We start from the raw sequence: 287252 nt of genomic DNA on the forward strand, positions 1-287252 counted from the left end.
GTTTACATTTACAAGGTAGTAATAACCTAACAAAGAAATTTAATTGCGTTATTTTAGAATATAAATAAATACTTCATAATACAATATATGGGTTTATCATTATCTAATACATTCATCTTAATGTATACCTCGTCTAATGCTTCTAAACAATGTTTATAACAAAAAAAAGTGAATAATTGTTATTTTTTATATACAAATTAAAACCTAAATAAATAAATAAAACAAAAAACAAAGCAAAAGTATACCTTGAGCCACTTCCATCTTTCATCAATACGATATTTTAGTATTAACTTGGGTTTCCATTTATTTAAATGATATCATATAAATGGGGTAAGGAACTCTCTATTTTCATAGTTTGCATTTAGAAGATAGTAATAACCTGAAAAAGAAATTTAAATGCATTGTTTTATCATATAAATAAATACTTCATAGTATGATATATGAGTTTATCGATATTTGGTACATTCATTCTAATGTATCCAAAAAAATTAATCTTTGTGCTGCACATACTCAAACACATCAACCAAGCCCTTGCAATCTATACTCAACTCATAAGAAATGGTCATTCTCAAGATCCCTTCATAGCCTTTAAGCTCCTTCACTCTTATTACTATCATATGTAAATTAAAATTTATAATTTTCATATTTATGTTATTTAATTATATATGATTCTATCTTAATTTTTATTATTATTTAATTTTTCAAGTATCAAAAATCACATTCTCCACTTTTGTTCTATTATCATATATTAAATAAATTGAGTGGTCTTACATAGAAAAGAACTTGAGTTAAATGAGGAGGAAAATTTTAGGGAGAATTATGTTTTGGGCCTAGTTGGGCCCAAAAATTAACATTTGATCCATATATCATACATATTTAAGCCCAAGACCCAAATAAAGTATGAAAATTAAGATGAATGATATTATCTTTCATTAATACCTAAAATACCCTTAACCCTTATATAGACACAAGTGAGTATGAATTTCAATTTTTTTGTGTTTTTTTTTTCCCTTTTCTATTCCTTATTAAGTATTACTCATTCCTAACTTTTTTTTTTCTTCCAATCTATATTTCTATTTTATGTCAAATAAAAAGTAATAATATTTTTTTGTTTTTCATTTTTAAAGATATTGAATCTTTTTGCTCTTATTATAAGCAATGATAAAAATTTTGAGATTTTTCATCCAAATATTTTTTATCTTTTTATATTTATCTTTTAGTTTAATTTTTTATTTTTTATTTTAAATTTATATTACCCTTTCATTTATATTTTTCTCATATTTTTAATTATTTTTTATATTTTCTACATTAACCATATTTAAAAAAATTTTAAAATTGACTGTCACTTCACTCTATTTTATATATATATATATATATTGAATCTTTTTGCTCTTATTATAAGTAATGATAAAAATTTTGGGATTTTTCATCCAAATAATTTTTATCTTTTAGTTTAATTTTTTTATTTTTTATTTTAAATTTATATTACCATTTCATTTATATTTTTCTCTTATTTTTAATTATTTTTTATATTTTCTACATTAACCATATTTAAAAAAAAATTAAAATTGACTATCACTTCACTCTATTATATATATATATATATATATATATATATTGAATCTTTTTACTCTTATTATAAGCAATGATAAAAATTTTGGGATTTTTCATCCAAATAATTTTTATCTTTTAGTTTAATTTTTTTATTTTTTATTTTAAATTTATATTACCATTTCATTTATATTTTTCTCTTATTTTTAATTATTTTTTATATTTTCTACATTAACCATATTAAAAAAAAATTTAAATTGACTATCACTTCACTCTATTATATATATATATATATATATATATATATATATATATATATATATATATCCTTTTAGCTTTTTAATTTTTAATTTTTTAATTTTATAATTTTTAAAAAGATAAATTTATTGAAAAAAAATAACTAAGATATGAAGTTCTAATATTATATTAATAATTTTTTTTATCTAGACTAATGCAAAGTATTTTGATTTACAACAAGAAAATTGTCAATACAATTTTTTAGTAAAACTTTAGAAATTAAATTTCAAATAAAATTTATTATATAAAATTTTATCTAAAAATTATTAAAAGTGATATTTAATTTTTTTTTATTGACTTTCAAACTTATCTAATTTTTTACTTGAAAGGTAATAGAACATGTTTACAAAAAAAAAAAATAGTTTTTCATTTTTTAAATAAATGAGTATAAATATATTTAAAAAATTAAAGATAATCTTAGTAAAAAACTTGATAAATATGATTATAATTTTAAATATAGATTCATTTGGATAAAATTTCACAAAAAAAAAAAAAAAATAGTGGAAAGAAAGAACGTTGCTAAAACTACAAAAACAAAATATGTAATTACAAAAATTTGATAATGAAATTTGAAAATAAAATTCGAAACAATTCTTGAGTGAGATAATTTGAGTGGAGAAAAAAATATTTGAGTGGAAAAAATGGGAAAGTTTTTCAAAATCACTTGAAATCCTTAACAAAAAGTAGTCTTGTACACCTTTGTATAATTAGTAAATTTGTCTTGTACAGTTAGTGTAATACCTTTGTACAATAACTCAAATTTCATATATCATCTCATGAATATTTGACAATAGGTCAGTTAATCATATTTGCATTGGTTTGGTTTTAAAAAAGAAGAAAAATTGTTGTATAATTTTATTTTATAATCATCATAAGTGAGCTACCTATTAAAATGACCATATACAAGTTAGATAAAGTGTATGAGATGAATATATGCTTAACCAATGTGTGTAAGGAATGTCATTTATCATCGGTTAGGGGAAATAAACAAACAAGTTTTTCAGAATAACTTAAAACCCTTTACAAATAATAGTCTTGTACACCCTTGTACAGTTAGTATATTTGTCATGTACACTTAGTGTAAATACCTTGTACAGTGACTCAAATAAAACGTTATTTTATTTTATTTTCAATGCAAAATGTAATTAAAAATAAGACAAATAAATTACTTAAAAACTATTATTTAAGCCAATTTTATTTATTTATTTCCTTTTATTTTTGGAAATAAAGAAAAAAGAATAAAAAATTTATTTAACCATAAGAAATATGAATATAAAATCAATTAGAAAATTCCAAATTTATTTATTTATTTCATTTTATTTTTGGAATTAAAGAAATAAAAAATAAAAAATTTATTTAATCATAAAAAATATTGATATAAGATATGTTAAAAAATAGAAATAACCCCAAATTTATTTACTTATTTCATTTTATTTATTTAAATTAGAAAGTAATTTATTTTAATAGATTAAAATGTGCACAATTGATTGATTATTTTGTTAATTATGGATATATTAAAATTTTCTATTAGACAAAAAATAAATAAATAAAATTAAATTAAAAAGAGTAATAAATATATATAATTTAGTTATTTAATTATTTTTCATGTAAAAGATAATCCCACAAAAAACACATAATTGATCAATTTCTTTGTTTAATCGTAAACATACTATATTTTTTATTATTATTAAAATAACTAATGGAAAAAAATAAAAATAGATAATCAATTAATGAAATTTAATTCTTTTTATTATTTTCATATAAATAATAGTACTAAACAAGGTTTTCAATTTTTATTTTTAAAAATAGTTTCAATTTTTAATTAAATTTTTTTTCAAAAAGAAAATATAAAAAATATAAATCATATTACTATTTTTTAGAAAGTATTTTTTAAAATAGTTTTTTAACATAATTTTTTTTTATTTATAATTTAAAATAGAAAATAATATTGATTTTCAATTATTTTTAAAAAAAATTAAAAATAATGAAAAATCCAAATTGTTAAAATAGAATTATTATTGTTTCATTAATAGTGGTGTAATAAAGACAAAAAAAAAACTTATGTAAAATGTCATTGGGTATTTTAGTTCATCACTATTTTATATCCTTAAAAGGTAATGGATAGAAATTTGAAGGATATATTGGTCTTTTAACATCTCATATCATTTTCATCAATTATGGAAGTAATATGGACCAAATGTTAATTTTTGGACCCAGTTGAGCCCAAAACACAATTCTCCCAAAATTTTATTGTAATCTTAATTTTTTTTTTAAATTTAGAGAATAATGATTGATGCTTAGGTCGTAAAATTAAATATTTTTTAACAATTTGATTATAAGTTATGTTTGGTTTTCGAAAAATTTGAGGAAAAATACTGGGAAAATAAAATATAAAAGAAAAGTGAAAGGAAATAAAAAATGAATAAAAAATAAAAAATAGGTTAAAAGTCGATAAATTATTTTTATTTACAATTTCAAACTTATTTTTATTATTTTAGTTTATTGATATAAATATTAAATAATTTTAAAATATATAAATATTTAATTAATTTTAATTATATTTGATTTTATCTGTATCCTTATAAGGCCTTTTCTCATTAATATAACCTTTTGATTTATTATTAGTCTCTTATATTTTTATTAAGACAGGAATACGGGTATATTAATAACTTTTCCTTTACGAATCCTAATTTGAAAGCATGTGGCTCCCAATCGGCTTTAAGGGAGGGGAAAGAGATCCACAGCCGGGCCGGCCTATGAAGCTGGGCTCCTGCTCAAACCGTTTGGTGAAGTTGAGGATGATGGAGTTTTACGGAAAATGAGGGGAACCGGGGGATGCACGTTGGATGTTTGATGAAATGCCTGAAGATGTTATCGCGTCCACCGTGCTGATCTCCTCTTTATAGTGATCAGGGACTCTGGTTGAGGGAGCTGGTACTGTTTTTGGTCTGGTCGGGAGTAAGGATACGGCTTGTTGGACAGCAATGATTGATGGGTGTTTATGAGAAACGGAGAGATGAATAGAGCTTTGGAGGCCTTTACGGGAATGCAAGGGGAGAATGGGAGGCTTAACGAAGTCACCATTGTTTGCGTGTTATCAATCAATTTGATATGAATCTGTTCTCCAGGAGGAATATTACAGTCATATATAAATTTGAAAGACACAAAACAACTGAAAAATTACATCATCATCAGATCTGGCCATCACCATGGCATAAGGTCCTCCTTGCGCCCAGATCGAAAGCAATCTACAGATACTCCTTGTATATACGCTCAGGCACCTTACGAAATGTAGCCTTCATAAGATCAATAAATAATGGAAAGTGCTTGAGAACAAAGTATGCCATTACCAAGCCGGTGAGTGCATATACCGGAATTGCAGCATATTTTAATTGATGCTTAAGCATCAAGAAGTTCCCAGAGCAGAAACAGGTCAACATGGCCGCTATGGATATGAAGAGAGAGGTTAAACCAAGCAAAAATTTCCTCGGCAAGTTTCTAGTAAAATCTTGGTTTTGGTCCTTGGAGACGAAAATGGCGAGGAATATTAGCAAGGAGATCATTGAACAGCTAAGAGCAAGTAGGGATGACATTGCAAAAATACTGAAAGCCAGATGGTGTAGAAGAATTGGTACCCCTGTGTCTTGGTTTATTCCACCAGGCACAGAGGCTGATGAGGCAAAGGCAACAGTTGCTATGAGTGCTGCAATGAAAGAACAGGAATTGGATGTGCTATCTATCCATCGTTTGCTTTCATCTTCAAGATTTGCATGGTTTTTTTGGAAGATCTCATCTGGAGTACATTCATCCCGGTTTTTTCTAATATCAAATCGCACGGAATTCTGCACGTACTGCATTGAACCAAGTGCATAATTTAAGTTATTATTCATCAGTTGACAGTAATTTCTCAAAAGCTAATTTAAAGCTTGGCTTGAGTTTTGCATACCTGGTACCACTTGACTTCCCACTGCATTTGCAACATGCTGGTGGGGATATGCTGGCGGTGGTGGTAACCTGCTAGCTTTCCAGCTAGATGTAATGCAGTATTTCTGCGGTAATCAACAGCATGAAATGCAATTTCTCTATCAAGAAGATGTTTTCTGTTGAGTAAGAAGTCATATATATGTGATTGCCTATTCTCTACTGCCATCAGCACTGTGTTCTTCCAATTTTCTTTGTGGGTGTCATAAATGGCCATGGGAAACAGTTCCAGGATTTTCGTTACCATTTCCATGATGCCATTCTTTGATGCAACTAGTATCGGCGTCTCCAAAGCTGCAAAGAAAACAAAATTCATTCTTCTACTACAAGAGAAAGCCCAATTGACCGACAGACTGATAGCAACGGTCAAAATCTGAAGAATTTGAATTGTGATTACTCTGCACCAGATCTGCCTCTCCTCAATATCGGTTAAAGATATTGGAGAGGGTGGTCAGTTACCTTGTCTCCGCATCTTTCTATATATATATATATATACCAAGAAGTTTATTTGTAATGAACAGGGTTGACATAGAGGCTACCTCCTCCCCTTCGGAAGTATCCATACTCTGAAATACAACAATCATAATGACGTTGGCTTGGCTCATCATGTTTGGGATTCATTTCATATGTATGCCTCGCAGCATGTTCAAGTAGTTTGTTCATGATCCGAAGAGACCACACATGCATCTCCTTTTTCTCTTTTAGCTTCCTTATCTGACTTGAACCTAAACATGTATCCACAAAGAAACAAGAACATACTTTGAACCTATATTGTTTTGGAAATTAATACAAGAGAAATTTGGGATGGTAATATGGTGTTATACCTGGCAGCACGGAGATGATAACCAGCAGTACTTGGGATACAAGAAGCTTGATGAACCTCAGGCATCTGCCATATTTTGAGGGGAATGTTTTGTGTCCTTGAGCTCCAATATTGCTTGAATTATGACCTATACAAAGTTGTAGGAATCAGTGTTTCCTTGAAGTTGCTTTTAAGATTGCTTTAGCCTAAATCAAGTAGATCCAACACTCACCATGAAGTTCAATTCCTTGCCCTTCTTCAGGATTCTCTTGATCCAAGTGCTTTTTAGATTTTCCTGCATTTTTTTCCACTAGTTACTTGGGGTTTAGATTGGTCACAGCACACATGAGCAAGAATGTACTGAAAGAGGGATCGATTGACATCTCTTATGCTGAATTATGACCATATTTGTTACTGTCTCATACTAATTAACTACCATGACAATGAATTATGGTTGCAGCATCAAGAAAGTGATCAGGAAGCCACAAAAAGAAAAAAAAATTCTTCTAAATGATTCAGTCCCACCTGGTAATTTAATCATCTTTTGCAGTTGTTGAAAGATGTTATTCTTTGCTTTGGGAGCCCCTGGGACGAGCTCTTCAACAAAAATACCTTCCAATTTGATTAACAAAGGGAACTGTCAGAAATTTATGGCCTCGATGGAGATATCAGATACAAGATAACAAATGATGCACGCGCTGGATTCAATTCAGCCCCAAGTTTTTTGATTGGTAGGGAGAATCTTACAATGATACATGATTTTGTTGAGCAAGCTGAGATGAATTCCGCTTCTGAATGCAGTAGGCTTCTCAGCTAGGACATGCAGAGGGGAGATTCCTTCACGGTCAAAAGAGTCCATGAGATCTTCCTCCTTATGAATAATTTGAAACGCCAAATCTGTCCGTCCACCACAGACCATGATTTAGCCTAATATTATAATTAAGAAATAAAACATGTAGACTGAAGAACAGCACCCTAATATTGCTTACCCATGTGTCCTCCTTCAATGGCAAGATGGAGAACGTTTTTACCATCGTCGTTCTTACAGTAGCCAGTGGCTGTGTTGCCTTCACACATACTATACAACCAGAGGAAAGCCTCTTTCTTGCCATAGCGAACTGCCCTTAAAAGGGGCGTATCACCCTCTCGGTTGCGGCGACCCAACAGTTCTTTACACTCATCAGTGATGCATTTGCACATGGAAATGCTTCCCAGTGAGGCTGCCAAATGGAGAGGATTGTTCCCATCTGCATTCTCTATAGATAGAACATCCAATAGATGCCCATTCTTAGCAATCGATTTCACTAGCTGTTCTACTGTGTCTTCTTGCTCACATGAAACTGCTATATGCAATGCTGTGTTCCCCGATTGGCTGATCCTGATCTTGTGAGCTCTTGGTTCTCGCTCGTATATCTTTACAACTTCTTCCCAACTGCTGGCCAGGCTCTTCGCTAACTCTATCCTAAGACTAAGCTCCAGATCAGAAACCATTGTTTCTTAATTAAATATAGATATTAAACCTGCAGGATCCAACTACATCTCTATGATTATAAACTAGTTCCAATTTATTTCACCTCTTGACAAATTGAAATTACAGGTCAACAGGAAGGCATAATTGAATAACACTCACCTACAAGGCTAAAGCAGCCCCGTCCCTTATCTGCAGTTGCCGCTCAGCACCACCCACCACCGTGGCCGTAAAACTCCAAATCCTCAAGAGTCAACCCCTTCTGCTTCCTGGTCTTCCACCATCTCCTATCTTTTAAGCCATCACTAATAATGATTGTACCGTCTATCGACGCGGTAATAATGATTGTATCGACTATCAACGCGGTTAGGAGGAAAAGTCACGAACAAAGGCGAAAAATAAAATATATTTTTTTTTATTGATAGATTATTTGTAGAAAAATTGAGTGAAAAAAAAAATTAAATTAATAATGATGTAGTTCTTGTTTTTTATGATTAGAATTAGAAAATATTTATTACTTATAGATAATATATAAATTTTTATTGGCATAAATTAGAAAAAATAAAGTTTATCACTTCAATTTTTTTCTCATACTACATGTATTTTTATTATTATTTTTCCTCTCACTTTATAAATTTAGGCCCTTTGTGGGCAGCTTCCTTTTGCCACCTGGAGGGGGCACTTTTCTGCAGACTAGTAGTGGGCTACAAGGGGACAGCTAGCTTTAGTGAGCAGTTTTTTGGCTGTTAGAAAGGAAATAGAGAGAGTGGAGAAGCTGCTGCAGAGAACTGGTCTTAGAGAGACCGGAGAAGAAGAAAAAAAATGAAAAAAAACACACGGAGAGAGCTGTGGGCTGTAGAGGTTGGTTAGAGTGCAGTGAGGTAGGAAGTATGGGGATCCTTCTGGTTGAGAAGGTTTTCGAACAGTGTGAGGCAGAGGGCGGGAGGATTCGAGGTTTTAGGGAGAGGCTTGCATAGGAAGAAAAGTTCATGGAGAGAGGATTTTTGGAGTGAGGTTTTGTTTTAGGGAAGAGGGATTCTCTGGCTGGGCAAGAACTGTGAAGGAGCTTTCAGGGGATTTTCATTTTCTTGCTGGTTTTCCCATAAAAGAGGAGCATTGAGAAGTCAGCAATCTTTGCTTTAGAGGAGCTCTCAGGCAAGTTTACTGTGTATCTCTTGTTCATCTTCACTACCACTGTTCTTTCATCTTCTCCTCTTGCTGTTTGGGGTTTTGTTTGCTTGTTTGGTTATGGACAACAGAAGCTACACATGAGTTTTGTTGATTTCTGGCTTGTTCATATGTTCATTGTTATTGTTTCATTCACTGTTCTTTTTAGTATTATTTGAACTCAGTGAAGCTCTGTTTCATTTTGCCTTATTTGAAGATATTGGTTGCTTTTTTCTTGTTTGAATCTACTATTCCCACCAGTCCAAGCCCATTGAAAGAGCATCAGAAGTGGCTTTTCTTGGTTCATATATTGTTTGTTTGCTTTTTCTGGTTCTCCTCTGTTCTGGTCTCTGTTCTTTCTCTTTAGTTTTTTGATGCACTTGATCTGGGGAAGTGGATTGATTAATTAATCAGTCAGAGGGATGGTCTTGGGCTTGTTCTTGGGGAATGCACTGGCAGATATGTATGCACAGTGTGGAAAATGTGAGGCTGTTAACACTTCATCCATTTTCTTTTCCAGGGACATAAATGTTGGTCGAGTAGCTGAGAGATTAGGACGAGTCCCTCTCCAACCACTACTAGAGCTGCTTCAGTTGTATCTCCTGGAACTGTGCCCTATGCTGGAGTCCATCCAAAAGTGCCTTTGGCCAAGGCTGTGCTAGCTGAATCAGTGACACTATATGAGCTATGTTATCAGTTGATTGCATTTGGAAAGATTCTCAAGGATGACACAACATTGGATGCAGCTGACATTGACAACAGTGGAACAATAGACTATGGGGAATTCCTTGCTGCTATTGAACACTTGAATAGGCTAGTGGAGGAGTTGATTCAGTGAGCTTGACTGCTGAGACTACTAATGGTGCTACCAAGAAATTCATTTGTGATGGAAATTCTGACATAATGCCCAACGATTGCCTGGATGGTGATTTTTGTAGAAAATGATTCTGTTTCAAGAGAGGACTTGGAAACCAATCGAGTGGATCCCTTTGGACAGCATCTCTGGATCTGAGTGCAAAAACGCTTACGGGTTCAATTCAAAAGTCTATATCATAGTTGAAATTAACTGATAATCTGGTACTATCTTATAACTGTTTCCCCTGGTCTAATTCTTGAAGAGATCTGCGCTGGATTTCAAAAGGACAAGAAGCTTACTGGTGGCATCATGAGATTTCAAATGCGGTGATCTTGTCCTTGGCAATGGGGCTCTGCTTACTTTGCTAGCACAGTTGAACTAGCGTGCAAAGCTGTATATGCTCAGGAATGCTACTTGTGCACTTTCAAATTTCTACAAGGGCAAGCTACAACTTCCTTTTGATCAGACAAAGCCTGCTTTTTTCTGGAATAGATCAGTGAGCAATCATCATACATGGTTTCATCTAACCATTCTTGCTTAGATGACAAGTCAAATATCAGTGGAAGTGGTGCATGATCCCTCCAGTAAATCAGTTCATATAACTTCTGGTGTGGGAAGATTTGTTGGCAGGAATCACAGTCCTAGACAGCTGGTTATTGCATCTCCAGGAACCCCACTGCTTGAAATTCTTGTGGTCAAAGATTCTGATGAGAACCGCCGTGAGAACTTTTCCAAAAACTTTCATGAAAGCCGCACCTGTTTCATTAAATATGCAGAAACTGATTATTTGAGGAGTGTTACAGAAAATCTCAGGTTGGTCAGTAGGCATCTATTGATATGAGAGATTGTGCCCTGTATCTATATGATAAGATGCTTCGGCTTGCTTTAAGTCACCACTTTCATCAGATATGGAGAAGGAATTCAGAATTATTCATACTAGTTGAGATCGTCCTCATATGGTCTGCACAAATGGAAGTTGATGCCAGGGAATGTTCATCTACAGCTTTGTTGTGTCAAGCTTGAGTTCTTCCTCCAGAGCCCATTCCCTTCATGGGAAACATACAGAACCCCATCAATTAGAGAAGAAGTTCTCCGGGAAGGTTGTTGAAGTAGACAAAGAAGTATCTCTTTCAGAAAGCAGCAGCACAGGGAATTCAATCTAGAACTAGGCTTGATCATGCCACTTTCATTGCAGTGTTAGCAGCTTGTGCCCATCCCTGGATGGCCAACAGAGCTTCGAAGGTATTTAGTGAGATGTTTCTAAAATATGGCATTGAGCTCTCTGTTGAACATTATGTTTGCATGGTAGAAGTTGTAAGCTGAGTTGGAATGCTCTCAGAAGCAACAGAATTCATTTCTAATATGTCAGTTGAACCAAATGCCAAAATCTAGGGTGCACTGCTCAATGGGGTTTCAGTTTCTGGTGATGTCGAACTTGGGAAGTTTGTTTCTGATCATTTGTTCGAGATGGAGCCTGAAAACACAGGTAATAGTGTCATTATGGCAAATTTATACTCACGACCTGATTATGGAAGAATTGTGGAGATTCTGCACAGTAGATGGTTGAGATTTGATAAGAAGAATTGGAGGGCCTCTTACAATTCCCTGAACCTGCTTAGAGCACCTGATGACTCATGGACCAGAGAGTGTTGCAAACGAGTTTCGGAGCGAGAAAAATGTAAAGGAGAAAATGTGGAAGACATTCATGTGATCATTACTCGCGTCCAAGTTACTGATGAATCAGTTGAGTACCTTAAAAGTGGTTCTGCAGTTTTCAGTGTTTTAAGGAACCTTGGTAAGTCAGAGGAAAGAGTGTGTTGTTAGGGATATTTGTGAAACCAACAATCAGATTCGAATTCAAGGTGCTGATGGATCAGAAGAATATTTTCAAAGTTCCTCTGTTAGCAATAGTTTTGGAACAGAGCAGGACCCACTAGCAGAAAAGCCACTTTGAAGATAGGATTGAACATTAGTGATGGTATCATGCAAAGAGAGCGACAACAGGGAAATACCTCAGAAGTTCTTGGCCTTGGTGACAAAGTGTCTGATACGCAAATAGAACAGACACTTTTCCCATTGAAATCGGCCTACACGGATCAGGAATCAGTAGGAAGCTTCTTGGAGCCATTTCAAAGGCCAAATCTGAAAGCTTTCATAACTGGTGGTGGTTTGATCCTTCCTTAGCAGATAACTAGGCAACACAAGGGCAGCAGTCACAACTGCCATCACAGCAGTAATTGATGAAACTTCAGCCCGAATACAGAACTCATTGCTGATGTTGTTTAGAAAGAGAGGCCGAAATGGATATTCCTAACTTCTCCTAACAATCTAGATGGATCTCCATTCTATTGGTTCTGATGCTCTTGATGACGCACTCCAGTATGCTTTGGCAGAGGCAGAAAAGATTAAGAACATGGCTAACTGGGAGGATGCTGTTCAAGTGGTTTGTTTTCATGCAAAATCTGGTGCAAACTGTTTTTGAAGGAGCTGGTGACTGTAGTTCGTGGGTAGCTGCTATGTTGGAACTTGCTCGGGATATTTCTTAAGGGGCTCATGGATTCAAGAATGCTGTTATATTTTTATTTAGTACTGGTGAAGAGGTTCCCCAAAAGGTTTCAAGCTGCTTTCAAAACTTGAAATGCTTGACTTGCATGGGAGTATGCTCAATGTTCATGTGGATAAAGAATTCTTGCAATTTTCAAGTGCCATTCATGTTAACTTTAGTGGGAATATGCTAGTGAATTCTGGTTGGTAGAAACAAATTATTATTTTTTTTTATCCAGTATTTCTCCAACTATTACGCATATAAATCTCTGTCATAACTAATTTATGGGATCACTTGTACTTGCTCACCCAGTTGCCCGCGCAAGTACCTCTTCGACCAGGGGAGTTTTCCGAAGCTTCACCTACTGTAGGTGATTTTAGTGATCAATCATTGTTAGAATCCAGTAGTTCTATTGTTGTTCATGGAGTATATTCTTTGGGAGGACTTTCAAGCTAGCAAATCTGGGCATCTAGATGGCGTGGTGCTACAATGAAAACATTGAGTTCATTAATCGGGTTCCTTGTTTCTCTGCATATGGTTGGCCAGGAAGATGTTCCTGGGACTGTTGCTTCATCTCTGGAGAGCAGTTTAGACTCACCTAATCTCCATCACATCATCAAAAAACTAAAAAGGCCTCACAGACACATACAGATGGTGCAATTTCATTAGTAAGCCCAGGTGATAACACTTGGCATGCTGACTTGATGCCAAGTGTTATGTATTTTTTAGTCGGGTCAGATATGTACTTTTGGACAGCAATAATTGATGGGTATATGAGACATGGAGGGATGAATAGAGCTTTGGAGGAGTTTAGGGGAATGCAGGGGCGAATGGGGAGTTTACAGCCAAAGTAGTATTTCTTTGGAAAAAAAAACCCAAACTAATCCAGTTTTCAAACTATTTGCCAAAATACTCTTTTGAATCCACATCAGCACTCCACGTCAACAAGTCATCTTCGTCAAACTTGTTTTTTTTACTTTGGAGACCCAATTTTTTCCCGAAATCAACCATCCAGAAAATATTCTCTTCTCTGCAGCTCCACCATCTACGGCTCCATTTTTTCTCCTCACCGGCTGCAGCTCCCACCAGCAGCTCCACCAGCAGCTAGGTAAATTTCTTTCGGGTTCATGAGTTTTTTCCCACTCATTTTCCTTAGCTTTCTCACCAACCAAACAGAGGAAAACAAGTTGTTTTGAAAATTTTAAAAATCTCAAGTTGTTTTCAATTTCATAGCTATCCAAAAAAACTTGAAAAACCCTTTCCTCCACCTTGTATTCCTCTTATCCTGGAACCCGAAAAACCCTAACCTTTGCCTCATTTTCCTCTCATCTCGGAATCCTAATAACTGTCGATCTGCCCATGATTCATCTTCATCGTGATCCAAAATATGGATTTCGGATTGGATGAAGGTGGGGGAGAGAGAGAGACTTGGAGAGGTTAAGGTTTATACCTTAGCCACAGATCCATTCAAGGGAAGTTCGTTATTGTTGTCTATTTTACCAGAATTATTGCTCAAATTAAAATTACAGTGATCAAGATTTGATAATAGGTTGCTGTCCAACGGGTCTTCAGAAACATAATGACATGTCTCATGGTTGTCAATAGAAAGATCATTTTCTAGGTCAACCATGAAGTGGCTATCACTTGTATCTGAGCCCAACAAACTGTGTTCACCCACATTCTTTCCAGAAGCATCTCCTGATATAATAAAGTTAGCAAGAGTCTTTTGTGTCGGATCAAATAGATGACCATCCTTGTCCTCATTGAAATGAGACATGCGCAGGCCTACAAAAGACAGCAGAATTGGGGTTTCAAAAGGGAGAAAAAAAAATTCTTTTTACTATAAAAATGGAGTTAATATGTTGGAAATTAACATAGTTACAATGCATCAAGTGGCTATTAATTTTAGAAAAGAATATGTTTTAGTGAGTTCCTCAAAATTGGGACAAATGGTCTATTGCTATCTGGCTTTGATTATACCTGGAATAACGATGATGTGTTACAGGACAGGGCCACCCCTGATGAATTTGTGACTACAATATCATTTGGTTTATTATTTTCTGTTATCCCTGCACATGAAGTGTAAATTTTTCTTTTTAGCCAATTCCAATTACAAATTGGATGATGATAACTGTTGATGATGTTTTTTCCTTTTAACTTTTCTTGGATAAGTATGTGAAAGATGTTATTATGCCTTGGTTATTAAAATGAGAGTTTACTGACTGAAAGTTGAAGGGTTTGAAATTAAATATGGCCTTTAGCAGGGTGCTTAGGGGAAACCTATGAAATCCCAATATGGAATGGAAATACACTCCTGCTTAATGTAGAGCTTAATGTACTGATCTTTGCTTTACACTGATCAAAGCACGCTCTTCACATTAGTGCTAATTTTTCATATTTTTTTGTGGCATATTTTACATGTTCAACTTTCTCAACCATTACTACTGGTAAAATTTCAACAGCCTTACAATTACTCGCTCCTGGATAGAAGCTTCAATTCCTCACAAACATGGGTCTGCTATTGCTGGTTATGAGGCAGTAGCTTGCTTGATCTTATCCATCAACTATTTCTAAAAGTACCTTAGTGGCTGTAAGCATGTTTGTTAGAAAACTTACAATACAATGATATAATTCATTTTCCTGATGTAAATCTTATTTATTGCTTGGTTGTATCTCATCTGAAGTGTATTTTATGGTACAAATATAATGCACAATACAATGATACACGTACAACAATACATATGAACAACAAATATTAATATTTGCCTAGTGAGAATCTGGAACTAAAATTTATAGCCAAAAATTCAAAAAGCTTTGTTTTGTGGATTTTGTAAAACGCCTATGCATTAAAGTAAAAAATTGGGAAAAATGACTCATTATTTTTTGTAAGAATCTGCTTTTTCCAGGTTTAATACATATTTATGGGAATCTTCTTGACATAAGACATATGGAAGCAACTTCAAAAAGTTACAGAAAAAGAAAAGTGAAAGCCTCTACACTTCCTAATAAATATTTTATCTTCTTATTTATTATAATTACTACATTTATCGAGAAACCATCATTACAAATGCTTAAGTTTTTCAAATTATTTTTAAATTTGTTTTCATAATTTATTAACTTTATAAAATTGGAAGTGATTATTAAATTTATTTTTGTTTCTTTTTCTCCTCTAAAAAAATATATACTTTTTATTATATATATATATTTTTAAAAAAAATTTATTAGGATGAAGGAGATTTGAGTGTGTCATTTTTCAATCATCATTTTTATAAAGATAACACTATTGCGCATATAACAATCTCTTCCCCATTATAGGGCTCCTAGAACTCGAATCATTTAATGGCATGTGGAACATTTAATAACACTTATACAAATGCTAACAACTTTATAAAACTGTAAAAAGACATGTAGAACCTAGGCTGGATCTCCAAACTATGAAAATTGCTTGTAATTATTGGTTAGCTTTTGAATTGTATCATATATTAGAAAATGTATCAAATTCTCAATTATTATAAATTCCTTTTGGTAAAGAATATTGTATAAAGTATTTTCTAAGTTAATTTATTATTGTGATATCATATTTCCTCATAGAATAAGGAAAGTTATTTAGAATATTTTTATAAATATTTTAGGCCATAGAGGGAAAAATCTATAAGATCGAGATAGACTCCTAAAGATTATAAAATATTTGAAGAACTCAATAGTTATAAATAAATAAAAAACACTAAAACCAAATTTAATATATAGAAAATATTAGTTTTTACTTCAAATTTAACTTATTAAATTATAAATTGTAGAAATTTAATTAAATTAAAAAAATTTAAAAATTAACCAGACATAAGCAAAAGTGTATTAACTATTCCGCTTTCTCTTTTTTAATTATTTAAATGGAAAATATTAAAACATTTATAGTCGTAACTATTAATTATGTTGAATATGTACACATTACATCCATTCTTGAACAAATTTAAAAAAATTTCCCACTTAATTTGGGTAGCTTAAACAAAGACATTTTAATTGTTAATGGAAAAATAACAACCTTTTATTCAATTTTAATGGTAATAAATAATAAGAAAATATTCTTAATAAAAAACATTGAATTATTTGGATATTAAGGTGTTATTTGTTATTTGATTATTGTTAATAACATACCCTATTATTGTTATTTGTTATTTCATTACAAATTGATGTTATTAGTAATGTTTTATATTGTGTAATTTTGTGGTTAAAAATGAAATTGATTTGATTTTTTTGGCTTCTTCTATAGGTAAACTATGTCTAATTTGTCGGTGGCAATAGTTTGTTTTTGTAATGGGAAAATGGTGAGAACACAGACCGATGTTGATTATGTTGGGGATAGAGTTGTGGTTGAACCTATTGATGTGCCTCTTGGGACAACATATGAACAAATGTTGGAAATGATATACTCGGTCACTGACATCAATAAAGAACATTTTCTATTAATACTTAGTTGTAAGTATCTTATGAAAAAAGGGAATAAATTCCAACCTTGCCCAGTAAAAAATGATAGTGGTTTAGCTCGAATGTTAGAAATGCATAACAGATTTGGGATGGATGAAGTTGAGTTATTTGTTGAACAAGTACCTATTGACTTACAAATGAATTCACCACTTGGTAATTGCATGCCTTTGTTACTTGGTGAAAATGATGGTACTAGTAATGTTCAAAATCCATTTACTTTTGAGCACTTTTGAGCATAGATCAGAGGAGGATGAGGAAGACGAAGAAGGAACACAATGTGATGATGATAGTGTAGGAGCTGAGGATGTTCATAATGATGATAATCAAGATAAGGAAGGTAGCTCGCCTTTTTTAACTGTTCGTGAGGCAATTGAAAGAGAACAAATGAGATATGTGGCTGTGGATGGGGAAGGATGTAACTTGTCAAACAATTCAGATACAGAGGATTTAGATGACCCAATTGAATTATCTCCAATGCAATATCATTTGGCACCATCACCACAGTTTGAAAATGTTGAAAACATTGGTCATGTTGTGTCAAGTGAATGGACCCCATGGGGAAACACTCTTATGGGACATCCAACTGGAGAGTTCATAGTTGGACGAATCTTTAATTCCAAAGGAGATTTGCAACATGCTGTAAAGATGTACTCTATTAATTCGCACCAAGAGTATATCGTTTTGTCATCCACAAAGAAATTGTTGGTCCTAAGATGCAAGAAAGCTGAACAGTCTCAATGTCCTTGGAGACTAAGTGCTACAGTTGTTAAAGTGACATCTTTATTTGAGATCAACAAATATAGTGGCCCACACACATGTGTCAATCCTTGCATGAACCAAGATCATCATCAGTTAGACTCAAACCTGATAGCCGCCCATATAGAGGGAATGATTAAGACACAATTCACACTTTCAGTGGCTGCCATTCAAGCAAGTGTTGTAGAAAGATTCGGGTACCATATCTCATACACTAAGGCTTTGAAAGGCAAGCGTAAAGCATTAACTAATTTGTTTGGTGATTTCTATAAATCATACGCTAAACTGCCACATTTTTTTGGTGCCTTAGAGCAAGCCAATCCAGGATGTGTTGTAATTTCTAAAACATTCCCAGGAAATATGCGAAATGAAGAGGTATTTCAACGAGTCTTTTGGGCATTTCATCCTTCCATAGAGGGCTTCAAGCATTGTCGTCCTGTGTTAACTATTGATGGTACACACTTGTATGGGAAGTATAAGGGCACTGTAATGATTGCCATGGGCTGTGATGGAAATAATCAATTGTTTCCTCTTGCTTTTGCATTAACAGAGGATGAAAATGTTGATAGTTGGGGATGGTTTTTGGCATGTATTAGAAATCGAGTAACTCAAAGGAGGGGTCTTTGTGTTATCTCTAATCGTCATCCGGGCATTATGGCTGCATTTGCTGATGTTTATCTTGGTTGGTCTGAGCCAAATGCATATCATCGAATTTGTATGCGCCATCTTGCTAGCAACTTTATGACTCACTTTAAGGACAAATGCTTGAAACAACTTTTATGCAGAGCCGCCTTAAAAACTAAGGTAGAAAAATTCAACATGCATGTAGAGACAATTGGGAGAATCAATCAAGACGCACTCAGTTGGTTGGAGGCTATTCCCTTTGAGAAATGGGCACTATCACATGATGGAGGTCGACGATATGGCATAATGACTACAAACATGTCAGAAGTGTTCAATAGTGTGCTTAAAGGGGCACGAAATTTCCCTATCACCGCTTTTGTTTAATTTGACATTCTATCGAGTTAATAGTTACTTTGCTGTAAGAAGAGAACATGGTGCTAGTCGACTTGCTTCAGGTGAACAATACACTCCTTATGTTGATGCTAAGATTAATGCAAATGTTGTTAAGGCAGGTTCTCATGAGGTTGTTTTGTATGATCACTTCCAAGGACTGTTTCATGTGAAGGCCAGTAGGGGTAGTAAAAAAACATCATCTGGTGGAAGAACACATCGTGTTAACCTACGTGAGCATGTATGCACATGTGGCAAAACACTCATATATGGATTCCCATGTAGTCATATTCTAGCGGCATGTCATTTTCGTTCAATTGATTTTAGATCATTTGTTCAACATTTTTACACTATACAATCGTACTTTAGCACTTGGGCACCACTGTTTAACCCTATACACAATGAGTACGAGTGGCCACCATATGTTGGTCCAGTTATTGTGCCTGCAGATTCAATGAAACGTGTGTCAGGTGGACGACCTAAATCTACTCGTTTGCACAATGAAATGGATGTTAGAGAAGGTAAAACCTCAGTTACATGTGGTTTGTGCAAACAAAGTGGTCACAATCGTCGTTCTTGTCCAAATAAGAACATGGGTGTTGGGCCTTCATGATGGGTGCGAGGCTTTGGATGTTGATATTATGTTATTTGTATTTTGGACAATACTTATGTTATAAGAGAGACTTTGTTGTTAATTTCAAAATTGTAATATGAATATTTTGATGAATCAGGTTGTTTGTATGTTGGAGAATACCCTATTTATAGGGGAGACTCTATTGAAATTTTTAATATTTGGATGCGAACATCATATTATTACATTTTTTTTTTCATTATTGTACTTGGATATTGATATTGGTTGTAGATGAATATTTTGATTAATCAGGTTTTTTTTATTTTGGAAAATACCCTATTTATAGGGGATACTCTGCCGAAATTTTTAATATTTGGATGTGAACTTTAGTGTTTGATAATTTTTTTTAAATTATTGTACTTGGATATTGATATTGGTTGCAAATAAATATTTTGATTAATCAGGTTATTTGTATTTTGGAGAATACCCTATTTATAGGGGATACTCTGCCGAAATTTTTAATATTTGAATGTGAACTTTAGTGTTTGATAATTTTTTTAAAATTATTGTACTTGGATATTGATATTGCTTGCAAATAAATATTTTGATTAATCAGGTTATTTGTATTTTGGAGAATACCCTATTTATAGGGGATACTCTGCCGAAATTTATAATATTTGGATGTGAACTTTAGTGTTTGATAATTTTTTTAAATTATTGTACTTGGATATTGATATTGGTTGCAAATAAATATTTTGATTAATCAGGTTGTTTGTATTTTGGAGAATGCCCTATTTATAGGGGATACTCTACCGAAATTTATAATATTTGGATGTGAACTTTAGTGTTTGATAATTTTTTTTAAATTATTGTACTTGGATATTGATATTGGTTGCAAATAAATATTTTGATTAATCAGGTTGTTTGTATTTTAGAGAATGCCCTATTTATAGGGGATACTGTGCCGAAATTTTTAAAATTTGGATGTGAACATTAGTGTTTGACAATTTTTTTTTAAATTATTGTACTTGGATATTGATATTGGTTGCAAATAAATAGTTTAAATTATAATATTAACATTATTTTATTATGACAGTATAGTAATGGAGCATAGAGAGGGCAGATTCGATCCAGATCCATTAGATCGCTCTATTTTAGCGCTATAGGACAGACATAGGTCTCAATTAGTGGATTCTGGTTAGGTATATATGTATATATAAATATAGATGTATAGAAAAACATAATCATAAACCTTAATTAAGTTCTTATTTAATCGAAATGGTATCTTTTGTAGCTTAATCAGGTATTGACATGTCGACAACGTTTATGGACATTCATGCGAGAGTAGGAGATGGACCCTCGTATTCAGCGATATGTGATGCAATCTGGATTTTATGGTGTATATCGTGTCGGACACATTTCACTAGATTGGCCATTGATCACGAGTCTTGTTGAGCGATGGCGGCCCGAGACACACATTTCATTTACCTATTGGAGAGATGACTGTTACTTTACAGGATGTAGCCATGATTCTTGGATTACGTATTCATGGGCCTCCTATCACTGGCACATGTGACATAGATTGGTCACTACTATGTTCTGAGCTTTTAGGTGTCGTCCCACCTCCATCTCAGATTAGAGGGTCATCTATATCAGCACGATGGTTGCGTGAGCAGTTCTCATATCCACCAGCAGGGGTCGATGAAGTTATTTTACAGCGTTATGCGCGTGCTTTCATATTAGCACTATTGGGTGGAGCATTGTTCGTAGACAAGACTGGCACACATGTACAGTTATGTTACCTTCCACTATTGAGAGACTTCACTGAGATTTCTCACTATAGTTGGGGCAGGGCAGTGTTGGCATACCTATATAGAGAGCTATGTCGTGCGAGTTTAGATAGTGCCACAGAGATTTCTGGACCTATCACACTATTACAGGTATTTCGACATAACTATCTATTATAATTAATTGACTCACATTATTGTTGTAAGTTGTCTAATTTTGATAATGTTATCTGATTTTGTAGTTGTGGTCATGGGAGAGACTTCATGTGGGTCGACCTGATTTCGGTCGTCCTCCAGTGCCTATAGTAGTCCCACATGTACATGATGATATAGTTGATGGTTTACATGATCATCTATTGCCAGATGAGGCACTCCCAATCGATCCATTGGGCTACAGGTGGAGAGTACCCCTGTCTTGGTCTCATAACCCATCACCACATGTGTTGACATTCTATCGAGATCAATTGGATGCCCAGACACAGGATCAGGTAAAGTGTAGATGCGTAAGATTACCTTTGCAATATTTTCCACCAATGTGACTAATTATTTTTTTAAAAAAATTACAGGTATTATGGGAACCATATACAACAGATTTGATTACACATCTTCCGGCTATATGTCAGGTTGATGAAGAAATTTGGCGAACTATGTCACCTCTAATTTGCTTTGATATTATCGAGTGGCATAGACCAGAGCGAGTTTTATGCCAGTTTTGTATGTAACAAGGGATACCTCCACCTTGTTTGATAGATATGGAGCTACATTTAATGGATAGGCGAGGACGACATCAGTACGATTGGGTCACATTCCATGCTCAGTATATTTCTCTTTGGGCTACTCGTTCTGAGCATATTGCGACAGCACCACTTGCGATTACTACCATGTCTTTTTATGATCCATATATGCAGTGGTATCGACGTATCACGCGACGCCTGATCGCACCTGTTTTGCATAGAAATCATATGAGGTTCCATAGTACAGCTTCTGCCACTGAGTTATTGGTGAGAGCATTTGAGATACAAAACCATTTTTTAATGAATGTTAAACTTAAATTATGTGCAAATGCCTCATGTTTTATTTTCTTATACAGATCACCGCCGTATCGCAGATGGCTATTTCAAATGATTTGGAGGAAACTCACCGAATTTCTATTGATGTTTTACGTGCTATAGGAGAGGACCATCGCGTTCACTCAACATATGAGCCATCCACATCTTCAGGGTCATCCATGAGACCACCATCATTGATTACGCCTGTTAGGGTACCACCCATTAGAGGTCAGGGGAGAGGTGGCCGTCAAGCTGGTCACCGACATGTACCTTTGGCATCTACTTTGGTACAACCCTCACATCCACCAGTCACATCTACCTTTCCTTTATTTCAGCCATCTGCATCATTAGAGTCGCCACTTTCTCCCCCTGATGTATCCATACCGGCCTATTCACCTCGACCCGAGACTACCATACCATCTACCCTTACCCCTGTTCAGCCATCTATATCATTGGATGCACCCCCACCTATTGCAGAGTCTATTGCACCCCCACCTGTTATAGAGTCTATTGCACCTCCACTTGTTACAGAGTCCATTGCACCTCTAACTTTTCTTCAAGGGATAGCTCATGCTGCAAGATTACATGTACGGGTACCTAGAGGACATCGAGCTCCACGTGTACGTCGAGTTCTACCTCCATCAGTTCCATCTATCTCGACAGCTCATGTAGATGACGTGTCACAGTCTATAGAGATGGAGACTTTTCAGATAGCACAGATGGATACAACAAATATGGCCATCTACCGTAGATGTTCACAATGAAAGAGAAAGATTCCATCATGTGGGACACATTGAGATCTTTTTCATGTTTGTAGAACTATTATACTTTGGTTTATACATTTAAGGTTATATAAAGTGTTAATTCAAATTAGTGATGTTATGTTATTCACATGTTTCCTTGATAATTTAAACAAATAAAACTCAAATGCACCCTAAAGTCTAAATGAAAGAAATTCTAACTAAATAAATTATTACAACCATTACCTATTTTTCTTTCATATAATTAAAAAATTATACATTTTAACCAAGACATAAGTTCAAATCATACTTAATAATAATAACCTAAAATCATAATCATTGGCATTAATTTTCATATGAAAATATAAAATTTTAAAATAATATAAACAATTTCTTTAGTTATTTTAAAATTTAAAAATAATATGAATAAATAATTTTCTTTAGTTCATATGTGAAAATATTTGTAAAACAAATAAATATTTTATTTACTATAAATATATAAATTTTTATGGGAATGCATGTAGACCAAATTATTTTCTCAAATTTTCAAGGAAAATATGAAAAAATAAGGATAATATATATATATATATATATATATATATATATATATATATATATATATATATATATATATATATATTAAAACAGTCGTAACAAAAAAATTTGTGAAAAGCAAAGTTCTAAAATCCCATACTTTTTTATACATGAGTCCCCTTAAAAATATTTGTGAAAATTACAACATAATTGTAATTTTGATAAAAAAAAATTATTTTAAAAATAATATTAAAATTACAACACCATTAAAATAGATGCGGATTGAAAATAATTGTAAAACCATAATTACTAACTATGGTTTTATGGTTATTTTGATAAAAATTATTTTAAAAATAATGTTAAAATTACAACACCATTAGTAAAACCACAGTTAGTAACTGTGGTTTTATGGTTGTTTTGATAAAAAAATATTTTAAAAATAATATTAAAATTATAACACCATTAAAATGGGGACGGATTAAAAATAATTGTAAAACCATAGTTACTAACTGTGGTTTTAAGGGAAATTGTAAAACCACAGTTTGTAACTGTGGTTTTAAGGATACTTCTTTAAAACCATAGTTATAGTAACTATGGTTTTATGGGTATTTTGATAAAAAAATATTTTAAAAATAATATTAAAATTATAACACCATTAAAATGGGGACGGATTAAAAATAATTGTAAAACCACAGTTAGTAACTATGGTTTTAAGGGAAATTGTAAAACCACAGTTTGTAATTGTAGTTTTAAGGAAACTTCTTTTAAAACCGCAGTTAGTAACTGTGGTTCTAAGACAAATTGTAAAACCACAGTTTGTAACTATGGTTTTAAGGAAATTTTTGTAAGTTTTAAGACCACAATCACCAACGGTGGTTTTTTACACTTAAAATCCATGTGGATGCTTACGTGAATAAAGAAGACTACTTTGACAAATATTTTCAAATGGATACTATTCTTATCATTTTTTTTTACAAATATATTATTTTGGTCTTAAACTCGCGAATGGGAGGCATAATGAGGTCACCATTGTTTGTGTTATCAATCAATTTGATAAGAATCTGTACTCCAGGAGGAAGATTACAGTCATATATATATATATATATATATATATATATATATATATATATTTGAAAGACACAAAACAACTGAAATATTACATCATCATCAGATCTGGCCATCATCACCATGGCATAAGGTCCTCCTTGAGCCCAGACCAAAGCAATCTACAGATACTCCTTGTATATACGCTCAGGCACCTTACGAAATGTAGCCTTCATAAGATCAATAAATAATGGAAAGTGCTTCAGAACAAAGTACGCCATTAGCAGGCCGGTGAGTGCATATACCAGAATTGCAGCATATTTTAGTTGACCATTAAGCATCAAGAAGTTTCCCGAGCAGAAACAGGTCAACATGGCTGCCATGGATATAAAGAGAGATGTTAAACCAAATAAAAAATTCCTTGGCAAGTTCGTAGTAAAATCTTTGTCTTGGTCCTTGGAGATGAAAATGGCGAGGAATATTAGCAAGGAGATCACTGAACAGCAAAGAGCAACTAGCGATGCCATTGCAAAAATACTGAAAGCCAGATGGTTTTCAAAAACTGGTTCCCCAGTGTCTTGCTTTACCCCTCCAGGTACAGAGGCTGATGAGGCAAAGGCAACAGTTGCGATAAGTGCTGCAATGAAAGAGCAGGAATTGGAGGTGCTATTTAGCCATTGTTTGCTTGCGTCTTCAAGTTCTTGATGTTCTATTTGGAAGATCTCATCTGGGGTATCTCCTCTGTCATTTTTTTGAACAACAAAATGTGGTGGCAAGGAATTCTGCACATACTGCATTGAACCAAGTGCATACTTTTTAAGTTATTATTCATCGGTTTGAGTCATTTCTCATAAGCTAATTTAAATCTTAGCTTGAGTTTTGCATACCTGGTACCACTTGACTTCCCACTGCATTTGCAACATGCTGGTGGGGATACGCTGGAGGTAGCGGTAACCTGCAAGCTTTCCAGCTAGATGCAATGCATTGTTCCCCTCACAATCAACAGCGTGAAATGCACCTTCTTTATCAATAAGATGACTACTGTTGAGTAAGAAGTCATATATATGTGATTGCCTATTCTCTACTGCCGTCAGCACTATGTTCTGATTAAAGCCGTTGGTGTCATGAATGGCCATAGGAAACAGTTGCAGGATTTTCTCTACCATTTCCACGATACCATTCCTTGATGCAAGTAGTATTGGTGTCATCCCCCGATCTACAAAGATAAGAAAACTCATTCTTCAACTACAAGAGAAAGCCCAATGGACCAATCATCTAATAACAGTGGTTAAAATTTCAAGAATTTGAGTTGTGATTGCTCTGCACCAGATCTGCCTCTCCTTAATATCAGTTAAAGATATTGGAGAAAGTGGTTGGTTACCTTGTCTCCACATCTTTCTATATATATATATATATATATACACCAAGAAGTTTATTTGTAATGAAAACAGGGTTGACATAGAGGTTACCTCTTTCCCTCATGTGGTATTCATTTTTGGGATTCATTTCATATGTACACCTTGCACCACGTTCAAGTAGTTTGTTCAGGATCTGAAGAGACCACATGTGCATCTCTTTTTTCTCTTTTAGCTTCCTTATCTGGCTTGAACCTAAACATGTATCCACAATGAAACAAGAACGTACATTGAACCTCTATTGTTTTGGAAATTAATACTAGAGAAACTTGGGATGGTGATTAATATGGTGTTATACCTGGCATCACTGAGATGATAACTAGCAGTGCTTGGGATACAAAAAGCTTGATGAACCTCAGGCATCTGCCATATTTTGAGTGGAATGGTTTGTGTCCTTGAGCTCCAATATTCGTTGAATTATGACCTATACAAAGGTAAAGAAATCGGTACTGTTTACTTGAAGTTGCTTTTAAGAGTGCTTTAGCTTAAATCAAGTAGATCCCACACTCACCATGATGTTCAATTCCTTGCCCTTCTTCAGGATTCTCTGGATCCAAGTGCTTTTTAGATTTTCCTGCATTTTTTTTTCCACTAGTTACTTGAGGTATAAGCTTGGTCACAGCACACATGAGCAAGAATATATTAAAAGAGGGATTGAGATCTCCTATGCTGAAATGCTTCTATTCCTTTTGCAAGTGAACCATATTAATTTGTTACTGTCTCATACTGATTAACTACCATAACAACAAATTATGGTTGCAACATCAAGAAAGCGGTCAGTGGCTACAAGAATGTTTTCTTCCAAATCAGCTTCCGATCCCTGCTCCCACCTGGTAATTTAATCAGCTTCCGTAGCTCTTGAAAGAAGCTCTTCTTTGCTTTGGAAGTCCCTGCAGGGATGAGCTCTTCAACAGAAATACCTTCCAATTTGATTAACAAGGGGAACTGTCAGAAATTTATGGCCTTGATGGAGATCTAAGATACAAGATAACAAATGATGCATGCACTAGATTCAATTCAGCCCCATGCATCAATCTCTGTTTGATACTTGCAAACATTTTGGTTTGGTTTGGAGAATCTTACAGTGATAAATGATTTTGTTGAACCAGCCGAGATGAATTCCACTTCTGAATGCAGTAGGCTTCTCAGCGAGGACATGCAGAGGGGAGATTTGATGCCAGTCAACAGAATCCATGAGATCTTCCTGCTTACAAATAATTTGAAACGCCAAATCTGTCCACCACAACCATGAATCAACCAAATTTATTGTCTTCTTTGGAGGCACCCAACCAAAGAGGCGTACGCACCTAATAGAGGTTCATTACAACTGACTACTTTCATGCCTATGATTTATATTACTATTAAGAAATAGAACATGTAAACTGAAGAACAGCACTCTAATATTGCTTACCCATGTGTCCTCCTTCAATGGCAAGATGGAGAACGTTTTTACCATCGTCGTTCTTACAGTAGCCAGCGGCTGCGTTGCCTTCGCACATATCATACAACCAGAGGAAAACATCTTTTTTGCCATAGCGAGCTGCCCTTAAAAGGGGCGTATCTCTCTCTCGGTTGCGGTAACCCAACAGTTCTTTACACTCATCAGTGATGCATCTGCACATGGAAATGCTTCCCAGTGAGGCCCCCAAATGAAGAGGATTGTTCCCATCTCTATTCCTTATAGATAGAACATCCACGGGGTTACCATTCTTCGCAATCGACTTCACTAGTCGTTCTACTATGCCTTCTCGCCCACTTGAAACTGCTATATGCAATGCTGTGTTCCTTGATGGGCCGATCTCGATCTTGTGAGCTCTTGGATCTTGCTCGTATATCTGTACAACTTCTTCCCAACTGCTGGCCAAGCTCTTCATCAACTTTCGCCTAATGCTCTCCAGATCAGATGCATCCGCATCACTTGTAGAAGCCATTGTCCCCTCCATTAGAAGTATAGGATGCAACGCTCTATATTTGATCAGAAACTAGCTCCAATATATTCCAACTCATGACAAATTGAAGTTACAACTCAACAGGAAGACATAATTGAATAACAACACTCACCTACAACGCCAAAGCAGCCCCCGTCGTTTATCTGCACTTGGGCTCAGTACCCCCACCACCGGTGGCCGGAAACTCCAAATCCTCAAGAGTGAATCCCTTCCTCTTCATTCGCTTCCACCATTTCCTATATTGAAGGTAGCATTTGTGACACCCCGAACCTTAAGGCCAGGGGTATGTCCTTCATTTCACATTTCAAATCCCAAAGTCCAACATACAAATGACCTTTAAGTAACAAATCCAAAACTAAAAAAAATCTCAAACGCTTCGATGCATATTCTAGAAATCATAATTGAAATTTAGTCTTAAGTAAATAATCAAATTTAAAACAGTTTTTAATAAAAGCACACTTCCTATCTTGATCTCTCATCACACATTCACTTGTACCTGAAAAGGGGAATAATAGAGAAGAGTGAGTTCCACAACTTAATAAGGAAAAATGATTCAATAAAAAGGATTGAGCATGGTACAAAATTAAATCTTAGGAGATATAATTTTTTTTTATGGAAATTAATTAACAAGTAAACTCATTTAATTCGATAACTAAATTCAATTTCTTCCAAAAATTCAACACTTTCAATTTTAAAGATAAAACAACATAATATATTTAGTGTAATCAATTCATATTTAAAAGAATTTCACAAACAAACATTTTACTTTAAGTCACTCATAATAACACTATGCTTAAATAATGGAACTTGCATTAAGTAGTTAGTCTCAAATTATTCATCTGGTGGATGGAATAGAATGGTATACCAAAGGCTAATAACATCTTTACCGGATAGATTACATTATATCACTACTCCACCAAAAATAATGAAGGTCAACAACTTATATCTATTGATCAGTCCTACTAATAACCTAAATTTCCAAAATCACTTTAATTAATTGAAAATGTAAAATTCACTTGCATAACAATCAAATAAGTTACATAGTATTTCCAATTTATTTTATAAACAAATGAACAAATCAGAGCATATTTTAGAAAAATATTACTTGATCCTTTTTACGGAATTTAAACATTTTGATATTTTAATAAATAAATGAAAACAAATAAAGGAATTTAAATATCAAATGAAAATAAATAAAGAGGTATAAACACTTCCTACATTATTAACCTTTACATCATAGAAGTTACTCAAATTCTTGAAACAAGTAATGTACACCTTTAAATTGTAAAACCAAACAAGTACTAAAACTCTCTTCTTTCTTACCTTTCGAATCAAAGCTCTATAGAGACCTTTTTTTTTCTTTTTTTCGTTTTTCCTTTTTATTTTGTCTTTTCAATTGTTTATGATACGGTGAAACCACAAGAAGATAAATATAATTGGTGGTTAAAGGGACTAAAAATATCTTACTTTTTTTCTTTCTTTTAAAAATTTTTAAAATACATAAATATCTCTAAATTCAATGTATTTATTTTAAAATTTTCAAAATACACAATATCCCTAAATTCATGTTACAGATAGTATTACTGTTTATGATGATAACTAGTAACAACTAACAATAGGCTGAGGAGGAAAAGATAGGAACAAAGGCTTTGTATTTGAGGTCGCTGTTTGTGTCATTCATGATGTGATGGCTCTTTTATTCATTTATTTTTTTATAGTTCTCTTTTAGGTAATATTTGAATGTCTAAAGTTAGTTAGAAAGAAGATAATGTGGGGAAAGTAGGATGAAAGCACAACCTTTAATTTTTATTTTTTTTATTATTAGATTAAAAAATTAAATTATAAATAGTCCTCTTTTGTTATTTGGGAGAATTACCCTTAAGGGTAGGCTGGAGAAAAAAATGACTGAAAAGGGTGGGTAAGTTTGATAATTCATTTGAAGGCCTTATATTTTTATTAGACTAATTTACCCTTGATTTGACCATTGAACCAACCATTGTCAGACGATTGCTCCATTTGGATCTGCCTCGATTTTTCCCTTCATTTCTTCCATTCTTTCCCAAACTTACACCCCCCCTTCTTTCCAAATCCTCAATTCGAAACAAACCCTAAATTCCTCGAAACAAGCATAGAAACACATAAAACCCAAAACACACAAAATTTCACCTCGAATCGACGGCCTCCGACTGCACAGTCTTCTCCACTTCATCCATAGCCGAATCAGCCCCTGCCTGATTTCTCCTCAACCACTGCTGCTGATTCTGCTGCTGAAACTGCTGGTAACTCTGCCCTACATTCCTTTGAACGTACTGTTGCTGGTTAGGGTTCCGATACTGAAAATTAGGATTGGGGCTGCTAGGGTTTCCGGTCCCCATTCCGTACTGTTGCTGGGAGGTTTTCTGTAAATTTTTTGGTGTTTTAATGTTCGTGTTTTTGCAAATTTGATGGGTTTGATGTGTCATTGTTTAACGTGAAATCATTATGTAATTATTTTTGGTTTTTTTAATGGTTGGAATTTTGGGGTTTGGCGTAGGTTTTCGATTATGCTGGGATTTTGAGATGGCATTTTCATGTTTGGGCTGAGATTAATTTTGGTTTTTGAAGTTATCAAATAGTGAGGTTTTGCTCAATATCCACTAGGGTGTTTTGATTTGAACACTTTTGGGCATGTGCATAATGGCTTAGAAAATGTTGGATTGAAACATCAGTCACTGAGTTTAATTTATTTCCTTTGATCTTTGGAGGAATATGTTTGTATTCCATAGATCTGGGAAACTTGTATTTTTGGATTTAATATATTAGAGAATTTTGAGGTGGTGTTGGTGCTTTTCTTGAAAATGGCATTGTAACCATCTACCCAATCTGAATAGAGTAGGACTAATTTTTGGTTTCACTGCGGTTACTTTGATTTTTTTCATGGGCTGTTTGGGCATGTGTTTCTTGGTTTCAAAAGCTCAGTTTGAACTGAAGATGTGATAGGTATCAAACATTGGGAATTTGATGTTGACAATTTCAGTTGGTCCAAGGAATATGCTTTTGTTGAATAGATTGGTGGAATTGAGCTGATGTTGATTCTCTTGTTGAAAATGATGTTGACAATTTCAATGGCTTTGTGTGTTTTTAGTAGCATGTATGTAACTGTATTTGGGATCACTAATAGTAGTTAAACCAAAATAAATAATGGTACAATACAAATGCCCTACATTTACAATACAAGTGCACTAGAAGTACAATATATTACAACATTACTTGATTCATTATACATTTAATTATGACAATTGATTATTTGATATAAATTCCATAGTGCAGTGTGGAGTATAATACATGGATAAAAGGAAAAAAACAATACAATACAACCAGGTTTGAACATTATTTTAATTAGTATTCTTTTATTTTGACTATATTAATGTTTGACATTGTTGTTTAATTTGACCGTTTTAATTTTAATTTTATATTATCATTTATTTACTTTTACAGGAGATCAAAATAAATAGTCGATGCTCCAGCAAAAAACTTAGACATCTACTTGATGAGCTAAGTGATGAAAAGAAGAGTATAATTCAACATATTGGCTTTGGTGGATTACTTCAGCTCTCTTCCACAGAGATAAGGCATAGCTTATGTAGATGGATAATAACTCATTTCAATATAGCCCACTGTAGGTTAGACATAGGACAAGAAAGGCAATTTCCAATAACTTGTTCTGATGTAGGTGAAATTCTGGGTATTCCATATATTGGTAGGAGGCTCCTACTTTCACCTACCAATAGGAATAATAGGATGGAAAACCTATCAGATCTTAGAGAGAGGCTGATTTTAATGGAAGACATGGCCGAGTTCAAAAAATTGTTTATCTTCTTCTCATGTGCTACATTACTTGCTCCAACATCAAAGTTGGATGGTAGTCATGAGTTGTGGTGTACTTTGATGGCTGGAGACTTTGACATCAATGTTAATTGGGGTCAATTTGTACTTGACACACTGGTTGCTGGAATTAGACATTTTCGATTGGGTAAAGGCTCATGGTTTACAGGTTGCCTTATTTTTTTACAGGTAGATACCTTTTTTTATTAAATGCTGAAGGTTTCCATATCATTTTCTATGTTTTAACAAGTTTTTTCTAAATAACGTATTGATGTGTGGAATATTTGTGTTTCAGCTTTTTTATGTAAATAAATTTTACATTCCAACCATGTTGGTGCCACGTACCATCCCAATATGTGCAGCGTGGACTGATGACTTGATGAAGAAAAGGGTGCATGCCGAATTGCATGATTATGGTGATTATGGACTAGCTGATGTAAGAGACAATTTTCTTTCAACATTTTCGTTTATTTTCATATTTGAAAATTAAATTTATAAAAATTATATATTCTTCTTTTTATTATTGTAGGTTCAAGAAGATGAAAGGGAGGAAGATGCACATGAAGACCCTGGTAATCCAGTAAATGAAGTTGAAGAAGAGACTACTGATGTGAGAACCTTCTACATCTATTCTTTTATTTAAAGAGAAAACCAAACATGTTTTGCATAATAATATAAATCTTTGACACTTTGTACCATTTTGTAGGAAATTATAGCAGAATATAATGCAGCGGAGAGACAAATTCACCAATTGCTGTGAACAATGAGAGGAGCAATTGATAAACTAGCAAAGCGGCAGAATACAAATAAAACCCCATCATCTTCTCATCGAAGTAGAAGTCATAATCAACCTGATATCAATGATTCTTTCCCATCACCACCACATGATAGTACGATTTTTATAGCACTCGTCATTATAATTTTGTATAACTTTTAATTTAATTGCAAATGTTGTATATTTTTTTTTTTGGGAAAATTAATTTTGGTTATTATGCATTCTGAAATTAGCTTATGGATCGCCACTGAATGATCGTTTGATGGTGAAGATAATGTAGGCCCATCAACCTCACAGCCAGTAGCGCAGCATAGCAGTATACTTTCTGCTTCTTTATGGTTTAATATCAAAATAATAATGAGTATATAATAATGGATAGTATTTCCTGTGCGTGTTATTTTCATTAATGAATTTTATTTTCCTTTATTTTCTATACATATAGTTGAGGATGAAGTTCAGATGAATGCTATTATTCCTTACGAGACTGGACATCCTCCAATACGTTCATATCGGCTACATCGACATGCTACTGCCCTTCAATCACCATACGTGGTACAACCGTCAATCAAATTTTCAGCTTCTTCATCTGTAGCAAAGCAAGTTTTGGCATATGCATTGGACGATACACGTGATGAAAGGTAAGGTTGAACTTAATTTAGTATAAACAAATACAATTAAGATAGGCAATTGAAATAATTAGTTTTAATTTCTAACATCATAATTATTTATGTGTAGCCAAATATTATGTTCCATGCACAATTTCTTCTTGACAAGGTTTGACTTGAAATGCTTGGGACCCGACAAATTGGTTGACAATAAGGTATTCATATTTAGTTATGTAAAGTTAGGATAAAATTACTCTAAAATTATATATCTAATTTTCATTAATTTACATGAAGGTTGTAACCATGCATTGTCGAATTTTGAATGGTATGGATAAAGAAAATAGGAAGCATTTCTTATCTCCAAACTTTGTGGTGAGATATGTTGTAAGAATTATAGATTGGTTTTCTTGTTTTACGTAGATTGTTTTAATCTAATGTATGGTTTATAATTTTTTTATTACAGTCTGATGTGGAAAAGAAGAGGGGTTCCTTATCTCCAAAATACATATGTGACAATTTATGGAAATATTTCAAAAATACTCGGTTGTGCACATATGAACAGGTTTTATTTAGTTTAATAAAAGTACTTTATAGTTGGATATTTTTAAGTATTGTGCAGAAAATACATGAACACAACTAATTTGATAAAATCATTGTTTTTTTTTTTTTTTTGTTCCTTGTAGTTGTTCATACCAATATGCAGGAAAAATCATTGGTATTTAATAATTTTGAATATTCATGCGAAAAGAATTGAGTTATTGGATTCATTAATTGACGGAAGGAAAAAACGGATGGATGCCTTCATAGAGAAACTGGTAAATATAGTTATAGTCCAATTACTTATGTGAATCGTTGTCATTATTTTTTAAAGATGTCCATATTTATAATTGTATATTGTGTTAAGGTGAACGTTTTGTCAACTGTCATTGGGATTCAAGAAAGAAGACCATCAGTGGACATGACTGAATTTGAATTTGTTGTTCCAGAAGTTGTCCAACAATTGAATCCGTAAGTTGCAAGATTTGTATTCCTCTTTAACTATGGAAAGCAAATCAGGTTATAAATTTACTAATTTGATACCCAATTGACTTATAATTTCCTTAATTACTATTTGCAGAACGGATTGTGGCATATTTGTAATGAAGTTTATGCAATTATGGAGTAACGGTGGAATTTCTCGTGCAATTGCAAATGTATTATATTGTGGTGAATAATATATATATATATATATATATATCTTATCGTTAATTTTTCTTAATATTATATTATATACTATTTTGTACAGGACAAGGTCATCAAGTACAGGGAAAAACTCCTAACACAACTGATAATGTCTCCAGAAAATGAAGTCAGGGAAAATGTCTACCAGGCTATGGATCAGTGATGTTGTAATTTTTTTGGTTTATAGTTGTTGATATTTTTTTATAGTCTGATGGAGTTCCATTTCCAAATTTACTGGCAATAAAGGGTTCTTGGTCCTCACCAACTGACAATGAAAGGCCTTACAGTACCCCTGATTCTGTAGTCTCTCAACTTAGGCCACTGCTTGTTGAGGAGAGTGGTCATGTAACATAGTGAACTGTGGTACACCTTATCCTTGTAAAATCTAGGAGATATGATTAGGTTATTTTGGGGTAGAGAATGTTTCAGAATAACTTTTACAATTACCTTCCCTGTTAGATTAGCTATGATATCACTAATATTTAAATTATATTCCAGTTTGGGCATGTAATCTGTGAAACCCTTTTTGGGTTGACTAATGGAAACTATGGAGTACGTTCTTGCAGGTTATACAGGGCTAAGAAATTCCCTGTTATCTTGATAACACTGCATGGCAAGTGGAGAAGCCCCACTGCCAGTAATTATTATATGGTATATGTGCTGCTGCAGTTTTAATCTGTATATAGAGTTACTAGAGGATGAACATAAGATGTTTTGTTATATGATCCAGCTTAAATAGATCCATTGTGTACTGACTGCCCTCATGAGATGGACAATATTCTTGTCAATATTATCTACATGCAAATGCATATTCTTATGTAGTTGATTTTTGCCTCAATTATTTCAATTTGTGAACAATATACTTTATTGTTTTATGAACAACTGATAATGTCTCCAGAAAATTTCCCTGAATTGTTGTAGGCATCATTCATCAACGCCATCACTCACTTACTCACTTGTTTTGATGGGTCTTTTAATTATCTTAGTAGAGGAAAAATAATTTAAGCTCAGTTTGGTTAATATTTTTTAAACTAATTTTTATTCTCTTGAAAATACATATATCTGAAATTAAGATAATAGGAAAAAAATTAAAAGGAAAAAATAAAGTATTTTTAAAATTTATTTTTTAATTAATTTTTACTTACTCTTGTCATAATTGTTTTAAAAAATAATTATACAAATATAAAAGAAATCAAAAATAAAACATAACATATACAAATTATTTTTAAAATACATTCAAAAACAAAGAAACAAACAAATATTTGTTTTATAAAATAATAGATAATAGTTTTCAAAAAATTATTATAAAAAATTGTTTTTAAAAATTATTTTCAAAAATAAATATCAAATAAGGTCTTAAACTTTGTTTGATAACTATTTTAAAAAATAATTTTATGTTTTTTAAAAATATATTTCAAATAACTAAAAAAAGGTTTTTTTTTTTTGTTCTTAAAAAGGAAAAATATATATTCTTGAAAAATAATGGTATAAATATAAAGAATAATTAAAAGTAAATCATTATATATAAAAGTTATTTTTAAAATCCATTTAAAAATATAGAAAATAAGTTTAAAATATTTTAAGTTTCAAAGTGATTTTTATTTTATAAAACATAATGATTTTTCAAAAATTACTTTTAAAAAGTGTTTTATAAAATCAAAACAAAATCTTATCCCTTTTTTCGGAGATCTCTATCTTTTCTTTCCCCAGCAGTCCCAAAATTATACCTATGCACCTGCATTTTTATACTATGCTTGTTCCCAAAAATTAAGCCCATAAATTTGTTCTAGCTATACCCATCAATGAACTGACAAATCAACAATAAAAATGGCTCCACGAGAGCCGGACAAAGTGGTGTTCACAGCAATACATTGATAACTGTAGGCATTGCACTGTCAACTAATCATTTGCCAAACTAATTTAAGGTTACAAAAAAAAAAAAAAATTAAAATTATTGAACCATTATATATAAGAAATTGGTAATCAACCCAAGAAATTGGACTTTATTTAGTCAAAATATTGCATTGTTAGTTTATGTTGTAATTTATCATATAGTTAGTGTTTTTTTATCGTAATGTTAGTGAATTTATGTTGTAAATGTAATTAAAAATGTAGGCAAAGCTGTTAACTATTATAATTAAAAATCTAATACAAGTCCACATAATGGAGATAAATAACCTATTATAAATAACTCCAAATACAAATACATCAAAGTACATTACAATTAAGCATTACATATATAATCCAAAACTTAATAGACATGAAGTAAGTGTATGATTAAGCAATTTTCAAACATAGAACAAAAAATAAAAGTAGTCCTACTACAATTACTTTCTGCATGAACTCAATTCTTGTTAAAATATGTTTAAAATCTTCATCCACGCCATACATTCTTCTTTGAACAACCTCTTCTGGTTCTTGGTAGGTGTTGCCATCACCATTTCCTTCCGGGAATGCCCATTTAAAGAAATGACAGTCATCTCTAGTATTTGCATATTGACAACAATAATATAACCTATTTGGGTTATCCTTTGATTCAGAGATTCTAACAGCCGCCCTCTGTCTGGGTGAACATTTACACATACAATTATGATAAAGTAGATATTCACCATTTCTAGTATTACCTCTTATATTTCTAAATGAAGCACTTGAAGATGCCATGATGTAACCTGTATTTCAATGGAAAACAAGTTAAACAAATGTAATGAACATGTACAAAGTCAATAATGATCTTCAAAATAACATTAAAAACATGGTTACAAACCACCCTAAATAATGATAAGATCATAAGTCTAAAATAGTGGCATATGTAATACAAACATCTTTGTCATGACAATCAAGTAAATAAGTAAGTTCCAAAACAAATTCTTACAGATTCTAATTTCATAAACCACACATATCATCACAATCAAAATAAGATAAAAAGTAGCATGTCACTAAACAAGCATAACATTAGAATCATGGAGCGGGTAATGGATTTTTTCATGAAGCTCGATTATGGCCTGCAACTTGACATCGTGAACAGAAGATAAGCCTTTTTGAACTAAATTGAGACTCTATTCGACGGTGTCGAGGCCTTCCAAGTGGTCGTTTTGAGCATGGAGGTTTAAGTGAAGGATATAAGCAACCTTGAGCATCACGAACACATCCATCAGCATCAACTATAGGCATGTTGTGATTTGGAATTGAATTGAAGTGTCCAGAATATATCAACTGTTGCATTGGAAGCTTGAAATATGAGTCAACATATTCATAAACATCTTGTTTCATCTGGCGTATTGCTGCACATGCATGCTCACAAGGTATTCCGGCCATTTGCCAAGCCTTACAAGTACATGTACGCTCTCTCAAATTCACGTCTACATATACTTTCATATTGAATACCTTAAACACACCACCAACATAGGGATATACAGGCAATGACCCACTCTTTATAATGTTTTCCAACAACTTTTCCTCGGTCTTTGGGCCAACTGCAGCTTTCCAATTTTCTGTAGAACCCATATGAGCACATGCTAGATGAGCAAACTTATCCATATGTGTCATTACTAAGTTGAAAATTGTGTAATGACGTTCCTCCTTCAGCCAAGCATTGAATGATTCAGCAAGATTAGTTGTCATCTTATCCCATCGTTTTTTGGCAAACTTTGACATTGCCCAATGTTGTGGACTGTTCTCTTCAACCCACTTCGCTAGGTCACTGTTATATGTCTTTAATTTTTCCATGGCTACAACATAATCATTATCCAACCTAGCATACGCAACATTATCAAGTAGCAACAATGCATCCATTTTACATTTTTTTCCCTTCATACTATGTTTCGTCACATAGCTACTAAAATTCTCTTTCACATGACGATAACAATATGCATGATTTTCTACTCCAAAAAGTTGAGAAACACTACGAAGGATTGCTTGATGCCTATCTGATATTATGACTACCTCTTTATCTTGAAGTATGCCCTTCAATTTCTGCAAAAACCATAGCCAATCCTCATAGTTTTCTGAACTTACCACACCAAATGCAATTGGGAACATGCCATCATCAGCATCATAAGCTGTTGCAGAAAATAAAGAGCCCCTATACGGTCCACTCAAATGAGTTGAGTCAATTGCAATAACAGGTCGACAACTCATTAAAAACCCTTGAATTGAAAAAGAATGTGCAATGAACAATTGCCAAAAATGCCCATCTTGTCTGCTATATTCAGCAATCGTCCCTGGATTAATGTCTACCAATCTCTGACATAACCATGGCAACAACATATATGAGTTTTCTGGAAAACCATATATTCTCTCTTTTGCCATTTCTTTGTATGTCCAAGCTTGCTTATAACTCAATGAAACACCATACCGACTCCTAAAGTCTTTGCAAATTTGACGGGGCAAATACTCAGGGGTTGCCCTTATTACTTGCTCTATGATACGAGCACCTCTCCTTCCCCGCATTGAAGGTTGGCTTGAACACTCAACATCTGCACAATGATTGTGTACATCAATGAAGATGTTAACCTTCAAAATTTTGGTTGTGCCTACTGAATTAGCAGTTATTCTCCAAGGGCACCCATCCACTAAACAGCACACAGATATTCGCTTTGGAGAGTTCTTTTTGAATTTGTATTGAAATCTACCAACTAATGACATCGTATATAATGCATTTCTAAATTCATCTGCATTAGGAAAACTATGCCCACTCCCAATAATAGGTTGAGGACAAAGACTTAAATCATGTGGCATAACTTCAGTTTCTGCACATCTGGACATGAAGCCTTGAGAAAGTCTTAAATTAGACTCATTGTTTGCTTGACATGATGCAACTGAATTGTGTGTTTCCTCCGTACTATTGTGACTGCATATTATAGCACACTCAGTTAATTAATATTAAAACCACTTTGCATCATGGAATTAATGACAACTAATACAAGATATATCACTTACCAATAATCATTTTGCACATTGACTATACCTCCTTCAACTTCTACTCTTCGAGTCCGTTTTAATACATAAATACGAGCATAATCATAACTATGGGATAACATCATATGCATGTCCTCATCATCATCCAACTGTTGAAGTGCAGATGGATCAAACTCAAGGGTGTAATGAAATGTATATCCATTTGAATTAATATCCAACCGTTCACATGCCTTTGAAACAAATTCAGCATATGACATCCTTTGTCCAATGTACATGCCTTTTTGTTGTCCACCCTTGTATTGTATTTGTTTATCCTCCTTAGGTACAATCTCCTCTCCTTCATGAAGGTAGCCATAAATGGAATTTTCCAAGTCCATTTACCAATTCAGAAGTACGTCTTCTTTCACCGACAATCAAATCAATCTATTTCACAATATTACAATCAATGAAAATTGAACAACGAATACAAAATAAACAAATGAAAATTATAATCAATTGAGAGACATATTTTATATAATAAATAACAATATTTGTTGTATATTATACATGTTAGGGATATGCCAAAGAACCCATAATTGCCCAGTTTCATAAGAAATTTGACATTTTCAAAATTTTACCTTATCGTAATGTATCGTAATGTTATTGTATTTGTATTGTAATTGTACTGTATTTTTATTATACCTCTATATTTTTATATAAAAAAATTAATTTTATAGATTTTTTTTTTATCCATCATTGGATTATCATCAACAACTATTTCACAATATTACAATCAATGAAAATTGAACAACGAATACAAAATAAACAAATGAAAATTATAATCAATTGAGAGACATATTTTATATAATAAATAACAATATTTGTTGTATATTATACATGTTAGGGATATGCCAAAGAACCCATAATTGCCCAGTTTCATAAGAAATTTGACATTTTCAAAATTTTACCTTATCGTAATGTATCGTAATGTTATTGTATTTGTATTGTAATTGTACTGTATTTTTATTATACCTCTATATTTTTATATAAAAAAATTAATTTTATAGATTTTTTTTTTATCCATCATTGGATTATCATCAACAACTATTTCACAATATTACAATCAATGAAAATTGAACAACGAATACAAAATAAACAAATGAAAATTATAATCAATTGAGAGACATATTTTATATAATAAATAACAATATTTGTTGTATATTATACATGTTAGGGATATGCCAAAGAACCCATAATTGCCCAGTTTCATAAGAAATTTGACATTTTCAAAATTTTACCTTATCGTAATGTATCGTAATGTTATTGTATTTGTATTGTAATTGTACTGTATTTTTATTATACCTCTATATTTTTATATAAAAAAAATTAATTTTATAGATTTTTTTTATCCATCATTGGATTATCATCAACAACTTCATGTATTGAAATTACAATAGTGTATTTTTGTTGTTGTTTTTTTTTATAATTTTGGCTTGCAAGGATGCTTTATGATAGGAATACAACATGATAGCCTAGAAATGCCAAATCAGTAAAAAATAATTCAATATTTTGTCATTTTGGTATATTGTAATGTATCATAATGTTAATATTTTTTTCATGGTAACTATATTGCATTTGTATTGTACTTATACTTTATAACTGAAATAATGGTTCTTTTACACAACCTTCAAACTACTAGGCATTCGACTCATCATACCAAAATAATACTTATACAAAAAGGTAACAAATTTATAACAAAAATATAGTGATCTTAATTCTTTAACAAATTCATAATAAAAGACAAAGTGGTCTCGTACAAAGGGGATTTCGGTTTTCAATGACAATCCAAATATGTTTATAAATACACAAACAAAGTGGTCCCAAACAAGCATGAAACAACTGAGAACATTTTTTCTTCAATCATGTCAAAAAGTCTTAACAACAAAACTAAAGTGCAAACCTTTTCAATGGAAATCAATAATAATCATATCAAACAACCCACCCAGCAAATAAATTAAAAATAAAAACACATCTTCAATATGACCTAAATAATATAAAAAAATTCAAAATAATAAATTTAAATAACATTTAAAAAAAATGTAATTTCTTTCTGAAAACCTCATTCAATATTTCAGATCTAATATCTTACAGCTACATTGTTAAAATTATTAACTTTTCCTTCATTCAATCCGATTTTTAAATTATTTATTTATTTTTCCATAAACTGACATTTTTTTTTTGTATTAAAAAAAAAAAAACTGACCTTTAATGGATTTCTTGCTAGATTCACAAAAAAAAAAAAACAAGTTTTGTGTATCGGTTGCAAAGAATGACCTGAAGTGCGCACCTTTTTCCTTTCCCCTTTTTCTTCTACAACTCGGCTCCAGATAGGTTAAAGAAAGGGAGAATAAACTCTTTTCCAGATAGGTTAAAGAAATGGAGAATAAACACTTTTTCACTTTCCGTTGCTTTTCACTTTCCTTGCTTTTCACTTATTAAGGGTAGTATTGGCATTTAAATAAAATAAGTCCTTTGGAGGAATTATCATCATTTTACCTTACCCTTTACAAGACTTATCAAAGTTACCTACCCTCATTGGTCATTTATTCCCCCAGCCTACCCTTAAGGGTAATTCCCCCTTGTTATTTTCAATGTACAATTGCTTTTTCTCAATAATAAAGGAGCCCACTTTCAGTGGGTATGAGTTCCGGTCATAATAATAAGTGCAAGCATGATATAGAGGCACCCATGCTTTATTAAAAGCAATCCAATAACTTAAGCTTTTTTTGGTAATTATTTTTTAAAACAACCTTTTATTGTACAAAACAAAAAAAATTATTACTAGATATAAAAAAAAATATATACTAGATGTGTTCTATCTCAACATGTGCTTCTATCAAAAAATACATTTTTTTTTTACAAATTTTATTACTAAATTATTGTATATAATAAAACATTTTTCACTTTTGATTATGTTATTGAATAAATAATTAATGGCTAATAGGCATGGATGGCCAGATTTTTTTTAATAAAAATATACATATTTTAAGAGATTATTTCTAAAATACAATACTTTTCAAAATAATTCCAAATTTATGACAATTTCAAAATATGCATATGCACTTTGTAGACCCCAAAATTTGTCTCATTGTTATTTTACATTGATTTTGAGTTCAATTTTGTTCATAGATTTTAAATCTCGATTACATGTGTTTTTTGACCCACTTACCATTTATTTTTTAGTTTTTATTATTTTATATATTATTATTATTATTATTATATTTTACTTTTTCTTTTATGTTATTTATTATTACTATTATTATTATTATATTTGACCGGCCCCCATGAAATTTATTTTCCTCTTTTCTTTTTTTTTTGACCGGCCCCCATGAAATTTATTTTCCTCTTTCTTTTTCTTTTTGACCGGCCCCCCATTCATGGGCTCTTTCTTTTTGAATTTTTTTTTAACATCTCCCCATTCCCAAGGCAAAAATGGTCGGCCCCCATTCCCCTCTTCCTTGGCTCTTTTTCTGCTACTCCCAAGAGACCCATTGGCCGGATCCCCCATTTTTGGCCGGATTTTTTCTTCTTTGGTTTTTTTGCTCCACACTCCACTAACGGCCGGAGCTCTCCAACTCCCCTTTATTTTCTCTCATCTTTTCCCATTTATTCCCCAACAGCTGCCGACCCCCCTCCATTTTCTCCTCTGGTTTTTCCCTTCTTTCCCTTCCATTTTTCTTTCTCTTAACAGCCCTTCCTCCACTACACCTCACCGGCCGAACACCCCTTCATTTCCTTCCCATCTTTTTCCTTTCATTCTCCATTTTTTTTCCTTATTTTCTTTATTATTATTATTATTATTTTCAAAAAAACTCAACCCCTCACCGTCGTCGGGACACCGACCAGTCGCCACCAGCGAGCCATTGCCGGTTGGCGACCTCCTTCCCATCTCATCCGTTTCCCATTATTATTATTATTATTATACTATTATTATTATTATATTATTATTATTATTGTTCATTTTGCTCAATTTGACTATAATAATAATTGTTGTTTGTGATATTTAAATTGTTAAATTAATACGAAACTTGGTTATCCCCTTATGCTATTTTTTGTTTTTGCATGGGTTCGTTCGACGAACCTATTGGCTGAGCATAAATTTATGACATGTGAAGTACAGAATTTTATGGAACAAAGTGAGACTCGAAAAGCTGTAAATGGAGCATTGAACTTGTTGTAAGCCTATTGGGGTATATATTTGATTTCTCATTTATATTTAGTTTTATTTTTATTGATTTCTTTAAATATTTATCTATGTATATTTACTTGTGTGTATAAAATTGAACATCGAACAAACTAGAATTGTTTAAATGAGAGGAAGAATTCAATAAATGTGTTTTGATGAAACAATAATTTTAAAATATTATTAATTTTTTAATAAAAGAAAGTTTTTTTTTATTATTTATAAAAATTCAAAAAAATGCATTTAGAAAAATCCAAAAAATTGTTTTTAATAGAATTCGAAAAATTGTTTTTAATGATATTGTCCAAAAATTTTCTTTATTTAATAAAAATTGTCCAAAAATTGTTTTGTAAATAAAGTTGTCCCAAAAATTAATTTTTAATAAAATTGTCTAAAAATATTTTTTCAAATGAATTCTTTTTCCTTAATTAAAATGGGATTAAAAGTGTTTTTCAGAAATAGAGGATTTAAATATTTGTTTTTCTTTTTAATTAAAATTTCTTTTGCAAATAAGGTTATGTCATTTTAAATAATTTGTAAAAATCACTCTTTTAAATGAAAATGAATCTAAATACTTTTGTAAATAAAATTGTAAAAATTCATTATTTTCTAGTAAAAGCAAGTAAAAATAATTTTTGTACCCAAATTGAAATTTGGTAATAAATTCTTTTGACACTAAGTGTAAATAACTTTTTTGAAAATTGAATACAAATGAAGTTGAGAAAATAAATTGTTTCTTTTTTTGTAAGTAAATAAATTGAAATCATTAATTCAAAATCATTTTTAATAAAATCCTTTGAAATTTCTTTAAAACTTTTTTTTAATATCTTTTATTTATTTAATTCAATAAATCATTCTGCATAATTCTCTTATTATTTATTTTGTGTATTTCATAATTAGATTTCATCATTATTTGTGTATATTGCTTTTCACTATGACTTGTACATGCTCATTTGCTTGATTATTAATTTTGGTATCCATGATTAATTAGTTAATTGCCACCATTGCTTCATTTTATTAGTAGAGACCCGACTTTAGGGACTTAGAGGGGTGCTACGGTCTTTACCGTACCTTCTTGATAAGTAACCTGACTCCCGAACCCAATCCGATTTTTCACATACCACCTTTTCCAAAATAAGGAGTCACACTTAGTGTTTTTCTTTCTTATTTTGTTTACCCTTTAAAAATAAAACAAAAATAAGTGGCGACTCCAAGTCATTTTTCCTAATCAATAAAATCATTTTTCAAATAAAAAACGAGTTTCGCCATCGAGTGGGAACGCATGAGCCGAAAATGCGGGATCCATAACTCCTATGTGGAAAAAAATCAACCCCAAACAATGTACTCTTTTCCAATATTATATACCAGAATTTCTTTAGAATACACTTTGTTATCTTAAAAATGTACCTAAAATTATAAAGGTTCTACCTATCAATTAACATTAGTAGTCATCGAACATGTGTGACTAAGTAACGAAAAATGGATAATTGGCATCAAAAGAGAGTTGTCAACCATAGTGGTGAAGTGTAGCAGACATAAAAAAGTATTTGCCACTTGTACTCTTATTCAAAAATTTCAAGTAAAATGATCAATGTATTCAAATGGTTGAAATAAGCGTTTCATTAGACATGCTTTCATAGGTGCCACTTCTTTCTGTCATCTATTAACAAAATTATAGATATTTCATAGAAAATGTACAAAATAATATTGAATTTTATCAACAAGGAGATATGACCTACCCAGATTCTTTATTACTTTTAGTCTTCTGGAATCAAGTCTCATACGTCCAGTCATTTGATGGCTTCTTAAAGTTACCATTCAATGAGCTATAATAATATATTTTTTGCATTTTTGTGTTAGCATATCTTATAGAATCACTCATTTTAATGGCAAAATTAAAAGAAAAAAAAATTATCATGAAGTTTTGATGATATAAATTTTTATTTATGTGTCAATAATCTTAGCTCCTTTTTTTAGTTATTTACTCAATAACATAATTAAAACAGACAATGTTTTTATTAAAAACATATTTTATAAATGAATTAGTAATAAAAATTTGAAAAAAAATGTATTTTTTGAGATAAATATATTTTAATAGAACCCTTAAAGACATGACATGTATATTATTTGATAAGAAACAATTATTTTCAAAATTGGTTACTAAAGAGAGACTAAGATTTTGATTTGATTGGTTTTTATAAAACATGGGTGCCTATCATGCTTATGATTGTTATTATGATTGTGGAACCCATACCCACTAAGGGGGAGGGGGGAGCTTTATTAATAAGAGAGCAATTGTACCATTGAAAAAAAACAAAGAAAAAATAAGGGAAATAAAAATAATGTGAGTTGTGAATGGCATATAAGTGGCTAATAAGCATCGGTGGCTATATTTTTTTATAAAAGTATTGATATTTTTAGAAGATTATTTCTAAAATATAGTACTCTTCAAAACAATTCCAAATATTCAATAGATTCCAAATATTCTATATGAAAAAAATATCTACTTTTAATCCCGAACAGTGTACCTCCTTTCCAATATAATGTACCAAAATTTATAGAAGATGTACTTTATTATCTTAAAAAATATATTAGTTCAAAAGTCATTTATCAAACTTTTAAATTCTATAATTTTATTCAACTCATAAACAAATAGAATTAAGAAAGCATGATATACATATTGAACTCAAATATTATAAATTGAAGCTTTTAGAAAAATTGGTATTTCAACATAACATCAAAATTTGGTTTGCCAGAAAGTTATGCGTTCTAACCACCTCTATACAATTTGCATTTGTTTAATAAAAGACATTCCAAGTATTCGAACTAGTTCCAATATTATAAAATTCACTTTCAAATAAATTTCCCATTTTATGGAAAAAGAGGCCAATTGAAATAAGTTTAAATTATTTTTTTAAAAGCATCCAGAGTGCTTCCAATATTATAAAATTCACTTTGAAATAATTTTTCATTTTATGGAAAAAGAAATCCAGGGCAAATAAGCATTGAAATAAATTTAAATTTAAATATTCTTTTTAATAATATTTATGCTTTGAAGATAAGGTGTGGTCCAGGCGGGAGTTTGGTGTAATTTGGAGCCACTCATTCAAAGCCTTGGTTTTCAGCAGCAACAACACAAGACGAATTGAGTAATAAAATTTGTTTTATTATTTATTTATTCAATAATAAAGTTCTTATCTCTGATTTTAACTATTTATTCAATAACATAAGAGAAAAATGTTTATCAAAAAACACACTTGATAAAAATAATTGAGTAATAAAATTTGTAAAGGAAAAAGAGAGTATTTTTTTAAGCACATGTTAGGATATAATGATTAAAAAGCATAATATCTACTTGTAAGTTTATTTTGGTACATATTTTATTTTTCACTTTCATTTGGTTTTATTTTTATTAGTTCTTGTAAATATTCATTCGTATATATTTATTGAGTGTGTGTAGAATTGAATATCGAACAAACTGAAAATTTTGTTTAAATGAAAGGAATAATTTAGTAAATATGTTTTAATAAAATAATAATTTTAAAATATTCTTTTTAATAAAAGAATTTTTATTTATTTATTATTTATTTATAAAAATTCAGAAATATGCATTTAGAAAAATCCAAAAGAATTGTTTTTGATAGAATTTAAAAAAATTATTTTTAATAAAATTGTCCAAAAATTTATTCCTTTAATAAAAATCGTCCGAAAATTGTTTTGTAAATAAAGTTGTCCCAAAAATTAATTTTTAATAAAATTGTCCAAAAAAATGTTTTTATTTTATTTTATGAAAATGAATCAAAATACTTTTATAAATAAAATTGTAAAAATTCATTATTTTATAGTAAAAGCAAGTAAAAATAATTTTTGGGCCCAAATTGAAATTTTGTAATAAATTCTTTTTATACAATAAGTGTAAATAGTTTTTTTTAAAACAAATTGAATACAAATAAAATTGAGAAAATAAACTGATTCTTTTTTGTAAGTAAATAAAACTTTTTTTAATATCTTTTATTTATTTAATTCAATAAATCATTTTACATAATTCTCTTATTATTTATTTTGTGTATTTTTGTAATTAGATTTCATCATTGTTTTTTGTGTATATTGATTTCCATCATGATTTGTATATTGATTATTTTTCTTGGTATCCATAATTAATTAATTAATTGTCATAATTCCCTTAATTCGTTTAGTAGAGACCGTATGTATACAAACTTAGAGGGGTGCTACAGCTCACCGCCGTACCTTCCCAATAAGTAACCTGACCCCGTACCCAAACTTGGTTTTTCATAGACTTGTTTTTTTCCTTCAGGAGTCACACTTAGGGTTTTCTTTCTTATTTTGTTTTTCCCTTAAAAAAAAATAAAACAAAAAAAAGTGATGACTCCAAGTCTTTTTCTAAAAATCAAATATTTATCAAATAAAATAAAAAACAAGTTTCGTCATTCAGCAAAATGCGGGGTCTACACTACTATATTATTTGATATCTAGTAATAATTTTTTTTTAAAAAAATCTGAATAATAGAAATTTATTTTCAAAAATAAATCCTAAAAAAAGGCTTAAGATTTTGATTTGGTTGGTTTTTATATAGCATATTGTGGACCCCGCATTTTGCTCGATGTGTTCCCACTTGATGGCGAAACTCATTTTTTATTTTATTTGATGAAAATTTGATTTTTAGAAAAAGACTTAGAGTCGCCACTTATTTTTGTTTTATTTTTTTAAGGGGAAAAACCAAATAAGAAAGAAAACCCTAAGTGTGACTCCTGAAGAAAAAAAAAACGAGTCTATGAAAAACCAAGTCTGGGTCCGAGGGTCAGGTTACTTATTAGAAAGGTACGGTAATGAGCCGTAGCACCCCTTTAAGCCCGCATACGTATGGTCTCTACTAAACGAATTAAGAGAATTGTGACAATTAATTAATTAATTATGGATACCAAGAAAAACAATCAATGTAGAAGTCATGGTGAAAATTAATATACACAAAAATAATGACGAAATCTAATTATAAGAATATACAAAATAAATGACAAAAGAATTATGCAAAATGATTTATTGAACTAAATAAATAAATAGTAAAAAAAAATAGTTTTCAAGAAATTTCAAAGGATTTTATTAAAAATGATTTTGAAAGAGTGATTTCAATTTATTTATTTACAAGATATTTTCTTTAAGTGATTTGATTCAATTTCATTTGTATTTAATTTTCAAAAAAAAATGTTATTTACACTTATTGTGTCAAAAAAACTTATTACAAAATTTCAATTTGGACACAAAAATTATTTTTATTTGTTTAAAAAAAATGAATTTTTACAATTTTATTTACGAAAATATTTCAATTTGATTTTATTTAAGAAAAGTGATTTATATAAATTATCTAAAAAGACATAACTTTATTTGCAAAAGAATTTTTAATTAAAAGGAAAAAAAATAAAAATAAAAATAAATAAATAAATCATCTATTTCTAAAAATGACTTTTAATCCAATTTTAATTAAGTAAAAAGAATTTATTTTAAAAAAAAAATTTGGACAATTTTATTAAAAAATAATTTTTGGGACATCTTTATTTACAAAACAATACTTAGACAATTTTTGTTAAACAAAGAAATTTTTGGACAAATATTAGTTAAAAACAAATTTTCAAATTCCATTAAAAACATTTCTTTTGGAATTTTTCTAAATGCATTTTTCTGAATGTTTATAAATAAATAAAAACTTTCTTTTATTAAAAATAATATTTCAAAATTGTTGTTTTATTAGAACATATTTATTGACTTTTTCCTCTCATTTAAACAAAATTTCTAGTTTGTTCAATGTTTAATTCTGTACACACTCAATAAATACATACGAACGAATATTTACACAAACTAATAAAAATAAAACCAAATAAAAGTGGGAAATAAAATATGTACCCAAATAAACTTATAACAAGCTCCACGTATCATCAATTTGTACTTAGCCAACAAGATTGCGGAGTGGATCCATGCAAAAACAAGAATAACATAGATGTAAATATCTAAAAATGTATAAAATTCACAATGGATATTCAGGCCCAAATTCAAATTTCAAATTAGTCTTATAAATTTCGTCAATTAAAATGAGCCCAAATTACTTTTGGTCTAACCCAAAACATCCAAATTAATAACCAAAAATACAAACACAATCAACCAAACCTAAAATTGGATAAATTAAAATAAATTCTACTAATAATAATAACAATAATAATAATAACAACGGAAACGGATGAGATGGGAAGGGGGTTGCCGACCGGAAATGGATCGTCGGCGGCCCTACCGGCGACAATGAGGGTGGACGGGTTTTCAGGAAGCAAAATAAAGTAAAATAAAATGGGAGGAAAAAAATGGGGATGGAGGGAGGAAGAAGATGGAGAAGGAAAGAAAGAAAGAAAAAGAAAAAGAAAAAAAAAAGAAAAGGAAGATCCCCGAGTGGGGTGCCGATCGTGTGAAAGGAAGAAGAAAAATTAATAAGTACAAAAAAAAAAAAAAAAATAATAATAATAATAATAATAATAATAATAATAATTTACAAAATAATGAAAACTAAAAATTAAAAGATGAGTGGGCCTAAAATAACACATGTAATCGAGATTTAAAATTGGGCTCAAAATTAATGTAAAGATAAAATTAAGACAAATTTTGAGGTCTACAAATATGCCCCTCTTCGGTAGAGTTCACAAGTGAGTGTATACACGAACGAAACGAAGTGAACTTTGCCGAAGAACAAGAAAGACCGCCAAATTTGTCCTAGTATGACATGGGCTCTCTTGAATGATAAGACTGGGGAAAAATGACTCTGAACGCCAAAAGGAGGAAAGATGGTGACTCTAGGTGCCTGAATGAGTATGCACGATAACTCTGAACGTCAAAGTTAAAGGAAGAAGATGGCATTGAATGCCAAGCTGGACAATGGCTCTGAATGCCAAAATGAAGACACGGCTCTGAATGCCTAAAACTGATAAAATAAAGGAAAAAAAAAGTTTTAATTAGCTGAAAGGGCATTTTCGAGCATAGTGGGGAGGACATTGTTGTTGTGCATGAAGGGGGGATTTGAATGCATCAGACTATACTTTCCTTGAAATGGCTAATTTTGGGTTTTGTTTTCTTCTTTTATTTCATGATGCAACACATTTACATAATTCTCTCTCTCTCTCTCTCTCTCTCTCTCTCTCTCCCCCCCCCCCCCAAAAAAAAAGGACCTCTATAAGTCTCAAGTCTCAACCACCCTAATAAACAAATCCACCATATTTTCTTTAACAAGACAACTTTGTTATGAATTCAATGTTGGGTATTTTAGTAATTGTAAGTCTACATATTAACATTGTACATTAAGCTATGATCAATTAAGTTAATGATGGGTCTTTAAAGCATCTTTATATATATATATATATATATAATTGTATGGGTTTTGCAATGTGTAGAGACAAATTTTATTTTATTTATTAATGATAGGCCAATAAATAAAATAAAATAATAAGGGATATAAATAAGGTTATGGTCCACAGTCTAAACGAGGAAATAAAAAAATGATTATTGTTCACATCCCATTAGTGAGTGATTTGAGGTTACAATACTCGTTTCAGACGTGGAAGACAAGACTTAAGTACACAATCTCAATTGATTTAGGCATGTCTTCCGATATTGTTATCCTATTGATTTAGCATGAAATTCTAGTGTATTTATTATCTAGATGATGATTAGTTTCTATAATTATTTTGTATGATTTATGATTCTCCAACACTAATTTCCAATGAAGGATAAAAAAGTTGAAGTCGAGTTTGTTATCTAGCTCTTACAAAGAAGGCATAATTAACTTTATGTTGGACTAGATTTATCATCTAACAAGTAAATTCCCCTCTATCTTAGGAAGGTTAGGTTAGATTTGTGCATTGACCTTGTATTACAACCAATGTTTTCAAAATCGGACAAGTCGGCGAACTGAAAAAGTTACCGGTTCACGGTTTAGTGGTCAAACCGGTGGTTGAACCGCGATCTAACCGGTAACGTCATAAATATATAATTTATATTTTATTAAAATTAAAAATAATTTTAAAAAAATATAAATATAGATAAAATTAAAAATCAATAATATTTATTTTTTCATCTTTTATATAAATATATTAATATTTTAAAGTTTATTAAATAAAACATATATAATATTACATATGGAAAATGAAAGAGTTTAAAAAAAATATTAGATATTTGAGATGCTTTTATTATTTTTTTTTAAATCTTTGGCACAAACCAATTAGCAGCAGGTTGTTGCAACAATGCTTACCTTGAACCCTTGGTCCAAGGTTCAAGCTCCAGGGGCGTAAACGCACATATATATAAAAATGCTAGCCATTTTTCAATTAGAATTTTCCTGTCCCACATCGGCTTGTATTATGATTAATGTTGGAGAGTGGGTCGTGAATGTAATTGAAGTAGCCATGCTAGTTTGGGTTGTGAATGGGTGTGTAGCCCATTGGTAATCAAAGCCTGTTTTGGCCCAAAAACCCAAATTCGTAGTTGAACCGAACTATTCGGTTCCATCCGGTTTGGCGGTTCAACCACCAGTTTGTCCGGTTCAACCACCGATTCAATGTCGGTCCGAAGCCCTTTCCGGCTCAAAAGTTGAACCGAACCGGATAAGGGTCCGGTCGACAGTTCGATCGATTGAACCGGCCAATCCGGTCCGGTTTTTAAATCATTGCTCACAAGCTTAAGTTGGTCTGTCCCAAGTAGTTTTCCCAACCTGATCCAACTAGAAAGCCTAGACCTCTCTAACAATAATTTAAGTGGAGAAATTCCTTCACGGTTGATATGTACTTTTTGGCAGTTTTCACTATGACTCACAATAACTTGTCAAGTAGAGTTCCATAGAAAGCACAATTCTCTACATTTGATAAGAAGAGCTACGATGGGAATCCTTTTCTTTGTGGGTCATTGTTAAAGAGAAAATGTAACCTTGTTGCAATGTTGCCACATTCGCCATTAACACCATCAGGTGAAAGTGAAATAACATGGTATGATGTGGATCTTGTCATTTTTTATGCTAGTTTTGTTGCAGTCTACGTAATAATCCTATTGGGATTTGGTACTGTTATATACATTAACCCTTATTGTTGTCAAAAGATGGTTCAATACATGCTACCATTTTGCTAATGATATCGTCCACAAGGTATCAACTTGTTTGAGTAGCAAATGTGTTGCTTGGCCAATGAGTTCTATCTTTATGACCACTAGATAATGAACTGAAATTTGAGTCATGGAGTTTCCTTCTAATCACCAGTTTTATTATTAATATTATTATTATTGTTAGTTCTATTTATGTTTCATGGTATTCTAACCTTTTTTTTTTGTCACTAAGCTAATAGAAATGAAGGTTACTTTGTATTATGACATTCAAAATTAGATAAAAACATTAGTGATCATTATTGATATAGAAGTGATTGTGCCTCAAAACTTTGACGTCCTTTGTTCTTGTTTGATGCTTAAGAAAAAAAAAGTATATATCTATCTCTAATTTTCATTTTAGTTTGAACCTTAGGGTATGTTTACTAGCTTTATTGAATTGAAATCATAGGAAAGGGAACCAAAGAAGGGAAGGAAGAGAAATTAATCAAAATCATGAATCCTATTGAAATGTTTACCTACGATATGGGAAGCAAAATCAAAATAAAATTCGTTATCTTTGAAGTGTTTCCTAATCATGGAGGAAATGAAATGAAATATGCACTTTTACCATTTCACCCTCTTTATTTGTATAAATGGAGCAAGAAAATTCTCACTATTTGTATAGTTTGCATTTACAAGGTAGTAATAACCTAACAAAGAAATTTAACTGCGCTATTTTAGAATATAAATAAATACTTCATAATACAATATATGGATTTATCGTTATCTAATACATTCATCTTAATGTATACCTCATCTAATGCTCTTAAACAGTGTTTATAACAAAAAAAAAAGGTGAATAATTGTTATTTTTTATAAACAAATTAAAACCTAAATAAATAAATAAAACAAAAAACAAAGCAAAAGTATACCTTGAGCCACTTCCATCTTTCATCAATGCGATATTTTAGTATTAACTTGGGTTTCCATTTATTTAAATGATATCCTATAAATGGAGTAAGGAACTCCTCTCTATTTTCATAGTTTGTATTTATAAGATAGTAATAACCTAAAAAAGAAATTTAAATGCATTGTTTTATAATAAAATAAATACTTCATAGTATGATATATGAGTTTATCGGTATTTGGTACATTCATTCTAACGTATTCAAAAAAAAATTAATCTTTGTGTTGCACATACTCAAACACATCAACTGAGCCCTTGCAATCTATACTCAACTCATAAGAAATGGTCATTCTCAAGATCCCTTCATAGCCTTTAAGCTCCTTCACTCTTATTACTATTATATGTAAATTAAAATTTATAATTTTCATGTTTATGTTATTTAATTATATATGATTCTATCTTACTTTTCATTATTATTTAATTTTTCAGGTATCAGAAATTATGTTCTCCACTTTTGTTCTATTATCATGTATTATATAAATTGAGTAGTTTTACATAGAAAAGAACTCTTGAGTTAAATCAGGAGGAAAATTTTATTGTAATCTTCATTTTTTTTTTTAGAGGATAATGATTGATACTTAGGTCGTAAAATTAAATATTTTTTAACAATTTGACTATAAGTTATGTTTGGTTTACGAAAAATTTGAGGAAAAATGCTGAGAAAATAAAATATAAAAAAAAAGTGAAAGGAAATAAAAAGTGAAGGAAAATAAAAAATGGGTTAAAAGTCGATAAATTATTTTTATTTGTTATTTCAAACTTATTTTTATTATTTTAATTTATTGATATAAATATTAAATAATTTAAAAATATATACATTTTTAACTAATTTTAATTATATTTGATTTTTTAATATTTTTTATAGAACAAGTAAATATAAGAAAATTATTTTTTTTTTTATTTTTTTCTTTTTATAGTATTTTTTGAGAACCAAACACAACTTAAAAAGAAAAGAACGCTAATCAATTTTATGGAGAAGAAGGCGTATTTTCTTTTTAGAGAGTGTATCCTTCTGACTTGATAAAGCTTTTTCTCATCCTTATCTTTTTCTCGTTAATATAACCTTTTGATTTATTATTAGTCTCTCATATTTTTATTAAGATAGGAATACGGGTATATATTAATAACTTTTCCTTTACGAATCCTAATTTGAAAGCATGTGGCTCCCAATCGGCTTTAAGGGAGGGGAAAGAGATCCACAGCCGGGCCGGCCTATGAAGCTGGGCTCCTGCTCAAACCGTTTGGTGAAGTTGAGGATGATGGAGTTTTACGGAAAATGAGGGGAACCGGGGGATGCACGTTGGATGTTTGATGAAATGCCTGAAGATGTTATCGCGTCCACCGTGCTGATCTCCTCTTTATAGTGATCAGGGACTCTGGTTGAGGGAGCTGGTACTGTTTTTGGTCTGGTCGGGAGTAAGGATACGGCTTGTTGGACAGCAATGATTGATGGGTGTTTATGAGAAACGGAGAGATGAATAGAGCTTTGGAGGCCTTTACGGGAATGCAAGGGGAGAATGGGAGGCTTAACGAAGTCACCATTGTTTGCGTGTTATCAATCAATTTGATAAGAATCTGTACTCCAGGAGGAATATTACAGTCATATATAAATTTGAAAGACACAAAACAACTGAAAAATTACATCATCATCAGATCTGGCCATCACCATGGCATAAGGTCCTCCTTGCGCCCAGATCGAAAGCAATCTACAGATACTCCTTGTATATACGCTCAGGCACCTTACGAAATGTAGCCTTCATAAGATCAATAAATAATGGAAAGTGCTTCAGAACAAAGTATGCCATTACCAAGCCGGTGAGTGCATATACCGGAATTGCAGCATATTTTAATTGATGCTTAAGCATCAAGAAGTTCCCAGAGCAGAAACAGGTCAACATGGCCGCTATGGATATGAAGAGAGAGGTTAAACCAAGCAAAAATTTCCTCGGCAAGTTTCTAGTAAAATCTTGGTTTTGGTCCTTGGAGACGAAAATGGCGAGGAATATTAGCAAGGAGATCATTGAACAGCTAAGAGCAAGTAGGGATGACATTGCAAAAATACTGAAAGCCAGATGGTGTAGAAGAATTGGTACCCCTGTCTCTTGGTTTACTCCACCAGGCACAGAGGCTGATGAGGCAAAGGCAACAGTTGCTATGAGTGCTGCAATGAAAGAACAGGAATTGGATGTGCTATCTATCCATCGTTTGCTTTCATCTTCAAGATTTGCATGGTTTTTTTGGAAGATCTCATCTGGAGTACATTCATCCCGGTTTTTTCTAATATCAAATCGCACGGAATTCTGCACGTACTGCATTGAACCAAGTGCATAATTTAAGTTATTATTCATCAGTTGACAGTAATTTCTCAAAAGCTAATTTAAAGCTTGGCTTGAGTTTTGCATACCTGGTACCACTTGACTTCCCACTGCATTTGCAACATGCTGGTGGGGATATGCTGGCGGTGGTGGTAACCTGCTAGCTTTCCAGCTAGATGTAATGCAGTATTTCTGCGGTAATCAACAGCACGAAATGCAATTTCTCTATCAAGAAGATGTTTTCTGTTGAGTAAGAAGTCATATATATGTGATTGCCTATTCTCTACTGCCATCAGCACTGTGTTCTTCCAATTTTCTTTGTGGGTGTCATTAATGGCCATGGGAAACAGTTCCAGGATTTTCGTTACCATTTCCATGATGCCATTCTTTGATGCAACTAGTATCGGCGTCTCCAAAGCTGCAAAGAAAACAAAATTCATTCTTCTACTACAAGAGAAAGCCCAATTGACCGACAGACTGATAGCAATGGTCAAAATCTGAAGAATTTGAATTGTGATTACTCTGCACCGGATCTGCCTCTCCTCAATATCGGTTAAAGATATTGGAGAGGGTGGTCAGTTACCTTGTCTCCGCATCTTTCTATATATATATATATATATACCAAGAAGTTTATTTGTAATGAACAGGGTTGACATAGAGGCTACCTCCTCCCCTTCGGAAGTATCCATACTCTGAAGAACAACAATCATGATGACGTCGGCTTGGCTCATCATATTTGGGATTCATTTTATATGTATGCCTCTCAGCATGTTCAAGTAGTTTGTTCATGATCTGAAGAGACCACACATGCATCTCCTTTTTCTCTTTTAGCTTCTTTATCTGACTTGAACCTAAACATGTATCCACAAAGAAACAAGAACGTACTTTGAACCTATATTGTTTTGGAAATTAATACAAGAGAAATTTGGGATGGTGATTAATATGGTGTTATACCTGGCAGCACGGAGATGATAACCAGCAGTACTTGGGATACAAGAAGCTTGATGAACCTCAGGCATCTGCCATATTTTGAGGGGAATGGTATGTGTCCTTGAGCTCCAATATTGCTTGAATTATGACCTATACAAAGTTGTAGGAATCAGTGTTTCCTTGAAGTTGCTTTTAAGATTGCTTTAGCCTAAATCAAGTAGATCCAACACTCACCATGAAGTTCAATACCTTGCCCTTCTTCAGGATTCTCTTGATCCAAGTGCTTTTTAGATTTTCCTGCATTTTTTTCCACTAGTTACTTGGGGTACAGATTGGTCACAGCACACATGAGCAAGAAAGCACTGAAAGAGGGATCGATTGACATCTCTTATGCTGAATTATGACCATATTTGTTACTGTCTCATAGTAATTAACTACCTTGACAATGAATTATGACCATATTTGTTACTGTCTCATACTAATTAACTACCTTGACAATGAATTATGGTTGCAGCATTAAGAAAGTGAACAGGAAGCCACAAAAAGAAAAAAATTCTTCTAAATGATTCAGTCCCACCTGGTAATTTAATCATCTTCTGTAGTTCTTGAAAGATGTTCTTCTTTGCTTTGGGAGCCCCTGGGACGAGCTCTTCAACAAAAATACCTTCCAATTTGATTAACAAGGGCAACTGTCAGAACTTTATGGCCTTGATGGAGATATAAGATACAAGATAACAAATGATGCACGCGCTGGATTCAATTCAGCCCCAAGTTTTTCGATTGGTAGGGAGAATCTTACAATGATACATGATTTTGTTGAGCAAGCTGAAATAAATTCCGCTTCTGAATGCAGTAGGCTTCTCAGCTATTCCTTCACGGTCAAAAGAGTCCATGAGATCTTCCTCCTTTTGAATAATTTGAAACGCCAAATCTGTCCGTCCACCACAGACCATGATTTAACCTAATATTATAATTAAGAAATAAAACATGTAGACTGAAGAACAGCACCCTAATATTGCTTACCCATGTGTCCTCCTTCAATGGCAAGATGGAGAACGTTTTTACCATCGTCGTTCTTACAGTAGCCAGTGGCTGTGTTGCCTTCACACATACCGTACAACCAGAGGAAAGCCTCTTTCTTGCCATAGCGAACTGCCCTTAAAAGGGGCGTATCACCCTCTCGGTTGCGGCGACCCAACAGTTCTTTACACTCATCAGTGATGCATTTGCACATGGAAATGCTTCCCAGTGAGGCTGCCAAATGGAGAGGATTGTTCCCATCTCCATTCTCTATAGATAGAACATCCCATAGATGCCCATTCTTAGCAATCGATTTCACTAGTTGTTCTACTGTGTCTTCTTGCTCACATGAAACTGCTATATGCAATGCTGTGTTCCCCGATTGGCTGATCTTGATCTTGTGAGCTCTTTGTTCTCGCTCGTATATCTTTACAACTTCTTCCCAACTGCTGGCCAGGCTCTTCGCTAACTCAATCTTAAGACTAGCCTCCAGATCAGAAACCATTGTTTCTTAATTAAATATAGATATTAAACCTGCAGGATCCAACTATATCTCTATGATTATAAACTAGTTCCAATATATTTCACCTCTTGACAAATTGAAATTACAGGTCAACAGGAAGGCATAATTGAATAACAACACTGACCTACAAGGCTAAAGCAGCCCCGTCCCTTATCTGCAGTTGCCGCTCAGCACCACCCACCACCGTGGCCGTAAAACTCCAAATCCTCAAGAGTCAACCCCTTCTGCTTCCTGGTCTTCCACCGTCTCCTATCTTTGAGTCATCACTAATAATGACTGTACCGACTATCAACGCGGTTAGGAGGAAAAGTCAAGAACAAAAGGCCAAGATAAAAGATGAAAAGTAGGATAAACGGAAAAGTTAGGAACAATAAAATATATATATTTTTTTATTAGTAGATTATTTGTAGAAAAATTGAGTGAAAAATAAATAAATTAATAATGATGTAGTTCTTGTTTTTTATGGTTAGAATTAGAAAATATTTATAACTTATATATAGTATATATAAATTTTTATTGGCATAAATATTTATATCCCTTTAATTTTTTCCTCATAATACATGTATTTTTATTATTATTTTTCCTCTCACTTTATACCTATTTGGCTCATTATTGATTTTTGAATTACAATTTGGAGATCATTACAAGATTATTTCGGTCCCAATACAATTATTAAAGGTCCTTTAAGATTAGATTTTTAGAGTTCATTTTCAAGGATTTTAGGACTTTTGATAGTGTGAGTTAGGACGAGGACATGTAACCTCATCCTATTCTTCCTTTTTATATTTTAAAGCTATTTTCGGGCCCTTTGTGAGCAGCTTCCTTTTGCCACCTGGAGAGGGCACTTTTCTACAGACTAGTAGTAGGCTACAGGGGGATAACCAGCTTTAGTGAGTAGTTTTTTGGCTGTTATAATGGAAATAGAGAGTGGAGAAGCTGTTGTAGAGAACTAGTCTTAGAGGGACCGGAGAACAAGAAGAAAAAAAAAAAAAAAACACGCGAAGAGAGTTGTGGGTTGTAGAGGTTGGTTAGAGTGCAGTGAGGTAGGAAGTATGGGGATCCTTCTAGGTTAAGAAGGCTTTAGAACAGTGTGAGGCAGAGGGTGGGAGGATTCGAGGTTTTAGGGAGAGGCTTACATAGGAAGAAAAGTTCACGGAGAAAGGATTTTTAAAGTAAGGTTTTGTTTTAGGGAAGAGGGATTCTCTGGCTGGGCAAGAACTGTGAAGTTGCTTTAAGGGGATTTTCATTTTTTTGATGGTTTTCCCTGAAAAGAGGAGCATTGAGAAGTTGAGCAATCTTTGCTTTAAAGGAACTCGCAGGTAAGTTTACTGTGTATCTCTTGTTCATTTTCACTACCACTATTCTTTCATCTTCTCCTCTTGTTGTTTGGGGTTTTGTTTGCTTATTTGGTTATGGATAACAGAAGCTACACATGAGTTTTGTTGATTTCTGGCTTGTTCATATACTCATTGTTATTGTTTCATTCACTATTCTTTTTAGTATTATTTAAACTCAATGAAGCTCTGTTTCATTTTAACTTATTTAAAGATATTGATTGTCTTTTTCTTATTTGAATCTGCTAGTACTCTTCCCACCAGTCCAAACCCATTGAAAGAGCATCAGACGTGGCTTTTCTTGGTTCATATATTGTTTGTTTGCTTTTTCTGGTTCTCCTCTGTTTTGGTCTTTGTTATTTATCTTTAGTTTTTATATGCACTTGATCTAGGGAAGTGGATTGATGAATTAATCAGTCAAAGGTGTTGACACGAGGTCAACTGAGGTCAGATCCTCCTTGTGTTGTGCCTCTCAAAGCTTCTACCCAGCAATGGGGAACTGGGTAAGCTTCTTCCCTGCACAAAGGATGCTCGGACAGGTGGTCCGGGCACGCCCCTTCGAAGGTTAAGTTAGACACAGGTATGTCAAACCCTTTCAAGGAGAGAATAAATAGGCCAGCTTAAGCTTGCGTACTTGGGTTATGCTTCATGAGGGTTTTTTATAGTGCTCAAGAGAAAGCCACTGTAGTGATGAATAGGTACTTTGACATTCTCTATAATGATGGTTGCTCTGCAAGGGGCAAGACAATCATTACAATTTTAGGCAGCTAGCAAGTGCCATCAAAAATTGTATCATGATGTAGTTGACCGTCATTTCAACTTGCTGGAGGTATGAGGCAATGTGTGATAATCCATTTATATGGAAGTAAGGATTGGGGAAGATCCCATCAGCCACTTCCATGTCAAATGGAAATGATTACACATAGCAAGAAGGACTTGAAGGCTGGCTGGAAGACGTTGCCCGCTTAAGGAGTCTGGTGTCATTTGCCACGTGCCTATGTGATCCAGCTGGAAGGTTTTGAATACTGTGGCAATTATCCGGGCAGTATTGAAGGGAATGACACATGGACTGACATGTGGACTAACACGTGGAGGGGGGGTCCCCACAATGCCTCCTTTAACCCGTGTACCTAAGTTCGAACAGAGGTGGACGGGTCATATGTCTCTTCAAATCACCCCACCATTTATGGGACACATGTCGTTTGGGGGATTCAATGAGGGTCTCTTTCATCGAGGTCACTGTCAGGCAATGCGTCACTTTGAGGTGCGCTTCCAGGCGGTTTGCCTTTTAGGATCCCTAGGGTTTTGGTCTCCTATAAATAGGAGACTCCAAGCCTTCTAGGTTACCTTTTTTGGATATTTCTTGCTTTGGAGCTCTTTTTCTTCCTCCAATCATCTGCATTTTCGCTGTCGCAACTCCGATCTCCACTCACCCCTTCTTGCGGTCTTATTGTTTTTCCCAATCCTGCTTCAGGCGAGCCTCGTTTCTACTAGTTGACACCTTTTCTAGATAGTGGTAAGCCCACTCTTCTTTTGTATTGGTTTCTTTTTTCTCACTGTTCATTTGTTTGTTGTTTGGGGTTGTTTTCGGAGTTTGTGATTTGTTTAAGTGCAAAATGGGCGTTGTGAGGTCCAGAGTGTAGGGTTTTAGTGTTTTTCTTGGAGAATGTCGTTGTCATTGGGGGGAAAGATCGATAACACTTGCTAGAGTTAGGGTTTTTTTGTGTTTTTCTCTTTCTACTTTTTTTTAGTGGTCCCTCAAAGGGTACACATAAGCATTTTGTTCTGCAATTGTTGTTGTGGTATGATCGGGGGGAATCTTTGGTTAGGGCTTGCTTTGCAGGCTGGGCTAGGTAACTTGGTTAAATGTGGGCTTTAGACCTGCGTAGGCTAATTGTTGTATATCTTAGGCACTGCCTATTAGCAAAGGGGTCGAGTGACTGTTTCTAATGATCGGCATTGTGCCATGCAGGTCTCACGCAGCCCCGTGCTTTAGTATGTCAGTAAGAGGGGACATTGCTTCTACTAGCACGATTGGTAGAGGCTAGAAAGGTGGTCGAAAATGTGTTGGTGTTGGACGTACCAGGACGGAGCGCCCAACCGAACTTTTGTTTGAACAAGAGTTCTGGGAGAGCTTTCGCATTCCGAACGACGTTTTCATACTTTTGGTAGACGATGATCCTACACTTATTGAGAAGCAGTCTCACAATGCCATCTACTTCACCAAAGAACAGTTTAATGTCGGGCTTCGCTTCTCCCTGCCTTAATCTTCAAGTAGTTTCTTCACTATACCAAGATTCCTCCAACCTTCATTCATCCGAACGTTGTTAGGGTGCTGATGGGGTGCAACATCTTAGACATGTTATTTCATCTGGATCTCTCCCTGTTAGAGGTTCTTTTTGTTTACACAATCAAGAGAGCCGAAAATGAATATTCATCATGTCCGCTCACATCCCATCTCTCCAGTTGGTGACGGGGCTTTCAGATTCCAACAAAGGTGGGGCCAGGGGGCACATTCTCGTTTTGGGTCCTTGGGTTGGCTTACTCGAGAGTCCGAACCGAGAATTTCACCCGCACCGCTCATTGCAAATTCCTGGTAGAATAGGTTGTAGTTTCCTCTGCTTGTTGCTTATAGCTTACTGACTATAGACTTGTCATTGACATTTTTGTTTTGCATGGTGTAGGCAAGAAAAGAAGAGGTTGGCTTGTAAAATAGGTAGAGAAGGCTTCCTATGATCGTCTCAATAAGTTGTTCGTGATATCTGCAAATGAGCGAAACTATCAGACCCTTTTGACAGATCGGAATCTGCTAACAGTGGTCCGAGAGTCTTGGTTGTACATCCTCCCTATCCTTCCTCATTCGCTCCCGAAGGTCCTAGTGCCTGGCGAGCATGACTTGCTGAAAGACCTCCCTTTTTATGAGGTCGCACATGTTGTAGACCCAAAGGCACGCCAAGACCGGCTAGACCAAAGAGAGAAAAAACGTGAGGATGGGATGCTAAGGCAAGTTCCATGCGGAAATCGTCCGACCACCCGTTCCACTGTCTGCCCCACGACCAAGAAGAAGAAACCGACTACTCAACCCACTAAGCAGGTGTCGGCTCTGCCACTAGCATCTCTACTTGCCTCAGCTCCTTCTGCATCTTCTTCTATGACCATCACTAAGCAGGATTCAGCGGCTAACACGCCTTCCATGGGAATGAAGCTAGAGACGAAGATTGAACCTATGATGCCCCGCATCATCTATGAGGTAGAGAAAGAGGAAGACATGGCGGCAAACCTAAGAGCAAGCTTTAAAGAAAGGCAACACAAGCGCCTCTCTGAGTCTATCACAGTCGCTCCTCCTTCCGCCAAGAAATCTTGCACGGAGGTACCCCGCTCGGAGCCCATTCTGAACATTCAACAGATGCTAAAGCCTTAGGCTGATGCTACAAGGACCAATCGTGTGCTAGCCGCGAGGCCTCCTATTGGAAAAAATGTCAGTTCAAAGCAAGGCATGGCCTCTATTGGTCCGGCTCCACTCAAGTGACGACCCTATTGAGTACGGGACCTCTATTCCTCCACGTGCTCAGGCGGCTCACACTTTCAACTGGGAGGAGATGACTGAACTACTGAAGCAGGTCCCCTACTTTACTGAGACTAAGGCTCTTGTGACCCACATGGGAGACTTTTTCGACTACTAAATGGGTCACAATGGATCTAGACGGCGATCCCCCCATTTCCTTTGCAGCCCGACTTTCATTCGGCACCCCAGAATCCGTCGTCTCCGTATTCGGCCTATGCAGGATTATACAACTCCTGAGATGGTGGAAATGGTAAGTCTTGCCCCTCTTTAGTTTATGGTTTCTTAGCCTCTGATCACTTGACACCTTTCTTACTGTTGTTTCAAGTAGTAGTCGACGCCCGCAATCTGGTGCAGCAGCTTGCTCTACTCTTCAAGTAATTGGAGGTTGCTGAGGCTATGAGAGCGATCATTACCCAACAAATGGACGATAGTGAAGAACTCCGCTCCAAACTGAAACTGGCAGAAAGCAAGCTTGTTGCTGCTCGAAAGGCTTTTGACGAGGTAGTCGAGTCACTGAGGATGACAGAAGGGGAGAGAAAAGCGACCAATGCTAAGGCACGTCAATTGAGAGAGAAAGGGAAGACAGTTGAGGCCAAGTGCAAGGAAACCAAACAGGAGGATGAGCGACTGAGAAATGAGGTGGAAGAATTTCGGGCAGGGTTTGCTACTCAAAAGGAGAAACTGGAGGGCGAGTACCAGAAGCAAGTAGATAACATGTTTTTCTTCGGCTACCAATGCTGCATGAAGAAACATGGCATCACTTAGGATACCCTCAACTATCCTTCAGATGATGAGGAGACAACAGTCGGCGGTCCTACTTGGGAAGGCGGAGACACAACTGCAATCAGTCCTTCTAGTGGGCAGACATGATATATTTGTACTCTTCCTTTAGTTGTCCTGGCAAAAGATGGTCATGTACTAAACAATTTAATTTTTAATACATACTTGTTTTTTTCTATTCTTCCTGTATATTTCACTTTTCACAAGCCGAACTTACTGATAGTATTGTTTCAAGTTGGATATATTCCAGAGGTGAAACAAGGACACTACATCTAGTGTTTGTAGATGGTATGCCCTTGAGTCCCCAACCTTAGTCACTACATAGGGTCCTTCCCAGTTTGCCTAGAGTTTCTCGACCCTTCTTTCAGCCGTGTTCTCAAATACTCTTCTAAGGACTAAGGTTTTGGTTCTGAAAACGCATGGTTGGGCCTTTTTATTGTAATGGGTAATAGCTCTTTGTTAATAAGATGTCATCTGGATGGTCGCGTTCCCTTTCACCTCGTCTGCCCAATCTAAGTGTTTTTCAAGATCTTGATTTTCTTTCATTTGGCATTGGATGACTATTTTGGTTATGGGCATGCCTATCTCAGTTGGAATGATTGCTTCCATCCCATGGGCAATGGCAAAATGAGTGGTTTTAGTAGGCCAGCCGGGGGTTGTTCGGTATGCCCATAGAACCCCTGGTAGCTCGTCTACCCACTTTCCTTTGGCCTCTTCCAACCTTTTCTTTAGTGTAGTGAGTAGGGTTTTGTTTGTTGCTTATGCTTGTTCATTACTTTGGGGATAGCGGGACGTGGAATATAGATTCTTGATCTTTACCTTTGAACAGAAGGTGCTCAAGGCAATGCTATCAAATTGTGGCCCATTATCTACTACAATTGATAGTGGGATCCCAAACTGGCAAACAATGCTTTTCCATAGGAATTTGGAGACGCCTTTATCTTTGATGCTCACATAGGCTTTTGCTTCTACCCACTTGCTGAAGTAGTCAGTGACTACGAGCATAAATTTCTTCTATGTGACTGCAACAGGTAAGGAGCCGACTATATCCATCTCTCATAATGAGAACGACCAAGGACTCATGATTACTACCAAAAAGTGCTATTTTGTAGACCTAATTATAATGGTTTTAAGCACCTTTGAGTAGTAATCATATTCATTTAACCCAATTAATTCATTAAGGTCCTTAGTAATTGGTTTTAACCATTTTGTGGCAAGTTTACATGTTTTTATCAGCTTATGAATCAATTCAAGCATGCCAAATGATGGAGAAGTTTCTTGGACAAGTTAAAGCAAGCTTTTAGCTACACCAAAGCAAGCCAACAAAAGGAGAGAAGCAAAGAGAAGCAAAGGGAAGCAAAGAGGAAAACAGAGGACAGCAGCTGCAGTCTTCTTTCTCACTTTTGGAGTACTTCCCGAAGTCCATTTTCTACATGCTATATACCATTTCAAAGCTCATGAAGTCAAGAATCCAACGCTTCAAACCGTGTACGATTTGGAGCTGAAATGAGGAAGATATGGCCTTCGGAAGACAACTGCTCTAGGCTTGTGCGAAAATTTCGCACAACACCTTCCAAATTCACACAGCCCATGCGTGGTGCGAATTTTCCCCTGTTTCTGCCGACTCCACACGAGATCTTTTCTTTTGGATATTTTTGTATAAATTTCCATTCTTCTCCTTGTAATCCACCAATCATAAGATTTATTAGCTAGGAAGGTTGGAAAAACTTCTCTATTTATATCCTCTTGCATCCGTTGTAACAAAGTGTGATATATAGATATAGAACATGCGTGTTACGTTTTACACTGAGTGATATAGAGAGCTCTCTCGTTTCTCTTTTCTCTTTACTATTTTATTTTCTTGGAAGCCAAACAGCCTCTGAGGGCTTTTCCTCAGAGGATGATTGGCTAAAACTTTTAGTTTCTCAAAGTATGGATGTTATGTGATGACTTGGATGCAATCCCATGGAAATTTCTCGCACCTAGAAGGTAAGGTAGTCGTTTTTCATTAAAGGTTCATTAATGCAAAGTTTGGTTTTTATTTCCTTTGAACAACTTCCAACGGCCAATACTTGATAAGTTTTTGGATTTCTATCCATTAGTTATCTCCTACGAGCTATTGGAAGGTGAGGTTTTCAATTCCAAGTTTTGCATTAATCCGTTAGAACCAATTTCAATGGCCATTGAAAGGTGAGTTTATCACCTGGAATGACTTTGAGTTGCCAATATTTGGTAAGCTTTTGGCTTTAGACCATTAGTTATCTCTTACGAGCCATTCAAAGGAAGTCTAAGGTGAATAACCATTGATGAAATTCACTACCATCTGTTTTGCCATTTTAAAGGATTAAAACTTGATTTGCTAAATCCATACCGGTTCGGGAAGCAAGCATCACCATAGTTGCAACCCCAACGCGAGGAGCCTATCCTGAGATTTCCAATTTGCATAAGAGCCAGAGCATAGATATCCTATCTTTGAGAAACTTGTTTTTACACCCTTTCATTTTAGTCTTTAATGTTAGCTTAGATTAGTTTGAATCTTTCTAAAAACATTTACATCTTCTTTTAAAGCTAACATCCATAAGAAAATCACCTATTTTCCTAATTTGAATATCACTTGTGTTTGCGAAAACCCTTCCCAGTGAACGGTCCTAGAACCACTATGCTATAGTAGCTTGGCTACTTTAGTAATAGTATTCAAGGTATAAATTTTGTTGATACACCTTTAAAGCTAAGCTACCATGAGTCGAATCAAATGGCGTCGTTGCCGGGGAAGGTGCCACAAGCACAGTGAAGCAACCATTAAGGGTAACTTGTGATCTTCATCACAAGTTTGGTGAGTTTTCTTATAATTTTTTTAGTTTAGTTTTTATTTAGTTAAATTTTTTATTCTCTTTTCTTTTATTTTTGTTTTAATTTCAATTTGTGCATTCCTTGTTGGATTCGAGACCAAGAGGGAACCCTGGTACAAGTTGAAGAAAAGAGCCTTAGTTGAATATCATTTTTTTTGAAATGGAAATTCCACATGAAGATCAAAGCTCTCATTATGATCATGAGAAGGACAAATTCGCATACCTATCCATGAGGGATCGGATTGAATTAGGGAAAAGGCAAGTTCAACAAAGCCAATGGGGTAGTAAGTATGCTTTGAATGGAGATGATTCATATGAGCATACGGTAGGGGAGTGCCCTACCATTCCAACTATGAGATACATGTACGGTTACCAAAGCTCCTACACCTCAAGTTGGAATAATCATCCCAACCTTACAACCCAACCTCAACCTCAACCATCAATGAGTACATCTTCATTGGAGCAAGCCATTTTGAAGATAAGCAAAGTCATGGAGGACTTTGTAGGTGAGCAACAAAAGATCAACTCTCATCTTAATGAAAAGATTGATAATATGGAGAGTTCAATAAATGTAAGAATGGAGGGGGTTTATAATGATCTATCACTAAGGATAGAAAAAGTTCAAGACTCCATTGAGAAGCTCACCAATCTCGACATAGCAAGGGGGGAAAGGAAGCTTCCTCCTCAACCCCACCATAACCTTCAAGGAACCAATGCAAAAAGATCAAGAAAAGTGTTGAAGATCGACACTTTGGTGGGTGATTACTACCAAAAAGTGCTATTTTGTAGACCTAATTATAATGGTTTTAAGCACCTTTGTGTAGTAATCATATTCATTTAACCCAATTAATTCATTAAGGTCCTTAGTAATTGGTTTTTACCATTTTGTGGCAAGTTTACATGTTTATATCAGCTTATGAATCAATTCAAGCATGCCAAATGATGGAGGAGCTACTTGGACAAGTTAAAGCAAGCTTTTAGCTACACCAAAGCAAGCCAACAAAAGGAGAAAAGCAAAGAGAAGCAAAAAGAAGCAAAGAGGAAAACAGAGGACAGCAGCTGCAGTCTTCTTTCGCACTTTTGGCGCACTTCCCAAAGTCCATTTTCTACATGCTATATACCATTTCAAAGCTCAGGAAGTCAAGAATCTAACGCTTCAAACCGTGTACGATTTGGAGCTGAAATGAGGAAGATATGGCCTTCGGAAGACAACTGCTCTAGGCTTGTGCGAAAATTTCGCACAACACCTTCCAAATTCGCACACCCCCTTGCGTGGTGCGAATTTTCCCCTGTTTCTGCTGACTCCACACGAGATCTTTTCTTTTGGATATTTTTGTATAAATTTCCATTCTTCTCCTTGTAATCGACCAATCATAAGATTTATTAGCTAGGAAGGTTGGAAAAACTTCTCTATTTATATCCCCTTGCATCCGTTGTAACAAATATTGATATATAGATATAGAATACATATTACGTTTGACACTTAGAATATCTACAGAGCTCTCCCGTTTCTATTTTCTTAGTAGCCCAACAGCCTCTGAGGGTTTTTCCTCAAAGGATGATTGGCTAAAACTTTTAGTTTCTCAAAGTATGGATGTTATGTGATGACTTGGATGCAATCCCATGGAAATTTCTCGCCGAATCAACTCATGACCGGATTGAGGACTTCAGATGGTATTCAAGGAATGGGAGCGTACTTCTGGCACTAGTCACACCTTCTAACATAGTTTTCAGCGTCTTGCCTCATAGTAGGCCAATAGTACCTCTGCATGTGAGAGCGATGTGTTAAGGTACGTCCGCTTGCATGATTGTCGCATACGCCCTCGTGGAGCTCGACTAGGATGTATTGTGTTTTTGGATCGCTCAAACACTTTGAGGTACGACCCCTCAAAAGATCGCTTATAGAGGTTGTCTCCAATTAAAGTGAAGCGGGAGGCCTACACCCAGATCTTGTGCGCCTGTTTTTCATCTTCGACTAGTTCCCCTATCCGAAGGTATTTCCCAATTTTGTGTGTCCAATCAGTGTTCGTCTCAACAATACTATATACGGATGCTGTCACAATTAAGGATGTGGCCTAGAGGTAGATGGACAGTAGCACTACCGCCTTTATAGGGAGAGTTGCGACCATTTCGACCAGCGCGTCAGCCTTTGAGTTCTCTATCTGGGGTACTCTCTCCACTGCCCATTCGCCTAGTTTTGCTAAGTTATCTTGTACTAGCTCGAGATAGCGAGCCATGCGCTCTTCTTTGGCTTCATATTCTTTCCGAATTTGTTGGATGACTAGTTGAGAATCACTGCATATTTTCAATTTAACTGTTGCCAAAGTAAGGGCAAGGTCCAATCTGGCCAAGATTGCCTCATACTCAACTTCATTGTTGGAGGCAAGAAAGCCAAGTCGAATAGCTTGTTCTAGCAATTCCTCGGTTGGTGACTGTAAAATTAGCCTACCCCTGAACTGGAGACTCTGGATGTTCCATTCACGTGAAGTACCCACCACTCTTTCTCAAAGGAGTCTGTTAGGAGGGATAGTTTTTTAGAAAGTTCAACTATATAGTCAGCCATGACTTGTCCCTTCAATGTCAGTCTAGGCTAATATTTGATTTCGTATTCACTCAACTCTATGGCCCACCTTAGCATTCTCCCTGATAGATCTGGTTTATATAAAATGCTTCTGAGCGATTGAATCGTGAGTACAGTCACTTAATGGGCTTGAAAGCATAGGCGGGGCTTATGGGCGGCACTTTTCAAGGCCAAGGTCGTCTACACCATTTTGGAGTACTAGGTTTTTGCATCGACCATTGCTTTACTTACGTCGTAGACGAGCCTTTGTTCTTTTTTTTTTTTTATGTGACAAAACATAACAACACTGACCACATAGTCAGACACAGCTAAATACATGTAGACTTGTTCACCAGGTTGATGGCTACTCAGAATGGGTGGCTGGGCAAGATAGCATTTGACTTCGTCAAATGCTCATTCACATTCATCCGTCCAACCGGTCACGTTTGGCCCCTTTAGTGTGAGGAAGAAAGACCTTAACTTATCTGTGAAATGGGCTATGAAACGTCCTAGTGCAACTAGGCGACCCGTGAGGCGTTGCAACTCTTTCTTGCTACCCAGAGCAGGTGTCTTAAGGATGACTTTTATTTGATCCAGATTGACTTTAATTCCCCTTTGTATTACCATAAACCTTGGAAATTTACCTGTGTTGACACCAAATGCGCACTTAGCCGAGTTAAGCTTCATGTTGTACGCCCTCATCAAGAGGAATGTTTCTACTAAGTGTTGGGCGTGTTCGCTCTGGGTTTTGCTTTTTACCACAATATCATCGATATAGACTTCTACGGTTCGACCGATCAGAGGTTTGAAGATATTTGTCATCAGCCTTTGATAAGTGGCTCCAGCATTCTTGAGCTCAAATGGCATGACCTTCTAGCAGTAAAGTCTGCACGATGTTACGAAGGTTGTCTTCTCTTCGTCGGGTTGGAACATGGGGATTTAGTGATATTCGGAGAATGCATCTATGAAAGAGAGCATTTCTTGTCCGACAATGGAGTCAACTATTTAATTTAGTTGGAGCAACAGAAAGCTATTCTTTAGGCAAGCGTCATTTAGGTTGGTGTAATCAACACAGACTTGCCACTTTCCTCATTTCTTTGGAACAACCACCACGTTCGCCAACCCATCCGGATACTCGATTTCCCTGATAAACCCAATTTTCAGCAATTTGTCCACCTTGGACTAGATGATCCTTTACCTGTCTGGGTGGAAACGTCGAACTTTCTGGCAGAGGAGTCGTGAGGAAGGTATGATGTTGAGCCGATGTGAGACTATAGACGAATGGACTTCGGGCATGTTAGAATGAGTCCATGCGAAAACGTCTTTATAATGTTGAAGCATGCTTTCGAGTACATTTAACTCATCTGGTGCAAGGAAGAAGCTGGCATAAGTAACACGATCACTACTATCTGAAAAATGCAAATGTTGGAATGGGTCAGTTGTAGGAGGATTTTTTTCTACTAGGTTCTATAATTTCTATTGTTCATCAATATTCGATGGTTCCGGGGGTGGCCTACTACTGCTTGGAAGTCCGGGCTCAAGTGCCACTTGATAACACTAGCATACGACCAGAATATTGCCAAAAAGGTCGATTTATCCGTCCTCGGTGAGGTAGCTCACCATCTGATGATACATAGAGGGAATGACTTTCATGTTGTGAAGTCATACGCATCCCATGATGGCGTTGAAATGGGATAAATCTTCTACTACAAAGAATCACCTGTTCTAGGTGACTAGACCAGCCTATATGGCCAATACGACATCTCCTAGGGAAGTTGTCGAGGCTCCATTGAATCTAGATAGTATCCACCTAAGGTTCTCCAGGGCAGACGATAGGAGTCCTATTTGTCTGTAAGCCAACATCTGCAAGAGATCAACTGAATTGCACGGATCGATCAAAACTCTTCTTATATCAAACCCACTTATCCCTAGTGTTAGGATTATGGCGTCTTTGTGTGGTTGTAGGACCTGGTTAGGGTTTATTGGAGAGAAAGTGATTATCTCGTCCACTGGGCGTGCACCCCACCCAACAAGCTATGTTGGATGGAGCTGACCTGCTTCCTAACGGAGGCCACTCGGAGCAATCTTTGTCTTTTATGTTTGGAATTGTATTTCTCATCAACGGGGCCTCCGTGAATGTAGTTGATGACATCTCTGGGAGTTTTTGAAGTTGTGGGGGCTTGGGTGGCCAAATCCCAGGTCATTTCTCTTTGTCCTTCGAATGTGCGCACATATTGTTTCAGGTGCCCAACCCTAATTAGCCTTTCTACTAAGTAATAGAGACTTCTACATTGTTCCATGGTGTGGCCATGATCTTTGTGATAAACACACTTTCGACTCCTGTCCCGTTTCGCCAAATCTGTCTTAATTGGCTCCAGCCATCTAAAATCGGACAAATCACGAATCATGGGGAGGAGTTTGTCGTATGAGATATTGAGGAGGGTTAGGTCAACTTGGCTTGGTTGCTGCAGGTTGTCCCGCCCCTTTCTGGCTTGCCTCAGTTGGTTTGAGGGCTTAGAACTTCCGACATGGTCGTTTCAAGTGGGTCAATTGGTGACCAGGACCTGTTGTGTAGTCTCGCAGACGCCGTCTTCAAGCATGGAGTACTTGTTTGCTCGTTTGAATAGATCATACATTGTTACTGACGACTTCTTAGCAAGAGACTTGAAGAATGGTGTACCCGGATATATGTTTCTTTTAAAGATTTATAGGATGACATCCATGCTATAAGACTCCACTTGGAGCACGGCCTGTCTGAACCATTTCATGAACTCTCTCTAGGATTCATTTTCCTGCATTTTAATCTTTTGTAGAGTACTTATGTTCTGCTTGTGGCATGCTAAGCATAGGTAGTGTCCCACAAAGGCTTCCAACAGATCCTGAAAATTGTTCACGGAGTTCTTTGAGAGGCAGTGGAACCACAAGAGAGCTTGGTCGTGTAGGCTGGCTGGAAAGACTTTGCATAACAACGCGTCATTCCCTATGTCAAGGGTCATGAGCTGCCTGTAGTGCATGATATGGTCGAACGGATCACTTGTTCCATCGTATGTCATGAATTTCAGCACCATAAACCCCCTTGAGGGCTTGTAGTTGATGATGTGAGGGCTAAAAGGCGTGAAGAGTGTGTTGTCCAGCGTGTTGTTCAGCCTTTGGTTGATAAAGCCGGGTGGACCTCTATCTACTAGAACTCTTATTTGTTGTCGTACTAGGAGATGGGAAGGCCACTTTGGCATGATAGCTGCAGTTAAAGGACCAGGATAGAACTCTTGGGCTGCTGCTACATGTGGTATTTCCTTTATACTAGGTGCCTGGGGTCCCAGCCGGGCCCACATCGCTTCAAAGAGTTGTGACCTCCTGTCGCACTTCCTTTTTGTTGACACACGGGTAGAGTTAGAACTTTCGTCTAACACGCTTGACAAGTTGGTGGAAACTTTTCATTAGATCGTGTCTCTTGACTGCCAGATGGGAACTTTACTTTCCTATGGAAAGACGCCTTGTCATTTTGTTTGGAATTTGTTCATTAGCTTTTAGGTTGCCAGTTGTGAGAGGGCCCTGATGATGATACTTAGGTGTGCAACACATGATTATCTTCTTTAAGTCTCCTTGTTTCGCTAAGCAGAGATTGCACTTGTGACTCATTCTCTTGTTAGTGTCTTTCCATGTTTTCATGCCAGTTGAAGTAACCTTCATTACCCATGGCTGATGATCAGCTCCTTGAGGGCATTGACATCCTTAAACGTTCCCATAGACGACGCCCATGTTAATGCGAGGTCAACTAAGTTCAGATCCGCCTTGTGTTGTGCCTCTCAAAGCTTCTACCCAACAACAAGGAACTGGGTAAGCTTCTTCCCTACACAAAGGATGTCCGAATAGGTGGTCTAAGCACGCCCCTTCAAAGGTTAAGTTAGACACAAGTAAGTCAAACCTTTTCAATGAGAGAATGAATAGGTCAGCTTAAGCATGCGTACCTGGGTTATACTTCAGGAAGACTTTTTATAATACTCAAGAGAAAGCCACTATAGTGTTGAATCGGCACTTGGACCTTCTTTATAATGATGGTTGCCCTGCAGGGAGCAGGGAAATCATTATAATTTTAGGCGACTAGCAGGTGCCATAAAAAATTGTATCATGATGTAGTTACTCGTCATTTCAACTTGCTAGAGGTATGGGGCAGTGTGTGATAATCCATTTACATGGACGTAAGAATTGAGAAAGATCTCATCAACCACTTCCATGTCAAATGGAAATGATTACACGTAGCAAGAGGGACTTGAAGGCTGGCTGAAAGACATTGCCCGCTTAGGGAGCCTAGTGCCATTTGTCACATGCCTGTGTGGTCCAGCTGGAAGGCTCTGGACACTATGACAATTATCCAAGCAATATTGAAGGGAATGACATGTGGATTGACACGTGGAGGGGAGTTCCCACAAGAAGGATGGTATTGGGCTTGTTCTTGGGGAATGCACTAGCAGATATGTATGCACAATGTGGAAAATGTGAGGTTGTTAACACTTCATCCATTTGCTTTCCTGGGAACACAAATGTTGGTCCAGTAGCTGAGATATTAGGATAAGTCTCTCCCTGACCACTATTAAAGTTGCTTCAATTGTATCTCCTGGAACTGTGTCCTATGCTGGAATCCATTCAAAAGTGCCTTTGGCTAAAGTTGTGCAAGCTGGATCAGTGGACACTGTACGAGCTATGTTATCAGTTGATTGCATTTTGAAAGATTCTCAAGGATGACACAACATTGGATGCAGCTAACATTGACAAAGGTGGAACATTATATTATGAGGAATTCCTTGCTGCTATTGGGCACTTGAATAAGCTAGTGAAGGAGTTGATTCAGTGAGCTTGACTACTGAGACTACTAATGGTGCTACCAAGAAATTCATTTGTGATGGAAATTCTGACATAATGCCCAACAATTGCCTGGATGGTGATTTTTGTAGAAAATGATTATGTTTCAAGATAGGACTTGGAAACCAATCAACTGGAGAGATCCCTTTGGACCTTTTCAATTGCAAGAAGACATTATCTCTGGATCTAAGCACAAACACGCTTATGGGTTCAATTCCAATATCTATATCACAGTTGAAATTAACTGATAATCTAGTACTATCCTATAACTGTTTCCCCTGGTCTAATTCTTAAAGAGATCTGCTCTAGATTTCAAAAAGACAACAAGCTTACTAGTGGCATCATGAGATTTCAAATGTGGTGATCTTATCCTTGGCTATGGGGCTCCGCTTACTATGCTAGCACAGTTGAACTAGCGTGCAAAGCTATATATGCTCAGGAATGCTACTTGTGCACTTTCAAATTTCTACAAGGGCAAGCTTCAACTTCCTTTTGATCAGACAAAGCCTGCTTTTTCTGGAATAGATCAGTGAGCAATCATCATACATGGTTTCATGTAACCATTATTGCTTAGATGACAAGTCAAATATCAGTGGAAGTGGTGCATGATCCCTCCAACAGATCAGTTCATACAATTTCTAGTGTGGGAAGATTTGTTGGCAGGAATCATAGTCCTAGACAGCTGTTATTGCATCTCCAAGAACCCCACTGCTTGAAATTCTTGTGGCCAAAGATTCCGATGAAAAGCGCCACGAGAACTTTTCCAAAAACCTTCATGAAAGTTGCACTTGTTTCATTGAATATGCAGAAATTGATTATTTGAGGGGTCTTACAGAAAATCTCAGGTTGGTCAGTAGGCATCTATTGGTATGGGAGATTATGCCCTGTATCTATATGATAAGATGCTTTAGCTTGCTTTAAGTCATCAATTTTCATCAGATATGGAGAAGGAATTCAAAATTATTCATACTAGTTCAGATCCTCCTCATAGGGGTTTGCACAAATGAAAGTTGATGCTAGGGAATGTTCATCTATAGCTTTGTTGTGCCAAGTTTGAGTTCTTTGTCCACAGCCCATTCCCTTAATTGGAAATATACAGAACCCCATCAACTAGAGAAGAAATTCTCCGGGAAGGTTGTTGAAGTAGACAAAGAAGTATCTCTTTCAGAAAGCAGCAGCACAGGGAATTCAATCTGGAACTATGCCTAATCATGCCACTTTCACTGCAGCGTTAGCGGCTTGTGCCCATCCCTGGATGGTCAACATAGCTAGGAATGTATTTAATGAGATGTTTCTAAAATAAGGCATTCAACTCTCTCGTGAACTTTATGTTTGCATGGTAGGAGTTCTAAGCTGAGTTGGAATGCTCTCTGAAGCAACAGAATTCATTTCTAAAATGTCAATTGAACCAAATGCCAAAATCTAGGGTGCACTGCTCAATGGGGTTTCAGTTTCTGGTGATGTCGAACTTGGGAAGTTTGTTTGTAATCATTTGTTCAAGATGGAGCCTGAAAACACAAGTAATAATGTCATTATGGCAAATTTATACTAACGACCTGATTATGGAAGAATTATGGAGATTCTGCACAACATATTGTTGAGATTTGATAAAAAGAATTGGAAGGCCTCTTATAATTCCTTGAACCTGCTTAGAGTATTTGTTGACTCATGGACCAGAAAGTTGCAAAAGAGTTTCGGAGTGAGAAAGATGTAAAGGAGAAAATATGGAAGACAATCATGTGATCATTAATCGCATCCAAGTTATTGATGAATCTTGGTAAGTTAGAGGAAAGAGAAGTTGTTTGGGATATTTGTGAAACCAATAATCAGATTCGAATTCAAGGTGTTGATGGATCGAAAGAATATTTTCAAAGTTCCTCTATTAGCAATATTTTTGGAACAGAGTAGGACCCACTAGCAAAAAAGACACTTTGAAGATAGGATTGAACATTAGTGATGGTATCATGCAAAGAGAGCGGCAACAGGGAAATACCTCAGAAGTTCTTGGCCTTGGAGACTGTTGAAATTTGGCATTCAAAGTTAGGGTTTTAATTTAGGAAAGTATTTTAGGAATAAAAAAGGAGAGATCATTTAGGATATTTCCTTAGGATTCAGTTTCCTAATTTTAGGAGAGAATCAAGCTAGATTGATATTTTCTTATTCAGTCATTTTGTGTATATATATGTGTATGGTGTGTACCGAATATGAATCAATAAAAAGGAATTCAGAAATTCTTCATGGTATCAGAGCCAGTTTTCTGAAACCTTAATCCCTTCTGGCCGCCTCTTATTCAGGCCATCATTCATTCCGGCCAAGTCTCTCTGGCCATCTCTCAATCCGACCATCTCTCTCTCTGGCCATCTCTCATTCCGGCCATCAGTCCCTATTCTCAGAGCCAAGAAAGAAAACGTTTTTCGGTCGAACGAATCGTCGTCAGAAAACATTCACCGTCGGCGACTTTTCCAGTGAACTTTTCCGGCGACGTCTTTTTCCCACACCACAAGAAGCGCCTGGAGGAGATCTCCAATTTTTCCCAAAGCACCGGAGCCAGAAAACCACCCACGCGCCGGCCATGCGCGTTTTTCTGGCCGGCGACTGCATCTCACGCGCCGGCGTGTGAGGGCGCGTGAGCCACTTTTCGGTGACGCGCTTCCTCCTTCAGCCTCGCCTAACGCCGACTAGCCACCCTTCATACCTGTTCTGCCATCCGAGCCCTGCACGTGCCTCTTTTGGGGTTCTTTTGCCTCTGCGGGCCCTCCGAACAGTTTTTCGGTGTCCTCCGGCTATTTTTTTTCTCAACCCCAATCCCTGCACGTGCCTTGGGAAGTGTTCTTCTACCTTTCCGGTGGTGCCACGGTTGTTTTTCTTTTCCATTTGGCCAGTATCTCTGATTTTCTCTCTCTAACCATATTCGGCTGTCTCCCTCATCTCCATGACAAAATACGGAATGGCATCATCACAAGTATCCAGCGTCATGGCACCAGAATCAAGGGGCAGTTCTGAAATTCCAAACCTTGGTGGCAGTGATTCCTCTTCTATTCTCATCATAGGACACAAATTAAATGGCCATAACTATTTACAGTGGTTACAATCTGTGTTGATGTTCATTTGCGGTAAAGGAAAGGATGAGTACTTCACTGGAGAAGCAGCCATGCCAGAAACTACAGAACTGGGTTTCAGGAAGTGGAAGATTGAAAATAGCATGATCATGTCATGGCTTATCAATTCCATGAACAATGACATAGGTGAAAATTTTTTGCTGTTTAGGACTGCAAAGGACATCTGGGATGCAGCCAAAGAAACTTACTCAAGTTCTGAAAATACTTCAGAACTTTTTCAAGTTGAATCAGCCTTACATGACTTCCGCCAAGGAGAGCAGTCAGTTACTCAGTATTACAACACACTCACAAGGAATTGGCAGCAACTTGACTTATTCGAGACTCACTCATGGAAATGTTCGAATGATGCAGCAACATACAGGAAAATTGTGGAACAAAAGAGACTGTTCAAGTTTTTCCTAGGACTAAACAGGGAATTAGATGATGTTAGAGGCCGAATCATGGACATTAAACCCCTGCCAAGTCTCAGGGAGGCTTTTTCAGAGGTTAGGCGTGAAAAAAGTAGAAAGAAAGTGATGATGGGATCCAAAGAGCAACCTGCCCCAACATTGGATGCCTTTGCCCTTGCTGCTCGGTCATTTAATATTAGTGGTGGAGATCGTCAGAAATGGGATAGGCCTTGGTGTGATTATTGTAAGAAACCAGGGCATTATAAGGAGGCTTGCTGGAAGCTTCATGGCAAACCGACTGATTGGAAACCAAAGCCACGGTCTGATAGAGATGGCAGAGCACACGTGGCTGCCAACTCTGAGAGCACATCTGTTCTCGAGCCGAGTCCATTCAACAAAGAGTAGATGGAGATGTTACATAAACTATTAAGCCAAGTTGGCAGTGGCAGTACTACCGGGATAGTCTTCACTGCTAATCGAGGAGGAATGAAGCCGTGGATAGTGGACACAGGTGCTTCTGATCACATGATAGGAGATGCTGTCATTTTTCAAAATTACAAGCCAAGTAATGGTCATTCATCCGTCCATATTGCTGATGGTTCAAAGTCAAAAATTGCCGGGACAGGTTCCATAAAACTTACTAAAGACTTGTATCTTGACTCTGTCCTTCATGTTCCAAACTTGGATTGTAATCTTTTGTCCATTAGCAAATTGGCCCGTGATCTCCAATGTGTTACTAAATTTTATCCAAACTCGTGTGTTTTTCAGGACTTGAAATCGGGGAAGATGATTGGCAGTGCTGAACTGTGTTCCGAGCTCTACCTCCTCCCATGTGGCCAATTCTCAAACCAAGTCTCTCAAGCAAGTTGCGTACAGTCTCAAAGTATGTTAGAGTCTTTCAATTCTGTGTCAAATTCTAAGGTCAATAAAGATAGTAAGATTATAATGTTACACTATCGCCTTGGTCATCCTAGCTTTGTTTACCTTGCAAAATTGTTTCCCAAATTATTTATCAATAAAAATCCAGCATCTTATCACTGTGAAATTTGTCAGTTTGCAAAGCATACTCAAACAGTATATCCTCAAATATCATACAAACCTTCGACTGTTTTCTCTTTAGTACATAGTGATGTGTGGGGTCCCTCACGGATAAAAAATATTTTTGGCACTCAATGGTTTGTGACATTCGTTGATGATCATACACGGGTAACATGGGTTTTCCTTATGAAAGAAAAGTCAGAGGTCGGGCACATTTTTCAAACCTTCAATCTTATGGTTCAAAATCAATTCAATTCCAAAATTCAAGTCCTCAATTCAGATAATGCAAAGGAATATTTTACTAGTAGTCTCAGTACTTATCTTCAAAATCACGGCATTATCCACATAAGTTCTTGCGTTGACACCCCACAACAAAATGGGGTGGCTGAATGCAAGAATAGACATCTCTTGGAGGTTGCCCGGTGCCTTATGTTTTCCTCTAATGTTCCAAACTATTTCTAGGGGGAAGCCATTCTCACAGCTACCTATTTGATTAACCGTATGCCATCCAGAGTGCTTACCTTTCAATCCCCACGTCAACTTCTCTTAAAAAAATTCTCTCACACCCGTGCAGCCTCTTCTGATTTACCACTCAAAGTATTTGGTTGCACGACATTCGTTCATGTGTATCCTCAAAATCGTAGCAAATTTGCTCCTCGAGCAAATAAGTGCATTTTCCTAGGGTATTCTCCAACCCAAAAAGGGTACAAATGCTATTCTCCGACCAACAAAAGATTTTACACCACCATGGACATCTCTTTCTTTAAACATGTCTTCTTCTATCCCAAATCTCATGTTCAGGGGTAGAGCATGAATGAACATCAAGTTTGGGAGTCTCTTCTTAAGGCTGTACCTTTTTTTCACTCAGAGTCACCAAATCCTTTCTAATTCGCGCCCACTGAGTTGTCCACACCCATGCTGTCATCAGTCCAACCAGCCTAGCCCATAAATGTTCCTTCTCCCGTGACCATCCAGTCTCCCATGCCTATTCAACCTATAGCCCCACAACTTGCTAATGAGAACTTACAAGTTTACATCAGGAGGAGGAAAAGACAAGAATTAGAGCACGGATCACAGCCAACATGTGGCCAATATATTGACTCCATTTCAAGTCTACTGGAAGAGAACATAGGTGAGAATAGGGCTGGAGAGGTGTTAATTCCCAGCATTGATGATTCTACTCTGCCGATTGCATTGAGGAAGGGTGTTAGGAGATGTACAGATCATCCAATTGGGAATTATGTTACGTATGAAGGGCTATCACCATCTTACAGAGCATTTGCTACTTCTCTTAATGATACTAAGGTTCCCAACACAATACAAGAGGCATTCAAAATTTCAGAATGGAAGAAGGCAGTACAAGATGAGATTGATGCACTTGAGAAGAATGGGACATGGACTATCACATATTTGCCAGTTGGGAAGAGGCCCATAGGGTGCAAGTGGATTTTCACCATAAAATACAAAGCAGATGGATCAGTCGAGAGATTCAAGGCTCGTTTGGTAGCTAGAGGGTTTACACAATCCTATGGGATAGACTATCAGGAGACTTTTGCTCCTGTTGCAAAACTGAACACTATCAGGATTCTTCTCTCATTGGCTGTCAATCAAGATTGGTGCTTGCAACAACTGGACATAAAAAATGTGTTTCTAAATGGTGACCTAGAAGAGGAAGTCTACATGGAAATACCACCTGGTTTCGAAGGAAGTATGGCAAAGAATCAGGTTTGCAAACTCCAAAAATCCTTGTACGGCCTTAAACAATCTCCCCAAGCCTGGTTTGATAGATTCACAAAGGCAGTCTTAAAGCTGGGCTACAAACAAGGTCAGGCTGATCATACTCTATTTGTCAAGAAGTCTCATGCCGGGAAAATGGTCATATTGATAGTCTATGTCGATGATATTATTCTATCTGGGAATGATATGGAGGAATTACAGAATTTGAAGAAGTATTTGTCAGAAGAGTTTGAAGTTAAAGACCTTGGAAATTTGAAATATTTCCTTGGTATGGAAGTGGCTAGATCAAGAAAGGGAATTGTAGTCTCTCAAAGAAAATACATACTCGATCTTCTTAAGGAGACCGGTATGCTTGGATGCAAACCAATTGATACTCCTATGGGTAGTCAAAAGAAACTTGGTATCGAGAAAGAGAGTACACCGATAGATAGGGGGAGATATCAATGACTCGTCGGGCGCTTGATTTATCTCTCACACACTCAGCCAGATATTGGCTTTGTAGTGAGTGTTGTAAGTCAATTCATGCACAGCCCCACTGAGGAACACATGGAAGCAATCTACAGGATTCTTAGATATTTAAAAATGACACCAGGGAAAGGTCTATTCTTCAGAAAAACAGAGAATCGTGACACTGAAGTATACTCAGATGCGGATTGGGCAGGAAACATCATTGACAGGCGGTCCACTTTTGGATACTGTTCTTTTTTCTGGGGAAATCTTGTTACCTGGAGGAGTAAAAAGCAATCAGTTGTAGCCAGAAGTAGTGCAGAAGCTGAGTACAGAGCACTAGCACAGGGAATCTGTGAAGGGAGTTGGATAAAAAGGGTTCTTAGTGAACTGGGACAAACGAGTTCATCTCCGATTCTAATGATGTGTGATAATCAGGCAGCCATAAGCATAGCAAAGAACCCCGTGCATCATGACAGGACCAAGCACGTTGAAATTGACAGACACTTCATTACAGAGAAGGTGACTAGTGAGACGGTTAAATTGAACTACGTTCCTACCAAGCACCAACCCGCAGACATCCTCACCAAAGCTTTACCTAGGCCTAACTTCGAAGACTTAACTTGCAAGTTGGGATTATATGATATATATTCTCCAACTTGAGGGAGAGTGTTGAAATTTGGCATTCAAAGTTAGGGTTTTAATTTAGGAAAGTATTTTAGGAATAAAAAAGGAGAGATCATTTAGGATATTTCCTTAGGATTCAGTTTCCTAATTTTAGGAGAGAATCAAGCTAGATTGATATTTTCTTATTCAGTCATTTTGTGTATATATATGTGTATGGTGTGTACTGAATATGAATCAATAAAAAGGAATTCAGAAATTCTTCAGTGAGAAAGTGTCTGATACGCAAATAGAACACACTCTTATCCCATTGAAATTGGCCTACACGGATCAGGAATCAATACGAATCTTCTTGGAGCTGTTTCAAAGGCCAAATCTGAAAGCTTTCATAACTGGTGGTGGTTTGATCCTTCCTTAGTAGATAAGCAACACAAGCACAGTAGTCACAACTGCCATCATAACATTAATTGATGAAACTTCAGCCGAATGGAGAACTCATTGTTGATGTTGTTCAGAAAGAGAGGCCGAAATGGATATTCGTAACTCATTGTTGATCTCCACTCTATTAGTTCTGATGCTCTTGATGACGCACTCAAGTATGTTTTAGCAGAGGCAGAAAAGATTAAGAACATGGCTAGTTGTGAGGATGGTGTTCAAGTGGATTGTTTTAATGCAAAATCTGGTGCAAACTGTTAGAATGAGCTGGTGACTGCAGTTTATGCATAGCTGCTATGTTGGAACTTGCTCGGGAGATTTCTTAAGGGGCTCATGGATTCAAGAATGTTGTTATATTTTTATTTAGTACTGGTGAAGAGGTTCCCCAAAAGGTTTCAAGTTGCTTTCAAAACTTGAAATGCTTGACTTGCATGGGAGTATGCTCAATGTTCATGTGGATGAAGAATTCTTGCAATTTTCAAGTGCCATTCATGTTAACTTTAATGGGAATATGCTAGTGAATTCTGGTAGGTGGAAACAATTTTTTTTTTTTTTATCCAGTATTTCTCCAACTATTACACATATAAATCTTAGTCATAACCGGTTTATGGGATCACTTGTACTTGCTCTCCCAGTTGCCATCGCAAGTACCTTTTTTACCAGGGGAGTTTTTCGAAGCTTCACCTACTGTAGGTGATTTTAGTGATCAATCATTGTTAGAATCCAGTAGTTCTATTGTTGTTCATGGAGTAGATTCTTTGGGGCACTTTCAAGCTAGCAAATCTGGGCATCTAGATGGCGTGGTGCCTTCATTACGGTGAAAACAGTGAGTTCATTAATCGAGTTCCTTGTTTTTCTACATATGGTTGGCCAGGAAGATGTTCCTGGTATTGATGCTTCATCTTTGGAGAGCAGTTTAAACTCACCTCATCTCCATCACATCATCAGAAAACTAAAAAGGCCTCATAAACACATACAGATGATGCAATCTCATTAGTGAGCCCAGGTGATAACACTTGGCATGCTGACTTGATTCAGTAGAATAATGACTTATTCTTGCATGACGAAGGGCCAGTCTTTATGAGAGATTATTTCATAGAATATGACGACTCCTTGATATTTAAATGTGATGGAAATTGGCATATCACAGTGCAAGCTTTTAATTGAAGTTCATGAGAGAAAAAAGCTACATCTCATGCTAAATGCAGCCAAGTCCCAGGAAATCAACCCATGTCTTCAAGGAGAAGCAAGCCTACTGGCATACAGTCAGAACCAACAGTAAGTTCCTAGTATAGAAAGCCCACGACTGAGAATTGATTCTGCACAATTTCCATAATAGAACTATGATGAACTCTGATATGTATCCCAAAATCACTCGGAATAAATCATTGAGAATGGTGGAATTAATAGTTAGTTTAGAATTGGGATATGGCCTAATTAGCCAGAAGTCTTCTTCAATTCCGAAAAAACTCGATGTTTATGACCGCTAAGTTGCTTGTGAAGAGAGTTACAACTCCGAAAACCTTGAAGAATTTGAATTCTCATTATCAAAATAAAATATGGAATTTGGTTCGACTTCCAAGAAGACTGACACGGATGACACTACTAAGTGTTCCTTTTCTAATGTATTGGGTGGCAATCATAGAAGAAATGAGTCCGGAAGAGATCCAAAGATGCCACAAGTATACCAGTGGTTCATGCTAATGACACTGAAATCCTTGCTATTCACAATGGGAAGAATGAAGAATTAAAACCATAGAAGTCATTGGAGGTTGGGACAACTTCAACATCAATGCCTAAGCACCTTATTACTTCCACGTGTACTCTTCTGCATGGCCATGCATGGCCATCTTAATATGGTCTGGTCTGGGGTCTTGATTGTGAGGCCACTTGTGTTATATTTATATAAATAAATAAATATATATATATATATATATATATATATATATATATATATATATATATATATATTGTTGGTTAAAAATAAAGTGTAAGAAGAGTTACACTTTTGAAAAATAACTTTTGAAAATAAAGTGTAAGAAGGATTACACTTTTAATGTGTGAATTAAACACATGATTAAGTTTTGAAATGTTACAAAACTTGAAAGGTTAAGGAAGACAATGAGTCTTCTCATCTTTGTAACTTTATAAAACTTAAGAGGTTAAGTGTAAGAGAGTTACACATTTGAGATTAAATCATGTTTAATGTGTGAATTAAACATATGATTTAATTTTTGAATGTTACAAAGATGAAGAGATTGAGGAAGACAATGGGTTTTTCTCATCCTTGTAACCTTCTTTCAACCCTAAGAGTGCTATATATGACTTTTCTTCTTTTTGAAATCTTATGCAGAAAAGTGAAAAGGCTTGATCAATCCCAAGACTATTTCCATTTAGTTCCCAAAAGATTTCTAGAGGTGGGAGGAAATAAAGTCTTTGGAAAAAGTTCCAAGAACTTGTTTGAGTCTTTCTTATGTTCTTTTTCTTGTTCTTATTTTGTAACTTTGAGAGTTTTATTGTATCAAAGTGAGTGTTTGAGAGTGTTTCCTTTCTCCATTGTATCCAAATTTTCTCAACAATCAAAGACTCTATTCTCAATGGAAAGAGAGACTATCAAGATTATGAACCAAGACCTTGTGAGGTTGGATCGTTTTGATGGTTCCAACTTCACTAGGTGGCAAGACAAAGTGAGATTCCTTCTCACAACACTCAAGATTTTCTACATCCTTGATCCTACCTTGGCACCATTATCGGAACCAAAGGAAAATGACACACCTCAAGTGGTGGCGGCAAAGAAGAAGAGAGAGGAGGATGAGCTCATATGTAGGGGTCATATTTTGAACGCCTTATCCGATAGGCTATATGATCTCTACACCAACACCAATTCCACGAGGGAGATTTGGGAGGCTCTTGAAAACAAGTACAAAGCCGAGGAAGAAGGTACCAAAAAGTTTCTTATTTCTCAATACATAGATTTCAAATTTTTTGATGAAAAGCCTCTCTTACCACAAATTCATGAGTTGCAAGTAATTGTAAATAAGTTGAAAGTTCTCAAAATTGAACTTCCGGAGGCTTTCCAAGTTGGTGCTATTGTGGCTAAATTACCATCAAGTTGGAAAGGTTACCGGAAGAGGATTCTCCACAAGAGTGAAGATTACTCCTTGGAAGAGATTCAAAAACATCTTCGCATTGAGGAAGAATCGAGATCAAGAGACAAAATGGTGGAAGAGTCCAATGGTGGGACTAACAAAGCCAATGCGGTTTCAAAGGCCAATCATCCTAGAGGTAAAAATAACAACGACAAAAGGAATTCCGGAAATTATATGAGCCCCAAGAAAAATCAAGAGCAATTTAAGGGCAAGAAAGGTCCTTGTTTTGTGTGTGGAAAACCCGAGCATTATGCTAGGGAGTGTAGGTACCGAAATGACCTAAAAGGGGCTGTGGTGAATGCAATTGATGAGGAGATCATTGCAACACTAAGCGATGTGTGCGTTGTCCAAGGAAAGGTGCAAGGATGGTGGTATGATACTTGTGCCACAGTTCATGTTACCTATGACAAATCTCTTTTCAAGACCTTTGAAGATGCAAAGGGATATCAAGAGGTTCAAATGGGCAATGAAGGAAGATCCAAGGTGCTTGGCAAGGGCACTATTGAAGTTGTTTTTACCTCCGGCAAAAAGGTTACCCTTATAAATGTATTGTATGTCCCCGATATGAAAAAAAATTTGGTTAATGGGGATTTGCTTGGCAAACCGGGTATCAAAGCGGTGTTTGAATCCGGTAAGCTAATTTTATCCAAATCGGGGAACTTTGTGGGAAAGGGGTATTCTTGTGATGGGATGATCAAACTTTGTACCAATGACAATATCAATAAAATGGCATCTACTTCCGCTTATATGTGTGATTCAAATTCTTTATTTTTGTGGCATAATAGGCTTGCACATGTTGGTTTAAGCACTATTAAAAGGATTGTGAAATGTGGTTTGATTGCTTGTGATACCAAGAAATTTGAAAAATGTGAAATATGCGTTAAATCAAAGATGATTAAAAAGCCTTTTCATAGTGTTGAGAGATCATCTAATTTGCTTGATTTAATACATAGTGATCTTTGTGAACTTAATGGCATGTTAACAAGAGGTGGAAATAGGTATTTTCTTACATTCATAGATGATTGTTCTAGATTTACCTATGTGTTTTTATTGAAAAACAAAAGTGAAACTTTCAATGCCTTTAAAGTTTACAAAGCCGAAGTTGAAAATCAACTAGAAAAAAATATTAAAGTGCTTAGAAGTGATAGAGGTGGTGAATATTTCTCTAGTGAATTCAATTCTTTTTGTGAAGAATATGGCATAATACATGAGTGCACCGCACCCTATACACCTCAACACAATGGCATAGCGGAGAGAAAGAATAGAACATTCTTGGAAATGGTGAATGTTATGTTATTGCATGCTAAATTGAATTTCAATTTGTGGGGTGAAGCTTTGTTGACTGCTTGCCATATTTTGAATAGAATTCCTATGAAGAAAAATGAGATATCTCCATATGAGTTATGGAAAGGAAGGAAGCCTAATATAGGTTACTTCAAAGTGTGGGGGTGTCTTGCTTATTGCAAGAAAACGGATCCACATAAAACAAAATTGGGTCCAAGAGCCATTAAGTGTGCATTTGTAGGCTATGCCTCAAATAGCAAAGCTTATAGGCTATTAGACTTGGAGTCTAATGTGATAATTGAATCAAGAGAGGTAGAGTTCTTTGAGAATTTGTTGAGTGATAGCAATTCTCAAGTACCTACTAGTGTTGGAGAGTCTCTAGAGGAGACACCTTCAAAGGTTGTTGAACAACCCATTGTGCCTCGGAAAAGCCAAAGAGCTAGAAAAGAGAAAGTGTTGGGATCGGATGAGATTGACTCTCAAAGAATTTCCTTTTACTTAGTAGAAGGAAATAGAGAAGATATTATAAGAAAATTTCCTATAGTACTTCAAATAAAAGAGGATCCCAAAACATACAAAGAAGCTATGGCTTCTAGAGATGTTGCTTTTTGGAAAGAGGCTATCAATGATGAAATGGATTCAATTATGTCCAACCAAACATGGGAATTGGTAGACCTTCCACCAGGATCTAAACCAATAGGGTGCAAGTGGGTATTTCGAAGGAAATATCACACCGATGGCATGATTCAAACCTTTAAGGCTAGATTAGTAGCTAAGAGGTTTAAACAAAGAGAAGGTATTGATTATTTTGATTCCTATGCGCCAGTGGCTAGAACAACATCGATTAGGATATTGTTTGCTTTGGCATCAATTCATAATCTATTTGTTCATCAAATGGATGTCAAAACGGCATTCTTGAATGGGGATCTCAATGAGGAGGTCTACATGGAACAATCGGAAGGTTTTGTTCTACTGGGAATGAAAACAAAGTGTGTAAGCTTGTCAAATCATTATATGGTTTAAAACAAGCTCCCAAACAATGGCACGAAAAATTTGATCATGTTATTCTTTCGAATGGATTTAGACACAACAATGTAGACAAGTGCTTATATTCTAAGACTTGTGATGACTATATGGTCATAGTGTGTCTATATGTGGATGACATGTTAATCTTGAGTGATGACATGAAAGGAATAATAGAAACGAAAAGGTTTCTATCCTCAACCTTCAAGATGAAAGATCTTGGAGAAGTTGATACTATATTAGGTAGCAAAGTGAAAAGAAGTAGTGGGGGTTATGCTTTGAACCAAACCCACTATATTGAGAAAGTAATTAGCAAATTTAGTCATCTCAAGATTAAAGATGCTAATACTCCATTTGATTCAAGTATAAAACTTGAAAAGAATGATGGTAGATCGGTGGCTCAACTTGAGTATGCAAGTGCAATTGGAAGTCTTATGTATGCTGCTCAGTGTATTAGGGCTGACATTTCATTTACAGTTAGTAAACTAAGTAGGTTTATTAGCAATCCAAGCGTGGAACATTGGAAAGCTATTGGTAGAGTTCTTGGTTACCTAAAGAATACCAAAGAACTAAGCCTCCAATATTCAAAGTTTCCTGCTATACTTGAAGGGTATTCAGATGCAAGCTGGATATCGAGTGTGGGAGATAATTTATCTACCACAGGTTGGGTGTTTACACTTGGTGGTGGGACTGTCTCTTGGGGATCCAAGAAACAGACTTGTTTATCACACTCAACCATGGAGGCAGAGTTTATAGCTCTAGCTGCAACTGGAAAAGAAGCTGAGTGGCTTAGGGATCTCATGATGGACATCCCTTTTACTGCAAATAATGTGTCAACAGTGTCGATACATTGTGACAATCAAGCCACTCTAGCTCGTGTGTACAGTGGAGTGTACAATGGGAAGTCTAGACATATAAGCATTAGACATGAGTATGTGAGACAATTAATTCAATATGGAATCATCTCAATCTCATTTGTGAGGTCAAGTGGAAACTTGGCTGATCCTTTTACTAACCTCTTACAAGAGATTTAGTAAGGATAACATCTAGAGGGATGGGACTAAAACTCCTTAAATAAAATTCACCAATGATGGTAACCCAACTTAATACTGCGAAATGACTAGTCTTAAGTTCAATAGGTAAAAACAAGTCATTGATAAGTGGGTTGTGGCAGCATTAGAACATGTGAGTTCCATCTGTGATGATTAATGCTGGTTGTTACCGTTGGAGGGTTAAGCTTAAAGCTTTTAATGAAATTCAGTCTATGTGTGACAAGCATCTTAAAGGTAACAAGGATGCTGGAAGAATTTCACCTATGTGAACTTAGGGGTGGTGCCGCCTCTCATGAGAGTTGGAGTTTCTTTCAAGAAAGTTCATGAATGGATTGAGCACATGGCCATAAAAGTGCTAAGCAAGAAAATAATGGGCACTCGTGTGGTTAGTGGAAGTGTGTGTGTTGTTACCGGTTTCGTTACAAGGAATAATTGGTTCAATGCTACAAGCAACTTGGGATTTCAACGGAGCTTTGTGACTATTACACTAAGGTAAAATTCAAATCGAAAGATATTTTATTTTATGCATTTTCACTGTTGAGGTTATAAGGGTTGATGTTTATTTTTAACCAAGTGGGGGATTGTTATATTTATATATATATATATATATATATATATATATATATATATATATATATATATATATATATTGTTGGTTAAAAATAAAGTGTAAGAAGAGTTACACTTTTGAAAATAAAGTGTAAGAAGGGTTACACTTTTAATGTGTGAATTAAACACATGATTAAGTTTTGAAATGTTACAAAACTTGAAAGGTTAAGGAAGACAATGAGTCTTCTCATCTTTGTAACTTTATAAAACTTAAGAGGTTAAGTGTAAGAGAGTTACACATTTGAGATTAAATCATGTTTAATGTGTGAATTAAACATATGATTTAATTTTTGAATGTTACAAATATGAAGAGATTGAGGAAGACAATGGGTTTTTCTCATCCTTGTAACCTTTTTTCAACCCTAAGAGTGCTATATATGACTTTTCTTCTTTTTGAAATCTTATGCAGAAAAGTGAAAAGGCTTGATCAATCCCAAGACTATTTCCATTTAGTTCCCAAAAGATTTCTAGAGGTGGGAGGAAATAGAGTCTTTGGACAAAGTTCCAAGAACTTGTTTGAGCCTTTCTTGTGTTCTTCTTCTTGTTCTTATTTTGTAACTTTGAGAGTTTTATTGTATCAAAGTGAGTGTTTGAGAGTGTTTCCTTTCTCCATTGTATCCAAATTTTCTCAACAACTTGTTCTTCTACAATTGATTCCTGGAATTTTGAGTTGAGGAAAACCCACAGATTTTCTCGAAGCCTGAGGAGGATTGTTGTTCCTGTGGACTGTGGACTTGGTTTCTTTTCATGGAGTTGGCAGCTTATTTCTTGACACAATTGGTAGTGCTTTCAGTCAAAAGTACAATTAATTCAGCTTTGGGAAAAAAAGTCCCAGACTTGAATGTTCCAGTTGATAGGTGTTCTGGTCAGGAACTTGAGAAGGGGCCAAGTTTTTGAAAGATGATGATGCTGAATTTGTAAAGATGATTCTCATCAAACCCACAGTAGTAGAGACTTTCTCCAAATATCCTCCATTTGGGTGTTTTATCGTTCGGAACATGCATTAAATTGTTGTTGTTAGTGACATCAAGAGTGTCGAGAAGAAAAGTGTTGTAGTCCAGATGGAGAAGACAACTTCTCTCTCAGTAGGCATGATGCAGAAGAAGTCTAGAGGCTTGATGAGAGGCATGTTTCTGAATTGGGTGATGGATTTTGATGATCGTTGTCAGAAGCTTATCGATGGTGGTCGCAGTGAGTTGGAAACTAAAAGTGTAGGAGAAGTAGAAGATGAAGATGAAAAAGGACATGAATATGGGTATAAGGTTGTTGAGTGGACAGAGGATGATCAGAAGAATCTCACAGATCTTGGGACTTCTGAGATAGAAAGGAACAAGGCAACCACTTCGAAATAGGAAATCAGCAAGAGATTCAAAGAGGTTAAGGATCGTGTTGATATAAAGGAGAAGATTGAGGCATTAAAAGTTCAAATTAATAATTCTGAGATGCCTACCATTAGGAATTTGGTCGATGCATTGAAGGAGAAAACTAGTGAAAAATGAGATTAAGTTTGAAATGGCTGAGGTTCTCAACTCCATGGGTTTGGATGTTCAAGTGAGGAATCAAAAGCAAAAAAGACCTCCTTCAAGAGACTCCCGTCCCAGGCTTCCAATTGAAGGTGGAGGAGTTGAATGAAGAAATTAACGAGAGAATTGAAGATGTGATCAAATTATCAGATTTGAAGAGCAAGGTTGAGTTGCTAAAGTTGGAGAAAGAGCTCTAAGATATGAAAAGAAAAAGATATGAAGAGCACCTATTTGAAAGAAAACCGGGCAGATGAAAACTAAAATTGAGCAACACACTGCACCATTGATAAGTGCTTTGTCCCTTATATACAAAAATTCAGAGATTAGTTACAAATGACTAACAACTTTCTAATTAGTTACAAACAACAAATAGCCTGTTAACTACTTAAACAACTCTACTTGACATCCCCCCTCAAGCACATAGGGAGAAAAATAACTATGAGCTTGCTCCGGAGATGGAGGAAACGTTGAGCGGAGAGAGCTTTAGTCAAGATATTAGCAACTTGGTCTTCAAATGGAAGAAATCGAACATTAACAGTTTCCTGCAAGACTTGTTCACGAATAAAATGATAATCAATTTCCACATGTTTAGCCCAAGAATGAAGAACAGGATTTGCAGCTGATTACTACCAAAAAGTGCTATTTTGTAGACCTAATTATAATGGTTTTAAGTACCTTTGAGTAGTAATCATATTCATTTAACCCAATTAATTCATTAAGGTCCTTAGTAATTGGTTTTAACCATTTTGTGGCAAGTTTACATGTTTTTATCAGCTTATGAATCAATTCAAGCATGCCAAATGATGGAGGAGCTACTTGGACAAGTTATGGCAAAGCTTTTGGAAGCTCAAATTCATGAAGAACCAAGCTTTGGAGCTCCATAGCCCTTTGCCAAAGTCGTTCAAAGTATGCAAGGAGAGAAGCAAAAAGAAGCAAAGAGAAGCAAAGTGAAGAGAAGCAAAGAGGACAGCAGCTGTATTCTTCTTTCGCACTTTTGGAGCACTTCCCGAAGTCCATTTTTTACATGCTATATACCATTTCAAAGCTCTGGAAGTCAAGAATCCAACGCTTCAAACCATGCACGATTTGGAGCTGAAATGAGGAAGATATGGCCTTCGGAAGCCAACTGCTCCAGGTTATGCGAAATTCGCATAACACCTTCAAAATTCGCATAACCCATGCGTGGTGCGAATTTTCCTCTGCTTTTGCCGACTCCACTTTAGATATTTTCCTATGTATTTTGTGATGTAATTTCCTTTCTTATCCTTGTAACTAACCAATCACAAGCTTTTGCTTTTGTAAAGACTATATAAGGGGTGGAAATCACCTCTTGGATCATATAGAACATAGGTTACGTTTTACACTTAGAATATATACAGAGCTCTCTCGTCTCTCTTTTCTCTTTACTATTTTATTTTCTTGGAAGCCAAACATCCTCTGAGGGCTTTTCCTCAGAGGATGATTGGCTAAAACTTTTAGTTTCTCAAAGTATGGATGTTATGTGATGGCTTGGATGCAATCCCATGGAAATTTCTCGCACCCGAAAGGTAAGGTAGACGTTTTTCATTAAAGGTTCATTAATGCAAAGTTTGGTTTTTTATTTCCTTTGGACAACTTCCAACGGCCAATACTTGATAAGCTTTTGGATTTCTATCCATTAGTTATCTCCTACGAGCTATTGGAAGGTGAGGTTTTCAATTCCAAGTTTTGCATTAATCCGTTAGAACCAATTTCAATGGCCATTGAAAGGTGATTTTATCACCTGGAATGACTTTGAGTTGCCAATATTTGGTAAGCTTTTGGCTTTAGACCATTAGTTATCTCTTACGAGCCATTCAAAGGAAGTCTAAGGTGAATAACCATTGATGAAATTCACTACCATCTGTTTTGTCATTTTAAAGGATTAAAACTTGATTTGCTAAATCCATACCGGTTCGGGAAGCAAGCATCACCATAGTTGCAACCCCAACGCGAGGAGCCTATCCTGAGATTTCCAATTTGCATAAGAGCCAGAGCATAACTATCCTATCTTTGAGAAACTTGTTTTTACACCCTTTCATTTTAGTCTTTAATGTTAGCTTAGATTAGTTTAAATCTTTCTAAAACATTTACATCTTCTTCTAAAGCTAACATCCATAAGAAAATCACTTATTTTCCTAATTTGAATATCACTAGTGTTTGCGAACCCTTCCCAGTGAACGATCTTAGAACCACTATGCTATAGTAGCTTGGCTACTTTAGTAATAGTATTCAAGGTATAAATTTTGTTGATACACCTTTAAAGCTAAGCTACCATGAGTCGAGTTTGAAATGGCTGAGGTTCTCAACTCCATGGGTTTGGATATTCAAGTGAGGAATCAAAAGCAAAAAAGACCTCCTTCAAGAGACTCCCGTCCCAGGCTTCCAATTGAAGGTGGAGGAGTTGAATGAAGAAATTAACGAGAGAATTGAAGATGTGATCAGATTATCAGATTTGAAGAGCAAGGTTGAGTTGCTAAAGTTGGAGAAAGAGCTCTAAGATATGAAAAGAAAAAGATATGAAGAGCACCTATTTGAAAGAAAACCGGGCAGATGAAAACTAAAATTGAGCAACACACTGCACCATTGATAAGTGCTTTGTCCTTATATACAAAAATTCAGAGATTAGTTACAAATGACTAACAACTTTCTAATTAGTTACAAACAACAAATAGCCTGTTAACTACTTAAACAACTCTACTTGACATCCCCCCTCAAGCACATAGGGAGAGAAATAACTATGAGCTTGCTCCGGAGATGGAGGAAACGTTGAGCGGAGAGAGCTTGAGTCAAGATATTAGCAACTTGGTCTTCAAATGGAAGAAATCGAACATTAACAGTTTCCTGCAAGACTTGTTCAAGAATAAAATGATAATCAATTTCCACATGTTTAGCCCAAGAATGAAGAACAGGATTTGCAGCCAAATAAGTAGTGTTGAGATTATCACAGTAAAGAAACAGGGGACTGAAACAGGGGAACAAGAGTTCTTTAAGTATGGATTAGATCCAAGTGAGTTCAGCCGCTACGTTGGCCAAGCCCTTATACTCATATTCAATATTAGAGTGAGAAACCACCTTTTGTTTAGAAGTTGACCAAGAGACCAAATTGCCACCAAAAAATATACAGTAGACATTGGTGCTACGTCTATCATCAGGGCAAGATACCCAACAATGAACCTTTGAGATAATGAAGAACACACTTCACAACTTGAAGATGAGTAGAGGTTGGAGCATGCATAAATTGTCAAAGCTTATTAACAGTATAAGCAATGTCTGGTCTAGTAATTGTGCAATACTAAAAGGCACCCACAAGACTCTAATACAAGGTAGGACCTTGTAATCTAGTATTATCAGCTATGGAGAGAACAAAGACCAACAACCATTGGGAAAACCATGGACTTTGATTTAGACAAACCAACACGATGAAGATCACAGATATATCTAGCTTGACTTAAATGCAAAGAAGATCCAGAATTAAATACCTCTGTTCCAAGAAAAAAGTTGAGAGGACCAAGATCCTTGAGAGTAAAACAAGAGTTTAAGGAGGATATAAGTTGTTCAATGAGCAAGAAATTTGATCCAGTGACAATAATATCACAGACATAAACCAAGACAACAAGCATGGCAGAATTATTACAGTAAACAAACATTGACGTATCTACTTAAGAAATGGAAAAACCCCATTTCACTAAGACAGAACTAATTTTGGTGAACCAAGCCCGTGGAGCTTGCTTCAAACCATATAATGCCTTGGTAAGTTTACAAATAAAGTTGGGCTTAAAAGGATCCACAAAACCTGGGGGTTGTGTCATAAAAACTTGCTCAGATAAATCACCATTAAGAAAGGCATTATGAACATCAAGTTGTCTAATAGACTAGTTTTTACTTAATTCCAAAGAGAAAACCAACGGGAAATCTAGTTCATCAAAAATAACATGTCGTGATATATGTATTTTACCAGTGGACATGTTTAAACTAAGATATCCTTTATGTTTAGAACTATAGCCAATAAAGGTGCATTTAATGGATCGATATGCAAATTTATAACGATTAAAAGGACGTAGAAAAAAATAACAAGTGCAACCATAGACACGAAGAAAAGAATATTTTGCTAGACAATGGTCAAGAGTTTTATATGGAGAAGAAAAGTTCAGCACAGAGGAAGGAAGCCTATTAATCAAATATAAGGCAGATTGGAAGGCGAAGAAGCATGAGCAAGCAATGAAAGACCTACTTCAACCACATGTCTATGTTTTCTCTCCACACAACCATTTTGTTGAGAAGTAGACAAACAAGATACTTTATGCAGAATCCCAAATTTACATAAAGTATTAGTAAAGGCTTGAAACTCCCCTCCGCAATCAGTTTGAAGCACTCTAACTTTAGTATCAAATTGAGTCTCAATCATCACTTTAAATTGCAAAAAAAAAAAAAGATAATTTGATCTTTCGAAGCTAGTAGATACAACCAAGAAAATCTTGTATGGTCATCCATAAATAGTACAAAGTATCTTGCACCATTAGCACCAACAATAGGGGCAAGACCCCATAGATCAGAATGTATAAGAGCAAAAGGCTGAGAGACTCTAGATTCAAACAAAGTAAAAGGCAAGCGATGGCTCTTTGCCATTTGACAAGGTTCACAAACACTTGTCCAATGTTCTGGGGACAAGCTACAAGCACTCATAACTTTATTGATTATTTTATGTGCAGGATGACCTAACCTGAAATTCCATAAAACTGCCTTATTGGGAAGTTGTAATGTCGATGACATACATGGGACCTCAGTTGCCAGGCTTGTTCTTCCAATAAGTTTATTACCATCAGAATCTTGATATCACCTATATAATTTTTCATGTACGTGAATATGACTCTATCTTCATTTTTATCCTCAATCAATCTTATCATTTTCAATCAACATCTTATGGAGCCCTTCTTGGGCAAATATTTTTCTATGGAAAAATAGAGCATTTTGTTAAAGTCTTTGCAAATGTTTTTCAGACAATCTTGTGGTTGTTCAAGAATCCTTTCATGCATTATGTTAGGTATCAAGGAAAATCCATTCTGGCTTCAAAAGGGGCACCTCTTTTGATGAATAAATGGAAATATTGCCTTATCAATTTATGGCAATGTCATTTTTATGTGTGGTCTCAACCAGTAAGGATCCATATAAACCAATTATCCAAGCATTCCCTCGACTTTCTGGGCTATTTTTCAAGTGTGCGACTAAATCCTTCAGTGGTACAGAGTTCTATCTTTATGACCACTGGATAATCACTTCAAATTTGAATGATGGTGTTTCCTTCTCACCTATTTTATTAGTTAATATTATTATTAGTTCTTTTATTTTTCGTGGCATTCTAACGTGTTTTTTTTCTTTTCACCAAGCTACTAGAAATGAAGGTTACTTTGTATTATGACATTCAAAATTAGATAAAAACATTAGTGATTATTATTGATGTAGAATTGATTGTACATGCTCCAAAACTTTGATGTCCTTTATTTCTGTTTGATGTTAAAAGAGAAAAAAAGTCTCATAACTATCTCTAATCTTCGTTCTAATTTGATCCTTAGAGCGTGTTTACTAGTTCTATATAAATAAAGTCATAAGAAAGAGAACTAGATAAGGAAAGAAAATAGACGATAATCAAAATCATGTATTCTTTTAAAGTGTTTACTTATAATATATAGGAAACAAAATCAGAATGAAGTTGGTTACCTTTCAAGTGTTTCCTAATCATGGAGGAAATGGAATGAAATGTACACTTCTTTCATTTTTCCCCTCTATTTATTTAACTGATATCCCATAAATGAGTAAGGAATTTCTCATTATTTGCATAGTTCATATCTACAAGGTAGTAATAACCTAACAAAGAAATTTAATCATATTATTTTATAATACAAATAAATACTTCATAATACAATATATATATATATATATATATATATATATATCTAGTACATTCTTCATAATGAATGTCTCATCTAACGCTCCTAGACAATGTTATAACAAAAAAAAAAGGTGAATAATTGTTATTTGTTTATATACAAATTAAAACCTAATTAAATAAATAAAACAAAACAAAAGTAAAGTATACTTTGAGCCACTTCCACTCTTCATCAATGTAATCTTTTAGCACTATTTTGAGTTTCCATTTATTTAAATGATATCCTATAAATGGAGCAAGGAACCCTCTTTATTTGTATAGTTTGCACTTATAAGATAGTAATAACCTAAATAAATAAATAAATGCATTGTTTTATAATATAGATAAATACTTCAAAGTATGATATATGAGCTTATTGATATTTGGTACATTCATCCTAACACATCCAAAACAAGCACAAATCCAAACACATCAACCAAGTCTTCCTAATCCATACTCAACTCCTCATAAATGGTCATTCTCATGACCCCTTCATAGTCTTTGAGTTGCTTCGCTCTTATTACAATTATATATAAATTAATATTTATAATTGTCATATATTATTTTAATTATATATGATCTCATCTCATTTTTTTTATTATTTATTATTTATTTTAGTACGAAAGAATCATGTTCTCCACTTTTCTTTTATTATTATGTATTAAATAAATTAAGTAGTTTTACATAAATAAATAAATAAATAAAGGAGAACATTTGAGTTAAATGAGAGAATTCTATTGTGACAATACATTTTCATTTTTTATATTCTAAAAGATTATTGTATCCCGGGATAATAGTGCTAATCAACTTTACGGGGAAGAAGAGGACAGAGAGTGCTAACCAACTTTGTGGAGAGGACGTACTTTCTCTTAAGAAAGTATATCCTTGTGACTCGATCAAGCTTTTTTTTAATCCTTATCTTTTTCTCTTTAATATAATCTTTATTTATTATTATTGTCTGAAAATTTAGAATTGGAATTTTGGTACATGTGAATAACTTTTCCTTTAATAATATTAATTTGATATTTTCTCTACCAGATCCAAATGCTACGCCATTCACTGCACTCTGGGCCTAGAGGATTTTTCAATGGTCACAACCCAACTGTCTATCCCTATATTTCTGTCATTGATGGCTTTGCTTCATCAGGAAGCCATCTTTGTGGCATTCGGCTGTATTCCAAAATGCTCCATGAGTCAATTCTGCCTGATAATTACTTAATGGCCTCCATTTTGAAAGCACGTGGATCCACAGACGGGCTATGAAGCTGGGCTCCAGCTCAAACGTTTTGTGAAGTTGAGGATGGAGTTATACGGAAAATGAGGGGAATCGGGGGATGCACGTCGGATGTTTGATGAAATGCCTGAAGACGTTATCGCGTTCACCGTGATGATCTGCTCTTATAGTGATCAGGGACTGGTTGAGGAAGCTGGTGCTGTTTTTAGTCGGGTCAGATATGGTTTTTTGGACAGCAATAATTGATGGGTATATGAGACATGGAGATATGAATAGAGTTTTGGAGGAGTTTAGTGGAATATATATATATTTGAAAGACACAAAACAACTGAAAAATTACATCATCATCAGATCTGGCCATCATCACCATGGCATAAGGTCCTCCTTGAGCCCAGACCAAAGCAATCTACAGATACTCCTTGTATATACGCTCAGGCACCTTACGAAATGTAGCCTTCAGAAGATCAATAAATAATGGAAAGTGCTTGAGAACAAAGTACGCCATTATCAGGCCGGTGAGTGCATATACCAGAATTGCAGCATATTTTAGTTGGCCCTTAAGCATCAAGAAGTTTCCCGAGCAGAAACAGGTCAACATGGCTGCCATGGATATAAAGAGAGATGTTAAACCAAATAAAAAATTCCTTGGCAAGTTCGTAGTAAAATCTTTGTCTTGGTGCTTGGAGATGAAAATGGCGAGGAATATGAACAAGGAGATCACTGAACAGCAAAGAGCAACTAGCGATGCCATTGCAAAAATACTGAAAGCCAGATGGTTTTCAAAAACTGGTTCCCCAGTGTCTTGCTTTACCCCTCCAGGTATAGAGGCTGATGAGGCAAAGGCAACAGTTGCGATAAGTGCTGCAATGAAAGAGCAGGAATTGGAGGTGCTATTTAGCCATTGTTTGCTTTCGTCTTCAAGTTTTTGATGTTGTATTTGGAAGATCTCATCTGGGGTACGTCTGTCCCTATTTTTTTGAACAACAAAATGTGGTGGCAAGGAATTCTGCACATACTGCAATGAACCAAGTGCATACTTTTAAGTTATTATTCATCCGTTTGAGTAATTTCTCATAAGCTAATTTAAATCTTAGCTTGAGTTTTGCAAACCTGGTACCACTTGACTTCCCACTGCATTTGCAACATGCTGGTGGGGATATGCTGGAGGTGGCAGTCACCTGCTAGCTTTCCAGCTAGATGCAATGCATTGTTCCAGTCATGATCAACAGCGTGAAATGAAACTTCTCTATCAAGAAGAAGACTACTGTTGAGTAAGAAGTCATATATATGTGATTGCCTATTCTCTACTGCCTTCAGCACTATGTTCGAATCGTTGTCGGTGTCATAAATGGCCAAAGGAAACAGTTGCAGGATTTTCTCTACCATTTCCACGATACCATTCCTTGATGCAACTAGTATTGGTGTCATCCCCCAAGCTACAAAGATAAGAAAACTCATTCTTCAGCTACAAGAGAAAGCCCAATGGACCAATCATCTAATAACAGTGGTTAAAATTTCAAGAATTTGAGTTGTGATTGCTCTGCACCAGATCCGCCTCTCCTTAATATCAGTTAAAGATATTGGAGAAAGTGGTTGGTTACCTTGTCTCCACAGCTTTATATATATATATACACCAAGAAGTTTATCTGTAATGAACAGGGTTGACATAGAGGTTACCTTCTTGTCCCCTTTCAAAGTATCTATACTCTGAATGGACACTGTAATTATATGGGTCTGCCTTATCATTTTTGGGACTCATTTCATATGTACACCTAGCAGCACGTTCAAGTAGTTTGTTCAGGATCTGAAGAGACATATGTGCATCTCTTTTTTCTCTTTTAGCTTTCTTATCTGGCTTGAACCTAAACATGTATCCACAAAGAAACAAGAATGTACATTGAACCTCTAATGTTTTGGAAATTAATAGTGGAGAAACTTGGGATGATGATTAATATGGTGTTATACCTGGCATTACTGATATGATAACCAGCAGTACTTGGGATACAAGAAGCTTGATGAACCTCAGGCATCTGCCATATTTTGAGGGGAATGGTTTGTGTCCTTGAGCTCCAATATTGCTTGAATTATGACCTATACAAAGGTGTAGGAATCAGGGTTTCCTTGAAGTTTCTTTTAAGAGTGCTTTAGCTTAAATCAAGTAGATCCCACACTCACCATGATGTTCAATACCTTGCCCTTCTTCAGGATTCTCTGGATCCAAGTGCTTTTTAGATTTTCCTGCATTTTTTTCCACCAGTTACTTGAGGTATAAGCTTGGTCACAGTACACATGAGCAAGAATATACTAAAAGAGGGATTGAGATCTCCCATGCTAAAATGCTTCTATTCCTTTTGCAAGTGAACCATAATAATTTGTTACTGTCTCATACTGATTAACTACCATAACAACAAATTATGGTTGCAACATCAAGAAAGAGGTCAGTGGCTACAAGAATGTTTTCTTCCAAATGATTAAGCTACCGATCCCTGCTCCCACCTGGTAATTTAATCAGCTTCCATAGCTCTTGAAAGAAGTTCTTCTTTGCTTTGGAAGTCCCTGCAGGGATGAGTTCTTCAACAGAAATACCTTCCAATTTGATTAACAAGGGGAACTGTCAGAAATTTATGGCCTTCATGGAGATATCAGATACAAGATAACAAATGATGCATGCCCTAGATTCAATTCAGCCCCATGCATCAATCTCTGTTTGATACTTGCAAATATTTTGGTTTGGTTTGGAGAATCTTACAGTGATAAATGATTTTGTTGAACCAGCCGAGATGAATTCCGCTTCTGAATGCAGTAGGCTTCTCAGCTAGGACATCCAGAGGGGACTTTCCGACATGCAGAGGGAAGATTCCACGACGGTGAACAGAATCCATGAGATCTTCCTGCTTACAAATAATTTGGAACGCCAAATCTGTCCACCATGCACAACCATGAATTAACCAAATTTAATGTCTTCTTTGAAGGCACCCAACCAAAGAGAGTACGCGCCTAATAGAGGTTCATTATAACTAACTACTTTCATGCCTATGATTTATATTATGATTAAGAAATAGAACTTGTAAACTGAAGAACGGCACTCTAATATTGCTTACCCATGCGTCCGCTTTCAATGGCAAGATGGAGAATGGTTTCACCATATTCGTTCCGGAAGTAGCCATGGGCTGTGTTGCCTTCACACATATCATACAACCAGAGGAAAACATCTTTTTTGCCATAGCGAACTGCCCTTAAAAGGGGCGTATCACTCTCTCCGTTGCGGCGACCCAACAGTTCTTTACACTCATTAGTGATGCATCTGCACATGGAAATGCTTCCCAGTGAGGCCCCCAGATGGAGAGGATTGTTCTGATCTTTATTCCCTATAGATAGAACATCCAAGGGGTTACCATTCTTTGCAATCGACTTCACTAGTCGTTCTACTATGTCTTCTCGCCCACTTGAAACTGCTATATGCAATGCTGTGTTCTTTGGTGAGCCGATCCGGACCTTGTGAGCTCTTGGATCTTGCTCGTATATCTTTACAACTTCTTCCCAACTGCTGGCCAAGCTCTTCATCAACTTTCGCCTAATGCTCTCCAGATCAGATGCATCCGCATCACTTGTAGAACCCATTGTCCCCTCTGTTAGAAGTATAGGATGCAACGCTCTATATTTGATCAGAAACTAGTTCCAATATATTCCAACTCATGACAAATTGAAGTTACAAGTCAACAGGGAGACATAATTGAATAACAACACTCACCTACAACGCTAAAGCAGCCCCGTCGTTTATCTGCACTTGCGCTCAGTACCCCCATGCAACTTCCATTCAATTGCTATACTCCTTTTCAGCCTAAGCAGTGTCTTTCTACTCGGGCGGATCCAGCGCATGTTGCCACTTTATTTCTAAATTCTTTGTTTGAATCTTCTCGATCCTATTTTCAGCATATGAACGTACATGTGTTACTGGATTATTTGCTCCAGAGTCAATTTTGGCTGCTTGATGGATGCCCTTTTTCTGTTCCATTAGGCTATGTTTGTTCCTAGAAAATGTCGTAAGAAAAAAAAATTAGAAGAAAAAATAAAAGGAAAGAAAAAACTAAAGAAACCTCAATCCCAAACAGCCTATAATACGGCATCTCAGATTTCTTTTTCAAATAAAAATTAAAAAATTTATCTTTTTGAGAGAAATACATGTGAGGATAGGACCCTTAAAAGACAAATAATATATTCTCTTATATCTAATAATTTTATTTTATTTTATTTTAAATTCCGGATAACACGATTGTTTTGATTTTGATTTGATTGGTATTTTATAAAGCATGGGTACCTATCATGTTTGCATTTGTTATTATGATTGTAGAATCCACACCCACTAAAAGAAGGGCCCTCAAAGCGATTGTACCTATGAAAAAAACAAAGAAAAAAAGAAGAAAAATAAACATAATATGAGTTGTGATTTCATATCTATGACAATTTTATCTACATTGCACTCGTGTGATAAAAATCTATCCGCGACCCCAAACACCCCACAACAATATACCTCAAATTTCTTTCCCAAATAAAAATAATAATAACTAACCATCCATAACCTCTTCCTCCCTCCTCCTCGTGAAATCAAAGTTTATATTATTGATTGCTTCAAATAATAAAATAAAATATGAAAAATACTCTATTTTCATTGTTTATAGAAACATCATTAAATCGTGTTTTATTTTAATTGATTTATATACATTAAAAACTAAATTTCTTGTGAATAAAATATAATTATTCAATAAAATTTCAATTCTAAATAAACTTTATTTAGTTGATTTAGAATAACTATTTTTTATTTTTTATTTTTATTTTAAAGGGTCACTACTAATACCATATTTCATATTTGGTTACTCAAAAGTTTTAAATAAAAAAAATTTAAGTTATGTTTAATTTTGAATAGTATTAAGAAAAGAAAAAAAGTGTTAAGAAAAGTGGTTTTCTTATATTTGGTTTTATTCTGTAGAAAAAAATTAAATATAATTAAAATTTGTTAAAATTTTATATATTTTAAAATTATTTAATTTTTATATAGTAAAGATAAATAAGTACGATGAATTTAAAGAAGTATATAAAAATAATTTATTAAATTTACACATATTTCATATTTTCCTTAATTTTTTTCTTTCCTTCTATTTTTTCTCTCTATTTTCTTTCCTTCACATTTTCTCTCAATATTTTTAATGAAACATAAGAATTTTTTTCATCAAGGAGATATTTTAAAAGATTATTTCTAAAATATGATACTTTTCAAATCCACATTGCACTCCTCTGTGGACAATAATCTACCCCCAATCCCAAACAACCCACAATATGACATCTCAAATTTCTTTCCCTAATAAAAAATAAATAATAATAATAATAATAATAATAATAATAAAAGTATCTTTTGGAAGAAACACATGCCAGGATAGATTAAAAGACAAATAATACATTCTTTGATATCTAGTAGTTTTTTGTTTTTTTTTTTAATTTTGAACAACACAATTGTTTTGATTTTGATTTGGTTGGTTTTTTTATAAAGCATGGGTGCCTATCATGTTTGCATTTAACCCATACCCACTAAAAGAGGATTCTCTTTATTAATGAGAGAAAGCAATTGCACCGGTGAAAAACACAAATGTTTGGTTCCCGGAAAGTACAAAGGAAAGAAAAAAAATGCTAAGGAAAATGATTTTCTCATATTTGGTTTTCCTATGAAAAATATCAAAGAAAATCAAATATAATTAAAACTAATTAAAAACTTATATATTTTTAAATTATTTAATCTTTATATTGATGAGTTAAAATAAATAAAATGAGTTTGAAGTAACAAAAAAAATAATTTATCAAATTTTAATCTATTTTTTTATTTTCCTTCACTTTTTCTTTCCTTCTACTTTTCCTTTGTATTTTCTTTCCCTCGCATTTTCCCTCAAATTTTCCGGGACCAAACATAGCCAAAGGAAAAGATAAGGAAAATAAAGATGGTGTGAGTTGTGATGAGGATAGAAGTGGCTAATATGCATCCATAGCTAGATTTTTTGTAAAAGTTCAAAACATTAGTACTTTTCAAATCTACAACAATTTCATCCACATTGTATTCCTGGACAAAAATCTATAGTACTTTTCAAACCTACGACAATTTTATCCACATTGCACTCTCATGTGGATAAAAATCTATCCCCAACCACACACACCCACAACAATATATCTCAAATTTCTTTATCATATAAAATATAAAAGTAATTAAAAAAAAAAAAAAAACTAACCATTATCATCTTTTCCTCCCTCCCCCTAATCTAGGTAGGACCCCTGCTAAGGTCCAACAACTCGGACCTGAACCCCCTCTTGGTTTTGGTGGCCACTGCAACAACCATTAGAAGAAGCTCAATTCATTATCATCGTCTTCCTTCTCTTTTTTATCAATGTTTTGTACCACTTCCAAAGACTAAAAGTAATCTTTGTTGATCTATATTTTTATTTTCTCCATAAAACTCATTCCACTTTTGCCATAACTCTCCAATTTTTTTTCCCATATAATACCCATTAAAATTTGGGAGAATTATCTTTTAGGGGTAGATGGGCCCCCAAATTAACAAAAGGTCCATATAACTCTTCAAATTGAGTTGAAGGATATGAAATAGTAATGGACAAATATGCCCTTTAAGAACATATATAAAATATATTATAAAATTAAGTTAAATAATTTTTTTTCAAAAATACTAAATTAAATAAAAGTAGTTTTCAAAATATTAAATTAAATATTTTTTTAAATATTAAATTAAATTATTTTTTTTTCAAAAATATTAAATTAATTTTTTTTTCAAAAATATTAAATTAAATATTTTTTTAGATATTAAATTAAATTAATTTTTTTTCAAAAATATTAAATTAATTTTTTTTTCAAAAATATTACATTAAATTAAAGTATTTAAAAAAATATTAAATTAAATATTTTAAAAAAATATTAAATTAAATAAATTTATTTTAAAAAATATTAAATTAAATAAATTTATTTTAAAAAATATTAAATTACATAAAAGTATTTTTTTAAAATATTTAATTAAATAAAAGTATTTTTAAAAAATATTAATTTTTTTCTCAAAATCAACGAAGGGCATTTTTGGAAACACTGAAGGATGATATCCTTCAACTCAATTTTCATACTTTCAATGGGTCTTGGGCTCAATTTGAAGAGTTACATGGACCTTTTGTTAATTTGGGGGTCTATCTACCCCCAAAACATAATTCTCCCTTAAAATTTCCACTTTGACTAACTAGGTTATGTCGATATTCACTTACAGTGCTTTTCCTGTACAACCCATTTTAATTTTGTTGCAAGTCTTCATAACTTTGCCTATGATGCCCACTAAAATTTCTATTATGGCTAAATAGGTTTTGCTTAAATTAATTTCTGAATCATTGTAAATAGGGGTCTCCAACGGGCGGGCCGGGTCGGGCCGGACCGTAAATAGGAGGCCCGCGGCCCAGCTCGGACCGGGCGGGGCCGGGCTAGGCCATGCTAAAATGCTAGGCCCGCGGCCTGGCCTATGAGCCCGCAGGCTGGCGGGCTAGGCGGGCTGAGCCGCGGGCTTTTTGAAATAAGCCAAAATGGCTTTCAAAAAAATGAAGGGAAAGGGGGGGATTCGAACCCCTCCTCTCATGCTTAAATTTCAAGGTTCTAACCAACTGAACTACATTCCTTTTATGTTTTTTAATTGAGTTAGTTATATATATATAAAAATAAAGTATATTATTTTAAAAAAAAAAATTAAAGGCTCCAACGATCATGTGACCGTTGGAGCTAAGCCTCCAACGGTCACATGGCCAATTTTTTTTTTTTTTTTAACCTTCTTATAAATACATTTTCTTCCTTTTCATTTTTTCATCAAATTCTCTTTATTTCTCTCACATTCTACAATATTTCAAATTCTTTTATTTTTTCCTCAAATTATACAATATTGTTGGTGGTGCAAAACAAGTATTGGTGACTCCAAGAGTTCAAATTTGCTAGGAATTTCTGCATCGGTTCTCTAATTGAGTAACATACTTCACCCCTACTACTTTATTTTTTTGTTACATTTTTTTTTATATTTATTACTTTATTATTTTTGGCATAATATTTTATCAATAATTATAATATGACAAGTGCTTCTTCATCTAGTCCATGTGATGAAATATCATCAAACAAAAAATTTACTTCAAATATATGGAATTTTTTTGATAGAATAGAAATAATTTTAGAAAATAATAAAAAAGAAATAAAAGCAAAATGTAAAATTTGTAATAAATTTCTTACTGGTGGCTCAAATGCAGGCACAAGTCATTTAAAAAGACATCATGAAAATTGTAAAATTAAAAATAATGTAGATATTAGAAATTATATGCAATTAGGTAAAAATGAAAGTGGAAATTTAAAAACATTTTCTTATGATGAATCTAACTGTCGTGAAGAAATGATTGATTATATAATAAGAGCAGAACAACATTTCAACATGATGGAAACTCATGATTTTGTAGGAACAATTCAACGAGGTATTAATCCTCAATTTAAAGGTTGGTTTGGAAATACAGTTAAAAGAGATATTATGAAAAAAATTTATACACAAAAAGAAATTTTAAAAAAAAATTTACAAATTTTGAAGGAAATATTTGTTTAACATCTGATATTTGAACATCTTTAACTCACACTAGTTTTTTATGTATAACTGCTCACTACATTGATAATAAATGGAAATTAAATAAAAGAATAATTTCATTTAAATTAATAAATGCTCCACATAGTGGTAAAAATATAGCATCTTTAATAAATGATGAAATTATAGATTTAGGCATTCGTGATAAAATATTGACAATAACATTAGATAATGCTGCTAATAATGATACAGCAATACATAGACTAAAACGATATTGACAAGTAAAAGAAGATCATGCTAAAATATTTCATGTGCGTTGTTGTGCACATATTTTAAATTTAATTGTAAAGGATGGATTAAAAAATGTTGATAGTACATTGGAAAAAATTAGAGGCATTGCATATAGTATTAATAGTTCTCAAGCAAAACATGAATTATTTCTTGATTGTTGCAAAATGTTAAATATGAAAAGAAAAAATATAAATTTGGATATGGCCATTAGATGGAATTCCACATATAAACTTTTACAAAATATAGAAAAGTAGTCGAATTATATGAAATACAATTAATTAACAATGATTGTGAAACAGATATTTATGCATTAAATGATTATGATTGGCATATTGCGGATCTTTTAAGAGATCTTTTTGAAATTTTTGATACTTCAACAAACATTTTTTGTGGTGTATATTATCCAACTTCAAATCGAGTTATTATGCAAATAACTAATATTTTTATTGTACTTCAAAAATATTTAAGTTTTGAAATATTTAATGATACAATATTTGCAATGATAGAAAAATTTAGAAAATATTGGGGAGAAATACCTTTAATTTTTTATATTGCTTTAATTGTGGACCCTAGATTGAAATTTGAAGCTTTGGATGAATGGTTAACAATTATTTATTTTAATGACCAAATAAAAATTGAAGAAATTAAAAATGAAATAAATTCATTATTATATAATTTATATAACTATTATAAAGAAAAATATGGTAATGATATTAATAGTATTAAATTACCACTTACATCTACAAACTCCTCATCTTTTTATAAAGGAGCTCTAGAAATGTTGAAAAGTCGAAAAAAGACAACAAATAGTTCTCCAAATAATACATATGATTTTGATAAATATCTTAATATTGATATAATTTCATTTGAAGATCAAGAAGATTTTGATATTTTAATATGGTGGAAATCACATCAACACAAATATCCTGTGTTTTCTATAATTGCTCGTGATGTACTAACAGTTCCTGTGAGTACAGTTGCATCAGAAGCTGCTTTTAGTGCAGGTAGAAGAGTAGTTAGTAAAAAACGATGCAACTTAGCGCCAGATGTTATTGAAGCAGGGATATGTGTGAAAGATTGGGAAATAGTAGATAAAAGGATGTTCGATTCCATTCGAGAAACAAAGATGTTTGCCGATATGGAATCTTTAAAATTATCAAGATCTTCATGGATGCATGATAGTTCGCCATCACCGCCAAAAAATAATGACTAAATGTATATTATATTTTTATTTTTATTTTTTGTGGTTGAAAAATACAGATGATTGACAAATAAATAGGTGTCAACCTAGTTGGGATGTATTTATTTTGTAGTGATGTAAACTTTTCCCACATTTTCAAATGTAATTATACATTCAATGAATAAAATTTTGAAATGAATATTTTTTTAATACTTTTTATTTTTGTAGTTTTTTTTTAAGGGGCGGGCCTACGGGCCGGGCCTAAATTTAGGCCCGTGGCCCGGCCCGTGCCATAAACGGGCTCGTGCCGAGCTTGGGTCGGGCTTTAGCCCGTCGGGCCGGGCCAGGCCTAAAGCGGGCCGCGGGCTGCGGGCTTTTTGGAGACCCTTAATTGTAAAGATGTGTTTTCAAGACACTATTTCTATTATCATGCAAATTGTTGGTTCAAGACACGACTTCGATTCCTTTCTTTTTCCCTCCCCCCTCCCCCCTCTCCCCTCTTTTTTTATATATTTTTAAAATATTTATTATGTAAATTAATTTATTTATTTTTCATGTATTTTCTATTTTTATTATTTTTCTATCTTTATTGAAGTTAGTATTATTATTTTCGATTTTAATGTAATTCAATGAAGTTTTCAATATTTTACATTGAAATGTGTCTTGAAGACGCAATATTAGTAAAATACACTAAAATCATGTCTTCAAGTCACACATTTAGTAAAATGCAATAAAAATCTTCTTGACTTTACCATCAAATGCAAGGATTGCTATGCAAGCCATAGGAGATGTTACCCTAGCATTAGAGAATAATAGTCATCTAGAATTCAAGGATTGTCTTTATGTACCAAAGTCTAGGAAGAACCTTGTTTCGGTTTCTAGTTTAAATAACTGCAAGTATTTAGTTTATTTTAATAAAAATGTTTCTATTAGAAAGAGTGATTCATTTATATGCTCAGGCTCATTGGTTGACATTCTCTTTCATTTTATTCCTATATCTATTCTACAATGTGTGAAAATTATCAAGTCTCATTAAACAAAAAAAAAAAAAATACCAACCACTAATCAAACATACTTATGGCATCTATGCCTAGGTCATATAAACTAAATAGGATCCAAAGACTGATTAAGTCTAAAACATTGTGCTCATTGGTTCTAGAAGACCTTCTAATATGCAAATCATGTATAGAAGGTAAAATAACCAAGATGTCCTTTATAACTAAATGAGTTAAAGTCAAAGAATGTTTGAAGTTAGTGCATATGAATGCTTGTGGGCCCTTTAATATTCATGCACATGGAGGATAAGAGTATTTTATCACATTTACAAATGATTACTCTAGTTATGGTTATATTTACCTTATGCATTGGAAATTCAATGTCATAGATAAATTCAACAAATTTAAGGTAGAATTGGAAAACCAATTAGGTAAACGCCTTACTTTAGTTCAATCTAATAGAGACAAAGAGCACATGTCAAGTGAATTTGATTCTTTCCTAAAAGAGCATGATACTATATCCCAATTAAGCGCCCCTGGAATTCCACAACAAAATGGAATGGTGGAAATAAAATATCAAACTCTTATGGATATTATGAGATCTATGATGAGTTTTTCAACACTTCCTACATCCTTTTTGAAATATGTCTTAGATACTACAAGATATTTTCTTAACCTAGTATTGGGAACCCTGGATTACTTCGTTCACATGTCTTGGATCTCATAAGGTGCATGCATTTATCCCTAAGCATCTTTAAATCTATCGCAATAGAATAAAATGGCGATAAAAACCATTACTAACTATAGATCTAGAGATATGAACCCCACACCTGGATCTGGATGTTCCCATATCAATTTCTTGCGGTAAAGAACATGTTTGAATAGTCTGGAGGTCTTGTACACCCAAGATCTTCTATTTGATTACTCGAACCACATCTTGGCACTCCAAAGTGTGGACTTTGAAATGGTGGAAACCTTGGCTCTCTCTCTCTCTTTCTCTCTAGAGAAGGAAAATGACTAACCAAAGTCATTAGGAAACTCTAACCCATAAGGTTAGGTTACTAGGCATAAGTGACTTAAGCTCATCAAAGCTTAGGTCACTTAATTTAGCTCAAAACAAGTCTTAATTGATTAATTAACCACATAATGCTATCTAATTAATCAACTAGCCTAATCTAGAAACCTTGTTCATTATCCCCTAAGCAATCTTACATAATTATCAAAATGTCCTTATGCACAAAAATGAACTTAGTGTCAATCCAACCCTCATAAACCATGTCATCATAACATATGAGCTCAAAGTAAGGACCATTGGGACCCATAGGAGTACTAGCTCCCTTATAATCTAATTTTGAAGTTGATTCAACATTCCACAAAAGATGATCAATTGTATTTTAGTACTTTATAAATAACAACAAGACAAAGCTCAAATCTATGACCTACTATCCACTATATGTAGACTCCTCATGAACTAGTGTTTGTAATCTAATAAGGCAGTACTATTACCTATCAAGATTACCTCTTAAATTCTTGAGTTATAGATTCCACTTATTATGTAATTAACTAGCATACTCCAAGAAGCATATGCCAAATTCCACTAAATAAATTATTGTGGCCACAAATTTCGTGATCACATGTCCTTTGATCACCCAAGGGAATATACTGTCTCAATCCCATGAGATATTTGATACCTTTATTGAGAATACTTGTTGTCACTAGCCTCCATCAATAGTAACCTAATCTATATGGATATATGATCACTTTAAGGTCTTACCCATAGGTCAAAGCCTCCTATTGATTTTGATACAGACTTAATATCATCTCAAGGTTGAGAGTCCATGTAATATAGTAGTTTGACGAATCATGACAATTGATAGTCTTGCGTCATGATTCACCATAGGTCCTATCCAGTGTGTATCATTTACACAAGTACACTTACCATGGGAAACTCATCCTAATAGCCAAAACAAGTTATCCCTCCAATTAAGAGGCAGTGCACTACAATCTCTATTGAATTGCTCAAATTTATGAACCTATTGTGGACAACTTATCTAATTATAAGGAATCCATGACTTGTATCTTCTGTGCAACTCCTAATGCACCCAAGTCATATACAATGTAAGAGACATGGGTTGAATGCTCAAAATTCATGTCAATACACCAAAATGATAGCAAATAGAAAATTAAGTCTAACTTTGTTGCATTATGTCTTGCTTTTAGGGGCTTAATTCTAACAACCTCTCACTAGCCACAAAAGCAGACTGGGCACCATAGAAAGATTTTGCTCTACAACCATATCATCTCCTTGTACTATCTCACAATAAAGTAACACCTCCTCATTATGTGTTTCCTCTTATAGTGTTACTTCTATTCTTAAGACCATGCCATTGTCCTATTGTTATCACATAATAGGGTCTTAAACGATATAGCTAAGGGAACTACCCATAAGCTAAAAGACTTCCTTTGTTACTATAGAAGTAACAAAAAACACTTAGAGCATACATATACCCAGAGGTAGACCTGTGAGAGTCCTCATTAAACTGAAAGTCCAATTTCCAGGAATGAAAAGAGTACCAATTCTTTGCAAAGACTTATAAACATATAGGTCATAATGCTTACAAGGTATAATGCATGGAATTAGGATAGATAAAACTAAACTGAAACTTTATTAATAAATAATAACTCCAAAAGTTTATTACATCATGTCATGTTGTTAAGGACTTTATCCTAACAATGTCATGACTCATTGCAGGTCATATATAATGTGTAACCATACACACTAATGCACTCACCATAGGAAACACATCCTAATGACCAAGATCAATCATTCCTCCAATTAGGAGGTAGTACATTACAACCTCTAATGAGTTGTCTAAGCTCATAAACTAGCTATGAATAAGTCATCTACTTATAAGGAACCCATGACTTTGATCTTCCATGCACCTCCTTATGCATCCAAGTCATGTACAATACAAGAAATGTAGGTCAAAATGCTTATAATGTATAATACATGGAATGAAGATAGATAAAAGTAAACTAAAAATTTATTAATAAATAATAAATTCCAAAATTTTATTACATCATGTCATGCTTTTAAGGGTTTTATCCTAACAATCTCCCAGTAGCCCACAAAGCATCATGCCTTTAAAGCATAGTAGCTACACATCTGGCAACTATGTTATCCTTGTGACCATCAAAGACTCTTTTTCTCAATGTCTTGGTGAATGGGTCCGTCAAGTTATCAATAGAAGATATCTTCTCAACCATTATATCACCTCTATAAACTATATTAAGAATCAAGTAGTACTTCCTCCCAATGTGTTTACCTTTCTAGTGGTTTCTTGGTTCTTTTGACTGTGCCATGGCCTCACTGTTGTTACAAAATAATATCATGGATTGTACAACCAAAGGCACGACCCCAAGTCTAATAAAGAACTTTCTAAGCCAAACAACTTTCTTTGTTGCTTTAGAAATTACAACGTATTTAGCTTCCATAGTGAAATCAAGAATACAAGATTGGTTCACACTTTTTTAACTAACAATCGCACCATCAAAAGTAAAACCAAAACTGGAGGTAGACCAATAAGAATCCTTATCAGACTAGGAGTCTAAGTCTATCTACCAACTAGGTACTAACTTGTCACTCTAGAATACAAACATATAATCTCTTGTTCTCCTAAGATACTTAAGTATATGTTTAACAGTTGTTTAGTGTTTTAGGTTTGGATTTGACTAATATCTACTCACCATACCTATTGCAAAGCAAATATCGAGCCTAGTACATTGTATCACATACAATACTAGTTCTCTCAAAATCTAATTCTGAAGTTGACTCAACATTCCTCTATAGAGAGTTAATTGCACTCTAATACCCTATGTATATTACAACGAGACACCAAGTGTTTGGGTTTGTGACCTGTTATCCACTATATAACATCTCCTTATGAACTAGTCATTCTTAGAGAACAAGGTGAAAGTTATCAGCCTTTCAAGACTACCTCTACAATTCTTAAGTTATAGAACTTGTTATTATGTGATCAAATGATATGCTCTAGCTTACTAAGAGTATATGTCAAATTCCAATACTAAAGGAATTACTACAAGCCTACATATTTCATTATCACACTTCCTTAGGATCATCTAAGGGGACACACTGTCTCAAAGTCTACAAGATATCATGGTGTCTCTATTGAGAGTACCCATTGCTACCGACTTCCATCAGTAGTGACCTAATCCTTATGAAACATATGATCACTTTAGGATCTCACCCATTGGTCAAAGTCACTGCTAACTTTTACACAAACTCAATATTCTCTCAAAGTTGAGAAACAATACAATATAACAGCTTAGTGAAGTCATGACTACCCAGTAGTCTTAAGTCATGACTCACCTTAGGTCATGTCCAATGTGTAACCATACACACTAGTGTACTCACCATAGGAACCTCATCTCGATGGTCAAAACCAATCATCCCCCAATTAGGAGGTACTGCACTACAACCTGAAATGAATTGCCTAAGTCTATGAACCAATTGTGAATAAATCATCTACTTGCAAGAAACTCATAACTTAGATATTTCATGCAACTTCTAATGCATCTAAGTTATATATAATGCAAGAGATGTTAAACCAAAATGCTCATAAAGTATAATGAATGAAATAAGAATAAACAAAATGAAGCTAGAATATCATTAAATGAATAACGAATTCCAAATCTGTTACATCATGTCATGCTTTTAAAGGTTCCATCCTAATGATCTTCCATTAGCCCTCAAAGCATTATTCTCTTAAAGCACACTAGATACTCAATTGAAACCTATGTTATCCTTGTGACCATCAAAGACTTTCCCCATCAATGTCATGGTTAAGGAATCTACCAAGTTGTCTACAGAAGATATTTTTTATGGGCATGTATGCTTAGATAACTACTTAATACATATGGAATTATAAAGGAAACCATAAACAAAAATAAATAAATTTAATAATGATTCTCAATTTGTTATATCTTGTTATGCTTTCCAAGGCTCTATCCTAATAACAGGGTAGCAAGAATCCAATTGACATGCATGTTGACCAAAGTAGTGATAATAGAGAAACGAAAGCTATGCATAGCTTCGGTAGGTCAAGGACGGGGATAGGTTGTTTGAATGCACCATAATCATTAATCATTAAAGGAGAATATTTACTTGTGCTCTAATCTTCAAGTGAGAGATTGTTGGATGAATCTTGAATCAGTCTTATTACACTTCATACAGGATGTCAGGGGTTAAGCTACCTAGTCAACTCGCAAGGGTTGAAGGGTGAACACCCCATGGAACTTTTTTATTTTTTTATTGATGAGTTTGACCTTATTATATATGTAACCCACTTATGATTTAGGATTTTTTTAGAGAGAGATAAAAATCAAAGTGTAGTCGTAATTGAGAGTAGAGTGAGAGTCTTCACCATTGCAACCCTTCTCTTTTGTTTAATTAGTGGATTCTGGAGTGTTAGTGCAATTCGTGCACATAAAGATCACATTGATTATTGAACCACATTAAAAATCTCTTTTTTCTTTATTTCTACTTGTGTGTGTGTGTGTATGTGGTTTGGTTAACACAAATTATTTTAAAAAACTATTAGAATCATTAATGAATCAAACACATTAAGTCTCACATGATTTTATATTTTTTTTCCCTAGTTAAAAAAAAATAGAAGAAATAGTGTTATGTGTGGAGGAGAAATTAATATTATCGTTTTAGACTAGTTAATTTTAGTCCAGTTTTTTAACTTTAAATTATTTTTAGAAATTATTAAGCTAGTTAATGAAATCAATGCATTAAATCTTGCTTGATTTGGAGCCCTTTCCCTAATGAGAAAATTCAAGAAAATTAGTAAATTCATTAAATTCTAAGTTTTTGCTCAATCAACGAAGTAGTGTATGTTTGAGCATGAGGTGTTATATGTTTAAATAAAAGTTAATACATGCATAAGCAAAGAGTAGTATAGGCTTACATGTGTTTATTTGTATTCAACTTCTAATTTATTTTTTCGAAATCTTTTAAAATTTTTGCTAAGGAAATAAACTCTGAGACTTGATATGTTAGATTCTTTTATAAGTTTATTAATTTTTAAAAATAATTTGGAATGTAAAAAACAAGTCAATAAATGCCATAATTTCTTGGATCAAAATTAAAGGATATGAAAAAATATATATTTTATAGCGTGGAAGATTTTGTAAAGTAACAAATTTCAAAAAGAAAAAGAGTGGGTACATTTAGCAAGGAACATAAATGGGTTTATAAGATGGATAATAAGGAAAATTTTTGGAGTTATTGGTTTTTGGCCATTTGGATGATTTTGGTTTTGGGCTTTTGGTGCATAATAGCTCAAAGTTGGGGGACCATTTTTATTTTTATTTTTCCAAATTTCTGCCTAAAAACATAATTTTCCGTTAATAAAAGCCTTTGTCCTCTCTTCTTCTTCACTAAACCTTGGTTCTTAGCAGCAACTAAGGTAGGCGAAGGGCAGGGGCAATGGCATCTACAGATGTTGCGGATGCAGAAGCAGGGGCTAGGGCTTCTTCACGTGTTGCGGATGCAAAAAAAAAGGAGAGGATTAAGAGAGACTTGACTGAAGGCATCACCGGAAGTTGGGAAAGTGTAGTAAAGATATACGAGGAGCATCCAGAAGCTCACACGATGAAGATCAGTAAATTAGAGAACACTGCATTGCATATAGCGGTGGAAAGCCGGCGAGGAGACACAGTTGAACAGCTAGTCGAACAGATTACTAAGAGTACTACGGAAAAGCCTGAGGATGTTCTCTCTAAAGAAAATGAAAGAGGGAATACTCCCCTCCATTGGGCAGCTTCATTGGGAAACATTGAGATGTGCAAATGCATCACCGGTGAGTATAAACAACTGTTGCGTAAACGCAACAAGGAGTCTGAAACGCCTCTTTTCTTGGCAGTTCGCCATGGTAAGAAAGACGCTTTCCTTTGGCTCTATAAAGAGTTCGAGGACGACACAAAAGCGCATGAGTGCTGTGGAATCGAGGGTGGAGGCACTGTTCTGTACTGCGCCATTGAAGGAGGATATATGGGTAAGCATTGAACTCTTAATTATACAAGTTTTAGAAAACAAAATTTAAAAAATGGTAAAACCAGCTAAGCGATGTTTCCAGGATTAGTAGAAGATTTTAGGATATAATTTAGAAACTGTTTTGGGATATGATTTGATTCCTCAGTCATCACTACCAAACAAGGTTTAGTTATATCCAGTGTTTCTTAAAACACGTCATACAGTATGAAACAGGCCTAATGTATTGTTTTTCTCCCACAGATCTCGCATTTCAAATCATTCAAATGGATGAAAATCCGAATCTCAAGGCCAAGCATCTCATGGACTACTTAGACAATGAAAAGTCTACACTACATCTCCTAGATGAGAAACCTACTGCATTTAGAAGCGGGATTCATCTCGGCTTGTTCAAGAAAATCATTTATAATTGTAAGACTTTCCCAGCCAAAAACTACTTCCAAGTTACTGTGACCTTGAAAAAAAGCTCCGGACAACAACTTTGCTCTTATGATTAATATATATTAAAAATACAATATTAAAATAAAATTATACTAAATAAATTATTTTTAATTATCTTATTTTTATATTTTATTTAATTGTTAAAAATATAAATCCTTCTTGATAATCTTCTTAATAAATTTTCCCTTTTACCTTGTGTATAATAATTAAATACAAGAAAATATAAATGTATAAATAAAATTATAAATATTTTTAAATAAAAAAATAATTATATATATCATAATTTTTTTATATCCTTGAATACATCCAAATTAAATAGCTCATTATTTTAGTATTAAACGTATTTTCAAGTTTTACATATGATTTTTGTCCCATATTTTCAATATTTTCATAAATTATATCCAACTCCTGATGCTTTCATAACTTCTCATATTTTAATCTTTGCTTGCAACTAATTGCTGTGACAACTTAAGCTTTAATATTGTGTTAGTGTAATACCATATAAATGAAAACTATGTAAAGATGATATAATATAAAGATAATTTTCTACATAATTCTTTGATTAAATAACCAATTCACTATGACATAGAGAACTTGTGTTGGAATTCGTGCAATGATTAATAGCGAAAAATAGAAAAACAAGAAAGAAGAACACGAAGATTTAATATGGTTCGGCTAATTGCCTATGTCCACGAGAACAAAGAAAAATGATTTTCACTATATTAAAATTAAGGTTACATAAAAGGGTATTTATGTTAACCCTTAGGTAATGAAATTTCAAAAATACCTCTGAACTGTACCGCGGGGGGCCACCCCCCAACCTATCGTTCGCCCACAACAATAGAAATACAAGCCTGAATGGTAAATGTCGTCGCTTCGCTTCGCTCCGACATTTACCCATTTTTCTCCATATGTTTTTCGCTCAAATATGAGTCACATACTACAACAACTTGGAAGAATAAGGAGAGGGATATAATTAATAAATTTTGAAATGATATGATATTCTCATGCTCTTAAGATTTACACATTGAGTCATAATTTTGTTTAGTTAGTATCCCACACTCTTCCTTACATCTCCACTCACATCATGTATTACATGCTTATCTCAATTCTTTCATCACATTTTTTTCTTTGTGAAATATTTATAAAGATATTTCTTTTCTTATTGTTTGAGTAGACATTCTTCACGTCTACCTTATTATCAAAATTAATAAATATCAAATCGGAATTTAGGACACTTTCCAATCCTTATATCACTCATAAAACACTTATATGACAATTACCATTTAGCAACTCATCTTTGGAAGCAGCTAGAGGATGAGGCTGACTGAATGTAGTGCATGCATGCATGTACCATTTGTTAGCCAATAAGGCCACAAATTTCAGAAAATTTCCCATTGTTAATTTGCAAGGTATATTTGTTGAAGAACTCATCCCAGAGACTTCACTCGAGAGCCCCCAACATCCAAAGAACTATCAAACCTGTATCAACTTCTTTCAAAAGCCATGGCAGATGATTAAACTACTAGGTGGTGTAGGGACCCCTCCCCCGATGACAAGTGGCGCACACCTCTACCCAGATCGACCCTAGCCGCCCCCCCCCCCCAAGAGGATGAGTGGCGCACATCTCTATCCGGGTCCCCCAGAGAGGGGCGCACGGCACTCGCAAGCATCATGTCCGGACGGCAATATATCCTGTCCGGGCATATTGTCTGGATCATTGACTGTAGCAAGCAAGTCTTACTAAGTCATCCCCAACAACCTGCCACAGCCCACGATCCGTCGCCTGCAGAGCGAAAGGACAGGAATGATGGCAGGTCACCTCGCATGATCTCTGACAGCCGCCTACAGTGTGATGATAGCCCTGCCACCATCTTGAAGTCATCATGACGAGCCAAAAAGTCCTCCCATCATTAAAGAGGGAGGCAGAGCTTCTGGCACTATATAAAAGGACATTCACACAAGGAAGAAGGTAAGTCTACTATCTTTGAAAAAGCCAACAGCTTAATCTCTCTAGTCATGGCTAACAAAACCATCGGAGGGTGTGTTCGGACACCCTGTCCAGACACCTTTTACAGGGTCAACTGAGCCAGAACCTCAATCTTGGTTGAAGGCGCGCGTCCACTTGACAGCTACATGGATCCCTAGGATGCGAGGCATCAATAGGTGGGTGCTAGGATTAATAACTTAAAAGAAAACCTTTTATAGCCACGCTGCATAAATATGAATGGCATCATCCACTGATTGATTTATTCATAGTAAATGAGACGGCAATCAAATGGTTTGCATGTCTGCTTAATTATGAGATCTCAGACTCTTACACTCATCCTTGCTCATGAATGTTGTGACCAAGTGGAAATGTACAGGAAAAAACAAGAATCACTCAGATGCAGAAAATCCTACAGAAGGACAAGGTATTAATGAAGATCATGCTGAGTATAGGTTCTACTTGATTCAAACTAATTAAAGTCTTAGAAGCAACTTCAATAAAATACTGATTTCTATAAGTTTTGTATAGATCAACGATCCCCCTCATATATCTGCCCATGGTTGAGGTTCATCAAGCTTGTTATATCCAAAGCAATATTGCTGGTCATACGCTTAAGAATTGCTGGTATTAATTATAAACCCATAGATGATCTTATCATCCCAAATTCCTATTTTATTAATCTTCAAAACAGTATAGATTATAATCATGTTTTTGATTGTTTGTCGATATATGTAAGGATCAAGTGAGATAAGGAAGGTAAAAGAGAAAAAGGAGATGCACATCCGGTCTCGTCAGATCATGGACAAACTACTTAAACGTGCTAAAAGCTATTACGAGCAAGAAGAGAAGCTCAATAAGTGGCTTTCACAGTACCATGAGGACAAGGCAACAAGCAACGGAAATAGCTCCTGTCATTCAGAGTATGAGTACTTCAGAAGAGGCCACGGTATCCCCTTTCTATTTTTAAATCTGACTTAAATTCGCCTTAAGTTGGAATAGGATTAAAGGCATATATTTAAGTTTAAATAATACCTCTATTTTTATTTAACTTAATTACTTTAAATGTATTAGTTTTTGTATACGAAAACATTTATAAATCAGTAATTACATATGTTTGTCCTCATAAAATAAATAAAAAATAAAAAATAAAAAAAGTTATTATTTTTATTCTTATTTTATAGAATTAAAATGTTTGAAAACTAACCATTTGATATAGAAAAGATGTTAATAGGAAGATATTTCCAAATATCTCAAGCTCTCAAAATTTATTATAATAACCAAAAACTTTTTAAAAAATCAGTAATTTAACGTTATTAATGTTGATATGCAATCATATTTGTGAGTGTTTAGCTAAGTTGGCAATTCCGGACAAAATTCCTAAATGTCTCTTAACTCGTTTTTCAACATCACTCTTCGAACTACTTGACTTATAAAGATCAAAACATTGGATTTGCTAAGAGGTCAAGGTAAGCAAATGAGTTTGTGGTTGAATGAATTTGAATCAACCCCATTTTCAAAGTGTTGATTGTTTTGAATCATTTTTAAAGAGTTAGGGAAGCTAGGAGAAATAATGTTTGCTAAAAGTTTTAAGTTACCCTGTTTCTAGATCGATCCAAGTGTTGAGGCAAATTGATCCAAATAACCTCTTTTTGAGATCAATTTTCAGCCATTAGATTAATGGTTTGTTTTCCCTTTTAAATACAAATTTCTCCCATTTCTAGGTAGAGAGACAGCAGCAACCGTTCTTGTGCTCCTCATTCCCTTCTCTCTTTGAGGTTGTTTGCTTTCTAAGAAAATTTCATTCAAGTTTTCGAGCAATTTTTTTTAATGGATTTTCTTGAGAAAGAAATAGGTTGCTTCTTCATTCATTCATCTCTCAATTTTGAATCTAGTAGGATTTGTGTAAAAACCCATTTTTTTCTTGTATGGATTCAAGAAGAGACCAAGATCGAGCTTGATGTGAATTCCAAGTGTGCTTCGAAATAAGAATGTGAAAAGTTGAAAGTGAAATGTACTAGTCAAGTGGTCCAAGAATGATTTATAGGTTTGAATTAGGTAAAACGTTGGATTCAGTTTTTGTTCTTCATAGTGGACGTTTTCAATCAGTTGTAGGTCCGTGGTTTTTGACCTCTTTGGAGGTTTTCCACGCAAATTCTAGTATTGTCTCATTGTCTCTCATTCTCCTATTCATTTCATTTTCAGCTTCTAGCTATCTTTGAAATTTTAGACATCTAATACTTGGTTGGATGTTGAGATAGAAATAAATATGAGATGCCTTTGGATAATTTAATATTTTTTTCTTAATATTGTTCTTAGGTATATTTGATATATTATACACTTTCTTTTAATCAAAATTTGATTTAAGGAATTGTGTTGGGAAGTATTGGAACATGTGCTTGTGACTTGCATTTTAATCTTGTTGGGGAGTGTTGTTGCATTCACATTTGCATGTCATCTCTACTTTGTGCTTGAAAGTGCTTGTAAAGAGAAGGAAAATTTGTAAAAATCTTAATGTTAGATAACTTGTGTTAATAGACCTTTTAAATTGGTCAATAACACCTATTCACCCCCTCTAGGTGTGTTCTATCATTGAGATTCACCTTTCAATATTGTCTATAATGTGCTTTTCTATTTGCAGGTCCCTCGACGCCAATACTGATTGCAGCAAGTAATGGCATTGTGGAAATGGTAGAGAAAACCCTTCAAGATCTTCCCCTGACCATTCATGACAGGGACTTCAAACGGAAGAACATAGTGCTATTGGCAGTGGAGAACAGGCAGTCGCATCTATATGACTTCTTGCTCAAGAGTTCTCATCTTCGTGATGAAGACCTTGCACTTCATGCAGTGGATGAAGACGGGAATAGCGCATTGCATCTAGCTGCCGAGTTAAAAAATTATGAAAGCTGGCTTATCCCCTCCAGCACGTTGCCAATGCATTGGGAAGTCATATGGTATGAGGTATGCAAAATTGACTTCTTAATTTGTTGTTTGAATTTTTCTCATGGTGTTACATTTGAGCTATTAATTGTAAATACAGTAACTTGGGGTTATGTACTTGGGATTATTGCAGTATGTGAAGAAATCCTTGCGACTGAATGTCTCTGCCAGTTCTAATAGGATTCAAAAGACCCCTGATCAGATATTCACAGAAACACATAAAAGAACCCTTAGAAAAAAGCAAAGAATGGCTCAACAGCACATGCAATTCCTGCTCTTTCACTGCAGCTCTAATAGCAACGGCTGGTTTGCACTAAATGCTCAAACTATTCTTGGTTTGAAACTTACTATTATATTTATTTGCTGTGATTTGTTTTTATTTTTGAATTAAAAATAAATTTTTAATTTTCTCCTATATCTCAAGTCTATTCATATTCTTTTAAGACTACTCTTTTTATATGATTTGATGTTACCAAAGAAAATTTTAATGTTATTATTATTTTCATCTCCATCTTTATTAATGAAAAAGAAAATAAAAATGGTGTTGATTTAGCTATCACAAAACTTTCGTCCAACAATATCATCTATCATGAAATTTTTACCCTCAAAACTAAAATAATATGATTTAGTTTAGTTGCAATAAAAGGTAATTTTATCCTAACAAACATTGGAATAGATAAATTTAAGAATACTTCAAAGAAAACCATACAAAAATCAAATTTTGTAAGTGTCATTTGGATGTTTAACCTTCAAAAAAAAAAATTTATCAATAGAGTTAGATGTGGAAAATTATATATGGAAAAACTAAGGAGAATTATATATAGAAAAACTAAGGAGTCTTCTTAAAAAAAATGAATAGAAGATAAACAAATTAACAAAAAGGGAGATTATTTTGTTTTGTGAATTGATTTTTCATTTTTATTTTATCATGGAGTTTTATTTTAATGGATATAGATAAGTAGATAACATGTTTTGAGAAGGAATATTGGAATGACATAATGTGGTATATAGAATTATTATTAACTAAGAATGGAGAAAGCAACCCAATTTTATATTGTAAAAAAATAAATGATATGAAAGATTTATATGATTGGGATAGAAAGGTGGACTAGAGAGATGGACCGTTGTGTTGGTGTTATACTGCGTGTTGGTGTTATACTGCGACCGCTTCCTACATAGAGGGAAGGGGTTGCAATGGTACCTCAAGTCAACCTCAAGTCAATAAAAAAAACCAGAAGCAAAGCCCAAGCCAAGTTGCTTATTGGATAAATTACTCAGTGGGAGAACACTTAATCTAAATTCAATTAATATAACATTCAAGCCTTAAAAAATATTTTGATAAAAATTATCCTTTTAGTTATATTTCCATTATTTATATTTTTCCAAACCCAAAACCATTCAATTTATGAAAACTAAAACAAAAACAATAAACATTATGAAAAAGTAACATGTTATTGATGTGCGATATTGTTTTCTTATGATTTGTTTTCATTTTTGAATTAAATATCTTTTTTTCTTGAATTTACATTTTAATTATATTCATATTTATTTTTTATAAATCGAATAACTTCTTCGTACATAAATATTAATAATCAAACAGACTAAGTAGACAAAGGAATTATAGTGTTTTCTTTTAAGGTATTAAAAAATTTATTAATTTTCTATTATTATTTCATCTTTCTTCCATCTCAATGCCCATGAATTTATTTATTTTTATATTATTATAGAATTAAGGTGATATTTGTTTTTTTATTAAATAAAAAAAATCAAATATAAAGTAATCTGTAGACATCATCCAACATAATTAAAGTGAACTTATTAATAATAAGTTCACTTTAATTATATTAAAATGGTGTCAAAATTTTACTTTTAACTTAATAGAAAACATCACTAACGTTCGTAACATTACTTACATGTTGATAATAAGTCTAATGTTTTGTTTTTTATCATATGATTAAATGTGTAAACTCAAAGTCTACGACATCACTTACATGTACCGTCTACGTAACATCCAGCATCCGTGCATCACACGTGACGTACTATTAGTTGTTAAAAAAATGGTTCAAATTGTGATCTTGTGTAAATAGTAAATATAAAAAGAATCCAGATGGCTTGATGATTGGGTGACCACCGTAAGCGCATGCACCCGCGCCATAGAGAAGAACGGTAGCAAACAAAACCATGCCGAACAAAATCAGGATTCCCCTGGTGCCTCTGTTTGGCAAGTGGGAAAAACCCTAAGAAAGTGCCGAGAAAATTTTCCATGAATGGGTGACAATTACGGAGCAACGATTGCAGATTGCGTTGACAGCAAGAGCATCGAGACTTCAAACAGAGAAATGCTCGATTTGTACGACGACGAAGACGACGATGAAAATGACAGAGAATTCATCGTAAACGAACTGGACGGTACAGTGGATCCGTACGTAGGAATGGAGTTCGAATCGGAAGAGGCTGCGATGGTGTACTACGATGCCTACGCTAAGCGCGTGGGCTTCATCATCCGAGTCGGAAATTGCCACAGATCGGGGCGTGATGGATCGGTTATCAGCCGTAGGTTTCTCTGCAACAAGGAGGGGTTTAGGGTTAGCAATAAGAAGATGAAGAGGCTTGAAGTAAGGAAGCCGAGGGAGATTACTAGGGAGGGTTGTAGGGCAATGATCATGGTGAGGAAGGACAAGTCTGGGAAATGGATTGTAACGAAACTCGAAACGGAGCATTGTCATCCTTTAGGAATTCCCACCGGAAAAGGTCGCCGTGGCTCTGTTCAGGCGCGGCCGCAGGTCAGTTTGCTGCTCTATTCTGTTTTCAGTGCGGTTTAGTTTAGTATTTTCCAGTCATGAAAAATTCTCAAAGTCCAATTGATGGAGCTTGCGCTTGGGAATAGTATGAGAAATAAGAAAGACGCTATCTTTCCTTAGAACTGGTTGATTTTCTTGGAGAAAATAGCTGGGCCAAGAACAATATGTAAGAAAAGAAGAAAGCAATCAGAAGAGACACCACCTTTCCTTACTACTTGTTGATTTTCCGAGGAAAACACCAAGCACAAGAACAATAGGTGAGAAAGGAAGAATGTAGAGTCTGAATCATCCAGGGAAATTTTGGAAGAAAAAAATTACTAATTCTATTAATGAATGATAATAAGGATATCCAAACCCTAGTTATAAACAGGTATCCATAGGGCTTTCATTACCAAACTAGATCTATTTGACCTCAATTGGCTTATATTGCACCAGAAATACATTAATGGGAAACATAAAAAGTATGGAAACTGTTGAAAAAGAAACCTCTACAAATGGATGTGGATTCCCAAAGTTGCCAAAGCTCATGGTTGTATCTTCAATTGTCTGACAATCTGCTTTAATCCTGTTCTCCTCGCTGCAGATTATCCATTCAAATAGTACTATAGAACGAGGGTTTAGTTAATTTTTGTCCTAATTGAAAGAACAATTGAACAAATTAAATTTGACAGAACAAAAATTTGTGAATTCATGGTTGGTTACTTGACATGTCCATGTATGATTTGTCTGTGGGTAGACATGGCTCCTCCTCTTTAGTTTTCTGCTAATAGAAATAGATCAATTGAATCATATGTCATTGTTCTCTTGTCTCTTTTTGTGTTTAAGACTTATTTCCAATGAGAGATGTACTTCCATTAGCACACTTGCCCTTTGTTGTTAGATGACTTCTTTTGTTAGAATGCATTTGTTCACATATATTCCATTATACCCATGATATTACAAGTAGGCTTAAAGCCCCCATAGAAACACTTTGATGCTCTTTGCAACCACCTCCATTATTTGCCCAAACAACATCATGCATTGAAAATCATTTTAGATTTAAATGTAATTTCCTAAAATTTTATAATAATTACCATATATGAGTATCTAAAATTTTGTAATCAATATATCATATATGATTTAAACTTTTTGAGATTGTAATCAATATATTCTGTTTGTCCTTTTATTTTGAGGCAACCTCAGGTTTGGGGGTTAACTTGGAGAAAAGTGAGGTTATCCAGTCAGGATGGGGAACAATATGGAAGGTTTAGCTTAGTGCTTAACTTTAGTTGGGGGCTCTTGAGCAACTCCTTACAAAGCAGATTGATCTAGCTATTAGAAGGTTTAAATGAGCCTAGCTAGTTGGAAGATACAATACTTATCAAAAAGGGGGTGGAGATACTTCGATTAGAGAAAATTAACTAAGAAAACCCATTTAGTAAACTGGTAGATGGTCTGCTGGCTAAAAGAAGGTGGAGAGCTGGGTATTAGAAATTTTGGGGTAATTAAGAGGGCTCTTCTGGGTAAATGGCTTTGGAGTTTTGCAGTTGAGGAGGACAGTTGCTGGAGAAGAATAGTGCTTAATAAGTATGGGAAGGAGTGAGAGGGTGGTGATCTGAGGTGGTGAGGAAGTTCCTTTATCACTACAGGGAAGAGGCAGAAGGAAAGATGTGAAGTGCAGCCCTGATGAGCTTTGCTCAGGGGCTGCAGGAAAAGTGCAATTGAAGAAGTTGAAATCTCAAGCTGGAAGTTTATGTAAATGATTTTATGTCATGTTTGCATCCATTTGATGTTAATGGCTTAATATGTTTAAACCAAAGTTTCAGGCATTTATGTTTCAGACATTTACCCTGGTATAATAGCAGTTCAACACAGTATGTATGAGGTTGCGGTATCCTGTTTTCTTTAACCTTTGGAGTAGTTCTGTGCATTTCAGATATTGTTTAGTATATGATCAAGCTGCTGGTCAGATTGGCATGTTCCATATCTTTATTATTTTGCAACCTGCTTATCTGAAGCTGATTTTCTTCACTTCATTGATTATGATTGTGATCCCGTCTAAGCTTGGTGAGCCCAGTACACTATGTTTATTTTGTCTCAATTCTTGTGCACATTGCTCTTTTCATTTTTGTTCCTCACCTTGCCATATTCAAGGTCTGATGCTTTTGGTGAGTATGAAGATAGACATACAAGGTACTTCCAGTAGTTCACCTGCTACCCTTGTGTTTGACATAGAAGAATGATTGCCATAGCCATCACTTTTTCCAGTGAATTTCATATTATGGTTTTTCCCCTTTTTTTGGCATGCAATCTTTTTCACAGAAACAAACTGAGTTTGATTTCCAAAATGAAGAAAATGAGCTTGGTTATGTGTCCTGGCACCTCCAAAATCATGCGCTACTTCAATAGAGTAGTGAGAGATATCTGAAAATTTCCTAGTATTTAATGCTTTCTCCCAAGTAGCAAATTTAGCCTTCAATATTTTCTGACTTCTGGAATTTCCTACAAAACTATATATATTGTATTTGTAATTTGTCATCTCCTGTGTAGGATGAGAAGGATAAGAAAATCCGGGAGCTATCCTCAGAGCTTCATCGTGCAAATCAACAGTTGGCAGAGTGCCGGGAGCAACTGGAAATGGTTTTAAAAGATATAGAACGGCACACAAATCACCTAACAAAAAGTGTTCAAGACATAGTTGAGAATGTAAAAGAAGTTGAAGCCGAGGATGAAGAACAGTTATATGATTGTTAGTCTTAGCATTTCATTAAAAGAAGTTCAACCGAGGATGGAGGACAGAGTTACACCATTTTCAGCCATAGCACGTACGCTTCTATGCATTTCTACCCATTCATTCCTTTCCTAACTTATCGCACTATTTAACCACCCGTTTGGTCATTAGCTAGAACCAGATAGCATCATAAATCAATTGGGATTTTCTTCTTGTACAGTGCTAAATACCTAGCTTTTTCTTCTTCTTTTTTTCCTTTTTCTTGTTAAGGTTAGTTCATGCTCCATTTGGTTAATTGTAGATGCTCTCTCCATCTCGTGGATGGTCAGATGGATTGTAGAGTTTATAGATCTTAGAAATCTTTGTTGTGACATTTGCAAGCTTGTTCATGAGCTATCAGATCATCTGAACTACATTCAAAGAGCTGCTTCCATTTTGTCACAGTTAGTTTTCACTTTTCCCAAATGATATGCTTGATTTAAGGTGTGATTTGGGTTCATGAACACAGAGAAATGACTCGCAAAACCTGAACAACTCTCAGTTTGTATTCTGTATGTTCTAAGTGAATTTTATTCTTCAATTTGAGTAGTGTGATGTTCAAGCAGCGGTTCGCTTAAACAGTTACTGATTTGGGCAATATCAGGTTTTTTGTGAAGGACACAAGAGAGGCTTCAACTATGGTCGGAAGAGGTTAACCTGCATTACTTGTATATGAACCCTTTTTTCTTCTACTGTTTGAATGAACACACTAGTGAGTTTTGAAATCCTAGAAGGATAGGGAAGGACTAAGGTAAGATCAGCTTTTGCTTGGAGGATTTTCATATGGCATTTGTTGTTTTTGTATAGAATAAATTTGAGTTTCGTGAATGATTCAATGGTAGTGCCCCATAGAAATGCATGAGAGGTCGGACGTTTGAGCCTCTTCCGGTATGTAAGTGTAGGATAAGTAACAGGTTCATTTCATGGATTGTTGGGATAAATGCCCCTGTGAGGCTTGGGTTCCATATATCAAGAATGGTAGTCGCATTCAACAAGGTTTTGTAAAAACTGCACGCCGGAGCCGCCGCCTCTTCGCGTCGATGAGGACCCCACTGGATTCCAAATCTCCTACTATGAATCTTGCAATTTTTTTTTTTTCTTTTTTTTAATTCAAACTATTCATATATTTAGTCCTCACGATAGGCCTTTGTTTGCTATTAAATATATAATAATATTTATAACATATTATTTGATTTCTGAAATGAACAGAAATTGAAATAAAATTATTTTTATAATAAAAATATAATATTTAATATTAAAAAATGAAATCCCTCTCATATTTAGTATTATTTAAAAAATATCTTTATAACTTATTTTTTAATAAATATTTTTATTCCTTTATTAACAATATTAATAATTAAAAATTAAAATTGTACATTTCCAAATCAAAGATTTAATTTTTTTACTTGTGACTAACATAAAAAAAGATTAAAATTAAAATTTAAAAAAAAAAAAAAAGATAAAACTTAAATAGAGTATATGATGTGAAAATTTAAGTAGAATTTATTAATTTTATTTTTATAATTTTAATAATATATCAAATATATATTTATTACGTCATTGGTTTAATTGTGGTTCAACCGTTGATTCGACTAGTCAATCATGAATCGGTGATTTCTTTAGTTTAATGATGGATCCGATTTGAAAAACATTGATTCATAGTATATTTTTTAGGGAAAATTGTGTTTTGATTAATGTATAGTCCATATAAGTTTCATATTTAAGCCCAACACCCAATGAAAAAGTGGAAATTGAGAGTAAGGATATTGTCTTTAAAAAATCCCTAAAACGCCCTTGACTATTAAATGAAAAAAGTAACCACTCACCTCATCTTTCTCATTCTCTATTTGACTCTTTTGCCCTTCTCTCACCTATTTAATTGTTGAACAAACTTGAATTATTTTTCTTCCTCAAATATGAAAGATGATTAAAAATTATTATTATCAAATATATTTTTGAAGTGAATAACTTTTAAATACCTCATCAAATATTTTTTTTTTTTTCAAACTTACATAATATATAATAAATATTTTTTAAATATATTGAAAACTTACGTAATATATAGTAAATATCATTCTTTATTTTAAACTTATATTATTTCTCATATATATTAAATAATTTTTAAACACCTCATAAAATATTTGTATTATTTGTTTACTCCAACTTGTAAATTAGATATCATCAAATATTATATTTTTTTTAAATTTATAGAACATATAATAAATACTTTTTAAATACCTCATAAAATATTATTAATTTTTTTTCTAACTTGCAAATTAGACACATGGTGTTTATTATTTTTTCAAAAATTATGTAAACACTCACATGCATATATATAATATTAATCAAGAAGACAATATTTTTAAGACTAATTTACCAACCTTCCAATAATTTTGAAAGTGTAAATAGGGTAATTGGCCGAATTAAAATTTTCAAAAATATTCAAAATTTCTCCATTCCAAAATTACCTAATTGCTCTCCACACTAATCCTAAATATTTTTTAATAAAGATTTAAATATTTAAAACCATTAAATAAATACTTTCTTATTAAAGCAATTTTTTCAAAGTAATATGATAAAAATCATGAAATCTTCAAAACTATAATTACAACAAATATTTTTAATTTTAAAACTAATTTCATAATTTAAATTAATGATTTAAAAAAATAAAAATGTTATAAAAATAATTTTTATTTATTTATAATTCCATTTAAATATGATTTTTTTAATCTCTATTGATAACAATGAAATTATGTTTATAAAGGCAAAATAGTAAAAATATATATTTTATTTAGTTTACTTATAATGAACAATTCTAACATGATTGATTTTAATTTTATTTCCTATGTGTTAATTTTTATAGGGAATGTCTTAATGACATAGTTTGGTAAAAAAAGAAAAAAAAACTATCAATAATCGTCTTAATGTCAAATTCAAGTTATTTAAAAATTGTACAAAACCTATTAGGAGCCTTGTACACCCTTGTACACTTAGCACATTTCCCTTGTACAGTTAGTGTAATACCTTTGTACAATGACACAAATTTCATATTTCTCATAAGTTATATGTTCATATAGGTATATTAATAATATTTTCAATGATTTGGTTAAGAAAATGATGGATGACTTAGGATCAACTTTTTTTTCCCCAAATATCATTATTAGGGAAAATATTAGAATTTTCATGTGAGAGTTAAATAAAATGCATGACATAGGCATACAATCCTTGGGTGACAAGGAAAATAAAAAAGTGGTTTAGAATTGATTAAAATAATTCACAAAGGGTAATCTTGTACACCTTTGTACAATTAGTACATTTCCCGTTAGTGTAATACCCTTGTACAATGACACAAATTTTATATCCTTCCTAAGTTATGTATCCACGTAGGAATGTTTAACCATATTTCCAATTATTTAGTTGAGAAGATGGTAGATAATTTAAGGTCAAATTTTTTTTTCTCCAAATATTATTATTAGGAAAAATATTGGAATTTCCATGCGGGAATTAAATAAAGTGCATGACATATGTGTACAATTCGTGAGTGATAAAAAAAATAAAGGAATGACTCATAATCGATTATAATATTTCACAAATGGTAGTCTTGTACACCTTTGTATATTTAGTACATTTCCCTTGTACAGTTAGTGTAATACAATTGTACAATGGTGCAATAAATGAATAAATAAAATTTATTATTTTTTTATTTTCATATAAAAAAATAGTACTAAATAAGGTTTTCAATTTTTATTTAAAAAAAATACTTTTCATTTTTTAATTAAAAATATTTTCAAAAAAAGACAATATAGAAAATAAAAATTATTTTTAAAAATAAAAAATAAAAACTAGAAAAATATTTTAAAACCAAACTCAAATATAATCTATATAATTTTTAACTACTTGTTTTCATCTAAAATAAATAAATATACCTTTCAACCATTTTATATAAGAAAAATTCAATCTCTATTATGTATTGATATAATCCACTTCTAAAATTAGGTCATATGAAAACATTTTAATTGAGTACTTAAAATAAAAACTTTTCAGCCATCCTTTTTCTTTTTTTTTTCTTTTTCTTATTTTAATAAATTTTCAATTAATTCAAATCATTAAAATAAATCCTTAATAAACAAATTTGTAACATTTCATATAACTTATTACTAAAAGTCATGTTCAAAAAGTTATTAAAATAAGGAAGAAAGAAGATTAAAAAAAATTAAACTTTTTAATTTATAATAATAAAAAAAAACTTTAAAATACTTTTTAATATAAAAAAATAAAATAGTGAATATATTTATTTTAAATAATATTTTAATCATTAAATTATTTACTTCTAAAATATAAAAGATAAAATAAATGTAAAATATAATTTTTATTTATTTAAATTAATATTTTTTTAGAAAGTATTTTCCAAAATAGTCTTTGAATCATTAATATAAATTTTGTTTATTTATAATTTAAAAATAAAAAATAATGTTGATTTTTTAATTATTTATAAAAGAGTTTAAAAAAATAATGAAAAATCTAAAAATGGTTAAATAAGAAAGAATAGTGGCATGTGAAGGGGGTAGAATAAAGATAAAAATGAGTCAATGGGGTATTTTTGTCTATTCTCATCTCATATCCTTGTAATCAATTATGGATGTTTGATGGACTCTTTATTTATTATCAAAACCAAATGGGTCTAAAGCCCAATTCTCCCTATTTTTTTTTAGATAATTTTTATTAGAGTAGGTTTGGTACAAGGGAATGAGGAGTGGGAATAGGCGGGTTGGACTAGTTGATGACTAATCCGAGTTCAACCAAAATTAAAAATCCATTCATATTAGTAGAGTTAAACTCCGATTAATCAAGTCAATTAGATTCCATTATTCAAAATCTATCAAAAATGTTTTATTTTTTTAAGTTTTTCTTTTTATATTTATATTAAAATTTAAATAGTAAATAAGATAAAATTTTAAAATAATAATAAAAAAAAGTAAAATAAACTTATGTATTTTAAAAAAAATAAAAAAATAACAATAATTAAAATATTTGTTTTTTTTAAACTTAAAAAAAATATTATCATACATAATAACAATAATTATTATAAAAACATTAAATAAAAAATATTAAAAATATTTGTTGAAATTCACTCAAACATCAAAAGAGAGAGGAAAAAAAACACTAAAAGACGAAACCATAATCTATCTATCACACAAGTTGCATTTGCTTAAGCTTAACATGTGTCCAAAATCATCATCAATTTGAAGGATTAAAACTTCACAAAGGAAAAATGGAAGCGAAAGTCGGACCATTAATCAATTTCCTCACCCATCACTTCCTTAAAAGCATAAAATATCCCACCCCAAAAGCAAAGCACGAAAGCATCTCTTTCCCCTCTCCCTATTGCCTCTTCCAAACCATCAGCTCCGCTTCCCAAAAAGCAACTGCAATATTCCCTATTTCAATCCCATCATTACAAGTAACGCTCATCAAATACCTCAAGCAACCCAACTCCATCTCATGGAAGGCGAACTGTATCTCGTTTCTCTCTCCTCTGATTCTCTCTTCGAAGTTTTCTTGTTTCGTTAATTTTTATTCATTCAATTTTTTATTTTTCAGATGTGAGCCATATTCAAAAGAATATGATGGCAGAAGAATTGCTTCTTCTTCATCTTGTCCACCCTCCACCACTAGCGTTCACGTCACCGCCCTCGACGGCCTTGTCAATGTAAACTCCCTTTTCACCATTGCAGTCTTCGTCGGTCTATCCTTGACGACGCCCAACCAGCACAGCCTCGAGAACCGCGCTGGCTGCGACGCCGGGATCGACGTGGCCAGGCGGCTGCTGGTGTTTGAGGTTGTGTCCTTCAGCTTCTTCCTCTTCTCCTCCTTGATTGCTCAGGGCTTGAAGCTCGCCATCAATCTCCTCAACAGCAAGGATGTGGACGACGCCTTTAGGGCTCATATCAATCTCAAAGTCCTGAGGTTTGGGATGTTGGGGTCCGCCGTGGGATCCGTGCTCGGGTGCTTGTTCTTGATGCTCTCGATGGTGAATGTGATCGAGATTCGGCTCGGATTGCTGAGCTGCGGAAGCAGATCTGCGGTTCACGCGGTGGCGGCTCTCCTCGTACTGGTTTCTAGTGCTCTGGTTGTTTACATTTCCACCGCTGTCTATGCCTTTATGCACTGATGCATTGCATACAACTCTCACCAGCTTTTGCTTGATGATTATCCATAATTGCATTATTACTTTGTTTGCAAAATGAATAGCATTAAACTCATAATTTTATTCACCATGTGTATGTATATCAACTACTCTTTCTAGTTCAATTTTCCGGGAAAACATAATGTGTGATGTTTGGATGTGTGTTATTTTTCTCTTGTTGTGTCAAATTCGCCTTAATTTAAGGCCATTGGGTTTAGGGCCTTTTTGTGATTTGGCTTTAATTGGTTTGGCTGGAAATTTGAAATCTGCTGCATCTAAGTGAATTTGGATGAAATCTACCTTATTTTAGATGTTTTCTGGGCTTTATCAATATGAGGGAAGAATATTCAAGTCCAAACCGGCTTGTAAGCTGTTTTAAAAAATAGTTTTCTTAGAACAGAAAAGAATTTGGCAACACAAAAAAACACCTTTACTAAGCTTTCAACTGAAAACATTTTTTTTATATAGTTTGGTTTAAAAAGGAGTTCTTTTTTAAGAACAAATTTGAATTATTTTCAAGGGTTCTTGTTAGAGTAAGTTGAAAAACAATTTAGAACTAGAATTTTTTTGAGAACTATTGTAAAAATACCATTCGGGTCATCATGATTTGGGGATTGATGGTCTGGTGTGTGTGCTATGGAACTCAATTTGGCTTACTTTTGGATATTTATTAACTTATGGAACTGGATTGAATTTTGTGGAATCAATGTTAAGAGAATTAGTTTAAGCAATAGTTTTACTCCTACCTTGTGCTATGGCAGCCTGGCAGGTGAAGAATGTGTAGTTTATAGGGTAATTCTTGTTCTTGTTTGCCGAACTGACATTGTGTTATCATACATTATCAAGAAGATATCAGCCTACTATGAAATTTTTGCTAAATTGGTTTTGGTTGAAATATGCCACAATGGTGATCTGTGTTGTCCTAAAACAATCTGATTCTGAAACTTCTCTATTAATTTATATGCTGGTTTAACAGTTTATACACTGTTGGAAGTCTTTGTGAAGTTTTCCAATAATCACAGCTCTAGCTAGACCACTTTTAGTACCATTGCTGAGTGTTACAAGCTGTTGTTAAGCTCATATACAATCACCCTGAATGGTGACTTGTTGGGAAGATCTAGTATCGATCAAATTATAGGCTTGAAATCCAAAAATAATGAGTTAATTTCTTTTGGGTTGTTCAACAACAATTCATTTTTGTTTCTTTTCTTTTTCTTCTCCTCTTGCTAGCCTTTTGGCGGGGTTATAAACTTTGTTGTGTACTTGGCTGCGCCTTTTACCTATCGAAAAAGAATAAAAAAATCATTTTTGTTGCCAAGCGAGATTAACCCATATGCAACATCATTTTCTTGTCTTGTTGTGATCTTTGTTTGCTTGCGGTGTTATTGTCTTTTTTCTCTTTTCTTTTTCCAGTCATTTACTTCATTTGGAGTCTAGTTAACTTGTTTTGCTTGAAACATGGCTGAAGTATTTGTTTGTGGTATGTTGGTGATAGTTACTTGAAAGAAGAGAATTGATATGGGTTTAGTTTTTAGACAATGTGTTAGTCTGTTAATTTTTTGTTCTGATTGATGCTTTTGGGGCAGATTTGCTTGAAGTTTTCTGCAGGAATAGACTCATTTATCACATAACCATTCTATCAACCTCCTAGACCAGAAACAAGGATTCCCACACGCTCATTCAACCCCCAAAAACCAAAAAATTCTCCTCATCAAAAAGTCATTGTAGCATCAAAAGCCGAAAACAAGAGTAACACAGAACCAACTCATGCCTGAACACAGAACAAAGCATTGAAGTTTCTCCGTTGTCATCCCATTCCCAGAAGCACCATAGAAAGAATCCCATTCTCCCTTACTCTTATCCTTTCACTTGTTTGAAGTTGGCATCCCAATCTTTCCGTTGCCACTTGAAAAGATCTCGTTCCTTTCTCGAGTGTTATCCAATCACAAAGTGCCACATGGTCAAGGGTCCCGATACTTGTAATTTGGGAATGATTTCATTTCTTTGTATGTGCCTGTATTCAACAATCTAGAATCAGCCATCGTATTAGAAATCGCAACATTGTAAACAAGGTTTGATTGTTTTAAACCTTCGGGAATATTCCAATTACTTTGTACGGAGTTTTAATTCCATCTTTGGTCTCACTTTTTGTTTTTTGTCTCAGACCTCATTTAAGAATTAAAACTGAATTTGTATGAGTGTGTGAAAACTTTCTTTTTTCTTAAAAATGTTTTAATGCCAACACTGAAGAAAGTGTTGAAAAAAAAAATATGCACATCTCATTTTTGCAACAAAATTAAGAACTTGTTTGGTAGTGATTTTAGGAAGTACTTTTAATATTTTTAATATTTGAAATTTTTTATCATTTAAGTGTTATAAATATTAGAAACGTTTTTTAGAATTACTCCAAAATGTACTTTAAATTATACAAAGAAAATAAAAATAGAGAAAGTATAAATAAAATTATGAGTTATTTCATTGAAAAAGAAACTTCAAAATTCATTTTTCTAATAATTAAATTTTTTTCCTTCAAATATAAGCAACTTCCTTTCTAAGCCTACTTTTAAGGTTGAAGCAACTTCCTTTCTAAGCTTACTTTTAAGGTTTGAAATGGTAAGAGTATAAATAGAGATATTTGGATAAAAAACTCTAAATACTTAAATACCATTTGGGACAATATTACCCTTCTTTATTTTCTTATAAAATGATATTTCCCTTTCATTCCTCTCCCATTAGAAAATGACAATTTATTTCTTTAAAAAGAAACTTCCAAAGTCATTTTCTCCGTTATATACAATCAATTTTCCTATAAATTTATGTTGTATTTCATTACAATTCAACAACTACAAACAAATTCAGTTGCATTTTCCTAACAAACTTTTCTGATTTGATATTTTCTCGCTGGGGAAACCGAAAAAACGATCAAAAATATCATCAAACTCAATACAAAGTCTTGTCCCTGAAATCATGGAATGCATAGGGAAAAAAGAAGATTCTCATATTCCTAAACCATCAGTTCTCTTTTTTCCTTCTATACTCTCTTGAGATGATCTGAAAACCATGCCTAAAAGTCTACAACACCTCAATGAAGTCGAACCATCCTTTTCCTTTTTTTTTTTCTTTATACAAAATACAGGGAAATTGAACTCGACTACAAGAAAAATTTACAGTCTGGAGGGAAAACAATGGACACACCAATGCAATTGTACAAAGGGAGAAGAAACTGAACAATCTCATGGGGACTATTTTGACTGTGAATGGACTATCTTCTTTGATTCGATTTCTCTCACACTCTGAACTATGCCGTCGATGTTTCTTGACAAGTGATTGGAGTGCTCCTCCATGTCTCTCAAGACCATGTCAAGCTGTTCTTGAAAAGCTGCACATCGCTTTCTCTCACGCTGTAATTCGGCGGTCAACTCTCGAATCTTTATGTCTTTTTCATCCTGGAAAAGCAACCCCAGAAGGAAGTTTATTAAATATTAGAAAGGTAATGACTGAAGAATGCAAACAAAAATTTTTCAATGCTCTAGGAATAGAGACAGAACCTATTATGAATGATATTAACAATTGAATAAAAGTGATCATTTGTGTCAGCTACTCATCAGTTTCAGATTATCTCCACCTCTTAAAATACTTTTCCTGCCTCAATTTTCATCTCATGATGGACATTAGCAAAGTGGCATCACTAAACCAAAACAGCATGACATTTTTAAAACTACTCATCACCCTTCTTATCTATTGTGGGGATGAGGAAGAGAGAGAGAGAGAGAGAGAGATAATAGTGCCATCTGCATATAGAAAATCAGACACAAACTCTCTTTTCCTATCCCTTCCTCATAGCTGAAAACCTTCTATCATCCCTCCCAATTTGGCCCTGTTAATAAATCTACTAAATCCTCCAAATAAAGATGAACAAATAGGGGCTCCTCCTTAAACCTCACACCCTGTTGAAGTAACCAGTTTCAAGCCAAGATCCAACTCCATTTTTCAACAGAAACTTTTATTCATTAAGAGACAGATAATTGAGCTCCAGCTGACACTATCTTACAGCTTTAAACATCCAGAGTCCCAAGAAGACCAAGAAAATTGCTCCTTCAACCTAGAATCCACATATAGCCTAAGGGGCCACATCTAAATTTGCTGTCCATTCACCAAACCATTTGGGAGCAAGGCGGTCAAGTTCTTAAATCACAACTCCACTACTTGAGGATGAAGCTTACGAAAACTCACCAGGCCACAAATATTCAAGCTCTCTCCATTCTTCTTAAGCAATAGGGTTAAAAAAGGTGGAATTCAAACTTCTCTTTCACTCCCCATCTCATAGACTGCTCTAAACACCATCATCAAATCCTCCCACACCAAACTCTAACAGGTCTTGAAAATAAAAATAAATAAGCTAAGTGAAGGCATCCAGATGCAGCATCTTATAGCATGTCAGAGAAATCACCACCTCCTCTCCAACAAAAATGGCTTCTCCAACTCCTCCTCTCATCCTCCCCAAGCACATCAAAACCCAACCTGTTAAAACCTGGCCTCCATCTCTGCTCCTCAGAAAACCACCTCTCCTAGAACCCCATACTTCCAACCCTAATATCTTCCTTCCTAGATATCAATGTCCCATTAATTATCAACATTCCAATATGATTGAAATGAGGATGATACTTGGAAACCCTCCAAAAAACTTCATGTTCTCATCCCCTTCCTTGAGCCACCCAGCTCATAAGTTTTTTTCTTTAATTGAGTCCTCTCTCATCCTTCAAACCCTTTTGGCTTAAAACCCATAAAGCATCCCAAAGTCAAACTATCCCACTCTCTCCTTCTCATCCAAAGCAGTGATTCCCATTCTCAACTCTCCAGCTCTTCCTTCTCCCACCTCTGTAGCTACCACATGTTTTTTTTTAAAGTAACTTCCACAATTTTTAACAGGAAAAAAAAAAAAAAACCAAAAAGGCTAAGAGAATGCTTCCCACCATCCTTCCACTTGAACGGAGCTATTACAACCAAAGGAATCCTTCCACAACTTTGTCTTGCACAAAGAAAATGGATTGCACTAAAATATCCACCAAAGCACAATAGATGATCCTAATTAACATGGATCCTTGCTAAACTCCCCTTGAAATCCACTGGTAGCACCATTCTCATTCTTCATCCATTCTCTGATTCCACATTCATGGAAAGTCCCCTTTTAATACGCCCTACCCCCATAAAAAGCCTAGTCATGACTCCTCGCTTCCCATAAAGCACTAACAACCTTTTTTTAACTTACATCGTCCACCTCAGTTTCCTAAAGACAAACCACCTCTCATCTCAAGTCCCTTAAAAAATGTTCAACCTCCAAGATCTAAGAGGTTAATTTGATCTCACTTCAGCCTTAAACATAGGACGTATCTTTGAGTAGGAGGCCAACTCCCATGGATGTAACTGGCAACTTGGGTATTTCTAGTGTCTAAAGTGCCTTTAAGCTTTTTGGTTTTATTGCCTTTTTCTGCCTTGTATGGCTTCTCTTAGCACAGTCTGAGTATAGTCCTCCTTATGCATATGGGTTTCACCTGTACTGTCACATTTGATATATTTTTTCTTCATCTAACAAAGAAATAAAAAGAATTGGCCATTTTCCCTACTGGCTTTTGTTGTTCCTAGATAGCTCTTTGAATTTCTTGAGAACTAGAAAGCAAGGCATTGGATTCCATTCAAGAGTTGGACCATAAATTTTACACCAGGAAACATTGCCACCATTGCCGCTAAAATTATTTAGCAACCACTTCATGGAGATAATAGGAATACTGTCTAATCACTGGAATCCAGCACTCAGCAAGCAAGCTAGGCCTACTGACCTTAACAGTTATTTTGTTTGTCATTAGTTTTTTTTTTTCCCCTCAATGATGTGCTCTCATTTCTTTATCTATTTTTCAGTTGAAAAACTAACATTCTACAATCCATCACGATTGACAGGAAACATTACACATGAAAAGCTAGTAAATATACAACCAAATTAATATAAAAATGTGTCAATGCCTTATGCTATCTGAGAATCAATGTATTTATATAGGAGAAAAAAAAATGAAGGCTCCAGAAACATGGTAGACAATCTAACTATAAAAATTAACTCAAACAAATATGTAATGCATAGAATTTAATGAAAAATAATGATATGTACATAAAGGCAGGCACAAATACACAAAATAGAATTATATTGCAATGAGAACAAGATATTTGAAGTCTATCAACTGGTTATCAGATCAATAGATGGATGGGTCTTCCATCCTAAAATCATAATTTTATGCCTCTTACACAGAATTTTGAGAAACCTCGTGTTCTATAGTGATACAATCACAATGCTATTGCAATGAAACCTCAAGGTATAAAGAAAATTTATATGGTTCTGTCTCTAGAACAACTTCTTATGTCATCTCCACAATAATTTCAAATATAAGGAAAGAAAAATTGACCAAGATTTCAAATATAAAGAAACAATATCCATGATATATTCATCATCCAAAAATTGTTTTCATTCTCTAAACACAAAATTCTTATCAATGTTTTATACTATAAAATTTAAAATTCGTTGTACTTGTAAAATATTGTTGCATGTCTCTCAGTGTGTGTCTAGCATGAACAATTCTCATTTTGGTTGATTAGAAAACGATATCTATAGATAAAAGAAGAGAAAGATGGGGCATCCTTTGAGGAAGTAATGCAGGAGAAAGCTGGAAACCTAGAGGGAAGTAAAAGTGCCAAAGGATTAAAAACCCTCCTCCCCCTTCCAACACCCAATAAAAGAAGCCACTTTTGCTCCATCCCCATGTTGTCAAAAATATTGAATATAGAATTCATTTCAAGTCACAATGAGATCCTTTTACAGTCTAAGTTGGTAAGGGAGATTCAGTTGTTGCAGAAGGGTATTCAAGGGTTCAAAATAGCAACAAAATAAAGCTAATCCACGAAGGCTTCAACTTAAGAGCAGGTCACCAAGGAGGTATATGAAAAAAAAAATGTCTCTTTATCAACATAAATCTCTTCCATTCTAAGTAGGACAAACATCATCTTTCTTTTCTTTCACTTGGTCCCGGAATAAATAAAAATTTTAATATGTTTCAGGATCCATGGACTACAATAAGGATTACTGAAAACCAGTTGTATGAGGGTGCTATCAAGGTTAAGTATTAGAACAAGAACCATACAAGACATTGTCAACTAAAGCCAAATACCCCCAAAAAAACAAAGGTTATGTTTGGTTCCTAGAGTACTAAGGAAAAAAAATGTTAAGAAAAATTGTTTTCTCATATTTAGTTGTACTATAAAAAATACAAAAGAAAATAAAAAATAATTAAAATTAGTAAAAAACTTATACATTTTAAAATTATTTAATCTTTATATAGAAGATTTAAAATAAATGAAATAGTTTGAAGTAGCATACAAAAATAATTTATTGATTTTAAATCTTTTTTTTTTTTCTTCAATTTTTCATTCCTTCTACTTTTCCTCTCTATTCTCTTCTCTCACATTTTTCCTCAAATTTTCCGGAAACCAAACATAACCTAAGGGTTTTGCGAACTATAGGAATCATAGTTTCAATGAACTGAGAAGCAAGCACATGTCTGATTCATGTTAGACCAACAAAACTTATCCCTTCTTTTGGCCATTCAGAATATTGGTGGAATGATGGTTGTGGTTAAAATATCAGTTTATGTCCGTCTATGAGATTAGTACCATTTAACTCAATATTGGTGATACAACTCAAGTTTGGGTGAAATGCAAAGAAAAACGCGATTAAGCTATAAAATAAGTAAAAACAAAGCATATGTTACATATTCTGCTTTGTGCTGGCATGCCACGCATGTTCTATATGTGGCACTTATCCATGTGCTGGTTTGTAGATTTTTGCAGGACACACAGCATACAATAAACATAATGTGGCCCAAATAGCTATATAATTGTGTCCTTGTTGTGACCATTTCCTGCTTTGGTGTTGGTATACGTGGCACTTGTCCATGTGCAAGTTTGAAGATTTTCACAAGACACACACACACACAAACATGTCTATACTTGGTTTGCCTCAACCAAAAAAAAAAAAGCAATGACAGGTCAAGTTACCAATTTTCATTTTCTTCAGTTGCTTGAAACAAAAATCATAAGGCATGCTCATCTCATCTGCTTGCTTCATCAAATGAATGCATTGCCATTACCATGGACTCAGAAGAAAAAATAGGGTAAGCTACAGACAAATTAACCAACAGAAAACAGTAATACACAATGCCAATTAAAAGCCACAGGCTTTTACAAGGTTCTCAAGATCTCAACTGGAAGCTATGTAAAAGAAAATGGGTAATCTATCTGGCTTTAAATGGAAAAGAATTGAAAAAAAAAAGTGAGATGTGGATGTAATTCTTAAAGGATTAGCTGCAGCAGAAGACAGGGGCAAGAAGCAAGGGGAAGATGGCCAAAATGCCAGTCCAGTGGAATTTAACTTTATTCCTCACTATGTGAGAAGTGTGCATTGTATAAATTGTATACCAGTGATTAAGAATGTGTGGCTTAGCTTGACTTCATATTCCTCTTACACAAGATAGCTTCAAAACTTTGATTTGCCAACTTTGCAGAGTGATAGTTACCTTCATTTTTTTGCTTTTTCTAGGAAACGAAAACCAGTTCTAGAATGAAGGTAGTGATTTTATTGGAAGTCAAAGCCAGAGAAGTTGCCATAATCCACTCAAGCAGGTTAACCAAATCATCATTGTGAATATTAAGCAAAGAAGGATTTGTTCACATTTGAAATAGCAGAAACATGAATTGACTAGCATGACACCGCAAGAGGAAAAATATAGACCATAGCAGTGACCAATGCCCAATTGGGCCAACAAACAAGAGAGAGTAACACTTCAAAGCATACACAAATGCAGTAACATTGTGCAATAAAGTCAATTACCAACTAATACACATAGCAGCCATTAGGTTGTGGACTTAATGAAGGAAGGCACAATATTTCTGCATAGGCAAAAGTAGGAAAACAAGAGAAAAACATATTACACATCTGAAAGTTAGTAAAAAAGCCAGAAACAGTAGAGATGATAAATCCAAATTAATTATTAAAAAAAAAAAAAAAAGATGTAGAGAACACCAATTCCTTAAGAGGAAGCTAATTATTTTCAAATTTATGTTCAAGTTAAGGGTCCTGACCGGTGTCTGAGATAGAAGCACAGTTCGACGACTGTTGGCAGGTGTGGCTACCAGCTGGTGATTATGCTCCTTCACAAATCTTGTGACAACCCATTTTCCTGTCTTCTCTTTCTTCACCACTATCATTGCTTTACACCCTTCCCTTGTAATTGCTCTGGGCTTCCTATTTTCACTCCTTCTGGGCCTCAACTTCCGGAAACCCTCTTTATTACATACAAGACGACGCCAAACAACCTTCCCATCACGCATTGATCGGCGGAATGCATCCACACGCATGATGAAGCCCAAATGTGTGGCATATGTATCATAGAACACCTTGGCAGCCTCTTCAGATTCAAACTCCATGCCTACATGAGGCTCCATCTCAGAATTTCCTTCATGTGCAACTAACTCTTTTCCATTAGAACTCTCTATCATTTCCCCATCCTCACCATCACTAAGGTGTTCATCCACTGCGATAAAACCATTTCACACCGATTAAAAGAATCCACAACCCAACAAAGTAAAACACCAAATCTCTTCTCACAAAAATCAAGGGCATGTTTGGCAATAACTCCAAAAATAATTCTCAGAAAACAGTTTTTGAAAACAATTCTTAAAAAAAGTTCTCAATTGTTTTCATGAACAGAATTTTGTTTGAAAATTCAAATATAAAAAACAGTTTTCTAGACTTATTCTTCATGAAGAGGTTGCACTTACCTATAATATAGAAGCTGCCAAATCATTTTCCATATTTTCAAATGCTGTTCAAAGCACCATACAAAAAAGAATCCTGAAATTTATTCTGAAAAAGCAACTTGTTTTCAGAAAAAAATCTGAAGAATTCTATCAAAAGTCTGCCAATCGCGTTTTCTATAATAGAAAAAATGTTTTATGTCTTCAATAACAGTTACCAAACAGGCCCAAGTTTCTTTGACTCCAACCCATCACCAAATCAATTTTTCATTCTAAATGCTAGTTTACTTCGACAGAAAATCCTTTCCCACAAAATTCCCCCCAATAAAGAAAAAGGGATCTGTTCTCCTAAAATCTAACCAGACAGTAGAGATAATAATATATTAATATTTTCACATCTACAAACCGAACCCAGAGCTTGTTTGATCGCTAGGAAAGCATAGAACACGCGAAAACTTGGGATTTTAGAGCTTTTTTTTTTTTTTTTTAAACATAATTTGACCCAGTTCTCTGTTTGGGATCCATGAAAGCACAGAACAAGAAATAAAACCTTGGGATCCTAAAAGATGTCAAAATTGAAGCTTCTTTTTCATTTTTATTTCCTCCAGTTTCTCCGCAGCCAAACCTAGCAGAACGCTACCCAATTGCTCGAATCAGTAATATAAATTTGAGTTTTATTTCTTGTAACAAAATGAGAGCGACAAAACGAGTTCTGGAGTTGACCCAGAGCTGTGTTTGGTTGCCGTCAAAGCACAGCAAGAAAAAAAAAACAAACAAACAAACATAACAAAACTTGGGATCTTAAAACATTCAAAAATTGGAGCTTCCTTATTTTCCCACTGTTTCCCGGCGCCCAAACATAACAAAACCCACCCAATTGTCAACATCAGTAGATATAAATTTCTGGGTTTTCTCCCTTGCAGATAAAAATTAATGGGTTTTTCATTTCTCCCCATAAATGAAATTAGAATGACAGTACCAGGGGTTGAAACTTGAAACTCATGATAAAGTTGAAAGATATGAAATAATAATTAATTTCTTTAGCTTAAAGATTGATGAAAAAAAAAATCTTCAAATTGACAGAAGAAAGAATTAAGGAAATGAAAAACTCACTTTGATTCGAGAGATCCAAATCCCAGAACCTAGAAGAATTGAAAGATCCAAATTCCAAAAACTTGAGTAGAGTGGTTGAGCTGCCACTGAGTCAAGAGGGAAGAGAGGTTTTGAGTCCAAAAAGATGAGAGAGGAGGGTGAGAAAACAAAGGCAATGGCTTGTAGAGAGGAGGTGGACACATCTATTGTATGCATTAGATTGAGGGCCACCATTCCGTGGGCCAGTCCACACAGAATGGTAAAGAGAAAAATTAGGAACTTAGGATTGGTTTCCAAAGCCCTTTTCTTTTTTCTTTTTTTTTAAATAGTTCCAAAAAAGTTATTAAAAATGATTTTTGAGTTATTTTCAGAAATAAAATTTCATTTGAGATTCTAACTATAATATAAAAAAATTCTTAATATTTTTAATTATTTTTAAAATTATCCTTAGAATTTTTTTAATTATTTTTTAAAATAATCTTTCAAACATTTAAAGACACATTAAAATTGTTCTAAAAATATATTGTTTTCTTTCAATTATTTTTACTAAAAAAATTATCAAACATTTTTCTAAATTTAAAAAAAATTAAATAATAAAGAATAAAAAATTACTTCTACAATTTTAGAATAAAAAAATAATTTGAAACAAAGTGTTTGGTATATATTCAGTTAGAATTAGAAAAAAATAATAATTAAAATAATAGTTAGAAACAATTATGATCATGTTTGAAACGGTTCTTTAAAATTCTTTTCTAATTTAGAAAAATTAGAAAATAGTTTTTAAATTAGAAAATAGTTTTTAAATTTGAAAAACATATTTGACAAACTTGTAACAAAATATAAGTTTTTTTTAAGAATTTATTCTAAAAATATATTATTTTTTTAGAACAAATTTAAGATGTTTTCAATTTTTTTTATAAAGCACTAAGGAAGAATTGAAAATATAAAAAATACTTTAAAATTTTTCATAATATAGATAATTGTATAATACTTTCATAAAAGGAAAAAAAAAGTATATTTTTACATAATAATCACAAAACAAGAATTCTCTAAAATTATTTCAAGTTTTATGCACTCACCAATCAAAAATAATAAGAGATGATCAAATATAATACTTATATCATTAATTATAAATTTGAATTCCTATTTTGTGATTTTTTTTTTTCGTATAAGTTTATGAAAAGAGAAGTGTGCGTGAAAAAAAAAACATGAATTTTTCCACCTTTTCAAAATCATAGAATTGTATTAAAAACTAGCAAATGTTGCTTTTAATGTTTAAGCCCAAATACTGTTTTGATGAAACTGATAATGTTATTAATTCCCACTTCAAATTTTCATTGGTTTCACCAAAGCCCAAATTTTTAGTTCTTGCATGATTGTTATTTAATACCTCACATTCATTGGTATTTATTCATACATCTGTTTTCTATATGATATTTAATATCCAACATGTTCTATGTTGTATGATGACATACTTCATCAATAAATGAATTAAATTCATCTTAAAAAAATACAAAATTCATTATATTATATGGGGTTTTAATTTTTTTTTTTCTATTTTTTTTAAAATAAAAATTCTTATATAATAGTACTCTTCTACAAATATTTAAAATTTTAGAAAATTTAAAGTTTTATTCCTATGATTTTAAATATTTTTAAAAGTGTTTTAAATTATATAAGGTATGTATCTATTGATTTTAATTCAAAGTTGACATCACTATGTTGTCATGGATATTAAAACAAGAACTTCCAAAAATTTTTGTTTTTTGTTTTTTTGGATCATCATAGAATCTAAAAAGAAACTTGAAGACTCCTTTTCTTTTCTATCACCATAGATGGATATAAAAAAAAATGAAATTTTTACAATAATAAAAATTCCTGTACTTTTATAATGGAGCTTACAACCCATCTATTAAAATGAAAATATTTTTACAATCAAGTAAATATCTTATAATCCTATACCCCTTATGTGTACAACTTAATTTAAAGAATTTTCAATAAACTAATAATCATCAACAAATCCAAACATAATTATAATTATAACCATTATGTGGACATTCATTGATCTTTGGGCCATGGAATGAAAAACATATCCTCCAAAATAGAGTTAATAACCTAAAACATATTTAGCATGTTGGAACCTACCTTAGGGTTCTTATACCAGTTGTTAGGAATCCTAGATTATTCCATTTATGTCTTATATCTCATAGGGTGCATACATCTATTCTTAGGCATCTTTAAATTTACCGTAGTGAAATAAAATGACAATAAAAATTATTATTAACTATAGATTTAAATATATGAACTTCATACTTAGATCTGAATGTTCTCAATTCAATTTCTTACGGTGAAGAACATGTCTGAATAGTTTGGAGGTTTCGTATACTCAGAATCTTCTATCTGATGACTTAAACCACGATCTTGATACTTCAAGGTGTGGACTTTGAAAATGTGGAAACCTTGGTTATCTCTTTTTAAAGGTGGAAGACAACTAACTAAAGTCATTTTTTTTATCAATTTTTTTTTACGGGTACGTGACGCCTAGGCAGGCATGTCCTCAACCTAATGGCTCAAGCACAACTTGCATTCAAAGACTCAATGATTCACGGGATTCTGCAATTCACACTAACTAAAGTCATTAAGAAACCTTAATCCTTTAAGAGGATATGGTTGTTTACTAGGCTTAGGTGACTTGAGTCCATCAAGATTTTGGTCATTTAATTTAGACCAAAACAAGTTTTAATTGATTAATTAACTATATATGGTAATTTAATTAATCAATTAGCCTGATCCAGATACCTTATTCATTATCATATATACAATCTTATATAATTACCAAAATGCCCTTATAAACAATAATGAACCTGTAACAAATTCAACCCTCATAAACTGTACCATCATGATATATAAACTCATAGTGAGGACCACTAAGACTCATAGGAGTACTGGTTCCCTCATAATCTAATTATAAAGTTGATTCAATATTCCACTAAAGATAATTAATTGCATTCCAATACTCTATGTAAATAACAATGAAATAAAGTTCAAGTTCATAACCTACTATCCACTGCATGTTGATTCCTCATAAACTAATGTTTGTAATTTAATCATGGTAGTGTTATTACCTATTAAGATTACCTCTCAAATTCTTAAGTTACAAATCTCACTTATTATGTAAATCATTGACATACTCTAACTTCAATGAGCATTTATCAAATTCTACTAAAGGAATTATTGTGACTATAGATTTCATGATCACATGTTCTTTGAATCACCTAAGGGAACACACTATTTCAATCTCTTAAGATATCATGGTGTCTTCATTGAAAATATTTTGTTGTCACCAACCTCCATCAACAATGATTCAATCCATAGGAATGTATAACTACTTTAGAATCTCACTCATAGGTCAAACTTTCATATTGATTTTGACATAAGTTTAATAATCTCTCAAGGTTGAGAGTTTATATAGTATAGTAACTTAGTGAATTACAATAATTGATAGTATTGTGTCTTGATTCATTGTAAGTCACGTCTTAATTCATTATAGGCAAAGATGAAAATATCGATAATTACAGATATATTAGTATTTTGATTTTACGAATATATCAGATATATCGAAGATATATCGGTGGATATTTTAAAACAAAATATTGGTAAATCTAAAATTGATCAAAACTTATAAAATAAAATAAAATAAAACTCTTAGACATGAAATTAGAAATATAATAGACATTTTAAAGTTATTTTGTTGAATAAATTAATATATATAATATTGTATGTGTCAATAAAAAATATAAATTTGAAAGTTTACATTGATTATTAAATTATATCAAATATTATTTGATGATAGTATTTTAATATTTGATTATAATATGTTTAATTTTAAAATATATTTAATATTAAAATTATGATACATTATAAAATAAATGATGATAAATGTATAATTTTTTAATATTTAATTAATATATTAATAATATTAAAAACACTATGAAGAAAATTATGATATATTTTTACTAATCAATTAAATGAAAATTTTTAATTTAATTATAAAATAGTTATATTAATTTGTTCTTTAAAGTGTTTTTTAAAATATTTTGTTTATATCCTAAATTTTGATATATATTTGTTTGATACACATTATATAACAAAGTGTGAGCTTGCCCCAATGGCACCTGTGGTGCGTGTTGAAAGCTCAATTTTGAGCTTTGACCCAATATATCCATGGGATATATCGTTTCGAGATTTACCGACACATAATATTTTAATCATTGATTATAAGTTATATCTCGTGTGCATCATATACACATATTGCACTCACCATGGAAACTCATCTCATTATACACTAATAATGTGCATCGACAATTAAGATAAGTCATCATTCCCATTAAAAGATGTTACACTTATCTTTTACAATATAAAAAACAGAGGTTAAGTGCTCAAATCAATATCAATACACCAGAAGTATAACAAATGTATAGTTAAGTTTAACTTTATTAGATCATATTTTTAGAGTCTCAATTTCAACAATATCAATATCCAAACTAGTAGTATATTATGTAATAATATTATCAGAAATTAAACCACGAAACATCTCAATGGTAGATAGATATGGAGTCGCCCAACCCTTGGGACAATGACATCGACTCCTAACCCGTACTCATAATAGGTGGCATTGGGACTTCAAATTGCATGTCATTGTAACACAAATTTTATTAGGAGGGTGAATGCAAAAAGAGTTTATGGGGATAAACCAATGTCGTTTTAAAGGCGATGCGTAAACGGGAGCCATTGGCTATATGAATTCTCAAAAACAAAGAAAAGACGATTTTGCCGCTGCTGTGAAGGTGGGTTCCCCTATAATCACCTGAGGGTGATGAAAGACATGCCTTTCGCTTCCAACTCCTAAACCCCACCACCAAGCTCCGGTTGAAACTACGTTTGAAAGCCCTCTGAAACCCATCAACAGCATCCAATAGATACTACAAGATCTGCTTCTCTCCATCTTCATACCAATACAGTAAGTGCCTTCTTTTTTTCTGTTTGTTTCCTGTGAAAATTCTTGTTATGAAAAAAATTAATTCACTTAAAAAAAAAAAAAAAGCTCTTAAATTTCCCTAATTTTAATGCGTGAACGTGCCAAAGGATACCCAGTTCGGAACTGTGTTCAAGTTCCATTTTGACTTTTGTTTTATGGCAGTGGGATTGCCCCAAACCTTTCTGCCTCGGAAGAGTCAGAACACTGTCGTTTTGATGAACAAATGATGAAATGTTACTCCATTCTGAGATTAGTACCAGGTGAATTTGTGATTGCTTGATGCTTCTAGCTAGTTTTTGAAAAGAAAAGATGATAACATCTGTAGCTGGGATGTGGGTTTGATAGTTGAGTCGAGTTTAGGTCTTGAAATTTGCAAGAAAAAAACATTGGTTGGATAGCATTTTGGAAATAATTTTTTTTTTTTTTTTGGTGCTTTTCGAAGCAAAAATTTGGTTGATTATTGTTAAAGTTTGTAAAAGCTGTTTTAAATTGCTAACAAATAGTACCCAATTATTTAGTTGGCGAAGAATGTCGCCTTTTCTATGCATTGATGAAAAACTGTAGATAAGTTAGGGAGGGATTGTCACTTCCAACTGAAAGGGTTTATGGGTTTGACAGTACAATAGGTTTCCTTTGAGATTAATGGAAGTTTCAAACTGTTTTTGAAAGGAAATAAACACAAAATTTGTAGTAGGGATATGGTTTGATGGTTGAATCTAGTTGGAGTATTGAAATGAGAAACACTAAGCATTGTTTTATTACCCTTTTAGAAGTACTTTTCTTTCTTTTGAAATCAGCATCATCTTGATTTTATCAGTTAAAATTAGGAGAAACAGTTCCAAAATGCTAAACAAATACAAACCAATTATTGGTTTCATGAAACATGATTTTTTTATATGCATTAATAGTAAAATCATTGACAAGTTAGGAAGGATTCTCATATATAATGGAAAGTGTTTGATTGGATCTGTTTGTGAGTTACAAAAGAGAAAGAAATTTCTTTTATGAGTTTGAAGATATGACTTGGTATTGCATGACAGTGGATTCAGACATGGGGGCTGGGAATGTGGAAGCTTCTGCTGAAACGGGGTCAGTTGCATTTGAAGAAGATTCTGTGGTAGAACCATGTGTCGGTATGGAGTTTGATTCTGAAGATGCTGCTAAAGAATTCTATGATGAATATGCAAGACGTGTAGGATTTATAATGCGCATTGATCAGTGCCGTCGTTCAGAGGTTGACAAGAGAATTCTTTCTCGTAGACTTTCATGTAATAAGCAGGGGTTTTATGTTAAAATTAGAGACCAGTATGGCCCAGTTAGAAAACCACGACCCAGCACACGTCAAGGGTGCAAAGCAATGATGCTGGTAAAGCTAAATAAGTCTGGGAAATGGGTTGTAACAAGATTTGTAAAGGACCATACCCATCCACTCGTTGTTTCTAGCCGTCCTTCTCGTAGTTCTATGGTGAGTTTTCATCCTTTTATAAAATTTTAGCATCTGTTATCTCTTCTTATTTTATGTCATTTTATTTCAATTCTGTGAAAACATGAAACCTCTTCATGCTTGTGGTTTTCTACTAGCATTGACATAGATTTTAAGTATCCGGACAGTTAGATGACTTTGACATGTTCCTCCTTTGTTTTAGGGAAATTTGGTCCACATTTTTTCTTTTTTATAAAATGCAAACATTTTATGGATATTCCCAAAATATGATTGGATATCTTTATAATGAATCAATGATCCAAGTTCCAAGAAACATTATTGTTGTTTTCCCCCAATTCAAATTAGTTTCAGTAAGAAATGGGTGGGTTGATTTAAGATGTGTGTTTTGATGGCTTATGCTTGTTAATGGGTTCCCAATTGGTGTCTTTGACAGTTTGGAGGATTGTGGCCTACTTTCTCCATTCCTTTTTATCATTATGATGTAGGCATTTAGTAGATTTAGTCCAGGTTGTTGTTTGAAGGAATTTCTCTGGAACTTTGGGAATGGGAATGAAAACTCCTCTCATATTTGTTTTTTTTTTTTTTTTTTTTTTTAAGGTGATACTATTGCCTTTTACAAGGTTCATGGGATCAGTTGTAATATCTTAGATTTATTTTATTATGTATGAGCTAGTCTCATGACTGGAGCTCAATCTTGAGAAGGATGAACTCATCCCAGTGGGACAGTGGAGGTGTGTGTGGTACTGTGGTTAGGTAATAGTGCAGGGTTGTGAGGTAGCATTGCAGTCTACTTATTTGGGGCTTCCTTTATAGGCCTCCTAACAAGCCTAAAATAGTTGGATTCAGTGAGAGAAAGGTTGAGAGAAGATTGGCTAGCCAAAAGAAACATTACTACCAATGGAGATCTAATCAAGAACATTTTATTGAGCTTCCCTGTGGATTGCATGTCTACCTTAATTGGAAAAACTGCAGATAGATTCTTTGTGGGGAGGGATTGAAAAGTAGAAAAAAAATCATTGTTTTGCCTACCCCTTAGGAATGGAGGTCTTTCATGGAGTGCCTTGGAGAAGAATGGTGGTGGATAAATTTAGAGTAGGGGGTGATGTTGGCTCTTGAGGGAAGATAGAGGCCCATCATGGAAGGAGTTATAGGATATCTTTAGGAGGGGATGGATAGATTTTAGGAATTATATCTGCTTTGCTGATGCTTAAAGATGCATTGTTGACATGATATATGGTGTGGCAATCTCTATTGAAGGTTATATTTTTATATCTTTTCAGGATTGCAGTCATTATAGATAAACTATTGATCAGAAGCTGGGGGATTTTGAAACCACTGTTTATCAGGGAGCTGCATTATTGAGGGGTAGGGACAATTGATTCCATGAAGGAAATGATATTTAGGGTGGAGATTGGGGAGACATGTTTAATTTTTCTCCCTCAGCCAGATCTTTCATCAAGGCTTTATTCTTGAGGGGAAGAAGTTTGATTTCTAGCTAGTTTAATTTGGGGCACCTTGTCCCTTTCTGAAGTGGATTTGTTCTCTTTTTTTTTTTCATGAGCGGCCACCTTGGGAAGAAGATTAACCATTGATTAAACAATGAAGAGAGGGAGGATCATGGTGAATTTATGATGCTTGTCCAAGAGAGATAAGAAAATAGTTCTTTATATTCTGGTCCATTGTTCCATTGCCCATAATCTGTGGTGTGTGATGTTGGATTTTTTCTTAGTTGTCTGGGCTACTAAGGAGGTTTTTCAGAGCTGGTTGTGTGGTGTACATGGAAGGAATAGATCTATGGGATCTTTGACGGGAGCTGAATTGACAGAGTCAAAGTTGAAAGAACTTCCTCTTTGACGTTTGTTCTCCTGTACTGTGGATTTTGCAGTCAAAAGTAGGATTTCATTCCTAGATTTCACTAACATCATGGAAGGACCCATGAGACACAGATCAGTATCTAGTTTGTCATTTTCCTTTCAATCTCATCTGGCTGTGCTTTGTATACATCCTGTGTACTAGAATTGTATACCCTCTTTTTGGGCCTTCTAGATAAACTTCTAGTTTAGAAGAAGGAGAAGGAACACCTCTGGGCCTCATAAGGACTTTCAAGTGCCTCACTTGGAAGACTAAACAAAGAATGCCAACCCTGTGGAGCATTCTTAGATTCATCTTGGCTACACTAGGACCTACTACTGTCAACCAAGGGATCGCTTGCCTTCTGTGTCAAATGTATTTGGTGCTACATTGTTTCATGCTGTAGCTGGTTAATGCAGAATTACCCTAGGGGTGCAAAATAAATGCCCAATGTAATAGAGGCAGCATAGCAAATTCTAGGTGCAAAATGCAGATCACAGTGTTATTTACAGTATTTCTGCCCAGGTGATTATATGAGATGATGATGGTTGGTTTCGATGGTATTGTAACTTTCTTCGGTGAAGAGCAGGAAAAAGAGTGACAGCTTAGAGTTCCCTCCCACCAAGTGTTCCTTTATATTTTAACTAGCTTTCTTATATACTATATAACTAATGAGCACAATAGTACTAAAAACTGCCCCATTGATGAAAGATTGCAATTGTATCCTTTGAATCGACACTCGTCTTCAAGCTGGAGCATATTTGCAGTCTGGCCTAGCATGCCTAATGCACTTTGGAAAACATTACTCTACACTCCCTTAGCAAGCATATCTGCTAATTGACCTTCACAAATGATCAGTTGGATTCCATGCTCTCTGTCCTTCATGTTGCATCGGAGCAGCAATATTGCAATTCCAGCTTTGTTGTCACAATTAAATTTGCTCTAGTTTCTCATCATCAAACGCTACCACTTCATTGTGAGATTGTGCAAGAATTTATTGAGTGATTCTCTTCTCTTTATCCCTTATCTGTTGGATGTTGCATTTGAAAACTGCTTTTAAGAACTGTTCTGTTTTTGAAAACGTTGCCAAAGAGGCATAATTTTCCTTATCTTCACCTTCCATATCTTCAAATGTTGTGATTATGAACCCTAAAAAAATTGAGAAACATTTACATGAAGATCTACGTATGCAACTTTTTGCATTTGATATGTGCATCATACATGAATTATTCTTATATTTTGATGTTGTTCAATCCTCGTCCGCTTAGATTTTTCACAATGTATCCATCCCTTGTAAACCTCTACAATTTCCTGAAAGTTTTGAAGACTAATCTGTTTGTGAATTTACCTTTATAGGATAGCAAAGACCGGAGGATTCAAGAACTGACCATGGAGGTGGAGCATCAGGACCAACTATGTGAACTGTATCGAGGGCAGCTAATAACGTTTCTGAAAAACGTCGAGGAGCAAACTGAGGTGCTCTCGACCAAAATTGAAGTTGCGGTAAACAGCGTGAGAAAAGTTGAGAGCGAAGGTCAGAAGCATTCTCGTCATCGATAGCGCCAGTAGTCAAGAGTCAGAACTGATGTACAATATTGTGACAATTTGTATGTAGAAACCGATCATTTTGGATTTTGTTATACTCCTAGTTATGCCAACGGATATGTATTTGGAGGACTTCTCCGATTGTAGAAAGATTATCCCGTGCCATGACTCATGATGTTAGAACTGTGTTCATGGTAGATGTGTTTTCCAGAATTTGGATTTATAGGCATTTAAATTGGTGACAAACTGATGGGTTGTAATCTGATATGGGTGTGTCACCAGACTGCTCGGTTGAGCTGATCAGACCGTCTCGACTTTTACCCGGTTTAGTTTACATTTTAAACTGCTTCGATCAAATTTTTATACTAAGAGTTTATTTACGAGTGATTTTAAATAACGTTTTTAGTCTTTCTAGCATTTAAAAATAACTCTTCTATGAAAATTTAAATTACTTTGTCAACATTTTCTTCATTTCTAGTTTTCATGTTGGGTTTATACAAAAATCCGAAAAATTAAACTTTGTTCAGTTTTTGTTTAGATTTTCTTATCTTCTAATCAAATTTTGTTACTTTGAAAATTTCATTTCTTGTGATTTATAATTGTTTAATATTTACTAGGTTTTTTTATATATTTATTATTATTTCAAGTAATTCATTATAATTAAATTATGATTAAATTAATTTTTAAATAAAGTGGCTATATTTTGGGTTAAAATTTTTAATGTGAACTTAAATCCATATTGATTTTAATTATTTTTAAAAATAAATTAGATTTAATAGGCAAAAAATCTGCATATATGATATATTCATCTCATCATTTAAATCGGTTTGGCTTGGTTTTTATTATTATAAAAATTAATTCAATTTTTTACATCGTCATTCCCAATTTTCTTCTATTCGTTCACTTTTCCCAGTTATTCCTTGATTCCAAACATGGCCAAACAATACTGACACCCACAAGGTACGGAAGCAAAATCTTGGAAGACCGTCCGTGGACTCTACTCGTGTGCAATGCCCGCTAGGGTTTCTATTGGTATGTTTTCCCTTTTTCATTTCCTTTTTTTGGCCTCTGTTTGGTTGCTTAGTTAAAACTTCAATTTTTCTTTTCCCCGCATCTTCTCAGCAAACAATAACTGGAAATATGAATTGCAGCAAATTTACTGATTTAGGCGCTTTAATTCTCGTCTGGGGTTGACTTGAATTTTACAAAAACCTATTAGGTGGTGGGATTAAGTGGTGGTTTGAGTGTTGTTCATTAGTTGATTTTGATTTTTCATTCCTCTATTTTTCAGTTTCCTCGGTTGAGTTTGCAGTAATGCTGAATTGTAATTGTTAGCTCTGATGAAGTAATTTTAAGTGTGAGAATAAGTTTATAATCTGTAACACTCAGTGCTTGGATTCAAATCTGTGTTCTGAAAGTGGATTTGGCTCACTGGAATTCATACCACATGGGATTAATCTTCCAACGGCAGTGAACAGCAGAAAGTGCTCTGACAGACAATTCATGGCCCAAAGTTGAACAATTTCTATGTTGGAATCTCATCTGTGAGGGCAGAAGTTTGAGATTTTTTGGAATGGATTAGGGGTTAGGGTTTTCTAGATTTAGAGCATTGAATCACTTACTCATCCTTGGCTCTACTCTTCCCCTTTTGCTCTTCCCCCTTTGATCCATTTCTCCCCTCATTGAGCATCTCTATGAGGACATTGATGCTGATAGACTTGATTGAGTACATGTAGAAAAATATTATTGTCCTTTTAGTATTTCTTATTTTGACCATAGTATTCAATACTTTCAACTAGAATCTATAATCCCAGATATTCAATTGATTATCTTTAAATATTGGACTCCTCCTCTAGTGGGTGTTGTTAAACTGAATTTTCATGGGTGTTCTCTGGGTAATCTGGGACAACTAGGAATCAGAGGAAGGCCCACAAATCATCTTGGAACTTTGTATAAGCATTCTTGAAACATGCTGGAGAGGAGCTAGCCATTGAAGAAAATACTCTAGCAATGTTGGGAGGCTTGAAGCTAGCCAAGGCGGAAGGTCTTACCAATCTTTTAGTAGGGGGAGATTCAACATTAGTCATATATTGGGTGAATAAGAAATAAAGAGGTTCCTGGAAGTTATATGGTTGCCTTTTCAAATCTTTGATATTGCTTCAAAGTTGGAGTGCTCCTTTTATTGGATTCCCTGTTTAACTAATCAAGTGACAGATTCATTAGCAAAGAGGGGACCAAAACATTTGATCTTCTTTGTGAGGGATTTTCTACTTTATTTGGAATTGATTTGATAATTATAGCATTTTTCTTGCTTTTGGTCAAAGCATTGTAACGTCCTATGAGAGAAGTATTTCTCATCGAACCTTTGCACTTAATTATTTGTTCACAATGAAATGTTTGTTTTTGATTAAAAAAAGAAAAAAAAAATGATTATCTTTAAATATGTCATGCTTTTGTTTATGCATCCATAAGAACTCTTGTGTGCATGTTACAACATATGCATTTCAAGTATAAAAACACAATCTCAAAAGCTCTAGATGTGCTCATGCTTCAAGAAAACTTTAGATTATGCTACACTTGTTCTTAGATCTTGCTATGTGCCTTACTTTGGCTTTGTGCTTTGACAATAGTGTTCTGCTATTGTTTTTTTTTGATAGGTAAAGAGAAATATATTAAATAGAAAGAGGAAACACCAAACTAGTGCCCTCTAGGTATACAGGGAGTATACAAAAGCAGCCCATAGACTCGAAACCAAGGAAGGGAAAAGAAACAACAACCCCTACCCTTACTTAGAGCCTAGCCACTCAAAAAAGCTAACAAGAGAACAAGGGCTCAAAACTATAAACACCCTAACCCAAGACCAAAGATTACATACAAAAGAATGTTTCAGCCTTTGGAGTGAAAGCACCCCATTCCCAAAAGCCAACAAATTTCTTTCCTTCCATATTGACCAAAATATACATAAGGGGGTCATTTGCCACTCCTATTTACGGGTTTTCCCCACAAACGCTCCATGCCATCCAAGGAGAGTTTCGTTAACTGAACCAGATAGAACCCAAGTCACGCCAAAGAGGGAAAAAAGAAGATTCCACAATGCCCGCGTCTTAACACAATGAAGTAAAAGGTGATCCACTGTTTCTGCTTCAAAAAGGCAAAGAAAACACCTATTTGTCAAAGAGTACCCCCTCCTCTGGAATTACTCCAAAGTTAAGATTTTGCCCTAGGAAGCTTCCCAAGCGAAGAAAGCTACCTTAGGAGGCACATACGCTCTCCAAATACTATCATAAGGGAACAAAGCAGAACCTCCGGGCTCCAGAATAGAATTGAGCGACTTGACTGCTATTGTAGAAAGAAACAACTCTCCTATTCTATTTATCACACTAATTTGTTACTCCTTTTCCCCCTAAGTATGCCTACTTAAAGGATAATTATGTAAAGATGTTTTACTAATTAGTATTTAGTAGAATTCAATTCATGGTCTTGAATTATTGTAGAAACTTATTAAAAAAAAAGGAGAAAAGAAAAAAGAAATGCTCTTAGTAGCTTACCAATTTACTTCATGTCCCCTTTTTTTATTTCTAAGTGGGTGGCATTGAGGCTAGGGGAGGAGGGGCTTTTGAGAAGAGACGTCATCTTGTGCATTGGTTGTTGATCTACAAAGATAAAAAGATGGGGAGGTCTAGGTATCAAGGAGCTTCACATTCTCAATAAAGCCTTGCTTGGGAAATGATATTGGTGATTTGTTTTGGAGAAGGATATCCTTTAGAGAAAGATCATAGTGGGTAAATTCATGGAAGAGCCAAGAGGACGGTGCTCTCGGGTTGGGAGGGAAGGATATGGTTTGGCTTGTGCAAAATGATAAGAAAAGGATGGAGAGTTTTTAATATATTCTTAGTTTCCAATAAAAATAATAATTATTACATTTGAGAAAAGATGGTATTAGATTTTCTTTTGGGATGCTACATGATACACTGTACTGCATTTGGGAAAAAAATGAAGGAAAAAAAAAAAGAAGCAAACTTTTAAGTCTGACTTATGCTTGGTGTGCAAGGTAGGTAAAGTATGCATGTGTTGTCATGTTAAAACAACGCTAACTATGAACTTAGAATCATTACCCATTTAATTGTCTTATAAGCAGTTTGCCGACAATATCCCAAGCAAATTTATTTTTTAATTCCAAGCATTTAGCAACTTCGTAGAAATATAATTCTACATTGTTTGTATGTCTATAAAGAGTTTGGAAAGGCAAGAGATGAGGTTCATGATTCTTGCTTTCAATTTTTCTTTTTTCTCTTTCACATTTTTTCACTTTTTTCCTTATATATATATATAAAGCATGATCTGACTTTTTATTTTTGCCCTTCATTGTTTTGATTGTTCAGGGAACAAATAATGGAATGGAATAAAAAAGAATGTGGAGTTTTAACTTTGCTTCCCTGCTTGCAGCATCAAGATGATGGATGAATGGCTTGTCTAGATATTCTTTTGGAGCATGATGGAGAGCACATCTAGTCAAGCAATTGATTCAGATGAAGGTGATAGGTGCTTGCAAGTTGAAAGCTACAATGAGCATGAACTTGCTGATGATGAACCATCAACAAATGGAAATTTACATATAGGTGGAGAGGACAAAACATTAGCACAATCAGTTGCAAGCCCACATTCAATTGGTAATAATGTAGAGCCATATGTTGGCATGGAGTTCAAATCAAGAGAAGATGCTCGAGAATTTTATATTGCTTATGGCAGGCATACAGGTTTTACTGTGCGCATTCATCATAACCGCCGATCACGAATAAATAACAATGTTATTGGTCAAGATTTTGTTTGTTCAAGAGAAGGATTTCGTGAAAAGAAATATATATACAGAAAAGATAGGATTCTTCCACCGCCGCCTGTCACCCGAGAAGGTTGTCCTGCAATGTTGAGGGTAGCAATCAGGGATGGACCTAAGTGGGTTATTACCAAATTTGTTAAAGAGCACAACCACAAGTTAATGTCTCCCAGTAAAGTTCCATGGCGAGGATCAGGAAAGAATTTTGTCAGTGAGGTATGACATTTGTCTTTTTTTTTTCTTTTTTTTTTTCATTTTGGAGATTTTATTAAGTTTTTATGATTGGATATTGATAAATTTATGGTCTTGCTTATTGATCAAAATAAATAAATAAATAAATTTATGGTCTTGCCACCTACATAAGATGGTCAAAACTGTTAAAAACCAAATTGTTACTTGTATTTGGGTTTAAATTGCTGAGTCTAGCTCTTTACTGCCATCATTGGCACTAATGACTAATGAGTCAGGCCAAACTGGCTTTAGTTTGTCAGGAGGGACCACAAACTCAGTGCCAGTTGCCAGGACATCGTTCAGGCTAATAATCTTCTGAAACCAAAGCCTAAGCTAGGTCCATCCGTTAAAGAGTCCTTTAAGTTGGCCTATTGAGGCCTAAGCTTTCTCAAGTTTGTCTCAAGCTGGCTTGAGTTTATGTGTGAAAAATGTTGCAGGACATAAGTCAGTTAAATAAAAGAAGTTTCCTGGTTATTAAACCCAAGCCTTCCTCTATAGGGAGAGCATTACAAACTGTCATAGAGATGAGTGCAAAGCTTACACCAACATGGAAATATGAATTCTAACATTCTCTTGCAATGGCGAGATTTTGAGTCAATCCAAGTTTTATCCCATATGTTTATTTTCTAGTACTCATTCACCTGATAGATTTACAGCAGTGAGCTCTCTTCATGATATTTCCCCTTGTAATGCCCCTGTTACATACCTCTTGCAGGATGAGAAGGATCAGAGAATTCAAGAACTCACCCTTGAGCTTTATAATGAGAGACAAAAATGCAAACGTCTGTGTGCAGCTTATCAGGAACAATTACGCCTGGTGTTGAAAGATATTGAGGAACACACAGATCACTTATCAAGAGGAGTTGAAGATGCAGTTCAAAAGGTAAGAGATCTTGAAAATGAGCATCCGCATTAGTGATGTTTGTACATTTTTCTTTTTTCTTTTGGGCTTATCTGATGCTAACTTAACTTATTTTAGTGGCAATTAGTTCTTATTACTCGGTGTACATTTTTGTGAAAAATTTGTGAAAAGGCCTGTAAAGTCAATTTGTTGCATAGGTATATTGCCAATAGTTGTGAATAACACTACATGCGAAGAAGAAATAAAAATGTCATATAAATAAGGGTATTCTGGTTATTTTAATCATTTTCCATGGGGAGGTATTTGTGTCTTGGTTGCAATTTTTGTTTAGTTTGAGTCAAAGAGAAATGCCTCTATTGGATCAGTCTTGTGCTTCACGTACTCAAGGTGTGTTGAGTAACTAATTTTCCTAAAAATTCAAGTTGTCATGATTTGAACCCATAATATATATCATGTTCTTAGACGACTCCTATGGAAGGCACATATACCTTGAGTTAAGTGATACGATGCTGAGTGATCAATTTTCTTAAATGCTTAAGTTGTTAGAATCTTGGTATACAATATATATCACGATCTAAAGAGGACTTGCCTACAACGTCAAAGCAAAAAAGAGATTAGTTCATCTTATTTGTCAAATATATACCTTGAGCAACATTCATTATCATATGAAACAAATCCTCATGGAAGTTGGTCTATCTTACGATTGCAAGACTACCATCTCCTTCAAAATATATATATGTATGTATGTATTTTGGAAGATGCAAGGAGGATGATATTAGAAAGGAACAAAATGATGAATTGGTTTTGATGTTGAAGGTTTTGTGTATGGAAATACTGTTGAACCCTTGGTGGTCTATGTTATTATGCTTTTAGGGATTTTATGCACTGTTTAAATTAACTTATGAGAATATGTATTTTTTTTTAGAAGTTTAATTTGAGCTTTTGTATCAATTTGGGTAGTATCATCAAGAGAGCTTATGACTTAAAATAAAATAAAATAAACACTTCCATATTATTGGTCAAGTTTGGAAATTATTATTAAAAATAATTTATTTATTTTTAAAACAAGAAATGGTTTTCTTACTTAAAAAACACTTTCTTAAACTTTCAACAAAAATAGTTGTTGTTGTTGTTATTTCTTTTTCTTTTTTTTTTTAATATTAAGCTTTTGCCTTGTGTGTGTATATACATATATATATATATATTTTTTATAACCGAGAAACCCTCCATGGCCAATATATATATATATTTTATAACCGAGGAACCTTCCATGGTGACCCAAACCTTGGGGTGCTAATCACCCCATAAAAATAACAGAATTCGAACTCATAATCATGTGTCAGTTACTAGGACCACACTTCCTAGTGTTCATCCTAACCAATTGAACTATCTTGACGGGTTTTGTTAGTATATATTATTAACCTCGGATTTTAATTCAGGATCATGTGTCACCTATTAGGACCACATTTCCTAGTATTCGCCATAACCAATTGAATTATCCTGATGGTTTTGTTGGTATATATTATTATAGTTTAGGGGTTTTATGCATGGTTGAAATTAACTTATGAGAAGTTTTTTTATTTTTTATTTTTGTAAGATTTATTTGAGCTTTTATATCCATTTTGGTAGTAATGTGGAAAGAGCTTATGGATTAAAAATGAATTTAATATGGAAGTCTATAAAAATATTGATCATGGAAATTGTTATTGAAGACAGTTGTTGATTAAAAACATACCTTTGGCAAATTTCTTACATAAAATATTTTTTTAATAATTTGTTCTAAAAATAGGTTATTTTTTAAAACAAATATCAATTTTTTTTAGTAATAATTGAAAATATAGAAAATAGAAAAAGAAATTAGTAAATTAAATTTCATTTGTGATAACAATTGAAAATTGTTTTTAAAAATTGTTTTCGAAAAATTTTCTAAACCAACATCAGTATTTTTTTTTACAAAAATTTTATTTTGACTTATGTAATAAGTTATTTCATAGTTAATAAAATTTTTACAACATTAAGATTGCTTAAAAATTATAACTTTAGTTTCAAATAACAAATATAGCTTCCAATTAAAAAGCTAAAAGTAAAAAGTAGAAAGCTATTCTAAACAGGGTTTATAGCATCGATTTGGAAAGGGTCATAGGTGTTAGGGTCAGCATGATATTTGCAATAGCTTGCTCAAGGTTGCAACTTGCAACTAACTTAGAAGATTTCAATATGCCACCTTCAATGTTCGGAGCACCAAACCATATATGCTATCCCTAAAATGAAAGAGTCAAGTTGAAGGATCCTCCCATAAGATTTTAACTAAATGCATTTAGCCCCTATTTGTAAAAAATTTCGTCAAATATAAATACCTCTCTTATTTTGAGTGAGAGATGGGTTAGGATGATAATAAGACGATTTTGGATGAGTTGCCCTCATCCCAACCCCATCTCAGTTATTCAAAATAATTTTCATCCTTGTCCCATTTTAAAATTTAAACAAGTCAGGACGGGTAAAGGGATTTCTCATATCTCGTCTTATTTAACTTTTATTTTATTTTTAATTTTTTTAATTACATTAAAATAAATATATTTTATAAATAATTAAAATTTTATAATTTTTTATAACTTATTTTATTAAAAATATTATTATTATTATTATTATTATATATTAAAATATGAAAAAATAAACTAAATTAAATTAAATTTTAACTTGAACCCGTCTCAAGTTTAAAAAAAAAAATCTTAAGTTTGTCCCTAGTCCGTTTATTTAAATTTCAAAGTTGTTCTATTATGAGTGAAGTAAGGCAGGTACTAAAAAAAACTCACCTCATTGTCATTGAGGTGTCTAAATATTTAACTAAATGCATGTAACTTCAATCCTTGAAAATTTTATAAAATACCTCTCTTATTTTAAATAAGAGATGAAGTGCCTAGATATTTTTTTTGTAAAGAATAGTAACACTTGAGTGTACCCCACAATTATTAATTTTAATAAAATTTATCTTTGCATTACTTTTCCATTGTTTTACTTAAGTTGTAGAACTTTACGAAATTTGTGTATACACTAATATTTTAAAATTTATAATAATTCAATTGAAATTGGGCAAGTAAATGGGTTGCAAGGCTTAGGCTCGATCCTAAGCTAAAGCGTTTAATAAATATAACATATTTGACAACAAAAACACTGTTTTTAAAAACAGAAAACATTCTTTTTAAAAAATATTTTTTAATTGTTGTAGTTGTTTTTAAGAACTGTTTTAAAAAATAATTATACAAAATATAAAAATAATAAAAAATAAGGTAACATATGTATAAGTTATTTCTAAAATATATTTTAAACCACTAAAAATAAGTTTAAAATATTTCAAATTCCAACATAGACTTTTGTTTTACAAAACATGAAGGAAACATTAGAAAATAGTTTTCAAAAACTATTTTTGAAAACTGTTATCAAATAGACCCATAATTTGTTTTCCGTTAACATAATTTTATTGTTAAATTTGATCCCATAATATAATATGCAAAACCTCTTTAAGATCTAAGATTTATAAAATGTTATTTGGTTGGCTTTAAATTTTAAAATTTTATTTCTTAAAATCTTAATTAATTTAATTATTTGATTTTCTCTTATAATGTGTTTATGATAATTTTATTTTTGGTTTTAACTTTTAATTGTCAAATATTTCTTTAAAACATATAAAATTTAATTTTAACGAGTTTGATCACCTAATTTTTTTTAGCTATGTCATATTTATTATGATTTTTAAATATATAGAATTTAAAATTTTATATGACTTAAATGAGTTATCAATTGATTGAATCATAAATAAATCATTTTGAAATGATTAAATATACGAATTAAATGGATCAAGAGCATGTTTGGTACTAATTTTTATTTGGAATGTTTTTAATAAAATCATCTATTAAATCATTTTTTCATAAAATACAAAAAAAAAAAAAAAAACAAAATTTCAACTTTTGAGAAGTATTTTATAAATTTTATGGAATGTTTTATTTTTTTTCAAAAATATGTTTTACGCTAAGAGTATTTTCCAAAATCACTATCAATCAATTTCTAAATAATCAAACCCAACAAAGAAAAATATATATTAAATTAATAAATATAAATTATACAACTACCTTAAATTCAAATTTATTAAAATTTGAATTCTTTTTTAATTAATGGGTAAAACCAAATGAAATAATTATCATATTTGTGAATTTAACCATTTCCATGTTTTTGTTTGAAAAATAATTTATTTTTGACATAAATACCCTTCATCATTTCAAATATTTATATATAGTTTTAAAAGAAATGATTATTTTTACAAAAAAAAAAAAAAAATCAAAGACATTTTTATAGAAATGTGGTAAAAAAAAGGATGAAGGATTAAATTTCGGATGGGTTTTTAATGACCATTTTAATCAAATAACCTATTATTTTTTAGTCTTAAAAAATTGAGTTATTTAATTAAAAGGGTTATTAAAAACCCAAAATTTAAAATTTAATCCTTTACCCATTTTTGGTGTCATTTTGACAAAAATATATATATTTTTTAAATAATAATTTTTTTAGAACTTATATGTAAATACTTGATATTGTCAAATATATCTATGTTAAAAATGAGTTATTTTTTGAAGTAAAAAGATGAAGAGGTTAGATTCACAAATTTAAGAAATATTTCATAATTTTAATCTATTAATTCTAAAATTTTTTCCACGGTATTAAAAGTCAATTTTTGACTCTTTGCAAAAAAGTTTTACTGAAAAATGTAAATGCCCTTCGTTTTGTGAAAAATTACAATTGATAGTCTTATGGGCTGGGGCCGGAGTCTGTCTAAAATGTCTATTGTTTGACCCTTGATAATTGTATTAATAAGCTTTTTCCCTGATATTTCCACTATTTAGAGAATATTCGAAAATCCGACAGCAATTTGAAGAGGGAGCCCTAACTCTCTCTAATGTCTGTCCGATTCAAATCAGCCAAACGAAAGATTCAGCTATCCAAATTTCACTTCTGAGGACTGAGAGCATTGATTAGGGAGAGATGGCGGAGATGTCGATGTGCAGCAGCAGCAGCAGAGAGCAGGTGAGTCCGGAGGAAGAGAGGCTCGCGATTAGGGACTTTGTGATTTCTGCTGAGGCTCACACCAAGGAGGGCGATACCTTTTATTTGATCACTCAAAGGTCTGCCCTTTTGCTTTTTTTTTTTTTTAATTTTTTTTAAATCTTTTTCTTCATAATTGTTGCTTTTCATTCGGCCTGTTGCATGTTTTTCTGAAAACCCTAGTTCATTTTATTGGCTACGTACTATCAATTGCATTCTTGTTTTGTGCTCTCGATACCCTTTTGTCCACACATTTTTTAATTTTTTTTCTCTGTACTGTGATGATTTCCAACTTCAATTCAATGGGTTATTTGCTGATTAAACAAATGTAGTTGCTTTGGGGGCCAATAACTGGTGTTTTTTTTTTTTGATAAGTAAACGCAGAATATATTAACAGGAGGCAAAAGGTTGCAAAGCATACCGGGAGTATACGAGGCTACTAAGGCCTCCCAACCAAAAAAGAACAAAACTCACCAACCCCTAAACGGAGGCTAATCACTCCAAAAAGCCTATAAGGGAGAGCAACTCCTCTCCAATATACAATTTAGCCCAACCCCATAAATTACACACAAAAAAAAGTTTTTAACTTCTGAATTGCTAACACCCCCTACAAGCTAGTTTATTCCTTTCCTTCCAAATCGTCCAAAAAAATGTACAGCAGGATGGACTTCCACAGTTTTTTCCTTTTTTTTTTTCCCACAAAAGAGCCCTTCTAGCTAAATAAAAACTCCTTTACAGATTCTGGAAAGGCCCACTGAGCACCAAACAAACCAAGAATGATATCCCACAATATTTAGTTTCTGCATTATCAAAGAAGCTGTTTTTTCTCTGCTGTTTATTGGCTACCTACTATCATGTGGTAAAGGATTGTGAGGGTTTGTGGGAAGTTTTATGGTCAAGCCCCAATGGGACAAAGTTTACCTATCAAAAGAGAAAAAAAAAAAAAAAAAAAGAAGAAGAAGAGAAAAAGGTTTATGGTGGTTTTAGGTTCTTTTTAATTGTTTTAGGTCCTTTTCAACTGTTATTCATTTTTTCTTTTTTAAGGTAGAGGTGGATGAATGGTTGAGAACAATAGAATTAGGTTTTGAAGTTTGGGTTGGAAGGATGGTGCAGCAAGATGAACAGACTTGGGAGAGAGAAAACTCTGGCTAATTGTGTCTTCAAGAATTGGAAGAAGTTTGAGAGCAGATCATGAAATCTTGGTAACAAGGAGCATAAAAGCATACATGATGTATACAAAGACTCCAAAAGGCCAAAAAAACAGGGTGAGGGGAACATTAAAAACAGTGACTCCACCTTACTTAGAACTAACCACTGCACAAGGTCCAACATGGACAAAGAGTGATCAACTATTAAGGCCTTGACCCATTCCAACAGAAAAAAAAAAACATGAATGACTATTTAATAGCTAGGTCACCTCCCTTAATATTCTTGAATGCTTTCCTATTTTTCTTCCTCAATTTTTTTTGGTAGGCAATAAAAAGGAATGTATTAATAAATCCTTGGAAAGGGCACAAAAAAGTACACATAATGTATACAATACGCGCCAAAAAGAAAAAGGGGAAAAAGAAAACAAAAAACAACCTCCCTCTACTTACATCGAGTAAGGGAGCCTTTCTCACTCCCTTGCATTGGTACTTATTCCCTTTTTCCCTTTGTGAACCTTTACCCAGTTCTACCCTTGAAAACTTCCCATCCACTCCTAATTGCCTTCCACCTCCCACTGCATAACCTTCCCTCTCTAAAAATTTGATAGTGATTAATCCTAGTGCCGGCAAGATTGACAACTTTCAGTCTGAAAATATTAAGGAGCCCTTGCCCGCTCCCTTGCTTGCTCCCTTGCATTGGGCAGGATGCCAGATAACGGACAAAAAAGGCGATTTTGAGGCTGATTGTAATCATTTTTTGGTTGTCAATCCAGTTAACCATGAACCCATGATTTAAATCTCTTGCATTGGGTACTTAGTCTTTTTTCCTTTGTGAATTTCATTGCATGAGAAAAAAATGTGGTTAAATGAGTGAAGCCGAAACTTTGGTAGAAGCACTTTCTATAAACTTGCAAAAGAACCCCTTTATTGGTGCATTTGTGTTGGGGGGAGGGGGGGTAAAAGTGTAGAATCTTTGAAGGATTGAATCTATTGGCATTAAAAGTGAAAGATTTAGGTTTCTTTAAATCCTGGTCTAGTGAATCCTTAAGTGAGGGGTGCTTGTCCTTTTTAATTTTATTGATTATTGATAGATTTAGGTTGGGCTAATTTCTTGTTTTCGGGCATCCTATTCCAGCCCGTTTCTTTCTTTTTGGCCTTTGGATTTTATCCTTGGCACATTCTTCGAATCCTAATGGACTTGAGAATAGATTGATGGAGTGCTGGGCATGAGCATCAGGGCAAGTTGTGTATAAGTGTTGCATTAATTTTATCCTTAAATCTTATACACACACATATGTTGAACTGTCATAGTGTTCAGGGCAAGTTTTTTGTAGAAGTGTCACATATCCTCAAATCTTATATATACAGAGGTTGAACTGTCAAAATGTTCAAGCTTTATGGTAGCTTTGAACTAAAATAGTAGGTGTCATGAACAGGGGTACTTGCTAAATATTTACTTAATCATGTCTTATGCTGAAAAAAACTCTAGAATAAGTTTGAACTTCTTACATGGATTTTTGTTTGAAGGTCTGAAAGATTTTTTAATTGTTCACTTCTATATTGAAGGATTCAACATAGTTTTATATGATACTACCAGGGAATAGAGTAAAAATTGATGTGTGAGTCTTTATGATTCAACCAAAGGGCATATAATTTATAGACTTCATAGCAAGGATTCAAATAATTAGGACACACCCATTGGTTTTTGTGGAAGTAACTGATAAAATTTTGTTTTAACCTTTTTTCCAATTGTTTTCTGATAGATGGTGGCAACAATGGCTGGAGTATGTAAACCAAGACCAGGCAAATAACATAGACGTATCCTCTTTGTCAGAGCATTGTGATTCAGTTAGTTCTAGTGATGTGAAGAGGCCTTCTGTTATTGATAATTCTGATTTGATATATGACATGACATCTGAGGACTCCACGATGGGAATTGAGCTTCACGATACTCTAGTTGAGGGCCGTGATTATATATTGCTTCCACAAGAAGTTTGGAACCAACTGTATGCTTGGTGAGTTTCAATGGAAATGTGCAAGCTTCGGGATGCGACAATCTCTTTCCATTTTTTTTTGGTTGCATCTATATATTTTAAAAAACTTTTACCACCCTTTTTTAAATTATTGACACAGAATGGACACTCATGATATTGGCAAGATTTTAACTTTTATGCTGGATGCCATTTGCATTAGGTACTTGCTTGAAGATTATGGTACATGAGCAGTCTACTCACATTGATGCACCTGTTCTGTATGAAGTTAAATTAGTGCTGCTCTATATTATTTTCCCCCTTTTTATCAATTGGGTCTGTTAGCTTTACAAAAGCAATAATCTTTTCATTGAAAAAAAAAATAAAAAATGAAGGCAGTGATACAAGCTCCTGTTAATTAACGTAATAAAGAATTGCGGGAAATGTCTTGCAGCACTCTTTTTCTGTCAAAAAGAAACCTAAGAAAATAAATAAGTTTTTCAGAAAACGGAATATAATATGATATGTCCAAAAAAGTAGATCACTTCTTTCCTTGCAAGAGAACCAGCTTATTATAAAACATGCATCTACAAGAGATCTGTCTTCTCTGTAAAGCTCCAATAGTTTTCTCTCAAATGATTCCATTCATTCTAGTGAGCAAGGGAGGAAAAAGAAAAATTCTGTTGTGTGAATCTGGATCAGAATATGTGATTGTTTCTTCAAATCCACAGGCTGATGGTGAGAAGAAAGTTTTAAAATGGGCAAACCTTTAATACTAATATCCAGAATTTATATTTGGATTAGATTAAGAAAAGAATTACAAGTTTGAGGCAAGAGTCCTGTGGAGGCCCATCTGAAATTTGTGGTGAACTTTATTGAAGTAAAGTAAATTGCTTGACAGTTGATTGTCTTTTTACCTAATGGAAAGATTCGTGTAACCCTCTTGCTTTAAAAATGATTCATGCATGATTTGCAATGCTAAATGTTGACAACATGTTGCTGGTCTCTTATTTTGTTTAAGGCTTACCTTTTATAAGATGGCGTTGAAATTGGATGATTTTAAGCTGATCCATTACTCTTTTAATAATCTGTAAATGAACTACTGAAGAATCAATTTAGTGTTTCTTTGGTTCAGGTATGGAGGTGGTCCAACTTTGCCAAGGAAAGTAATTAATTCAGGCCTCTCTCAGACAGGGCTGTCTGTAGAGGTATATCCCTTGCGTCTTCAACTGGTTGTGGTACCAAAAGGCGCCCACTCTACTATAAGAATAAGCAAAAAGGTAAGGTTAAGCCGTATCATGATGAACTTGTTTCTTTCTCTTTCCCTCTCTCCAAACCTCTAGTATGTATGTATTTACTTATTTGAAGTTTGAACCACTTTGGGCAGGAAACCATTGGGGAACTTCACAGAAGAGCATGTGAGATTTTTGATCTTAATATGGAGCAAGTAAAGAGTTCAAATATCCCAGCTACTTCTTTTAATTGTGTTTTTTCAATTTCATTTCTTGGGCAACTTTCATATTTATTTTCTCCAGGATTCAATTTTTTTTCACATGCTGCAGGTATGCATTTGGGATTATTATGGCCATCGCAAACATGCTTTGATGAATGACATGGATAAAACACTTGATGACGCCAACATACAGACGGATCAGGATGTGGGTTTCTTTACAGTGAAAACTTATTATTTTTGTTTTTTTAATTCTTTTTAGGACCACTGTCTTAGGAACTGGTTTGAAAATTACGTTCATATTGCATGAGCTTTGTGAAAAAAAAAAAAAGGCATAAACAGAAAACAAAAGAAAGAAAAACTGGATTTAGATGTTGCATGCATATGAAACTGTTGAAAATATTATAATATGTGAATATCTTTTGGTGAATCAAACCAGGATGAGCATTAAGCTTATGGTTCAGTGAACAATCAATGTTGACTCTAGCTTACTCATCCTTAACTGACTTGGCATACGTGCTTACTTAGAGGAATTTATAACTGGCAGAGCATCATCCAGTCTATTGTTTTCATTCTTAATTAGCTTGGGCAACGGGGAAGTTTGTGAATTTGGGACATGAGTCAGAAATTTCCTTTAAATATCTGGTCCATCCATTACCTTTTGTGTTGTAAGTTCATTGTGTGAATTGAAATATGTTTCAGTAGCACATATTTTGACACTTTTAAGTGTAACCAGGCTGTAGGACCTTGAAATCACTTCAATAAAATAATCCATACAATGACGTATCTGTAGTTTTTTAGATGTAGATAATGTTCCACTTGTGAGTTTTTAGTGTTTGTCCATATGATTTACCAGATGTTAGAACTAGATTTAACTTTTATCAATTGAGTATATGTTAAGCTTTTTAAATTCTGTATCATGCTTAGCTATATAACAAGGACAGTCCTATTTTATCAGTTTTTTCATGTTAGTACCCTAAAAGTATGCATCCTGCGTGGGACCATTATGAAAGTGTCATTATCTTTGTTATATGGATAACACTCTTATGATTGTTGCTTCAGTCAAGATGTTTGGGCTACTTCAACCTCAAATCCTACAAAGAAGGCCTTGAGGCTGGAGTGTCACTTCTGAACAGTTTTGACTCAGAATATATTTTCATTATTTTATATGTTGGAGGGAAGGATTTATTTTAAATGAATTGTAATAGGAAAAATATCTTCATGTGTGGTCAGATTTTGTTTCTAGGTGGATTAATGTTTTGGACTTCAACTTAGGTGTGTAGATATATCTTGTCTAAATCCTAACTGTACATAGTTGCAGTGGATATCATCAATATTCAGTTATCTGCATCTGTTTACTTTCTGCTATCCATCTCTGATCAAACACTGTTATCCAATGATAATAATCATTTTGTAGTTATTCTGAGGCTTGCAACAGAGTTTTTCTTGTGCTGTTTTGATTGGTGATTTAAATATCTTTGATGCTTTATAGGACTGCAATCCACGATTTTGTACACCTGTCTAACTGAAGAATTTCAAACCATCTAAAAGTTTCCTTAGTCGTCATACTGAGTGTAGGAGGAGCATTATTAATATAACCTTCTTTCTTGCTCCATCACTCTCTAATGCATCTACCCTATTATATGTAGGACAACTATTTGTCAATGGTTAGCATGTGGTACAACACGTGTCGACATTATTTGGACATTCACAAATATGTCCACCTTTATGAGTTCCCAAAAGGTGCAGAAAAGTGTGCTTTTTATGTAATTTCAATGTCACACATCCTTTAAAGTTATTACTTGAGTATTCAATGGTTTATGCTGCATTGATGCCTAAAGGTGGTTTATGTATCTATTTATTTTTGTTGTGGTTGGTATTCTCTACTTGACTGACTGACTATAGAAATGGTGCTAGCCCTCCATCCAAATCAAAGTTTCTCTCCCCCACCCCCCTTTTTTTTTTTAAAAAAAAGCCTCTGTGACAAGTATGTTCCATGAAGTGAAACATGATGATGTATATTACTAGCCTCATGTCTTCTATATTATGTAATTTCTTATGAAAGAGAGGAATCAAATAAGATGGGATTTAAAAAGTCGTTATGATATGATGCCCCTATCATCCTCAGACATGATCCTAAATACATTCTTAGGGAATTGTGCTATCCAGATATTTTTTGTGTTATGACCAAAATGAGCAATACAATGAGCTTGCCTACTTGCCTTCCTAAATATGCCTGCAAGTGAACTTCTAACTTATCATAAACTAAATATCCTGAATTAAAATAGCAATACTAACTGGACCTCTTAGCTAACTTATTTATGACATCAATAACAATTTTGAGATCTACTTTCCATGACAAATAGCATAGAGAAACTTATTTCCATCTTATTTGATGATGTTGCTTTGTGATTTGTTTTACCATGACAAATAGCATAGATAAACTTATTTCCATCTTATTTGATGATGTTCCTTTGTGATTTGTTTTACCTGATTCTCCCCCATTTTTTTAAGGTTTAATTTTCTTCTGTTTTGTATCACTTTGAACAGGTTTTAGTGGAAGTCCATAGCAATGGCAGTAGCTCTGCATTTGGTGGTTGCATGAGTTCTGTTCAGGAGAATGGATCTGCAGACAAGGAAACCATGTCTGTTCTTGTAGAACCTTCCAAGTCGAGTTTATCAATTGCTGGAGGATTGTCTGCAAGCAAGGGTGTCTCTAGAAGCTGCAGTTCAGAGCTCTCACAAAGTCAGAACTTGACTTCCCCAGTTAGGGAGCTGGATAGTACATATGGGGTCAGTGGCGTAAGTACTAGGGGGGCTACTGGTGGTCTAACTGGGTTGCTGAATCTGGGAAATACTTGTTTTATGAATAGTGCAATACAGTGCCTTGTTCATACACCAGAATTTGCTAGATATTTTCGTGAAGATTATCATAAAGAGATAAACTGGCAGAATCCTCTGGGGATGGTTGTAAGTTTCCGATTCAATAACAATTATGAAGTGGTTATGCTTATTATTTTATTGAAGTTTCATCTTAAAGCACTTAAAAATCCAGTGTAAAAAGCCAGAATTTGGTTAGTGATGCACTGTTTTCTCTAAATCTTACTCATGGGAACATTTTATGTTAGAGTGCATGATATTCGTTATTGACCCAAATTTTATAAGCTCAATTTTTTTAGGAAAATTAGTTGTTCAACATGGTATCAAAGACTTGTTTAGCGAGGGGTCATGTCACATGTGTTTGAATCTCACCTAGTGCATGATATTCATTATGGACCCAACTTCTATAAGCTTAAGTTTTTAGGAAAATTAGTTGTTCAACATGGTATCAAAGACTTGTTTAGTGGGGGTCATGTCACATGTGTTTGAATCTCACCCATGTTTATTTCCTCAATTTATTAAGCCCCAAAAGGCCTACTTTATTTCCCCAATTTATTAAACCAACATGTAAGCAAGGAAGCTACACATGAGGGAGGATGTTAGAGTGCATGATATACATTATCAACACAAATTCTATAAGCTTGAGCTTTTGGAAAATTGGTTGTTCAATAGTTTTTAATCATTGAAGAAATTGAACACTATTCTCTTCAAGGTGCCTTTGTTGCTGAATCCATTGATCTTCTTTCATGTAAAAGATCTAGCTTCACATGCCAAACGCTGCAGAGTCCCTTTGTACTCTTAATACTTCTTTACCTTGTAGTTGTCTTCTTGATTTGGCATTCTCACTACTCATGTTTGCTTGTGTTCAGCATTAGACAATTTGTGATGAGCTGGAAGTCATACTAATTTAAAACCCTTTGATCTCTAACCACTCATGAAACCCTATTAACACCTCAGAGAATGCCACTTGAACCTGCCCTCGGGGTCCTCATATCCTTGGTTTTGTAATTTGCATTTTTGGAGATGATGAGTGACTCCACTCTATACATAAAGTATGCCTGCCTCTTTTTTTTTTTTGTTAATTGTCCCTTTAGTTTAATTTGTATTCAGCTTATAAAAATAAAAATAAAAATAAAATAAAATAAAATTTGTATTCAGTGATCACCTGAAACTCTCTAGAAGACTAGGATTGCTATTCCACTTACCAACTCTGGTTTATTTTGTAATTTTTCTTAGTACCCTTTCTTATGGGCAAATGATTCAAGACAACAACATATTGATTGTTTCAGATACTTTTGGCCATCATTACTCTAAACCTTTAATTTAGAATAAAAAAATGTCAAAGAACATTCTTATGCGGTAGTATTTAGCTAAGGTGAGAACAGTGTATCTGGCTGACACAATACCCTAGTGTGTGCACCTGTGTGTACATGTGGGTGTGGCTAGCACCTGTTGTTAACCAAGATAAAGACATTTACATATGTGGCTAAGTCATTGTTCGCTCAGGTAGAATATCATGAATGGTGGGTGAATGCTTGGTCTAAGGGTGGGAAAGTTTTAGTATTCATATAAGAACTAAAAAAGATAAAATATGACTATGATTCCTCCTGTGCATAGGTACTGTTGCTCTTTTAATCCACTTTGCTACAAAATACCTCCATATGCATTGTTGTTAAAGGGATTTTACTCCTTTTCAAATTTTCATCCTTGATGCTCCAGTTTGTAGTTTGCTCATTTCTACTTGCCTTCCAGAAGCTCCACACTGGACTCTCATTCATGTTGCTGTAGTATTTGCACAACTTGAGACAAAATCTTTGATTGTGCCTCCATCTTCAGCAATATCTGTCTATTGAGCTTGATTTACACTTCCATCATGATGTTTACATGTTCATATCTGGTGAGGATCAAGGAATTAGGACCTATAGTCAATTTGGCGCAATAAAAATGATTAAATCACTGGTTTAATTGCTACATCTGGTGCAGTTTAGACCCTGTAACAAATTTCCAGCAATTTATGTAATTGAGTTTCTGTTGTTTGTATGGTGGTTTTTCTTAAGGGTGGGATTGGTAATTGAGTAGGCATGAAAGACATGAAGAAAAATGATTAATAAATTATTTTGCCCTAGGAATGTTTTAATTGTATTCAGTCTTGAAATTGCATTTTTAGACTTTAAATTGTAGGTAGTGTTGTAAAATGTGAATGTAGATACATATGCAGACATATTTATATTTGGTGCATGTACTCAAGGAATTACTAAATACTGCTATGTTGTTACTGGACTGAGTGGAATTATCCATTTCATAGGGTGAGCTAGCTCTAGCATTTGGCGATTTACTTCGAAAACTGTGGGCACCAGGACGAACACCAGTTGCTCCTCGGCCATTCAAAACAAAGCTTGCTCGCTTTGCACCACAATTCAGTGGATATAATCAGCATGATTCACAGGTTTTTTACTTTGCATAAACCTCCATTCATTCTATCAGATCATGTATGATGTGCAGTTTTATCATTCAAATGGTTATTATTTATTTATTTTCGTGCAGGAGCTCTTAGCATTTTTATTGGATGGTCTTCATGAAGATCTGAATCGTGTCAAGCACAAACCTTACATAAAGTCTAGAGATGCTGATGGGAGGCCTGATGAAGAAGTTGCTGATGAATATTGGGCAAATCACATTGCTCGCAATGATTCTATAATAGTTGATGTGTGCCAAGTAAGTTCTATAATGAAGTTTTAACTTCAAGATACGTTGGAGAATATATGGTATGCTATTTTTTTTTTTCGATCAGTAATCAAAGAGAATGTATCATAAATTAAAAAACTATATAGCAAGGTACATAGCTCGCATACAAAGGATATCAAAAGGCATAGCTTGGAGATGGGAAAATACAAAAAAAAAAAAAAAAAAAAATTCCTTCCTTCTAGATCCCACCCAATTTACAATATTGATCAAAGGTGTTGATCCTTCTGCAATGTACACCCTAACCCATGTCGATTAGCTTCTCTAACAAAGGAGCTCTTCAACAATTTTTTGATAACGGAGGAACCTTCCATGGCCAAGCCCTTGGGACTCTCCATGGGCACCCAAACCTTGAGGTGTTGATTACCCTGTAACAATTAGCACCGAGTAAATTCAAGGTATCATTAGTGGCAGGAAAAGGAGCTCTTCAACACTTGAGCCAATTACTCTGCATTTTTAAACAATATTAGGTTCTTTTTCTTCCACATGTTGAAAAAAATACACAACAGGATGATTCTTTAGACCTTGTGTTTCCTTCCTACAAAGGAACTATGTCAACTTAGGAGAGTTTCCATTATTGAGGAAGGAGACCTAAATGACTTTGAACAAAGAGAACAAAAGTTGCCGTAACACTTGGCTATAGTACAATGAAGGAGGATGTGATCAATAGATTGCTCTTTGCTTTTACAAAGGTAACATCTATTTGCCAATGATCATCCTCTCCTTTGAAGATGATCTAAGGTCAATACCTTTCCTCAACTAGCTCTTACGCAAAAAAACTTGCTTTAGACTGGACCTAAGGATTTCAATTAATGCCTTTTGAGCAAGGGAGTTGGCACCTTGGCTCCAGAATAGAATGTTGAGATTTGACCAAAAAGACACGATTCCTTGAGTCATCCATGCCACCCTACACTTATCTTTCCTCTTCTCAGATTTCCCTTGCAACCATGAGAAAAAAGTCCTACATTGCCCAACTCTGAATCATTTCAGTGTCTAGAAAAATAAGGATTTTAGGGCCTCCCTCCTCCTATTCTTCCTGTACATCTGCTACCCAAGCTTCTTTAGACATAGCTAAACATACAAAGAGGGAAAAGACACATATAAAGGTTCCTCCCCACATCATCTATCCTTCCGAACCTTCACCACCCTTCCATCACCCACCTTAAAGGATGCTCTATTTTTTGAAAAAGTCCCACCCTTTTCTTATAGCTTTTCATAACCCATACTCACCTTTCACTATGCATGACCTCCAATCCCCTTCTTTGTCTCCATACTTTCTCCGAATAACCTGTTTCCAAAAGACTTCTCCTTCATAGGCATATCTTCAACATCACTTACCAAGAAGTGGCATATTTAGAGAAGAAAGACATCTAATGCCCAAGTCTCCCTTACTCTTTTTTTCCGTAGATGATTGACCATTTCACTCGATGCAACTTTTTCTTCAAACCGCCACCTTCTCATAAGAAATCTCTTTGAATCATCTCAAGCCTTAGTTTGACCTTCCTAGGAATGTTAAATGAGGACATAAAGTAGATAGGGAAATTGGATGGGGTACTTTGAATTAGGTAACCCCCCCTCTCTTTTGAAATATATTGTCTTTTTCACATTGATAGCTTTTGACGAAACCTTTTCTACATCCTATCCCTCACCATTTTTGTCTTGAATGAGCTAGCAAAGGGAGACCTAAGTAAGAAGATGGAATGTCACTTGTTGGGGTTAAATGGGTGTTTATTGTGAAACATAAGGCTAATGGATCCTTAAAAAGATATAAATCTAGGTTAGTACCCAAGGCTACACTCAAGCTTATGGGTTGATCACCAAGAGACTTTTGGATGTGTGACTAAAATGAATACTATTTGAGTTCTCGTCTTTAGCAACTAACCTTGATTGGTGTTTACAACAATTTGATGTCAAGAATGCTTTCTTGCATGGTGACCTAAAAGAAGTGTATATGGAGCCACCTTTGGGTTTTGACAAGAATAAGGTTTGTAGGTTAAAGAAAGCATTGTATGAATTGAAACAATTTCTTGGAGCATGGTTTGGATGATTTACTAAAGTGATGAAAGAGATTTGATACAAATAAAGCCAAGTAGATCACATGTTGTTCATAAGACATTCAATTATAGGGGGAGTTATTGCGTTGATTGTGTATGATGATATAATAGTGACAGGTAATGATATGGAGGAAAGAGAGGCACTTCGTAATAACTTAGCGCAAGAGTTTGAGATAAAGGAGCTTGGGAGGCTCAACTATTTTCTCAGTATTGAAGTGGCTAGATCAACTGGAGGAATTTTTGTGTTGCAACAAAAAGTATGTGTTGGATCTTTTGAAAGAAACAAGGATGCTAGGATGCAAGCCAATTGACACCCTAATTGAGTCAAGCCACAAGCTAGGGGAGTTAATGATAATGTTGTAATGTGTATGTGTGTATAAATAAGAGGTGCCCAAAGAGTGACCCAAAGTATACAAGACATAGACGCCGATTACCCAAAGACACAACCATGGAAAAAGAACTATGAAACGGGAATGGCTACAACAACACAACCCTCAACAAGAGCCCAACCAATCATAGAAGCTAACTAGAGTCAAAGGACCATCATCATCAAAGGCAGTTCTATTCCTTTCCTTCCAAACCGTCCAAATGAAGCATAAGGGGGTTGACATAGGACAACTAGTCCCAAGAAAATAGTCAAGTCAACTAGTTTTAGAACAATATTTAAATTACCTAGGAAACTTGAGACTTGTAGTACTTGATTACTCGTGGTAGATATTTACGAGTTTTCATTTCCCAAATGTTGAAAGTTGTGAAGACATTGAAGGGTTATTGGGATAAATAGGAGAGAAAAATGATGGAAAGAAAAGTCTGTCTTTTGTTCTGAATTTTCAGTCAATGGAAATCTCTTCTTGAGAGTTTCTCTGGTAGATTCCAGACTTTCTTAGGTTAGACGTGTTCTATTCTTTTTTCCTTCTTTTTGGCTTTTTTTTTTTTTTTTTTTGTTTTTTTGTTTTGCATCAAGGTTGCCCTCCAAGCCTTATTATGCTTTTTGCTCATGAAAGAACCATACTAGCCTATAAGGGTCTCTAATTGAAGAGGGAAGCACCCGACACACCCCAAAAAGAGAAAAAATCAACTCCCATAAAACCCTTATCTTTACATTGTGATGAAAAATGTGGTCTATGGATTCCTTATCATTTTGGCAAAGATAAATTTATTGTTAAAGACTACCCCTTCTCTAAACTTGATCCAAGGCTAAGGGTTTACCTCTTGTTGCCTCCCAAGTGAAAAAACTCACTTTAGGTAGCACCTATGAGTTCCAAATAATCCTCCTTGGAAAAGAGATTGGATTGCCTGGCTCTAAGGCAGAGTAAAGGGACTTAACTGTGAACTTGCCACTCTTTGTCTTTGTCCAAAGCATCCTATCATCCTCATCCCTAACTACCCTCTTCTCATGCAAACACAATAGAAACTGCTCCACACTATCCACCTCCCAATCGTTGAAGGGTCTAAACAAACTGTTGGCCATTTTACCAAGTGTGGCTTCCGCTCGAGAGCCCTGCCACCTCACAAAAAATCCCTTTGAATAAGCTTTAACCTTAATTTGACTAGCCTTATCTCACACATGGCCATACATGGCTTATGTTTTGAGGAGAATTAGTCAGTTCATGCTCAATCTGAAAGAAGTACATTTGGAGGCAACATATAGGGTCTTGCGCTATCTGAAATATACTCTAGGGAAGGGGCTATTATTAAAAAAGAATGAGAGATTGTGGTTGGAAGCATGCATAGATGCTAATTGGGCAAGTTTGATTATAGATAGAAGGTCCACCTCGGGGTATTGCACTTTACTAGTAGGAAACTATGTGATATGGAAAAAAATGGAGGAGTGAGAGAGAGGGCTAGAGAGAGAGAGAGAGCAAGAGCGCCGGTGGAGAGTGGGGCGTGCGACGAGAAAAAGGAGTAGAGGGCGGAGCGAGTGAGGGAGCAGAGGGTGATGTTTGCGTGGGGGCTAGGAAAAGCATTAGAAAGGGTAGTTTTGGAGTGGAGTCGAAGTCGTTTGAAGTCGAAGTGGAGCAGAAAGGTAAGGTGCAAGCTATGATTGTGGAAAGGAAAGGAGGGATCATAGCGTGGATTAGGCTGGGACCGAAGAGCATTGGGTTCTTTTTCGATGGTCTGGTTATTTGTATTAAGGACGTGGGATCTGGTAAATGGGAAAGAAAGTGGAGGGAAAGTGGGAGGACCTACTCTTTGGTGCGGGATCAAAATAAGGGGGGGGGGGGGGTGCGGGGGTGTTTTCTTCGATTAGAGGTTGCGGACCTAGAAAACAAAAGGTTCTGCATCTTTATTCCAAAAGGAAGAGGAGCGAAGGGTGGCTGGGTTTCAATGGTGGAGACGCTATGGCGATTGGGTTTTACTAACAGAGAAGAGGGATGCCAGAAAGAAGAAGCGCTGTTGTCGAAACCCAGCATAGGGAAAACCTACACGGAAGTAGCTAAGGAGCCAAAAGGAAAAGAAAAAGCAGTGATTAGGGTGGAAATAAGAAAGAAGGAGCTGAGTCGAAACTTAAATAAGTTGGCTCACTGTTTGGTTGGGATTTGGAACCCTAGCTCTGTGAGAGGGGATGACCTAAGAAGTTGGGGGACCTATTTGGCGAATTTTTGGAGATTGAAGGGTAATCTAGGGTTAGCGAAATTGGAAAGGGGCAAAGTTTTACTCGACTTTGAGTTTTTGGCAGAAGCAGAGAAGCCCTAAAAATCAGGGGTATTTCGGTTGGGGGGTCTCTCCTTCACTTGGAGAAATGGAGGCCCTAGTTGGGATGCCTGATGGATGGGGAGAAAAGGAGCGAGGCTTGGGTGCGTATTGTGGGATTACCCATTTCCTTATGGGATCGGGCCATTCTGAGAAGGATAGGGGAGGAGTGCAGGGGCTTCCTCGTAGTCGATTCCCAAACGGAGAAGCTAGAGGATTTGTAGTGGGCAAGGATCCTGGTGAAGCTCAACGGCGAGAAGCTTCCCAACGTGGTGGAGGTTTGGGCTGAGGATTTATGCTACGAGGTAACCCTCTGGTGGGAGGTCAGGCCAGTCCTGAGAACGGCGATGGCAAGAAAGAGCGGAAACATTGTCGGTACAAAAGGCGAGGTTGGGGGTGAGGCCATCGAATGCGCGGTAGAGCGCGTGAGGGGGGAGGACGACGCCCCGAGACTCGAGGACCTGCTACGACTTGCTGATGGGATGAGGGGGCAGACTAGTGGGCCATGGGTGGTGCTCTGTCAGGCAGTCAGTCGGGCCCCAAGGTTTGGGTGGGCCTCCGTCGCCGCGTCGAGCAAAGCCCTTTGTGGCCTCTGGGCCTGCTCCTCTTGAGGCCTTTCCCTGCGAATTTGGGCCGTCTCATTTTGGGCAGACCGCTGCCGTCTCTTAAGGGTTCTGGGCGGGCTAAGGCAAAGGAGCTTGTTGTGCTTGGGCTGGGTTGCCGAGGCCCGGCCCTGCCCTTAGCTGAGGAAAGAGCCCAGCTGGGGGCGTCCTATATTTCTGGCCCAAGACTTATGGGGGGCCTAGACCATTCCATCTCTTCCTTTTGGGTGTACGAAAGTCTGCGGAGACCTTCGGCTGAGGAGCAGCTTTTAGAGGAGAATTCGAAGACTGACTGTGCTCTAATGGAGGAAGCTTCGAGGTATGGGAACGCCTCTAACCCTTGTGGAACGTTGGTTTGTGATTTCTCTTCTCCCCCCTCTTCTATTTTTGGTCGGACTCCATTGGGGGAGTATTATGACTGTTCTAGGGTTGGATTGGAAAAATTCCAAAGGGAATCACCGGGCCGCATGGTTATTGGTAAGGAGTCTTCAGTGATGGAGACTGTTTCTCGCTGGGAGCTAATGGAAGTTAATAATGGTAGTATTGAAGAAAGTGGAGAGGAGCTCTGCTTAGCTAGTGCTATGCCACTTGAAGTTAGAGGTTGGGAGGAGACTAGTTAGGAGGAAAGCGATCTGGCGAGTTTCAACAAGTTTTTGGGGTTTTCGATAGAGTGATTGGAGAACGACATTTTGGAGTTTCTGGTCAAAATCAGAAAAAGAAGGGAGAGAGTTCATAGTAAAACTCTTCTGGAAAAATCGAAATTTGAAAGGGAATTGAAGAGACTTGAATGCTCCATCAATTATGAAGGAAGGAGGAAGCAGAAAGGTATAATGCAAGGAAGAGGGTGCCAGATTTTGGTTGTCCAATGAAGTTAAGGTTGTTGAGCTGGAACGTGCGTGAAGCTAATGATAGCTCTAAAAGAAAGGTGATCAAGGCCATGATTAGAAGTCAGAGGGTGGATTTGTTCTGTATTCAGGAGATGAAAATTCAGACAATGTCAGAGGGTGTGGTGAGGAGTTTGGGCTCTGGGAGGTTTCTTGATTGGGGAGCCATGGGTGCTCAAGGCTCTGCGGGTGGGATTTTGATCTCCTAGGACAAAAGGTCCCTGGAATTGCTGGAGATGGAGGTGGGACAATTTTCTATTTCCTGTAGGCTCAAGAATGTTGAAGATGGGCTTGTTTGGATTTTCAATGGAGTGTACGGGCCGTTCACCAGGAAGGAAAGGGAGACTATGTGGGAGGAGCTAGGGGCAATAAGGGGCATCTGGGATGATCCTTGGTGTTTAGGGGACGACTTTAATGCCACCCTCTCCCAAAGGGAAAGGAGTAGTCAAGGTAGTTTAAATGGTGCAATGAGAAGGTTTGCTCAGGTGGTTGAGGAACTAGAGCTCCTAGATCTTCCTCTGCAAGGGGGTGTGTTCTCCTGGAGTGGGGGTAGGAACAATTAGTCCTAGGCTAGACTGGATCGTTTCTTGGTGACCCAAAGCTGGCTTGACTTGTTTAGGGGGGTTGCCCAAAGTAGGCTTCCCAGGCCCACTTCAGATCACTTCCCCATTCTGTTGAAGGGTGGTGGGCTAAGTCGGGGACCCTCCCTGTTCAGGTTTGAAAACATGTGGCTTAAAGTTGATGGTTTTAAGGATCTCCTTCGGGATTGGTGGCAAGGAGCGGGGAGGAGAGGGAGGGCCAACTTTAGACTGGCTGCTAAGCTGAAGGTGTTGAAGGAGAAAATCAAAGTTTGGAACAGGGATGTGTTTGGTAGGCTGGAAGTTAATTAAAGCTCAGCTCTCCAACAAGTTGATTTTTGGGATAGGGTGGAATGTGAAAGGGGACTGTCAGAAAGAGAAATGGAGTTGAAAAATGAAGCTAAGGAAACCTTTAAAAAGTGGGTGCTTTTGGAAGAAACCCATTGGAGACAATCGTCAAGGGAGCTGTGGTTAAAGGAAGGGGATAAGAACACAGGGTTTTTCCACCGGATGTCCAATGCCCACTGGAGAAATAACTCTTTGGATAGTATCAAGATCAATGGGGTGGAGTTGGCTGAGGAGCAGGAGGCGAGGGAGGGGATTGTGAATGCTTTTCAGCAATAGCTCTTGGAAGAGCCAAGATGGAGAGCTGACATTGAGGGGCTGCACCTTCAATGTCTAAACCACAGTGAAGCTGAAGCTCTGGAGATGCCCTTTACTGAGGAAGAAATTTTCTTAGCTCTGATGGAAATGAACGGAGACAAGGCCCTAGGCCTGGATGGGTTTATTGTGGCCTTTTGACAATCTTGTTGGGATTTTGTGAAGGAGGAGGTTGTAGAGTTGTTTAAGGAATTTTATGACCAGAAATCTTTTGCCAAAAGTCTAAATACTACCTTCTTGGTCCTCATCCCAAAAAAAGGTGGGGCCAAGGACCTCGGGGATTTTCGGCCCATCAACCTATTAGGGGGGTTGTACAAGCTTTTGACCAAAGTGCTAACCAATAGGCTGAAGAAGGTGTTAGGTAAGGTGGTTTTGGCGGATCAAAATGCGTTTTTGAGGGGAAGACAGATTCTGGACGCCTCTCTCATAGCTAATGAGGTGGTTGATTATTGGCAGAAGCGAAAAGAGAAAGGGTTGGTTTGCAAACTGGATATTGAAAAAGCCTATGATAGTATTAATTGGAACTTCCTCATGAAGGTTTTGCACAAGATGGACTTTGGGTCTCGTTGGATGGAGTGGATTTGGTGGTGCATTTCAACTGCAAAATTTTCTGTTCTTGTCAACGGGGTGCCAGCAGGCTTCTTTTCCAGTTCAAAGGGGCTGCGTTAAGGAGATCCCATTTCTCCTTACCTTTTTGTTTTGGGTATGGAAGTGCTGAGTGCACTTATAAGAAGGGCTGTTGATGGGGGCTTCATTTCTGGTTGCAGACTTCGAGGGAGAGGGGGGATGGAGATGAATGTGTCCCACTTGCTCTTTGCTGATGACACAATCATCTTCTGCGAAGCAATGAAGGAGCATCTAACTCATCTTGGCTGGATTTGGCGTGGTTTGAGGCGGCTTCTGGTCTTAGGATTAATCTGGCTAAGAGTGAATTAATCCCTGTTGGGGAGGTTGAAGATATTGAGGTTATGACTGTGGAGTTAGGGTGCAAAGTGGGGGATTTTCCTGTTAAGTATTTGGGGCTGCCCTTGGAGCCCATCACAAAGCCTTGTCTATGTGGGATGGGGGTGGAGGAAAGAATGAGGAGAAGATTAGTTCTTTGGAAAAGGCATTATTTGTCTAAGGGCGGGAGAATTACCCTCATTAAAAGTACATTGGCCAACATTCCCATCTATCAATTGTCCCTTTTTCAAATGCCTAAGTTAGTGATAAAAAGGCTTGAAAAATTACAAAGAGATTTTCTTTGGGGAGGGGGGAAGCCTGGAAAAGAAAATCCACTTAATTAATTGGGAGGTGGTGTGCACTCAAAAGGAGAAGGGGGATCTTGGCATTCGGAAGATTGTTTTATTGAACAAGGCTTTGCTGGGTAAGTGGATATAGAGATTTGCCTTTGAAAATGATCTATTTTGGAAGAAGGTGATCGGGGTGAAGTATGGCCAAGAGGGATGCGGTTGGAGAACTAATGAAGCTCGTGGTACTTTTGGAGTGGGGGTTTGGAAGGAGATCCTGAAGGAGGCAAGTTGGTGTTGGGATAACATTGAGTTCAAGGTGGGGAGGGGGACTAAGGTCAAGTTTTGGACTGACCATTGGTGCGGCAACACAGTGCTGTCCCAAAAGTTTCCCAAGCTTTATGCCATGACAATCTTTAGAAACGCAACGGTCAATGAAGTGTGAGATTCAAGCCTTGGTCAAGGAGGGTGGAATCTCAGATTGTTTAGAGATTCTAATGATTGGGAGCTGGATTTAATAGAAGAGCTGCTTCTTTTGCTAAGGGACTTCAGGATTTCATCAGAAGAGGACTCTGTGTTATGGAAAGGAGGGGGTCTTGATATTTTTCGGATTCGGGATGCTTATAATTTGCTGGCTGCCCCCAATCCCCTCGTCTTTCCAAAAAAGAGCATTTGGGTGGATAAGGTTCCAACCAAAGTTGCTTTCTTTGCGTGGGAGGCCACTTGGGAAAAAATCCTCACGTTGGATAGGCTTAAAAAATGAGGGTGGTAGTTCCCTAATCGTTGTTATTTGTGTGGCTGTGAAGAGGAAAATGTAAATCACATTCTTTTACACTGTATAGTGGTCAGGGTCCTCTGGGAGATCGTCCTTGCCTTGTTTGGGGCTCAATGGGTGTTCCTAGAGATAGTCAAAGAGGTGTTATTTTGTTGGAGGGGCCCTTTTGTGGGGAAAAAGAGGAAAAAGATTTGGAATTCCATCCCGTTGTGTATTTTTTGGACGGTTTGGAAGGAAAGAAATAGGTTAGCTTTTAGAGGGGGTTCTTTAGCTATTCAGACACTCAAGAATTCTTTTGTATGTAATTTGTGGAGTTGGGCTAGGGTGTATTTGGGAGAGGAGTCCTCTTCGCTTTTTGGATTTTTGGAGTGGTTAGCGGCTCCTTAAGGGCTGGTGAGGTTGTTCTGTTTTTGCGTTTTTGCTTTTTGGCTGCTTTGTATACTCCCTGTATGCTTTGTGGCTTTCGGCCCTTTTTTTAATATATTTTGTGCTCACTTATCAAAAAAAAAAAACTGTGTGATATGGAGAAGCACAAAACAAACAGTTGTAATAAGATCAAGTGCAGAAGCTGAATTTCAAGCTATGGCTCATGGCATTTGTGAGCTCCTATGGCCAAAAATCATCCTTGACGACCTAAAAATCAAGTGGGTGTTCCTATGAAACTATATTGTGACAACAAATCTGCCATCAACATTACTCACAATTTGGTCTAACACAACCTAAACAAACATTCTGAAGTGGATAGACATTTCAGGAAAATTTGGAGAGTGGTTTGATACGTACACTTTATATCTCAACATCTGGACAACTGGCAGACATTCTGACACGAGGATTATCAAGTCATCCATTTCAAGAGATTACAAAGAACAGAAAATATCTATTCGCCTGTTTGAGGGGTAGTGTTGAAATCTATAATCCTGGTGATATCTGGATTAATTGGGAAAAAATTGCACAGCTGTAAATTGTAAATTAGGTAGTTATACTTTCCAGTTTTTAAATCCTTGATTTGTAGAGATTATTAGTTAGTCAACTTTCCTTTTTTTTTCTGTAGGTATTCTTGTATAAATAGGGATCAACTCTGTACAGTTTAGCATAGAGAAATATAATTCATAATTCTCCACAAAGGTCAAAGCAGTAGCCTTTCCAGAGATTTCAAATTGATTAGTAATCAATTTGAGGGGATTTGAAATCTGAAGGTATTGGGAAAAATATGTTTTCTTTTTCCTATCTCTCTCTCCTTTGCTTTCCATTTTTTAAATAGGAAATGAAATAATATACATCAAAGATGCCTGACAAAAAAGGGGAATAACCCTTGTGAATGGGAGGTCTATAAGGCACACCGAGGCTGAAGATTCTAAGATTAGCTGATTTCCACCCCAAAGTAGCTTGACTAAAAGAGCAAAAATTCTTCTGTTCCTCCTTTCCAAATAGTCCACAATAAGCATAATCCCAAAATTGCCATGCCACCCACTAAGGACATCACTAACCTTGGAAGGATATCAGCCAACTAAACAGGGAAAACGGAGCAGATCATTTATTGGAGGGCCACTTGCAATGGATGAGAATATGGTGGGCAGATTCTTCTTGTTGCCTGCAGAGAATATTTAAGGGTTATTTATTACCATGTAGATATTGGTAAGTTCCACTGTAATGTGGCGTACTAGCTCACACCATGTTCCCAATCATATTCTCCTACAGATTGTGCTGTTGATTTTTACTAATTATTTGTCTAGTTGTATATCTTTCTTATTTTTTGCTTGGCTATCACTGTTGATTGTGTAAATCTGAACTGTTTCTGAATTTACATATCTATTTATTTCCCCTCTAACAGGGCCAGTACAAGTCAACTCTGGTTTGTCCTGTGTGTAACAAAATCTCTGTTACATTTGATCCATTCATGTACCTCTCCTTGCCTCTCCAATCGACCATCACCCGTACTATGACAGTAACAGTTTTTACTTGTGATGGAAGTGCACTGCCATCTGCTTGCACTGTGACTGTTCCAAAGCAGGGACGTTGCAGGGACTTGATCCAAGCACTCAGTGGTGCTTGTTCCGTGAAGCACAATGAGAAGCTTCTGCTGGCAGAGGTTAGTAGTTGTAGGCATTCCAGTTCTTCTGTTTATGGGATTATACATGTCTTTTATTTTGTTAATTTAGTCAAATGTGGTGTTTACAGATACGAAATCATTTGATTGACCGGTTTTTGGAAGATCCTCTGATATTGTTGTCCACCATAAAAGATGATGATCACCTTGCTGCCTACAAAATTCCAAAATTGTCGAAGAGCACTATATTTCTTCAGTTGATACACCGTCGTGAAGAACAGTATGTATAGTCTGATCTGTACTGATGTTCAACATTGGTTAAAGGGATAGCAAGGGCCTGCTTTTACAGAAGGCATACCCAATCAAAATTTACCTTCCTTGAGTGATACTTCAGTTTAAATGGTTTAAGTGAGCTGTTTCACATAAAGAAAAAGTTGGTGTTGAACTTTGAGTCCTGAAGCTTTCTTCTCCACCACCAATTTTTTGTTCTTTCAACCTTTAAATTTATGGAGTTGATTCAGTTCCTTTATTGGGTTTGAAGTGATGTGTAGTAGTGTTCTTTTAATTTACTTTGTTGGTTTTTTTAATGTTTGTAATGGATTCTTTCAGGGAAATTGGTAATGCTCAGAAATCATTCGGCTGGAAACCTTATGGAACTCCTCTTGTCTCGCCAATTTCCTGTGATGATGTTATCACAAGAGGTGATATTCAGTCAATAGTTTACACCATGCTCTCTCCCATGCTAAGAACTGAGAGACAGGGGCATACTGATATTTCTGAAACTAGTATCTCAGTTGCAGCATCAGACCCATCTTGTGACATCACTACCAGTGAGGCATTTACAGACTCTATTGAATCAGATTTGAAGGATATGGATGGTAACAGTTACAAAACAGTGACACTGTCGAAACTCCCTTTGCAGTTGGTTGATGAAAATAATGCATGCATTGACCTATCAGTTGGAGAAGAGAAGCCCATTAAATTGTCCTCATCATCAATGTCAATCCTAGTTTTTGTGGATTGGTCACACAAGTTTTTAGAGAAGTATGATACTCATTACCTTGAGAACTTGCCAGAAGTGTTCAAATATGGGCCTGTTACTAAGAAAGCTCGTACTGAACCTCTCTCTTTGTACACTTGCTTGGAAGCTTTTCTTCGTGAGGAGCCACTCGTACCTGAAGATATGTGGTTAGGACTCTCTCCCCATCCCTAACACACTTCTACATCACATGCATATATTACATAAATATCACATTGAATTAATAATATCATTTAATGATGTTTACTGGTAAAGGTTCTTTTTTACCAGATATTACTGAAATTTCACATTCAATCACTATATATGATTTAGTAATGTTTATCTGGCAAAGGTTCTGTCCACAATGCAAAGAGCAGCGGCAAGCAAGTAAGAAGCTAGATCTATGGAGGCTTCCTGAAGTTCTAGTCATCCATCTAAAGAGGTTCTCATACAGCCGATCAATGAAACATAAGTTGGAAACATTTGTCAACTTCCCCATTCACGACTTAGACTTGACAAATTATGTAGCCCACAAGAACAATTCCAGAAGTCAGATCTATGAACTCTATGCCCTAACCAACCACTATGGCGGCATGGGAAGTGGACACTACACTGCACATATAAAGGTGAGTGACATTGCGTTGTTCATGGCCTTTTTTTCTTTCTTTCTTTCTTGAAACTTGAAAAGGAATCTCCGTACCTGTTCTCTTAAAGGACTTCAGTTCTTTGGATGTCTTAGTTTCCCTTAATTGGCTTGCAAGGACCCATAAACAAAAAGTTGCTATTTACCTGTCCCAGGTAATTAGGAGACTTCTGTTTGACCATATTTTTTATGTTGACAATTCTTTTGCCATCAAAACCTGTTTTTATTTTTATTTATTTATTTTTCATTTTTTAGTAACAGAAACATACATTTTATTATCGTGTATTAAGTACAAAGAAGGATGAGAAATCCTTTCCCCAAGCACAACGACCACATAGCTGTGGTTCAAAGTGGGAAAAAGCTATCTGCTCTAGATATAGTTGGAGGTGTACATCTAAAAATGGTTACAACTATCAACTCAAGAACTTAGGGGGCTAGAAAATCCCTTACAAAAGGAATCAACTGGTTTGCTCCCTGTTTTGCTAACATATTGGCCATCTGGTTAGTTATCTGAGGACTCCGGCAGAATGAACACCCTAACTCTAGACTAATGCAAAAATTTGGCATAACCATCCATCAAAATCTGTTTTTGAGTTCATTCTCATTAGGATCTCCATGATTCCAATTTGTAGGCACTTGTCATTGTTATATATAGATTGCAATTGGCTCAGAGGATGGACCATTTCTTATAGGCTGTTTTAGTAGGTTGTGTACCAAAGGCCTATGTATCACCCAATCTAAGATACCACTTTCAGCTTGTAGATTCAATCTGGTGCAATCATCTGTCCACTGCATTCATCTATTGATATTTTCATGACAACACTAATTATTGTTCCCTTCATTTTATTGCAGCTTCTAGATGAGAACAGGTGGTACAACTTTGATGATAGCCACATATCAGCTATAAATGAAGAGGATGTAAAGTCTGCTGCTGCTTATGTGCTTTTCTACAAGAGGGTGAAAATCGATGATGCTTCTGTAAGCAATGGAGCACAATCCTGTGCAGGTCATGAAAATATTCTCCCTCAGAATTAGATCATGGGCATGTTCTGTATCTCAGAAAGAGGAGCTGCAAATTCCAGGTGTGTGCATTTATACTTCGTAGCATACATGCTTCTAAAAAGGAGCTGTATCTGTATTGGCATCTCATTAGGCACACTCATACCTTCAGCCTGGACACTGCCACACTCTTCAACACTTTAGATAATATTCTGACTTTGTAAACATGGCCAACAGGGTCCAAGATTGAAGTCAACCTATCAATAAGAAAAGGGGAAGGGGATAAACAGTAATGATAGTCAATATTATTTCAATTCAATTTTAGGCATTATATTTATTGAACTTCATCTGTTATTGTGCAATCCTCAATCTAGAGATTTAGATTAGTCAAGATTACGTAGTTATTTAGATTTGGAGGAATTCCATTCACCACTATTTATGCAAGATGATAGGTCATCTATAAATCCAAATTGGTTGAATAATTTAGGATATTGTCCATTAGTGTTGACAAAGGAAAAGATGTGTTCATTGATAATGTTCCTGTGATTATTGACTGAATTTTGTAGTGCCATACTTAATGTGCATCTAATAAAAGTAAAGTTAAGCATGTTTGCTAATGCATTTTAAAAAAGTGTTTTGGCAAAAATATTCTGAAAATGGGTCATTTTAAAACAAAAACACCTTAAAAATATTGATTTTCATGTTTCATAAAAATGCATTAAATTTAACAATTGAAAGTGATTAAAAAGTGAGCATGTTCATTGTTTTCATGTTCAGAACTGAAACGCTTGTGAACAAAATCATTTTCATTTCACTGACAATATGAAGGATGAAGGGTGAATGCCTGTTAATGATGATGGTGCGGTGCCCATTTAATATTTGTATAAATGAACTTGTGTCATTTCTGTCCATACTACATGGGCTTTTATATTACTTTTGTTTGATAGGCAAAAAATAGACAAATATAGAAGGAACCTGCCCAAAAACCGGTGGATAATAAGCAGGGGAATAATGGATAACGATTCAGTTGCTGGTGTCTATCTATTTAAGGCTTTATACTCTCAACCTAAACATTGTATCTTGTTTGTTAGAGGCCTCTTTGAGGGAGGCAGGATTGCTTTTTCCTGGAAATGTTTGGCAAACCTGATCCAACAAAAAGAAACTGGTTTGCTGATGGCTGTATGTTGTAAGACTTGGACTCAAATAGGAACGCTGTTTTTGCCCAAAATCCATGTCAAGCATGGTGCTAGACATGGAAATATCTATAATTTTCCCTACCTTACATTTACTAACTTATGTTCGATTATTGTTTGCTTCCCTTATCTCTTCCTGAACAACTGAATTCTGTAGTCTATAACTGATATGATCTGATCTTATTGAGTATTGAAGTTGCAGATGCCTTGGCTTTGTTCCATGTCAATTCAGAGCCTGCATATTCTGTTGCTGTAAATGGTATTCTCAATCACATTAAATATTAAGAGAGGAAGCTTTTGAGCCGCTCTGCAGAATGATGCATTCATGGTTCCATTTTCAGAATGCGCTCCAGCATTTGAGTCTCCAATTTTTAGTTTTGCAGACTGATTCAGAGACGGAAGAGATGCTTTTGTTTTGAGGAGAGCTAAGAACTCTTTTGTTGTAGGTTATCTTGTATAGATATCATCATTTACATTAACAAAAAACAATATATATCTTCATACCATTGTGAAAATCTCAATCATCTGCATAATCTAGCAGAGAATATGACATGGGTTGCCACATTCAGGGAGAGACGGGTTGCCTACAAGAACTTTCATCGGGAGTCTTCTATAGCTCTCCATTTTCCTAGTTTACTCATGAGAGGCTTTCTATAGCTCTTATTTGGGTAGGTTTGGACATGTAATATGAAGCTGTAGGAAAATGAGACCAAATGTTTGATGAGTAATGATCTTATTTTGTTGATCTTGATGGGCTTTTTTTTATATTATTTTTATTTTATGTGAAATGATTATTTTGATGGTAATGGTCTTATTTTGGAGGTAATGGTCTTATTTTGGAGGTCATGTCTTCTGTTATAGCTGTTAGGCGTTCTTCATGCCTTACAAGGGTATCGTTCGATGAGGGTGAGTCCTCAACGTAAAATTTAAGTTTCTAATTTTAATTTTAAAAAAAAGTTGGAAAAAATGTATTTTCGCATATTCATGTAAAAATAATTGTAAAATAGTAATCTTTTAAAATAAAATTTAAGTTTCATGCATTCATCAATCAATTAAAGTTAGTATTTATATCATTAAAAGGTAGGACTTATCTTTGAGCAAAAAATGCATAAAATATTAATTATTTTTTATTTTATAAATTTAAGTTTTTATTTTATGGTTTTTTTGGTATGAGTGTATGAAAATATATTTTTCCAAAAATTGAAAAAGTCTTTATTTTCCTTTTAATTTAATCATTTGGAAGATACATAGGGCCAAAAATAAATAATGGTACTAATAAGTTTAGGGCTTTTTTTTCCTTAAATGGGAAATTATATTTGTATCCACTAAAACCATTATAAACATTAACCTTTTTAATAATTTTTCTTAGGACTAAAATGGCTTTGGATGACGTCCCAAGCTATCATCTTCTTTTTCACTTCTCTTGTAATCCTTCTATAATTCTAATAAAATTTATGAAGAAAGTTGTGTTTCATAAGCGAATAATCATTTTCAATGATGACACAAGTGTAGAGATATGGTGTTTATAATATTTTTTATTTATCTATTTGCACATTTTTGGGTTCGAAGAATGGAGGTGTTGATAATAGTGTTCAATGTTGTAGGATTCAATGTTTTATAAATGTTCGACATCGTAGTTTCGGACATACTTTGAATGTTTGGAACTATACATTTGGACACTCTTATAGGTGTCCGAAATTATGCATTTGAACATTGTATCAATCAAACAATTGAACAATATCCAACCTTATATGTCTAAGCATTTCTATTATGTTTGACCTTCTAAGTCTAAACGCCACAAAATAAGTTTATTTTATTTTATTTATATTTCATTTTTTTCATGGTTTCTTACTTTTAAACTATTTTTAAATTATTCCTAATTTCTTTTCAACTATTTTTACAAGAAGTTTTTTTTTTTTTGTAAAAAATTACATAAAGAATAAATCCTAATTTTTTATTATTCTTTTTTATGTTGTATGTTATATAGATTCAAACAAAATGTATAAAAAAATTACAATTGGTTATGAACTTGCTTCAAATACTCTTTTGTTATAAAATGAGCTTTAGAGAAAATAATTTTCTCTTAGGTGGTGTTTATTTTTTACTTAATTATAAATAAAACCTTAATGCTTAATAGTGTTAAATATTAAGTTGTTTGTTCTTGTAGTATATTATTTCTATTAAATATTAAAAATTAAAGAAAAACTAATATGTTATTTTTTCTATTTAGAAAAAGTTACATATTTTGGTTTTTTCTATTCAGTAAAAAGTTTATAATAAGTTATGAAAAAGTAGAAAAACAAACAACCTAACTTTTGAAAACAAATCGCTTTTAATAAAAAGCCAAAAAAACAAACACCACCTTAGTGTTTGTGGTTGAAAAGAAATATACTGAGAGAAAAAGGTACAAGAAGAAGAGTTTAAGGAGAGAAGAATTGAAGAGTGTTATGAGTATTTTTAAAATTATATGGTAGATATATTAACAAGTTCTCAATTTTTAAGTCGATATATAAATATGGTGAACGCAAAGAGAGTTTTAGTGGATGTAAATATAATATTAATGCATTTTTTTAAAATAGAAATTCTTGTTCAAAATATAAGAACTCTTATATAAAAAGTAGAAGTGGAAAATTCCTTGCATTTTTAATTCTTTTTCAAAATTAAAAAAAAAAAAAGAAGCGTGGAAGTGAAAATTTTTTACCTTACTAAATTTTAAAATTTTGTTTTCAAGTACACAAGGTATGTATTTACTTTTTATATAAAAGTTCGAAAATCTTTAGAACTTGTGGTGTTCTTGTTTTACTAACTCCTAAGAAGGATAGATCATGGTGAATATATGTAGATAATTGGGCAGTTAATAAAATTATAATCAAGTATCAAAGACTTGATGATATGCTAGATATTACGTATGGTAGTAACTTTGATTTTATCAAATACTGATATAAAAAATGGGTATCACCAAAAATGTATTTGGGTAGGCCCACAATGTAGGACACCATTAATCACCAATGCCCTTTAGATTAACTAATACAACATGCACCTTCATATGATTTATGATATAGACACTACACCCTTTAGCTGGAAAGTTTGTTGTTTGTTTCGTTGACATTCTCATTGACAATCAATCACATGAAGAGTATAAAGAATACTTCAAGCAAGTATTGGACACTAGGAAGGCTAAGAAACTTTACATGAATTTCAAAAAATGCACTTTCATGAGCCCTAGTGTTGTTTTCTTAAATTTTTTTTTTTTTGTCTTCTAAAGGAGTTAAAAGTTGATTAAAAAATGTTGAAGCTATTGTTAGTTAGCTGACGCCCATAAATATCCACAAGGTTGTAGAATTCTCATGGGTTGGTTACATTATATTGACATTTTATTCAAAATTTCAACCCTATTATGGCCTTAATTATAGTGCATGGAATATGGTCTATTTATTTGGACCAAAGTAGCCAGTAAGGAATTTGAGGGAATCAAGACAAAGTTGGTGAAAGGTCCTATCCTTCATCTACAAGATTTTAAGAAAGTATTTTAGATGAGCTTGGAATGCTTCCCATGTGAGTGTCAGGGGAGTTCTTAGTCACGAAGAATGATTTGTGGCTTTCTTTAGTGAGAAACTCAATGAAGAAATACACCATAAATGATATTGAGTTCTATGCAATGGTGCAAGTAATCTAAAGTTAGCAAAATTATCTCAATAATAGAGAGTTTGCTTTCTATATTGATCATGACGGCTTGCGATACCTTAGTTCCCAAAAGAAACTTAATCATCAATATGAAAAATAAAGTGGAATTCAACTATCCACCTCCTACTTAAAGCACCATGTAAAGGTTGAGAATAAAGTAGTTGATGCTCTTAGTAAAGACTCTTCTTTTAAAAAATATATCAGCTACAATTGTTGGATTTGAGGAGCTTAAACACTATCATGATAATGATGCTGATTGTAGGACTATTTTTGCCTTTCTTATGGATGGTTCAACTACATGTTTGCCCAAGGTTTCCCTAGAATGGATTTTGATGATTAAGATAGTTATTTAATCATGTACCAAAGCATTTTATAGCAGGTTTAAAATTGTTAAGCCATCAAGTCAAATTTGAGTAAAGAAATAATGATCATGCACCATGGAGGACTCACCAAGCTTAAAGAAAAATATTTGGGATCTCAAAGTTGTAAGGTTGATATGTACTAAGCTAAGATTGCATAAAAATGTTTGAAGGTGCCAAAGCACATCCATGTGGGCCCTTAATTACTAAATTTGTCAAAAAGTGAAAAATATTGTTCTAAAAGTGAAAAGTAGGTTAAATAAATGTATTTTATGATTCAAATGTTTTTACATTGCATTAGGGGCTTCCATAGCTTATTTCCAAAATTTCTTGAGTCAAATCTTGTAGAAAATCAAAACATGGAAAATTAGGATGAATCGATTGGCTGGATGGGGGTAGATGTTGCTAGTGTTTCATGGATGAGGTATGATTGGGGTTTTGCCTTAACTAGTCAAGAACTAGTTGATCATATGTTAATTGGTTGAGGATTTCTCAGTTGGACCTTAATCGTTTTACCGGTTCTCCATCAGTTAAGGTCCCCATACCTAATGGTCACCTGCAAATGTCGAGAGACTAGTTCTTAGTTGATTGCCTAGTTAACCAATTGAGTTGAAACTGTGCCTAAAAGTTAGTTTCACTTCAAAAGTCCTATTTAAAGCTCTTCAAATTCATTTATGAGTTTACCAAACTTGTGCAATTAAAATAACATCATATGAAAGATCTTTAAAAGTTTGTCTTGAGTGCACAATTTTTCTATTTACCTTCCTAGTTTACTTTTATATTGTCTCACATTGCAAACTAGAAAGTTCTCTTGAGAGATTTTCATCTTATATGATGTGAGAAATTGTGTTTAAGTGTGAGACATCACTTAAGGAATTATAAAGACATATTGGAGTCTTGAATTCAAGTGTAAAGAACCTAAAACCTTTGGTCTAAATAAGGAACCTAAATGTCACGAACTCAGGCCTTTCCTAAGCTCACGTGCGACACTTAGGCAACTCACCTACTTGAAGTTGCTAAGTTAGCCTTCCCCTTGTACTTAGCTAGCCAAGCTAAGTTAGACACACGATTTGGAAACTAAGAGAATCATAGGCAATGCTTAGTGAATGGAAGCTTTATTGCTCTCAAATGATACTTTACAAGCGTTTAGGAAGCTCACTTGCTTAGTTAGAAAGTGATTTGGGTGGTTTTGGGTGGTGTCTTGGCCAAATGAGGCCCTCACCTATTTAAAAGCACCAATGGAAATCTTTGGAACCCACAAAGGTTCCCTAATATCCTAGAATTATTTAGAAGACTCTATAGAAAAGCTATGTACAAGTATTTACAAGACATGTTCGGAAGTTTCTAGAACATCCCATAGGCTCCCCTTGTCTTTCACCCTTGATGTAGAGAAGTATGGGTGTCTCTAGCCTTTTCTAGAACCTTCCACACTCTTCCCACCAATGGCTAAGTGTAGGTAGTTCTAAGAGTCTCTAGAAGCTTCCTACCCTATATATAAGCCTATGGGAAGGGTCATTTGAAGCATCTTATGACACTCTTCCCCACCCATGTTGTCAACGTTCCCGTCGTTGCCTTTCCTTGAAACCTCTCGATGTGTTTCTAGAACCTTCTCAAAGCATCAACATGCTCCTAACTTGCTTGTCTCTTAGGTAGTCCTTTCCATCATACTAGAAACTCTATCATAGGAGGGACCCCTTGTTTCTTGGTGACCCGGTCAGCCAGGATATTCTTCACCTCCTTCTCCCATAAGGCCTTGGATGGATGCACACATCTGCTGATTACTACTCAAAAAGTGCTCTTTTATAGCTTGTTATAAACTCTTTTAAACACTTTTGAGTAGTATTTATTACCTTTTAACTCAATTAGCACATTAAAGACCCTTGCAAATGTTTCTAATCAGTTTTTGGCAAGTTTTAGTGTTTTTGATAGCTTTTTTATCATTTAAATGAGCCAAGAATGAGGGAGAATTGTGTATAGTCCATGGCAAAGCAAGTTGGAGCTCAAACACATGAAGAATCCAAGCTTTGGAGAGCTTCGTAGCCTTTGCCAAATCAATCAAGTAAGCAAGGAAGAAAATCAGAGAAGAAATCTAACAGCCAACAATTTCGCAAGCCTTGTGAAATGCCAAAAGAAGTACAAGCTGCAGGATAGAGAGCAAGACTTTGGAAAATGAATTTCGCACCCTATGCGAAATTTCGCAAGCCTTGCGAAACTGAGAAAAATGAATTTCGCAAGCCTTGCGAAACCAAAACTGAGGAAAATCAATTTCGCACCCTATGTGAAATTTCGCAAGCATTACGAAATATTCCTGTGTAATCTTAAGATATTTTTGCACCAACTCCGTTAGATTTTTATCTTGAGATATTTTGTGTAATTACCTATTTTTTCCTTGTAATCAACTAAATATATTTTTAGATATTTAGAATATCTAAATGAGGGGTTAAAAAATATCTCTCTATATATGTCTTAAAATATCTCTTTTGTAATATCTCGGAATCTCGAAAGAAATTCCTGAGAACACTTGTAAATTCTCTTAGTAAGAAATATATAGAGCATTGCTCTACCTTACCTACTCATTTTGTTTTTATTTTCTTTCTAGCCAAACAATCTCTGAGGATGGGAGTTTTCCTTGTTTTAAAACAGGAGAGTTGTTACCTCGTTAATGGTTTTTATTTTTTATATGTAACTTAAAATCCCTAAAAATCACTTAGGCCAACACTTGGTAAGCTTTTCGGACTCCCTAGAGATCTATTAGTTATCTCTTGCGAGCCTTTGGGAGGTGGTTTAAAGGTAGGATTACCTAGAATAGCCAACACTTGGTAAGCTTTTCGGACTCCCTGGAGATCCATTAGTTATCTTTTGCGAGCTTTTGAAGGGTAATCCAAGGTTAAGATCACCTTGAATGACCAATACTAGGTGAGAGGTACGAGCTATTGCAAGATGATTCACAGTGAAAGGACTTTAGTGTTTGAAACCATTAATGGGAGGCAACTACAGTCTTTCATGGACCAGTGGGATCAAATCTTGATTGCTAAATACACACCGGTTCGGGAGATAACCATTCTTTATGTTATTATCCTCAACGCGAGGAAAAGATCCATAATCTCCCCATTTTTGTCTAAGGAACCTGAACCTAGTAACCTAAAACTTCAAGAAACCTTTTCTTTGTAATTAATCTCAGTTACTATTTTTGGTTAACTTAAAACCAAACCTTTTCAACCCAAAATTATGTTTTCTTTTAAAGCTAACTTATAAAAGAAAAAAACATCATTTCAGTACTTTAACTAATATCACGTGTGATATGAAAACCCATCTCTGTGGACGATCCTAGAACCACTATACTATGCTAGCTATGCCACCCTAGTGTATGGTGAATTAGGTTTATGAATTTTGTTGATAACTCCCGTCTGAGGATTGAATCAAGTAAATCACCAATTGGGGACGAATCACCTGCACTTTTGATTCTTGGAGTGTTGTTTCCTCTTTCCCATCTAGTTCACCTTTCTCTTGGTGACCTTGTCCATGTGTGTGTGTGCTACCTCAACTCGCTCCCCTTTTGCCTCTTTTACTTGTACCCTTGATAGTAAGGAGGTCTTAGGCGTACTAGGCTTTGAGTTGACTTGGAGGGCACCTAGTAGCTACATCAGCCCATATGTGCTTTGTCTTCCTATTCTCTCTCCTCAATCATGACACTAAGCATCTTCTTCTTTGGATAATCCCGTGCCTAATGTGGACCGTCACACAAAGAATTTGATTTAAGGTGTAAACTCATTTTTTTTGGGTTTTACCCCTTCATTCCCATATGTTAGGCATCTTGCCTGATCTCATTCTAGGAGCATTGTGGTCCCTTGAAACCTCATTTCCCCCACTTGTGGCATGGCTATCCTCCAAAGACTCAACCTTGGAAGAGTTTCATCTATTGTAATCCATTAAAGACTCTACTACTACCATAGTAGTGGCTAAGTCTTGAACACCTCGGTGCCTTAATTCCTGCTCGGCTCACCTTTGCAGGTTATCCATGAAGTTGAATAGCAACTTCTTTTCAATCATATTAGGAATCTCAAGCATGCGTGAAGAGAACTCATTAACATAGTCATGAATCGAGCCTGTGTGTTTGAGGCGCCTTATGTTTTTTCTAGCTAGGTAGGCCACATCATCGGGGTAGAACTGTCTTTTGATCTCATTCTTAAAGTCCTCCCATGTCTCTGTGGTGTAAATGCATTTCTCCATATTGACGAACCTCTGATGCCACTATAGAGTAGCTGTGTTAGTAAGGTAAAAGGTCGCAGTCCTTACCTTAGCCGCCTCATCAGTCAGTGTGATAGCCTCAAAGTATCGCTCCATATGCTATAAGAAGTTGTCCAAATCCTTGGCATCCTGTTTGCCACTAAACCCTTGTGGCTTTAGTACCTCTACCCTAGAAGCCTCTCGTGTGGCCATGCCTCGTGCTGACACGACTTTGTAGATGACCAACTCCTGCCTAACCTTCTGGTCTTGGGACTCCATTCAAGTGGCCAACGCCTCCATCCTTGACTCCATGCTAGCAATCATGCTCAAGGCATTTTCTTATAAGAGCACAAACTTCTCTTGTGACACTGGCTGAACTTGAGAGACTAGCATCCCCTCACGAAAGTCTTGGATTTGTTCCTTAAGATCCTTCATACTCTTTTTCATGCCCTGCTCAATCAAGTCCAATCTCTTCTAAGTGTTCACCATGGCTAGCTCCACCTTGGCTAACCTTGCCTCCATGTTGGTAACAGTATCACGAGACTTATCTTTCATACCCTTGCCCCATGCAATAGGCTTAGTCTCATTTCCAAGAATTTGCTAACTTGTGTACTCAACGTTGGACCTTCACATGCTTCCTTCACAATTCTCGCTTCACAACCGTGCTTTGATACCAACTATCACAGACTTAGGCCTTTCCTAAGCTCACGTGCAGCACTTAGGCAACTCACTCGCTTGAAGTTGCTAAGTCAACCTTCCCCTCGTACTTGTCTAGCCAAGCTAATTTAGGCACACGATTTGGAAGCTAAGAGAACCATAGGCAATGCTTAATGAATGAAAGCTTTATTGCTCTCAAATGATACTTTACAAGTGCTTAGGAAGCTATGTACGAATATTTACAAGACATGTTTGGAAGTTTCTAGAACATCCCATAGGCTTCCCTTGTCTTCCACCCTTGATGTAGAGAAGTGTGGGTGTCTCTAGCCTTTTCTAGAACCTTCCACACTCTTCCCACCAATAACCAAGTTTAGGTGGTTCTAGGAGTCTCTAGAAGCTTCCTATCCTCTATATAAACCCATGGGGAGGGTCATTTGAAGCATCTTGTGACATGAAGCTTAGGTTCAAATAAGGAGTGGATGTAAGCAATTTTTAAACCATCATAAAACCATTGTTCACATCTCTTTATTCTTATTTCTATTTATTTTATTTGCATTGCACTATTTTCTTATGATTTGCACTAAAATTTGAGAATAACATAAATTGTTTAGTGGATCACTAAGACAAAATGTGAGAAAGATAATGAGAAAATATAAATTGCATTGCATAAATGGGATCAAAATCAACCATAAGGATTTATTTATATATTTAAAAATATTTCTCAAGTATTCATTGGGATAATATCAATCCAAAATAAAATCTAAGAAAGAAACATAAAAAGAAAACTAGAAAGAAAGTGACAAGAATGCATGAAGGGCACTTAAGAAAAGATAATATGATATGTGCACAATAATGAGTTTCAATTTGTTAAGTGTGGGAATATTTGGAAAAATCTATTTTATGCTCTGTATCATAAGGATTCACACATTTACAATCCTAGGAATATAAGATCCAAGGTAATGGAAGCATTTAAAACATAAATGCTTAGATCTAGGGCTTAAAAAAACTTTATCTTTAGATTTGAATGTTCCAAGATCCTCCTCTAATTGATGTTGAGATTTTAAGAACCTCACGGTCTTCTACTTGATGACTCCGTCTTTGATCCTTGGCATGCATCTGAAGTGGCTACACACTTGAGAGAGAAAGATCATGGAGACTAGGGCTATCTCCTTAGAAGAGTGGAATGAATGAGTTTGGCTAATCCTAAACTCCAAGGAGGGTTTTTATAGTCTCTTTTATGGGTTTAAGTGACTTTGACCCAACTTGAGCGTAGGTTACCTAATCTAGTCTACTAGGTTTTAATTAATTAATTAGCCTAATTAAAAAAGAATTCAAAATAATTAATCATTGATACTTGTACAACCTTGCACTTTTACCAAAACACCCATAAGCACATAAATGATTAATTCTCCATAAAACCTCAAATAAATACTCAAAAGTTCTTGTGTAATCTTACACTTTTACAAAAACCTCTTATGCACACATATTAAATCTCCAATTTCGCTTAAACCTTTGTATTAATAAAGACCGTGAGCTTAAGCAAGGATCACTAGGAGCCATAGGAAAATATTAGCTCTATCAAAACCTAGTTTTGAAGTTGACTTTGTTAGGATATAGCCTTGGAAGACATGACATGATATAATAGTTTTAGATTCATCGATAAATTTATTTATGTTTCTTGGTTAGCCTTTATTATCCTTTATAAATTAATTGGTTATCTAACCATACACGCCTATGGCACTTGTATTATAAATGACTTGGGCGCATTAGGAGTTGCATAGTGTTTACATCTTAGATCTAAGCAATAAAAGTAATACCATTTTTAAAAAAAATGATTTTTAGGGTTAAAATACTAACCTTTAGGTTTGAATTTTCAAGAATTGATCAATGTCCTTAGAAGTCTCGTAGGCTTACGATCTTCTGCCTAATGACTCAACCTCGTTCTTTAGCACACAAATGAGGAGGAGTTTGGAGGATGGAGGCTATGACTGTCTCTTTTCTTTGGATGAGGGGAGAAAAAAGTGATGGAAACTCTAATCCTTAGAGAGTATTTATAGGGTTCCTAACTAGGCTTAAGTTGCTTGAGTCCACATGGACTTGGGTCACTTGATTTAACCCAAATTGGGTCTTAATTGATTAATTAACCCTACAAGGTCATCTAATTAATCAATTAGTCCAATCTAGAGATGTCATTCACTAACCCTTGTGCAACCTTATATAATTATTAAAATACCCTTATGCACATAAGTGAACTAAGAGCCAATCCAACCCTCATAAATCGTGCCAATAAGGTATATGAGTTCGAGTAAGGACCATTGAGACCCAAAGGATAGTATTAGCTCACTCAAAATCCAATTATGGAGTTGATTCAACATTCCACTATAAAGAATGAATCACACTCTAGTACCTTATGTAAATGATAATGAGACACAAAGGGTTCATATTTGTGTCCTACTATCCATTGCGTTTAGTCTTCCCATGAATTAGTGTTCGTAATTTGACAAGAAGAAAGTTGTTAGCCTTTTAAGACTACCTTTACTATCCTTGAATTACAAATCCTCTTATTATGTGATTAACTAACATTATCTTAACTCACAAAAAACTTATGTCAAGTTCCACTTAAGGAACTACTATGACCATAGTTTACATGAACAAATCTCTTTAGGATCACCTAAAAATATACTTTGTCTTAATTCCATGAGATATCATGGTGCTTCTATTAATAATACCTATTACTACTTACTTCCATCAACAATGACCTAATCCATAGGGAATATATGATTACTTTAGGATCTCACCCATAAGTCAAAGCTACTACTACGTTGGGAACAAGCTTAGTATTCTTTCCAGGTTGAGAGATAACATAATGAAGCGGCTTGGTGAAGTCAAACAACTTGATAACCTTATGTCATGACTCACCGTAGGTCTTATTCAATGTGTAACCATTCACATAAGTGCACTTACCATGGGAAATTTATTTCGATGACTAAGACCAACCATCCCTCCAATTAGGAGGTAATGCACTACAACCTCTAATGGATTGGTTAAATCCATGAACTAATTGTGAACAAATAATCTATTTGCAAGGAACCCATGACTTGGATCTTCTGTGCAACTCCTAATTATGCACCCAAGTCATGTACAATGCAAGAGATGCTAGGCGAGAATGTTCATAAAGTACAATGCATGAAATAAGGATAAACAAAGTTGAAACTGGAATATCATTAAACAAATAACAAATTCTAAATCTATTACATAATGTTATGCTTTTAAGGGTTCTATCCTAACACAAAGGATACAAGTTATAGGTTCTTTGCAAGATGATAAGTTGTTCACAGTTGGTTAATGGACTTAGACAATCTAGTAGAGACTGTAGTCTACTACTTCCTATTGGGATTGAGACCTAAAAAGCATGACATGATGTAACATATTGAGATTCATTTATAAATTTTATTTATTCATATTCCTAGTTTCCTTTTATCCCATATGTATTAATTGGTTATCTAAGTATAAATACTCATATCTCTTACATTGTACATGACTTGGATGCATTAAGAGTTATATAAAGGATACAAGTCATGAGTTCTTTATAAGTAAATAAGTTATCCACAATCAGTGTATGGATTTACGTAATCTAATAGAGACTATAGTACACTATTGCTTAACTGGATAGATGATTTGTCTTGGCCATCGAGATGAGTTTCTCATAATGAGTGTACTAGTGTGTATGGTTGATTACACATTGGATAGGACCTACGGTGAAACATGACGTAAGACTATTGATTGTCAGATTTACTAAACTAATATACTACATTGATTCTCAATCTTGAGAGGATATTGAGCTGGTGCCAAAGTCATCAGAAGACTTTGAATTATGAGTGAGACCTTGAGGTGACATATCCTTATGTATTGGGTTATATATTGTCAATAGAGGCACCGGGATACCTCATGAGATTGAGATAGTGTGTCCCCTTAGGTGATCCAAAGGACATGCGATCTAGAAGACTATGACCATAACATTTTCTTAAGTAGAATTTTGACATATGCTCCTTTGAGTTAGAGTAAGTCAAAATTCTTTTTTATTTTTATTTTTAAATTAAGGTTCCAATTTAGGAAACATTTTTTGGGGAAATTTTCATAAAAAATGTTTTATCCATTAAAGTATTACTATCTTTTAATAAAAGCTCTTACTTCCAAAAGATTAAGTAGAGGATTAGCAAAGCCCAAGGCCTCTATTATTGAGACTATTTGATTTGAGTTTTTCACCACCTTAATGGTAAGTTGGACCAAAAAAATCAAGAGATGTGGACTTTTCTTTTGGATAAGACTATACATATCTATAGTAGGATCAATCACTCTACTGGTGGGGTTCTTCACTTGGTGGAATTGAAGTTAAGGATAATGGTTAAACACTTAACCATGGTCCTACTTGGATATGAAGTGGTTGAATCGCCTACTATGGTCTTACTTGCATAGTTCAAGGGCTAAACTAAAAAGGCATGTTGATCTTACCTTAAATATCTCCCATGTTTAAGCCAAAAAGATCAATCTAAGAAGGATTCTAACTACTAATAAGGTCATGATCTACCTACTATAGGTTTGATTCTTATGATACTAGGATACTTCGCAAAAGGATATGAAGTCGCTTAACATTTTTTGCTAAACTTATTTATTGTTTTGTGGTGAATGCTGGTTTTATATTAATGCATGGTTTTATTTTTTATACAACCATCATGTTGTACAATCCTATTAATCTCATTCTCATTTCTAATAAATTGATTAGACCAAACTATGTGGATTGGAAAAGAAATGTGGACATAACACTCACATTAGAGAAGCTAAAATGGGTAACTCAAGAATTTGCTTCCAATACCCCTAATGAACATTCCATGTAGGAAGAGAGATATGAAGGCCAAGTAGTGTATCATACTTAGATCTTTGGATAACGTGTTGCAACAACAGTACGTGTCTATTGCCATGACTTATGATATTCTTTTCAATTTGCAAGATATGGGTTCGATTTTAGAGGCTGTGGGCTTGTTAATATTTTTAGATAAGAGACTTTAAGATAATTTTGGTAAACTTCTTAAAATAAATAATCTATCATGAGATTTTCTAAAAACCCTTATTTACAACTTGAATTGGAGCACTAGTACATACTAAATAGGAATTGGATTCATATTCCTTATCCATGAACTTTTCTTTTCCATCATAGTTCTTCTTCTCTTAGGGGGAAAATCTTGAAAAACTTGGTGCTATCCTCCTTTTCTCAAAGTGGGAGAGCTTGGAACCACCTATCCCAAAATTAGGAAAGTCCCAAAAGGAATTGCAATTCAAAATAGCAACAACCAATTGTTTAAATAAATAGTATTGAAAATAATCTTCATGAAGATTTATTTTCTATAAGAAAATAAAAAATTACCATTTTGAGAACTTTAAACATACTTTCCTATCACATGCCAAATATATATATATATCTCAATCATAACATAGAAAGAAATGAAATCTCATGGCCTTAGGGATCTTATTGCTTATTTGGTAATCTAAATATTTGGATTTCCAAAATCCAAAAATACCAAATTGTACTTATAAGAAAATTAGGGTTACTTGCTTTACAAGGAATCCAAAATAACCTTAAAAACTTTAAGAACACCACAAGAGCCGCCAGGAGTGCTTGAAAGGCTTCGGATGCTGGATGCAACTTCAAGTACTTAAAAAAAGCACTTGAGCCGCCCGAGCGCTCCTATAGAACTATAGATTTTGAGGATGGAACTTCGAATTTTCGAAGACTGTTTTCTAAAAAATTCTTGTCTTTCCAATTGGGAATAGTGCTAAATCACCTTGTGATTGCTTCCAAATATTCCATGGGTTTACAAAGAAAGAAAAAAAGATAAACTTTTACATTTGAAAAGCAAAATCCTATGCTTCTTTCATATCAAAGCTTACAACCCATTCTTAAAATAAAAAAAAAGAGCATATTTTTTACATATTAGAAAAATCCTATACCCCTTTAATGGGGCTTATAACCCATCTAAAGCAAAAGGAAGGCAAAACCATGATAATCACTACAACAATCATCATATTAAAGGGTGGAATACAAATACATTCATTCAACCCTTAGGCCACGGGGATGAATAAAATACCCTGTAGGACAAAGATTAGCACATCTTAGAAAGGTTCTATCATGCTTTTGCTTACCTAAGGCTTTGATACCAATTGCAGGGAATCCTAGATTACTTTGTTCCCTAGCCTAGGATTAGGTTAGGTGCATAGAAAACTATCTAGGGATTCTAGATCCAAGCAAAGCAAGCAAAAAGACAATTTTTAAACATATAAGATCTAGATCAATATGCTAGAAAATTATAGTTCATCCTTACACATTTAGATGACAGATTGTTGGACAAAGTAAATCCATAATTGTATTATTTAGAGCTGATGAAACATCGTTTATGGATGGTAGATTTGTCAAAGTTTCTGTACGTACAACTTAATTCCTTGCAACTGCAAATCAATATCAAGAATAAAAACTAAGGATCGAAGGATCATTGTTGATAAAACCCATGAATCTTGTTGGTGACAAGCTCCAAACAACAATTCTAGTCCATTATAGATTTATTAAGCAAAACTAACCAAGAAGCAAAATTGTTCCATGAATCAAGGCATGAAGAGCTGCTGACTCCTTGAATCAATATCCAGCTCCGGTCTCTCAATATCCTTGTAGAAAGCACTATGTCCAATATGCCTGTAGTTTCACTTGGAGAGTGTCAAAATGAACTTTGTATCAGTCTTGCTTCTCATCACATGCATTTTGGTTGTTTTTGCCGGTGAAGATGTTCTTCTGTCTGATGTGACTGAGATTGCTGAGGATGCATGTTGCTGCTGTTGGGGCTTCCCACACTTGTATTGTGTATGGTTGGCCTTTTCCTGGGATGCTGTTGTGGAACCGGATGCTGTTGAAGCAGAGATGGGGATCCTTGCTGCTCACTTGTGGCCAAATAGTGGCATTGTTGCGGATTTAGGGTCTGAACTAGGAGTTGTGGAAGCTGTTCCATAGTGCTAAGCGCTCCTAATTGTTGCGGGACCTGGTGGTGGAGTTGTTGCTGCTGATTGGGAACTTGAAGTTGGATCTGCAGATGCTGTTGTCCAGAACTGAGTTTTTCTCTTTGTTTTGGGGCTTCACGGTGGGATTGTTGCTGCTGACTTGAGGTTGGAAGTTGGAGCTGTGGAAGTTGTTGTGGCTGGTGGTGATTTGGGGCTTGCACTTGCAGTTGTGGAAGTTCTTGTATAGATCTAAGTTTATCCATCGGTTGGGAGTTTGATAGGGTTCGTTGCTGCTGACTTGAGGACTGAACTTGGAGCTGTGGAAGATGCTGTGGATTAGTGAATGCATCTATTGGATGATTGTTGGTTTGAGAAGAAAGCCAATTGTTGAGCAACTCAATACCATCTGGAGATAAAGATAGTACTCCAGTCAATAATTTCAGGTTGTGGATCTCCTCACTCACTGCCTCATTCAGCACTGTCAAGAAACATAGAAGAAAAAATTAGGCTGCACATGTGTGGTAGATGATAGAATAGAAGGCATATATTTGAAGAAGCTGAATGATCAGAAAAATGTTGCTTCTCTAGTCTCACAAGGAAGTAGTTTTCATGCGTAATTTTTGAAACATAACTATGATTTCATCAATCTAAGGGCTCTTTTCATTATAAAATACCCAAAAGCTTAAGTTGTAATTAAATTGCTGGTCATGGATAAACAGATGAGAAAATAAACAGACTAAGAATCTCAAACCTTGCCTAAGACTCGAATTCGATAGTTCTAGTTAATCATCAAAGTTGATATCATTTTGAGTTTCCAATTTAACCCTAAAAACTTAAGATATTAGGTAATAGGTTAATGATGTGAACGCACACTTGTCATAAAAGATAAAAATAAATGTGTCAACTTGATAAGGCCAAAATAAATGAATTAAATTGATAAGAAGATCATCTAATTAATGGCAAGATTTTACGCACTTCCAATGCACACAAGGAAAAAATATCCTTACTTTCTTGCAACTGAACCTCATCCATAATGGTGCTCAAACGGTGTTTCAATTTGTTTTGCTCAGCAGATAGCGAATCTTTGTTTGTCTGCACATCAATAGGGAAAACAATTTTGTTGCAAAAGGATACAAAGAAACCACTGAAGAATTAACCTATACCCTATTGTGAAATGAGCAAGGAGGATCACCAATCAAGTTTCTGGATCATTGGAATGATGTAAGTTTTCATTTTTTTCGAGTTGATTTACCTGCAACAGTGTTAACTGAGCAGAAAATGTGTTTGACTTGGATTGCAGGCTCTGTATTTTGTATTCAAGCTCTGATAAGTACTGCTTCCTCTTATCCTTCGCCTTCATAGCTGCTTTCCGGTTTATGATAATTCTATTTCATGATGCAGAAGGACATGGAGTCAGCATTAAACTGATGTTAACATACCCACAAACACAACTACCTTAAAGGATCCATAATCGTGAGGTGGGTATGTCATTATGTTTCCTAATTTCTTTTCTTTAGTAGGGTCAGAGAAATGACTGAAGGGTTTGATTACTTCCATTGTTTCAATTGGAGCATGACAATGGAAAATGTGGACTCTGGACTCTGGACTACTGGCCTTGGGCTAAGATCACCACTAATTGAAGAAACGAAATGCTTCTCTACAAACCAACTGATGATCAGTACACCACCAAGAAGGTACTCATGATTTCATTGAAGGTGAAGTTGCTATAGGACAAGGGAAGATTGGAAATTAAGAATGTGACTTCGGTTGATATAGAAAGACTAAATATTGACACATGATGAATCAAACGGAAGATGTGAATGACCATAAATAGACCGCGCTAACAGAAAAGAATTCAAGTTAATTGGCACGAAGCAATTATGGTACAAATTGCCTGAGCTATATATTGTACCATGGTATGTGTACATGGAATGCTCAAGATCGTGAATGTCGACATCTCTACCTATCCAATTTATTTTAGTGACGTCAAATGTATATCAATTATTATGATCAATCTTACATCAATATACTTGCTTCTGATCAAATTCAGGAACATATTTTTCTAAAATTCTAGGCATGCTTCAATAAATATGTTAAATTGACCTATCCAAAAAAAAAACCTCTAGATAGGAACGAAGCAAATATTAAGAGTTAGTTTAGTAGTGATTCTAAGGAGCGCTTCTAGCATTTTTAGCACATACAAATTTTCATCAAAAGAGTTGTTTTCAAGTATTAGAAATATTAGAAACCTTCCTAGAATCATTGCCAAACAAACTCTAAATCTTACTATAAACTTTAATTAACTAATGAAAGGTGATAACTTAAAAGAACACCAAAATGTTCCATTCATGCCAACAGTTTCAAGAATATGTGCATAGAGACGCATAAAATTTGATGTTCAATAACAATAACAGTAACAACAAATAGAAGAGAGGTTAAAAGAAAATAGAAGTAGTTGTTGTATCAACTTTAGTTTAATTTCACTAGAACATAGTACCTCCTTGCCCGCTTTGGATCGAGATGTGAATGCTCTTCAAGATCAACTGTGGACAGATTTTCGTGCAATCTTACTGATGAAACTATATCAATTGGTTTTGGTAGTGGAATAGATGCTGTTGGTGCAAGTGGCACTGGTGGCTGCACAGTTGTTGGTTCAACTGAAAATTGCACGGGATCTAGACTTGGTGCCATGGAAAAATCACTTTCTGGTGAATTGATATGGTTAATATCATTGAATGTAGAAAAGAGATCTTCATTTTCCTCAAATGCACTCAGAAATGAAGTTCCATCTGCTGAGTCCCAATCTGAAAAGCCATTTTCAATGCTGTTACCATTTGGAAGTAGGCTTTCATTGTCAACCAGCTGGTTTTGGCTGAGACTATGAGGAATGGAATCTAGCAAAGAGCTACCACCGGCGTTAGCATCATTGGGAAGAAGGTTTTGGCTAGAAGTCTGCAAATGGGAATCCAACAAAGAGTTAATACTAGTATTATTGGGAGGAAGGTTTTGATGCCCCACAGGTTGGTTTTGCCTGGGAGTATTTCCATGGTAATCTAACAAAGATCTAACACTGATGCTGGTATTATTTGGAAGGGGGTTTTGAGGGCTGGGCTGCTGGTTATGGCTGAAAGTATGTTGATTAGAATCCAGCGAAGAGATGCCACCATTATTAGTATTATTCAGAAGCAGATTTTGATACAAGGCCTGCTGGTTTTGGCTGAAGTTGCCAGTGTTATTGGGACTTAGGCATTGATGGCCCATCTGCTGGTTTTGGCTGAGAATATGGGGATGAGAAGTGTTGGTATTTTCCAGAAGTAGGCTTTTGAAGCTGCTAGTCTGGTTTTTTCTGTGAGCGTGTGGATGGGAATCTAGCGAAGGCCTATCACCGACACTAGCAATATTTGAAGACAGGTTTTGATAGTTGGCCTGCCGGCAAGAGTCAAGCGAAGAGTGACCAGCAGTGGTGGTGTTATGGACAAGTAGTAGATTTTGATCACCAAAATTGCTGGATTTGAATGCCACTCCGTTGCCAAAGCTACCTGCTTCTGATGAGACAGTACCAATCACAGGTGAAGCCAATGGTAGTGAGGCAAAATACTGAGTACTACTGTATATAATGGATTGAAGATCTTCTTCTTGCTGGGTAGTAATCTTTTCCTCATCCATGATTGGAACTCCAAAACCCTAACAACCAAAAGAATATACAACTGCAAAGCCAAGTAATAAGAATAAACTCATTCCCAAAATACCAATGAAATAAAGGTTATATGCATGCTGAAAACTAAACAACCATAAGTGCAACTTTCAAATGAATCAAGTAAATCACAGGATATATGGAAGAAAACCATATATCAACAACATTGAACAAAGCTTTTATTTCATTTTCGTTTTTTATTTTTTATCCATTATGAAAAAAATGATAAAAGAAAAAAGAAAGAGGGAAAAACTTACTTAGGTATATTTAGGATCTGGTGAGTTTACTGATGAAATTCATTGTCAAGAAGTTGATTCATTGAAAAGGAAATAAACCCTAGCAAACATTTTCAGTAGTGGCAATGGTTAAACCAAAGGAACTGTGCATATGGAGGTATGCAGTGGCCAGTATTTGGCTGTTTTGATGACATCTTGTGGGGAGTCTTATTCAAGTCATGTTTGGAGGAACTTTTTAGGCTCTATAAGTAGAGATTAAAAGAACTTTAAACATTGTTTGGACAAAACTCTTAATTGGTTTAGATCCCACACATTTTTATTTTTTATTTTTTAAATATTAAAATTATCCTTATTTTAATAAAAACAAGTACTAAAAATATAGTTGTTAAATATAAATTCAATCCAACTTCTACAGCTGTGCACAACAGTCAAAAGCTATTCCAAACAGTCCCTTAGCAGAGTAATTTCTGGAAGCAAGAAATTGTCACCCCAAAGGTAGAAAAAAGAATGGAGGAGAAATGATATCAAATTAATGATTGGAATGAAGTTAATGGAAAAAAACGAAATTTAAGACAAAAACAAATTTAGTGAAATTTTTAAACGGTTTCTAACTTTGACTATCTGGGTGGTCGGAGGAAGAATTGGAAGAAAATTAACTTATTATTTTCCTTTTGAAACCATCAATATTATTGTTTAACAATGGTGTTTTCTCTAGCCAAATGAAGGACACAATCATGAATATTATTATTGTTTTATTTTCATTTATTTTGGAAAATAAAACCGAATAAATGATTTTGTTTAAAAATATATCCAATACTTATAAACAAGATAATTTTTTTTTTTTTAAAAGAAGACAAATTTTAGTTTCCAAGAGCCTGCATGTGAATGTGGGTTGAGTCTCTATCAGATAGACTTTAGATCTTTTGAAGTAAAGGGAGAGAAAAAACTGAAGATTTTTTTTTTTTTTTTAAATCAATACATTAATTTTATAATATATTTTAAATTTACTTTAAGTCTTTTATATAAATATTAAATAATTTTAAAACTTTAAAATTTTAATTAATTTTAATTATATATATATATATATATATTTTTTTTTTTTATAGTAAAATCAAATATATATAAATATATATATATATATATATATATATATATATATATATATATATATATATATATATATATATATATATATATATTCTTAGTATTTATTTTATTTCCTTGATAATAATTTTGGAAACCAAACGTAACCTTGATGAAAAATCACATTACTTGATCATTTTTGTAATATCTAACCAATGGATGCCCACCATCAGGTTTTCCATGATTTTGGTATTTAGCCTTGGTTGAATAAGACTCTAGTTATGAGGTTTGTTTGAATGAGACAGTAAATGGTAGCAGACAATGATCCTTCCCCTCCCATAGGATCAGAACAAAATTAAGAGTATGAAAATGGCACGGTATCCAAATAATGAAAATTATATTCTTCCAATTGAATTCTTGGAATGTAAGGAATATCATATTTTTAATGTTTCTTTCTCGTATATATTTAAGATTTTTGTCCAATTTTATTTCCATTCTGTTGTTTGTGTACCTTTGGAATGGTTGGGAAGTTAATAAAATTTTGAGGAAAGATAGCTTTTATAATAATATTTATAGAAATTAGATATATTTACTAATAAGGAAAAATAAAATTTATTTTTGCTCCTCATTTTCTCTTAAAGAAATTGCATCTTACCATATACATAAAAAAACTATTCGCCAAAACAATTCCTTATAATCATGGTTATAATAATAGCTAAAAGCAAGGAATCAAATTGATACAACCGACATCAACTTGATATGAGAAAAACTTGATATTATTATTATTATTATTATTGGGCAGATATGAGAATATATATAAATAAATAGGATGGAGTTGGAATGAGGGTGATTGGTCCTGAACTCGATATGTTGCCATCCCTAAGACAAGTTAATTGCTTTAGTGAAAATATCTACTTATTGGTCCTATGAACAAATATGAGAGAAAGAGAATTTATGTAAAGACATTTTTTGAATAGTAATGGAAGTCACATAATTAATGAATGATAATTAGGACTAAAATCATATCTTAAGCATCAACTTGATAATAAAAATAAAATAAAATAAAACTTTACAAGATTGAGTAATTGCTTTAGTGAAAATATTGACTTGTTGATACTGAATCCTGTGAACCAACATGAAGGAGACATGGAACTATTTTCAAGACATTGTATGAATAGTATTGAAGTCATATAGTTAATGAATGATAATTAGAATTAAAATAACATCTTAAACATCAACTTGATAATGAGAAAAACTTTACACTAGGCAGATTTAGTAACTTCTTTTGTGAAAAAAAAAATTGCTAATCTTATGAACAAACACGAGAGAGACATAACTCTTGCCAATACATTGTATGAATGGTGATTGAAGTCATATAGTTAATGGATGATAATTAGGACTAAAATCATATCTTTAAGTGTAATTTCAACATTTAATGCACATCTTTAATAGCAAAGTTTGAGCTACCTAAGTGAAATTGGTTTTCTTACTATTTCCATGTAGCGCATGGTGTTTTGCAACTCATAATAAGAGAGTGATAAAGGAACTAAGAGGATGTAATAAATTTGAAGTTTATTATTTATTTAATAAAGTTCCAATTTCATTTTAATCTATTCTTACTCCATATATTGTACCTTATGAGTATTCTGGCCTATGTCTCTTGTATTATACATGACTTGGGTATATTAGGAGTTACACGAAATATCCAAGCCATGGGTTCCTTGGAAATAAATGACATATTCACATCTAGTTTATGGGCTTATATAACCCATTTGAGGTTGTAATACACTACCTCCTATTGGAGGGATGACTAGTCTTGGTCATTGGAATGAGTTTTCCATGGTGAGTGCATTAGTGTGCACGGTTACAAATTGTATAGGACCTACAACGAGTCATGACATAAGGTTATTAGATAGTCATGACTTCAACAAACTACTCTTAACCTTGAGAGAATACTAAACTTGTGTCAAAGTTACCAGTGACTTTGACCTACAAGTGAGATCCTAAAGTGACAATATATTCCTTAAGGATCAAACACTTTTGATGGAAGTCGATAGTAACAAGTATTCTCAATAAAGGCACCACGGTATCTTATAGGATTGAGACAATGTATCCCCTTAGGTGATCCTATGGAGGTGTGTTTAGGAAAATTATGGTCATAGTAGTTCTTTAAGTGGAACTTGACATATGTTATTTATTAACTAAGATATGTTAATTGATCATATTATAGGAGGATTTAGAACTCAAGGATGGTAAAGGTAAGTTTGAGAAATTGATAGTCTTCACATTGTTAGATTATGAAACTAGTTCATGGGGAGATTGCATTCAACATATAATAGATGACAAACCCGAGTATTTAGTGTCTCGTTGTTATTTACATAAGGTAGTGGAGTATGGTTGATTTCCTACAATGAGATGTTGAATCAACTTCAAAATTAGACTATGAGGGAGCCGGTACTATCCTATGGGTCTTTGCGGTCCCCATTCGAGTTCATATACCTTGATGACATAACTTATGAGGGTTGGATTGACTATTGGTTTACTTATATGCACAAGGGCGTTTTGGTAATTTCATAAGGTTGCACAAGGGTTAGTGAACGATATCTTTGGAATGGGCCAATTAATTAATTTGATAGCCTTGTTGGGTTACTCAATTAATTAAAACCCTTTTTTGGGCTAAAGTAAGTGACCTAAGCCCATGGTGGGTTCAAGTTACTTAAGCCTAGTAGGAGTCTTATAAATATCCTCATAGGAGTTAGGGTTTTAGAGTTTTTTTCTTCTTCCACCATCCAAAGAGAGAGCCCTAGCCTCCAACCTCCAAACCCCCTAACAACTAGTATCAAAGCTCTAGGTTAGCCAAAAAGTATGTTAGATCATTTCTAAGATGTGCTAGTCCTTGTTTTGCAGGGCTCGTTATTCATCCCATGGCTTTAGGGATGAATGTATGTGTATGAGATCTCTTGATCTGTGATTATGATGGTTGTTATTGTGATTGTTGGTTTGTTTTTTTTTTCCTAGATAGGTTGTAAAACCCTTATTGCGTGTAGGATTTTTTCTTTGAATATATATATATATATATGTGTGTGTGTGTGTGTGTGTGTGTGTGTGTGTGTGTGTGTGATCTCTTGATCTATGATTATGATGGTTGTTATTGTGATTGTTGGCTTGTTTTTTTTTTCCTAGATGGGTTGTAAAACCCTTATTGCGTGTATTTTTTCTTTGAATATATATATATATATATGTGTGTGTGTGTGTGTGTGTGTGAGAGAGAGAGAGAGAGAGAGAGAGAGAGAGAGAGAGAAAGAGATCTCTTGATCTATGATTATGATGGTTGTTATTGTGATTGTTGGCTTGTTTTGTTTTTCCTAGATGGGTTGTAAAACCCTTATTGCGTGTAGAATTTTTTCTTTGAATATATATATATATATATATATATATATATATATATATATATACACATTTAATTTCTTAGATTGGTTGTAAGCTTTGACTTGAAAGAAGCATAGGTTTTACTTTTCAAATGTAAAAAAGTTTGCATTTTTTCTAATCTATGTAACCTATGAAGCATTATAACTAATCACAAGGTGTCCATGACGGTTCCCTAATCAGAAAAATGAGTCATTTAAGGAAAAACAATGGTTAGAATGGTAGTAATTCATTATTGGATTCTTCAAACTTTTGTTAAAGTGCTCAAGCACTCTTTAAACGATATATCCAATGCTTGAAGCACTTTAGGGGCTCCGGGGTTCCTTTATGTGCTCTTAGCGGTTCCAACGACCTTTTTAGGGTTTTTGGGGGTATTTTAAATCTTTTATAAAAACACTAACCTTATTTTTGTTGGAGGTTTAATTTAGTATGTTTGGATCTTGAGAATCCAAATATTTGGTTACCAAATAAGTAATATGATCACTAAGGCCGTGAGAGTGTTTCTTTTATTTTTATTTCCTTTTATGCTTAATTTTTTATATTACATATGATAGGAAATCTAATTAAAAGATGTTCAAAAATGGTAAATTTGGATTTTCTTATAGAAAATAAATTTTCATGAGGATTCTTTCCAAATATTATTTATTAAGAATTAAATATTGCTTTTATTGAATTGTTATTTCCTTTTGGAACTTTCCTCTTGATTTTGGTTAAATGGTTATCCAAGCTCTCCCACCTTGAGAGAAAGAGAACAACACCTAAGGTTGTCCTCTAAGCTCTCACACCTTGAGAGAATGAGGATTGCACCAAAGTTTTTTAGGCTCTCCCCTCTTGAAAAAGGAAGAATTGTGTTTGGATAAGGAAAATTCAAGCACATCGAAAATGAGAGCAATTCTTATCTAGTATAAGCATTCCAATCCATGGACTATCCTTTATGGACAAGACTATACATGATTGCTAAAGAGTGACCAATCCTAAATATGGAACTCTTTACTTGGTAATAATGATGTTAAGGATCTTGGTTACACATTTAACCTAGATGTGAAGTGGTAGGATCACTTGAAGTGGTCCCACTTGTATAATATGATGACTAAAGAATAGGTATGTTAATCATTACCTAAGGATGACCTTGCAATGTTTATGGTAGGTTAATTAATTAGAGAAGGTCTTTACCTTAGTTATAAGAATCATAGCCTGCCTGAAGTAGGTTTGATTCTTATGATATTATATACCTTACCTTACACTGGGTAAAGCCCATTATAGATAATGCACCTTGGGTGCACCAATCCAAATTATGCACTTAGAGAAGTGCACGTGAGATAGTGCACCTTTAAGTGGTGGTTTGGATTAGTGTAGTTAGGGGTTTGATCTACATTGCTCACTTCATATAGTATATTGAAAGGAATTCGCTCATATTGTGGATGCACTTTCCTTAGACACTTCAATAATTGCGCACTATTCAAGTGTGCTAAAAAGGAAACTCACCACACTATGCCATCCTGCACAATTCTCACAAAGTACGCCCCAACAACCATAAGTGCACTATTTTTCACCAATAAGCCAAGTTCACCTCAACAATCTTAGGTGCACAATTTTCCTTCAATAATGTAGCTCACCTCCCTAATTCATAAGTGTGTTATTCTCTCCTCCATTGATGAAGCACACCTCAGATAGATTCTACCTTAGCGAATTACCTTAATTGTACCTTGCGCTCATGCCACACCTTTCGATCATTGTGCATTCGTCAAGGTTGTGCATCAATTAGTGCCCTTAAAGTTTAGATTAATCCATCCACATCACCATGTTGTTGTATTGAAAAGAAAGAAATTGTAGCCAACCACTCCATGCTAACATCTCATGACTAATGGTTGGATTGACATACTTAAATCAACATTATAGGCATGAGGCATAGTTAAATAGGGATAACTTTGGAGTAGTGGGGGATGAGGGAAATTCTTGCCTTTAAATACGAGAACTATGAATAAACAAGTAGAGGGAGATGATGAGGAAATAAGTTAGAGTGTTGTTAGGAATAGAAGTAAACTTGTTGTGTTCCTATGTTTCCCTCTGTTTTTGTAATTTAAGAAATATTTATTTTTAGTTATATGTTTCAATTTTTTTGTGTTTTCTTTTTAGTTATGTGTTTTTCTTTTTATGCTTTCGCTTTTGTAATTTAATGAATTTTTTTTTCAATTTTTGTTTTTTTATTTTCTTTTTAATCATGTGTTTTTATTTTTTGTGCTCTGCTCTAAGGGGTGAAGGGAAATGAGATCCTCATATCTTAGTTTAATTCATTGTTGGTTTAGTTATGAATGATTGAAAAGGACCTTAGGTCAATGGTTACGATGATTTTAAAATTTTTGGGATTTGATGCAAGTTTGACATCATGTATTATCTAGCCCATTTAGCTAAAGCCTAACCCAAGCCTCAAGTGTGAATAGGCAAGGAACATCCCTTATTAAATATGACTTCATTTTGCTCCCCATTTTTTTATGTGGGATTCATTTTCATAAAAATATGAAAAATCACAATCCCAAAAACACACTACCAAGACTTGAACTTGAACCCTAGTCTTTTATATGGAATTTAAGGCCTTTGCTAAAAGAGCACACACAAAAATATGAAAAATCACAATCCCAAACGCACATTACTAGGACTTGAACTTGAACCCTAGTCTTTTACATGGAATTTAAGGCCTTTGCCAATAAACCAACATTGCTATTAGTTTCATATATAACTATATATATAAACATTTCCTTAATTTATATTCTTTAATATATCCAAATTAAATACATTATATATTTCAATATATATCCTTTTTTTTGTTAAAATAACTTCAATATATATATATATATATATATATATATATATATATATATATATATATATTACTATTATTTTTATTATTTTTCCAACATTTTTATGATTTTTTTTTTATCAATTTTCATTAATTGATATTTTGTGTCAAAATATCCACTGATACTTCTTGATATATTTTGATATATTCGTAAAATCAAGTTATCGATATATCCATCAAAACCAATATTTTTATCCTTACGCTCTAGTTGTGAAGGTTGCAAGTCAAGCATCCTTGGCCTCATATCTATACTTCACTACAACAGGTCTCATAAACTAAACAAAAGCATTTTGACATGAAGAGGAATTTACTTAAATAATCTAATTGTGAGGACCCAAAAATGAGCAATTAAACCGAGTTGATCTTTTGTTGAGACGATTAATGCTTATGTTAACTGGGACCCCTTTGGTATAAACCCTTGGCCTAAAGCCACAATCACATGTTTAAAGCCTTGTTGGTGAGTTAAGCTTAAGAGAAGGAATTTGAGTGAATTTATGCTCTTAGAGTTTGTTTTCTTTTAATTTTCCAATTTGTAGATTCCCTCTTTCTTAAATTTAAAAATCATCATTTTCCTTTTTTACTTCCAACTAGTACTTACACCAGAAAAAATAAAATAAAAAAATCTCATACCTTTAGAATAGTTAATCTAAAGTACCTTGTAGAGATGACCTAATTGCATATGTTAGTTTTTTTTTTCTTTTTTGGTTCAAGAGCTAAGAGTTTTGATGACTGATTTGGTTTAATTTTCTCTTGTAAAACTTCATCACTAAATTTATTTTCAATTTTGATTTAAACTAGAGAAAAACCTGATGGAATTAGTTCCTTGTAAGATGATAAGTTATTTATAGTTAGTTCATGGATTTGAATTATCTAGTAGAAACCGTAGTGTATCAATCCCTAATTGGAGGGATGACTTGTCTTGACCGTTGGGATGATTTTCCAATGGTAAGAGCATTAGTGTGTGCAATTACACATTGGACAAGACCTATAGTGAATCATTACATAACACTATCAAATTGTCATAATTCACCAAACTCTACTATATTACATGGACTCTCAATCTTGAGAGGATATAGAGCATGCACTTAAATCAACATGAGACTTTGACTTATGGATGAGACCTTAAAGTGGTTATATATTCCCTACGGATTAAATTACTAGTAATAGAGATTGGTGGCAGTAAGTATTGTCAATATAGACACTATTATATCTAATGGGATTGGGACAACACGTGTCCTTAGGTGATCCAAAGGACATGTGATTATGAAATATGTGGTGTAATAATTTCTTAAGTGGAATTTGATTTATGCTTTTTTTGAACTAGAATATGTTAATTGATCACATAATAGTAGAATTTGTAACTTGAGGATTATAGAGGTAATCTTGATGGGTTGATAACACTATCTTATTATCTTACAAATGCAAATTCATGGAGATTTTGCATTCAATGAATAGTAGGTCTCGGACCCAAATTTTGTCTCATTGTAATTTCAAAAGATATTGAAGTGTAGTTAACTCTCTTTAGTGGAATTTTAAGTCAACTTCATAATTGGATTATGAGAAAACCAATATTTTTCTTTGGGTCCTAGTGGTCCCTACTCAAATTCCTAATTCATGGTGACATTTTATTTGAGGGATTTGGGTTTGTAGTTCATAAGTGTGCATTAAGGCATTTTAGTAAATACATAAGGTTGCAATAGATCTTATGAACGGTTTTTTATGATTAGTGAGTTGGGCTAATTAATTAATTGGGGCTCATTAAGGCTAAATAATTAATTAGGACCTAAGTGGGCTAGATTACGTGACCTAAGCTTAGTTTGGCCTTAAGTCACTTAAACCCACAAGAAAACCTTATATAAACCTCTTTAGGGGTTTAAGGTTTAAGTTTTTTACCATTTGGTCCATTGTCTTCTAGAGAAAAAGAAAGAGAAACTCTAGTCACCCGAGAGAGAGAGAGAGAGAGAGAGAGAGAGAGAGAGAAGCCCACCCTTCTCTCATGTCTAGATCCATGAAGGGAGATATGTGATGGAAGATTGTTGGGTAGATGAGATCTACAACAACTATCACATATTCAACATCTTCTTCCAATTGGATTCGATCTAGGAACATCTAAATCGAGAGTATGAGTTTCTATTTGTAGATCTAGTCTTTATTATGGTTTTTATTGTTATATTATTTTGTTGCATTAGATCTAGAGAGTCTAGGGATAAATAGCATATACCATACAAGAGCCAGGGCTAGGAAGTGAAGCATTCTAGGGTTCCCAGCACACAACATCTGAACCAAAAGAACAATCGAGTTTTGGACTAGAATTGACAACCATACATGACACGTTAACTTAAGTTACTTGTTATAGCCATGGAGTTTCTTTGCAAATCTCTCACTTTTCCACTCTATCAATATCCTTTTTCTTTATAGTTCCATTTAATCAGGAGCTCTAATACCAATTTATGTTGGCTATTGTGTCAAACTACTCTCCTATAAACAAAGAAAACGAAGAGAGTTCAGCGAAGATGAAGGATTTTTTTTTTTTTTTTTTATATTTTATATTTTTGGCATTATATAGAGGGCTTAAAGTTGTTTTCCACCCATTTTTCATCAAGTACATAGGTACTTATAGAAGGTTGACAACCGATAGACAGCTTATACATAGACACATAACAGTCACTTAATCTGGAACAATACAGAGGAGTTGACTGAGAATAATCTACTAATGGCTGGAGGATTGTTCCATAAGCCTTTGGCATGTCTTTCGAAATGCATGAAAGATGAGGCAGAGATATATAAGAAAGCCCAAAGAAAAAGTCAAAGAGGCAAATAAGCAAGAACAAAGATAAAGAAACAAAAGCACCAAACTAGATAACAAGATGGTAAAAACTCATCTAAGAGGAACCGAGTATCCCAACGAGGATCAGTTTTGTTTCTGAGAGTGCATGTTGCTGTTGTTGTTGCGCGACTGCCCCGGATCATATTGTGCATAGGCATCCACTGCCTGCTGTATTGTTGTTTCTGAGGCTGCATACTGTTGCTGCTGCTGGGGTTGGCCCTGCTGGTATGGTAAATGAGTGAGTGGCTGTTTCCTGGGGAACTGTTGAAGCTGATAACGATGCCCCTGAGAAAACACCCTAGTTCTGTTACTGGACTGGTTGTTTCTACTTGTATTGTACATGATTAGATGGCCAGAATGGAGTTGAAGCTGAGAAGAGGAAGGTTGAAATGGAAGACGTTGAGTAGTTGTAGGTGACTGGATCAATTGTGGAGCCTGACAAAGGGATTGTTGTTTCAGGTTTAAGGCCTGAACTTGGCGCTGTGGAAGTTGTGCAGCTCCTAGTGTTTCCATCAATTGAGGAGCCTGATAATGAGGTGGTTGGTGCTGATTTGGGGCCTGAACTTGCAGCCGTGGGAATTGTTGTACAAGTCTGAGCATATCTCTCTGTTGAGCACTGCTGTTTGCAGAGAGTTGTGGTCGCTGATTCAGGGCTGGAACCTTGCGTGTTGCAAGCTGCATTACACCTGTGATTGTATCCATTAGTTGAGTGTAGTTTCACGAAGAAAAACTGAAGTTTTTCGAGTCATTACCATCAGTAGGCTTCAGTCCAACCGCTTTTCTTAGATTCTGGATATCCTCACTCGCTCTCTCATTGAGCTCTGAGAAGAAAACAAGACAAGAAAACTATTAGACTACCCACGAAAAAATCCATCCTAAATGCTACGTGGAGCACCTTTAGTCCGAAAATGCTCTGCTGTTCTAGTATGCAAGCAGTGATTCTTAACCAAAAGGTGCCAAAATTTACTTGAGGAGCAAAGAAGAGCTCAGAACCATTAGAACAAGTAACCTGTTATATCAAGAGTGAATTAACAAACTTGAGAACAAAGATCATTGGATGCAAAATGACAATTATCTATGGGGGGAAATTTGCTTTCATTTATATATGACTTTAGCAGGCTTTTAGAAGATAAACCTTATGGTGATAAAATAAAAAACAAATAAAAAGGAGAGAAGTCGGAGATCCTTACTTTCTTGCATTTGAACCTCTCCCATAATTAATTTCAAGCGTTTTTTCAGTGCGGCCTGCTCACTGTGGAGATTATCTTTGGTTTTCTGCATATTAATTAATATAAATATTTATCGCTAAATTGAACAGGTAAGAAACTGCCAATTAAGAAGCAATGCTGTTATGAAATGAGCAAGAATGAGCATCAGTGACATTTATAGACCTTTAGAATGATGAAAGCACTGAAGAAGTCTTAAATTTTATGTGATCGTTTAAGGTTAATTACCTCCAACAGGGTCAATTCAGATTTATATGATCCGGATTTGGTCTGCAAGATATGTATTCTGCCTTCAAGCTCCATCACGTACCTCTTCTTCCGATCATTTGCCTTAAGAGCAGCCTTGCGGTTTGTCATAATTCTATCACATGATGTAGTATGTATATTAATGAGAATAAAAAGCATTAGGAAAATGTTGAATGAGTTCACCAAACAGAAGCGTTGACTTCATTTGAGTTGAATGAGTATCAAAAAAAGGTAACTGATCATCACACTAAAAAGTTTGTAGAAATTTAGGAAAGTAAGTGATCACCAAAATAAAACAACATATAACTTCCAAGGTTGGGTGATAAGAAAAGAATGATTTATGAAAAATGAGAGAATAAACTTGTCTAAAGACGGTACCAAATACCTAAAAAAGACATGAAGGTAACAGAAAGCTGAAGTAGTCTAGATGCTTTTGGAATGTTATACCTTCTTGCTCGCTTTGGATCACTCTGCACAAGTTGTTGAAGCATTTCTGTAGGCAGCACTTCCCTCGTTCTCGATGATAAGGCTATGAGACTTGGCTGTTCTGGTGGCAAGGATGCTGCTGGTGTCACTGGCACTGGTGGATCAGTTGGTGCAGATAAAGCTGAATCCGAGGTTGGTTCTACAGGGAAAACCTGATCGGGTGGATTGATGTGGTTGATGTTGTTGAATATAGATAGAAAATCATCATTCTCTTCAAATTCATTCAGAAATGAAGTACCACTTGTTGAGCCCCACTCTGCAAAGCCACTCTCATCGCTACTATCATTTGGAAGTAGGCTTCCTGAGTCAGTTGGCTGGTTTTGGCTGCGAGTATTAGCATGGGAGCCCTGCAAAGTGCTACCAATGATTCTAGTATTGTTGGACTGAAGGTTTTCAGCATTGACATTCTGGTTTTCACCACCAGTATGCAGATGGGAATCCTGCAAAGAGATGCCACTGAGGCTAGTATTATTGGGAATCAGGCCTTCATAATTGACCTGCTTGCATCTGCTGGGACTGTGCGAATGGGATCCAGGATCACGCAAAGAGCTACTACCAATGCTATTATTGTTGGATAGTAGGTTTTGAAAATCGGCCGGCTCATTTCCACCAACACCAATGGTAGTATCACTGGGAAGTCGATTTTGATTATAGCCAACTTCAAGAGGAGAATCTGGGGAAGAGCTACTGCTGATGCTAGTACTATTGGGCTGAAGGCTTTGAGGACAGACCAGCTGGTTTCCATTTAGAGTATACAGATGGGGATCAGGCAAAGAGCTACCACCAATGCTAGAATCATTGGGAAGTAGGTTTTGATTCTGGATCTTCTGGTATTTGCTGAGAGTATGTGGATTAGAATCCGGGAAAGAACCACCAGCAGTGCTAGTATTGTTGGGAAGGAGGTTTTCATAGTTGGCCTGCTGGTTTTGGCTTGGAGTGTGTATATGGGAATCCAGCAAAGAGCTAGTATTAATGGAGAGAAAGTTCTGATAAACAGCCTGCCGGCTCTCACCGAGATTATGCAAATATGAACCTTGAGTAGAGCCACCGTCAAGGCTGATATTGTTGAGAATGAGGTTTCGAGAGCCACCATCAGAATTTGGTGAAGCGAAACCACCAACTAGGGTACTACTGGAAAGAAGGTCATCTAGAGTATGCAGATCGGAACCTTGCATATGGGTACCCCCAATATTATTATTATTGTTGCAACCAAGGTTTTGAAAGCCATCTTTCTGGTTTTCATTGAGAGAATTCAAACGGAGATCCAGCAAAGAGTTACTACCAATGCCAGAATTTTTTGGTCGTTGGTTTTCATAGCTGGTTAACTGGTTCTGGCTGACAGTGCGTTGATAAAGATCTTGAAAAGAGCTGCTACCAATGGTAGTGACGTTAGAAAATTGTATTCCATGACTTGTGGGCTGGTTTTGGCAGAGCGTTGGTGGACAGGAGCCCTGAAAATGACTACCACCAATGGTAGTACTTTTGATAAGTAGGTTTTGATGGTCATTAGGGTAGAAATCCAAAAAAGAGATACCATTATCATAGCCAAAATTGCTGGAATTTAAGGCTATTCGATTGGCAGAGATGCTTAATTCAGAGATTGCACCAGGTACTGATGAAGGCACCAATGGTGCTGAGGCAAAATATTGATTGTTTTTACCAAAAGGTTGGTAATCTTCTTCCTGGATAGGTTTCTTTCCCTTGTACATGATTGGAACTCCCAAAACCCTGAAAAGAAAGAGAAAACTAACAGTTAACAACCAAAGTAAAAAACATGAATAAATTCTTCCGATGAAAACTGATATCAGATCCAGAGTTTTGGGGCTGTTTGAGATTGAAATTGATCTAAAACAATTTACACAACAATCCCAAACATTAACCTCACTTGTCAAGTTATCAATTGATCCAAAACTTTATATTGTGTGTATCAAGTAGACAGAAACTAAGATGCTGTGGTCAAAAGGCTTAAACTATTAGACAATGAACCAACAGTGTGGCTCAACCAGATATAGGTTATATAAAGCTTTAAAAATATTAATCATACAATGAAAATCAATAACCTCAAACTGCAAGTGGGGCAAACCGCAGACTCTGAAGAACATATCTCAATCAAAAGAAGGTTACACTTAACTGACAAAAGAAACCATTTTCACCTAAACTCAAAAAAAAAAAAAAAAAAAAAAAAAAAGAAGGAAGAACCTTACTAATATGCATATACTTATATCTGAACTCTGAAAAAGAAACATAGAATATATATATATATATATGCAAAGAAGGAGCTTCTAAAGTTCAGAAAGGAAATCAAAGAGAAGAACAAGAAGAAGCTGTGGCAGTGGTGCAGCGACAGTCCTCCTTATATAGAAGGTTGACATGCGCAGTGGGTACACTTTAAAACTTTTCCATCTTGGTTGGTATCATCCTGAGGGTAGGTTTTGAGACCCTGATGTTGAGGTGGATTCTACCTGGTGCAATCAGGATGGTTGGAATGGCACCAGTGAATCTAGATGGCCCAATATCGAGGTTTAAGAGACCATACCGGAGTTGGTGGATCCAGTTTCTTGTGTGCGCTCAAACACTAGCCTACTGTTTTAGATAGAAGGATTTTAATACCCCGTGATTTCATGTATAAGGATTTTAAGGGAAAAAAATTTAAACCTATTCAATTCATATTTCTATTTTTGATGTGAAAAATCTGTGGATGAAGGAAAGAAAGTTAATGCATTGGACTAGGATTTTCTTATTAACTTGCAATTTTGAAAGGATTTGAAACTCAAAAGCTAGATGAAATGATGCTTCGTTTGAAGTATATGCATAAGCCTATATTTGGAAAAACTTCTCTGTTGAAGATAAGAAACCTATTAATGAATTCAGATTCATTTCTGCAATATGTTACAGGTCTTTTCTGAGGCATTCCATAAATCCAATCCCATCTACTAATTCAACTTTTCAAAATATGAGGTATTGAGTTTTGGAGGCAACTGTACACTTGGGAAGAAACATCTATTTAATTTGATCAAAGTCTAAACAATGAACATAATCTCTTTATTACTCTCTTGCTTCATCCTACTCTTGAATGTAAACACTTCCAAAGTTTTCAAGCTCACTTGGGTAGTCACATACTAATTTGCAGTGCTGAAGTATTGGGGAGCCATAGTAGGAATGATGGTAATTATGTCAAGATCAATGGAGGAGCTCCTTTTGCTGCAATGAAACAATATTAGTAACCTCTCTGTAGGATTGGTATTAGGTTGATCTTAGAATCTCATCGATTATCTATCTCGTTTACTCCTCAGAAATAGCATAATTCACTTTTCCTTTTTTTTGTAAGAGTAGTGTCATTCTCTTCTGCCATATTGATATACTGGTGTGTGATGCCATTTCGATTCCAATGAGCTCAGAAATCTCGTTTGCTCCTTATGAATAGCATAATTCACTTTTGTTGTAAGAAAAATGTCATTCTCTTATGCCATATTGATATATGCACACACTAATGTATATATGATGCTATTTAGATTCCTATATGTGAATTTCTAAGAAGTGTATCTATGACTAACCAAGCAAACATGCTAAAAAAAGGGGAAAATATCCAAAATGGAGATTCTAATGAGCAAATAAGTGAACTTGTTTGATTAATTTAAAGGAGGATCGTATATGGTTTCAGGTCAAGTGTACCTTAAGATATTCTAGGAACTCCCTTTGATAGCATGTTTAACCTATTTGAGTTCAATATTTTTAATCAACTTTAAGTTAGTTTAGTTAACAATCTTAAGTTAAAATCATTATAACAACCTTGTTAATTAATGTCCGAGAATATTTTAACTAGCTAGGAGTTACAATTTTAATTCTTCTTCTAGAGGATCCACATTGGGAATTAAGTCATCTTCCAAATCAACTAAATGTCTTCAAGTACTAGAAAACATGCTAGAAAAGGTTCTCCAACCTAGAGGTATGAGTAAGTGAACTCGTTCTATTTAAAAGGAAACATTATTGTTTACGGTCAAGCATAAATTAGAATTTCAGGAAATATCTAATGTTTTATGTCAAGCATATATTAGAATTTGGGGAAATATCCTTTTATATTGTAAACTATATCATTGTTGGCCCTTTTTACTTTAAGTTTAAAGCTAAATCTAGGATAAAACCGTTACAATCGCCTTGTTAGTATTGCTGTAGAATAAATTAACTAGTAATGAGTTATAATTCAAAATCAACAACTAAAATGATTCTCTTAGGATTTAAGTCATCTCGCATTGCTTGTATTGTTCATTAAATTAGTTTAGTTAATCCTAAGATAAAACAGTTTTAATCACCTTATTATTGTTGGGAATATTTTCAATAGCTAGAAGTTATAATTGGAAGCCAATTTTAGAAAGATCCACCTTTCAATCAAAATCATCATTCCCTTTATTCTTGTTGAACCAAATGTCTTCATTGAGCAAACATGCCAAAAAGGGCTCCAATGTGAAGGTTTCGACGAGGAAGAAAGTGAACTTGTTTGATCTAATAGAGGGGCATTTACTATTTTAGGTCAAGCATATGTTGGGATATTTGGAAAATATTTCAGTTATATAATAAATGTGACTAATGTCAACCCTTTTGGATTTATAGTTTAATTGGCTAATCCTAAAACAAAATCATTATAACCATCTTGTTAATGTTAGCCAATATTTTAATTACAGGCACTAAATTATAATTCGAAGCAAACATCTAGAAAGATGTTGCTTGTTGGTTTCTTTTCACTTCTTTTCTTCTCTTTTTGTTTAAATCAAAGTTGCAGTGATTATTCGTGTTCAAAGGGGGTTGGGTTCCTAATCGAAGAGATGGAAATTCTAGTACTCAATGAGAATCTAAGTCCTAGTCATTTTTCATAGGGTCAATAGCCTATGAAGCATGTATTTCTAATCAAAGATAAGTGTAGTGTCAAATGGTTGGAAAGTGATGATGCTTCTTTGGAAGGTTGGTGATGGAGCATTGAATCATTGACACAAAGTACATGAATGCATTAAAACTAAGATATTAATGAAATAACAAGAAATAAAATAAAATAACAAGGAAAAGAATTAATGTTTATTATTACCTATGTGAGTCTTCTTGTGCATGGTGCAACCCATATCTTGGATAAACATTGCACATTCAAGTCCTTACTTCTCAAGTTAGCAAAGGACCTTGCTATGGGAATATTTTTTCTAAGACTTACTCCATCTTCAAAATGAGGAGTTGGGTCCTAGGCTACTCTTGGTAATGCAAACTTACTTCACCCCTTAAACTTTAAACAAACACAGTTACAATTTTAAAATTTAAAAGAAATAAGAGAAGATTAATTTGACAATTGAACTAAGCTTTCATAAAATTAAAATTGAAGATTTAAAATTCAAACATGAACAAAAGTACCAAGTTGTACAAAAAAAGGTCGAATGGCAGGCCCAAAGGATAAAAACATGTCTTATTCCTATAGTGAACTAAGCTAAACTATTGTAAAAAACTTATGAGCCTCCAAGACTTGTTTATAGGCAAAGAGTCTCCACAAGATTGTTTGCTCCCATTTCTTTGTAGAAATCAACCTCCACCCATTAGAGGTGTTGTTTTTGTTCCTCTACAGCTTTCAAGAAGCATACATTACATCTTGGTTGGCTAATGTTGGTCCTTCCAAGGTATCTTGCTCCTTAATTTAGAAGCATCAAGCTTACGATGAAGAGGTCTCCTATGGCTTGGCCTTACTTGCTTAGTCATGGAGAGAAGAGTTGAAAATCAAAAGAGGGGAAAAGCATGTGATAATTGAATTTAAAATTAAAGGGACAACAAATTTGTGCAATAGAGTAAGCTCCAAGAGTATGAAGCATGAGGAAAGTTTCAACAAATGAAAATGAAGCAATTCATAGCATGAGAGATAAGAAATGAAGGTTATGGAAAGAGTTGGAGAGCAAGCGAATATGAGAAAGAAGGTTGAAGGATATAGCTTAAAGTTTAAACATTTCAATTAGAACTCAAAATCTAGCAACATATACTATGAATTTGAGGTGAAATATAGAGAACTTCCCGAGGTCATTTTTAGGTATACTATATATCATTTCGAAGCTTGAGAAGTCAAGAATCTAACGCTTCAAACAGTGTGCAAATTGAAATTGAAACGAGGAAGATATGAGTGATTAAAGAGAATTGTGCAAAGAGAAACCAAAGAAATGTCAGTTTCGCATGTTCATGCAAATTTTCATATGAACATGCGAAATGGACCAAATTAAAAGCTAACTTTTGTAGCAACTCAAAAAACTACCTAAACTACTTTCACATGAACATGCGAAATGTGCCAGAGAGCATGTTGCAAGAGCAATGGGAATAAAAATTGCATGACCATGCGAAATGGAGCATCCTTGTCCAAAATTAGTAATTTTCATTAAAAACTCTCATGATTCAAAATTTATAATTTTGATTGAGAGCTCTTGATTTGAAAAGAAGATTTTACATGCTCTTTAAGATCTTGCCATGTGTTAACTTAACTTTTAACCTTTTAATAAGGCATTAGTTTTCTTTTTAAGTTCTTGAATTCTTGGATGTTCTTGGATTTTCTCTTGATATTGAAGATTCTTGATTTGTTTTTTCTATTTTATTAATATAATCATTTTTTTTCAATTTTTTTTTATTCAAGAATGGTTCTTTATTCTTCTTTTTATGGATTGTGTAAATGAAATCACCTCTATAAAAGACTAAAAAGTCATCTTAGGGTGTGAAACATGAAAACCTAGGGCTTGATCCAAAGCAAAACAATGGTAAAATTGAACTAAAATTTGAATAAATGAAAGGTTGAGGTATAATAATAAAATAAAGATATCCTCTAATGTTAGTTTGAATTAGGGAATGATACAATAACCCTTTCCTTGATATTAGAGATTCTTGGTGATTCTTGATCCTTATAAGTTATCTAAGGTTTTGCTATTGTTATCTATCCTAAGATAAATCTACACAAAGTGGTAAAAGCCTAAATCCTATACCTAAACTCAATTTTCATATCTATTCATCTATTTTGTATTTCAATAATGGAATAAAATATTAAATGTTTAGATATAGATGCAACCCTAAGTTATAGAACTCGAGTTGATCTTGTTTGATCTCATATTCTAAATACCTTAAGACTAACTAAAATAGATGCTCTTGTTTTGCTTGAGGCCCTATACCCAAAGTTAGATTGTGGAACCCCCGATTTTGAATAATTTGAATTAGAAATCAATAATTCTTTTACGATTTAATGAGGTTTATTTTAGTAAATTCAATTTTATTCAAATCGATTTTACACATTCTTAATTCAAGAAATGAGGCAAAATGCAATCATTTAGACATAGTTTAACAACTTCCATAGGTTAGTCCTTGAGGACGATACCCAGAGTACTACAAAAGTCGTAGTGAGTCTTCTTTGGTTTTTCTTGGCTAGAGATGTTATGTAATCTAGGCTTTGTATTTTGGATAACAGAGAATCATGATCATTATGAAGCTAAGGTTTTGATGATTATTAGTTGATGGGCTTCAAAGAAATGAAAATTTGGTATTTAACTTTTTTTTTTTTTGCACTTTCTCAATTCGCATATTTTAACCAAGGAAGAAAATGTCGCGAAATATCGGCGATATATCGCGTATCGGAGCCAAGCGACACAACATTTCGAGGAGATATGTCGGAGGGCCGATTTTTCACAAAAAAAATCGTCAAAAAATCGGCAATATATCGGCGATTAACGATAAATCGCCTGGGATGCCAATTAATCACTGATTTTTTGGCCATTTTTTGCGAAAAATCGACCCTCTCTCCAACGTGATCTGATGGCCCATATCACGTTTGTGTTGATCCGACGGCCAGATTTGAATCTCAATGATAATAAAGAGTTCCAATGGCTAGATTGCTCCCAAATTGTGATCCAACGACCAAAATTAAATTTCAACAGTAACTTAAGGTTCCAACGGCTATTTTGGCCCAAATTTCGTCTATAAATAGCCCATTTTGCATCAATTTCATGCATTTTTGCTTTAATTCTTCATTTGCTCTCTTATTACTCCAATTTTTTCTAAGGTTGCTCAATTATTCAATCATTTTAAGGTATGTTTGTTTTAAATTGCATGTAATTAATTTTGTTTGCAATGGTAATTAATTCATGTATTTTTAATTAATTAGTATGTTTGCAAGGATGATTTAATGTTATTTTTACATTCAATTGTAATTAATTTGTATATTTTTATTGAATTAATTTATGTTAATTTGATTATTTAATTATAAATTGATATATTTATTTTAGATGATTATTTGTGATTTAGATTCACATTTAGAATTACATTAAACTAGTTAACTTAGTTAAATTATTTAATTAATTTAATTAACATAGTAAATTATGTAATTAATTTAATTAACATCAACTAGTATATTTTGAATATGAAATATGTTCATTTTTATGATTATTGGGATTTATTTTCATATTCAATTATGATTAATTTTTATATTTAGTAAATTTATAATAGAATTACATTTAGATTCAAAAAATTAACTTAGTTAAATTATTTAATTAGTTTAATTTACATGAACTACTATATATGAAATATCAAATATGTTCAATTTTTTATATTATCGCAATTTATTTTCATATTCAATTATGATTAATTTCAATATTTAGTAAATTTATCATAGAATTACATTTAGATTCAAAAAATTAACTTAGCTAAATTATTTAATTAGTTTAATTAACATGAACTACTATATATGGAATATTAAATGTGCTCAATTTTTTTTTTATTATTGCAATTTATTTTCATATTCAATTATGATTAATTTCTATATTTAGTATATTTATCATAAAATAGAATTACATTTACATTTAAAACATTAACTTAGCTAAATTATTTAATTAGTTTAATTAACATGAACTATTATATATGGAATATTAAATATGCTCAATTTTTTTTTATTATTGCGATTTATTTTCATGTTCAATTATGATTAATTTTTATATTTAGTAAATTTATCATAGAATAGAATTACATTTACATTTAAAACATTAACTTAGCTAAATTATTTAATTAGTTTAATTAACATGAACTACTATATATGGAATATTAAATATACTCAATTTTTTTTATTATTGCGATTTATTTTCATATTCAATTATGATTAATTTCTATATTTTGTAAATGTATCATAGAATAGAATTACATTTACATTTAAAACATTAACTTAGCTAAATTATTTAATTAGTTTAATTAACATGAACTACTATATATGGAATATTAAATATGCTCAATTTTTTTATTGTTGCGATTTATTTTCATATTCAATAATGATTAATCTCTTTATTTAGTAAATTACATTTAGAATAAAAAAATTAACTTAGCTAAATTATTTAATTAGTTTAATTAATTAACATAAATTTAAATTTAAGTGTATTTTTCTTGCAATAGATTTAGCATGGCTAGTGAAGGTGGTTCTGCCATGCCAGGATGAGATGCGGATTAGAAGTATTGTTCACCAATTGAGGGTAAGCGAAATGGAACAATTTGTAATTTCTGTGGGTTGGTAATAAAAAGTGGAGGCATCATGCAATTTAAGTCTCGTTTAATGCATAAGGACCCGCATAACAACACCAAAAAGTGTCCAAGAGTGCCGCCCGAAGTGAAAGAAGAGATACGATTGTCGGTGCATGACAAAAAAAAAAAAAACAAAAGCAAAGAAAAATGTTGATATTGAAGACATTCGTAGTCAATTATGTGGCACAATGGGGACTCATCATACACATTTGGTAAATGAAAATGATGATGATGAAGATGCTGAGGATGAAGATGTGTATATGTATTCGACAAATATGCACCCAGATGAGTGGGATGCATATCGATCTGCAGTTCGTGCCTCGAAAGCATCTAATTGGGAACGTGAACAACATGAGAATATTGTAGGAAGCAAAAGCAAACCGGGAGAGTCTTCTACTGGTATACCGTCGACGATGCGAAAATCACAGAGTATGCGACATTCGCATCATTCACCCCCTATTGCCCCTTCGCTATACAAGTCTTCTGCAGCAAGACAAAAAAATATCAAAGATATATTCAAGGATGGTGCAATTAAAGAAACAATGGGACGCTTAATCAGAAATTTCTTCATTTATGAGAGTGTCGCACCCGCAAAATCAAAGTCTCATCACTTCAAGAATATGATTATTGGTGCACAACAAGCAGGTAATTACTAATTTATCAAATGTTATATTGTGTTATACTTTTAGTAAGTGTAGTATTTATGACATGTTTTACATATGAAGTGCAGGAATGGGAATCGAACCTCCATCTCCATATGAAATAAAGAACAAATACTTGGAAATGGAGTACAAAGAAATGGAAGCTTATGCGAACCAACAAAAAGAAAAATGGAAGACATATGGGTGCACAATAATGTCAGATGGATGGACAGAGCCCACGAAATTAAGTATTATTAATTTCATGGTTTATTCTAAAGGGACCACGGTGTTCCTTAAGTCAGTCGATGCATCAAACTATATCAAAGACCACAAGTATATATACGAGCTTTTGAAGACTATTATCAAAGAAGTCGGTAAGGAAAATGTGGTCCAAATTGTCACAGATAATGGGTAGGCGTTCATGAAAGCAGGAAAATAATTGATGAAGAAGTATAACTTATATTGGACTCCATGTGCGGCGCACTGCATCGACTTAATCTTTAAAGACATCGGTAAAAGACCTAGTGTTATCGAGGTGATAAACAATGCTCTCAAGATAACTAATTTCATTTACAATCATGGTTGGTTACTAGCACAAATGAGAAAGTATTGTGGTGGAGACATTGTTCGACCAGGAGCTACAAGGTTTGCTACCAATTATATTGCTCTTGACAGTCTTCTAAAAAAAAGGTTGATTTGAAAAAATTGTTTATGAGTGATGAATGGACACAACACAAACTCAGTCGAACAAAACGTGGACGACGAGAATTGGAGCAATTATTGTTTGACCATACGTATTGGGACAGATTGACAAATATAGTTTCATTATATGAGCCATTATACATGGTGCTTTGACTTGTGGATTCTGAAGTTGTTCCCACAATGCCATTTGTGTACGAGCTTATGCACGTGATGAAAGAGAACCTTATTCGTTAAGAAGCTGGAGATTGGATGTTCAAAATAATACAAGATCGTTGGGAGAAAACACTAAAACATCCACCTCATGCAGCAGGTACTTAAGTACTATATATTTTTATAAGTTTTTACTTTGAATTTAAGTTTCTTTAAAAAAAAAATTACTAACTCTACTAAATTTTATTGTAGCATACTTCTTGAATCCAAGATTTCAATATAGGTGTGGAGTTGGTAGTGATTCGGAACTACTTCAAGTTGTCCATGATGTTTTTTACAAAATTAGATCTAACTACTAAATCACTTAGTCAATTTGGAAATGAGGTGAATAAAAAACTGTTATTTTTGTCAATAAAACAATAATTTCATTCATCAATTTATTTGAACGTTTACTAACAAATTAAATGTTGAATACATAGTTTGTACTTTTTCGAGATGCAAAAAAAGGATTCGGTGATTGAGGGGCAATTGCAGTAAGGTCAACCATGGTGCTCGGTGAGTCTTTATAGGAAAAAATTGATTATGATTATTGTAAATTCACCACATAAGTATTTATATGATTATCAAATTCGTTGTAGTTGAATGGTGGTTTATGTACGGGAATCAAACACCTACATTGAGAAAGTTAGCCATCAAAGTTCTCTCACAAACTGTGTCATCTTCTGCATGTGAGAGATATTGGAGCATGTTTGCTCTCATCCACACAAAGCAACGAAATCGTTTGGCTTACCCTCAATTGGAGCAATTAGTTTTTTGTTACTATAATATGAGGCTAAAGTTACGCAATATGGAGGTAGAAAATGATCGAGTTGCTGAAAAAGATTACCTTGATCTTCTTGACATTTCAGCCGAGGTGGGTGAAAAAGAAGATAATTAGTTGTTCCAATGGGTTAGGCCTATACACTTAGATGACAAAGTTGGAAATCCTGATCCACGAATTGCTGCTCATGCTCGAGAATTTGGAGTTAATGTTGAACGTGTGTTGTCCGAAGAAGTTCACTCTGAAAGTTTTAGCAAAGATATTGATGATTCACTTTAGGCAGCATTGAATTCCCACCAAGAGATTGACTCCATAAGTGCTGGCCATAGTAGTAGACCTAGTGCTGCAAGTACTTCTGCTTCTAGTTACGATGGTTCAAGAGGTGGAACTGATGATGGAGGTGATAATGGGGAAGGAGATATTGATGAACGTCGACATAGTCAATATCCAATCAGCTAATTTACTTGTGAAAATGATTTCACACACTACACACAGGATGAAGACCATGACTCTAGAAGAGCTGGTCCAGGCATAGGAGCTATTGGGAAGCCTTATAGAGGAAGAGAACGAATGATGGAACCATATAACGAGGAGTTACTTTTAGGGAGTTTTGAATCTATGAGTATAGGGACTCAATTTAGTGACTCCTCGAATGAGGCTAACGTCTACCCTCCTCATGTGATGAGTTATGGTCGACCTTCAAGTTCAACAAATGAAGAGTATGGTATGTCACGTTATTCCCCTTCCAGAAAAATGGCATACCAAGTTCCATATCAGATGGAAGGAGGATTTGACATTAACACATGGGTGAACTTTGAGTATCCTATCCATGTAGAGGCAGTAGGCAGGACTCAAGAGATATATGCATGACATGTTAGAATTTATAACCAATATTATCGAGGCTCATTGAGTTGGTACCAATATTTTCTCCAACAGCAAGTCGGGGTTCCTTCATCTATCAATCCCATTGAACCACATCGATCCTCATTTTGGTACTAAATGAACATTGCAATGTAATGTGTACAAATTATTGATATTTAATTAAATGAAGTATTTTATGTGACTTTATAATGAGAACAATTACGAAATTAACATTTCTTATAGATTGACATGATATAATTACATCTAATATCGTAAATTATATCATATGTATATCAAATTTTTCAATAAAACAACTTTAAATTGTTTATTATACTTCTAATTATATTATTATGAGGTTTTCCTTGCATTTCCATGAGTTTTTAACAATTTTAAGCCTACCAATATTTTTTTCTAGAATATCCGTCGATATATCTCCGATATATCCGATATATCCGTAAAATCGAAGTACCGATGTATCCATGATTACCGATATTTTCATCCTTGATTTTTTAACTATGTGAGTGATTATTCAATGTCAACTTCTGAAAAGATCTTCTAAGGATCTAAGTCATTCCTGATTCTTACCCTATCAAATGTTTTCATTAAAAAGTACTTGTCAAAAAGGCTCCAATAAGCAATCTCTAGTAATCAAGTAAGGGAACTCATCTATTAAAATAGAGGGGTAGTAAGGTTGTAAATAGATAATCACATTTTAGGATTTTGCATAAATATCATGTAATATTGTAAACTTGACCACTTAACTTTAAGTTAGTTTAGCTAATTCTAATATAAAACTGTCATAACCATCTTATTATCATTGAGAAACATTTTATCTAGTGTGAAGTACTGGTTGGAAGCCAACTTCTAAAAGGATCCACTTGGGATCTAAGTCATCTTTCTACTTCTCGTCCTACTCAATGATTTTATCAAGAAAAGGCCTTAGTAGAGGCTCATACATGGATGTTCTATTAATGAGCAAGTGAATTTGTAACAACTCACACCCAATTGTATAGATATTGTCCACTTTAAACCCAAATGGGCCCTCACGGTTTTAAAATATGTTTACATGGTTAAGATGAGTTCATACTTATATAACATCACAAACTTTTTCTTCTATCTGATTAGGATATCACAATCACTTCTCATGTAGATAAAACATCTTCGTCGTGTCTCACGGGATTGTAGGGCTAAACTAATAGACACCCCTCATGGGATCAAACAAACCCTTACATCGAGGTTAGGAATAGGCTCTAATACCATTTGTAACGATTTGCACCCAACCAAGTAGATATTATCCACTCTAAACCGAAATGATCCCTCACAATTTTAAAACATATCCACATGGTTAAAAGGAGTTCATACTTATATAGTGTTAAAAATTTTCTCCCTTATTCAATATAGGATATCACAGAATTTATTCAATCTAAATAGCGAGGTTGGATTTTTTAGGTTACCAATATCCATTTTGTGGTAAAAACTTTTATTGAGGTCAATCTTTCTTAACTTAGTTTAACTAATTCTAAAATAAAGTAGCAATAGCACCTTGTTAGTTGCTAAATGGGGAACATTCTAATGGGCATTAAGCTATTATTTGAACCTAAAGTTTTATGAAAATCTACCTTGGGATCTAAATCATCCCTTGAACGTTTCTTGTAGAATTGTTACATTGGGCACTATTCCTATTTTGATTCTAATGTTGTTAATGATCGATCCACATTGTTCGAACATTTGGGTACCATGTCTCATCAAAAGATAGGTTATCCCTCCATCTAATGATCTCTATATGTATATCTTCTAGAAAATATTTTTCTTCCCACCTGACTTTACCACATTTTTACCATGCTATTAAGTGGTAAAAAAGTTTCTTTCCTTTTATGTTTTCACTTTTTCTTCTCTTCCACCATAGATTTGCCTCCTTGTCAAGATGATAAAAACAAAAAGGTGACAAAAGGGATAGGAAGAATAGCAATACTCATAACTTTCACGAGAAAATGATTCATCAGTTTTGATTTCCTTATTTCTTGTCGATCCAAAAATGGTGAAGCTTACTTAACCATCTAGCTAACAACCATGAAGCTTATTCATTTCCCATGAATTTTTAGTTATACATTGTACAATTACATACACATGCTATTTTGGCCATTTTTTAGACATTAATCCATCATTTCTTTGGTGCTGTAGATGGCTTTATTCATTTTCTAGTTTATATGTATTTAGACTCTTAATTCTTCACTAGATCAATAACTATAATTGGCCATTCAAAAGAGGATACACATAGTAAGATCAAAGAGTTAGTGAATAATATTACTAATCAAAACACATGGACTTGCATCATACAAGAAGTTATTTTCTTGCCCACTTCCTAAACTCTGCAACAATTGCGACAATAAGCAAGGAAGCAAGAACAACCCCAAAACCAGCATTCCATCCATTTCCTGCATTGCCTAAATGGATGCCATAGAAAACATTTACTACTGCAAGAGCAATCAAAACTTTCCCCACACCATGATGATACCAATTCCAATATTTTCGCACTTTCGATACCTTGTCTGGTCGTGCCAAAAATGCCGTCACCTATGAAAAGAAATAATGGGAACATGGATCAAACTAATAACAATGTTTATGTTTGCATGCATGCATGTTTACATGAGAGGTGCTTAGATTAATGAAATATGTATCAAGAATTTAACCAACCTGGAGGCACCCGAGCACAAGAATAACAATTCCAAGAGCTTTGTGTTTAGCAACATTTGCATTAATGCGATCATTTAAAACAAGTCCACACACTACTCCTACTGATCCTAATATAAATCCACCTGATTGAATTGAAACGTGGACATAAAACCAAGTCGGATCAAACTGCTTGAAGTAACGAGCAACTATTATTCCAATTGGCATTAGAACACCCCAACCTAGCATATTCAACACGCCATGGCTCATCCTCAGTCTTGAATATGGGGTCTGAACAGTGCCACTTTGACCTATAATATAACACAAAAACCCGAATTAATTATCATTTGTGATCTTCCTCCAAGCAAAGAAACTAGCGTAAACTCATGATTAATTACTATCATGAAATTATTATTATTATTATTATTAGCAATTATTTTAGATATAATGTAACGATCCACACCCAACCGTATAAATATTGTTCGTTCTATGCTCAAGGGGGCTCTCACAGCATTAAAATTCATCTATAAGGTTAAGAAAAGTTTATATTTATATAGTATTAGAAACTCTCTTATCTAATTTGAGATATTATAATCACACCCCCTCTATAGACATAATGTCCTTGTTGTGTCTTATGAGATTACAAAGTCAAACAAATAAAGACTCCTCACGAGGCCAAACAAACCCTCATATCAAGGTCGGAAATGGGTTCTAACACTAGTAATAACAATTTGCACCTAATTATATAGACGCGTTTTAAAATCATGAGGGCTCATTTGGGCTCAAAGTGAACAATATCTACATAATTGGATGTGAATCATTACATAACAATTTGCACCTAATTATATAGACGCGTTTTAAAATCATGAGGGCTCATTTGGGCTCAAAGTGAACAATATCTACATAATTGGATGTGAATCATTACATATATATATATATATATATAATTAATAATGCATGTTCAACATGTCTTTATAGTACTTATTTTTAGATATAACATTCATGTACGATACTTCATGAAACTGTAAATATAATTAATAATGCAATAATTATAGCCAGTATTATCATATAGAAATTCTATACAATAAATAAAAAATCATTTCATTTTTCTTTTACTAGTAGATACATTTTATATTATAAGTATTATTTTTCATAATATTCAGTGTTAAATATCAAATTTATATAGATTTAATATAGGGGCCAGGTGTATTTTAGGAGGGAGCAAGTAGACAATTATAATTACCATTAATATAATAATTGATAATATTGTATTTTTTGCCATAATGAATTATTAACTTTCTGAAGAGTGGGCATCTGTGGTTAATTTTTTGATGAGTTTCCTTTTAAAAGAATAAATAGACATTTATAATATTCATAGAATGGAATAACATTGACCTGGTTACCATAAGAGAACAATAATTAAAAATTATTTTTTTTATAAATTAATTATTTTAAGATGGCATTTATGCCAAGTATTTATTTAAATATTTCTAAGAGCAAGTTAGAGAAAAATTATTTGTAAAATAGTATTTATATTATAAGAAATATTTTTATGTGTTTATAGTAATTATTTTTTTGGTAGAGTAATGATCTTTCAAAAAAATTGAAATAATTTTAAATAAATGAGACATAACAATCCATCAAAGAAACAAATTGTGACTCAATATTGCACAAAATATTATAATATATCAAGTCAAAAAAATGAGAAAAAAAATCTGAAAAAGCATGGGTTGTAAGGGAGGCAAGATATGTCATTCCTAATCATTTGATGAAGAGTCTAATATTAATTTCATTAATATAATCAAATTTATTAGAACTTTTGGTTTAGAGTTGGGCTTGTGTTAAGAGTTAAATTTTATTGGATCAGCCCACAGACCACTCTTGGCCAGTGCTTGATCAAACAGGGACAGGAGACCTAGATATGGGATTGTGGCTCTAATCTAATTCAATTTTTTTAGTGGCTAAATATAAGGAAGACTTGGTCCTCCATAAGAAGGTTAGCATGTTTCAGCATTGCCATTATTTTATTGTAGCTTGTTGATAGACTCTTTCAAGTGTTTTCAAATCCACTATCATCCTCTCGAAGATTCAACTAGTGATCAAAAACATCTTCTCTTCTAGGAGATAATGATGGTAATTTATCAATTTGATTCAAAAGTTGAACCCGAAAAGTAATAATTTCTTATTGAGTTATTCCTCTTATATGTAGAAATAACGTCTCAGGAAATATCACATTATTAATTTGACCTAAAAGCTTAAACTTATGGATAATTAACAACTCAATATGATAGATTAGAGTAAGGTAGTGGGAGAAGAAGCTATTAGAACTGACCCGTGAGATAATCGATCCTGGTGGAGATCTTGTATTCGTGCTGGGACAAGCGAAATTCGGGGGAAGATGGAAACTGGCCTTGAGGCCCAACTGCATAGAGGAGTTTGGACTGAGGTTGGGTGGTGTCGAGCTGGAAGGCCATGTATATGCGCTGGGATTGCGATAAAGCAGCTGATGTATTGCCCAGTACCTGCAGGCTTCCTTTATTAGGCTCAACCGAGCTTGATTGGGTCCCTCCCAGATAATACTGCTTTATTCCCCCATTAGACCCAACCCACCCCACTATCGCACTGGATCCCACCATAGATCCATCGCTTGAAAACCCTATTGCAATGTAAGCATTTGTATCAGGCGCGGACAAGACAAAGCTCCATAAACTAGATTCTGTCTTTTGATACTGAAAGAAAGAGAAAGAGAAAGAGAAAGATAAGGCCCTATGTAAAGATAGATACATATGAATTTTTCATGATGAAACGGGTTTTTTTTTTTTTTTTTTGGTTGAACTTACTCTAAGGATGAAGCCTTGAGCATCCCAAACAGAAAAGCACTGGAACTTTGTGATGTCAAAGGAGATGCCATTGATGCTGGGACTAGAGCTGCAGGAGTCTGTTTCTGAATTCACAAAAGGGGCATGTGAAATAAAGATGATGAAGAGCAAGAGCAAGGTAACGAAAAAGAAGGATGTTGGCTTCATCTCTTTCTTTCTCTGTGCCCCTCTAGAGATCTGTGTGTCTAGGTATAACATTGGTTTGGTCTAATGGAGCCAAACCTGCGGGTGATGATCTCAATATCGTAAAGAAATGAGACACAAGAAGCAGTTGCCAATGCCCATTATTTTAAAAATGAAGTTGTTATGGTATCTTGGCCACTACTAGACAATAAAAAAATGGTCTTATAGGGTTATGATTAGGTGGTCCATATACCATATTAGAAGTTGTAATGTAGTTCGTGTACTTACGATCTTTATCATCATCATCATCATCCCCACTATCTATATTAATTGGGCTAAGATATTCGGTTTACTATTATATAAGTATATAAGTAAGTCGTTCGTGATGATGATCATCATCATCATCACCATCACCATCACCATCATCCATACTAAATGGGTTTAGAATTTACGATGTGCTATATAAGTATATAAGTCTTTAACATTGTTTAGTGCGTTGGACTTGGTTCTTTTATTAATTTCTTTGAAAGACTAGATCAAAACTACATTGTTTAGTCAACCTGAGAAATTAGTAAGACAAGCAAGCTATTTTTCAATGGGAAATCAAGTTTGGAATCGCCAAAAGGTGGTCCTTTGTGGTAGGATTATCCTACTGACCTTGCCGCCTTGGATTAAATGTAAATTCATTTATCATGAAAAGCAATAAATAAATAAAGGAAAATATACTAATGAATCTAAAATATTTTATTTGGTTAATTTATGGGATAATAAAAATTATTTTAAAACTTATATATTTAAAAAAAAAATTATATGAAAAAGATAAAAAAAAATATATAGATTTGAAAAGTCAAATGAAAAAACTTTAGTAAAGCAACTCACGGTGTTAGAAGTTCACTTTTTACCAACTATTGATTATGACAACTTTTTAGTGTTTTCAAGAATCAAGTATGTGGAAAAACTCAATTCTAACAAATCATCTTATTTGACATATTTTGAAGTAAGATATGAAAATCAAAGGAAATTTATTCTCACTACAAACTTATTCTTGTTGTTTCTTGGCTCTCATGACTAATAGCCTCCATATTATAAATAATTAAGAACAAATTCTTTAAAAAGATTAATAAGAAATTTATCAAAAATGTTTTTAACATTGAAAAACTAATTTTTTTAATCTTAAATAAAAAATAAAAAATAAAAAAACTAGTAATTGTCTAACAAATCCTTATTTTTTATTTTTTCATTTTAGCATTCCTTTTTTTTCTACCTTAAATTTTTTAAGATGTATATGAAATCCTAGTTTCTTTCTCTCATAGGCTATGTTTGCCTCCCGGAAAATACAAGGAAAAATGCAAGAAAAAAAAGTATAAAAGAAAATTAGAAGAAAAGAAAAAATAAAAGAAAATAAAAAATAGAATTAAAATCAGATAATCATTTTATATGCTATTTCAAACTTATTTTACTTATTTTTCCTCCTTCATATAAAAATTAAATAATTTTAAAAAATATAAATTTTTAACTAATTTTTGTATATTTTAGTTTCTTTCCTATTTTTCATATTGAAACCAAATATATAAAAAATCATTTTCTTTAATACTTTCGAAAACTAAACATCACATTAGTTTTCTTGTCTGCTAAGTAAGGCTAAAAATAGTTTTTCTTGCACATGGGATGGTTCAATATACATGTAAAATATAAGAGAGTCACTCAAAAATCATCCAAAACTTTGGAGGTAAACCATTAGTTAATAGAATGGAGTCATTAGGCATTGGACTCAAATCTGGTTTCAAAAAAGCTCTGCAACATAAAAGATTAAGCCCTCTGGAATCAACCTACTTTTATTGGATCTTCATTCTGGTTGGTGAAATAAGAGTTGAAGTGGATATCATATTCAGCAAGTCGGCCATCCGCCTAATGCTTCAAACCTCATGATGCTTTATTGCTTTTTGTATTTCTATGTCCTAAGATGGCGATGGTTCACCAAAAAAGCTGAGGATTCGTCAAGGCTGACATATCCAAGATTGTAATTTGTAACAACTACAACTTAAAGCCCTGTTTGGTTTAAAGGAAAATATTTCTTTTCTAGGGTCTACATTTCCACCATGACGTGGATTCTTTGACACCCAAAATGAGGGATTTGCTAAACATCTAGTGGTCCAAAACACCTCTTGATTTTAGTTTTTACACTCTTCATGTGCTTCAAATAATGTTAAGGGTTGCATTAGAAGATAATTTTTGTTGAAGTGTTTATTATCTTGAAGAAGAAATTGTTATTCGATAAACAAAATCTTTAAATACTATTATATTGTTGGTTTATAACAATAAATTAATTATTTGGATTATATATAATTATGCAATATTTGCTCTTATTTAAAGTATGACATGTATATGAATTTGAATTCTTTTAGGAAAATTGAATCATTGGGCTATCCTAAGCACAAATATCATCAAAATTATATCGAGTGTACGATCACCAAAGTGACACATTGAATATAATTTCAATATATGGCACTTGGGATAGTGGCAAAATCAATTTTTGGCAATAGATAGAAGGATTGTGTTGGCATTTGGTAAGGATAAAACAATTACTAAATCCAAAAGTTTGTCATTGAGTTTCTTGATTAAGTGGATGAAGATAATTAATATAAGCCATAAAAATAATAAATTATATTTCCCTAAGGGGTTATGTATTTTCTAATCATATTATTTAATGATTAATTACCGTTAAAGGTGAATAAGGACTTCTATGATGGAAGACTATATATATGTAATTTGATCACATTAAGAGTTAAATTATTTTGAGGCATATTGATGAACTTCGGAAAGTTCAATGAAAGTTTCATTAATTAATCAATTAGATTTTGAACTAAATTAAATTACCTAAATATTTGATAGGTTTAAGTCACTTAAGCTCAACTAGAGAACCATATAAATACTTTTTTAGAGGTTAGGGTTTTCAATAAAGTTGTCTTCCATTCTCCAGAGAGAAATGAGAGAGTTTTAGCCTCTACCCTTCTAAATACCCACTTTTAGATTGTCAAGATCAAGGTAGGGTCATCGCAACGGAAGTTCATGGGTCTACAGAACATCTAGAGCATTCATTTTGATTCTACATCGAAATGAAGGGATTTGGGAATGTCCAAATCTAAAGTATTGTATTCTATAGCACTTCATCTAAATCTTTCGTTTAAGAATATGCTTGTTTCCACTTTGCATAAGATTTAGAGAAAGCTTATGAAGATTCACATGTACTTAACTTGATCCAATTATAAAGAATAAAGAGATCCTAGATTCCCTACATTGATAACACTACATTTATTAAATTACAGGCACCAATTTATAAGGAATCCACATTTAATGGATGGTAAGTCACAAATCCGAGCTTCAATTCATTGTAATTTTATAAAATACTAGAATGCAATTGATTTTCTTTAATTAGTTAAGTATTAAACCAACTTTAGAATTGGATTTTAAATAAATCGGTATTTTTCTATGACTTCCAACGGTCCCTACACGAGCTCTTAATTCATAAAAGCACATTTTATTTAAGAGATTTGGATTTGTGATTCACAAGTGTGTATAAGGGTATTTTGGTAAAAATGTCAAATTGCACTAAATCTTATGAATTGACTTTCTAGCCAAATGGGCTAAATTAAGTAACACAAACTTAATTTGAGCTCAAGTTACTTAAGTTTAGGATGAACCCTATATAAACCCCTGGGTTTAGGGTTTAAACCTTTTGCCATTCTATCTTCTAGAATAAATATTTTATGTTGTATTGCTTTCCGTGTTTGCATATTTTAAGATGATGATGGTTCACCAGAATAACTTGGGATTGGTCAAGGCTGGTGTATACAAGAGTGTAACAAGAATACCTTCAAGCCCTGTTTGGTTCAAAGGAAAATATTTTGTCTTCCAGGATCTACATTTCCACTATGGCATGAATTTTTCACATTGGAAGTAAAATATTGCCTTATAACACGATTCAGAATAAGAACAAATAGAATGTAGAAAGTTGTCATGATATTGCCCTTCTAAAAATAGGCTACAGCCTACACCACTGATGATAATCACTAAATATTATGAAAATTATCTGATACACTACTATAATTTGACCCGAGGGTTTTTTACAAGCATTCATACCGTCAGAAACTCCATGAATACACAACTATAATTTGAACTGAAGGTTTTTTTACAAGCATTTATACAGTCAGAAACTCCATGTACACAACCAACTATTCACATTCTATATAAACTACAGCCTTACAATTAAATAAAGAAAAAACAACAGCCTAATCTCTTTCTTTATCCTATTTGGAACTGAGAAGAGAGCAAGATGCAAGTGACCAGTTTTTTCTTTTCGCGTTTCGTTCAAGAGTTCCTAACTCAATTGACCTTGTCAGCAGATTAAGGAGAAGCAGATGGGCCAGGAAGGGTGGGGTTGGCAAGCTCTTCATTCAGCCTCATTGGAAGAATGGACTTGGCAAGCTCTTCATTCAGCCTCATTGGAAGAATGGACTTGGCAAGCTCTTCATTCAGCTTCACTGGAAGTGGTGGCATCTGCTTCATTGCCTTGGGTTCATCATTCAAGCTGCAAAATTTATTTTAGTTAGCAGCAGCCAAATAAGTGAGCATGTGATCGCATATAATTTGTATTCAATAGTGTAGTAACACAAAGCATTGTACTCAATTATGCTCAATATTTATTTTGGTGTATTTTTGGACAGATTAGGGAACCAGGTGGCCCCATAATGTTTTACAAGGTACATTTGAAGGAATAAATCTACCATCGAGGGGAGAAGCAGGGCTCAAAGAATGTGCCAAGGCTAATTGTATGTGATTAAGTTTAGGTCCCCTAGATTTGACACTCCCAATTTTACTTCACTGCTGTGAGATTGTTTTCATCCTAAAATGGTACAAAAGGGACCTAATCAATTCCCAACATCAAAATAGTATCATTATTGGAGGCTTCAAATAATGTGCTGACTACTGAAATGTGTCTTCTAAAATGAAGAGGGGCTGTGGGTGGGGTGGCACTTCTACTTGTCTTGCCCATGCTGCTATATGGGATGCAGAAGGATTCAATACATTACAAGATGTTGAACCACAAAAATTCTTAAAACACGATAGCATGGACAAGACTAATTTAGAAGTAGGTAATTTATTAAAGGCTATTGCAAGCGTATTAGTGTGTTGGCAATTCCGGGTCAAAATTTTCACTGTGCTTCTCCTAGATCAGTCACATCAAGTCCTCCCTTGGACTCTTGCCTCTTCTAAATTGTTCATAATTGAAGATTGTTATAGGAGATGGTAAGTGTTTTTGAGGCGTTGAATGATAGCAAACATTAGTCAATCTGTTTTAAACTTTTATCCACTTATTGAAAAAGGTTTGGCCTACCCTCGCTAAACACCAATTGGTTTTCAGATGAGATGGTCAACGCCCGATCCAAAAATTGGTATCAGAGCCAAGGGTCATAAGTTTGAGTCACAAGAGCGTCATGTTGGGGGAGGGATGTTGGGATGCAACAATCCTGCTCTTAAGCTCAGGGATGGATCACCCAAATGATGGCTATTAGAACAAGCCCGCAGGGTGTGATGTCAAATGTCATAAAAGGTTTGGCCTACCCTCACTAAACACCAATTGGTTTTCAAATGAGATGCTCAAAGCCCACTCTTCTCTATGTTCTTTCACTCTTTTTTTTTCCTCTCCCTTTTCTCTTTTATATTTCAAACCAAATAAATAAACCATCCAAGGCTTTCAATCAGAAGATAAAATCTACTAAGTATAGCCCTGGTGGAGTATAAGAACAAACAGAGATTCAGACATCACTAACCCTACAATGAGAGGTTCAGGCATGGTAAGTCCTCACACAAGAATGCTAAGCACACAGCCTACAGCCATTAAGCTTGATGAAACTGGTTATTAGGTATATGGAGTCAGTCAGCCTGGTAACAGGGCAACTTGGTTATGTTATGGGTTGGATAGAAGAGCCGGATGCCAAGAACTCTTGGGGAGACAAGAATTCCTGCAATTCTGTGGCAGCTTTTCTACATGCAGTTGGAGAGATAAGCAGTTTGTTTACATTCCCAATGATCATCAAAGAACCTTCAAATCTTGTGGCCTAAAATCTATTCAAGTAACAAATGTCTGTTGGTTGCATAAGCTTAGAAAAAAAACAGGTGTGATAGCAAGATAGGTCATTTACTGCATATGTTCAAGTTTTTACTTTATTACATGGAATGTTTGACTGACTTCAAGTATCCTGATCTTCTCCAGCTTGCCCCAATGACAAAGAGCTACAAGAAAGTTAAATTGTCACATAGTATTCCAAAAACTTTTCTTCCCAAAAGACTACTCGTTAATCAGGATCCAAACTGTGGAGAGACTCAAAAAGCTGATCCCCAACCAACTCCTTTGATAGGGCAGGCAGCTTACTGCGTAGACAAACAATATGCTTGCCAGTGGCTACAAAGCTAAGCAGCAAATGTCTAGCAATGTCAATAACTCAAGGCCCTCCCTTATCCTGAGAGACTATGGAGAGGAGTTGTTAAGTTGCCCTCCACCAGAATATTAGTAGAACCCAACACGGTTGCCCCCCTCAAACTTTTCTGTAAAGCTAGGATATCCACCTCAATGGCTAGACCAAGACCTAGAGAAGGCTTTACTCTTCCTCATCTGTCATTGAAAAATCTATCCATAGGGAACAACTGTTAAAATTAACACGCAATAAACCTTATAGGGGAGAGACCAATCACCCTCATCACAGCTATCCTTATACATTAACAGCAAGCCTCTGTCCAATCCAACAAGATCAATCTGATGGGAATTCCAAAGAAGACTTTGGTAAATAACATCCATAGCAAGGTGATCTAATAAAAATTATGGCACTAATAGTCAATATACCTCCTATTCTTGTGGATCCTGATGTCCAATCAAGCCAAATCACCCAAAAAAATTAGCTAGCATAATCAACAAGCACAACATTCTCCTCAAAAGCATCAAACAGCATTAACTGTAACATCTCTGGTTTTTGTGTGTGTGCATGTGCATGTAGGTGGTTGGGGTTGGAGGTATCAATTGCAAGGCAACAAAACAAGGGAGGAGAAGATTGTTTGCTCTGCTATGAATAAGCATGACAATTCCAACCAAGAATATAACCCCCTGAATCATTATTGGATGGTCTAAAAACCCCTAATTAACTTGGTTGTTTCTAAGTCCACTTTGAAAATCACCCTCTCTTTATTAGAACAGGACTTTTCATCCACAGTTTCATTAGTTATCAGCACTACATGAAGACTAAGTCAACCCTCAATAAAGGCCACCTGAGAAAAGGAGATAATCTCATAAGGTACATCACAAAACTTACTTGCGAATTTAGCCAAACTCTTGTATAATTTTGTCACCAAACTAATGGTTCTAAAGTATTTAATGATGAAACTTTCTTGGAGTTAAGAAATATAGTGGATTTGATGCTCTTACTAATGATGCCATTATGGTAGAACCGTTCAAAAACTTTCAACAAATCATTTTTAGGCTCCTAGGGCTGGTTCTAAAGTATTTAATAATGAAAGTTTCTTGGAGTTAAGAAATATAGGTGGATCTGATGCTCTTACTAATGATGCCATTATGGTAGAACTGTTCAAAAACTTTCAACAAATCATTTTTAGGCTGCTAGGGCTTTTTCCCTATCCATCTGAAAGATAGCCTCTTTAATCTCTCCTCTTGGAACAACCTCTCTGACCACCCTACCCTCTCCTCAAATATGGGAGACCAGTTCAACCTCTCAAAGCTCCAATTCATGGAACTCCTCTTATAAAGGATGTCAAGGAATCTCAAGATTACTCTCAAAATAACAAGAAGATCGATTGAAATAAGTCCATCCTCTGCTAGAAGACATGTACTTATAAAAATATGTATATTTTGTAACTCCTAGGTTAGCAAATTGACCTTCTATCTAGCTTTACAGTCAAAGAGCATTCAAAATTCTGCAAATCCAAGAATCGAATCTCTAAAGTCCGCTGCCATCCTGGAATATTTATGAAGAACAATAGTTGAATCTTTTTCAACATGAAGGTTAGTAACACTCCACAATGCCTCTCTGTGAATCCCTCCGATAAAGCTATGATCTCTACGTCATACGCCACCTGAACTCTACCGGTTTAGGAAAGCTCTAACCACAATCTCTTATGGTCTCTAGAAACTCCTCAACAGGATTTTCTTGGGACAAGTCACATTTGCTTCAAACCTTATTTGCACCATCTGCAAAGAAGAGAATGGCTACAACATATCTGTTCTCTATCATTGATCTCGTGGGTATTACTTGGCCTTTGTCTCCTCCCATCTATGGATTGGTTAGAGCCTTCAGCTCTAAAAGAGATGCCCAGCTCCTTAAAGAAATATATGACCATGAGTCCAACACTGGGTAATGGATCACCGGGCTCAAATGTAACTATCAATAAGACTGTTAATGTAGTGAATCTAGTGATCATAGTAGGGATCATTACCATTAGATCTATCACTCAAACAACTAGAATTCTGACAGCTACAAAGTACTAATAAATAAATAAAAACTTCTAATTAACTCAGAAGAATAATTGTTCCCTCAGAAATTTTCAATATCAATATGTAAGGAATAACTGCTCCAATTACTATCTCTAACTAAAAAGTGTCATCATAAATGAAATTTTAAATGTCTCTTAATAAATTATCAATGATCCTATAAATTGAGCTGTTAGCATCATTTCAGTCGCTAATGTTTATTCCACATATCATCCAAAAGTCAATCTTCTCCTCACCAGTGTTTTCAATAGGACAAGGACTGTCCACTAATTTACTTAGCACAGTCTATATTCTAACTCATTAGAAAATGTTAAATTGAAACAACCATTTTTCCATGGATCTTTCTTACCTCCTATTTTACATTAAAATATAATAGATGAATGGTCACTCAATGAAAAATCATTTGAATATTCTAATTTCTATCATAATAGTATATAAATCCAATCAGTTCGGTAATCAACTAATAGTGAGTGAATATTAAAAGAAATGGCTAAGTTTGTGGAAATCCAGGATAATGTCAATATCTGATACAATAAGCCTCTTTAGATTATTAAAAACAAAATAAAACAAAACAAAAGGACAGTTTCTCCCACACCCCGACAATTTCGCATCAAGAAAAGTTAAAAAAATGAAGCATCTACTTTCTCCTAATGTAATGATAAGTTTCTATTCCAATATGGAATGAAAGTATAAAATACAGTATGGAAGGAGTTGTGATATTTAGTTCAATCTATGGCTGAAACTACAAGATATAAAAAAATACACCAATCCTAAGGATCCAGCTTAATTGTTTAAACTTAGACTTTGTATCATATAGCTAGGTATGTAGCCATCCAAAGTACACACAATCAAATGTTTGTAATTGGCTCAATCCTAATAGTAACACATTGGGCCAACTTCAATTGCAATTCAAATAAGAAAACAAATGATAATCACCAGATTATGTCATTAGTGTTATGCCAGTTGCTAGCAATTCAAATTTGATCTCCCTCCATACTTCACATGCAGCAGCTAGTTTAGCTCTTCATTTGTTATCTTCACAATAATTTCATTACTCTCATGAGCAAGATCATATCCCTCATTAAAAGCTTGTGCACATGCTTTTGGAGTTGTTTGATTAGATACAGCATTGCATTTTCCCATGGTGCCCTAGTGTTCCTCCACTAAATTGTATTATGGAGTCATAACTTGTAAAATATATCAATTTTTTTTTATGTATCAAGTATTCTAACTTGTTTTCAAATGAAAAAAATAAAAAGAAAGAAGATATGCTGGTACATATATGAATCACATATATATTGGAAAAATGAAATATGGAGCAATATATAACCAATTCCATGAAAAATGGCAAGATTAAAAGAGTTCAAATATAGACATTTATCAATAACATATTTATGAAAACATCAATACCAGATTTTGACAATTGAAGATAACAATGTAAGACATCTTAATATTTAAATTATTATAAAACTCACAAAATAAATCTTTTAAATTTTTAACTCTAATTTTCAGTTCCAAGTTTCAACAAGTCATCTATACTTATACATATTGTTTGTATCCATATGTTTATGTGCCATTTCAAAATTCCAACTTTCCAAGCTCATCATTTTTTTATCAGAAACAAAAAACGTATTAAATATGGACAAAGAAATACAAAAAAAGGATGAAGAATCCTCCTTAAAATACAATGAACTAATCAAAAAGTATGTTTGAAACCTCCAAAATACTAAATAGACCTATATATCAGTACAGTACCACACGGGAATATATATATTGAAAAGAAAAAACAACTTAATGAGAGGAATGCTCCTCTCCTTGCTACCCTAAACATTTCGATCCACACACCAAATACCAATCGATCTGAATTACATTGAGAGGAATGTCCTTAAATGTTGTGGAGGGAAGAGGCCTAAAAAGAGGAGGAGAAATGAATGAGCTCCCAAAGAATCTTTGAAGTCCTTACCTAGTCCTAAAAAATCTTAACATTTCTTTCCTGCTAAACAAACCAACTAACATTAGACAAGCGATTTCCAAAGAACTATGCCTTAAATGGAGCTCCCCAAGCCCTTATATGAGATGGTCATTATGTCATAAATACTCCTCGAAGAAACCCAATCTAGTTGGCTACTATGAATAGTTGATGTCATAACCTCAAAGTCAATGGACAATGTAAACAAAGATGGCCCATCATTTCTTCACTCCATACACAGTAGATATCAAGACCTAGGGTTTTGTAGGTTCTCCTTAACGGTAGCATATCATAATGTTTACCTTCTAGCATGCCACTAGCCAAGTAAAGGCCTTGACCTTAGATGAAACTTTAGATTTCCATAAAAATGTAGCTAATAGAAAGGAATTGGATTTGAAGGATTGGATAAGGCTAAAAATAAAGACTTTACTGTAAATAATCATAAAGAAGATAATAACCAAGCTCTCGTATCGGGAACGAATGGAAATAAATATACACAAGTGAAAGAGGACATGAGTCTTTCAAGATCTTCTATCTCCAAGTTAGAGAGGTTATGGTGGAAATTAAGTTTCCAAAAGAGAGGGAAAGAGAAGCCAAAAATTGGTGAGATAGGAAGATTTTTAACTATGACAATTCTTAATAAACTAATTGCGAGTACAAAGGTTGACACCCTCCCCCTCCCCCTTCCCCAACCACCACCACAAATCTTCCTTAAAATGGATTCTGATCCTATCACCCACAACAAAATAAGTGTATCTGGAAAAATCCCGAAAGACATTTGTAATAGTCTTTCAGGGACATTGATGGAACCACCTAACTATAATGTTGGCGTCCTACCCATCAAAGTATGTCCTATAGCTACTCTAAATAACCCAATGCCAAAGAGCATAACTTTCTTTAGGAAACCTCCACTGTCACTTCCCTTAAAGAGCACAATTCCTCAGAGGAATCTTCCCAAACCCATTTGCACCTTACATTTGCAAACTAGGTCCCAACCAATGAGATGATTTGTTTTACAATCCCCAACCCATAATCAAAGAAAATCCCTTTACATTTTCTCAATCTTTAACAACATTAACAATGAAATTTTAAAAAGGGAAAGGAAATAGCTAAGGATGTGAGACAAGCACAACTCAATGAGAGTTATCCTTTTACCTAACAACAAAACAACTTTGTTTCCATCCATCTTCACAAAATTCTTTCAATCAATAAATCCCAAAAAACACTTGTCATTGGGTTCCCCCCTAGAAAAAGACCAAGATAGGGTAGACATCAATCAAAGACCTTGCATTCAGGCAACAAGACCAACCTAGTGATCTAATCCTAGCCTATGTTGATGCATATTCTTGTCTAGATTGATTTAAGTCCAAATATGTGGCCAAAAATCAACAAAATTAGCTTGAGATTTTGAAAATCTACATGACAAGCTTTAGAAAAAAATGGTGTCATCTGCAAATTGCACATGGGACACCTTAATCCTACTCTTACCCATAAGAAAGCCTTCTAATAACCTGCTCTCAACAACATCCTACTTAAAACATTGACTACAATGGTGAAGAGGAAAAGGGCTAGGGGATATCCTAAACGTCTAATTGCTTTAACCCAACCTTTAGCATTTCCGTTAATTAAGATTGCAAAATTGGTTGTAGACAAGCAACCCCTCATCTAAGTCCTTCATCTAGTACTAAATCCCTCATTTTTGAGGATATAGTCCAAAAAACCCCAATCCACATGATGATAAGCCTTTTCAAAATCAAATTTGAAGACTACCCTTCCTCTCGAAAATGCATTTTCTTATCCCCCATCTCATTAGCCATCAACACTATATCCAGGATTTCACTCCCTTAAAAAAAAAATGCTCTTTGGGAAGCATGAATGGTTTCATGAAGAAAATTCATATATCCCTTAATAAAACTTTAGCTATGATATTATACAAATATATGGTCAAGCTAATAGGTCTGAAATTTGAAATCTTGTTGGTTTGACTCCTTTTTGGCATAAGTGTTATTACCCCAGTATTGGAAACTCTTAAAACACACTTGATAAATCCTCCTTAAGCACATCCTAACACTCTTGAAACATTGCAATGATGAAACCTTCAAGCCTAGGAGCCTTGTCCTTATCTAACTGAAAAATGGTCATGTGAATCTCCTATTCGGTAAAGGGGCAATTCAACCAAATAGCACTCTCTACAAAGATGAGTGACCAATCTAAACCTTCTCAGCTCTAAGACTTTCCAAGGGGACTCAAATATAACTTTTCAAAAAAATCCAATATTTCCTCTAATTACTTTCAATGTTATTTAGAAGTGCCTTTTCATCATTAGAGAACTTCTTATTACATCTACCATTAACCATCCTATGGAAAAATCTAGAGTTAAAATCCCCTCACCCTAGCTTTTTGTCTTCAATGCACCTCTTACCTTAACAACATTTCCTCCAACTACCCCTTTCTCAAGGCCCTCAAAGCAGAGAGCTAGGGAGTTAGATTCCTTTCTTGCTCAATGACATCAATGCTAGCAATATATATATATATATAGATATATAATATATATTTTAATCAAAATCAATGCTAGTAATATTAGTAAGGATATTCTTCTTCCTCTCCTTTAACCCTATGAAAGACACCCTATTCCATTCTTTCAGTTTCGATTTAACAAATTGTAGCTTCTTCATGAACTTATGACCTTCTCACCCTTCACTCTACAACTCCCTCCAACAAGTACTAAATCTTTCCTTGAAATCTGCATGGAGCAACCACATAGTCTCAAATGTAAAAGAAGTTAGTCCCCACTTAAAATGATTGGCATTTAAAATAATCAGGTAATGATCAAAAGTCAACCTAGGAAGATCTTCTTGGAGACTTTAGGGAAATCTTTGCTCCCATTCATTTGAATATAAAAATATATCCAATCTCTTGTATACAAGGGAGTATTGCATATTTGACCAAGTATGGTAAAGAATTGCCTATAAAGAATAATCGGTAAAGAATAAATATATCAAGCAAAGTTTTCAATCACCATTGTATTCAAGGTCAGAATCTAAATCATTTAAATAACAACATTGTAATATTTATTACAAGAATAAATTTACTTAAATTTCAAACTTTCACGTGTGCTTTTAACATGTGCTTAGAGTTTTCAAGCAAGATTATTTTACCTCTTTCTTTCCTTTTTATCATCCATTTCTTTAAAGTATATTATAAATTATTAACATAATATTCTTCATCTAAAGAAAAGTTTATAATTTCACATATTTTTTATTATAAGTCATGTTTTGCAATTTGTCAAAAGACTTTGGAATGAAGACTTACTAGGGATTTTTCTTTGATATCTTCCAAGATGGAGCCTTTGGTTGATGTTACATGGAAAAAACCCTAATTTTATCAAAGAGTAGAGATATTACTAATACTATTCCTTTGTCTTTGACCTATCACTAATACTATACCTCTGGTGTGCCCTACCACCCTAAATCTTATTGATGGAAGCATCTCAATCTTTGTATGGTTTCATCATTAAGTTTATTCCTATTACCATTGAAAATATGGTTAGCATTTCCAAATTTGAGTGTGTTAGTGTCGAGTATCACACATGCCTTCACTCTTGATAGGGCTACATAAAGCCTTCACTTTGTTTGAAATGTAAAGAAATTCACTAGCATGGTAAGAGCCAACTAAAGTTCAAGATCTAGTTTATCACCTATAGGTTTGGAACCCTAATCCTTTGCAACCTATAAATACCAGATCTCTCATCTTCCCATTTGAGAACCTTATCTCATTGCAAAGCCATTTTGATTTCAATGGCCATCTCAAGAATTTTTTTTCAATCTTATTTATCAAAAGCTACTAAAATAGCTAATTATATTGTGTAGGACAACCAATTTTGGAAAATTGGTAGTTCAACATGGTATACCATGTTAGACAACCACAATCAACCTCTTTTAGGCTTACTTAATAAATTCAGGATATAAATATATAGTAATGAGATTCAAATATATTACCTCCCACCAAATGAGACTTTGATACCACGTGTAAGCCCCAAAGATACAGGCTACATATAAAGGAGGGTGTTAGAGTGCATGATATACATTGTGGGCCCAAAGCCTACAAGTTCAAGCTTTTTGGAAAATTGGTAGTTCATTATATTGTTATATAGTACATTCAATCATGTGTCATAACCATATCATAAAATATAGTTAAATAAAAAAATGAAAGGTGATACGCATCATTTTACATAAAGGAATATATCATGTCATTATATCATATTATATATCATAAGTTTTTAAGAACTATAGTGAATATCCTAACGTAAATCCATTAAACCATCATGCTTCTTTAACTAGAACTATATATTGTACTTCAACCACTTATAAACATGAACTGCCTTTCTAAGGGTTTGGTTCTAATGGAAACAAGGTTGGACTTGTGACAAAGATCCAGCTGGCCCTTGGTCCTATAATCCTCAAGGCCTTCTTAAAATTTATGGACTTTATTGGGCTTGGGGGCTTGGGTCTAGTTAAGTCCTTCAACCCACAAATACCATCTTATATTTTGGAGAATTCTAATTTTGAATAGTTGTTCCTTTTTAATTTCAAGTTTTCTTTTAAATTACACCTGTTTTTTACTTTTTATACAAGATGGTTTGTAAAACAAATACTCCATCTAACAATGTTTTTGGACACATCTTTTGTTTTTTTTTTTTTCTTGACAAGTTAGAAACGCATATGCCATCTAAAATTCTACTAAAAAGTTACTGTAATGCCATAGGTGACATATACAGTTTTAATATAGGTTCTTTTAAAAAAAGAAAGTTACATTAAAACCATAGGTGGCACCTGTGATTTTAATGTAAAATTTCTTTTTAATGAAAAAAAAAATACTAAAACCATAGCTCCTACATGCAATTTTTTCATAATTTCTTTTAAATTATAAAACTATATTATTTTTCTGAACCCATATGTCAGACCTGCAGTTTCCAGAGAAAATTTTGAACCAGAATTTTCTGATTTTCACCTTCATACGCTTGTAGTTGGAGGATCCAAATTTTTATCAGTAGGAACCCACTTAATTTCACCATAAAATTTTTAAGCCCAATCCTAATCAACTGTCCCAAACTGGCTTCTTTCTTCTCTTTCAAAAATTATGAACCTTCTCTTCCCTCCTTAACCACCTAATCAAATTTCCCTTTAAGATGCAGCCATGCCTCTCCCTACCTTTCACACTCGCTCGGTGAGTCTGCTCAGAATTATTTCTGGATCCAGCATCCTTCCTTATCATCTCCCCATCCGCCATCTCTGAAATAGCCTCTGCAACAGCGGTGGGTTGCACCATACATGAGATCCAGCAATTAACAACTTCAATCAGTGGTGGTAGCCACCTCCCTTCTTCCGTTTCAACATATATCAAAGCAATGGACAATTCCAACAAAGAGTTTATCTTAAGATGGATGTTGGAAAATCGGCACACCATTTTCTGATTGTTTTAAGCATTCCACTTGTCCATAAATGGAAAGGCAGTCTAAGAACTTCCAGCCACCCATATTAAAAGGTTGGACTGTTTTCCATGTTGATTGCCTTCATCCATCCAAGGGTAAAGACTTTCCTTTAAGATTTCCAAATCTTCAATGTACTAAGCTCCATTCACATTTCGTATGATCCAACAAAAAGGGATCTTCAACTGCTGAGACTTATGGGATTCAGCCAAGTAGCAATTTGGCCTCTGATAGTGATGGTCTGATCTAATTATCATGAGGATATGCCTTAATTAATACCATAACATTAGGAAGGATGGTAGAATACAAAGTCAGAGCTAGGCCGATCCTCAATGAAAAAGAAAGCAATGGTGTGTGGCACCCTATGGTCTCAGCTAAGATCATCAATGTGTGACCAATCCACCAATTAGTGTAGTTTGTTGCGCACAACTGCTCTTGACCACAAAGAAAAAAGCTCTTTGCCTTTTTGCATTTTACAAGGAGAATCTTTACCCAGCCTTCCATTTTTCACCGATGATTTTCCTCTCTTATAGGAGTGGGGAACACTAATGAGGAAATGAAGCTCAAAATGTTCCAACCACTATAATTTATTCACTATTGATAATAGATCAAATCTTCTCCCTTTGTGAAATCTCTCTGTCTCTTGTAAATCGATCCACTAATGACAATGAGAAAAATTAATTGCAAAAAGCTCATCTCAACATGCAAATTTTAATGACATCAAGAATAGGCTGGTTTTGGTTATCTACTATTGATTAATCAACCTTTATGAGCCTCATTTAATAGGGAAATAATGGTTGGTGAATACTAACATAGAATTTTTCTTCTCTAGTATTCCTCTAAGAAATGTACATAATATTTACAATCTAGGTTGACCTTCTAAGATAAAAAATGGAAACACTACTACCTATTTATAGAATAATTTTTTTGGTCACACACAACTATACAACTCTATTTTAGGAAGAAAATAAATACAAAATATTCATATGCAATCTCAATCATAATCCTAAGATTATAGCAGCAAAATATTTCAACAACCCCCCTTAAGCAGATGCAAAAATGTTTTGCATCCCCAACTTGTCTAAGAACTTATGAAAAATAGTCCCTGATGGTCCTTTGGTAAACACATCATCTGGTTATTTGGTTGTCAAAATGTAGGGTGTGCATATTAGTCCACTATCTAATTTTTCCTTAATAAAGTGTCTATCAATCTCCACATGTTTAGTTCTATCATGGTGAACAAGGTTGTGAGCTTTGCTTATGGCCACTTTATTATCACAGTAAAGCCTCATAGGATCTTGAACTTTGCAGATCTGTAAGCACCATTTTTAACCATAGTTAGCTCGCAAACCCTGCTTACCATGGCCTAGAATACAACTTCCGCACTTGACCATGCCACTACTAATTGCTTCTTAATCCTCTAAGTGACTAAATTTCCCTTAATAGCATACAATACCATGTTGTAGACTTCCTATCAACGAGAGAACCTGCTCAATCTACATTTGTGTAGGCCTTTAGCCTTAGATCACCATGGTTATGGTACATTACTCCTTTGCCTGGGGATGCTTTGAGGTACCTGAGTATTCCATATACAACTTCTAAGTGGGATTGTAATGGTGAGTACATGAATTGACTCACAACACTAACCGCATATGTAATGTTAGGTCTTGTGTGTGATAGATAGATTAGTTTCCCTACATCCTTTGATATGTCCTTTTGCCAACAGCTACTTCTTTCTTCTCCCCTAGTTTATGGTTGACTTCAATTGGTGTCTTGGCAAGCTTACAACCCAGAAAACTTGTCTACTTAAGGTGATCAAGTACATATTTTTTCTGAGAAATAAATGTCCCCTGTTTTGACCTTGCAACTTCAATTCCTAGGAAGTATCTAGTCTTTAATCAAATTCATTTGCAACGTAAGTTTACCAATCTCTTCTAAATTATCTCCAATTATCACAATATCATCAACCTAAACAATTACAGTTGTTACCATGCCTTGAGCAAAATGTTTGATGAATAAAGTGTGGTTTCCTTGGCATTATTGATATCCCCTCTTGGTCATTGACTTGGTAAATCTTCTAACCATGCCCATGGAGATTATTTTAATCCATATAGGGATTTTTTAAGTTGACATGCTTTATTTACCCTTGTCTCGTGTGTAAATCTAGGTGAAACATCCATATACACCTCCTCGTTTATGTCTCCATGCAAAAAAGTGTTTTTTACATCAAATTGATGTAAAGGCTAATTTAAGTTGGCTACTAGGGACAACACCCTAACTATATTCATCTTAGCTACTAGTGCAAATGCATCTAAGTAGTCAACCTTGCATGTTTGAGTGTATCCCTTTGCTACAAGTCTCACCTTGTACCTCTCCAATGTACCATCAGCTCTATATTTGACAGTAAAAATCCATCTGCATCCAACTGTTCTTTTTCCCATTTGGTAGACTCACCATCTTCCATGTAATGTTTTTTGTCCAAGGTTCACATTTCTTCTTTCATAGCTTCCTTCCATGGTTCCATGCTCATGGCCTCTAAAACGTTTTTTGCAATTTCATGATTGGCTAATTTAGTGATGAAGGCACAAAATTGGGGTGAGAGTTTTTGTAAAGACGCAAACTGAGAAATAGGGGGAACAATGCAAGACTGAGTCCCTTTTCTAAGTGCAATAGGCAAATCTAAGTCATCAGAATTATTGGAAAACTGATTATCTCCTTTAATACCTGTTTCAGATTCAAGAATTGGATCATTTGAAGTAACAGCGAGCTATTTTTTTGAAATATGGAGGAATGTTTTTAGAAGTGTGCTAACTTTAGTATGGTCAGCATTGCTAACTTCAGTATGGTCAGAATTATTTTTCTGCTGACCAGAATGATCAGAATAATCTGAAGAAGCCCACCACCTACCTTCCATACTCCCCCTTGAAGATGGGTGTTCCCATAGTATAGTTGATCTTCCACAAAGGTTCAATCCCTTGTAACATACCGTTTCTGAGTTGGTGGATAATAACACTTATATTTCCTTTTTTTTTAAGGGAATACTCCACAAACATATAGCGAAGGGCTCTAGGATCAAGTTTCCCTCTCAAGTGGTTGTGGATATGTACATGAAATATGCATCCAAAAATTTTTGGAGGTAGTTTTCCAATCTCTTGAAAATTTGGAAAAAGTGTACTGAGTTTTTTATTGGTTTTTGTAATCAATAAAACAGAATGTTGTTAAAATAGCAAACCACCCCCCCCCCCCCCCCCAAAATGTTTTTTGCACATCCATTTCAAATAGCAAGGCATGGGCAACTTCTAATAAGTGTCTGCTTTTACTTTCTGCAACCCCATTTTTTTGGGGAGTGTCTACACAAGAAGAATGATGGATTATTCTTTTATTTTCCATATATTCAATCAAACTTTGGTTGAAGCACTCCCTCCCATTATCGGTCCAAAGGGTACGTATTTTGGTCCCAAATCGATTTTGAATAAGACTGTGAAAGATAGGAAATACGAATGAAACTTCTGATTTAGATTTTAGAAGATGTAGAACGAGTACAATCGTCTTTAAATGTAACAAACCATCAAGAACCAAAATTATTTGTAATATAGGAAGGACCCCACACATCAAAGTGATTTAAGCTAAACGGGAAGAATTTGTAGAGTTATTAATTTGCAATGGGATATGATGGTGTTCAGTAAAAGTGCAACTTTCACAATAAAATTCATTCATAGAAATATTCTCAAACAAAGATGGAAATAGCTTTTTCAAGCTCAAGCAAGAGGGGTGGCCAAGACATCTATGCCAAGCAAGATTTTATTTATTTTAGAATAGTGACCAAGCCTTGAGGTTTAGGATAATCCTCTTCCCAACTAGTATCTAGGTAGTACAACCCATCTCTTAGTTCAGCATGTCCAATCTTCTTCTCCATCAGAGAGTCTTGAAACATACAACCAATGGTTGTAAAAATAACATAAATGTGTAAATCTTGAGTGAGTTTTCCTATTGACAACAAGTTGTAGGTTAGGTTGGAGACATGAAGAACAGAGTTTAGGGTTAGATTTGATATCATTTTTATTTTTCCTTTATCAGCCATAGGGGAAAATGATCCATCTGCTATCTGAATGTTTTGGTTTCTAGAACAAGCAAAATAGGTTGAAAATAGTATAGAAAAATTGGTTATATGGTTTGAAGCACCTGAATCAATGATCCAGGTGCAAGAACAATTTGTCTAAGGCGTTTAAGGCAAAAATATTATCCATCAGGGCCATTGAACAAGAACCCGTGGTCAGAAATTCCAACTGCAACAACAATTTTTTCAACCTCTCCACATCTTCTTCATTGAGAAAATTCTCCAGTGAGTTTTCCACAGTAGCTATTTGATAGACCTGTGTAGATTGTGCAACTTGATTTCTCTTATCTTCACCAAAATTGAACCCTTTGTTCTCAGGCTGAGACTTTCCATTAAGCCGCTAGCACATCTCTGTTGTGTGACGAGGCTTATTGCAATAATTGCACATCTTATCCTTGGCAATGTTCTTTTTCCCAACAGTTTTTGAAGTAGCAAATGCAGAGCTGTCTAACATTGGGAGTTTGTTTTTAGGCTTCCTAAGCATTATACTTTTGCATCCTTCTTCCCCTCGAAGATAGGCAAATACGTCACTTATGGAAGGAAGAGGAATTTTGCCTAAAACTCTACCACTTCATCAAACTCCAAGATCAAACCAACAAGGAAATCAAAAATCCTTTCTCTTTCAATCATTTCTCAGTTTTTTTGTGTCACTTCATTTCCACATCATGATACAAATATAATTCAAGCCAAATCCCTTCGAGAAGATTAAAATAATTTGTGACCAATCAGTTACTTTGCTTGGCATTAGCGATCTACTTCTTCAAGTCATATAGTCGATCAGTGATACCCCTCTTCGAGTAAGACAGTGTGACACCCTCCCAGATCTCCTTTGCAATTGTCAACAAGAGATAAGTCTTGCTAATCTCTAGTTGCATGGAGTGTAAAAGATAGGACATAACCTTCGAACTTTCAACCTTCCAATTTTCATACTTAGGCCCATCACCTGAAGATTGTGGTGATGTTCCTAAAATATACTTCATTTTACTTTTGTATTTCACAAAAATCTGGGCAGATTGGGACCATTCCATGAAATTGTTCCCATTCAATTTGGATGTGGTGATTTGAAGAGTGGGGTTCATCTCATAGGAATGAATAGCAAGCTCAGCAGTGATGTACATGAGAGTGATTTTTCCAAAGATCTCTAACATTTTCAAGAATAATAGTAATGGAGATAGATAGATTTAGGAAAGGGAAAAATGGCAGTGAAGGCCAAGAACAAAATGGACGAGAGAAAAAAATCAGGTTTCAACCTGCTACGATACCATGAAAACTAAGATGGAATTTTTCTTCTCTCGTATTCATCTAAGAAATGTACATAATATATTACAACCTAGGTTCACCTTCTAGGATCAAAGAAAGGAAACACTACTACCTATTTATTGCATATCCTGACAACAAAATCCTAAGTATACAGAATAATTTTTTTGGTCAAATACAACTATACAGCTCTATTTTAGGAAGAAAATAAATATAAAATATTCAAACACAATCCCAACATTATAGCAACAGAATACTTATATTCAGCCTCTTGATTAGAAAGTCAATAGTTGTATATAGCAATTTAAATTAGGAAGTTAGAACAAGAATTCCCCTGATTTTTGGGATAGATTACTAAGAGTTAATTTATTTCCTTTTTTCATTGTATGGTTGCCTATAAGATGAACAATTTTTCCTCTCATCAATATACGATTATTCTCACATATGCCTATGGTATCAGACTTTAGGCGTTTTTCTAAATAAAAGCTTGAGTTCAAGAAGTTACACAACTGCTGGTGTTTTTCTGCCACCAACAAAGAACCACCCTGATTTGAAAAACAACCCCAAATTCTTTTGTATCCAACCATGTCAGAAAGTTCTAAGGTGAGTAATCAATGGGTATGTGAAGCATCAACGGCTGATCCTGGGGTGCATAATAATTAAAATGGGTATGTGGCAGAACCTAGGAAGGCAAAAACTCACAAACCATTCTCCAATTAGGATGGTGTTGCAGTGCAACTACTGTAAGAAATCGAGGCATACTAAGGGGACATGTTATGTTGGAAGCTTTAGGCAAAAACTTAATCTTTTGATTAGAATAATGGTAACTAAAGTGCAATGAATAGGCAGCGAGGAGAACAGGCACATGTTGCACACTCTTAAGAAACAAGCCAAGAGAAGAATGGATCAAATAGTTCCAAGATTCACGAATATCCTGACTAAGGGACTTTCAAGTCAGATTTTTCAAATAATTACTAACAAGCTGGGAAAAGAAAACATCCATTCACCAGCTTGAGGGGGAATGTTGACTAATCAACCTTTATGACCCTTATTTAACAAGGAAACAATGGTTGGTATTCAGCCTCTTAATAGGAAAGATAATGGTTATCTATTGCAATTTAAATTAGGAAGTCAAAATTAGAATTCTCATGACTTTTGGGATAGATTTCTAGGAGTTGATTTTCCTTTTTTCATTGTATAGTAGCTACCGACTTTTCCTCAAATCACCACACGATTATTCTCACATATGCCTAAATCTCAAAGAATCTAGCTCATTTGCAAGAGGAACTTATACATTGGTTTTAAAGAGCCAAAGAAATACCATCCGTTAATGTCTGAAGGAAAGTGGAATTGAGAAATCATCACTATGGTATAATAAATCATTCCCATGGAGTTAGCAATCACAAAGCATGCTAGGGTCCGATTATGTTTTCTTTCGTCACAAAACTTTATTCCACATTTTTCTTTGCCCTTGTTCTTCTTTTTTCACAAAACTTTATTCCACATTTATCTAGCAAATACTTCATATATACTTGGACTGATAGTTGAAAACATCATGATCATGGGATTTCAAATGGTTTGCTATTGAGTTTAGTTAGACCAGCATCATAACAATGATGATTCTAATTGAAAAGAAAAAGTAATTTAATAACCAGCCACGTGAACCACCCAAGTAACATGCATGTGAAAGGCAATGACTATGATAGGTGCTTTTTCTTGCGTTCAAGCAAAAATATGCATCCATGTTCTAGCAACATATTTGGTAAGGACATAACAATATAGCATAGAAAGCTTCTGACATACTTATTCAAGAGTTTCTTTATGTTGTCACGAGCTTGGCAAAGAAGATCTATGTTGTCATATATCTGCAGGAAAACAAGAACAAGAAAAAATGAGGCACTGATCTCATTATTAAGGACAATGTAGTTTTTGTACGATGTTGCAATGTCTTGTTCACATTGTTGATCAATAAGATGTCCATGATCATTCGTCAGTGTGTGGCTCTAGCACAACAGAGTGAAACTTTGGAAACTCAGCAGTCAAGACACTGCATCATGGGTTAAACTAACAACAGAAGGAGCCTCACCCAAGATATTTAGCACTATCAAGTGATTCTTTCATTGCCAGACATTGATCACCAAGAAAAATCTAGGTCCAAATTTGAAGAAACATTGGCCTCTTGTACACAACATGTGCTTAATCACACCTAGGACCTTCAAAAGCCCAGATTAACACTAAAACTTGCAACCTGACATGGAAATATCATCACAATCACCAAGATAAAATAGAAATATTAGTGTAGGTGAAACCCTAAAATGCCCTTATTTAAGCTACTGTTAAGAGAGACATAAAACTTTTTAAGTTCTTAAGCACAATGCTATTCATTCCAAAGTTTTTGTGAACCCAACTAATTCAAATTCAAACTAAATCCAAATATATCATTTATAAATTCCACAAAAATTCCCTGCTCATTCCCATAATGCATTCAATTTCTATACTATAATTTAGCAAATTATAAATGCAGTAACAACTGATTTAATTTCAAATTAAATGTCCAAGTATTCCATGAATAAATTCCATATACATCTCCTCACTCATTTCTATAAACCATTGAATTTCTATTTTGTAATTTAGCAAAGGGCAAGGTGTGTAAAAACACAAAACCATCAAATTAATTTTTATCAAAAGCATACATAGCAACAACTTGTTGAAGAAAATGAGAAGAAACCATCCTTATCAACATGGTTATTACAAACTTAAAATACATGTATGATATAGAATATGATACATTTTTTATGGAAATCAATTCATGTTGCCAATTCATATTTTATCATAAGTGTATCTTGCAATATATATTTATAATAAGCAATACAACAATATGTACATCTTTAACTTTTTTTTAAAATAGAAAAAGTCCAAAAGAATTATCATATTAATTGTTTAAAATGTATTTTAATTAAAAATTAATCATAAACAGGAGAGAAAAGTAAAAATAAATCCTACATGAAGATGTCAAAGGCCCACGTGAAATATTGAAAGTTTGCTAAATTCATTCTTGTAGTGGATGTTAGGGAATTATCATTTGAATGATTTGAATGTTGATATTGAATATAATTGTGATTGGTGAATGAAAACTGTTGAAGAAAATTGGGTCCTTTAATTTAGGAGATATAATACAGCTGTGATAAGTCAAACTTTTTGTATACTAAGAGTGTTCCTAATTTATAGGGATTGTTACAGTTAGTTTTCAATGATAGAGTCTATTTCCCCTTTAAATTTTGAATTTCCTAAATAGGATTATGTAACCAAATAAATATGTACCATTTTTTCTACTTGAATAAAGAAGAAAGTTTTTTACAATTTATCACAACATGGTATAAGCACAGTTTGCTCTTTAGGAAATATTTGGCCTTCTTTGGCCTTAATCGCCTCTCTTTTTTTTTTTCTGCATCTAATCAGTTTGTTTCTGGTTTTGTCAATGTCTGGTTTATCAGACATCACACCAGCCCCATTAACCAATAAATCATAACTAAAAATTCAATAAGTTTATTTTTGTGGATTTTTTTATTAACCTATACATTATTTTGTCAAATTGAACTTTTGAAACGCTAGTATTCAATGTTTTCATATGATATGACATAATTTAGCTTTATAAATCCTAATATTTTTCATGAATTTTGTTATCGGTTGCATAGATTGTGCTTCCAATATATACGTATTTCATATATGTATGTGTTTTTTTTCTATCTAATTTTTATTATGTAAAAAAACTTACAATACATGATAGATATAATACACAATATGGAGAAATAGAAAAAGGATACATGATACATTTTACAAGTTAAAAACATATGCTTGTTATCCATCAACAAAGAATAGGAATTGTGTAATTAACCTTAGAAGCTGCAAAGTTTGCAGAAATTTGATTAAAAGCCTGTGCATTTTGCTCAAGAAGCCATCCCATTTCCCCACCAATTGCTGCAAATAGCAAATATCACAAATATTTGTAAGTATAAAAGTGATGCGTTTTCATTTTTATTTTTATTTTTTTGGCTTGGCAAGAAAAATATGCATCTAACTTACGATTTTATTAATCCTAACCAAATAACTAAGACATGTACACCTCTTCATGGATAGACTAAATTCAAGAAAAGATACAATTGATTCTTGGTTTCCATCTGGCCATATCATGTTTTGATCAATGTCTGTAGTTACCACTTAGATTCCTTGAGAAATGAACAAATTTGGATCATGCGAGAAGTGAATACATTCGACCATAAAGATTAGGGTTCAGGTTAAGCCACCAGATCCAACTAACTTGAAACAACCCTATTAATTAGTCCTGTAAATGGACCAGATTTTGACAAAATCAGGGTGATCCAAATCCAGATCCAATCCAATAATGAATACTATCCAATGCAATCTAATAATTGAAAAAATCAGGAAAGCAAAAATCCAAATGCGAATCTGAAGGGCAACATGTTTACTCTCTAGCAATGGACAAAAGTGTTGAACAGTCAGTGTAACTTGGCATTTCAAAAGAAGTGGATTGATGCAAGGACCTCTCTCTTCATCTGAAAAAATCAGTAAGTTTTGTGATGCATGATCTTAAGTCATCCCCGTTTCAGACCTCTCTGAGGCTTGTTTGTTGGTTGGATAGGTTAATAAGCCATCATGGTTGATTGAAAATTTTAACGATGCGGCTGTTTCCCTTTTCAAATCTTGGCAGAAGCAGAGAATCACTGATGTAGAGACTAGTTTGACTCAACTGGTCGATGACAGGAGAGAGCACTGTAATGGCTTCTCAAAGAAAGAAATTGAATGTGTGGCCTAGAATAATCTATATGAATGGGCATGCTGAGCCGAGAAAACGGATCTGAAAAGTGGCTTCGATTGAAGTTTTTAAGTCTAACAAGCGTTCAGTTAAGAAGGGATTAAATTTCGAAATTAAAGCCTCCTGATGGCAGATCTAAGGCAGGCTTTTGAGGGTGCTTTGAGGGTCCGGGATGCACCAAGCATGTAAGGTGGGCAAAAAGGCTCTTTTTTTTTTCTTTTTTTATAACTGAGGAACCTTCCATGGCCAAGCTCTTAGGACTCTCGATGGGGACCCAAACCTCAAGAACTTCTCCTATCCAATGTAAAATATCACAATCAACCCCTCCCTCCTACTCTATCATGCAAACACAATGTTCTCATTATGTGTAATGGGATCTGATGGGATTGTGGGGCCAGATGGACAGATACTTCTTATAAGGTCTTAAACTAAGGTTAGGGATTAGCTTTGATACCATTTTTTAATAATTCACTCCCCTCCAATGTAGATATTATCTGTTCTAGGCCCCATGGCCTTAAAATGTGTTTATCACATATATAGTACCAGAAACTTTTTCCTCCATCCAATGTGAGATATAACATTTATAATCCATATTTCATATGCATTTAAACCAAAGTCTATCCAACTTTCCTTAGTCACAAGTTTCCAGACAATACAATCCATGTAATCTAAAACTAGCAGATCTCCTCATTCAGCATTAGTGTAAAACTTAATATTGCTTATGACAATTAGAGCACAAGTTAATAAGAATCCGCCATCATAACTACCAAGTAAAGTAGAAAATCATTGCCATTTAATAATGAAACAGGATTCTTATCAGTCAAAGAGCATTAAAATTTCTCCTCACCAATCTTTCATGGAATTCTGTTTCTTCAAGATGAAAAGTAAAGCACCAACCTTTATATGATATTTCATCATCTGCATCCACAGGGATCAGTGACAGGGCATGCCGAGGACCATTGGAAGCAGTTACTAGAGGAGATGATGACTTTGCTGAAGGAACTGCACCTTTTTCCTAAGAAACAAATATTAAAAATTTATTTGAGCATCTAGGAGGAATAACAACAGACAAAGAATGGGAACAAGTAACACAGGTTGGTCAGATAAAAATTAGTCAAATGTAAGAAAAAAAAGAACCTTTTAGCCTCTTATACATTTTTTTTTATTCAGAAACAAGAGCTGTATTAATTACATATAAAGAGTTCATGAGAGGGATGAAGAATCCTTCCCACAAAAATACAAACCTGATCTAAAGACTAAAAACCTCCACTATACAAGGAGATTAGTACAAAAAGATGGATCACAAAAGAATGTACAAGGGCCCATATTTGAATATCTTGAATTTTTTAGGAAAGTTGGTAGCTTAACACAGTATCAGAGTTATGGTTAACCGGATACTTGGATTCAAGTCTTTCCTACTGTTTATTCCTCATTTATTTATTTGCCTTTCGATATACAAGCATCGGACCATACATAAAGGAGGGTGTTAGTTTGGAATACAGTGTAGGTCTATTTCCTAACAGCTTGAACTTTTAAGAAAGTTAGTAGCTTAACAGAATCAAAAAACTAATTTAAATATAAGACGGCACTAGGTTCAAGGTAAGGATGTGATGCTACAGCAATATCCTTCTAGTGCAAGTGGGGCACATACAAATAGGTAAAATTTATCATTACAATACTCTTGCATGGGAAATCTAGCAAAAATTAAATTAATCTGATGAACATAACCATCTGTTCTGTTGACATTTTTGTACATGGTCAGAATATGCTAAACAGCTCTAGACACCCCTACACTGCAAATGGATCAAAACATCAAATACAAGATCCACACTACCACAAATTTTAAGTGCCATGAGTTGACAATTTTTAGGGTCATTCCAAATGGAATAATTCCATCAAGGATTAGAGCAGTGAAAATTAGTTTTGAATCGAATGATAAAATTATCTGTTTTGTTGTAATTTTTAAGAGATGTTTCTCAGGTGCAATCTGAAGGGCCAAACTAAATCTTAGGTTGAGAGGTTGAGAGGTTGAGAATTCAAGCTAGATGCAATACAGTATGTTCAATTATAAGTACAAATATAACATTATGATGTTCCTCTTTTACAGAAAGCAGAGAAAATGCATTAATAAAAATAAACATGGGAATAGGTTGAGGAAGGATAAGCTATCATTCAACCAATAAAAAATGGAAGATGAGAGAAAAGGACAACCGTCTGTATAGCAGAAATTTATCCACAAAACACCTAACATATAGCCCAAATGATACTGCCAAACCTCAGGGAGGAAGGGAATTCCCAACAGAAGTGTACAAAGAAAAGGCTCGTGCTAGGCCAACATGTCAGCTACTTGGTTTATGGAAGTAAGATTCCAATGGAAGGAGCATTACAAGCCTCTAGAAAGGTCAATACTCTTGTGAATCCAAAAATCCAGTTTCCAATCCAAACTGAGAGGAACACCCAAAGACTCTCCTAGTCATTGACTCACAATGAGAGAAAAGGCATTAAAGAAATCCCATAAGAGGTATAGGATCCCCCATCAATCTTTAAAGATCCTTGAGATTCTCTCATTCTAGATCCCCTAAAGAATGACTAGCATATCCCCAAACCAGAATTCACCCCGTATGATTCCCAAAACCATAAAACACTATAACTAACAATGATATCTGCAGTCTCTGGGAAGAGTTCAAGAAATATGAAATATCTGCCAATCTGCACAATGTCCGCACAAAATCAAAGCCTCCAGACAACATAGAAAGAGGTGATCTGTCATCTCCCAACTATCTAAACACAGCACACCATCTACTATTAATAGCTTTATGAGGCCTTCTAATCTATAACAAGTTATACAAGTTACACCAACACCTAGGGAAAATTTAGGTTTCCAAATAAAATTAGACTAGGGACAGATAGATGATCTAGGACTCCTATAGAAGGCATATTAGGACTTGAGGAAAAAAGGCCAAAGGAAACTAGAGTTGAACTATCATCAAGAAAGGAAGAAAGCAATATTTTAAAAGAGTAAAGGCAGTCCTGAGACATTGTTCCTAAACATAAGCCTCAACTTAAACAAATAAATAATAAAAATATATCAAAAAATTTTAAAAATAATAATAATCATAAAGTTACAAGAAAATTGAATGAAAAAAAAGGCATAAACTTCATAAGGATAAAATTAATTATTTGTCATTGTTAATAATTTCTAATTTTGTTCATTTTCTCTCATAATTTTTTTTTTTTTTATCACAAACGAAGAAAATTATATTAATAGAGGAAAAGATACAGGAGAAAGAAGAGATACAAGAGAAAGAGAAGAAACCAAAAGAAGGATGAGAGGTCCTTCCCACAAAACAAAAACTGAACAAAAGAGAAAACACTCAATTAAAGAAAACTAAAAACACATAAAAAACCCAACACTCTCAAACTTTTGAAGCGCAAACCGCAGTTCAGTTAAGTTGTAAAACACTTAGAGGAACTCCTCTAAAAGTTGCAGTACACGAGGCCCAAAGAAAGGAAAAGAACATAATCAAGTCCTCTAACATCTCTTCCGTTCTCCCCTTATCCTCAAAGATCCTATTGTTTCTCTCTTGCCATACCATCCACAACAAAATAAGGCAAGCGATTTGCCAAAGTGTCTTGCCTCTTAAAAAGTTCCCCAAGCCTTTAAAAGCAATAACCAACATGTCCTCAATACTCCTTGGAGGAACCCAAGCCAACCCTGCTAGATTGAACAACTTGTGCCAAAGTCCAATGGTAACAGGGCAATGAAGAAAAAGGTGGTCTATCGATTCTCCATTTCCTTTGCAAAGAATGCACCATTGAGGACAGAGGGATTTGTAGGGTCTTCTCAATTGCAACTTGTCATTGGTGTTTATCCTCCCATGTGCTACTAACCAAGCAAGGGCCTTAACCTTTGAGAGGGCTTTTGAACTCCACAAGAACTTGGCCGGAAGGAACAAGATAGGATTTGAGACTTTTGACAAGGCCAAGAAAAAAGATTTCACTGAAAACATGTCTGATGATGACAAAGACCACTCTCTTGAATCTGTCAAAAAAGGAGAGAAAAGCATTGAACTAAGGGAAGACATTAAACTCTGAAGAAGATCAATTTTTGAATCAGTGAGATTATGGCGAAAATTAAAATTTCAAGACAGTGGAAAGGAATTGCCAAGGACATTTGAGACAATGAGGTTTTTCACAGAAATAACTCTATAAAGACGAGCAAATTGAAAGCACAAAGATTGGTTACCCCACCAATGATCTTCCCAAAAACGAATTATTTCCCCATTCCCCACCACTAGGTGGACAAAAGGGGAAAAATCCTGGAAAACTTGAGCAATAACCTTCCAAGGACATCTGCGAGACCATCTAACCACCATGTTGGCGTCCCATCCATTAGGATGTGTCCCATACATACTCGCAATAACCTTATGCCAAAGACCACTCCTTTCTCTAGGGAACCTCCAAAGTCATTTCCCTAAGAGAGCAATGTTCTCAGAGAAGTCTTCCCAAAACCCAAACCTCCCAACTCCTTTGGTCTACTAACAACATCTCATCTAATAAGATGATCTTTCTTCCCTTTCCCCACCCCAGATCAAAGAAAATCCCTTTGCAACTTCTCGATCTTTGAGGCTTGATGCTGGGATTTTGAAAAAGGAGAGGAAGTAGCTAAGGATGTGAGACAGACTTGATTGAATTAAAGTAATCCTCCCTCCCAGAGACAAAAAGGCATTTTTCCAACCATCCAACCTCCTCGAAATTCTCTCAACCACCGGATCCCAAAAACCTATTGTCTTTGGGTTCCCTCCCAAAGGAAGGCCTAAATAAGACAAAGGCCACTCTGACACTTTGTAATCAAAAACTGAGGCTAAACTAGACAACAACTCCTGCCCAGTATTAATACCTGAAATGGTGTTTTTTTCTAGGTTGATTTTTAAAACTAATACTTGCCCAAAAACCAAAAGGATAATCTTTAGGTTTTGAAGATGTTCCAGAGAGGCTTTAGAGAAAAAGATGGTATCATCTGCAAACTATAACAGAAACACTTTAGTCCTATCCCTCCCCACGAAGAAACCCTCAGTTAGCCCAGTTTCCTTTGCTCTGATCATCAACCTACTTAGAACATCTGCTACTAAAGTAAAAAGGAAAAAAGAAAGGGGGTCTCCTTGTCTCAAACCTTTAAAGGCCTTAACCCAACCCTTTGCATTCCCATTTACCAAATAGTTTTCAACATTACTATTACTATTACTAAAAGGATCCTCCAAGGAATAGAATCATATCCAATTGCTACATTGTAATGTCTGTTGGTGTTAATACCCATCCATCCTTCTTCTTCATCCACCAATTGTAGTGATAATTTTTTTTTTATCTATCAGTAATTAGAATTTTGTGCATTAGACTTTCCTATAAGAAGGAAACGTGTATAGCTATGTAAATAATTTTCATCTTTGTTAAGATTATATGGACATACCATCAGGATACAAGGAGAAAGGACAAAAGAGCAAGGTATGTAGATTGAAAAAAATCACCCTACGAATTGAAAGGTTTACCAAATCTATGCTTGACATAAGCTATTCCCAAAGTCAAGGCAATCACACCTTATTCATAAAACAATCCTCAATTGGGAGAGTTATTGCCCTAATTGTGCATATAGATGACATTATAGTAACAAGTGATGACAATGAGAAGAAGTTAGGATTGAAGGTCTATCTGGCAAAAGAATTTGAAATCAAATATCTTGGAATTTCGAGATACATTTTGGGAATTGAATTGTGGTTAGATCTCAATGGAGAATTTATTTTTTCTCCCAATAGAAATACACTTAAGATCTCCTTCAAGAAATGGGTATGGAAAATAGCAATCCCATTAACACTCTAATTGAGGCTAATCACGGGCTAGGTGAAAAACAAGAGAAGGAAGAACCTGTTGATCAAGGTATGTATTAGAGAATGGTTGGGAAGATTATTTGCCTATTACACATAAGACTAGATATAGCTTATGTTGTGAGTGCAGTGAGTCAATTTATGCATGCTCCTTTTAAACTACATCTTGAAGCTAGTTACAAAATTGTTAGATACTTGAAAGGACCTCCAGGGAAAGGCCTCTTGTTTTAGAAAGATGGGGAGCTTAAGTTAGAAGTATATACAAATGTTGATTGGTTGGCTTCATTTCAAACAAAGATCAACTGCCTGGTATTGCATCTTCTTAGGAGGGAATTTGGTTACTTGGAGAAGCAAGAAACAACTGACAGTGACTCATTCTGATGCAAAGGCAAAGTTCAGGGCAATGGCACAGAGGATGTGTGAACTACTCAATTTGAAGATAATACTCTTAGATTTGCAAGTAGAGTAAAGAGTTCGATAATGCTTTATAGTGACACTAAAGTGGCTATAAACATAGCACACAACCTAGTTCAACATGACTAGACCAAGCACATGGAGATTGATAGACATTTTATAAAAGAAAAGCTCAAGTCCGGACAAGGTTGCACTCCATATATTTCATCCTCCAACCAGCTTGTAGATGTGCACACAAAAGGATTATCCTATGCAAACTTTCAATAAATAATTAGCAAGCTTGGAATGCAAAATATCTTTGCATTAACTTGAGGGGAAGTGCTAGAATAGGAAATTACTTTATAGAATAGGTAATTAATTTCAGTAAATTAGCTATATATTTCTGGTTGTATCATTCCATTGATTTATATCTTCAATGTATAGAGGTTAGGATATTTTCCTAGTTTAGTGCTCTACATGTCAACTGTTGTGTTCTATACATCTTGTAATATTTTTTTTCCTAAGGAATGAATTACTTTTTCATATTTCTTTCACAAATTCACACCCTTTCTATCAAAACATCAAATATTTCAAACAAATTTCACGATATAGAAATTTCTAAAGGATATTTTGATGTGATGCTAAAACTGAGTGGAAAAAAAATGGAAAAACGAAAAAAGAACCAGGAACTCTACTTGAATCAATTTTTTTTTTTTTTTGATAAGTAAAGCAAGATATATTAATGAAGAGGCGGAAAGTTACAAGTATACAGGGGGTATACAAAGCAACTACCCCCTCTCAAAGCAAAACATAAGATCAACAAGGCTCACCACCCCTTAATTGGACGTTAACCATTCCAAGAACCCTATAAGGGACATACGCTCCTCACCAATATACAATCTAGCCCAGCTCCACAAACTACAAACAAAAGAATTCTTAAGCTTTTGGATATCTAACACTCCCCCCCTAAAAGCTAGCCTATTTCTTTCCTTCCAAACCGTCCAAAAAATACACAACGGTATGGATTTCCATATCTTTTTCCTTTTCTTTCCTACAAAAGGGCCCCTCCAGCTAGTTAAGACCTCCTTTACAGTTTCTGGAAAGACCCACTGCACACCTAATAACCCAAGAACAATATCCCACAGAACTCTGACCACTATACAATGAATAAGAATATGATTTACAGTTTCTTCTTCACAACCACATAGAAAACAACAATTAGGAAGCTGACATCCTCTTTTCTGAAGTCTATCAAGAGTGAGCACCCTCCCCCATGTAGCCTCCCAAGCATAGAATGCAACCTTGGTTGGTACTGAATCCACCCAAATGCATCTTGATGGAAAAACAATATCATTGGGTCTAGCCACCAATCTATAAGCTTCTTTGACCCTAAATTTGCCATTCCTTCCTCCCTTCCAACAAACTGAATCTTCCTTCACAGAGGGCTTGTAATCCCTCAGAACATGTAGCAAGTTCCCTATCATATGCATCTCCCAATCGTTAAAGTCCCTCAAAAATCTTAGATTCCACCCCCCTTGACCGAAATTATGATCCCACATCTCCTCCACCGTAGCATTCCTATGAGAAGCCATAGCAAATAGGTGGGGGAAATTTTGGGACAGCCTTGTACCATTACACCAAACATCAATCCAAAAATTGATTTTGCTTCCCTTCCCAACTATTAACCCCATGTTATCCCAGCACCAATCAGTTTCCTTCCAGATTTCCTTCCACACCCCTACTCCGAACGCCCCATAAGCCCTCTTTGCTCTCCAACCATGACCTTCTTGCCCATATTTCGCCGTTATCACTTGCTTCCAAAGATTATCTTTATCATAAGCAAATCTCTAGATCCATTTACCAAGCAAAGCTTTGTTCAAGAGCATTAGCTTTCTTAAGCCTAGTCCTCCCTTGCTCTTATCCTCACAAATCGCCTCCCACTTGATTAGATGAGCTTTCCTTTCCACACTTCCCCCTCCCCAAAGGAAATCTCTTTGAACTTTATCTAATCTCCTAGCCACTGACTTAGGCATCCGGAACAAAGACATGTGATAGATTGGCATGCTAGCCAAAGTGCTTCTTATGAGAGTGATTCTCCCCCCTTTGGAGATATATTGTCGTTTCCATCGTGCTAGTCTCCTCCTCACTTTCTCTTCCACCCCATCCCAAACTGAAGGGGCTTTGTTAGGAGCCCCTAATGGCAAGCCCAAGTATTGAGAAGGCAGTGAGCCCACCCTACATCCTAATTCCACTGCCATCTCCTCAATCTCCTCCACCACACCAACTGGGATAATTTCACTTTTGTCCAAATTAATCCTTAGGCCTGAAGCTGCTTCAAACCACAAAAGAATCCAGCTCAAATGTGTTAGGTGCTCTTTGTTAGCCTCACAAAACACAATTGTATCATTAGCAAAGAAGAGATGGGAGATTTTTAGATTGTGTCTCCTATCACCCTGAATACTGAAACCTGAGAGGTAGCCCCCCGCAACTTGAATCAATTATTAATCTCAAGATGAATCATCCCTCCTGCCACTAGAGACCCTCAAATAAACACACACACACACACACACACACACATATATATGCACACACAGACAAGCAGACATAAATGATAGTTACAGAGTTCAGTATAAAGGGAGCCATCAGTTATAACAGAAAAGGTGAAGCAGCACATTGCAAATGTAATCAATGATAACATGCAGCTTTAGTCAGAATACCTTTTTGTCTTTGTTTTTTCTTATTGAAGTATGATCCTCTTTCCTTCTCTTGCCATTTTCTGTTTGCATCTACAAAAATAAGATCACTCAGACTGCTTAAAACATGTTGTTAATAGTTAACTTATAAACAGACAAGTCTTAACTAGTATTGTTCTTATCATGGGAATCAGCCTAAAAGATTAGCCTAATTGAATTTCTTTGTAATTTAAAATTTCTTGCTTCTACTCCATGTTTCAAAGTTAAAAATCCAATACACTTTATCTCACTAACAGCCTCTATTGCACAATTACTTATTCCCTAAGAACAATAATTTGAGAGAAAAATTCAAAAAAAAAAACTGAGGTAAGTATAGGCAAGTGTATAGAGCAACGATCTATTGGTCTATGGATGATTTGCCCCTCACTCTATCCCGCTGATGTACTCTATTGCACTAATTATTATCCCCTAAAAGAAATAATTTGAGAGTAAAATTTAAAAAAAAAAAAAAAAAACAAACAAGTTAACCATGGGCAAGTTTACAGAGAAATGAATCTCCCCTGATGCAAAGATAACATCCATGAAAACCAATTTGGAGAGTCTATGCTTTATTTAATGATCCTATAGTCATCAAGAATATTTAGCCACAGGATAAATGTGTTCACATGAAAATAGAAGAATGGCCCAAAAGTATTACATGTTTACTACATCATTTAGTTCCTGACACTAAATATGCCATATATGATACACATATTATGCATGTAATACATATCATATAAACAACACTCTATTATTTCTATAGCTGAAAAAAAAATACTTTAAAAAACTCTAAAAATACTTTTTTAATCATTACACTAAAGGTACGATAAATGTAAAAGAAAGCATCCAAAAGTTCTCTTCTACTTTCCCTCCTGAAAATGAACCCAATTTCTCCATTTTCTCAAAATACTATTTATTTATTTCCTCTTCAGGAAACCAATTATCATCCTTTCTTTGAATATATGAACCAATGTTTTAAAGATAAAATTTTACAAGTCCGGCATTTCTGGAGACCTAAAAGATAGAATATATATCACACTTTCTCTTGCATATTAGAATTCATACTAACAGGAAACAAGTATATTATTGTACTTTTGCAGCCATATGTGGTTTTATTATAAGTGAAATGAAGAGTTTTATAATTAAATGGGTAAAATTTAAATCACACTTTATTTATGAACAAAGATATCCTGAGCTTTCTTCAAGCTTGCTAGAAAGGGCAGGCTATAGAAGCATAGGTTCAATTTGTAGGTAAACGAGTTAGCTATCAGTATCAAGGTTATGACTTCCATTTTGATGTGCTACTAGGTCAGCCAAGAAGCAGAAGTATATGATGTTTTCTTGTAGAATTCCAGTGATGTATTACTCAGTTAAGCATAGCATTAAGTAACACCTAACTGCCAATTAAGACCATCTCACATTTGTTTGATGCTATAACTATTTCTTGACAAAGCATTTCCGTGTAGTGGAATCAAACTTGAAATTGTCTACAAGCTTTTATGCAGCCATATCGTCAAACTAAGAAGATGAATACTGAAATAGGCACCCAAGGGAGCTTGCAATGGTCCTGTGGGGGTGGATGAATAAGACTCTTGCTAGCAGTTAAACTAATAAGATTTGGTCTCTAAGTCCAACCAAAAAACACCTAGGTGATTTCAACGAAAGCTACCAATGAAAATATTAATTAACAACACTATTACCACAAGTTACAAGATTAATACAACACTAGGTTAGCAAACACAAATTACAAACACCCAATTTACAATAGTTCGGCATCTCACCTACATCATTCCAGGTATTCTCACTGGTATTAATTCACTAAACCAATGGGTTTCCTCAGTTAACCCAAAATCATTACCACCTAGTGCAAATCACAAGCACACCATAAATAAAAATCTAAATCTCAGTCAACAATTTAGGGTGCATCAGCCCTAATCCAACTAACACTAATGAACAACTAAACATAAAGCAATAAATGCTGAAGAGAACAGTTTCTTGGATCAATTCATTTGAACCACTCACCAAGAAAACATTCTTTAATATTTTTTCCACTCCAAACTTAAAGGTAGATGAATCTTGTGCACCTCACACACAATGCAACATAAAAATGATGACAATTAATGACTCTTAAGAACACTTAATCTCACAGCAAACACATAAATGCACCAAGCTATGTGAATTCAAGCTCTCAAGATTCTCAATTCCATAATTCTGTAATCCACATTCAAAATGAGCAGAAAATGGCTTAGAATTGCAAACTAAAACAAAGGTAAGGGGTCATAACATAGAGCATTTGGTGGTCTGAAAATGGAAAACCATCAAAGCACTAATGTACCAGGGTCCAACAATCACAAACAAATCGAAAAGGTATTTTTGAGCCAAACCCAAAGTTAAAGCAAAAATCAAAAGCAAGACAGAGGCCTCATACTAACACATAAAGCCCCCATTAGATGAAATTTATACCAAGACAATAGCTACAAGCTTAAGTTGATGGACAGGCTGAAAATCTGCCCCACATTCTATCTCAGATTCTTAAAATCCACTAACAAAGATCTGGTAGACCCCACCACAAACAAGGGAAAAAAACTTCTATCATTCAAAACAATTCAGATTTGAAGAAGCTTTTAGCACATAGGAAGAAAATAAAGTAAGATAAATAGGGAGGTGTAATGCCTAGTGAACTAGAGAGGCACCACAATGCAGAAGCAAGGTGGGAACACGATGTCACTCTTTGACAGTCTGAAAAGCAAATCATACAAATGAACTTCCAGTGAGAATATAGGACTTTTTAAGTTGGGCATGATGCTAGTTCCTTTTCTTTCAGGCATGGTTATGGCAATTTGCATCCATGACAAATCCCCAAATACCCATGGACATCAAAGTATACCATGTAAACAAGGCCGCACTAATTCAAGCAATGACACAATCATGGCACCACCCCAACCAAGCACAACAGCTTCAGACCAGTTGTAGCAAGTAGCAACATGACCTTGGTGTGGGCAAGGGACTGGAGCTTGTCATGACCTTTGCACTAGCATGGCCTTGCTATTGGCAACATAAGCAAAAGATTATGGGCCTTGTACAAAATAGAGATGACCAGAAAGACACTGCAGTGCAGTGTGGCTAGGATCTTCAAATGCTTTTTGAATATCACAAACAGCCCATTAAATTCATTTTTAAATATCTAAAAGTGTGTATTCTGATTAAGATGTTCAATAGTGTATTTATAGGTTTAAAAGGAATGGACTGCACCAAAGGTAACTCTATGGGGTCAAGTCTCAAGTTGAGTTTTGAAACCACAGTTTATCTTTTACAGGTCTCAATAAATTCAATAAAAACATACGTCCTCAACAACATTATAAACAAAAAGCAATCAATCAATGGGACATGGACAACTTACAATCATCCATCTAACACGCAGTGCCACATCTCGAGTTGTCTTGTCCTTCAGCAACATGGCAATCTTTGCATACCGAAGGAGGGGTGGGTCTGAGGCAACTCTGCAAAAGATTATATCATCATATGCATTAAGTGTCAATGGTTCATACGGATCAAAGCCTATCTTCACTTGTTTGAAGAGTCAATCCAGAAGTTATTAACCCAGTTGATATCAATTGTTGGTTTATTCTCTAACAACTTAAACTTTTGGGATAAGTGGCAGTAATTCAACAGATAGAACCCACTGCATGCAAGTTTAAATGGATTTTAAGCCCATGATTCAACCATCAATTTTGATTACTTGTTTGCTTTTACATGATCATTTCTTTCTTCTTTTCTTTTTTTCCTTAACAATGATTAACCAGGTTAAGTAAGCAGGGAACTCAGAGGTATGCCCATTTTCTTTGAAAGTAATAAAACTTAGGATTTACAAGGCAGGTTACTCAATCATGAACAAGAAGCAGATTTCTCGGCCAAAAGAGACTTGCAAACAGATAGCAGAGGACTTGCAATTCAGCATATCTTTTCATAACAAAAGGAGATCGCCCCATTTCAGCCTTTCCATTAGGGTAACCACACGCAAAAAAAAGGAAAATTTCCTTCTTCTTCTACTTTTAGATAGGCAAATAGGCAAAGAAGGTGCACAAATCTGATTGAAACAGTCACATTCACTGCCCGGAACCGGAAGATCATTATAGATATTCTCAATCACGTTGTAAGTGAATTAAATTTGGGAAGATCATTAGAATCTGAAATCAAAACCAGTTCCGGGTGGGTTCCAAACCTAACATGCATATGACAAAGCAGAAACTTCCAGAGAACCTATCACCGCACATTTATGATTTCATTATCTCATCACAGAAAGATAAAAGAAATATTGTAAGAGAAGCGTTTTCTTCCACCCACAAATAAAAAACAAACGACATAAGCAAACCAACAAACAAACAAAAGAGACAACAATGACGTATCACAGAGCATTGAACCAGACAACAATGCAAAACCAAACACACTTGCCCTAAAATCCCCTGATCAGAGAAACAGAAGCAAGATAAATTGTTGCATCAAATGAAAGGAAAATCAAGCATCAACGATACACGCTGCAAACAGAGAATTTGGAATAGTCAACAAAAGGAGAAAACCCTATTCTCTGTTTGGCTGGTGAGAAAAGGATAGGAGAAAAACAGAGGAATGAAGCAAGCACGAGTATGGTTTTCTCAGAAACCAAACAAGAACCAAGAAAAAACAGAAGGGGGGGTCTCACTTGGGAAGCGTATCTTCCAGTATAGCCTGCTCTTCGGCAGTCCAGTGGAGGAAAATTCCTGGGTTGTGCTTCAACCCCACAACTTCAACAACACCACTGTCATTGCCACTGCCACTGCCACTAGCTCCACCACCACCACCACCATTGATGTTGAGAGGAGTAGAAGGAGGTGGAGAATCTTCATCCCCAACTGAGCTTGGAGTAAGAGCCATCAAAGCCCACCAACAGAAAGCAAACATGATGGCAGAAGAGAGAAAGGTTGAGATTGAGGCTGAGAATGGGGGAGGGAAAGTGGAGAGCAAATGGGTATTTATATGTGTGAATGTGGATGTGGAGGCAGCAGCATGCCAGCATGTACTGTCATGCGTACAAATGCCTGTTTCTCACTGCCTTCCTTTTCGAACCTCCTGTTTTGATACTAAAAAACAAGATGGAATTAATAATAAAATCTCATCTCTCACGTTTTCAAAAGCTTTGAGCAATCACTTTCCATGCACTTGTATTTTTATTATTTTTCAAAATTTAAAAATAATAATAATATTTTTTAATTACATTTTTATTGACAAAATTATCAACAAAAAAAAAGTTGGTTGAGCTAAGATAAGTCTCCTCAAGAATCACCTTTCTTCATAACTTTTCAAAATAATTAAAAAATAAAAAATCAAGTATATCCTCATGTTTTTCTTAAGTCAAATATATTCCTATTTTGTGTTTTTTCTAATTTATTATTATTATTATTATTTTACAAATATAAAATTATTATATATAATCTATCAAAAATTATAATAATATAAATACTAATATATATAATATTATAATTAATTCTCAAATTATTGTCTCATTAATTATTATTATTCTTATTATTATTATTATTATTATTATTATTACTATCTCTTTACAAACATAAAAAAATATTATATAACTTATCCAATAATAATATTAATATTAGTACTAATATATATAATATGAAATAATAATTTTACAAATTATTGTTTTATTATTATTATCATTAAAAAACAAAGTTATTATATTTTTTATCATAGAGATTTTATAATTTATAATTTTTTATTAATTTCCTTTACCAAAAAAAGATTATAATAAAAAAAATTAGTATGATAATTCTTAAAAAGTAAAATTAAATTATGTCAATAATTTTGTTTTATGTACTTTTATTGTAAGGTCAATATATAACCGTCGTACCTACATCTAACAAAAAAAACCTAATCGCATTGGAATCATTGTCTTCTATTAAGTCATATTTGATTGACAGATATAGTATGAAATAAGATAAGAGATGAGATATTATATTTTATCACATATTTGGTTGGTGATGGGATATAATAAGTTATCTCATCACATATCTTATCTTATATTAAACTAAACATGAGATAGGATAAACAATGAAATATATTATTCACCGTATTTTTTTTTATCTCTTTTACATTGGATATATTAATCTCATGTTAACATATGGGATATGCATATCCCATATATCATAAATTTATTTTTTTATTAAATTTTTATATACTTATTTTGTAAAAAAAAAAAAATAGATATATATATATATATATATAAATTAAATTTATGGTTAAAAAAGAAAAACTAAAAAAATTATAAACTAGTATTAATATGTAATATATAAATTATTTTTATATATTGAATAACATAATATAAAAAAATTTATTTATTAATTTTTTTATTTTAATCATGAATATCATTAAATATAAGAGAAATTTTAAATTTTAAAATAGAAAATATTAGAATGTGATATAATTTTTATTCTAAACATTGAAAATAATATATATTTTATATTATTTTTTATTTATTTCACAAATTAAATATTTACATAATATAACATAACATATTTCATTGGATATGTATATTCATAAGATATGTATATTAAATGATATCATATCTCATTGAACATCATATCATATGAAATTTATTTCCTATCCAATAGGTTCTTAGATTTCTTTTAGTGATGTAACAATTTGTGATTGAATTTTTTTATATATAATAATATATGGTAAAATATTTTTAATGATCATTGGTTGACATCAATAGATAAACCTTCAAGGCTTATTTGGTATGCGGAAATAAGAAATGAAAATGAATATTTTATTTCCATTCTCATTCCTCTTTTAATAAAAATATAATGAATATATTTTCATTCAATTCCCACCATTACACTTAATTTCTCCCTTGACCTTGTTATAAGAGAAGGGAGAGTTTTTTTCTTTGTTTAAGGTGGTTAAAGAGAACTCTTTCTAAAAGATACGAGGTGATAGTCTAAAGTCTTAATCCTTAACAGGGTATTTTATATGCTTTCTTTTGGGATTACATGACTTAAGCCCTAATTAGGTTTAGGTTACCTAATTTAGTCCACTTAGGTCATGATTAATTAATTAGTTTTGTTGGTCTTCCATTGATTAATTAACTTAATTCAAAAAGACAATTCATAAGATGTTTTACATCATCATGCTTTGATTTATTAGGTGGTTTATAGAATAAATTAGGAGTATCCTATGATTTATTGATTATTATATAAATGAAGTTTACTTTTTAGTTTATTCTAATATATATATATATATATTAATTATTGATTATTAGTGATATTTGTTAACGGTAGATAAGTTGTTGAATTTCACCATCTTTAGATCTTTAGTGGGGATAATGATGTAGTCCAACTCTAGTCAATAAAGGCGATATTGGTTCTTCATATACCGTTAATTAAAAATCGTTATCTCCACCATTAAGAGGAATGGATGAAAGTCAGCTATCTAGTCTAAATCTCACTATTTGAGCATAGTGTTATTATCAATGTATCAAAGTAAAACTACGTGTTTATGAAATTCTTTTGGATATGTTGTGGTTATATAATGTATTATGTTCTTTTATATTTAAAGTTTCTATTATTCTACTTTTCAAGTACTAAAAATGCAGGGTTTGGGATGAGGACAACTTGTCCCAAACTCGCCTCATTGTCATCCCTAATCATAAGATAAAATTCGTTTTACTAGAGTTATAAGTGGAACATTCTTTTGCTATTGATATCATCAATGAAAATTTTGAAATTATTTTTCATATTTAATTAATGGAAAACATATTACATTTCAAAATTATATTTAAATAAAAATTATATTATGTGATTTTTTCATTGATTGATTAATTATTATGCTGGATTGATTTGTCTCACTCTATAACATGCATGCAATTATTTTGTGTTCGTTTACTAACCTTTGTTTTTCATGAAACAATCAACCCATTACTCAGGTACACTCTTTATTTTTCTTATTCATTCGATTATTTTTAAATTGATATTCTTTTGGTATCCATGTTTAATCAATTAGTTGTCACACTTGTTTGCTTCATTTTATTTAGTAGATACCCCTTTTTACGGTTTTTACCGTACCTTCTCAATAAGTAACCTGACCCCCAAGCCAAAATCCGATTTTTCACAAACCATCTTTTCCAAATAAAGAGTCACATTTAGAGTTTTTTTTCTTATTTTGTTTACTCTTTAGAAATAAAACAAAAATAAGTGGGGATTCCAAGTCATTTTCTAAAAAATAAATTATTTTTCAAAATAAAAAGTCAGTTCGACATGGAAGCACATGAGTAGAAATATGGGGTCCACAATTAGATTTGGTGGTTATATAAAAATATTAAATATTATGTTAAATAATACATATATTAGTAGTATTTTATAATATTTTTTTAAAAAAAAAAATTCTATCACAATTATTTGTTTTACAAAATAAGTAATGTAGAAAATTTAAAAATTAATAAAAACTATAAATTTATTATTCATGATATACCTATGTCTAATACCTTATATGAGTTATAAAAATAAAAAAGATGAATAATATAGGTCTGTTTGAAAACCGTTTCCCATAACAATTTTCTATTATCTTTCAAAACAAAAAGTTAAGAAAACATGTTTAACAACTAAAAACTGTTATCTATTTTATATTTTCAAGAATAGAAAATATGTTGTTTTCAAAGAACATTTTAAAATTATTTTCTACCATTTACACCTGTTTAAAGGTTGTTTTAAAAAATAAATATACAAACATATAAAATGATTAAAATAAAAATAATAAATATAAAAAAAATATTTTTAAAATATTAAAAATATGTTTAAACACATTTTAAATTTTCAAATAGATTTTTTTTTTTTTTACAAAACATAAAAAACAGTTTTCAAAAACTATTTTCAAAAGTTATTTTTCAAAACAAAAAGTCAGGAAAGCATTTTTGACAACTAAAAACGGTTATATTTTATTTTTTCAAAAATATAAAATATGTTTTTAAATTATTTTCTACCATTTACACATGTTTAAAGGTTGTTTTAAAAAATAATTATACAAACATATAAAATGATTAAAAATAAAAATAATAAATATAAAAATTATTTTTAAAACATATTTAAAATTTTAAAAATATGTTTAAACACATTTTAAATTTTCAAATATTTTTTTTTTTATAAAACATAAAAAACAATATTCAAAAACTATTTTTCATAATTGTTTTTTAAAATAGTTACCACATAGGTCCTACATCTCATTACTTATTCTATTCTAGGAAAATTCTACGGTGCCGGGGAAGGTAGCATGCCTCGTTTTTTTTTTTTAGCCATTGGATGAAAGAGATAGAGATTAAATCTGAGCCATCCAAAAGAAAAAGAAAAAATGAAAAAAAAAAAAAACTAGGTACCTATTTCTCTCTCTCAACCCTTTTTCCTGTTTTTTCTCTCTCTTCCCTCCTATTCTCTCCCCCTCTCAACCCCTTTTCCCGTTTTCCCCCTCTCTTCTCCTCCATAGTCGGCCGTCTTCTCCTCCATAGTCGGTTGTGTCCCCGTGCTTTCACCCATTTTCCGTTTTCCTTCCACTTGTGTCCCCGTGCTCTCATCTCCACTCGTCATCCTCCATAGTCGGGCGTGTAGTTGTTGTTCCCCATCCTATTCTCTCACCCATTTCCCGTTTTTCCCCCCATAATTTGGTATCTTCTCCACTCATCCTCGACAGCCGGGTCGGGTTTCTATTTTCTCTTTCTTTTACCGAGTTTCCTGATATTTTCCTCTCTTTTCCATACTTGGCTTTCTCTGGGTACTTGTGTTTTCCACTCATCTCCATCGACTGTTATTTTTAGGTGCTTTCAATTGTCTTCGTGTATTGTTGGATCTTTTCGTGTTGTTGGGTGTTTTTGGGTGAGATATTGTAGCCGTTTCGGGTGACATTTTTTTGAGTTCTGTCTTTTCTTCGTATCTCCTCTGTTTATGTCCATATTTAATTTTCATATTTGGGGTTTTTTTTGGGTTTTGAAGTAAAGAGTGCAATATTCCCGCTTCCCCCTCTCCTCTCCATAACCCTTGTATTTTCTTCATATTTTATATTTTGTTTAAGGGATGTTTTCGACTTATAAAAAAATGAAGAATCCATTTTTGCCTTTCCACACAAGTAAGCCAACACGACTTCCACATCACCGTCTTTAATTTCAATTCTACGCATTGCATCAATGTGATTGTACATATCTTTTTGTGTGAAACCAACGTGCTGATGTCCCCCCTGATTGTTTGACCATATAGTCCATAATTTGTGTGGTTTTAACACCTATTTTACACAAAACATCAACTTGTGTCTTATCTGGATTACTTACTATTCGATGAGACCGAAGAAATTGTGTGCTGATAGCATCGACCAAATTATGATTTCCGAAAAAATCCAAATCCAAAAATACTAAAAAAAATTACTAAGGGTACGAAGAATGTGAGGAATCCTCACATTCTTCGTACTCTCCATATTCTCCACTTGTTTGAAGTATTTAAAATTTTTTGGGACTTCATATTGCTTGAATATTATTTAAATAGTTCATTACACTTAGGAGGTGTTCAAATGAATTCCGAAAAAATCCAAATCATAAAATACTAAAAAATTAACAAGGGTACGAAAAATGTGAGGAATCTCACATTCTTTGTACTCTCCTAATTCTCCACTTCTTTGAACTTTTTAATTTTTTTTGGGACTTGATGTGGCTTGTATATTGTTTAAATAAGTTCCTTACACTTAGGAGGTGGTCAAATGATTTCCGGAAAAATCAAAATCTAAAAATACTAAAAAATTAATAAGGGT

At 34.3% G+C, this 287252-nt stretch overlaps 15 protein-coding genes and 2 long non-coding RNA genes across 39 annotated transcripts; 9 read left to right on the plus strand and 8 right to left on the minus strand.

Annotated features, from left to right (window-relative positions):
- Window positions 1–4916: 4916 nt before the first annotated feature.
- Window positions 4917–102101, minus strand: LOC104878139 (uncharacterized). 5 transcript variants are annotated; one of them, XM_059738293.1, is made up of 9 exons: window positions 101795–102101; window positions 101145–101672; window positions 27143–27292; window positions 26890–26979; window positions 26571–26633; window positions 6654–6779; window positions 6369–6554; window positions 5795–6123; window positions 4917–5699 (listed from the first exon to the last, which is right to left on the minus strand). In XM_059738293.1, the coding sequence occupies exons 1-9, from the start codon at window positions 101847–101849 to the stop codon at window positions 5097–5099; spliced, it is 2130 nt and encodes a 709-aa protein (XP_059594276.1). In that variant the 5' UTR covers window positions 101850–102101; the 3' UTR covers window positions 4917–5096. The 5 variants fall into 5 exon arrangements, with proteins under 5 accessions (XP_059594276.1, XP_059594277.1, XP_059594278.1 ...); XM_059738294.1 differs by lacking the exons at window positions 26571–26633; window positions 26890–26979; window positions 27143–27292; window positions 101145–101672; window positions 101795–102101 and adding exons at window positions 6864–6926; window positions 7157–7243; window positions 7379–7528; window positions 7621–8151; window positions 8262–8404; XM_059738295.1 differs by lacking the exons at window positions 26571–26633; window positions 26890–26979; window positions 27143–27292; window positions 101145–101672; window positions 101795–102101 and adding exons at window positions 6864–6926; window positions 7157–7243; window positions 7379–7528; window positions 7621–8164; window positions 8262–8398.
- Window positions 9263–13089, plus strand: LOC109122033 (uncharacterized). Its single transcript, XR_002029426.2, has 2 exons — window positions 9263–10296; window positions 10385–13089. It is a non-coding gene; the product is annotated as an uncharacterized LOC109122033 (long non-coding RNA).
- Window positions 24723–26082, minus strand: LOC104878276 (ankyrin repeat-containing protein NPR4). Its single transcript, XM_010648386.3, has 2 exons — window positions 25532–26082; window positions 24723–25435 (listed from the first exon to the last, which is right to left on the minus strand). The coding sequence occupies exons 1-2, from the start codon at window positions 25880–25882 to the stop codon at window positions 24827–24829; spliced, it is 960 nt and encodes a 319-aa protein (XP_010646688.2). The 5' UTR covers window positions 25883–26082; the 3' UTR covers window positions 24723–24826.
- Window positions 31491–35294, plus strand: LOC104878174 (ubiquitin-like-specific protease 1A). 2 transcript variants are annotated; one of them, XM_059738291.1, is made up of 13 exons: window positions 31491–32061; window positions 32168–32308; window positions 32402–32482; window positions 32579–32762; window positions 32881–32963; window positions 33090–33285; window positions 33383–33467; window positions 33547–33624; window positions 33716–33814; window positions 33936–34067; window positions 34157–34260; window positions 34370–34445; window positions 34538–35294. In XM_059738291.1, the coding sequence occupies exons 6-13, from the start codon at window positions 33107–33109 to the stop codon at window positions 34634–34636; spliced, it is 852 nt and encodes a 283-aa protein (XP_059594274.1). In that variant the 5' UTR covers window positions 31491–32061; window positions 32168–32308; window positions 32402–32482; window positions 32579–32762; window positions 32881–32963; window positions 33090–33106; the 3' UTR covers window positions 34637–35294. The 2 variants fall into 2 exon arrangements, with proteins under 2 accessions (XP_059594274.1, XP_059594275.1); XM_059738292.1 differs by having other exon boundaries at window positions 34370–34419.
- LOC100853278 (uncharacterized) lies at window positions 55227–58787 on the minus strand. Of its 3 annotated transcripts, none has more exons than XM_059738300.1 (9): window positions 58613–58787; window positions 57969–58499; window positions 57745–57876; window positions 57523–57609; window positions 57195–57242; window positions 56970–57095; window positions 56681–56866; window positions 56105–56433; window positions 55227–56009 (listed from the first exon to the last, which is right to left on the minus strand). In XM_059738300.1, exons 2-9 carry the CDS (start codon window positions 58468–58470, stop codon window positions 55407–55409), a joined length of 2013 nt encoding a protein of 670 aa, XP_059594283.1. In that variant the 5' UTR covers window positions 58471–58499; window positions 58613–58787; the 3' UTR covers window positions 55227–55406. The 3 variants fall into 3 exon arrangements, with proteins under 3 accessions (XP_059594283.1, XP_059594281.1, XP_059594282.1); XM_059738298.1 differs by having other exon boundaries at window positions 57180–57242; window positions 58613–58786; XM_059738299.1 differs by having other exon boundaries at window positions 57180–57242; window positions 57969–58512; window positions 58613–58786.
- LOC109122001 (uncharacterized) lies at window positions 97573–99152 on the plus strand. Its single transcript, XR_002029380.2, has 2 exons — window positions 97573–97686; window positions 97848–99152. It is a non-coding gene; the product is annotated as an uncharacterized LOC109122001 (long non-coding RNA).
- Window positions 98311–100865, minus strand: LOC100258110 (ankyrin repeat-containing protein ITN1). Its single transcript, XM_059738301.1, has 6 exons — window positions 100793–100865; window positions 100219–100281; window positions 100009–100134; window positions 99721–99905; window positions 99154–99479; window positions 98311–99058 (listed from the first exon to the last, which is right to left on the minus strand). The coding sequence occupies exons 3-6, from the start codon at window positions 100071–100073 to the stop codon at window positions 98450–98452; spliced, it is 1185 nt and encodes a 394-aa protein (XP_059594284.1). The 5' UTR covers window positions 100074–100134; window positions 100219–100281; window positions 100793–100865; the 3' UTR covers window positions 98311–98449.
- Window positions 102102–115662: 13561 nt separating the features above from the next.
- On the plus strand, window positions 115663–118258 carry LOC100853188 (ankyrin repeat-containing protein YAR1-like). Its single transcript, XM_059737721.1, has 3 exons — window positions 115663–116230; window positions 116470–116637; window positions 118080–118258. Exons 1-3 carry the CDS (start codon window positions 115663–115665, stop codon window positions 118256–118258), a joined length of 915 nt encoding a protein of 304 aa, XP_059593704.1.
- Window positions 118259–119290: 1032 nt separating this feature from the next.
- Window positions 119291–121985, plus strand: LOC100852466 (uncharacterized). The gene is made up of 2 exons (XM_059737766.1): window positions 119291–119603; window positions 121296–121985. The coding sequence occupies exons 1-2, from the start codon at window positions 119432–119434 to the stop codon at window positions 121772–121774; spliced, it is 651 nt and encodes a 216-aa protein (XP_059593749.1). The 5' UTR covers window positions 119291–119431; the 3' UTR covers window positions 121775–121985.
- Window positions 121986–123697: 1712 nt separating this feature from the next.
- Window positions 123698–160368, plus strand: LOC100265314 (protein FAR1-RELATED SEQUENCE 5-like). Of its 8 annotated transcripts, XR_009466192.1 has the most exons (4): window positions 123741–124380; window positions 126396–126444; window positions 126928–127202; window positions 127752–128036. XR_009466192.1 is itself a non-coding variant. In XM_010648380.3 (3 exons), exons 1-3 carry the CDS (start codon window positions 123865–123867, stop codon window positions 126930–126932), a joined length of 570 nt encoding a protein of 189 aa, XP_010646682.1. In that variant the 5' UTR covers window positions 123732–123864; the 3' UTR covers window positions 126933–127551. The 8 variants fall into 8 exon arrangements, 6 of the variants coding, with proteins under 6 accessions (XP_010646681.1, XP_010646682.1, XP_059594286.1 ...); XM_010648380.3 differs by lacking the exon at window positions 127752–128036 and having other exon boundaries at window positions 123732–124380; window positions 126928–127551; XR_009466191.1 differs by lacking the exon at window positions 126396–126444 and having other exon boundaries at window positions 123746–124380.
- Window positions 132388–133501, plus strand: LOC100855266 (uncharacterized). The gene is made up of 2 exons (XM_010647768.3): window positions 132388–132663; window positions 132749–133501. Exons 1-2 carry the CDS (start codon window positions 132650–132652, stop codon window positions 133317–133319), a joined length of 585 nt encoding a protein of 194 aa, XP_010646070.1. The 5' UTR covers window positions 132388–132649; the 3' UTR covers window positions 133320–133501.
- LOC100852511 (protein FAR1-RELATED SEQUENCE 5) lies at window positions 136179–144520 on the minus strand. The gene is made up of 3 exons (XM_010647769.3): window positions 144303–144520; window positions 142515–142966; window positions 136179–136780 (listed from the first exon to the last, which is right to left on the minus strand). Coding segments are annotated over exons 1-3 (657 nt in total). The 5' UTR covers window positions 144304–144520; the 3' UTR covers window positions 136179–136576.
- LOC100248330 (protein FAR1-RELATED SEQUENCE 5) lies at window positions 149084–154405 on the plus strand. Of its 2 annotated transcripts, XM_019218007.2 has the most exons (4): window positions 149084–149301; window positions 149482–149579; window positions 150360–150784; window positions 153971–154405. In XM_019218007.2, exons 2-4 carry the CDS (start codon window positions 149543–149545, stop codon window positions 154172–154174), a joined length of 666 nt encoding a protein of 221 aa, XP_019073552.2. In that variant the 5' UTR covers window positions 149084–149301; window positions 149482–149542; the 3' UTR covers window positions 154175–154405. The 2 variants fall into 2 exon arrangements, with proteins under 2 accessions (XP_019073552.2, XP_010646072.1); XM_010647770.3 differs by lacking the exon at window positions 149482–149579 and having other exon boundaries at window positions 149086–149301.
- A 4554-nt stretch (window positions 160369–164922) lies between the features above and the next one.
- On the plus strand, window positions 164923–191491 carry LOC100258589 (ubiquitin carboxyl-terminal hydrolase 5). Of its 3 annotated transcripts, none has more exons than XM_010647774.3 (14): window positions 164923–165260; window positions 168092–168343; window positions 169434–169578; window positions 169686–169745; window positions 169861–169956; window positions 172299–172718; window positions 174934–175074; window positions 175173–175343; window positions 186678–186935; window positions 187025–187173; window positions 187503–188081; window positions 188264–188537; window positions 189407–189636; window positions 190943–191491. In XM_010647774.3, the coding sequence occupies exons 1-13, from the start codon at window positions 165121–165123 to the stop codon at window positions 189587–189589; spliced, it is 2868 nt and encodes a 955-aa protein (XP_010646076.1). In that variant the 5' UTR covers window positions 164923–165120; the 3' UTR covers window positions 189590–189636; window positions 190943–191491. The 3 variants fall into 3 exon arrangements, with proteins under 3 accessions (XP_010646076.1, XP_010646075.1, XP_059594287.1); XM_010647773.3 differs by having other exon boundaries at window positions 190949–191491; XM_059738304.1 differs by lacking the exons at window positions 164923–165260; window positions 168092–168343; window positions 169434–169578; window positions 169686–169745 and adding an exon at window positions 171398–171491 and having other exon boundaries at window positions 169909–169956; window positions 190949–191491.
- Window positions 191492–206327: 14836 nt separating this feature from the next.
- LOC104878075 (uncharacterized) lies at window positions 206328–210380 on the minus strand. The gene is made up of 5 exons (XM_059737722.1): window positions 209212–210380; window positions 207967–208099; window positions 207722–207806; window positions 206496–207192; window positions 206328–206415 (listed from the first exon to the last, which is right to left on the minus strand). Exons 1-5 carry the CDS (start codon window positions 210378–210380, stop codon window positions 206328–206330), a joined length of 2172 nt encoding a protein of 723 aa, XP_059593705.1.
- Window positions 210381–237749: 27369 nt separating this feature from the next.
- LOC100853065 (cytochrome b561 and DOMON domain-containing protein At3g07570) lies at window positions 237750–241374 on the minus strand. Its single transcript, XM_059737767.1, has 4 exons — window positions 241035–241374; window positions 240527–240923; window positions 238219–238505; window positions 237750–238098 (listed from the first exon to the last, which is right to left on the minus strand). The coding sequence occupies exons 1-4, from the start codon at window positions 241269–241271 to the stop codon at window positions 237868–237870; spliced, it is 1152 nt and encodes a 383-aa protein (XP_059593750.1). The 5' UTR covers window positions 241272–241374; the 3' UTR covers window positions 237750–237867.
- Window positions 241375–245196: 3822 nt separating this feature from the next.
- Window positions 245197–281503, minus strand: LOC100852665 (uncharacterized). 6 transcript variants are annotated; one of them, XM_059738305.1, is made up of 8 exons: window positions 281122–281503; window positions 279823–279922; window positions 276408–276476; window positions 268316–268433; window positions 266480–266562; window positions 264388–264449; window positions 245695–245784; window positions 245197–245655 (listed from the first exon to the last, which is right to left on the minus strand). In XM_059738305.1, the coding sequence occupies exons 1-8, from the start codon at window positions 281358–281360 to the stop codon at window positions 245601–245603; spliced, it is 816 nt and encodes a 271-aa protein (XP_059594288.1). In that variant the 5' UTR covers window positions 281361–281503; the 3' UTR covers window positions 245197–245600. The 6 variants fall into 6 exon arrangements, with proteins under 6 accessions (XP_059594288.1, XP_059594290.1, XP_010646077.3 ...); XM_059738307.1 differs by adding an exon at window positions 255721–255770 and having other exon boundaries at window positions 245197–245784; XM_010647775.3 differs by having other exon boundaries at window positions 245197–245784.
- Between the last annotated feature and the right edge of the window lie 5749 nt (window positions 281504–287252).

Source organism: Vitis vinifera, chromosome 7 (genome assembly GCF_030704535.1).
Source record: "Vitis vinifera cultivar Pinot Noir 40024 chromosome 7, ASM3070453v1".
Lineage (NCBI taxonomy): Eukaryota > Viridiplantae > Streptophyta > Magnoliopsida > Vitales > Vitaceae > Vitis > Vitis vinifera.

Excerpts from the sequence above, each read along its gene's own strand:
- LOC104878276 (XM_010648386.3), bottom strand. The coding sequence starts at position 25,882 with ATGAGTTTTCTTATCTTTGTAGATCGGGGGATGACACCAATACTACTT. Across the intron at positions 25,436-25,531 it reads GGGAAGTCAAGTGGTACCAG|TATGTGCAGAATTCCTTGCC; the intron begins GTATGCAAAACT and ends GGTTCAATGCAG.
- LOC104878174 (XM_059738291.1), top strand. The coding sequence starts at position 33,107 with ATGAATGCTATTATTCCTTACGAGACTGGACATCCTCCAATACGTTCA. Across the intron at positions 33,625-33,715 it reads TCTTATCTCCAAACTTTGTG|TCTGATGTGGAAAAGAAGAG; the intron begins GTGAGATATGTT and ends TTTTTATTACAG. Across the intron at positions 33,815-33,935 it reads GGTTGTGCACATATGAACAG|TTGTTCATACCAATATGCAG; the intron begins GTTTTATTTAGT and ends TGTTCCTTGTAG.
- LOC100853278 (XM_059738298.1), bottom strand. The coding sequence starts at position 58,470 with ATGGTTTCTGATCTGGAGGCTAGTCTTAAGATTGAGTTAGCGAAGAGC. Across the intron at positions 57,877-57,968 it reads CATTGAAGGAGGACACATGG|ATTTGGCGTTTCAAATTATT; the intron begins GTAAGCAATATT and ends GTGGACGGACAG. Across the intron at positions 57,096-57,179 it reads GCAAGGTATTGAACTTCATG|GTCATAATTCAAGCAATATT; the intron begins GTGAGTGTTGGA and ends AACTTTGTATAG.
- LOC100258110 (XM_059738301.1), bottom strand. The coding sequence starts at position 100,073 with ATGCCTGAGGTTCATCAAGCTTCTTGTATCCCAAGTACTGCTGGTTAT. Across the intron at positions 99,906-100,008 it reads TATCATATCAGTAATGCCAG|GTTCAAGCCAGATAAGAAAG; the intron begins GTATAACACCAT and ends ATACATGTTTAG. Across the intron at positions 99,480-99,720 it reads CTTTGAAAGGGGACAAGAAG|CTTGGGGGATGACACCAATA; the intron begins GTAACCTCTATG and ends TTATCTTTGTAG.
- LOC104878139 (XM_059738293.1), bottom strand. The coding sequence starts at position 101,849 with ATGGGGGTACTGAGCGCAAGTGCAGATAAACGACGGGGCTGCTTTAGC. Across the intron at positions 26,980-27,142 it reads CAACAAAATCATTTATCACT|GTATTTCTGTTGAAGAGCTC; the intron begins GTAAGATTCTCC and ends TCAAATTGGAAG. Across the intron at positions 26,634-26,889 it reads GAAGCTGATTAAATTACCAG|GAAAATCTAAAAAGCACTTG; the intron begins GTGGGAGCAGGG and ends AAAAAAATGCAG.
- LOC100853188 (XM_059737721.1), top strand. The coding sequence starts at position 115,663 with ATGGCATCTACAGATGTTGCGGATGCAGAAGCAGGGGCTAGGGCTTCT. Across the intron at positions 116,231-116,469 it reads CATTGAAGGAGGATATATGG|ATCTCGCATTTCAAATCATT; the intron begins GTAAGCATTGAA and ends TTTCTCCCACAG. Across the intron at positions 116,638-118,079 it reads CAAGAAAATCATTTATAATT|GTATATTTGTTGAAGAACTC; the intron begins GTAAGACTTTCC and ends TTAATTTGCAAG.
- LOC100852466 (XM_059737766.1), top strand. The coding sequence starts at position 119,432 with ATGCACATCCGGTCTCGTCAGATCATGGACAAACTACTTAAACGTGCT. Across the intron at positions 119,604-121,295 it reads GTACTTCAGAAGAGGCCACG|GTCCCTCGACGCCAATACTG; the intron begins GTATCCCCTTTC and ends TTCTATTTGCAG.
- LOC100852511 (XM_010647769.3), bottom strand. Across the intron at positions 136,781-142,514 it reads TGCTTCTATCTCAGACACCG|GATGAAAAAGACATAAAGAT; the intron begins GTCAGGACCCTT and ends TTGCTTTTCCAG.
- LOC100248330 (XM_019218007.2), top strand. The coding sequence starts at position 149,543 with ATGATGAAATGTTACTCCATTCTGAGATTAGTACCAG. Across the intron at positions 149,580-150,359 it reads CATTCTGAGATTAGTACCAG|TGGATTCAGACATGGGGGCT; the intron begins GTGAATTTGTGA and ends ATTGCATGACAG. Across the intron at positions 150,785-153,970 it reads GTCCTTCTCGTAGTTCTATG|GATAGCAAAGACCGGAGGAT; the intron begins GTGAGTTTTCAT and ends TTACCTTTATAG.
- LOC100265314 (XM_010647771.3), top strand. The coding sequence starts at position 158,652 with ATGATGGAGAGCACATCTAGTCAAGCAATTGATTCAGATGAAGGTGAT. Across the intron at positions 159,210-159,939 it reads GAAAGAATTTTGTCAGTGAG|GATGAGAAGGATCAGAGAAT; the intron begins GTATGACATTTG and ends TACCTCTTGCAG.
- LOC100258589 (XM_010647774.3), top strand. The coding sequence starts at position 165,121 with ATGGCGGAGATGTCGATGTGCAGCAGCAGCAGCAGAGAGCAGGTGAGT. Across the intron at positions 186,936-187,024 it reads AGAAGCTTCTGCTGGCAGAG|ATACGAAATCATTTGATTGA; the intron begins GTTAGTAGTTGT and ends TGGTGTTTACAG. Across the intron at positions 188,082-188,263 it reads CTCGTACCTGAAGATATGTG|GTTCTGTCCACAATGCAAAG; the intron begins GTTAGGACTCTC and ends TATCTGGCAAAG.
- LOC104878075 (XM_059737722.1), bottom strand. The coding sequence starts at position 210,380 with ATGGATGAGGAAAAGATTACTACCCAGCAAGAAGAAGATCTTCAATCC. Across the intron at positions 208,100-209,211 it reads GATCCAAAGCGGGCAAGGAG|AATTATCATAAACCGGAAAG; the intron begins GTACTATGTTCT and ends ATCATGAAATAG. Across the intron at positions 207,193-207,721 it reads TGAGGTTCAGTTGCAAGAAA|TGCTGAATGAGGCAGTGAGT; the intron begins GTAAGGATATTT and ends GTTTCTTGACAG.
- LOC100853065 (XM_059737767.1), bottom strand. The coding sequence starts at position 241,271 with ATGTTATACCTAGACACACAGATCTCTAGAGGGGCACAGAGAAAGAAA. Across the intron at positions 240,924-241,034 it reads CTCAAGGCTTCATCCTTAGA|TATCAAAAGACAGAATCTAG; the intron begins GTAAGTTCAACC and ends TCTTTCTTTCAG. Across the intron at positions 238,099-238,218 it reads TTGTGCTCGGGTGCCTCCAG|GTGACGGCATTTTTGGCACG; the intron begins GTTGGTTAAATT and ends TTCTTTTCATAG.
- LOC100852665 (XM_010647775.3), bottom strand. The coding sequence starts at position 281,360 with ATGTTTGCTTTCTGTTGGTGGGCTTTGATGGCTCTTACTCCAAGCTCA. Across the intron at positions 279,923-281,121 it reads CTGGAAGATACGCTTCCCAA|AGTTGCCTCAGACCCACCCC; the intron begins GTGAGACCCCCC and ends AATCTTTTGCAG. Across the intron at positions 245,785-264,387 it reads ATAAAGAAACTCTTGAATAA|CTTGAATGATGAACCCAAGG; the intron begins GTATGTCAGAAG and ends TAAATTTTGCAG.